This window comes from Elgaria multicarinata, chromosome 7 (assembly GCF_023053635.1).
Source record: "Elgaria multicarinata webbii isolate HBS135686 ecotype San Diego chromosome 7, rElgMul1.1.pri, whole genome shotgun sequence".
In the NCBI taxonomy this organism is placed as follows: Eukaryota; Metazoa; Chordata; class Lepidosauria; order Squamata; family Anguidae; genus Elgaria; species Elgaria multicarinata.
Window position 1 is genome coordinate 57,946,398 of NC_086177.1, and position 288,358 is coordinate 58,234,755.

The window sequence follows — 288,358 nt, forward strand, 5'->3', positions numbered from 1 at the left end:
CTGAATATTCGAAATGGCTGCTCACACATGCTGTGGTAATGATTGTGCAAATTGTCCTGTCACCCCAGCATAATCGATTTATTTTAAGGACAAATTATACATAAATCAAACATACATCAAGGTTTGTTTTTTTAAAACTGAAATTTTAGTGAATATTTGGAAATATATTAGAACTGTTTTCTAATAGACACAATACATTAAACAGGTTATCATACTCTGTTACTGCTGAAGTCCTGAGCACACTAAACTTAAATTACTATTTTAATATTTTTATTTATAGTAACAGCTTCACATGTTTATGATGCTTGCTGCGCCACAAACCCTTGCGACTTAGAGGCGGGATAGAAGTGTTTTAAATAAAATAAAATTCTGGAATTGGTGGGATTTACTTCCAAGCAAGCATGCATGTACAAGGATTGGCCAGTAGGTCTAATAGCAGCTATTATTTAGATGGAAGCTTCGTGTTCAGCAGCAATATATCTCAGAATACCTGATGCTGAATAACCAACAAAGGCGGTTACATTTGCTAGAAGCATTTGCTTATCCACTGTTGGAAACAAAATACTGCATGGGATGGACTATTCATCCATCCATCTCTCTCGATGCTTATTTTGGGTAGCATCCAATGTTAGTCCTACATAGAATAGACCCATTGAAATGAATGAGGCTGAAGTTAATCATGTCTTAAATGCCATTCATTTCAATGAGTTTACTCTACATTGGACTACCATTGGATACTACCCATTAAGACCACCCTCCGCCCTTTAAAAAACTTTTAGGGTTTTGAGAGAGAGAGAAGCAACAGGATTTTAATCCTGGTTGTGCTTTTTATATTGTATTTTATATTCGTGTTTTTAAATTGTGGGTTGAGTTGATGCTTTTCATGGTTTTAATTTTTGTGAAACGCCCAGAGAGCTTCGGCTATTGGGCGGTATAAAAATATAATAAATAAATAAATATTTTAAAAAAAAATTATTAAAGAAGCAACCTTCTCTTCCCTGCTCTTAGAGGAGCAAACAGGAACTCACAATAGGGTCCCGCCCAAGATTTCTCCACTTGGAAGCGCGAGCCACCGCTCCAAGCAGGTGCCCACCCAGAGCTCAGGGCCGCGGCTTCGGGGGTGGCAATGCGCAGGCTCACGCAGCTCCGCGCAGGCGCGCTAGTGGCAAGCCCTTGCTTGAAGGGCTGCGGCGTCGCTCCACACCGGCTGCGCTACTCGCGGAGGCTGCAGGAGCGAGAAGAGCGGTTGAACCGTGGAAGGCTGACGCCGCCTGAAAGGGCGGGAAGGAGCCAGCCAGCCAGCCGGGGCTTTGTCGTTGCCGCCGCCTTTTCCTGCTCGCTCTCGTCCTTCACCTGCGGAGGCTGAGCGCCGTGCAGCAGCAGGAGGACGGCGCCTGCTGGGTGGGTTTCCCACCTGCCCGCGGCTATGGCCGGCTCCGAGCAGGACGCCGGCGGCGGGGGCGGCGGCACCGGGGAATCGCCGCTGCCCATCGAGGACTCCGAGTTGGCGCTGGCCGGCATCAACATGCTGCTCAACAACGGCTTCCGGGAGTCCGACCAGCTCTTCAGGAAATACAGGTAATTGCCGGCTGCGGGGTGGAAGGGGCTGTTTTTGAGCCGGGGAGCTTTCGCTTGCACCGGAACCCTGTTTAAAGGCCCCCCGCGTCATTGTGAAGTCACGCGAGCATCACTGAGCCCAGTGCAGAGTGCCTTTCTCCCCGCGCTGTGCTTAAGCGCAATGAGTTCCTAAGATTTATTATTGTTGTTATTAGTAGCAGTAGTAGTATAAGAAGGCCCCTGCCGCAAGGGCTTTACAGTCTAAATTGGAGGTAGATGGGAAGGCATCTATGGAAGGGATTGGTTGTCGGGCTAATTTTAGCCTCTCTCCCTCTCTCTCTCTCTCTCCCCGGATGCCTCTGTTTTTGGAATTTCACCCTTCCTTATGGGCAGGACTTACCCATGAGAAGCCCTCCACCTGCTTCGTTTTCTGCTGTTATCCTGACATGAGCACTTGGCTTTGAGAATCTGTTGTTCTTTCATTGTTGCCATCCTCATTGCTCAACCTAGGTCTTAATTGGGGTTCACCCTGGAACCTGATTTTAATGGCAGTCCTCAGGCCTGGAATGTTTGAAGTAATAGCAGTGCCCCTTGAGCATATTCAGATTGGTTTACCCTTTACCCTCCCTACATCCAGCACTAACACATCTGGAATTGGGCTTCCAAATTAAATGAATGCCTGCTGCTTCCTTTATTGCTGTCCTCCACTTCTTAGAGAAAATCACACCCTTCCATTATGCCTTAATTAACTCTCATCACTGCCACCTTCCCATTCTGTATACGCTTGTTACTAATGCATCTTTGGATTTCCTCTTCTTTTTTGCTTCAGTATTCATCTATGGAAACTCTTCAGTCCATGTGATTGTATCATAGAATGGATATATACTCTGAGAGTGAGCCAATAAACTATTATGGCTTTCTATAACTGATAAGCATCTGATCTCTTCTTATGCTACTATCTTTCTGATTCCTTTTCTATGTCCTATCCTTTTCTTTGAATGTGCGCACCCAGATGTGTGCACCTCATCCATTGCTGCCCTCAAATATGTGGCAATGGGATGTGGCTAGTGGGGAAGCAATGAAGCGCTTTGCACATCCTTGAAGGTGTTCTGTAGTTTAACAGGATTCAGAATTTAGCCTTGGCTTTAAAAACAGTTCCTGGGCCTGACCAGTTAAGTAATGGTTGAAAGTGAGGGGTGGGAGAGGTTTCTTCTTCTTTTGTCCTGGAACTGCAGCATCCACCTATTACTGCTGCTGGGAAAACTTCATTCATTTATATGGGGCTTCTATAAAGAATCTTTTGGAGTGGATAGAGATTGCACAGTGGTAATTCTGTTATGGAATGTGCCCAGTGTGATACTTCATGGTAATTCAGACTTATTGTAGTAGTTCTAGTATCTGTGGAGGACAAATAACTCTCTGGCTGAATGTTACTTTGCTTTCACACCAGAGCCCCAGGAATCGGCTGGAATCAGAAGTAAAATAGTGGTTCCATTCAGTACTTCATGTAGTATTATATTAACCTGCAAAGCCTTTTAGCCTGATCAAGATCTTTCTGTAATGTTAATTCACAAGCGAAGAACCTGTCCAATATTAATTAAAAGCTTCCTGCTTGCAGGCTCCTCTCTTTTTCTGGATCCTGTTGAGCACAGCAGTGGGATTACTGATACCCGTATTTCTTCGATTGTAAGACGCCATCAATTGTAAGATGCACACTAATTTCAGTACCACCAACAGAAAAAAAAACCCTAAGACACACCCGCGATTCTATGACGCACCCCATTTTTAGAGATGTTTATATGGGGAAAAAAGTGCGTCTTAGAATCGAAGAAATAGGGTAGATAGCTTTACTTTATTGACCCACCTTTTCAGTATCTGTTCTGGGGGGCTTTAATTACCAATTTTCTCTTATAATTATTATTTATTTATTTTATTTTATGTAATAATACAAAGAGGGTGTTCTGAGAGGCAATTGGCAATTAAAGCATCTTCTACCTCCTGTATGAACAGGAGCTGACACATTGGGGCAATTAACAGGCCACTCAGTAATCCAGCAACTGTACTTGTCAGGAAATAAAAGAGGAGCAGAATCTGTAAACGTACTTTTAATTAGAGGAACAGAAGTTCTGAAAATCCTCAATAGCACTTTGCCTGTTCATATTGGGCAGTCTGGTGTTGTGATTGGGGTTTAAATAATTAAAAATAGTCCCTAATCACATTTGAGACACGTGGGAAGACAATACAGTTCACTCTACAAAACAGTGTTTTCCCCCCTACAACATTGTCTTGATCCTCCATGAACAAAATATGGAAACTCCAGAGAAAATGAATAAGGCTTTAGAAACAATCTAATTTGGAAAGATTTTTCTATTAGCAAGTACATATAACTATTTCAGTATATATGCTACATTACATCTCTTGCCTGCAAATGACATAGGGCTCATCTACACCAAGCAGGATATTCCACTATGAAAGCGGTATATAAAAGGCAGGAGCTGCACCAAGCAGCATATAGTAGTATGAGAGCGGTATATAGTGTGTCTCAATGGGCCCCATCAGAGGTCAGTGCACTTCAGTTCTGCTATAAAGCAGTAGTGTGGCTCTTGCCTTTTATATACCGCTTCCATAGTGGAATATCCTTCTTGGTGTAGATGAGCCCACTGTCACTTGTGGAGCAGTCATAGCTCAATGGTAGAGCATATGCTTTGTATGCACAAGATCCCAAGTACAATCCTTACCTCCAGGTAAGGCAAGGAAGGAATCTTGCCTGAAATCCTGGGGAGCTGCTGCCAGTCAGTGATGACAATACTATGTTAGATGGACTAATGGTCTGATTCAGTATAAGGCAGGTTCCTGTATTCCTAGTTGCTTCCGCCCTCATTGTAACCTTGGCCACTCTCTCTGTGCTATGCTTCCTTGCCCCTCATTGCTTGGCATATGACAAAATCGCCCATCACTTAACATTTCAAACATTTTAATAGAATCATTGAATAATAGTGTTAAATGAAATAGATTGGCAAAATACTCTAGGATACCACTTCACAAACACCAACATCATGAACCCACTTCATCCAAACATTTTGGCATAGGGCAGACTAACATTGTTCAAGTACAGGGCATATTTAGTATACTGTATATTCTGTAATTTATATTTATTCCTAAATAGTGTTGCTTTATTCCTCATATGCTCTTAAATTATAATCTTATGCTCTCTCCCGTCGTCCCCCTACACAGAAAATAGAAATCCTGCAATGCAGCTTTTCTCCTGATCCTTCCCAATTTTTTTAAAAAAAATCCGTTCCTGCTGGGAAACCATTAGTCCTTCTCACACTATAGCCACTGGCATCTGCTTCTTCACTTGGCCATAAATGAATGCAGTGTGCATTGCAGTTGACTTTCCTTACTTAGCCTCTCTGCATGAACTTCCCTGTGACAAGATGCCTACCCTTCCCCCACTCTCCGTTTCTTGTCTTGAACTTGCAATGACTTTTCTCTTCTCCCAGGCATTTAGCAATATCTAATGAGCCTGGGTCTGTTTTTTGGCTCATCATTTGTAAAGTTGTTATAGTGGTTTTAAATGTATGTGCATTTTGCATGTTTTTGTGGTTTTTAATTTTTGTATATTGTTTTTAAGTGTTTTTACCTTATGTGAACCGCCCAGAGAGCTTCAGCAATGCAATAAATAATAATAAATAATAATCTTTGGGTGGATAACCTTTTCTCACTGCACAGTCAGGCCACAATTGCGTATTTGTTTCCTTTCTTGTCTGCATTTCTTACCTTTGTCCCAGTTCATTTGTCTCCCCGCTACTAAATACCTGCTGGACTTCAGGCACAGCTACATCCTACTATTTAATGTCTAAAATGAGAATTGTTGGGAATTTCCAAGTTGCCACATATTCTGGAAACCATTGCCCTTAATCCCAGGTATGGGGAGGAGGGGCAAATGGTGGCTCAGTGGTGAGAGGATGGCCCCCTGCACTTGCTCTGAGGTATGTATTGAGGCTGTTCTCAGTAATGAAAATATATTTATTTGGCTCTGGCTGAATTTTCCCTCCGTTCACTAATGAGTATTCATCAGGATTCAGGAAATATTGACTTGCACCATTGATTGGGCACCCTTCAGGTACTTTATATAGCTAGCAGTATTACCATATCTTGCTCCTGAGAAATTCCAAGTGAACATTAACTGGTGAACATTAACCCTCTTTCTCATGTCTGCTCCTCCCCCCTTCTCTCCTTCGGGATCAGTTCAGGGAAATGACTTATTGATACCAGTCCCTTTCTAGCCTTTTTCTTAGTTCTACCTCATCCTCCAAATCTGTCTGGTAAAAGTCTGTACTCCCCTATCCTTTGTGTAGCCAATTTTCAATTGTTTCTCATCACTTGAGGTAGTATTTCTTATGACACTGATATTCCCTGTGCTATTGTTCCCTATCATTGTTGCACTAATGTTCCTTGCCTTCCCTGCAGCTTTAGAGCATTGTGATTTGGATTCCCAGGCATCCTCCCATCTGGCTCACAATTGTATTGGTAGACAGAATGACATCCTTCAGACCATTCTCTGGGTCAGAAGTGCCTTTCTTGCAATTCTCCGTATTTGGGGCATTGGAGCAGAAGTGCTCTTTCTACTGCACTGCTTCTAGATTGGGAGTGATGTCTTGGAATGGAGAAGGTATGGTCACGAGGTTCCTTTAAAAAAAATCTTTTATTTAGCATTGATTCAGCATTGACTTAGTTGATGCTGATTTCTTTCCAGTTCCATAATGTGGTGCCTGGCTCATAGTATTGCCTCTGTATCATCACCTATTCTTATTACCTACCCTATTTTGTACTGGGGAAGCTTTCAGTCATTCCTGCTCCTTGATAGTGTCTCCCTATTCCTGCTACTCTGTTTAGTGCTCCCATGTTGTATAAAGAAGCCTGCGATCAGTCGTTTGCCACCTGCATAAACTGCCATGTCATCGCTACTTCACACATCCCATTCCCCACCTCCCTGCTCTATTCACTCTCCAATCTTTCATCTAACCCTCTTATTGGTGTATTCATTTTCTACTCTTTCCTCCAGCCCCCTCCACCAGCAGGACTAAGATTGTATCAGTGTAGTTTCTTTTATTCTACTTGGATACTGCTGGAGAGAGGGGGGGGTGCTTAAACACAAATGCTGTGTATCTTGTTAATGACACTGTTTCCTTACATTCTGCAAGCATTTGCTGGAAGGGTGCTGTCGTCTTCTATTACGCTCCTTTTCTTTCAGTTGATAGAGCAGATAATCTGCTTAGTTGACTTTTCCCTTTACCCATTCCTCTCCCCGCCCTCAGGATGACTCTTTTTCAATAAAGGATTACATAGATACTTATTTGCTAATCAGAGCAAGTTTCTGTACATGTCCTAAAATGTGAAGAAATATATCCTTATATAATTGAAAGCTCATTTTGCTGAAGACAATGAGAATTCTTTTGGAGTAAGTGTTCTTAAAAACACAGTTAGTCCTTCCTGTTTCTGAGCTTTTCTTTGTAGCACATAGAAGAGCAAAACATTCAGTTAGTCCTCCTCCATTCTGACTTTGCTTTTGTATGTATGTTTCATTTCTATATGTATGTTTCATTTCTATCCCACCTCTCTTTGATTATGGAACGTCATATTCCTGGTTGCCTGGACTCTGAAATTTGTGGCTCACTTCAATTCATCAAGGGCCTAACCTCACTGCTTTTAAGTAGCAGTCAGACCTTTTTATTCTCACTGGAGTTAAATGGAATCTCATTTTATGGCTAATCTCATCACTGCTGCTGACTTAATCTCTAATTATGGTTTTAATTCTGAGTTACATTGTTTATAAATGTAATCATTTTATTGTTAGAAGCTGCCTCAACAATCAAGCAGAATAGAAATATCCTCTCCAACTCATCACACTTACCAAGTCAGTTTTCATCCCAAATCAGTTTTTATCCCATAATCAGGCTGGAAAGAATGTGTGTGTACAAGGAATGGGAGTGTTTACCTATAAAGCAGAAAGTATGTGTGTATTGTATATGTCCCAAAATGTTTACCCACTTCCACATCCAGTACTGCCTTAATGCTGTTCACCCAGACAGGTCTTTGTGTACACGGATCAGAAAAAATCTAAAAACATGAATTTGGGGTTTTTAAGTATTTTTAAAGAATTTAATAAAAAACCTAGGTTTATACCTACAATTCCTAGCATGCCTTGGGTGGGAGGCCAGACTTTTACTGGCCTTTGGTGGCCATTATGATACCTAAGCTCAGTCTCAAGCAGTCAACCTAATTTCACATAAAAGGAAACAACTCACATAAATGGGCTGCATCCATTTGTGGTGCCTCCTCCCACCTGCCATGTGTGGTTTTAAAATCATAATTAGATTCAACAGCATGTCTTTGAGAGGCCGAACTCTGGACATGCTGAAAGGCACCCCATCTTGATATCGGTTTTCTCAGAAACTGAGGGAAGCACACGTGCAGCCTTCACCCTTAAGAGCGAGGGAAGGAGAAAAGGGAAGCACTCCGTGCATGCCCAGAGACAGGCTTGACGAAGGGGACAAGTGCCTGGCCCAGTCCCGGCCCTTCAGTACAGGCTCCTGATAGAGCACTTTGTGGGTGAGAAGTGTGGGCTGAGGCAGTCCCAGCAGGACTTGGCTGGAGTTGTGTGTGTCCACTGACAGCTGCTTACCTCCCCTCCTTGGCAGTGCTATTCCTCGTTGCTCTGTCAGGGAGCAGCATTAGCCATGAGAGGAGGAAAGCGCCTCTTGGAGGACATGGGCACCTGAGGGACGCCAAAGGCGGGCTCGGAGGTGTAGTACTGGCATCACTATCTCTCAGTCCTAACTCGACCTCCACTAACTGACTTTCCCCAACTGCCACTAACTGTTCACCATTCCATTCTAGCCTTAGCTGTCACCATTCCTCCATTCACTCTTCTGTTTCAACAGCCTTGGGTGGGAGGGAAGATTTATCAGGCTGTGGCAGCCATCATCTGGAAGTGGTTCGTCATCCCGGGACTGAAGGGAGAGTGCCTGGGTTGGCTGCCTCAGTTACTAGGCCCCATCAGGAGCAGAAGGGAAGGAGGTTGCAGCTCTGGGCAAAAGGCATGCTCGGAGTTGTAGTTTTTGTTTTCTGTAGGGACAAGGAAAATCATGACGACAGCTTCAAGACAGCCCTGGCTGAGAGAGAGAGAGAGAGAGAGAGGAAACTAATTTAATTTGTCTTAAGGTTACCTTACAGGCCTAGGACAGGCCTACCTTGCAGGGTTGTCGTGAGGGTAAGGGGGGGGAAATGAATTTAATTTGTTTAAAAGTTAACTCACAGGCCTAGCACTGGCCTGCTACTTTAAGATGGTGGATCCGCTTCCCTACTATATGTTATTCAGATATCTGGGCAATGCCAGGTATATTTTGAAAAAAAAAATTTTTTTATACGTTTGCATCTTTTTTAGCTGGTAGAAAGGGTGTTCTGTGTCCTTATTGTTTTTGAAGTTTAGATGGCTGTTCTGGCCAAGGCATGATGGGAGGTGTAGGCTTTTCAGGTAAAACAAAAAATGTGGTTTATCACAAAGCTCTAATTTAAAATACAGTTCTTATTAACACAATTTCCCATTTATTCTAACAAAACAATTTACTAACTCAACCAAACTAAAAAAAACAACCAACCTAAAGATGAATAAGTTGCATGGAAATTTATTATATATCAAATAAATGTTATAAATATTATTCACGGACCCGAGCAACGCCGGGCATATCAGCTAGTCTTTAATAATACTTCCCACCAATTTACCAGGAACAGACATTAAGGTACCTGGCCTGTCATTTCCTAGGTCACAAGCAAAGGGACCCACCGATTCCATTGTGCAATCAGGACCCTACACGTATGCAAGGAGATTTAGCACTTCTGAAATGAGTGGAAAGGCTTGTTTGTGGAATGAGGTAGGTTGGAGGAGCTCCCTTACACAAGCTCTGTGGAACTGCCTCCTTCCAGAAATGAGCATTTTCACTCTTTTGGGTTGCTCTGGAAGTACTAAATTGCCATTGCGCAAATGGTGGGGGCTGCTTGCGCAGCAGAATTGGCAGGGCGTAATAGAATTGGAGGGGGAGTAAGCACCCTGTTGGATTCTGCCCAGGGCTTCATTAATCAATGCAGACATTCCAGTTCTCAGGTACAGAGGCTGATCTTAGAGACATATTACATTTTTTTTTTTTAAAAAAAAGATCAATACATATTGTTGATCTTTCCACATCTTGAAATTTGATTTCAAATTTTGAGTTCTGTAACAACTCTTAGTTACCATTTGGACCTCGTGCCTTGTTAATTTTTAATTCGTCAATAGTGCCTCAGTTCTTCAGATTTCCTTCTCAAAATGTCAGTTCAGGCATGGGTATCTGCCCTATATATTCTGCAGTTAAGATTGATGCAAAATTCTTTGTCTTCTTGTCCTCCTTTTAGCATGCATCTTTAGTAGATTTCCTTCTTGTGACGTATTTAAATATTGTTAAAGTTTTTAGCAATATGATCTTCAAATTCTTTCCCCACTGAACCCTTATTGTCTGCTTGCATTTCTTTTGCTGAAGCTCATGGTCCTTTTTGTTTTCCTTATTCGGGGAGAACTTACACTTTCTAGCAGAAGCCTTCTTGCCTGTAATAGCTTCCTGGACACTATTTGTTAATCACACTGGCATTTGACTTAGTGGTGCCGTTCTTTATCTGCAATGTACGTTCTAGCTCAGCTTCCATTTTTCTGGAATTGAATAAGCTACAGGCTTTGTGGAAAGAATTGACTCTCCTGGCTTCCCCTTCAACTTCCTTTTTACCATTCAGAGAAGCTTCTTCTTTTGACGTCAAATGTGACTGTGTTGGGCTTTTTTGGCCACTGTACACTTATAAATGTGCATATGTTGTGAGTAGCATCACATTTGAACTATTGCCTAGTCTATATTAAAGTTAATTTGGGATCTAGTAATTGGAAAGGGAAATAAAAAGTCTTGGAGAACAGATTTTAATTACTGCTACTCCTGATTCGTTGTAAAAGAAGCACTTATTGTTTGTGTGGTTATGCTGAAGATGGAATTCAAGTTCTTCTGAAAACAGCTCTCCTCTTTTTTTATTAGGTTTTTTTTTTAATCTGGAGGTTTCTGACTAATATTCTAGATATAAAGTGTGTATCAAAATGCTGAGTAGAAAGCCAAGGAGGAAGATGACTAATGAAGAATCTGTGTATAGAAGAATATGATAATTGAATAGGATGATAATTACAAGCATGCTAGAGGCTGGGAAAACACTTTATTACTTGAACAAATCTTCCTCATGTTGTATTGTAGTGTGCAGCAATCGTGAGAAAGGCAAATTCCCTGTTAGGAATACTTAGGACAGGTATCAAAAACAAAACTGCCAATATTGTAATGCCTTTATACAAATCTATGTCGTGAATATACTTGGAATACTCTTCATAAATCTGCTTGCTGTGCCTCAGAAAGGATATGTAGAGTTGGAAAAGGACAACCAAAATGATGTGATTCAGTCATAGGTGGTTATAGTTACTGCTACATTCTTTGAGCCACTGATGGGCTGAGGTGAGAGGCTTATAATCTTTCATGGGAGCGGTAAGAAAAGGGCAGTGATCTTTGGGAACTTCTATAGAGCAGGGAAGCAGCATCTGGAAGACAAACATTTTTTAAAAGTGAGGGGCCGTTAAGGGTGCAATCCTAGACATGTTTAGACTGAAAAAAAGTCTTAAAACTCTCAGCATTTCCCATCCACCTGGGAGTTATAGGACTTTTTTCTGTCTACACATGCATAGGGTTGTGCCCTACCATTTGTTTACAGTTACATGGTTTCTCCCTAGGCATAATGGAAGAAGCCATAGTTGAGTCCTCTACTTATATGAAACAGGAGCATTGGTATGATGAACCTAGGAGAGACTTCTTAGAATTAGATATAATGTTGCTACGTGTTAGGAGCAGTCCATTGAATTCATTAAAAATGTTCTAGTTAATTATCGTAGGCAAATTGTGCTTAACCTACATGCGTACTAACTGGTTATATGATTTAAATGTGACATTAGCTGTGCGTAATTCCACAAGAGTAGAAGCTTACATTATATGTAATTTACCTTAATGGTAACTTGTATTAGTATCTGTGCCACAATAACAATAATTTTTTTGGGGGGGGGGATATGTTTTATCAGCATGGAATCTTGTTTTTTATTCTTGTTGGTTTTGTTTTATGTTGTAGTGACATCTTTGGATAAGCAATAAAATCTGATGATTGTGCATTTTACCATCTTTGAGAAGTATGTATTAGTTGGTGTAGATATCGTCTTTGAGAAGTATGCATTAGTTGGTATAGATAATCTAAAATGGGAACTTTCCTTTTACATTTTAACCTGCTAGTTGTCCCATGGAATGTACTCCATGCTAAGAACTTCAGTGTAAATTCTTCCTTAGAAAAGAGATGTCATTACAACAGGAGACTTTGGGTTGGATCCAGGCTTTGTTATACTTAAAGTAGACCTATTGAAACCAATGGACTTGAGTTTGCCTAATGAAGGTATTGTCCTAATATGGATTTCAGAATTTTCTATGTTTCTTTGTTGAAAATTTCCTATATTAATAACCACATACTAGCAAGGAGACTGAGAGTAGCAAGCTAGCATCTTGTATATTAACATCCAACCAGTGGAGTTATGATGAAGAAACTTCAGATGTTTGGGCTGCAGTGAAATCTCTAACTTGGATCATGAAAACATAATCTTCAGCTTCGGCTATTGGGCAGTATAAAAACGTAATAAATAAAATAAATAAAATAAAATAATCTCTTTCCTGATGTCAAGAGTGGGTGGAGAATTTGGCTGGGTTCACACAACAGGCTAACACATCATGGGTTATTGTGTTGTCTGAATGCAGTGCATTTTCCACAGGGTGAGTTATTGTGTTGTCTGAATTTATTTATTTATTTATTTATGATTATATTTATATTTTGCCTTTTTTCCTCAAGGAACCCAAGGTGGCGTACATAATCCTTCTCATCACCATTTTATCGCCACAACAACTACCCTATGAGGTAGGCTGAGCTAAGAGTCTGTGACTGGCCCAGTGAGCTTCCATGGCTGAGTGGGGACTAGAACCCGGATCTCCCGACTCCCAGTCCAATACTCTAGCCACTATACCACATAATAACACATTTATTTTGGTATTAGCTTTCATGGACTGCAGTCCACTTCATCAGAAGGATGCAGTTTTTTAGATGATAAATATAACAATCTAATATTGGCTTTCCTGTTACAAAACGGCAAGAGTATTCACTTGTTTCCATTTCTGTGGCAAATTGGAAAAACTTCATTACGATGCTTTCATCATGTCACTAAATCTTTACATGAAAAAGGACAACAAATGATTAGATGCTATTGAATATTCTTAATAGTGGCTGCAATCCTGCCATCAAACAAGATGAAGGTATCAGGATGCTCGTGGCGAACCCCTGCAGAAATACAAAAATAAATAAGTAAATTTAGGGGAAATCACTATGGGGCAGCTCTCCTGAACAACTCAATGAGGACTAAACATGGAGGGGGGGAATGGGGATGGAATGGAGTATCCTGCAAAAGGGCATTACTGGATGGTTGGAATACCGAACAGGAACACTCCATAGTGCAATATCTTTTGCAGATGCAGCACATGTTGCTAATACTTTCATAATTCAATAGAAATTGTTTCTATAGGAAATCTTCCTACCTTCAAATATCTTTAAATTTTTGTTTAAAAAGCATATAGAGAGCAAGAGTAGCACCAGTATTTTAATATTTTAATGTTTCTTATATATGACTGTTTCCTTTTCTCCTCCCCACTTTTTTGCCTTCAGGAAAGGATTAGAGAATATGGAATTGCTCTTTTTTCTAGCCACTAAATCCCATTATGAGAATTTTTAGTTCAAAGGCATGAACCTTATCAAGAAAATGGTATTGAGTGAAAACCATCAAAAGGGCTAGAAAAGATAACAGTATTAATATGAGCTGCTTTCTCAGAACCCCTGCTGGTAGCAGTGGGGAAAAATCAACTAACAGAAAGCGTTTTTAAATGAGACCACTGGCATGCAATGTTAGGAAAACATGGGAAAGGTACAGAATACTAAGAAGTCGGGGTGGTGAAATTATACAAAAACAGACTTCATGGAGCAGGAACCAATTGAGGAACTGCTGTGTGTCTGAATGAAATGCAGATGGTCAAGGGGATCAACAATGGACATTAAGTATACTCAGTCATGATGGCTGATTTATGTGTCCTCACAGTGGCATGATGGCAACTTCCTTATTGCTGAAGTCTATATCATTCTGATAATTATACACATTCAGAAGTTAAAATGGAGAGGTCAAACTATATTCAGCCATTATAAACCTTTTACATTCAAAATCCTTCAGAAAACCAGATCATTTGTCCAAACAGTCTGAAATTTCACAAGGAGCATCCACATGTTTGAATGTCATGATTAGACAGTTTTGTTGAAAAATGGCTAAGGCACAGCAGTTCAAAATGTTCCCCTTTTCCATTTTTTTCCTCTCCAGCCTTCTTGTCCAAGTATAAAATAACTATTTAAAATGCATCCTTTAAAAGTGTTCAAAATTCAGAGGGATAGGGCAGGTCTTTCTAGCTTGTCTGGAAGATATGATTTAGGAACATTCTGTACCTGAATACGCCCAGTTTAGGAATATGAATTTACATAGAATTTAATATATGCATTTGAAGCAATGAAGATGACCTCTCAGGCTTCTTTTATTCTTCTTGATTATTGTATGTCCTAATTAAGCTCCTGAAAAAATGGTTCATACTTGTAGCTAATTAAAATTCAAGCGATCCCTTGTGGAATAGATGTTTCCTGGGAAACAGTTAATTTTTCTTAACTTTTTGGCAATTAAATATTTTGTTCAAGCCTGAGCAGAAAATATTATTTATTTATTTATTTATTTAAGGATTTTTATGCCGCCATTCAGCCAAAAAAGGCTCTCACGGCGGCTTACAAAAGTATTTCTTGACAGTCCCTACCCACAGGCTTACAATCTAAAAGACATGACACAAAAGGAAAGGGGATTGGGAGGGAGGAGGAGGAGGAGGGGGAAAAGGAAAGCAAACTCAGGCACTACAATCTTAGTTGGAAAGTTCAGCAGTTACAGTTGACAGCAGGAGGGAGGGGGCTCTCTCAGCTGGAGCTGGACCCAGGCATGGTGGAGAGGTGCCTGGCTGCTGCTTCCTCCCTCACTGGTGGCCTCTGCAGTGACAGTTGACAGCAGGAGGGAGGGGGCTCTCAGCTGGAGCTGGACCCAGGCACAGTGGAGAGGTGCCTGGCTGCTGCTTCCTCCCTCACTGGTGGCCTCACTGGTAGCATTTAATTTGCTATTTAATGTCTTCAACAGTTCTATTCTTTCTTTTTTGCGTATCTTGGTTATTCTGTCTTGTAATATTGGATGCATTATCTTCTAGCACATCTCAAGTGAGTTAAGATTACAGGGACCATCTAGTTTGAGCCATAGTTCTGCAATGGCTGTAAAAGGTTGCTATTAAGGGAAACTGTCTTAAGTGATGAGAGTGATATAGATTTATGAGGTCAGATGTTTCTCCTTTTTGCATTAAGCAGGTATAAAATTATGCCTTCACTTATTGATACTAGAGTGGTGCAGGGTAATCTTGGACTGTGGTTTCAAATTGTAGCTTTGCAGCTCAGTGTCCTAATCAATAAAATTAGGCCACCAGTGAGGGAGGAAGCAGCAGCCAGGCACCTCTCCACCGTGCCTGGGTCCAGCTCCAGCTGAGAGCCCCCTCCCTCCTGCTGTCAACTGCAACTGCTGAACTTTCCAACTAAGATTGTAGTGCCTGAGTTTGCTTTCCTTTCCCCCCTCCTCCTCCTCCCTCCCAATCCCCTTTCCTTTTGTGTCATGTCTTTTAGATTGTAAGCCTGTGGGCAGGGACTGTCAAGAAATACTTTTGTAAGCCGCCGTGAGAGCCTTTTTTGGCTGAATGGCGGCATAAAAATCCTTAAATAAATAATAAATAAATAAATAAAATAAGAAAAAATAATACTGCATAGGGTTACTAAGAGAAAACAAAACACATTAAAATACTATGAAAAGGGACTGCAACTTTATCTACTCTTATGTTTCATTGGGAATCAACATGTCCATAGCTGCTGTCTAATCTTATACATATAACTTGTGAACAACTGGCAGTTAAGAACATAGGAACATAAGAAGTGCCTTGCTGGATCAGACCAAGGGTCTATCTAGTCCAGCACTCTGTTCACACAGTGGCCAACCAGCCATCAGCCAGGGATGAACAATCAGGACATGGAGCAACAGCACCATCCCACCCATGTTCCCCAGCAACTGGTGCACACAGGCTTACTTCCTCGAATACTGGAGATAGCACACAACCATCAGGGCTAGTAGCCATTGATAGCCTTTGCCTCCAGGAATTTATCCAACCCCTTTTTAAAGCCATCCAAGTTGGTGGCCATCACTACATCCTGTGGTAGTGAGTTCCATAATTTAACTATGAGCTGTGTGAAGAAGTACTTCCTTCTATTTGTCCTGGATCTCCCACCAATCAGCTTCATGGGATGACCCTGGGTTCTAGTATTTTGAGAGAGAGAGAGAAATGTCTCCCTATCCACATTCTCAAAACCATGCATAATTTTGTACGCCTCTATCATGTCTCTCCTTAGCCTCCTTTTTTCCAAGCTAAACAATCCTAGTTGATGTAACCTTCCCTCATAGGGGAGATGCTCCAGCCCCTTAATCATTTTAGTTGCCCTTTTCTGCACTTTTTCCAGCTCCATAATATCCTTTTTTAGGTATGGTGACCAGAACTGTACACAGACATAGTATTCTAAGTGTGGTTGCACCATAGATTTGTATAAGGGCAGTATGATACTGGCCGTTTTATTCTCAATTCCTTTCCTTATAATGTTATGTAAGTGGGGGTTCACTCATACAATATTGGATGTAGCCCACTTTCTTGATTCTACTTGAGAATTGATGATGTTTGAATTTCATAAAAATCTGATGATTTCCATCACTTAGAAATCCTGGTGGGTACCATTAGAACAGCTTTGGGCTGGTTCTGGTTCTTTAGGTGTACAGAGGGAGTTTAGGGTTGAAGGCTCTTTGCCATGGAAATATTGTGGCATTTTACAGAGCTATGTATTGTCAGATGATTTTCTATGGTATATTTTTGGCAGTGCTTGCATCTCCTCCTTGTACCATTAAACCTCCTGCAATACTTAATTACAAGGCACTTCTAAAACAAATGAAACTCAACTTCCGTTTGCGCTGATGTTGTTACTCACTGTGTTCCTTGTCCTAAAGTCACCTCTAACAGTGTATGTTTTGCTTATTTGTGATCTTGCGTTACTGCATCCTACATTATGAAGGTTATAATCTCAATCAAGGCTGGCTACACCATTGGCAAGCACCCACTTGTGCTAGATGCAGATACTGGAGCATCATTAATGGGCAGCAGATGAGTTTTGCAGTTGTCTTCCCTACTGTGGGAGGGCAGTTGGAGAACCTTGATTTAGTCCCTCCCCAACAGTTAATCAACATTCGTAAAGGTAATTGTGCTGCCTTTCTCTTAGGAGATGCACATGTGACTTCAGTCAAGCACAGATCATGATGCATATGGGTTAATTTAATGCCACACATTTATGCACTTGCAGGAGAACCCTATTCAGTGAGGAAATCAAATTCCCAGCGCACATCGATCTTGCTAGAGCAATAGAGGGCTGGTTTTGTAATACTACTTGATCAACAGTTTTAAAGTGTTAACTGTTCCATTCAAAGATTTAGCTGGATACTCTGTGTGTGTGTTTTTGTAGTATGTCCAATAGATGGATACCTTCTCAAGTTCACTAAAATTAACTGTGTAAACAACAGTGGGTGCTTAACAGCCCAATGCTAACTACTAAGTGCATATAATAAATCTCTGGATGTGGGAACTGTGATACTCTATAAAGCTCACCATGGTGACTCTTCAACACCACAGAATGCCTTTAGTTTGTGGTAATTGAGACTCTGATCTCCCAGCTGTTCTGTGAATAGATGGTGAATGGCCTTTGTTTCTAGCTCGTGGGTCAACTTATGTAATTGAGAGGCACCTAAAACATGGGAAAGAAGATAAAGAAATATAAGTTTTTCAGATTTATTTCTGATGTTAATTTTATTTAATGTAATACTATTGTATACTTATGTAATTAAAGATTGGAGCTGTAGTTCACCAAAGCTAGATAGATTTGTGTAGGAGAATTCTAGAGTGACTCTTGTCACTTGCACTGTGGAAGCTTCATCAGTGTGACTGAGTGGGAATTTCAAAGAAGCTTGATTCTGGCTGCAAACCTGATTTTCATATATTTCTATGCAGGTGTGTGCTTGCAATATGGGTAAGGCTAAACTGGGTATGGGATATAGGGGAGCATGCAAATCCCACCCCCAAATGTTCTACATGCCCATCTGTTTTGGAGCAGGGTTTGTGAGCATGCAAGCTTTGTAAGTGCATTCAAATCCCTTTTCAGATCTCCAGGCATAAAGGTCTTTAAAGCAGTTGGACATGTCAGGATGTTTGGTAACAGGCATGCTCACCCACATTCCAACCCAAATTTGGCCTTACGTGTGTCACAGTTGAACACCTTCATAGGCTTACTGCTTTTGCTCCATTGGATTGCTGCCTAGAGCATTTCTCTATTTGCACTAAATTCATGTAGTAATTAATTTCAGTTAGTTCACACTAAACGCATGATGTGTGTTTTTATTTTTAAGCGAGTTGAATTTGATGTTGTGAATTTTGAAAATCCAATAAATATACTTTTGAAAATCAAGTATGCTGTTTAAAAGTGAAACATAATTTTGTGTTTAGAATAGTTATTTCATAGAACAGGTCTTCATTGTAATCCATGTTTTTGTTCTTGGCACAGTGTGCTGGAAAATTAAGGGGAAATGTAGCTGTCCCCCCTCACTTAAAAATGGGGTGTAATTCATTGGCATTATTCAAAAGATGCCTTATGTTATTTGATTTTCTTTTCTAAGTAGCAGTAAGGAATGTTTTAAACATATAGTAACTTTACCTTCCCCTTCCTCCCTCTTTTTACAGAAACCATAGTCCATTAATGAGTTTTGGAGCCAGTTTTGTCAGTTTTTTGGTAAGTGAGCACAAAATATTCCTATAGTTATATATCCCATTTGTATTTCATTTATTTAGGACAACATGGTATATGTGAATTTCCACTATTTATGAAAATGAGTGTGATTTAAACTTGTTTTTTCACAGTTGCCCTTAAATAATGTGCACTATGATTCATAGTTTAAGCCTGGTTTGGATGTCAATAATTGTTCCTGCTAACAATGTTCTTAGGATCTTTCCAGTCATGGTTTGTGAGCAAGACACTAGCCATAGTTGTGCAGATTTGGACATAATGACAAACTATGCCTGGAGAAAATGAAGTGAAGGGAGTGTTTGATGGCCTAAACCAGGCCTTTGTTTTTTCTCTTAATGAGTTAGTCACCCAGATGGGACTGTGGTGGTATTAGCCAACAGTCATCTTGAAGCACACAAGCACATATCCTTTTTCCTCCCACAGAATCCAAATGCCAAATCAAGGAAATGGATTAAAAGATCAGCATAGGAATCCTTATGCAACTCTGCACTAGTTTGAAGAGTAGAGTTAAGATATTGGCATTGTTCCCAGGAGTTTTGATTTTGCTGTACATTTTATGGTATTAAAACCTTTCTGCGTGGGGTATTTAAAGTTACTCTGCCTTCTCTCCCACCATAGTCCAACATTTCAGCACCCTGCATGAAGCCTGATGTTGGAAAAGAGTTTGTAAGGACCGAAGACAGGGTTGGTTCCCACCAGTACTATAAAATAGTACATAAGAACCATGCTGGATTAGATCAAGAGTTCATCTAGTCCAGCATTTTGTTCACATGGTGTCCAACCAGTTGCCCACAGGAAACCCACAAGGGGGACATGAGTGCAACAGCAGCCTTCTGCCCAGGTTCCCCAACAACTGGTGTCCATAGGCTTACTGCCTCTGATACTAGAGGTGGCATAGAGCCATTAGGGATAATAGCCATTGATAGCTTTATCCTCCATGAATTTGTCCAATCCCCTTTTAAAACCACCCAAAGTGGTGGCCATCACTACATCCTGTGGAAGTGAATTTCATAGTTGAACTATGCGCTGTGTGAAGAAGCATTTCCTTTTATCTTTCCCGAATCTCCCACTAATCAGTTTCTTGGGATGACCCTGAGTTCTAGTATGATTAAAAAGTATGCCAAGAGGAAGGCGTAATACAATGCCCTTTCCCCTCTTGTGTTTTGGGGAACAATTGGAAATACATTTTCCTCCAACCTCGCTTATGTGAGCTGGATTAATGAACCAGTGTAACATCCCAGCACAGCATCATTGTGCCCTGCAAAGCATCTGCTTAGTTACTGTTCTAAATATAGCTGCAGCACTTTGCATGCCTGTGTCATTCAAAACTTCCATTAGATAGAAAAAGGATTGGAAAACGTGCGACATGAAAGTGGAGGTGCACTCATCTTATCCGGAAGTAAAGGAGTCCTGCCCATGTTATAAGATGACTTTGAGGCATAGACGTTAAGTTGTTTTTTTAAAAAAATTGGAGAATCTGTACAGATACTGCTTTAGCTTGTAACATTAAATGAAAGAATTCATGGAACTTAATTTTCTTTTAAGCTAATACAGTGTGACAGCATTTTCAGTTCAACTGCATATGAAGCACCCAGTTATGTTAGAAGAAGCAGAGACAGGGAATTAGTGAATTTCTGCTTTTCATTGTCTTGATGCTTGTTTATGGTGTGAAGAGCCTGCAACCTTTGTATTTCAGATTCATTTTATCTTGTGTTTTTTTTATTTATCCTATTTTATATGGTCTCTGTGCTAGAACCCTGGAGGTATAGCATACACAGTCTCGGTTGGGAATTGTAATTCAAGATTTGTTGAAATTAAGTTAGTAAAATAATTCCATAAAAATTCTGTCAGGCCCTCAAAACTAAAATTTATTTATTTATTTGTTTGTTGCATTTCTATACCGCCTAATAGCCGAAGCTCTCTGGGCGGTTTACAAAATTAAGACAATTCAAAGTATAAAACAATAGTATAAAACCATAATATAAAATACAGTATAAAAGCACAACCAAGATAAAAACAGCAGCAATGAAAAAATGCAAATTTAAAATACAAATTTAAAACAGCAAAGTTAAAATTAATTTATAAACTGTTTAAAATACTGGGAGAATAAAAAGGTATTCACCTGGCATCTAAAAGAATATAATGTAGGTGCCAAGTGAACCTCCTTAGGGAGCTCATTCTACAGCCGGGGTAACACAGCAGAGAAGGCCCTCCTCCTGGTAGCCACCTGCCTCACTTCCTTTGGCAGGGGCTTGTGGAGAAGGACCCCTGAGGATGACCTTAGGGTCCAGGCAGGTACATATGGAAGGAGGCGTTCCTTCAGATAGCCTGGCCCCAAGCCATTTAGGGCTTTAAATGTTAATACCAGACCTGGACTGGCAGCCAATGAAGCTGGAAAAGGACTGGCGTGATATGGACTTGAAATGTTAATACAACTTTATGCTACGTTGGTAACCTGTAATCATTATTATATCTGTCATACCCAAAAAGAAAAGAACAGAGCTATAATTCGTTGCAGACTGAGTCCTATATTCTAGAATTTTAAAATGTGGTGCGTCGTAAAATGTCTTCCATTATATATGAAGTCATAGAGTGCAATCTTCTAAACACTGTGCCCCATTTTAACGGCTTAATTTTTAAAAATAATAATAGTGGTCAACTGATGCCAGCTGATATAGCATTTGACCTAACTACAAGTAGTATGGGGAAAGCTTCACTTCTTGATGATGTGCTGAAATGGTCAACTTGTTAAGCACTAAGGCTCTATTGCAATTATCATGCACTCTAGTCACATCTTGCATATTAGTTATGGATATGGTGGATGTCAGATGACAGTCAAGATGTTCTTGCTGTACATCAGGCTTCCCTAACCTGATGCCCTCCAGATATGTTGGACTATAGCTTCCATCACTGCCAGCTGGCATAACCAAGCTGCTTTATAGTAACTTCATATGGATTTAGACATCCTAAGCATTCAAAACCAGGACCTGGATTAATTTGACTTTCCCCCTTAGTACTTTCCTGTTGTGTTTTGAAACTGCTAAGCTAAAGTAATTATATACTATTGAACAGTATTTAGGCTGCAAACCTAAGCATTCAAGGTTTATGATTATGGGGCAATGTTAATTGTGATCTCGACAATTAGATAAGGTGTATAACGATTGGAAGAAAGTCTTCAGTTAGTTTTAAACTAATCCATTGGGAAGTGTTCGTCCTGCTGCCCTTCCACACTGCCTTGTTCAGTGCACAACAATAAACATAGTGTGTCCTAATTTTTTGAGTTCACTTCCTAGCTTCTCTGTCAGTGGCTTTTAAATGCAGTGCTCTTATGTGAGATGGTTATTTCTTAGATAGTGAGCTTATTTCAAGTGCTTATAAAACACTTTATATAACATCCTTAGTTTGTGAAACGGTAAGCAGGTTTAGAGCAGCGTGTCACTTTACAGTTCAGTATTCTTTCTTTTTATCTTTTAACAGAATGCCATGATGACTTTTGAAGAAGAAAAAATGCAGTTGGCATGTGATGACCTAAAAGCTACGGAAAAATTGTGTGAAAGTGAGGAAGCAGGAGTTATAGAAACAATAAAAAATAAAATTAAGAAGAATGTAAGTAACAACACATGCTACATTTTCTCTGGACAACCAGGAGAAAGGATGCTGTCCATTAATTACAAGAAGTTGTCTGTAGCTAGAGCTTGAGACAACTAGCTTTGGTATCTCCTGTCTGGAACAGTGAAAGCTTCTTTTGCAACTATCTTTTAAGTAATGCTAGCCATTTCATTGGTGTGTATTAGCTGCCCGTTGGTAGATAACTGGCTTTTTGGGGGGCGGGGAGTTTGTTTCCTGTTTGTAACTCCATGTCTGCCTCCTTCCAATTTGCTAGCCATCCAGAGTTGTTGACAGTGGTGGCTGATACCTCCAAAAGTTATCGCAAGCCCCTAGCCCTGCTAAGTGAATTCTAGCACAGTTTCCCTTGACTTATTCTACTTGCTTCACACCACCTCTGCCCACGGCAGCCCCTCTCTCATGATAGGTAAACAGGATTTCTCTGATCAAAGGTAGTATTGTTCTTCTGATGTCTAGGTGCTGAGGACAAGTGAAGAGAGCTTTCCCCACCCACCCAAAACAAATCTTTTCTGCTATTATCCCAGTTAACTGGCTCCTGCTGGCAGTACAATGCTGCATTAGATCAAGGCAACTTGCCTAAAACCACAAACTGAACAGAGAGGGTGGAGTCTGAGCCCCAAATATTGGAGCCCCAAAGTAATTTTCTCTTCAGTTTCCTCCTTTAACATTAAAATCCTATCCAGATTCCCCCAAATCAATATCACTTTACTCCCCCACGGAAATAAATCCTTTATGTTCTTTCATACTTCCTTGTCCAGTTCTTCTGTGCAGCCCAGTCCTCTTTTCCAGTGCCTCCACTTTAGAAGCAAGACCTGGGGAGCAAAGAAAGTGTGAAGGGCAGCTGTTAACCACTCAGCAATTGACTCCAATGACTAAATTGGCCTTTAGCTCCCACTTTTAATATTAGTTCTTCCCATTGAAGCCCTCTTCAGTGGTTCTAATCATGTGTAAGCTCTACCCATGAGGAGAGCTTTATTACCCTGGAAAATCAGGGCTCTGAGACCTGAGGAGAACCTACACAGACAGAAGTTCTTTATGGCACACAGTTGCCCTCCATGTGCAGAGAGTGACAAGACCAGCGATGGGGCAATAGAGCGAGTGTGCTTGCCCCGGCTCTCTGCACATAGAGCTTATGCATTATTAGAATGACTCAACATGATTTGACTTGCAGGTTTGTACAGACGTTAGCAGTATCATGACTCAGCAGCTATGTGTGGGACTCAGCTTGCCTTTAGCGCCTGGTTACTTTATCTAAACAGACTCTTAAAATTCAAAATGATAGATAAGCTCACTTTCTTCTGTACTTAACAAATAATTGTGATTAGTGTATTAACTTTCTCGGCCAATAAAAGCTGATAATGTGTTTCCACTTCAGTTACTCTCACCTGTTATATACATGTAGTCAGCATGTCTCCTCTGCTAAATCGGAATGATTAATTTTGGCTAGTAATCCTATTGAAGTATCCCATTGATACTGTTTATCTTTGCTAGTTCAGTGGAACAAGTGCAGAACACTGCATAGTCTATACATAATTTAAGCTTTGGCTCCCTTTGAGAATATGCTGCATTATTAATGTTGAGTGTATAAAGTCTGGGCAGTTCGTTTGGATTTGCTATTCCATATATTTTCTAATGGGAAAATGAGGAGTAGGTCTGTGTTTTCCAGTTCCCAATGAGCAGCTGCATCTCTATATAGCACATTGGCTTTAGTGGAGCGGGGTGGGTGGGGCCAACGGCCTGCCATATTAAGCAACCTGTACTGTTTGATTTTATTATGTTTTTGTAGAAGACAGTAATCTCCTGAAGAAAGAGGCAATATATTTTTTATTTTATTTTATTTTTATAAAGTATGTGTGTAGGCATCACTAGTCTAGTCCATTCCTTTAAATCAGTGGTTCTCAACCTTCCTAATGCCACGACCCTTTAATACAGTTCCTCATGTTGTGGTGACCCCCAGCCATAAAATTATTTTCGTTGCTACTTCATAACTGTAATTTTGCTACTGTTATGAATCGTAATGTAAATATCTGATATGCAGGATGTATTTTCATTGTTACAAATTGAACATAATTAAAGCATAGTGATTAATCACAAAAACAATATGTAATTATATATTGTGAAATATTTATTTCTAATTACATATGTGTTTTCCGATGGTCTTAGGCGACCCCTGTGAAAGGGTCATTCGACCCCCAAAGGGGTCACGACCCACAGGTTGAGAACCGCTGCTTTAAATCAAGTGGGAAACTTCAGGCCATCTGAGGGCCAATTTCCACCCGCAACCCACTGCTTACTGCACTCTCCCCCATTGCTGCAAAAAGGAGGGGAGAGTTGCTTCCATTACTTTTTCTTTCTCTCCCCCCCCCAGGTTAAAAAAAATAAAAATAGGTGGGAGCCATGTTGGTGGTTAGTAGCAGCCGCGTGCAGCCCTCAAGCAAAGTGTTGCCTACCCCTGTTTTAAATGCACTTGATATTATATGTGGCAGTTACATAATAGCATTTGCTTATTATACTAATCCAGGGATGGGAATGTGTGGCCCTTTAGTTGTTGCTGGACTACCATTCCCATCGGACCTCACCACTGGCTTATACTGGCTAGAGCTAAGTTGCAGTTCAACAACCTCTGGAGGGCAACATGTTCCCCACCCGTGTACTAACGCAAACTAAAATGTGAAGTGGACTGAGGTTTTATTTAAAGGGTTTTATTTAAAGGGTACGAACTATGTGGTATTTCATACTTCACAGTTCTTTCTATGGTGCCACAGAATGATAAAATGATGTCATGCTAAGCTTTGCTTCTTGTTTTCATCATACTGTTTAGGGGTTCACGTTAGAATTGTGAATCTCACTCCCCGTATGAAAGAGGATGCTTTCAGTAATGAACTTGCTTCCCTGCTAGAGCAGAAGACGATGTTGTCTGTCAGGTAGATCTTTACTATGGTGCCCTTGCATATGTACAACTAATGCCCACTTCTGTAATATGTGGGAAATGTAAATATTTGCTGTTCCTAACATACCAACAAAGTTTTAACCATACAATATGAAATTATCTTTAGAAATGGATATTGTTTCAAATGTTGTTCTAGGATTTCCACACACTGTGTGTGTGTGTGTGTGTGTGTGTGTGTGTGTGTTGGGGAACTTTTGTGGTCTTTGTAGAGCCCACATATGCATTCTCCACCCACGTAGAGGCCTGTTTAGCAAATGTCTAAAGCTACACTAGACTTTTAGTGGGTGTCCTGTCTCCATGCTCTATGCACACACTCAGGGCATGTGGCTTCTACCTTCCTGCTCAGTTCTCTTTTGAATGTCACATGGGAATATCTTGGTAAATTCACTGTATTCACTAGAAACTTGTTTTAAAATGTTTAATTCATTCTTTCCCTATGTTTAATTTTTCTTCTCATTTACAATTTCTTTGGTTGACTTGGACCCCCATTACAAGGGAGTACACATTGCCTGGGTTAGGACAATTAAAGATGCATATGATGTTTCCAGTTTTCTCTTATGGTTTTCAAACAGGTTGATGGCCGCAAGACTGCTCCATCCATGATTGATCGACTGCAGAGACAGATCATTGTAGCAGACTGTCAAGTTTATCTTGCTGTGCTCTCTTTTGTAAAACAAGAATTGTCAGGTCAGCTCTGGCTTCTAATATTTATAAACTCTTATTTGTTTTCATGGCATTTGGCTGAAAGTTCTGTTACTTTGAGTTTCCTAGGTTCTCTTACGTGGAAAGAAAGTACTAAATTTTGTTGATGAATTTGACTTGCAGGTGACTTTAAATATATAGTTTACCTTCTAGTATCTTCCTGCAAACACGACTTGGCAAAAGGAAAGCAACCTTCCCCTTTATGAATGCTTATGCCATAATAAATGTGTTCATTTTTAAGGTGCCACAACACTCTTTGAGATTTTACGTGATGATTTTTTGTAAGATAGTATTTTCGCTTAGAAAATAGGAAACTTATTTAAGGTTGTTCTGAAGTATACTCCATTATTCCTTATCTGTAGACGTGCAGTCCAAGGTGATGCATCAGATGCATGAAGTGTGTTTTCCCTCTCTCTTTCCATGTCTACTGCAGCATTGCTGAACAAAATTGTATAAACACTTGCCTTGTGGTGAACCACTTGAGAACCAAATATGCTATCCAGCAGAAAGTGCTCGGAAGTGCACGGTCTTGCAGTAACTTTAGCCTCATAATAAAGCTGAATCATGGTTATCTGTTGAAATGTATTATTGAAACAAACAGCTTAATTTTCCATAGCTTGGTGCCTCTAGAACAAAGTGTTTGCTTTATTTATCCTGTTACAGCCGATTGCAAGGTACTTGATAAGGAGTAGTTAGTGATTTAACTATTTTAATCATTTGTAGTTATAACAGGCTTGCACACTACATAGTCTTCCTTTTCTGATCTGATATGTTCTTACATACTGGTTTTGGGTCTCCTGGCACAGAATCCTCTAGAACAGTGGTCTTCAACTGGTGGGTCATGAGTTCAATTCAGATGGATCACGACAAAGCTGTTGCCAGCATGTTGCTCATGGAGAAAATTGTGAAAGTGAGCCCCATGTTCAGGTTGGGAGTCTTAGGTGGGTCTCAGGTCTGGACCAGTTGAGGATCACTGTTCTAGAAGGTGATTACAGTCTCCGCCGTAAAACCATATACTTACGAACTGCTTAATTCTTCTATCTTTTCTGGTTTAAAAATCGCATAAAGACTTTGAGCATGTACATGGCTTGGAAAGCTGTGTTGTAAATTTGTCTTGTCTTTGGCTCTAACAAACAATATATATTCAACAAAAGAGTCTTACGGCACCTTAAAAGACTAGCAAATTTATTCTGGCATCAGCTTTTCTGGACACAGTTCACTTCAACAAATGCATGGAGTGTTAATCTTAACTTGTCAGATCTATATCAAGATGCTAGAGAATGGCGGGGTGCACAAACATGTAAACAGTGTTGTCAGAGGAAACTGAAATGCAAAAAAGTACAGACAGTGATAATTACTTTAACAGTTGACATTCACAAAATGATGTTGAGTGATAACACCAACATCGTTGTTGTATTGGTGAGCTGATTAATATATGTAGTGATTTTTTTTTAAAAAAAACACCCTTTGTCCTTTCACACTGCAGGAAATAGAGTTGAATCTCTTAATGAATTGTACTTCAGCAATTTCATAGTGGTATCTGTGTTTGAACTTCCTTTGTTCAAGAATGGTCACCTTAAAATCATTAACTGGGACTGTTACTCTGTAGTTGCTCTGTTTGAAAAAGCCTTTCTTTTTGACTGACTCTTTTTCCCCCCTCAGCTTATATAAAAGGTGGGTGGATCCTTAGAAAAGCTTGGAAAATCTACAATAAGTGCTATACAGACATTAATACACTTCAGGAATTATATCAGAAGAAGATAAATCGGGAATCCTTGACTTCTGATGCTGCAAATGATAATCATATTGCTGCAGAAGGTGTAACGGAGGATTCGCTAAACAGACTCAAAGGTGCTGTCAGCTTTGGATATGGACTTTTTCATCTTTGCATATCCATGGTGCCCCCAAACCTGCTCAAAATCATCAACCTGCTGGGTTTTCCTGGAGACCGCCTACAGGGGCTTTCTTCACTGATGTATGCAAGTGAAAGTAAGGACATGAAGGCCCCTTTAGCTACGTGAGTAGCTATATTGCAATGCTTTGGTAATAACTTAGTACTGAAAGTAAGTGAACTGCAAGCCAACATAAGTTAGAATGTCTTGGATTCTTGTGGGGGTTTTGTTTGTTGGTTTTAAGGGGAACAGGGAGAGTGGCTGTAGCTCAGTGGTGGAGCACCTGCTTTGCATACAGAAGGTTTTTGGTTCAATCCCCAGTATCTCCAGGTAGGACTGGAAAAAAATCCTGCCTGAAATCCTAGAGACCTGCTGCCAGTGTCAACAGCACTAGGCTAGGTGGACCAAGGGGCTGACTCAGTGTAAGGCAGCTTCCCACATTCCCAAAATTAAGAGCCATGGCTTATGACACTGGAGACCGTAATAAGAGGACTTTAATTCATAGAGGAGGGTTATTGTACCCTCTAATAATTCTTAGTGAATACAAATTCTTACACTTGAGACAAGTCTTCATGAAACAATTTTAAGCTGTTGCTAATTTGAAACATTTTACTAGTCCTCAATAAGCTTGGTACAGAATTTCTCATTTAAGTTGAGGATTTTAAAAAAAATATTTGTATGCTTCTGTGTATACCAGTGGCGGAACACTTTGCTTGAAACACAAGTGTTTTGAGTCTGAGCCCTGTTCTGGTCTGCAGCTGACAAATGAACTCCTGCATTCAGAATTCTCTATTCATTTCAGTGGAGGAGGGGGTACTCATGCCGGCACAATTACTTTATGCAATTGTAGCTTCCCTTTTCCTTTAATGAATGTGGGTAACCCTGTGGCAAGGAACCTGCAAGACATTATTGGCTTGGGATGGAATACTCTGAATGCAGCCTACATCCTATTTCAGCTAATGCAGAGAATTCAGTTGAAATCAATGAACTGTACACCTTACCTTTTCTAGGAACACCCTTTTTGTTGTTGTTAGGAGACCGTCAGCATTTAGTAGTGAATGTTTAATTGGAACAATTCTTTTCTGCGTTAGTTTACAGCTGTAAAACTTAAATTAAAATGCGATCTTGTTTCTGTTTTGGGTGCTGGTTTGGTCGTCTGATATAACCTGTTAACTCACATTATAGTTAGTATCCCCAAGGGGCTTTTCTGGGAAATTAGATTAGCCCTTTTCATAGTATCAGAACTCCAACTTTAAAAATCAAAGCAGTGCTATGTTCTTCCATTCTACTTTAGTTGAATAAAGGCAGTCTTTCTTACTCCATGTTTTGTTTCAATGGGTTGTATTTATATTCAATGTTAGTCCTACTTAGACTAACATGGGATACAATCCTATATCTCAATCCTGAATTCTGGGAGCTCTATGTGCTAAGGGATGCATAGTGAGGTCTTCCCCTTCCTCTGAAATGAAGATGGCTCGCTATTCCAGGGCATTTGTCTCCATATGAAAAGTAAACGTTTAGTTTGGAAAGAAGGAGGTCCTGAGCTGTTCCCTTTTTGCACTATTCTGTTAATGAAGTCCCGTGTGTACAAGTGTGTGATATGTTTCCTTAGGCTGCAGTTACAGACCTCCCAGTGCACACCTGGAGGAATACGAATCTTTTTACTGTAGCTGATCATGCGGCTGTCTTTCAAACTGCTTTTAAATTGGGTGGGGGGAAATTATTCGCTTGTTCCATTGGGTAGTCAATAGCAACACAAGTGTCTAAAACACCTGTAGTATGTATACTTGTATTCTGCCTGTTTGCGGTGTTGTAGGATTGTGTTCTTAAAAGACAACTTGCTTTTAAAGGATTTACAGTTCCAAATATTTGCTGTTGTGATTAAGGTATGAATTAAAGTATTAACATAATACTGGCCTGACGTATATGAGAGAGAGAGAAAAGAGCTGGATCTCTAATCTTGTGTTAGCATTGCCTAATTACAGAACTAGTTAATGTCATTATCTTTTGGTGTGTGTCCTTTCAGATTAGCCTTGCTGTGGTATCATACTGTGGTTCGTCCTTTTTTTGCTTTGGATGGCAGTGATACGAAAGCCGGATTGCAAGAGGCTAAAGAGATTCTTCAGAAAAAAGAAGCTGCTTATCCAAACTCATCTCTCTTTATGTTCTTCAAGGGAAGAATACAGCGTTTAGAGGTAATGTAAGCTTTCTCTCTAGTGCAGAGCTTTCCAAACTTTTCATGTTGGTGACACACTTTTTAGACATGCATAATTTCGCGACACAGTAATTCAGTTTTACTAGCAAACCGGAGGTTAAACTAACCCCTTATAAGAGATACGGACGCATACATAAATTGTAATAACGAAATGTATGAGGACACAACATATCTCATGAAACCTTTCATTTATATTTTTAAAAATATATGATTTGCAAGATAATAACATACATTTCCAGGACTTTTCACATTGAACCAATTTTGTCAAGCTGCGATTGAGCGGCGGTTGAGACAGTGTTCTATCAAAAAACTGGACTCATGGAATTTCTCAAATGCGTCACTTCTGGAGCAGCCGCGTCACCGGAAGTGACGCGGAATCAGCTGTTTCGACCCGATTATACATACTGTGCATGTGCAGTACCTGTATGATCCACGACCGTGGTGTGCATACACGGATACGACGGAAGGGGAATATACTAGTGCACCATACTAATCGGCACCTTTGCTGTGTAAAAATGTATGCAAGTTGGTATTGCTTATTTCACATAGACTCAGAGGTTTCTCATACGTTCGTGTGACACACCTACACACTGCAGTTGACACACTAACGTGTTACAACACACAGTTTGGAAAGCTCTGCTCTAGTGATTCGGTAAGATTCATTGAATCTAAAGTATTTCAATAAAACATTGCCAATTCTGGAGGAAAAGATGTGTAAAAAAACCAAACAAGCAAACCATCCAATTGACTTGGGTGATCTTCAGGATCTGTCTTGTTAATCTTCATGAAGCCAAGAGGATAGAGTTTGGGAGTGGGGGATGAAACATGAGGCTCTTTTTTAAATAGCAAGTTTCTAGCTGTAATGTGCTCATGGGTGCATGGAATCTACAAAATGTATAGGCTGTTATGAATTTCAAAATAGTGTTTCCTGTGGCAAAAGGAGAAGTAATTCCCCTATCTGGCTACTGTTTTGTTGGTAGCATTAGTTCCTGTTGGTCTAGTGTCTTCCTGCCCCCTTGTGGGAGAACAACTGAGTTGCTCTGAAATTGTACGTAAGTAACAAGAATAAAATAACACTGGCATGACTCAACTTACTGCTGATAATGATATTGTATCATATGAGACAAAACAATTCTCTCTGTTAGTCTTTAATAATGAACTACTAGTTAGTGAAGTATTGGTTGCCATATGCTCATCTAGTGTACATGGACAAAATGTAACATGTGAAGCATTTTAAGAGCTTACTGGTTAGTTGGATGTGAAAGTAGAATGCAGATTGAGGTACCTAGCAATGGGGAAAGGGACTGGAGAAGAGGATTAGGAACACTTTTGTTTGTATGTATGTGAATACAGACCTGTTGATTCTTCAGGCATATCTATATGTATGTATGAATGAGTAAGTTACCTGTATAACTGACTTCTGTCCTTCATAGAATCATAGAATCAGAGTTGGAAAGGGCCTTCAAGGCCATTGAGTCCAACCCCCTGCTCAATGCAGGAATCCACCCTAAACCATCCATGACAGATGGTTGTCCAGCTGCCTCTTGAATGCCGCTAGTGTGGGAGAGCCCACAACCTCCCTAGGTAACTGATTCCATTGTCGTACTGCTCTAACAGTCAGGAAGTTTTTCCTGATGTCCAGCTGGAATCTGGCTTCCTTTAACTTGAGCCTGTTATTCCGTGTCCTGCACTCTGGGAGGATCGAGAAGGCCCTCCTCTGTGTGACAACCTTTTAAATATTTGAAGAGTGCTATCATGTCTCCCCTCAATCTTCTCTTCTCCAGGCTAAACATGCCCAGTTCTTTCAGTCTCTCTTCATAGGGCTTTGTTTCCAGACCCCTGATCATCCTGGTTGCCCTCCTCTGAACACACTTCATCCCAACTGTATATATTGCTTTGCTTTATTGGGATAGCTCTGAGAATATGATCAATAGCAAATATTGGATAAATAATTTAAAAGCTATACTCCTCAACATATGTATTGTTTCAGGAACTGACATAGGCTCAAAGTGTCACTGTCCCTCTAGCTTACATGGTTTAACTGCTCAGATCAGAGGACTTGAAAGCCTTTGGGCAGACAGATGACCTGCTTTGAGAGAAGAGGGATATCCTATAATTTGAATTCAAAGGTGCATGAGGGAGTTTTGCTAAAGTAAATAGTGTGTTTTTATGCCATGGGATTTCAAATGATGCCTTAGTGCAGACTAGTTGAGTGATATTGGAACCTTTTGCTGATGGGGACAACACTGGTTTCTTACACTTGCACTCTTTGTTATTCATAGGCTTTAGAATAACATAGGCTTCTATCACAGATCTGTACTTCCTTTAGAACCAAAATAGTACATTCTTTGTCATAGGAGATGAAGGAAAACCACTTGCACTAATAAATTAAAAGTTGTTAATGACACTGTTTTTTGGATGCTGTAGAAGTTTTGGACTCTGTAGAAGTATATACAACTAGTGGGGTTGTCCTGGAAATGTTTAGTTTTGGCCTATGAAATATATGTATACACTGCATGTACTCTTCGAGGCATGAGGACAAGGAAGTAGTAGAATGGAGGACTGAATTGTTCATATTCATTTGAATAAGCAGTGGTTTGGCTACCAGCTTCTAGATATTATAACAATTTCATCAGTCATTATAGTTATGTTTCCTTACTTCTGCGCTGTTCTAGAGAGCTTTGAATTGCAATGATAGAATTTGTATTTATTCAAATTTATTTGCATTTTGACGATAGACCCTTTCCCCCTCTCTTCGTAGTGTCAGATCAACAGTGCCTTGACCTCCTTTCACACTGCTTTGGAACTGGCAACTGATCAGAGAGAGATTCAGCATGTCTGCCTATATGAAATTGGTATATAATAATACTAATATCTTTTCTTCTTTCTACTATGTTTAACCACTACTGATATCTGAACAATATTGTATTAATAGCAGCCGTTGTATACTTTGCATTTTCTTTATGTGGAAGCCATGCAACAACTTCATGATCTTTACCTAGTTAAATTGCCCCTTTCATTGTTCACAATTCAGTAGTATACTATGCCTCCTAATAATATATGTTCATATCCTTCACTAACATGCATACCTCAAAAGTTAAAAGTTATAATGTTCAACTGTAGCTTTGACTTTATTTCCCAAGTAAATAAGTCCATCGCATTGTATTAGTAAACTAAAAATAGACCTCTTCTGCTCCAATTTTGAAAGGATGCTTTACTGACTTCTTATAGAATATAGACTATTTCTGATACAATTAAAATCAGAGTTGTTTGATTTAAAAGAAGGTACATTGATACATTCTTTATCAGCTGTTTGAAAGTGTAACCTTATCCAAGTTTTGTGGAGTTCTTCAGGCAGAAATCATGCAGGATTTACCTAGATCAGTGAAGGGCACCATACTGCCACTGAACCTGTCTACCTGCTGACACTGTCATCTGTTTCTGAAATGGTCTGTGGACACACAAGGTCCCTATGCTGTTGTACGCTAAATGATCAGGATTCATTCCAGCATGGAAAGATGTTTGTTCCTTTTTAAACTTTTATTTAGCTGTGCTTAAACCATGTATAATCCGTTTCCTTTATGTGTTTAAAAATGTTTTGCTTTTTTTTTTTTGCAGGCTGGTGTAGCATGATAGAAATGAATTTCAAGGATGCGTTTGAATCCTTTGAGCGTCTTAAAAATGAATCAAGATGGTCCCAATGCTATTATGCCTATTTAACAGCAGGGAAGTATTACTACATGAGTAGGATTGTTGTGTGTGTGAATGCATGCATGCATGCATTGTTGTATGGTTCCAGCATGTTGCAGCAAGAAAACTTACACACAGATTTCCAGATTACAACAAATGTAACAGTGGCAAATGCACATTGTATGTATATCTTTATTTATCATTAGAACCAACTTGTGGCCCCTCCAATGTTCTAACTGCATGATGTCTTGTATCTGAATTTTCATGTACATTTTTCATTTATAAGGTGCTTAAGGTTTTCCAGGTACTGAACCAAGATAAAAAAAAAAATCAATGCGGAACTGGCTTGCAGGATTACAATCTAATAAACATTATGCAAAAAAGATGGGGAGAGATGAGGAAAGCAAATTCAGGCACTGATTCTTCATAAAGTTATGACATAAATGGCCACTGAGGGGAAATAGGATCACTGAGAAAAACTGTGCAATCCTAAATGGAGTTGGATGGGGGGAGTACAGTGTAGTGGCCAGGGAAAGCAATTATCTTAAAGTAATTGGAGGAAACTTTTCTTAACTTTATTACAGTGTGTCAAGGAGCCACCGGTGATGTGAATGGTGCACAGAATGTTTTCAAGGAAGTTCAGAAACTCTTTAAAAGAAAAAACAATCAAATTGAGCAGTTTTCAGTTAAAAAGGTCAGTTAACGTAAGCTGGGTGGGCTCTGGCTGGTATCTAATTGTGCCTGTGCACTTGCAGGAGCAACTGCTCACACTGTGGGCAGTCTCACTTCTAAAAATAATCCCAAGCAAGCAGAAATGCTGGTTTCCAGAACAGGGCTGGTCAACAGAAATTGCTCCTGACTCCACTTGTTTCCAGGGTTATTTTGAGAAGTGTGAAAGCCCCGTTGCCCAAGCGGTCACTCCTGCAAGTGCAACGGAACCAGCAGAGGCAGAGCAGTCCTGTTGGATACTGCCCTTAGTATAATAATAATTGTTGTCATCTATATTGTCTCTATAAAGTCTTCAGCACTGCTTAGATACTAACACTTTTTTTTTTATCGTGACCTTATCAAAAAAGTGGACACTATAACCTAAGTGTTTATAGATGGGATCTTAAAGCCAGCTCACTCTGGCGACAGGTCGGGAAGGAAAAGGTTAGTTGAGTGAGGCAAAGGATTGAACAGCTAGAACACCATGGGTCTCCACATAAAAGTCTGGGTTTGGCCCACCAACTGTCCTTTGTTGACAACTAGTTAGGAAGGTTTTTCTTTCTCCATAAGCCAGGTTGTGACTCTTTCAGAGCCATCCTAAATGGAGTTGGAGGGGGGAGTACAAAGCAGTGGCCAGGGCAGGAGATGTGGGGAGGCAAACTTTTTGTGTGTGTGTGTGACCCGTGCAGTTCTTTTAGTTTCTAAATGGGGGTGGGGGGCAATTCATTCTGCCAGGCTGGTGTAGAAGGGGATGGCAAATCAGGGGTCTCTCTGGCAAATGAAGGGGCTCTGGATCTAAGGCCACCTGTCCTGCCTTTGCCCCATCCCAAGAGCACTACTGGAGGGAATGTTGCTGGTACATTTACACCCATGGACAGCACTGCAAGTGGGGCCTCCAAGGTGGACACGGCCCCCTCGTAGTGAAGCTCCTCTCCTCACTCATGGAGAGGACTTCCCCCCCACTGGCCAATTCCCCCCATCACACACACCCCGATGGCTGTCCAGAGTAGAATTGCTCATAGGCAACAACCTGATCCAGAAAATGAGTGCACATAGTGTAAATGCTCTTGCTTGACATCCCACTGTTTGCCTAAGCAATGTGGATTTTACTGCAGAAATGAGGTTTTTCATGAGCATCCAGGCTTCGTGACTCTTTGTGTTATAATATTCTTGCATAATTTATAAAGGGAAGTGGCTTTAACTTCAATTCTACAAGATATGCATGCCACATACATAAATATGAAAATTGCTGTAAGCTCTCCAGTGTGTGTATCCAAGGTTGAAAAATTTTGTGTGTGCAGTGACTGCACATGGCAAATGTGGATTTCACATGAATTCCTGCACAGAGCTTTCTATGTAGAAACTGTGTAATATGTGAAGCAGCCCTCAATTGCATCATTCCTTCTACTTGTGATCTTGGGTAGTTGAGTGCCTATTGGTGTGAAAGTGAAATAGAGCCACCCCAATAGAGCCACTCCTTGCATACCTAAGGAGTTCCCCTGAGTATGTATTGTTTGTACATACTCAGGGAAACTCCTTAGGTATGCAGTAGTATTTAATTTTTTTAAAAAAATTAAGAGATTTATTCGTAAGTCTTGTGAGCTTCCAGAATAGGATGTTGAGGGCATAGAAATAAGAGAAAACTAGAATAGCTCATCTCATTGTGTGTAGAGGCAACTCTTGAGTTCACATTGAAAGCCAGAGGCAGGATCTCCTATCTTTGCTGCTGCCTTTTATTTGGAGAAGGGGTGACGTGCGGCTGCTTAGTCATAACGATGCTACAACTCTTGATTTCTCCTTTTCTCTGATTTCCTGCCTGGTGGAGCTAAAAAAGAGTCTAAAGAAACTGGGAAGTTGTGAGTCTAGAAATTAGGTCTGTAGTTAAGTCCTAGAATTTTGAATTTGTTAAGGTATCCTTCAGTTGAGGATTAGTTTTTATTTTTCATGGAGGGGGGAATACATACTAGAGGTTAAACTGTCCTCCTCATGCCATATGCATTTTCTGCACCACCACTGAGCTTCGGCTGTTGGGCGGTATAAAAATGCAATAAATAATAATAAAAATATAGCTATCAGTTACTCAGTTTCAGGCCTAGCGGCCATCCCTAGTCCTGAGCCCTTTAGTACTATGCAAGAAGGTTGAAAGGGAGTGGGAACTTTGAAGGGTGTTGTCCCCTGTGAGCCCCAAAGAGCTCTGCAAGGTTCCTGTTCCAGGCTGGTTGGAACTCTGAACAGAAGCATGGTGTTGTGGATCCCCTCTTGTCTTTTAAAATAATGCTCATCATGATGATCTTTTAAAATTTCTACAGTTCCCCCAACTGTATATTTCTAAAGCTTTTTTTTACACAACTATGTTGAAAGCAATTGTCCTTGGTTTAGAATGAAAATAATATATGTATTGTTTACTGTTTCTAGGCAGATAGGTTTAGGAAGCACAAACCAACCAAACAACTCTGTATACTGGCATCCATTGAAGTATTGTATTTGTGGAAAGCTCTTCCAAACTGTTCCTTCACCAACCTACAGCACATGAGTCAAGGTACATGATTTGACTTCTTATTTTTACACCCAGGGTTGTTTCTTCCATAAAGACAGCACATTTTCCCATAGCTTTTCTTTCAGCAATGCTAGCAGTTTGAACATAGAAACTGGTTTATTCATCTATTGATTGGCATGCTATAAATCCTTGTGTTCAAAATAATAAGCACTAGAAACTTCATGATAACCATAGATCAGATTATGAAGTTTGAGTACTGTCCTACTACTACCTTCTAGAAAATATAGTTGGCAGTATCTTGAGTCAAAATATGTATTTGTATTCTAGCTAGTGGTTTTGGTGATATGCTTTGTTTGCATTTCTCCAAAATCCCAGTCATGGAGTTGTGTGAATACAAACTTTGCCTCTATAGGTATGAGCACCCTGCTGTAGAATTTGTAGAGGAAATAGATGGATAGATATTAAACTAAGATTATAGATAGCTAATCTTGTTCTTGGCTTTTAAATGAACATAGCAGATTTACATTGGGCTTTTCACTCTATTCGGGAGTTAGAAAAACAAAACCTGCTGCTATCAAGACCATAGTAAATGCCCCCACTCCTTGAATTGTTTTGAACCAGTTCAGGAACAAAAAAAAGTGGCCAACACATACCCACTTGTCACCTGAGAATTGGATGGAAGCATTTCGAGTCATCCTTAATACTGTATATTTCAAATACACAGTGCATAGTTAAACTATGGAATTCTCTACCACAAGTACTGATGGCCAGCAATTTGGATGGCTTTAAAAGGGGCTTCTTCAAGCAGAAGCTAGCAACCTGGAAGGATTTTCTATCAGTGGAAGTTTCCTGACTGTTTAACAGTTGCCCCACAATGGGCCTATTTTGATTTTCAAATCTCTGCTTAACAAGCCAAAATATGAATGAACTATATTCACCCATACACAGCTGTTTTCACTTTGCAAGAGTGGGGAAACAAGCCTGGAAGCTATAGTTAAATAGCTTCCCATTGCATACAAACTGGAAATTGGTTAATGGCTTCAAAACAAGCCAGGATATGAAAGCCAACTTTAATTCATGGCTTCATATTCTGGCTTGCTTGGAAGCCATTAACCATAGTGTCCTGATTCTGAAGCAATAAGAAGTATTTTTCCCCCTGTGAACAAAGTAAAACTACATCACTGCTAAGATCAACCTTGTTGTGCATCACTATTCTATGCCAAGGCTGATCCTGGTAGTGATATCATTTATCTTAAGACTGCTGTAGAAGCTTTAAGCCTTAGGAAAGGAAAGATTCAGACTCAAAATGGCAGCTGGCACATGCTGCTAGCTGTTTAAATAAGACCGAAAGCTACGTTTCTGTGAATAAAAAAAGCATACAGCTTCCTAAGGGCTTCTTGGGACATTAATAGCTATGCTTTAGCTATACTTTAACCTTGTGCAATTTGGCTTTAGGGTTGGAAAAGCTATCCAGAGGCAAAGATTATAACTCAAACTGATTTTTCAGAAGTTCATTTCTCTGTGTGGTTTCAGACACAAGTAAATTGTCGGATGACTGAAAGCTTGACCTGAACTCTTTCTGTGTGTACATACTTCTATGTCCAATGTGTTCCTCACCGATGCATAGGAATAAAGAATTTATGCTGCAGTAGATTATTCTTTATTGGTAACTTTACAAGTTTCTTTACAGTTCCTTTGTGTTTCCGGACCCACTCTCAATCCACATGCATTTTACACTTGTTTAAAATATCTGAAAAGTTCTAATATGGATAAGATAGTAATATTTCCAATTCCAGCTGCCATTTATCCAAGCCAGTTGATATCATGTAAATATTTTTATGGATGGGGCTAGAAGCTGTAGAGTATAAGATATGCACCCTGTGTTCAATGGGGGCTGCAGTTAACTTTTTGGGTGAGTGCTTAAAAACTATATATTTGAACCTATTCCTTGTTTTGTGTTCTGACAAAGCTTGCCAAGAAGTTGATGATTCTGCTGTTATTGGTTTGAAGAACTTACTGCTTGGTGCCATACATAAATGCTTAGGAAATGCTGAAGATGCTGTTCAGGTAAGTGTATTAAGAGCAGAGCAAAAACAGGTAAATTATCTTGGTATCTGTTTAAGAGCAAGTTTTGTGACTTGGCAAGGGAACATACTCTCAGTACTGGTAACATAGACAATGAATACACAGACTTATGTAAAATGAAATATTTAGAGGAGGGGTGAAGCCCCAGAGATTGTAGGCCAAAATGTCTGTAGACCAAAATGCTTATCTTATGATTTTAATAACATGGCATTTTAGTTGTTTAACAGTTTGTCATCTGCCCAGAGACATTGGTTATTAGGTGGATTAAAATTTAAAAAAAATAAAAATAAAAGTCTAATCACTTCTACTGTTACTTTCTACTGTTCGTTTTTCCCTACCCAGTGCCTGCTTACCCTACCCTGTACCTGTTTGCATTCTCTTCCCCTCCTTATTGTTTTACTATGATTTTATTAGATTGTAAGCCTATGCGGCAGGGTCTTGCTATTTACTGTTTTACTCTGTACAGCACCATGTACATTGATGGTGCTATATAAATAAATAAATAAATAATAATAATAATAATAATAATAATAATAATAATAATTCTCAGACAGCCCATGTTCTGGAATTTCTCTTCCATTCTTCTTCATCTCCTTGCCTCCTTCTGCTTGCTTGCATCTCAATCCCTTGAAATGCACAACAGCAGCAGTGGATACACTTGGCTGCCAGGCAATTTCCCAATAGTAGGAGCTCTTCTCTCTCCCCCACCCTTCCCCACTGATGGGAAAATGAGATTCCGGAGAAGTCTGCTGGAACAGAGACCTTCCTTGCTCTCTGTTCTTTTCAACCAGTACAAGGTGCTCAAAGACTACATCAGGAGAGGCGGATATCTAAACAGACTACACCAACCTGGATCCATTCCTATTTTAAATCCATTCCTATTTTAAAGGATCAGTATCCCTAACCCCTAGCAATTTCTTCCCAGTGTAGTTTTGATTTGGTGCATTAATCACTTTAGAAAACTAACCCATAAATTAAGAGATTTTACAGTTGGAGATTGTTGCAAACTCTGACGAGAAATGTCGTGGCCAGTGCAAAGTTTTCTTTTGTTCTTGGAAACTACTGTGCTGAATATGTTAATTTTCTTTTGCAGTTCTTTCAGCGTGCCCTTAAAGATGAATTGTGCCGCCAAAACAACTTGTATATTCAGCCATATGCTTGCTATGAACTTGGTTGTCTTTTATTAGAAGACCCACAGGTAACCGTGTAGAATATTTTGCTTGGAATTTGGGGCTAGGTGCTACTTACTGCTACACATAGAAGCATAATACAGTTACAAGTGAACTGGAATGTACATTCTCTTTCTGCCCTCTTTTTTTGTGTTACCAGGCTTATAGGGCACATTCCTGTATTCTAAAGCTTGTGTTAAACTCAGCTGCTTTGCAATCCAGTGCTTTCATAATGCAAGTAGCAATTGGCCCTGTATGAATTCCTGATTGTATGGGTTGTTGTTTTTAGGTTCTGCTTGCCTGTCTCTTTATCAAAGGAATCAAGTGATTAGATTATATATGTACCCATGTTTGCAATTTGTTGTAAATTGATTTAAGCATTGGGTCATGGGGCATAGGATTGTTGGCTTAAAATTATTGTCTCATCATAAACTAAAAACTCATCATATCTTAGGTATAGCATGGATCTTTTTCTAATTTTTTTTGTAGCTCATTAATGTGATTACAGATTTGTTCATCTTTTATTTGGATGTTACTAGTGTTGTTAAAAGGGACAGATTCCATGTACTTTGAGATACCTGAAATTTCCTGAGCAATGGTATCCAGTAAAACTAGCTACCTACATGCTAGTAGTAAACATTTTCCTAGCTGATCTTCATATTATCAGAACCAGAATTCTTATTAAACCATTATAATTAAAGCATTTTTCAATGCATAAAAATTTCTGAAATGATACTTTGCTTTCTCCTGCAGACCGTCCCAAGAGGCAAAACCTTACTGCTTCAGGCTAAGGTAAAATTCAAAATGAATTGAGCCGATTTTTGTGTCTGTAAAGAAGGGGCTACTTTCCCATCGCAAGATAGCCTGCAGGGGGTGGGGTGGGGGTTAAAGTTAGTCAGTATAAGAAGTGAAGAGAAGCCTATAATTACATCCTTACTAACCCACATTTTCTTTTGAGATTTTGTAACCATGTTGAAAAACAAAATACAAATCCCAGCATTCCTGGCTGGGGAGTACTGGGAGTTGTAGGAATTTTCCTGTCTAAATGTGGATAGGCTTGCGCCTTAAATGTCTTGTACCATCCTTCATAATTTCCCCTTTTTTATAACATGGGTCAGGTTCATAAAGTTGTGTTTTTTCCTTTTAGGAGGAATTCACAGGGTATGATTTCGAGAACAGATTGCATGTCCGCATACATGCAGCATTAGCCTCTCTGAGAGAAGTGGTCCCCCAGTGATGGACAGGAACCTTCAGCTCTTCCTTTCATACAGTTTGAGAACAAAGCTGTTGGGAAGACCAGCTTCTCTCCGGAAACACCACCTGTGCCAGAGACCCTTTCCACAACATATAGAGCTGGTGATCGGAAAAACGTTACAATCTCAACAACTAAGGATAGAATTAACTAGAAAGGTTATGTGACCTTGCGCTCAGTCCAGTGGTAACTTCTGCACAAGTCCCATTTAACTAAGCGGGAGCTAGAAGTCATACTTGCGTCCTCCTCCTGTGGTTCAGTGGGGTTTGTGCCGGAAAACTGCCCTGCCCATAGAGGTCTTTGTGTTCTAACGCTTTGGGGTTGTATTTTTTGTTGTGTTTATTTTTAGCTAAGCTGACCGTCTTAGCCTGTGATTGTACAAACGAGCCTACAATAAGCACACTTTGATTTCCCGTAATGATATTGGCTCAGTTTCTGCAAGTAGTTTTTCTGCAGATAGATTTATTTGTTCTTTTTTTTGGGGGGGGAACCACCTGTTCATTTGAAACGATGTTGTGTAATTAATTGTTTCAAACTGTACATATGCAGAAACAGATATAATTTTATCCAGAAGCCAACAAAAACAGAGCTGGAAAGAAGCAAGCCTGGCGGACTTGCAGCACAACAAACCTGTTGAAGTTTTTTTGATCATTCGGACATGTGTAAATAACAAAACCTGCCCCCAATATTTATGTTGAATTGTGAAAATATTTAGAGATTTTCTTCTATTTTTCAGCCAAATGTTTATTTTTTGAATCCTTAATTATTGTGCTAGGCATCTTATATCTGTTAAACGGCACCATGGTCTAAGAGCCTTGCCACTGCAAGGCCTTTACAAATTATCCCTCATGTTGCTAAAACATACATTAAATACAACAAAAGTTATGTGGCATTCCAAACCTGCGGTGTCACTTTATCTTTGTTTCAGTTTTAGATCTTTTAAAGTAACTTAACAGTGTTGAATTGCACTCACTTTTTCCGACTTTTAAAATGGTCACACGTTATCTTAGTGTTATTTTTTAAAGGTTTTTTTAAGGTTTTTTTAAAAGACAGTTTTTTGAATAGAAGTCTTTCCTAAATACCTGGCAGTTGTATAGCTCTGTGAAGCTGTTGTAGTTTACAGTTTACTTTTTCTTTCAACGTGGTAATGCCTTATTTTCACTCCTCTATCTATCTATCTATCTATCTATCTATCTATCTATCTGGCATGCTCTGCAAAATGCTGTTATCTTCTTTGCACTTCACCTGAGTTGACTGGCTCCAGTGTGCTCTTGGCACATGGAGAGTGTAAATTCAGTGACCCTGATTCAAAGCTCAGTAGGTTTCCAGAGAACTCATGGAGTTGAATGCAAACAGGGATTTCCCCACTCACTTCAGGTGATACTCTGTATGGCACAGTGCATATAGAACATTCCCCAAAACGAATAGGCCCACTCTTTGGGCTACCACCTGTACACTGGAACTACCAAGTGCACACTGGAGCTGCTTGATCAGGTTACCTGTCTTTTATTGCTCTCATGCGCTAAAAAACACTTCATGGTTGCTAAATCTGCAACATTCTAAAAAGAGGCTGAATGTTAGATAGCTTTAATTTTGTGGTCCTATAATGGGTTACTTTCAGTGGTGGTGTGCCGCCATCAGAAGGGAACCCCTGGCAGAATGGAGTTCCCCTTCCCTCTGTGGGCCCCCCAGATTTGCTTTGGAGGGTTGGGGGACCCTCTGGAGAAGATTTAGGGCACACACAGAGGGGAGGGGAGGACAGAGAGGTCCCATTGTGTGAGTGAACTTGCACTCACGTCCAGATTGGATCGAACCTTATATGCTGTGAATACATTTATTCAGGCTTGACTGTCACTGAGCCTTGATTTTCTTGCTTTGGGGGAATCCCATTTTTAAACTGGCAGCTTCCCAATTTTTGTTGCATTTTACAGACGTGGTGTTTGCTGTCATGTTGGCAGATGTACAAAAACCTGGCATGACAGTGTGTGTGTGAGAGTTAAAATGGCAGAATGTGCAGTAACGCTTCTGGACTTTGTGTTCAATGATCTGTTAGGATACTTGTAATACATTTTCTCTCTATGTGAGCCAAGAGTTGTAAAAGAAGAATGGGGCAGATAATCAATAATGGCAATGCTAGAGCAGGAGTCTGCATTTGCCTTGCAACAGAATTGTTTCTCCTCTAGTAGTCACACAGAAAACCAATGGGCATAGAACAGAGCAACAGTAGCACCTATATCCCTCTCTATATTCATGGGGACAGAAGGGCCTCTGAGTGCAGATTACAGGAGCAACCACCTTGCCTCTGAAAAACGTAAGCAAATCTTACATTCCAGGGGAATTCATCCTTGGACAAGTACAAGAGGTCAGCTATGCTATATACTAGTGTGGAAGTAATTTTGATCACTAATTGTGATTTATAAGTAGACATAATATACTTGAATTATTTTTCTGCTACAGTTCCTTCTATTGTACCCTGCCTGCAATCTTTCTTTTAGACACGAACCGCTAATGTAAAGCCAGGTTGGCATCATAGACTGCAATAGAAGTAAGCTATTTTAAGTACACGTGTGCCAGCTTCAATGACTTGTTGATTATGCACCAATAAGTGTGTGAGCAAGGCTATTAAAGTTACAAGACTCTTGTACTGTAATGCTGGGTCCGTAGTTGGGCCTCCTCAGAAGTAATCAGAGTATAGATAAAGCCGTAGTGACATGATCTTGGGGGCCTGTTCCTATCACAGGTCTGTTCTGAGATGCATTAATCTTGCGAGCAAAATAACCTCGCCTTGTGCACGGACAATGGCTCAGTGCCACTTTCACCCGTGTATTTCCTCCACTCTCCCCCCTCTCTCATGCACACCTCATAGAAGAAACCTCTATCTTGTAATTGTCAAAGATTTTTATATTAGATTATGCCAGTGATGAGAACAATCATAACTGTATTTTATGTAATCGGAATATGTTTTTATACTTTATACCTCGGAGGCATGGTCTAATAGCAATAACAGATTAAGCATTCTCATTGGTTAGCACATACATACACACCTATGTATGTGTCTTAAGAATTTAAAAGGACAGGTATATTTTTGTTGTTGTTGATACCTTTTTATTGCATTATGCCTTCAAGTGAAGAACTTGAATTTTTACATGTCACTTTAGATTGTTTACTGTGGTGTGCTATAAATATCATTAATTTACAGAACTTGTATTTTTTTTATATGTATTTCTGCTGAGTATAATTAAGAACAAGATTTGGGTTTTTCCTCTCTTTGTAATTCTCTTTTAGTTAAATAGCTTCCTAATGACAAATAAGTCACGTTTTTCAAGTTTACCTGGACGTTGATCAAAGTGAAGTGTGTAACTTATGGCCAAACTTGATGTTATGCAGTGGTCTCCCCTATTTTGTCCAGTGCAGCTGCAGGGGCTCTGAATTTGATCAAGGATAGGAACAGAGGTAAGGAGGTGTTTAATCTTCTCTTGATCATTATTCCCTCCTCATCTTGGTGTTCTGTTTTTTTCTCATTGGAAGCAATAGCTGAGCCTGGTTTCTCTCCCCTCGGTAGGAAAGCAGTGTGGGAATATATTTTGCTTTGGAGAAAAAGTATAGTACCCCGCCTTCTCTGATCAAATCTTGAGCGCCGCCCCCATACTTGCATTTAAGTAAAAACTACTGTAGAGAGACACTTCCTGAGTTAGGTCTCTCATGACTGAATGCTTCTTCACATTTTTTTTAAAAAAATCCTTCCACGTAGAAGACTAGCTTGTCAGGAAAACGTTTGTAACATAGAACCCTTTCCCTCTCACCTAGTTTTCTAAGTACATATCAAATGTTGGTTTATGGCCTCATTAAATACTAGGCCCAACTACCCAAGCATCTGTTCTTCCATCATGTTAGTTTCCCCAAGTTTTACAGATGAATTGTACGTACCATGTTCAACTCAGAACTGATTCACACTTGGCTATGAATATCAGTGTTCAAAATACATGTGGTGGTGTCGGATGAGAATGGTGCACATGCATTTAAATTGCTGGTTTTTCCAGATATCTCTGGACACATGGGTTGGGCCTTTCACTCTGCCCTCTTTGATGTATACTGTAAGGCAGGGAAGGGCAACTGCGGGAAGTCTGGGGGGCATTTATGCCCCCTGGTGTCTGTCACCACAACCCCGGCAGTTTGCTATCGAAATTTGGTGGCGCACCACTCCGTAGAGCTAGAAGGGTTAAATGGAGCTTGTTTGCAAGCTAAATTGCCCCGTTGAACAGTCCAATTTAATTTGCAAACAACCTAAATTTGACACTTAGCACTCTGTAGTGCTAAATTTTCTATTTTGGGGTGAATACACATACACACACTCACACAAACCACAAAATAGCCACTGCTGAATTTGGCAGTGTGGGGGTGGTGTGGGGGTGGGTGTGGGTGTGGCCCTGCTATAGGAACACTTAGCTATTTAAATGCATATGCACTGCTGTGTTTATTATGTATTGTGGTGCGGATGCAGAGTTCAACGTATGAATCAGTTTTCTGTTACAGCTTGAACAAGAGTATTTCATGTGTACTCAAGAGACTTCCATTCTGGGTTTTTTCTCCTGTGCAAACTTTCTGTACTTTGTTCTATTTAAAAGCTGTGTTCAGTTTTTCTCTGAGCAAACACTCTTTGTTCAGCCACTAACTTTCAATGTTTTGTTCCTTATTCTCTCCACAATTGTTCTTAAATAAAATCTGTAGTACCTTGTTTTGACTTAGCTTCTTCATTTAAGAATCCCATCCTGATGTGTCCCTTAATACTTGCACATGTGTGTTACTTGATCAAACAAGTAGAAAGGGGCTATCTTCGCATTCTACAAATACATCAACAGGAGTTAGCACCATAAATGAATAAGATTTACAGAGCAATCCTGCCGTTGCTGGGAGAGTGGCCTAGGGCCCATAGGATATGGTGGATTTCCCCTCCTGAGGCCTCCCCAGTGCCCTTCTCACCCACAAAGTGGGTCAGGTAGATGAACAGAGAGGCTCGTCCAGTTGAAAATGTAAAGAAAACGACATCTTCACTTCCATTCTCCTACCCTGCCTGGCAACGTGGTGTCTGTGGGCTCCAGTGTGCTTCCAGACACATTTCTTGGCATGCATCAAGGTGCCCTTCCCCTCTCAATTATGTTTTTCAATTAGCACATTTTCTTGCTAGCAGCTTCTTTTGTCAGTAAGAAATCGGTTTCTTTTGGTGTAGACAGAAAAAAGTCCTGCAACTCCCAGGATACCTCAGTCAGCCATGGTGGCTGTTGCAGGCTGGGAGTTGTAAAACTTTTCCCTATATGAACACACATAGGATTGTGCTCTATATGATTTAATAAAATTCATAGACTTATGCAAAATTCTAATTTGGGACTTAATCCATTTGGAGTAGAGAATGGGTTGTATCCAATATTAGAACTACTTAGGCTAAACACGAAATGAATGGGACTTCAGTTAGACTAACATTAGATACAACACAAGAATTGGTTTAGGCAAGTCTAAGCTGCAACAACATGAAAGATGTAAAATGTCTCAGTAGATCCCAGCAACCCTGACCACTGAAAGAAAATGTAAGTGTGCATCTGTTCTTCATTATGTAAGAGTTTGAAGTAAAGAATTCCATGTCTTTAGTTGTAAAACGAGTTAGAACTGAAGAACAGAAAACTTAGTTTTGCTTGAAGGCTAATACTTAGAAAAATGAAAGACTGCCTACTACCATTGAGAGTGATATTTGTAATTAATCTTTATTCTGGTGAAGCACAGACCCAGTACACATGGGATCCAGACTTAGTCATATTTGGAACAGGCCTATTGAAATCAATGAAACTTAGGTTCAGTTAAGGCCTACTGGTTTCAGTGGGTCTAATCTATGTCTGTCTGAATACAATGCTATGTGTTTACTGGCTCTGAGTAAAATGCTCGAAGCAGTTTGCACCTCTACTTTTAATGAGAAGAGAGATGTTCCTGTCAGTATTAAGTCATCTAGAGAAACCTATCTAAAGTGTACAGTACAGAGTTCCCAGAAATGTGTGTGTGCGAGTATGCATGTGTATGTATATATGTATGTGTGGATACTTTGTGTTCATAAAGCACTTCCAAAATACAGGAAGGAGGGCCCTAAACAAATTTTGACAATGATTTGGGAGAGTGGGGAGAAGTATGTATTACTGGTATTCATAGTTCCCTTCACCCATGACACATTTCTAACATGATTAAAATGTTCATGTATGAAATTTGTGTGTCAAGTGTGATAAAATATCATGGAATTTGGTATACACAGTGATGTCCTAGTTTTAAGAACGTATTATTATTATTATTATTATTATTATTATTATTATTATTTATTTATATAGCACCATCAATGTACATGGTGCTGTACAGATAACACAGTAAATAGCAAGACCCTGCCGCATAGGCTTACAATCTAATAAGTTGTAGTAAACCATAAAGAGGGAAGGAGAATGCAAACAGGCACAGGGAAGTGTAAACAGGCACCGGGTAGGGTGAAGCTAACAGTATAGAGTCAGAACAAACTCAATATTTGAAGGCTATAGGGAAAAGAAAAGTTTTTAGCTGAGTTTTAAAAGCAGTGATTGAGTTTGTAGTTCTCAAGTGTTCTGGAAGAGCGTTCCAGGCGTAAGGGGCAGCAGAAGAAAAAGGACGAAGCCGAGTAAGGGAAGTGGAGGTGCCGTAAGAAGTGCCGTGCTGGATCAGACCGAGGGTCCATTTAGTTCAGCACTCTGTTCACACGGTGACCAACCAGCTGTCTGCCAGGGGCCAACAAGCAGGACACCGCGCAACAGCACCCTCCCATCATATGCAAAAGGTAGAAGTATTTCCGGAATTCGGGAAATCCGTCAGCTATTGATCCTTCTTGTATACCTTAATGTAAAGGGCATGACGTAGCCGCTGTTAGGCTACTGCCTTCGGGGAGAAGCTGAAACAGGTGCTCATCTCTTCTCTGGAAGACAATGGGGCTCTGAAGGCCGTGAGGGGCTAGCTTCTGGCCACCTACACGCGTAAACACGCGCACCCGGACGAACAGGGTCTTTCAGCGGCGGCCACGCCAGCTTGCTTTGGCGCTGACCCTGCCGAGGTCTACGCCGGCCTTTGTGACCTCATAAATGCGTGCGCTCTAGCCCGCCCACCAGGAGCCTCTTGACATAAAAGGCCCGCTGGGCTCCGTCCCGACTCCAGAGGAGGCTCCGGCGAGGGGCGAGGAGGAAGCGTTAGCGCAGCCGACGAGCGACAGAATTACCAGAAAGGTCGGGGGCGTTTCCGCAGCGACGGCGATTGAGAGGGGCCAGAGAGCTCCCTTGTGGCTCGCGGGGGCGCAACGACGCAGAGGGGAGGGGAGCCTTTTCCTGGGCGCACGTGTGCATGGGCGCCGCGGGAGAGCCCCGTGCAGAGAGCGAGGGAGGTGTCGGAGCCTTGCCCACAATTGACCGGCAAAGGGCAGCGGCTTGGGAAGGCGCCGAGTGGGGCGCTGAGCTGGCGTTGTTCGACGGCTCCCGCAAGGGGACGAGGCGGGACGGGGCTCGCAGTTCAGTCGAAGCCCCACGCTTCTGATTAGAGATCCCTCCAGGGACCCAGAATGGAATAGCAACCCGTTGTCTGCTGACTTGCACGAGCGTATGAAGAATTTGGGGGAGGGGGGGAAAGCGTGGAGATGGTGGTGAAACCTTGGGGACATAAGAATATAAGAAGAGCCAGATCGGTGGCCACACCATCTGCCTACGGGAAACCCACAAACAGGACATGAGCGCAAGAGCACCCTCTCGCCCATGTTCCCCAGCAATTTAGGCATACTTTTTATATTGTATTTTGTATTTGTATTTTTAACTTGTTGGTTGTTTTATGATGATTTTAATTTTTGTGAACCGCCCAGAGAGCTTCGGCTATTGGGCGGTATAAAAATGTAATAAATAAATAAATAAATACTGCCTCCGATAGTAGAAGTAGTATCCAATGTTAATCCTGAGTAGAGTAGACCCATTGAATCAAATGGGTCTACTCTATGTAGGACTAGCATTGGATACTATCCCGTAATACCTCATAAGAGAGGTGGGGGAAACCTTGCTTTGTTTGAGGGATGGAATTCCCTGGTGTCACATGTTGCGAGCGCCTGTCGATGGCAGATGAGAGCCTGAGGCAAGCCGCCGTCGTTCTGGTACACTTTGTACCACCCTCGCCTGTCTTTCTCCCTGCTCAGCAGCCTGCCAGAGGAGGGACAGTTTGCTCTTGTCAGAGGTCTGAACTGTTTGCTTGCAGAGGGCTCATAGAATTAAGCTGAGGACCACATTTTCCTCTTACATCTTTTCTGTGTTTACATTAGTTATTTGTTACATTTACATCCCACCTTTCCTCCAAAGAGCCCAAGGCAGTATACATGGCCCTCCTGCTCTCCATTTTATCCTCACAACAACCCTGTTAGGCTGAGAGTCAGTGACTGGCCCAAAGTCACCAAGTGATTTTCGTGGCTGAGTGGGGAGTCAAACCCGGATCTCTCGAATCACAGTCTAACACTCTTAATCACTACATGGTGCTTTAAAAAACAAACAATTGGGACACGATTTCAAAGGATTGCTCATAAGGCAATGTTTCCTCAGGAGTTCGAAACATGTTTCAGAAATACTGTACCTGTGATTTTATGAATACAGTATATGCTCACCCTGAAGAGATATCCATTGTAGCTATTTTGTTCCCTCATAAAAGCTGGAAATGCTCAAAGATGTATGGAATTTGTGACAACGCTCTATGGTCCAGATCTCCACTCTTAGTGTATAGCAGCCTTGCTCAAACTGGTGCCCTTCAGAAATTGACATGGCCAGTGGTCAGGAATGTTGGGAGTTGTGGTGCAAAACATCTTGCAGGCACCAGGAGGGGAAGGTTGGTGTATGGCGGCACAGGAATGAACAGCTGTATCTTATCCACGTTTTCTCACTAGAACTTATTCTTTAAACGGCCTAGGATTGCAGCCTAAGCAGGGAAATGTTGGCTTTGAGATTGTTGGCTTCAATTTAATGTACAAACTCAGGGAAAAATCAAACACAAAAATCAAACACCCACTGGAATGAATGGGATTTAAGTTAGTCATGACTAACATAGGCACCATTCATTTCAATGGATCTACTTTATGTAGGATTTATGTTCATAGAATCATAGAATAGAGTTGGAAGGGGCCTATAAGGCCATCGAGTCCAACCCCCTGCTCAATGCAGGAATCCACTCTACCTGACAGATGGTTGACTGCTACCTCAAGAACTAGACCAGATATTTATGGAAGCCAGATATCTAATGGGTGGTTTCCAGATAAATTAAAGCTGTGTGTGGTTATCTTGCACTGTAGATACATATTTACAAACTTCTTATCAGGAAGCCAGTGGTGTAGTGGTAAATGTTGAGATACAGATGCCCATCACAACAGTCCCCATAAAGGCACATTGTGTGTGTGCGTGTGCGTGTGCATGTGTTTATTGTATATTATATTATAAAATATTTGTGTGTGTATGAGACCCCAGCTCTAGATTTGCAGGAGTTTCTTTTCATAGCACCAGAGAGAAACATTTTATCTCAAAGTCAGCTAATGGGTCTTAGGGCTCATCTACCCGAAGCAGGATATTGCACTAGGAAAGTGGTATATAAAAGGCAGGGGCCACACTACTGCTTTATAGTGGTATTGAAGTGCACTGACAACTGTTGGGGCCCAAGACACATACCATATACCACTTTCATACCACTTTGATAGTGTTATATCCTGCTTGGGGTAGATGTGTCATGGGTCCCAACAGTTGTAGTGCATTTCTGTACCACTATAAAGCAGTAGTGTAGAATCTGCAGTGTACTTCAATACTGCTATAAAGTAGTAGTGTGGCTCCTGCCTTTTATATACCACTTTCATACCACTTCCATAGTGGAATATCCTGCTTGGTGTAGATGAGCCCTTAGTTGCTCTTTCAAGACCAAGCTACACCACAAAAAGGATATAGTGCTGTTGGGGGGGAAATCTATCCTCCCCCACTTCACGCACACATATACTAGCTATTGTAAGGATTGCAGCTAAGCTCAGGAAACAGAGAAGTCCCCTCTGAGGGGGTCGGCAGATGATGTCATTATCCCTACTAATCAAACCCTGCGAGCCCCCAGGTCCACTACACCACTGCTGAAAGCTGATTTCTGGGTCCCCCAATTATTTCCATGTCCTGTGATGTTTGATCTGAGGTAAAATGAAGTTTTGTAAACCAAAACGCTGAAATGGCATTTCCTGCGACAGCCCCTCCTCTTTGGAATCAGCAGCTAAAATTGCCCTCTCACAATTGTTTCACCACCTGGTTCTCTCCAGATTTTTGGGACAACGACTTCCAGCATTCCTGACCTTTGGCCATTCTTGCTGGAGTTGATGGGATCCAAGTCCAAAACATCTGGAGGGTGCCAGGTTGGGGAAGGCTGACATGAAGGTTTACACATGTTAGACTTCCCCTACCTCAATCAATGAACAAATTCATGGAAAAGAAGGCTATATCAACTGCTACTAGTCCTGATGTATGCCTATGTGGTGCAGTGGCTGGGGTGTTGGACTGGATGTTGGGTGATCCGAGTTCTAGTCCCCACTCAGCCATGAAAACTCACTGGGTGACTTTGGGCCAGTCACAGACCCTCAGCCCAACTTACCTCACAGGGTTGTTGTGAGGATAAAATGGAGAGGAGGAGGATTATGTACGCCACCTTGGGTTCCTTGGAGGAAAAAAGGCGGAATATAAATGTAATAAATCAATATGTACCCCAGTTGCTAGGAAACATGGGCGGGAGGGTTCTGTTGCACTCATGTCCTACTTGTGAGTTTGCACAGGCAGCTGCTTGGCTGCTGTGTGAACAGAATGCTGCACTAGATGGACCCTTGGTCTGCTCCAGCAGAGCACTTCTTACGTTCTTAACCCTCAAGTGGCCATCCATCCAGAAGCCCTGAAAAAACAGTGTTGTAGTGCCTGTGAGCATGTGGGATCCATTTTGAATAGACTTAATGTCCCGGGTACAACAAGGGTAGACTGTAGAAATGTCAGGATCCTTCTTCACTTTGCTTCTTTTCCTTCTAGTGGTGAAATTGCAGTTTCATCTTCAGCCGACAACAATGCATACCGCAAAACCCAGGATGGTGGTTCCTTATGGCCTCAAGACTCTGCTTGAGGGCGTGAGCAGAGCAGTTCTCAAAGCCAGTCCCGCCAACATCACTGAGTTTGCTGCTGTATATTTCAGGGAGCTGATCGTTTTTCGAGAAGGTTTGCTTTAAAAAATAAAAATAAAGTTGAATATTAGTTCATAGAGCAATTCACTGACTGTTGGTACTGGTGTTATCACTTCCAATGTCTTGAATGTGTAAATTGTTAGCAATACCCCCTTCCCTTTAAACCTCTGTAAAATCTGAGATGCTGAATTAAATTAATTGGCTTTTTAAATTTTTCTTTCCAGAACACCCTAATTTGGACATTAAAGATCTGGTGAGAGAATTCCATGCCACTAGAGGTATGAAATGACCAATAAAGCAATTCTTTGTAGGTAGAGCTAAACATTCTGTGAATTCATGATTAATCTTCATTTGGACTCTTAAGAAACTTACAGTGCTGTTGCCAAGGCTGTGATTTGCAGTGGAATACTGGCATGGGCAAACAGTGGTACAGCTAAATAATTTTAGATCCTGGATTTCACAGTCTTATGGGTACCCCCTTCAGACAACCAATAAGTATTGCTTCATTTGGGAAGCATACAACTAACATTGAGGGTGCAATCCTGGCTGGGGTATGTTGGTCTGATTTTTTCTGTCTAAATAGGAATAGGATTGTGCCCTTGTGCTCTCTCACCCCCCTCAATACTTTACAATTGCCTCTACATTCATAATATGTTAGAGCAAGCAACTGTTTTAGAAGGTTAGAGAAGCACTGCATTGAGTAGCTTGTTAACTTCTTTTTTATTCTGATGTTTGTGGGTAGGTTTAGATTAAGTCTGGAAATCTTAAATAAATCTTGAATATAATGTAGTAAAGAAACATCTTAGTCCTCGAAAGAAAGCTAGGTCATAGTTTGCATGTTGGTCTTAGTGCATCTCCTGGGATACTTACATCTATGTCATTGCAAAATGACTCCTGTTCAGGCCAAAGCCCTGTTCCCTATTCCTAGGGCTGGGGTCCAGGGTAGGCATGGTTGGACACCTGCCGAGGGCCCATCCCCTAGCAGAGCCCCACCAACGAGCCCCCTGGACTTACCCCGTATTCTCACCATGGCAACCTGCTTGTTCACCTACCTCTTGCTCTGGGCCAGGCAGCGGTGGTAGTGAGAAGGGAAGCAGTAGAGGCCACTGCCAATTTGCTCACTGCCTTTGTGGCTGCCGAGCACCCAAGCAGTAACGATGAGGAGAAAGGATGAGGAGCAATAGAAGCTGGCGACCATGGCGGTGAGATGGTAGACTCACTGAAGGAGTTGACATACTGAGGGTGTCTTGCCCAAGGGCCCTCCAAAACTTAGACCCAGTACTGTCTATTCAACCTTCATTTCTACACTAGGACATAGTTGAGAGACAGAATGGGGAATGAGTCAAGAGAATGACTGTATGGTACCTACCTCCAGTATGCTACTTACTTCCACTATTAGAGGTGGTATGTCTATGTACAACAGTTGCTAGGGGATGTGGGCGGGAGGGTGCTGTTGTACTCATGTCCTGCTTGTGGGTTTCCTGTGGGCAGCTGGTTGGCCATTGTGTGCACAGCATGCTGGACTAGATGGACCTTTGGTCTGATGCAGCATGGCTCTTCTTATGTTCGTATGTCCTGGCTTTTGAGTGGGGGTGAGGATGTAAGGAACAGTGCAATAGGCCTGAAACTAATGGGACTTCAGTTTGTCATGGTTAACTTCATTCCCATTTAATTTAACGGGTGTTCTCTAACCCATAATAGATAAGGCAACGTCTTTCATTGAACCAACCTTACTTGAAGTCGGTCTGTGTACACTACGGAGCCTTTGTCTCCATTGACTCATGAACCAATGACTTAACAGTTTGTCGGTTTGGGTGAATATTCTTACAGGGTAGCCCCTGCCTTTTGGATAGAAATTATTTTTCTGGCTCTGCATCTTAGGCCTAATCTACACCAAGCAGGATACTGCACTATGAAAGTGGTATGCGGTCTGTGTCAATGGGCCCCCAACAGTTGTCAGTGCACTTCAGTACTGCTATAAAGCAGTAGTGTGGCTCCTGCCTCTTATATACCGGTTTCATACCACTTTCATAGTGAAAAATCCTGCTTGGTGTAGATTAGGCCTTTCATTCCCCTTGTCTGCCTTTGACATGCTGGACCTATAGATTCCCCTTAAATTGCTAATATTAAAAAAAATCTTCTTTCTGTCACAATGGGTTTAATTTCTCCCTTCTTCATTTTCTACTGCATCGCTTAATTTAGGGACAGTCTGCCTGAAGAACCTTGACCTGTTGATTTAGCACTCAACAGTGATATCCTATACACATCTACTCAGATGTAAGTCGCATAGAGTTCAGTGGGACTTACTCCTAGGTCAGTGGATCTAGGATTGCAGCCCATGTGTGAAAATGGAAGCATGGAAAACATGTGAGGAGGAAGAAACCCAGCATTGCACAGTCAATGGATTTGTCAATCTTGTTCTTGCTGAGATTGTCAGGTTTTCAGGCTTATGTTCATTCCATCCTGTTCTGCATATGCTTGTGAAGATGTTGTTGTTTTTTTAAAAAAATCTACACCAAAATTTGCACTTTTAGTGTGCATGTTTCTCCCAAGTATACACACTTCTTTGTGCATTTTTCACACATATGCATTTTTTCCAAATATTTTCCATTGATGTAATGCAGTTTCTCTAATATATGCGTTTTGTGCACACTTTCCACTAACATGCACATTTTTGGGGGGTGAGCATTCTCCCCTAACCCTGGATGGACTGTGTCACCAAGCTTGTAAAAGTGTGGATTTTGATACACAGCTCTCTCTTGGCTTGTTGTTTGTTTTAGGAGGAGAAAATGTGGTAAATTTGCGTAAAAATCTCAACAGGACAAATTTCTCACCCATCCCTAGTCTTGGAATCAGAAGGATAAAAATACATGAGATTCTCCAAAGCTCCAGGGTCAAAGTGCCTTTAGGGCAGATGCAGTAGAAACACACCAAGGGTGCTTCCTGTGACTCTTGTGTCTCTCTACATGACAGACCATTCTGTGCATTTCTTCATGCAGTCACACAGGCCCTCATCTCCAAATGTGTCCCTTATCTATGTAGTCTTATCTATGTGGCATGTGGCCTTAAGGGGAGTAAGTAAAACTGCCCCCCATGTGGTGGCTGTTTAGTGTGCAGCAGCCCTGAGATCAGGTCAGGTCTCCTGGACTAGTGACTGCCATCTGGTGGAATTATAGATCTGAAAGGGACCTTGGAGGCCATCTATTCCACTCCCTCTGCTCAATGCAGGATGTAACTACAGCATTCCTGACAGGTGGCCATCCTGCATTCAGATGCTCCCCACCCCCAGTTTAAGCAAACACCTCCCGTTAAGATGTGCCCATCTCCTCCAGAGGGAGTCTGTTCCACTGTTGAAGTTTCGGTAGGAAGTTTCTTCTAATGGTTAGCGAAAATATGCTTCCTGGCCATCTCTACCTTTTAGTTCCAGTCCCACCCTCTGAAGCAACAGAGAACCAGTCTGCTCCGTCTTCTGCATAAGAACCCTTCAGATATATGAAGATGGCTATCATGTCTCCCTTTAGTGTTCTTTTCTGCAGATTAAACATATATGGCTCTTTCAACTCTTCCTCATAGGATGTGATTTCAAGAGCCCTTGCCACCCTGGTAACCCTTTCCTGTACATGCTATGGCTTGTCTCCATCCTTCTTAAGTTCTGACACCCCTACTGGAAATAGCACTCCACATGTGTCCTGACCAGTGCAGAGTAGAGCAGAGTGGAACTATTATTTCTTGTGATCTGGACATTATGCTTCTGTCTATGCAACCTAAGGTTGCATTGACTTTCTTTTTTAGCAGCCACATTGCAATGATGACTCATGTTCAGCTTATGATCAAACAAAACAACTAGATTCTTTTCACATGCACTATTGCCACACCAGGTCTCCTCATCCCATGTTTGAGCCTTTGATTCTTTACACTTAAATAGATAAGTGGTATTTTTGGCCCAGCATTTCAATCTTGTTTTTGCCTTCTGTGGTGTTAATTACCCATTCCAGCTGTGTGTCATCTGCATATTTGATAGTCATCCCTTGTATTCCTTTGTCCAAGTCATTTATACAAATGTACGGGGTCTAGGACTGTACCATGCAGCACATCATTTGAGACCTTCCTCCAGGTTGACATAGAGCCACTAATGAGCCCTAGTTGGGTATGATTGTTCAACCAGCTGTGGCTCCACTTAACAGTAGTATTATCCAGCCCACATTTTATCACCTTGTCCACATGGGTGTCTTGTGGGAGACTTGTCAAATGAAATGCTTGCTGAAATCAAGATATACTACGTCTACTGCATACCCATGATCTGCCAACTGTCAAAAAGGGAGATGAGGTTGGTTTGGCAAAACTTATTTTTGATAAGCTCATGCTGGTTCCTAGTACTCAATGCATTTGTTTCTAGATGCTGACAAACTGATCACTTAATAATCTGTTCTAAAAATTTCCCCGATATTGATGTTGGACTAACCAATCTGTAGTCTCCCGTAATAGTACACAAAGTAATAATTTGTTTCTTGAAGTAGAAAGGATTCTGTAAGTTCCATTTGTAATGTGTAGGAATCTTGTTTTATAGAAGGTGGTGCTCAACAGGCGTTCCATGTAGGGATTGGGTCAGCACCTCTACAGAAGTATCACAAGAAGACAAATTGATTTGGTGTCAGGTGGGGATGGGGGGGAAGGGGTTATCGAGTGGGTAAAGTCATAGGAGATCAGTGGGAGTAACAGTAGCAGAGAAGAGTATGTCCAGATCAAGCCTAATCAGATGAATAATAGCCAGCCAGGGCTTCCTCCATGTGAGAATGCAAGATCTTAATGAAGAGGAGGAGTTTGGAGTAAAAGATCCAAGAATTAGATGTCAGATTAGGAGGGAGGCGCAATGCCAGTTTATGAGGCATTCAAAAGGTTGGCAACCTACCAGAAGCCCCTCTGGGAAGACCTACCCTGAGGGCAGGATTTAGAGAGCCACTTGAGTTTTGAAGAGATGGCCAGTGGCAGTTTTGTTACAACTTTCTGCCATAGTTCATTAACCAAAGATAGCTAATTGTAGTCTCATTAGTGTTGTATTATGCAAAGCTGACTGTAGAACTGAACTCTGCGTTGCTGATTGTGGATTCTGCTTGTAACCTGAGGCACTGTTAATCTGGCCGTTGCTTGCATAATAAAAATAATTGACTATCAATCTATCTTCATTGCGTGGCTACAAAAGAGACTAGAGGCTTGGCCCTTGACATTCCATAAGGAAGACTGAAAGCTGCCTTATACTGAGTCAGACCATTGTGAGGTGCAGTATTGCCTGGCAGCAACTCTCCATGGTTTTAGACAGGTGTCTTTCCCAGCCTTGGCTGGTAGCAATGGCGATTGAAGCTGGGATCTTCTGTAGGCAAAGCATATGTTCTACTGCTGAGTTATGACCTTCCCCCAAATGAAGGTTCTGATTGTATAGAAATGGATCAATGTTGTTTTGGGCAATGCTATTTTAGCTATTATTATGCTCTCAGCATTTCCTTGTCAGCATTTGAAAGGCTGGTTTCAGACATTGAGAGAAAGTGTGGTGTAGTGGTTAGAGTGCTGCAGCTTTAACTGTTGTGACTCTCCCATCGACTGATAAATAAGAGCATTCAGCTTCAAATTAGACTTGGAAACTGGTGATTTTGAACAATGTTACATTTTCTTTGCTTTAAGGCAGCCTTCCCAACCCAGTGCCCTCCAGGTCTTTTGGACTCCAGCAACCATGATCTGTCCCCATTAGCCATGCTGGCTGGGGCAGATGGGAATTGTAGTCTGAAACATCTGTCGGTGTGGTGGGGAGGAGACTGCTTGAAGGAGCCACCATTTTCACTTGCTTCCGCTTCCTTCTCCTGCAGTGGAGGGATGGGCTGAAGGAACAGCCACAGCGATGCCCCGTTCCAAACGGGCCGATGTCGGAGATGCATTTCGGTCAGGCTTAGACACGACTCCAATTTCTGACGAACCCAAACGGAAGGAGAAATCTACTGACACAGAAGAGGACCAGATAAACGAAGAGCCTCAGTGCGAACTGAGCACCAAGACGACCCAATACCCATCCACTGTTGACGAATTTGTAGAGAAGGCTGTCGACGAAAAGGCAGCTGGACTCGCCTACGTCCCAGCCGATCCGGCCCAGCTAGCAGCACAGATGCTAGGTAACGTTGACATGAATGCTTCTGAGCCTGAACTGAAGGATGTGGCAATCTCTGTGCAGACCCTTCCTACGCTATCCCACAGCGCAGAGAACATTGCAGCTAGCCCGGTTCATACCCCTCCCCCCGAACCTGTCCCGGCAGAAGCAGCTGCTCAAGAAGAAGCAGAACCTGAAACGGCTGCAGCAGAAGTAGAACCTGAGCCTGCCCCTGCGGAAGCAGAAGCAGAAGCTGAGCCTGCCCCTGCGGAAGCAGAAGCAGAAGCTGAGCCTGCCCCTGCGGAAGCAGAAGCAGAAGCTGAGCCTGCCCCTGCGGAAGCAGAACCCACCGCAGCCGCTTCTGCCCAGTCTCTCAGGGTGGGGTCAGCAGCTCAGAGTCAGACCTCCCTTCACGAGGAAGCAGTGACCTCGGGCAGCCAGGCTGAGCTTCCACCCGCTGACATAGTAGAGCAAGCTTCCTCCGAGGTCCCCTTGCAGGAAGAACCACCCCCGCCAGCACCACCACCTCCTCCTGATCATGACCTATTGCAGGCTGAGTCTTGCCCAAGTGAAATTGAGCTCACCTCAGACATACATATCACTCCCATATGCGATGACGACCCCGAGGCCGGCGGAGAGCCGCCGCCACCACCTTACGTAGAGCAGTTTCCACAGCAGATAGTCATCCCTTTCTTAGACACGGTAGCATGCCTCTTAGATCCGGTAAAAGCTTCACTAAATGCAGGCCAGTTTGCTAGTATTCTAGATCCATCTGCAGATGATGCAGAATGTGACCCTGACATGATGGATACTACAGAGCAACTGAGATCAGCTGACCCAGGTTTTATTATGTCAGGTAAGAAAGTCAAGATATTTTAAAAACTTGCCTATTCCGTGTTGTAGTAATGTTGTAGCTCCGTAAGTAACAAGCCGGCTCCATCTCTTCAAATGCACTTGCACTGGCGGGAGCCCAGCTAAAATCGCCTGGGCGAGAGGGGGCGACTTGTGGCCCTCTGTGAGTTTTGGCCTACAACTCCCGTCATTCCTCACCATTGGCTAAGCTGGCCAGGGCTGACGGGAGTTGTAGGCCAAAATACATGGAGGGCCTCCAGCTGCCCACTTCGTGATAGGGCTTCCTGCCAGGGGAGGGTTTTGAGGACTGGAGTCTCAGTTATTTAAATGCAACTACCCATGGCAGTGCAGTGTTGAGGTAAATGATTTGTCACTCTTGTTTTGGAGGAGTTACAGGAGGCGTGGCACTTGTCTTGCTCAAATGGGCATATGTGGAATTTTTGCCCAAAGGCTGCTTCCAGGTGTGCGGTTCATTGTGAGTAAGCCCCATCACTTACCTCACGTAAATGTTCCCTGCCCCAGTTTCCTGCCCACATCTCGAATTATTTCCTGTAAACAGAGTGGGTAGGGCAGGTCAACACTCGGCAAGGGAGTTACGGGGTGTGACGGCATATGACATTCTCTTTAAACTTTTCTTTAAACCATGATTAGCCATTCTCACAGTAGACTACACAACTCGAACCAAAATTACATACATGCTCATGGCGGCGAAAGGAGAGTGATGCGACGGACTGTGACTTTGTTGTTGTCGTTTTTTAAATCAAGCCTGACACTGCATTAACATCAGTTTTTTGCATTTAAAAGCAATGGTGGTGGTTGCCTGAGCTGTCCCATTAGGCCCAGTCTTCTCCAGATGGTCTGCAGGGCGTGGACTAATCACTTCCTACTAAGAGGCCCAGAGGCCCGGCTTTCCTTCACAACATGACCTCTGCCGCTACTTACCCTTTCTTGGTAAAGAATGCGTAGCCCGCCCCTGCTCTCAGCTGGAGAAGTTCTCCTAGAATCTTTTCTTTTCCATTGACTTGGTCTACGATTGCACAGTCACCCTAGAGACACATCCCGTTACAGAGATAGGTAGGTAAGTTAGAAACGCATGTTACAGAAGAGAGAAAGCCGAAGGGCTAAAGGAACACAGAACGTTGGCATGGCTGGAGAAGAGGAGCAAAGATGTAGTATTGTAGCTGATGGAGTATTTTCAAACTCCGGTCTTTGGGGCACCCAGAACTGTAAAAAAAATTTTTTTTAAGTCCTAAACTTTACAATCGACCTAAAGACAAAATAAAAATAAAGATGGCCAGCTTGAATTGTCAAGTGGTAAATTGGGATGCTTTGTATTTATTTCAGTGTTTCAAAAAGCTGGTCAGTAGGGTTGGAGTTGGGCAGCCATTTCCTCCCTTCCTACAGTTGTTGCAGTGGTGAGAAGTCAGTGGTGTCAAGTTGCTGGAGGGGATTCAGTGAGCTATGGGCTCTGTGGCGAACACATTTTGGGCAAGGCTGGAAGAAGCTAGCTTTCTGAAGTTGGCAGTGGGAGCTCATGTGTGCCGAATCCCTCCCAACAATTTACTTCAACTAGAAATTTGGCGGCTGCTCATCATTAACTACTGGGATGGGGGTGGAAAGAGTTGGATCCACCCTATCTAATTAACCAACTTAGAAAAGCACCTTTTCTCTCTGGACTTCAGCACTGCTGCTGTTCCTACATTTCAGCCATGCCAGGGTCCCATCTTTTGCCTCCACGGCCTCTCTCTCCTCTCTGTAACATGCTTTCTCTTGCGGCATAAAGTTGTGTGTAAGAATATGCAATATGACTGCAATTCGTACAGCCTAGTCGATGGTCTTTCATGCCAGCAAATTTTCTTTAAATTTTTATTTTATAGCCATGGCAACAAGCGAACCAGGACAGCCACCACCATATTCTAATGTGTGGACTCTCTATTGTCTAACTGATTTGAAACAACAAGGTCGTAAGTCACCACCTCCACCACCCCTTCCACCTGTTGGAACTGGTGCTCCTGTTTCCCAGGCAACCCTGTTCATATCTAGTGGTAAGGACCAAACGCAGTATCTACAGCCGCAGATGATACAACACGGTCAACCACCACAAGTGTCCTCTCCAACTTATGTGATGATGGAAGATGGGAAGAAGGGAAGTGCGCCACCTTTCATTTTAGTGGGCTCTTCTGTTCAGAATAAACAGGACTGGAAACCCATCCCTGGCCATGCTGTCCTCACACAGCCAGATGCCGCTGGTACTGTGAGGAGGTTCGCTACAATACCTGTACCAGTCGCCCGGGCAGCAGATCCGAAAATGGCCAACCCCAATTTTAACTCTGCACAGGATAGCGGCAGGCCTCCAACTCCAGTTTTTCTTTCAGTTGCCATACCACTGGAAGATGTGATGAATGGGAAGAAGGGCTCAGGGTCTGGGGATAAAGCACCCTTTGCAGGCAGCTATGGTATAGCAGGAGAGATCACATTTACTACTGCCTCAGTATGCAGGACAGAATAGCGAACAGGTAAGCAGATGAGTTCACATATGCTTATTATCTCAGTCGAGAGGCAAGCAGCTTTATACAGCTTTAAATAAGCAAGTCTGCAAATACATGGAGGGGCTGTTACCAGAACACGCTAATCCACACTCAGTGGTTGAGTATGGGGTGTTGTTGAACCGTGGGATGTTTGTTGAATCATGGGTTAGCATGTTATCTGAACCCAGGATATTTTTCACAGGGTTCCTTGTTAAGTATCCTGAACAACCAAACAACAAACTAGGGGTGCATTTGGACACCATGATAGTCAACGGTGGGGTAATAATCAACTCGACAGTTGTTTATCTAAGGGTATACTCCCTACATAACATGATAATAACCAACCATGGTGTGGATTAGGATCAGCGTTGAGTTGACTATTAGTCCACACTGTGTAGACTCACTTATAGGGTGACCATATGAAAAGGAGGACAGGGCTCCTGTATCTTTAAAATCCATAATTTTATATTATGGTTTTATACTGTTGTTTTATACTTTGAATGGTTTTAATTTTTGTGAACCGCCCAGAGAGCTCCGGCTATTGGGTGGTATAGAAATGTAATAAATAAATAAATAAATAAATAAATAAATAAATTTAACAGTTGCATAAAAAGGGGATTTCAGCAGATGTCATTTGAATTCATGAAGCACCTGTTGAAATTCCCTCTTCATCACAACAGTTAAAGCTGCAGGAGCCCTGCCCTCTTTTGTATCTGCTCACTCTAGTATAGCTCCTGCAGCTTTAACTGTTGTGACGAAGAGGGAATTTCACCAGTTGCTGCATAAATACAAATGACACCTGCTGAAATTCCCTTTTCTAGACAACTGTTAAAAGATACAGGAGCCCTGTCCTCCTTTCCATATGGTCACCCTACTCACTTATCCCCCATTCAGTCCTCCTGCTAGTATCCCATCAGCCATTGCTGCCAAAAATCTATTCTGCTGCTTGAACTAGAATGGCAGCCACTACTTTGACCGCTCTTGCCTTGCAACTCTGTGGCTGATGAAACAACCAATGGTGGCTGTAGAAATAGCCAACAGTGCCCTCCGCACAACACGATAACCATCGGTGGTTCAAATAGCCAACTCTGCACAATGTTGGTTATTTTAGCCAAATAACTAACTGTTGGTTAAAAAACTCCCGCCATACAAGATAACTCACGATGGGTTAAATAACCAACGACTATTTAAACCACCATTGGTTTAAATAGTCTATGGCTTGTCAAGGTGGCTTGTTCAAGAAAGCTTAAGCTACACTGCATGGATAACAAGCTACCCTGTGGAAAATATCCTGGGTTCAGACAACATGCTAAGTCATGGTTTGACAAACAACCTACAGTTCAGCAACTCACGCTCAATCACTGAGCATGGGTTAGTGTATTATGTGAACCGAGTCATTGGGTGGGATCCAGATTTAAGTGGGATCACTGTGCTGCTGGATGTGGACGTCTCTGCCCTCTGCTTCCCGTGGCACCTCCTTCAACCCCTGAAAATGCTAGGCAGAGTCAGGAAATGAGTGGTGGTTGTGGTGGGGACCCTCCAAAAATGGGCTGGGGGACTCACTACAAGCAAAGCAGAAGGTAGAGTCTGGATACAGCCCAGAGATTGTAGTAGGTGTGTTTTAAGTGGCCTAGTTAGAGGTGGTATTTTGTAGTAGGCTACGTTTTTGGCAGTTTTCAACAGCCATTCTGGGGATCATAAAGGTTTGTTCTAAGGGTAGAAGGCAAAGAACTAGGCACAGTGTAACCCTGAAATTATTTTAAGGATCTCCCTCTTGAATCATCCCCCTAGTGTATTTTAAAGTGGCCCTGCATTTTATTAAGGTGATTGGTGTGAAAGCTGTCACTGGGAAGATACCTCTGTAACTATTTTCTTAGTGATTTCATTTTGGGAGCTGTGAACAAGCCTATAGACGCTGGGCTGTTTTTGTTTTTTTAAGCTATGGAGCTGCTGCCGGTAGGGGGAGCCTAAAATAAAATTGGTGTAATACATATGGATAACAGCTGGCAGCCCTTAACTTGGAACTGAATTCCTACCGATTTCAATGGGACATTATCTTAGGTGATGCCTCCAATCCAATAGTGTGTGTTTGCCCTTCCTGAAGGTTGCAATCCTAGTTACCTGGAACTGAGCCCCATTGAACCCAATGAGATTTACTCCTGAATTAGGCATGTATAAGATTGCATCCCTAATCCCATTCATTGGATGTTTGGGAAAGAAGTGAAAGTTCAAAGATAGACTATAAAGCTCCCCTCTCTGGCTCAACCATCACAGGGATTTTAGCTTTTAAAGAAGAGCTAAATGCATGGAGTGTAATAGTGCATGCAACGCTGAGCTGCTCACTAATGCAATTAGACAGCCTTCTAAATAAGGCCATATAATATTACAAGCCTGTTTGAAATTTTACTAGCTTGCTGTGTGTAGGCAAGTAAGGATGGAAAGTTACACTGCTACCCTGGAAGCCCTCTCAATTTCTATGATGAGTGGGGGGAGGATCCTCCTCTGGCAGCCTAGTTGCTTTCTATGATGGGCACACTGTCCAGAGAGCACCATCTAGCTACCACCAGTCCGCTCTCTCACCTCCACAGAACTGCATGCACTCCACCCACATGCCGTTCCTGGTCACTGAAATACAAAGCTGCAGATAAGACACATGTGCCCGGAAGAGTTTCCCAGCCCATCATGCTCCAAGTGGAGTGCAGTGCAGGTGTAGCCTAGCATCTACAGCTTAATTGGCTTGGGGAGCGCGTCTCTTTTCAGAGGCACAGTGGTGAAGGAATTGTTATTCCTAAAACGTTAGAAGTATTTGTCAAGGACTGAAGAGATACTTCTGGTTTCATTTAGAGCATGACGTTGGCCAGCTTCTGAAAGCCAGTTTTATAGCTTTCAAGCCTCTTTACTGAATATTTTGCCATTGGCTTCCTTTCCTTTGATGTGCACTGCTGATTATCAGAGAGCAGTATGGGTTAGAACTATGATGAAAGGGCACAGAATCATTGACATAAAATTTCTAGGTTGTTGTGGTAGAACAGAGATTTTCCTGCTGCTATTTGCATGTGAAAGATAAGAGAATTTTTTATATATAAAACTGCAAATAGGGCATAGTAATTTATAGATTTTTCTACAGATTTGTTAAGAAATATAATTCATCTCCACTCTTAAGCAGGTTTTTCTAATGGGGGACCAAGTTTAACAATCCATTAAATCAACAGTAGGCAGGGATTGATGGGAGTTATATTCCGAAACACATGGAGGGCACCTGTTTGCCTATTCCTTCATTAACAGAATGGAGAAGTAACACCAATGGCAGAAAGAAGAAAAAAGAAGGATGTGTTTCTGGTCCTGGAGGAAGAAGTGTTTTATTTGATAGAAGAGGCTTTCTAGACTAGACCTTTATTGTGTACTGAAGACTGCACACTTACAGTTGCAGCTGATACAACTGTATTTGTTATTGTAGTGAGGGATAAGCTTTATTGTGTAAGATCCAATGCTAAATTTACTGAGTTGGTGTTTTTCTCTCCCAGATTGAGAAGCGGTGCTGTCCAACATTTCACCCCAGAATGGAAACCTGCATCTTTAATTTAAAAATTGATTAACTAGTACAAGCAATAAAGCAATGCAAGCAATCTTAATCTAAAGGCTTTTAAGTATGTGTGTGAGCAAAAAATTGACATACATGGACATTTGGGGTGCTTTTGTTGAAGTTTATGCATAGTCTCTTGTCTTTTTTAGAAGGTTGTACCTAATGGAAACTGATTTTTAAAATTTATGTAACTATACTTCCCCCCACTTTTCCCTAAAGAAAGAAGGTGAAAACAGCAAAAATTTAAAACAGAAGTTTGTCTATTATCTTCAAAATTATGTAACCTTTTTCAGCCATGAGAGTAAGTCCCAATGGGCCCTTAATAATGAGAAGGGACATCGAAAACAACACGATTATGCCTGGAGAACTGAAGCACAGCTAGTAGTGCAAGCCTTCCCCATACCTGGTGCCCTTCCAGCTTTGCTGAACTACAAATCCCATTAACCCCAGCCAGCATGGGGAAGGGCTGCAGTAGGGAAGCACTGTTTATACTCTATTGAGGACAAGAAGTCAAACACCACCAGCCACGTAACAGTTTAAAGCTTTTATTTAATAGCAATTAAATTATTTAGTTAACGCTATACTTCCAAACAGCAATTAAATTATACAAGAGCAGCAAGCCCTCTGGAGTTTATGTACTCAGTTTTATACAAATATATAATCCCATAAAGTTTAATGCACCCCAAACAAAGGGGTAAATCTGCTATGTACAGTAGTCTCAGAGCTGCCTTACTGGCCTTTGAAATGCACACCAACGTCCTTCGAGGGTTTGCTTCTGACAGCAAATGCCCATGTGCATCTGGAGTATCCCATCCCTTTGCTTAGGATTCTTACCCGCCCACTTACCCACCCTCATCTCAGATAGTGCTGCGCACCTCTTAGTGCATTGCAGATTTTTTCTTAAAAAAAAATACTTCATCTTAGTTCAAATTAAACTTTCAAAGATTTAAATGGCTCTTAATTCCTTAAAGATATGAGCATTGTAATAAAACATGAAAGAGCAAATTCAAAACACTGCACTAAATGTGGAATAGACACTGCTGAGTAATGTTACCAATTAATCCTACTCAATACCTAGGGACGAATGGGAGGGGCAGATTGGTGCAGAGATAGTAACGTTTAATATACTCATTTTCCATAATCCAGTATTTTATGAAGTAATGGAATATCACTTTCAGAAAAAGTTGAGTAATCCTTTCCTAAATGTGGCATGCCCTTATCTGGCTTCAAGCCATAGTAGTATTGCATTTCATGAGTGTGCTTTTGATATTTCTGTCTTATAAGAGGTCTCAAATTTCCATTATGCCAGCAGAGCTATCACTGACCAAAGAGGAAAATAGAAAACCTAAAGGTGTTCTGTTTTCCCTTTCACCTGGAACTGAACATTATATTGCCTCCTTCAGCAAATATAGGCAGCTCTCTTTCTCTCTCTCTGAAGTACAGCACCTGTAACTGATGTGAATGTATGCATAGTGCAATATAGGGAGTATGACAAAAACAACTTCCAACAACAATCTTGTGCTACCATAGTTGCTGTGGAAGCTGCATAATAGTACATTCAATTAAACTTGTCAGTTTTTTTCTAAGAATACAGGAACAAAGGAAAACACTGAAAACTGATTAAGACTTATTTGTGTTAGCCTCAGACTTTCCAATGCATTTTAATAAATATCAGGCAAGCTGAAGTAGTTTCTGTCCCAGTAGTTCCCAGAGTAAATCCAGTCATGTCCACCAATGTAGGGATTAGGACCTTGATGGAACCACCTGAAAGGAGAAAAAAAGAGAACACCCTTATGGAAAGTCTGTGTGTGTGTGTGTGTGTGTGTGTGTGTGTGTGTGTGTGTGTGTGTAATATATACATATACACACACACACCATTCAAGAGGTATCTGAGCTACCATGTTCTGGGTATATTAGAAATTCAGTACAACTATCTCCTTTATCACGTATCTACTCCTTTATCACGTATCTACTTGAACGACCATTTACTCACGAATCATTTTTATTTTCAATGAAAAATATGAGACACAACAATGTACTGCAGAACAATAAATAAAAGGTCTTATTTCAGAAATCCTGTAGTTGGGCTGGCTCCAAGTTTTTGTTTTTGGTGGGGGTGGAAAACCAGCAAGAAGGTTGCTGGCTCTCCTTTCCACTCACTTGCTCAACGAGCCAGGCAGTGAGGAAGAAACCAGTGTCAGGTCAGGAGTTGGCAGTGGGGGCCCAGAGTGGCATTGGTGGCTGCCCAAGAATGATGTCCCCAGATACTGCTCTTCCTCGCAATTTAGCATAAATTGATCTAACTTTCACCAAATTGACGCACCAAAAAGGACCTGCAAGAAAGGTGAGCTTCTGCTACAAGTATCCCACTGTAAAAACAAAGTCCAGTTTTAGTCACTGCTGTAAAAAAAGTGTCTTTTATGAAAAGGAGAAGGCGGCATGACAGTGAAAATAAGCAACTCTCAGAAAATACAGTAGAGGGCAGCAGGAGATAGCATTGTTGGTACAACACTAACCATCTTACAATTCTTCTAAAGACAATGTCCAAGTCCAGATAATCTTTCCTGGCTTTATAAACCATGATTTAGGAAGCTGAGAATGAGCATCATGGCTGACTGGCTTTGCTGCTCCATTGAAACCAGGGAGCTCTACTTACTAATTCCCCAGTTCCAATATAACCAGGAATGATGTGCCTTGAAAGAACAAAGAAGAAAGATCGGTCCTGACACTCATTGGGTGTGTTCAGACAATTGCGCAAGGGCAAGAAGCCATCGCGGCTTCTCCCACCACCACCTCTATTTGCATAATCCCCCATGAGGCAGAGGAGGTGGTGGTTCAAATGCAGTGTGTGGCACAGCGTACCCAGCTTTGTCCTCACCCTGCAACCTCTACATCGTAGGTACAAAGATACCCCCTGCGCTGAGTGGGTTTGGACAACATACCAACCCACAGGGGATTATGCAAATAGGCGTGGGGGGAAGAAACCATGATGGCTTCTTCCCTCTGCACGATTGTTCAAACCCAGTCATTATGAAACCAGGAGGGATTGGCCGAAACCAGTCCAATACGAATAAGGTGCTAGAAATAGAAGCTAAAGACATACTTAGTGGAAATAGTCCAAAACCAATTGTTGGATGTGTTTAGTGCTCTACTACAGCGCCTACAGACTGGTGAAACATTGTGTATACAACTACATAACCATGCTTTTAAGGAATGTTCGATTACGCTTCTGGATTTGGTGTACACAGAATTTGATCATGTAAGGCAAATTAATAAGAATCCAAGTGGCGAGGAGGAAATCACCATGTGAAGATTTGGATTCCTTCCATGAAGGTATAAACTCACCCTTAGGCTACCAAAAGCTAATTTTTAAAACAGTCTAAATTATGATACTGGAAAAGAAAACATGTCTTTGCTTTCCTTCTCAGGTAAATCTTAAGAAAACCTGTAAATTAACATGCAAGTGCAACAGGTTTCCAGAACTCCGAAGAATTCCGGCCTACACCAAAAACAGAACGGTAGTTTCAGCTGAGTTGGAAAGAGAATTTTGATAAGAGGACCAAATTCATATCTGGAGCGTCACTTGTTCTTATTTATAGGAACTGGTCACAACTTTAAGCCTTAAACACAAAAATCAAGCATGTCAGGAAAGCAAGCAAAAATAAATAAATAAGGTATCAGAAAAGTTCAAACCTGGGAGCTTGGGCCACTGGGTGACTTTTGGAAAAAGACAAAACATAATGCAACTTACAGTGACAAAGACATTTCAATTAGCAAATCATGAAGGAAACAGCAAAGGCTATTGCCCCTAAGTACCTAGCTCATGTCCTCTGTTGTGTGTTATATTTCAATGAAGGCAACATTCAGAAGCTGCTAGGCACCGACTGTTCAATAGCTTCTGAATACACAGTAACTCTTTAGCTCTGGAGCCAGATGAACCCTTCAGAAGCTCCTAAGGTGAATTCCTATGTTATGGTTCTGCTTGTCCAATGTGGAGATGTACCTGATTACTGAGAAAAACCATGTCTGGCAGCAACACAGTGAAGGCACTCAGTAAAAGTGTCTTGAGACGAGTATTTAAATCCCCACCTGATTTGAGGATAATCCTCATCCTATTTCATTGATGTTGCTAATCTGCATTGCTGGACCTTGAACTAGTGTGCATATATTATATGAATGTGTGTGTGTGCATACACATACACAATTACACTTTTAGTGCCAGCAAATATAATAATAATAATAATAATAATAATAATGTATTTTTTACCCGCCTCTCCGATTGAATCGAGGCTGGGAACAACAGCAAGCATAAAATACTGATAAAAACATAGTATATACTGTTAAAAAACATCCTAAAAGAATACTAAAAGCATCCTAAAATTCCACTGGATAGGCCTGCCGGAAGAGATCAGTCTTGATAGCTTTCTTGAAAATACTTTTAGAGGCATACAAGTGGAATTCAAAATAATGTATGATAGTTTGTTTACATGTCTAGAGGAGTTGCCTATATCTAGTTCATTGTAAATAAAAATAACAAAAATAACAACCATGTAATATATTAAGTTTAATGTAATAAATTTAATATATTACATATATTAAGTTTATTAATATATGTAATATATTAAGCTGCCTAAAACAAAGGGAAAAAGTCAATGAACCTTTACATTCATTTTTTCTGAACTGAATTCTTCAATCTCATCTGTGGCTCCAGCATCACCAGCTCTCTATTCACGATGAATAAGTTAGAACAGAGCGCTGGAATAGGCAGGACTTTTAAGAACGTCAAAAACAGACATCTCTAAATCTCTCTGCTAATTGAATGCAGAGTGGGGCACTGAAACAGGAAGTTTGTTTGCAGGAGGAATACTCTAGCAACAAGAACTCTCCCCCAGTTATATCTGGGAACTAATTCTGCCTTGGCTCGCGCCAGTGCTCTTGGCCCTTTGCCGGTGAGGACAAAAGAAGCCCAGAACACAGTCAAGCATTCATGTCTCCATGGAAATCAACAATGCATCATTGTCCCACCCACCCACCCCTTTTTGTAAAGGCTTGCTTGTGTCCCATTCTGAATTTTACCATGCACTGACCAGTGTAGTACGAAGTTCACATTTTTTAAAACGGCAACGATTTATTTCCCTATTCAAAACCCAGGAGCCCAATTGGTACCTTTCAACCAGAAAAGTAAGGAATGGGAGGCAGCTTGATAGGAAATTTTGAATGTGGCAGGCCTCTTCTCCCAGGCATAAGAACTAAAATGCAGTTCACATTGCAAACATTTAGAAGTCAAAATGAATTTCTGATGCAAAAGAGCACAAATTCAAAATGCACTTTTCAAACCCAGAAACTAACAGCTCGGAGCTTTTGAGACACTGACTTCAGCTGTTTTGGTATAGAAGCAATTCACCCTATCACATTCTTTGTACAACAGGGCTTAGGGTTATTAGGGTCCATTAACCTCCTGTTTGCAAGCAATTAAAAGCATCCTGCTGAAATGAACGACTGTAGGAACAGCAATGTTGCCTCCACCTCAATCAAAAGTTTTTCCATGAAGTTTATGAATCTGAATTGAATGCTAAATGTCTTCTGAGTTGAGTTAGTGATCCTCTTGGCTTGCCCACATTTTTTGGGTTTTGTGTGTATGTGTGTGTGTGTGTGTATGGAGGTGGTGGCAGTACAGTGCACAGGGAAGGAGTATTAACCTTTTCTTCCCCAGCTGCAATTCCCCTTGAAAATTGCCCCCTGGATGGGAATTAAACCAAGGAAAAAACCTTTCCATTGGCACCAATGGATATTTAAGGCTCTGGAGAATAGAGCTGGGGCCATGGGAAACAGATTTAAGGCCAGGCCTAACAACGCCCCAGACTATGTGCACAGTAATTCTGAGTTCCCACTGGTGACCTTTAAAGTGCTAGGTATTTCCACAGGCCCTAGAGTAAGAGTATATGAGTAAACCACCGGGAAAGTAATTCCACTCCTGAAAAACGGGGGCTTATGCTGAACCCAAGACCTTATGAAAGCTTAACAGGAACAAGCGTTTTTAACAAGGAAGTAATAACTGAGTTGAGCAGAACTACATGGTTCATCATTGTTGTATTATATTAAAGGCCCCACATGAAAATTATTCAATAGCCAGAGTACAGTATTGTATAAGAAGTAAACCTGGATTTGCTCTGTGGCCACTGACATATTAGACAACGGGCTCATTCACACATAACAGGAGCTAATCGTAGGTTATTTAACGCAAGATATGCTGCGGCACATGCCAGTTGCATTCTACAGCCTTTTTGAATATTCAACCTCCGATCGGGCCAATTTAAGTTAACCTAATTGTAGGTTAAATGTGCGTTGTTTAATGCACAATTAACTTATAGTGTCCAGGTTTGGATGTCATGTAGAAACTCTCAATCAGGGGCTGGCTATTCAAAATGGCTGTAGAATTAACTCAGGATTTGCTGTTTACATGTGAACACAGGAACATAAGAAGCTGCTTTATACTGAGTCAGACCATTTCTCCATCTAGCCCAGTACTGGCAGCAATGCCTCTCCAGGGTTTCAGGCAAAACCCTTTCATTGCCCTACTTGGAGAAGCCAGGGATTGAACCTGGGACCTTCTGCATACAAAGCATGTGCTCTATTACACTGAGCTATGGCCCCTGCCTGAGTCAACATCTTAAAACAAGAGGCTGACGTTTAGAGAGATGTAGAATGGCCAGCACCCATTTGTCAACCACTCTCATTCAAGAGCTCTACTGACCTCGTCTTCCAGTCTTCCTCTGATTTAGACCTGTTTTTACGAGCAGCTCTTTGCTTTTCTTCAAGCCTTTTCTTTTCTTCACTGGCTGCATCTATCAAGAGACAAAAAGGGGCTGTATCAAATTATAACATACTGAAGAGTACTTAAGTACCTGCAATAATGAGAAGCAAGTGACAGTGGCATTTTTAATGCCATTTTTGTTAGCACAACTAATATATCTCACTATCTTTTGAGCATTTTATGAATCAGACTGTAACTATATAGTAGATTGCTCAAAATAGCAGATTGCTGATATGATTATAAGAATCTAAAGCTCCCAAAGAACGGGGCTAGGCAAGTTATGAAGTGGACAACATGCAGGTCTGTGGGTCATATGCAACCTCCTGTTTTTAAAACAAAACAAAACAAAAACAACCTCAATTTCACCATTGTAGTCCTATGCAGTGGGTTTGCTAAATTTTACCAGCAATATTTCTGTTTTTAAAAACTGGTGTGGTGTGGTGTGCGGGAGACAGACAAGGGCAAAATTGCCCTACAGATCTCCCACAGTTGTCCATCCGTGCTCCAAAGTAAGTGCAGTGGACCCAAACCAGATTGAGAGCCTAGCGTGAGAACTAGAGGGGGGTTCTCCACTGTGCCACTTTTTGGCAGTGAAAAATTACAGGTGCGGGTCCTCTTATCCAAATCTAGACCACAGCAAGGCACAAAGGGTTAAAAGCCCACCTATCTCCCAAACTAGGTTCCCAATTTGGATCAAGGGCCCTGTGCTTACTTCAGCACAAGCAAGACACAAATAGATGTTAGCTGCATCTTCCTACCATGTAGCTTCTTGTTATTTACAATGTTTTTACATAGCCTTTGCTGCTACAACTTTACTGAAAGAAAAGTTTCCTTGCTGTCAATATATTGTGAACATACAATTGAATTAGGGGAAATCTGAACAATTCTGATGGCATCACTGTTACAAGAATCAAACAAGCCACTGATAAAGCTGATCATCATGAAAATGGACACGCGGAGGCTTGTTCTCATAGCAAACCGGAAACCTTCGTTCATGTAAATCAAACAATCTAAGGGGACACAGAATGAAAACGCACTGTGGAAAAGCTGGATGTAAACATTTTAAAACAGAAAGCATTCCAGGTATTTCCTAATTGGCACTAAGCTACTCCTTATATCACTAATGCAGGCATTCATCTATGAGGGGTTCTGTAAAACATGATTGTAAAAACAAATCTATATATGAAAAACAAGGCCTATAAAACACAGCATTTGGATATGGACATTTTAATAATTGTTGTAAGTATACACTTTTAAAAAAATACCTATTTCACCATTTTCCATAGCTCTTATATCTGGCCTTAACCTGCAGTCAGTTTTAGGAATAACGCTTTCCATTTCTTGATCCAATTCGTTCAAAGCCATAGCAAAGTTAGTGAAGTTGTACATCTAAAAAAACAAAGACGTGTTTTTTTAAAAAAGGTTCTTTATTTTATGAAGAGTATCCACTAATAAGCTTACACACTCTCAAGGGAAGTATCCAATAGAGTTCCTCAGGGATCAGTCCTGGGGCCTTTTTATTCAATGTTTCCATTAAAGTGACCTTGGGGAAGGAAGTAGGAGCCTTTTCGGGAAATACGCTGTTAACATTAAGTTATCTAAGAGACCTTTTAAACACAGAAAAAGATCAATGTTGTGCAAGATGAATGGGAACTAATAATAGAAAATGAAATAGAATGAACCAAATCATATGATGTGTTAAGTTATACAATGAAGGACCGATTTGTGTTATTTTCTAGTGGTTCATCAGTTGAAAACAAAAGATTACGACCAGGGCCGGTGCCAGACTATTTTGCGCCTAAGGCAAGGTGAGCTACTTGCAACCCTCCCCCCCAAAATTGCCAACTTCGATTCAGCTGTTCAAGAAGAGTTTCTGAACTATTATACTTTCCTTTTATTATGTTTTTTCTTAAAACAGCTAATTTGTATAAAACTGTGACCCTTAAAGGGCAGTACTGTGCCCCTCTGAGGTCTGCGCCCTAGGCGGCTGCCTAGTTGGCCGAATGGTAGCACCGGCCCCGATTATGAAAGATCCCAGAACGTGATCACCAAAAGATGGCTCCAGATTGCCAATGGGATGGCAAGCATTTAATAATATGGATAGGAATTAATTGGTGCCCTTGAACAAATCTCTAAGCCTTCAGTTCAACCTCTATACCAGCCTTCCCCAACCTGGTGCTCTCCGGATGTGTTTTGGACTGCAACTCCCATAATTCTCAGCCAGCATGGCCAATGGCTATGCTGTCTGGGAACTGCAGTCCTACACATGTGGAAGGCATCAGATTAAGGAAGGCTGCTCTTCGTTTGCTTTAAGGAAGTTAGGTTAAGGAAGGCTGCTCTGGTTTTTATGACTAGACAGGACATCTAAGAAAAGCCATTGAAAAGGGACAGCCAACCTTCTGGGCAACCATGCCACAAATCAGTGTGAGAGAGTGCAACTCCAATCTGCACTGCTGTACATGTAGAAAGAGTTAAAAGAGGAAGGTCAGTGTCTTTGTTAAAGAATGTTGCTATTCTCATAACCTCAAATTGCCATGAGGAAAGGTAGAAAGGATTTCTAGGCATTAGAGATATCAAATTCTGGATTAATGTTCCTGAAACAAAAACCAATGGTCACCATTTCATTGTATGGATCCAGTATTTTTCCCCTTTTAAATTTGAATACATTTTGCCAGGTAAGAGACAACAAGAACATTTAACAAACGTTACTGAACATAAAAGCTAGAAGACAATAATTAAAAATTGAAAAGGAATTATATGTCCATGAGAAAGGGGATAGCCTTGCTCATGCTTGCTATTTAAAGAGAAAAGGCTATCAAATCATAGTCTGTTTAACTAGAGCCTATAAAGATGCTATCAACAGAGCTACCATAGGCTGGGCTTCTGATATTGCGAAGGTGGATGGGAGACTCATTTTGTTCCTCTGCTGCACTGCTAATCGCAGTGAGGGTTACATAAATACTAATGGGAGACAACGGGGAACCATCAGCTGACATTGTGTCTTTTACCACTGTTACACATAGCAATTTCATTAGTAAAGGAGGTGCTAGCTAGGGGGGACTTGGGGGTTGCGGGGAAGGGAAAATCCAATTAAAGTGCTGATACCAAATAGTAAACCTAGCACTGGGTTTACTGAAATGGAGGCATAAACTGGATCAAAGATACCTGGATTAATTCCATAATCCGATTTGCATGTCTATCCATGGGGTTGTTTAAATCATGGGTAGTCCATTACCTGGGCACGGTAATGGACTGGATGAGGGCTAACAAACTGAGACTCAATCCAGACAAGACGGAGGTACTGTTAGCGGGTGGTTCATCTGCCCGGCGAGGTGATGTTTGCCCTGTCCTGGACGGAGTTGCACTCTCCCTAAAGGATCAGGTCCGTAGTTTGGGGGTGCTCTTCGATCCAGAACTGTCACTTGAGGCACAGGTGAACTCAGTGGCAAAGAGCACCTTTTATCAGCTTAGGCTGATATACCAACTGCGCCCTTATCTGGACAGAGATAGCCTAGCTACAGTTATCCATGCTCTGATAACCTCTCGTTTGGATTACTGCAATGCGTTATACGTGGGGCTGCCTTTGAAAACGGTCTGGAAACTTCAACTGGTACAAAACAGGGCAGCCCGTTTACTAACAGGGACTGTCTGGCGAGATCACATTACGCCAGTCCTTTTACAACTTCATTGGCTGCCAGTCCAGGTCCGGGCCCGATTCAAAGTGCTGGTATTGACATTTAAAGCCCTAAACGGTTTGGGGCCAGGTTATTTGAAGGAATGCCTCCTCCCATATGTACCTACCCGGACCTTAAGATCATCTACAGGGGCCCTTCTCCGTGAGCCCCTGACAAAGGAAGTGAGGCAGGTGGCTACTAGGAGGAGGGCTTTCTCCGCTGTGGCACCCCGGTTGTGGAATGATCTCCCCAGAGAGGTCCGCCTGGCGCCTACACTGTACTCCTTTCGTCGCCAGCTGAAGACCTTTTTATTCACTCAGTATTTTAACACTTAATTTTAACTTAAATTTAAATTATACTGTTTTAACTCTGTATTTTAACCTTATATCAATTTTGCTGCGTGGTTTTATCCTGGTTGTGCTTTTTATACTGTATTTTGTATTTGTGTTTTTAACCTGTTGGTTGTTTTATGATGGTTTTAATTTTTGTGAACCGCCCAGAGAGCTTCGGCTATTGGGCGGTATAAAAATGTAATAAATAAATAAATAAATAAATAGTCGTGAATGAGCAGTAACGAGTGTGCATACTAGCTCCTGCCCACCTGCTCCCACTGAGTGAAACCACCTAGCGATACTCTGTCCCTGGGTTGTTGATCGTGATATGGGTTGTTACAAGAGAGACAATCCAGAGTAGTAACCCTGGGTTGTTTAGCTCTGCTTAGCTGCAGTGGAAGTGATCGGGCAGCGAGAAGCAGCTCACTCCTGTTTCACTCACAATAGCCCTGGATTGTTGTGATGTGTGAACCGAATCATTCTCTCTCTCTGTCTCTGTCTCTGTCTCTCTCTCACACACACACACACACTAACAAAAGAAAAATAGAGCATGCGTAAAAGTCCTTGAGAGACAGCAGCAAACTGATAAAACACAGAGACTTTTTGTCAACATTCTTTCTCACCTGTGTCGAGTTTGAAGGTCTTGGAACTATCCTCCATAACAACACACTTCCAGGAATAACACACACACTTTCAGAATCTGGCAGGGGCATCTCATCCGGTTCATCAGAACTACCTAACTACAAGAAGAACGTGTGTAAAGCTCAGCACATAAAACCCGGAAGCTGCTAATCAATACTTCACAGTAGCTCTTAGGAGATCAAAAGAGGCAAAGGCATAAATGGAATATACATAACTAGACCTTTAAAAACAGATTATATTTTTACAGATGTATGACTAACATGAAGAATGTTTTGGGAGCCATGGAAGATAATTCCTGAATACCTAGCAACTGGCTCTCTCTGGGCCTGTTCAGACAACATGCTAAGCCATGGTTAAGCCGCTAACTCTTTTGCAGCAAATGGTTAGTGAGGTTATTTAAACCGTGGTTATGTAGCTACCTGGTTAGGAATGGTTCACATGACATGCTAACTCATGGTTCACGTGATAAGCTAAGCCATAATGTTTAGCTCAAAATGCTTAAACACCGTGGCTTAGCATGTTGTCTGAACAGGGTCTGTCTGTCTGTATCTCTCTCTCTGTGGCATGTTCAAATTCTCAGATATGTCACGAGCATACTGTTAGCTGGTTCATGAGGAAAACTTTCAGTCTCTTTAAATGGTGATTATTGTAATTTTCTACTTTTCTCCAATAGAAGTTAAGGCAGGTTCCCAGGTGGTCTCCCATTCAGGCCCTGGCAAGAAGTTAATTAACTTCAACAAGGTGATTGTATTATATGTCTTCAGACCATTGCCACAGCCCAACAGTATAACAGTTAAACTGAGTAAATGACGGAAGTAGGTATTGATTAGATCATATAGGTATAATGGATCCCATGCCTTAATTGCTGCATGACACTGCTTGTGAGCTTCCACAGACATCTTGCTGGCTAAACAGAATGCTGGACTAAGTATACTTTTGATCTGATCATGCAAGTCAGTTTTTATGTTTTAAAATTTCAGCTCCTAAAGCAATGGGGCGGGGAGAGAGAATGTGCTACAGATGCCTAGAGCAGGATGGGGTACTGTTTGTGGGTGGATGGGTGGCAATACTCCCCCCCCCACATGTCAGGGGGCAGGTCCACACACCTGACACCCTCTGCTTCCTGACTGGAGCTCTTCGACTTGGCACTTTGGTCAGGGAAGCAAGAAAGAAGTCTAGACTTCTTTGCCAGTTCCAGACCCAAGAACTGTCTACAAGCTCCATCATGAAATTGTATACAAAACAAATAGTTGTTAGAAGGAAGAGAACTGTTACCACCGTGAAACAAAGTTTTGATTTATTGTTTTCTTCATCTCCCCTTCCACCATGAACTTCTCATCCTTTTCCTGTTTCTTAATTAGCTAGGATGTCCTATGGTATTGATGTGTCTGATACTTTGGGCGTAGTGTGTGATTATTAGCTGGAATTCTGCTCCTGATCCAATCTACTTCTTTTTCCTTATGTTTACACTTTGTTTCCTCCCTCTCTCCACACTTGATGCCTGCTTGTTGGTCTTTCCATTTCCTCCTCTTCTGCTAGAAATTTAGGTGTTCTTTTGCTCTTCCCTCCCACCGCCACATGTCATGGGGAGGGTGTGTGTGTGTGTGTGTCTGTCTACCCTGTTCATTTTTAGTTTACTCTTGAATTTTATCTTTGTTGAATTATTATAATTCTGTAGTTGTTTGCACTTCTCAAACCATAGGCTTTTAATTGCTGTCTTTTTTCATTTTTCTCTTCACGTTACTTTGATCACGTCATCTGTCTGCTGCTCTCTCTTTATGGGTTAAGTTATTCCATACACAGCTCAAGATTTTAATGAGCACTCCCCTCTTATCTTTCTCCTTCACTACCTTTTTGTTCCTTGGGTTCTTCCTTGCTTTCTAAACTGCAGATTTCTATCTCATTTGCATGTCTTTTTTGTTCTTGTTAATGCTCTGCCTGGCGAGTATTGTACAGCACCTAATTCTCATAGGAAGTAACAAAATATGAGCTTTGCCTTAACCATGAAATAGGACACCCCAAATTTCCAAGGACTACATATGTGCATCTTTCATTCATGGCCTTTCATATCAAATGGTCACAAGTCTGGTAGGAACAGAAACGTTTTATATGGTAAAATGCATCAACAGTTTATAGTATAAGCTGGAGTTGGCTACAGTTTTGTCCCAGTTCTGGCTGTGAGCTATAAAGAATCACACTAGTTTCATATGCTGAACATCACTTTATACTTTTGTTTCTCAAACCAGCCCTTCCTCATGTCACAAGGAAAGCTGCTTTTGAAATTTGAGGAGCCTACTACTTAAATCAAATTTCGCTTGGAATGTGCAAGCCCTTTCTTGAGGATGCTTACAATAGTTCTTTCAATCCTGGCCTATATATTTATTCTTACACCAAGATCATCTCCATGTAAAGGAAAAGCAACTCTAAATTACAGCTAAAATACTGGAATTTAATAGGTTTAGTCTTCCTGCAATTTCTGTTACGCTTATTCTACGGCAGCCCTTAAAACCTGCTCCAGAGCAAACTGTTTTCTAAGTTGCAGTCTTAATCTTGAGAACCATAAGAGGAAAAAATGAATGCATAATGTACTCTTGGCAAGCTGCTTGGCTCAAGAGCATGCACAGACAGCCTACTCTAGTATTTGGCACAATATGGTATGTTCACTTTAAGAAACTCAGCCTACAACAGAGCAAGTCATGGTCTGAAGACATGACAGGACAATTTTGCAAGTGATTCTGCCATAAGGGCAGCAGCATTAGCCCAGTTGAGTTAGCAATACCATCTAATCATTCCCATTGATTCTTGTGTGTTCAATAAAATTTCCACTTTGAAGAGTGGGGATTGTGTGGACACGCATCATGGGGTCACTTCTGCAGAGATGTGCTATGACTAAAGTTCAAAGGTTCATGGGTGCATATATGTCCAGAGAGGAATTCAGTAATAGCTCAATAATATAAATCAACCTGTAGCAAAACATTAAGGCCTTAGCTAGACCTAATGATTATCCCAGGCAAATGGAGGGGTCATCCCTGCCTGCTCCCAGGATCCTTGTGTGTCATTTGGATGCACAGGGATGATCCCGGGACAATCCCGGGATATAGGCCTGGTCTAGCCATGGCCTTAGTTTCTATGTCGGCAAGAAAAATAATCCGGTGAAAGGTTGGTAGTTCAAATGTTTCTGAAAAGGACTTGGAAGTACTTCAACTTCATCAAGTGCTACTATCCTACTTATCTTTCCTTGTAAATTCTGACTAGCCAAAGAAAGCTGTCACATCTTAAGCACACTTGTGTCATACATCTTGCTCCACAACAATCTTCTGTATAAGCAGATACTGCAGGCTAGGTAAGAAGCCTATATGAATGCTATGTTTTTCTTTTCTTCCCTGAGCCTGTTCCCTGGGCTCTCCACAGGTGCTGTCACAAAGACAGCAGTATTTCTCCAGAGCCTTTTCATACCCCTGATAATAAGTACTGAAAGCTGACTGCAGATAGCAATCAAGTGAATCACTACTGAAGCATTTAGAATGAGGACAGTCTGAGGTCATAAACATTAAAAATAATTGGTAGGAGCTGAAAGTATAAACAGTCCAAATAAAAGATTTAGCCAAGAGTTAACCATGTGCTTAAATCTTTCCCACTGAAAGCAAGGGGACTTAATTCTTAACTTTGGTTGGATAATACCCTATGGTTTTAGGTGAATAAAAGTAAGTTTACTTGTAACTTAAATTTCAATGTGTTTTTAAAAGTTAGAGATTCTTTCTGCCATGGGTTTGATCAACCCAATAGCATGCATGATCTGCGACTGCCTGTAGGATATTGCAATCCCCCTATCTTACAGAAAATAATTCCAGTTAGTTGTAATGGCAAGCTCTCTGCCCCATTTGAAAATGCAATAGATTTAGGGAGCTTTTGCACATTGGAAGACATTTGGAGGTGCCTCTAATTACAGGGATACAAGTTGTATCCATGTCCAGAAAACAAAATATAGGCCCAGTTTGGATGATTGCTTGAGATTTCATATAAACTATGGTTCTGAAGCCAAGAAGGAGTGTCAAGACTGTGCCTTCCTCCCTTGCCCCATCCCTTCTTCTGCTGCATACCGTCTTTGATGTGACGATCCTGGCTTGTATTAACCAAGAGTTCCCTGTTACATATGAACAGTTAACTAGGAAAATAAGAGGACACCAGGGTTTATAAAGCCTCTAACAGTAGTCTGAACTGTCCCTAACTGGGAATTAAAATATATGAAGCCTTAGACAAAAAGCTTTTGGGATTTTTGGAAGTTTTGGTGATAGATAGAAAGAAGTTTCTGTTAGGACAAGATGCATACGCTTTTGGGGCTTTAAATTTTGAACAGACCTCCTTGTTGCTTTGTTGCTGTTTATTCGTTCAGTCGCTTCCGACTCTTCGTGACTTCATGGACCAGCCCACGCCAGAGCTTTCTGTCGGCCGTTGCCACCCCTAGCTCCCCCAAGGTCAAGTCTGTCACCTCCAGAATATCATCCCTACTCTACCCTTTAATATTAATAACTTGTTACTTTTTAATATTAATACCTGTTTATTGTTTTTCTTCTCCTCTGTGTTTTTCTTGTCATTTTTTTTGTAAGCTTCAAATGTAGTAAGATCGACACTGTACAAACACTCAGTCCATTTTCCATATAGTGCACAAAGTTTCTTTTTGCTGTCAAAAACCCCAGAAAACAACTAATTTAGAAAGCGTAGGAATATTTTGGCTTACTTATTATTTTTATTATTATTATTTATTTATATAGCACCATCAATGTACATGGTGCTGTACAGAGTAAAACAGTAAATAGCAAGACTCTGCCGCATAGGCTTACAATCTAATAAAATCCTGGTAAAACAATAAGGAGGGGAAGAGAATGCAAACAGGCACAGGGTCAGGCCTCCTAGCAAACAGTCAACTCTCAGAAGCTAACCAATGTTCTAAGTACTCTACATGAATTACACTAATAAACATTTCAGGCCTTTTGAAAATGTATTCCTCCCATGCATTTTAGAACTATAGGCAGAAAGGACTTATTTACCTTTTATCTTGAATGTACCCTTCAACTTTGTGTAATTCCTTTCCAAAAAGTCCACAGGGCTTGAAATTTAACATACATTTTTCACCAGTTCTGAGGAAAAAGTATTAAATTGCAGCTTAAGGCACTTATAGTTTACTCGCAAATATATTACACATGTCTTGGCTTTTGAAAATGAAGAAAAAGGGTCCCCTATCTAATATTCAATGCATACATTAGATTTCTGACCAATGTACCTGCCAGGACCACAGGTCATCTTCAGCGGTCCTTCTCTGGGAGCCCCTGCAAAAAGAAGTAAGGCAGATGGCTACCAGGAAAAGGGCCTTTTCTGCTATGGCACCCTAGTTGTGGGATAAGCTTCCTAGAGAGGTTCGCCTCGTGCCTATGTTGTGCTCTTTTCGGTGCCTGGTGAAGACCTTTTTTATTTTCCTAGGCATTTTAGCATTCCAGTTTCTCAGCTCTGCTGTTTTAAATCTGCTATTGTGTTTTAAATCTCTGCACTGCTGCTGGGTTTTACTCTGGATGTTTTATACTGTAGTTTTACGCTATTGTATTTTATGCTGTATTTTGTGGTTTAATTCTTTGTGAATCCCCTCAGGGAGCTTCGGCTATTGGGCGGTATAGAAATGTAATAAAAAAAGAAAAGTGAAGTGGTAATGTAATAGTCCTTGACGTGTCCAAGGAAGTAGCCGACTCACACCTGCACTTTCCAGACATGTTGTGTGTCCAAGCAAGTGACAAATCAGACCAGTTCATATTACCTGACAACTCAAATTGCTTTTGGCAGTTTTAATTGTGCCCTGGAATTGGAGAGCCCATTTTATAGATGCCATAAGTCAGCCTTCCTCAACCTGGGGCGCTCCAGATGTGTTGGACTACAACTCCCAGAATGCCGCAGCTGGCTGGGGCATTCTGGGAGATGCAGTCCAACACATCTGGAGCGCCCCAGGTTGAGGAAGGCTGCCATAAGTGGACCATGCTGCACTTTCAAGCCAAGTAGCAAGTTAGATTTCCAGCTTACTTGTGATTGGTTATTTCCATATTCCCATATTGCTCAATCCAAAGCTTGCCCACGATAATATTATGCACACAACATGTAGGATTTGTCCATGTATATGCTTCATTGTGTCTGAGGGGAAAAGAACAGAAGCAGTTAGATTCTTATCCTTTTTTGTAAGGATACTATTAAAACCTGTCTTTAGAAAAGGTATGCAGACCTAGACGTTAATCTATTCTCTGCCACTGGCAATACATCAATGAATGTAGAAGGTACTGGCCATATACACACAAGCAAAAGAAAATGTTGATTTTAGGTACTCCCTGACATAGCAACTCCTGTACACTCAACTCCAGCTGACATACGTGAGATGTTTCTATGTCAAGAGCAATACCCCATGATCCCAAAAACATCTTAAGTCCAGGATATGTCTAAATTAGGTCATTTTCTAACTGAGCATATTGCCTGCTCTATGTAACCTGTCAAATGCAGGCGATTCAGTTTAGACAGTCAAGGTATGAGAGATGGAGAATAATACCAAAACTCTATTGTAGTTATCCCAACATAACGCCACACAGACCCTGCTAATATTGATGTTCACATAATGAAAGCGACACTTTAATCTAACTACATCTGCAGTACTTATTGCTCTCAACCTGGACCCATTCAGAAGGCATCACATCCCCTAACAGAAACATAGAAAGCTGTTGGTTTGTTTTTTAAAACCAGGTCAGACTATGTGTTCATCTAGCCCAGAGTTGCCTATTCTGACTGGTGCTGGTTTTTCAGTGTCTCAGGCAGAGCTCTTTCACGTCAAGAACATAAGAAGAGCCATGCTGGATCAGACCAAGGGTCCATTTAGTCCAGCACTCTGTTCACACAGTGGCCAACTAGCTACCCATGGGAAACCCACCAGCAGGACATGGGTGCAACAGCACCCTCCCACCCATGTTCCCCAGCAACTGGCATATATAGGCTTACTGCCTCTGATTCTACTAGCATTTCATCTAAGGGGGCTGAAAATTGCTTGACCCACTTACTCAAGAAGTTCTAGAGTTATTATTCCTTTAGGTTCTGCTTCAACACTCTTTCCCCAGAACTTGAGTTTAGGATAAATGGAACCATGAAATACGAAGTCATTATTCAGCCCTTCAGCATAAAAAGCACTGACTGGGGGGTGATGGCTAACTTGCTCCGAGATGAGTCTGAATCCAAGATCGTCTCTAAAACAGAAAGAAAGTTATAACTGAGCAATATATGTCTACGGAAAGGGATTAAAAGGAGACATTGCCACATCGGTTTTGCAAATAGAGCTTTTTCCCTTGAATAAAATCTTAAAATATTGCACAAAGGTGTAATTCTGTGTAATGCAATTATGTTTTCCTAACACAACAGGGGGTGCTCAGGGCCAACTCTACCATTATGCAGACTGATGCATCTGTGTCAGGTGGCAGATCGGGGAATGCGCCACTTCCCATGTCCACTTCCCAGGAGGGCCCACCGCTGTCACTCCAGTGGGTGCTCTGGAGAGCCCCCTCCCCGCCACAGCATTTGCCGCACTGAGAAAGTGGCTCATGGGGCTCTCTGGAACAGCCCACTCCAATTTCTCATTGCATCATTCCCCCCCACCCCCCATCTTCTCTTACAGGAGCGGCAGGTCTTGTGAAAGTTCGGGCAGCACCACAAGAGTTGGGGCAAACTCTCATGAAAGTTCACCCGAGCCCTGCAGCTGCAAAGGGGGGTGAGGCAGCAGTCATGGTGGTTGGCCGGCAGCGGCAGCAGCACTTACTCTTGCCTGAGGCAGTGAGACACCTTGGACCGGGGATGGTGGCAACAGCCCCATTGGATTGTACAGAAGAGATGTTACTCTTCACATTACATTACGCTCACTGCCAAGTAAAGGATTTTGCATGCTATCAACCATGCACTGGCTAGTTTCACCTAGCTGATTGATGTCCAAGTAGGAATACTTGGGTCAGCTCAGTACGCCAGTCAGTTGAATGCATTGTGGGTTTATTACCTGACCAGTTCATACGTCTCTCCAAGTAATGGGTTGAATGGCTTTCCTGTACGTTCCCACTGAGAAGCAACAGCCGAGACAGCAAAGGCAGCTACACACTGTTGAAAAAGCAATTACATGCCTATCTATACCACTTTAAAGTAGAAAAATATTTAAATTGTGTGCTTTTTGAAGCATTAATTCTCATTAGGAGATAAATATTACAGTAGTGCAGTATCACAAATTAACTTTTAAAAGAGAGAGAGAAAACCTAGATTATCATCACTTTTTAAAAAAAGTTAAGCTGCACTGCATAAAGCTAACCTAGCAAGTCAGATATTCAAAAGCTGGCTTTCTTTAACACTTCTATAGAGCTCAAGCTAATTTTATTTCAGCATGCATAAGGCTCACACCAATGTCCTAGATGCTTTACAAATAAACAGCCCTCCTGATTTTCTGCCTGTACAAACAGGGCAGTATCCAATGTTTGCACCTCTGCTGATTATGCGTTGCCAGCAGTACTCACTGCCAGCGTAATGGGAAGGCAATGTTTATTTATTTATTGCATTTTTATACCGCCCAATAGCCGAAGCTCCCTGGGTGGTTCACAAAAATTAAAACCATACAAAGTATAAGACAAACGGTATAAAAATTCCTAGTTTCTGGAATGAGACAGGTCAGCAGGGCTCCCTTTTGTGCTGATCTGTTCTGTTCCAGAAACCAGCATTTGGGCTCATTTCCAGGATTGCTCTAGGAAGCACTAGCTTCCCATTGCACCAGTGGTGTGATTCACTGGCACACGGGTAGCACTGGATATTGCCCACAGTACACATAACATAAAAACCACATGCATTACTTCAGAGTAGGAATACCTGCATTCTTTCAACTGGGTCAGAAAGCGAGCTGGCTTTATGAATTAAGTATGTGTGCTCCATGTATTCTGTCAGTCGCTGTAGGAAACTCAGTGGCTCATTAAAAATTACCGGCATGGTGATCTTGGACAGCTCCTAGTAAAAATTTAAAAGCAGGATTGAAATGCACACAGATTTACATCCATTACAGACAAGGAGTGGGACAAGACAAATCGATCTTTGGCTGACCACAGAAGCATGGTTGTCAGTGCTGCTACATTTCTTTAAAAGTAATCAGAATGGAGATTTCTACCCACCCCACAAAAGTGGGATTGCTCTGCTTTTGTGCCAAGCAGAGAATAGTATTTATTTATTTATTTATTGCATTTCTATACCGCCCAATAGCCGGAGCTCTCTGGGCGGTTCACAAAAATTAAAACCATTCAAAGTATAAAACAACAGTATAAAACCATTATTGTATGCCTGTTATATTCCATGTGCATGTGAAAGCTTGCATACCACACTGCAAAGATTGGCTGGTCCTAATAAAAAGGTTTTACTGTCTTTTGGAACAAAGAACCAGTATGGCTACCTGTTCTTCATGTTCTTTGGGTTGTGTGTGTGTGTGTGTGTGTGTGTGTGTGAGAGAGAGAGAGAGAGAGAGAGAGAGAATGAATATAGACAGCGAAGTACCTAAAGAGTTTTACATACTTAATTGAAAATCTTTACAACAGTCATTGAATGCAAGCCATATCATCCCACTCTTAATTGGGGGTGGGGATGTGTGTGACAAGGAGAGAAAAAGCATCTTGTCCAAGTCTACCCTGAAATAGATGGCTAACAGGATATTTGAACTTCCAGTTCATAATTCATGTTTTTCACTTTTATAGTCCACTTTGACTTACAACTCTCATCACCCCTGATCATTTGCCATGCTGGCTGGGGCTGATGGGGTTGATGGGAGCCCAACATAAACTGGAGGGCCACAGGTTGCCCCGACTCCTGCTGTAAACTAATCCAAACTATTAATTACTGATATTCAATCGAAGTTAAAATATCTTTAGTATCGATAAGAACTTGGCAATAGATTGGGGTGGGTGTGAAATGTCTGAAAATGCTCTTTTGTGTTGCAGCATTTCAGTACAATAATTTATATATAAGATATCTGTCTCATTTTCTTGTGGTTTAGGGGCACTGCACATAATGTGGTAATATAATTTTATAAAAAGATTTTATTATAATCTTCAGTGAGTAGGAGGAAACTCACTGAAAGTGAAACATGCTTTCCATGACATGAGAGCCAATATCTCCAGCTGCTCATGGCAGTGACTCAAACTCTAGTTTGTACTGCAACTTATATGTTCCAATTTCACTTTTAAGAAACAGCTTCCTATGCATAGGAGGATATTAGATTTTGTGCCTAGGTTTCTAGAATGTTTGCCTTATGGCAGCCATTTTCTCCACTTCAAAACCTCTGAAAACAAAACAACAGTGGCCCCATTCAGACAACACGCTAAACCATGCTGCTTGGTTAAGCAGCATGGTTTAGCGTATTGTCTGAACGGGGCCACTGTTGTTTGGTTTTCGAAGGTTTTGGAGTAGAGAAAATGGCTGCCATAAGGCAAACATTCTTTGAAGGAATTAGAATGGACCTGGTAAAAAAATAAATCAGCAATCCCCTGCTTTTCCTTATAAGACCACACTTTCTTTGGAAGAAGCTATTAGAAATTGTCAACGACATTTGCTGATCTCTAGGTAAATTGTAGAAACTGAAAGGATTTGGTCTTGGAGCAATTTTGCCTGTAATGATAAGCCAGGGTTGTTTATGAGCTTCTGTCTGTCTATGAACCTTCTGTCCATAGTTTGTTTATACTTACCTGCAAACTTGGGAACTCTAGTTTATCTCTCCCTAGACAAGCTTGAGTCATAAGCCAACAACAAACCATGGCTTATAACTTTGGACTGTTTGGAAAAAGACAAGCTAGAGTTTCCAGTTTCCATGTAATTATAAACAAAACACATGGATTTTTTTAGCTATTTCTGCATGCAGCAGGAGCAAAAAGGCAGCGTGCATCAGCACATAACTCAGGAACGATAAGCCATGGTTCCCTGAGAATCCTGGCTTATTATTAGGGGAGACTGAGCCAAAGTTTTGTAGTGTACTACAGATAACACACACATACATGCTTCAGAAAACAAAACATAATTAGTCAATCATAATTCTTATATACCAGGGGAGACTAAATCATACAACATATTCATTATAAAGACTGTGTCAAGATATTTTATCATAAGCCAAGATTCACCTACCATTCCAATGCACTTTCTTAAGATGCTCCAAATACTGAAATCATTTCTAGAAAACATTGGAGAGGGCAAGCTTGTCCTAGATTGGAGTGAGGGCAAGAGAACAAACTTGTTAGCTCTGAATAATTTGCTTCCAGGTTAGGTACTTGCAGAGTCTACAGTATACATTATGCTAACAGAACCTACCTCTGAACAATGGCCTATCTACACTAATACTAATAGCTAATTTCTAGCAGCAATAATTACACACACACTACCACCACACACCACTTACACTAAATGGGGAACAAGTTGTCTAAATTGTTTACCATAAGCCACAATTAAGTACCTCACATGCAAACCCCCAAACGTACTAAGCACTAGCAAGTTAAAATTGCTGCTTCGGTTTATAGGTAACCAATTCAGACAACCTATGTGCCAGGAGCATTGGCGCACACTGGAGTAAGCAAGGAGACTAACATAATCAAGTGGTCATGGAGATTGGTCCTATGGAAAAGTATAAAATTTATTATAATTTGAGTGAGATTTTATCAATATCAAAATTGTTGTTTTATTAAAAGAGGCAAGTCACACATTCTCTCAGATCTATGTATGACTAAAAAGTCCAGTATTTTGTAATGAATAAACACAACTCAAATTATAAAGCACTATTTTAAAACAGGACTAATAGGACTACAAAAGTAAGTACAATTGTACATAGGTAGTAATTTCTGAAGAATGATGGAAGTGACATCCTGGTAATTTGGTGAACTGTATGAGTATATTGGGGGAATTTACCTGTGAGGTGTCTGGAATTGCTTGACTTCGTAGCTGCTTCCCCTAGTCCAGGGATGGGGACCTTCCAACCCACGGGCTTAAATGCAGCCTGTGGCGGTTCCTCATTTGGCCCACAGCGCTTCCCTTTTCAAGCTCCACCCGCTCCCCTCTCTGCAGGGAAAGGAATCCTCCCTATTATCTACAGGCAACCATATTGCCTTTCTCTGAGCATAAAGAGGCATGAAGTTCCACCCCACTGATATCCAGTTAACTAGATCTGTGTGTTGTCCCCCCCCCGCGGAGGGGGGGGGAATCCAGCCCCCAGGCCAATTCCAGTTTGACACCCTTACCCATGTCTCATACTATATAATGGAGTAATGAAGTTGACTAGATTGAATCACAAACAGCCCCTGGTCTCCTCAAATTTCCACCAAAGGAAAACTATGTGTACTTGAATGGTAAGACTATACTAAAGTTAGCTTTGGATGGCTCTCTTCCCCTCCTGCTCTTTTTTTTAAAAAAAGACTACATGTGTAGGTATGAACACTAATTTCTCATATATATATATTTTCAAAACCTCCAAACCCAGTTCTAAAATAGAAGAAAAATGTGACTTTGCATGGGCATCAACCAACAGGTTTCTGCAACAGTCGCACTAGGCTTTAGATGGGTATTGAGGCAGTAGTTGTCATGCATCTGCAAGATAATTGCAACCGTCTCCAATTATTGCTTAAAGCACAGAACCCTACAAAACCAGTTTGACAAGAGCCCATAATGGAACAGAGAAAGTGAACATGCATATCACAGTTAGTAACTGTTTTACAATTCCACAATTCCACCCTCTGAAAAGTTATTTTTGATTACAGCCTGGATTCCAGTACTTAGGCAGAACCTCCTGTGTTCAGTTGGGTTCTGGTTCTGCCAGGTCCAAGTCAACAATCAGGTTCATTTGGTTATCAAGATGTAACAATCCACTTGCGCAAAAAGACGAGTTTTTTTGATGGAAAATGGATGCAGAATATATACATGGAAAGGAAGTTAGCACCTCCTTCAGGCTAATCACACTTTCATAGCTGGGTGTCTGTCGGGGCCAACGATAGATGGAATACATCCCTATGAGCCCCAGCTTCCACTTATCATGGTGGTGGTGGTGGTGGGGGGGGGCGACAGACACCCAGCTATGACAGCTTGATTAGTTATTATTATTTATTATCTATTACATTTATAAACCGCCCCATAGCCAAAGCTCAAACAGTGAACGTTAAAAAGAAATATACAAAATTTTAAACCATAAAATACATACAAAAACAGACAATAGTTGGAAGGAGGTATGAACTTTCTTTGCATACATATATTCTGCATCTATTTTCCATCAATAAACTGTCACCTTTTTGCACAAGTGTATTGTTTTACCTTGATAACCAAAAGTGGACCTGACAGAACCACAACCAAACTCAACAACCTCCATCTTCAGTTTTTCAGCATTTATACTTTAAAAACATCTACCACCAAGTTAATACAAATGGTTAATTTTTAATCTCAGACCTGGGCATGCAGTCCCAAGGTTCAAATCTCATTAAACTCACGGATGAACTTGGGGGAAATCATTACCAGCTTATCTCACAATTATGAAATTAAGGTGGGCAATAATATATTGCAACTTGCCATAACCCCTTACAATACAGTAGGAACACAAAGTTGCTTTTATCCAATACTAATAGCGCAAAATACATTCATTATTTTTGAGTGAGGCCAACATAGCCACTGAATGCCCAGGAAAAACAAAACACATATAACATAAAAAACAGCGTAACAATTTTAATCAAAAAACATGAGAACCTAATTTTGAAGACATATGGTTGTATACTGACAGATGCCACCATTCCAAACATAATTTGCTGTTATATTTTTAGTTGGTTGACCTGGGGATTCACAGCCAAAATCCAGTATTTTCCCCAATGACAGTATAGTGGTATTTTACAGAACACAGCCTTTTTATTTTATAATGTATATGTTTCATGTAATTGGTTTTCCACAAACACTCAAATGAATGTCCTGTAACTGACATTTTATACTTAGGAACACCACTGAACAACATTATTCTTCACTATCCTGATGCTGTAACAATCCTAATAGTATAGTGTGCAGTCCTCAAGCTATATGGAGACAGTTCAAACTAGATTTAGACAGTTCAAACTAGATCCACCCCAAACAAAATCCTGCCAAAGTCCTATTTGCTCTCAGTCTCAGAAAATGGTCTGAGTTCCACAGCATTGTTTCCACAATTCCACTGTTGGTTATTTCTTCAGCCACAGAGTGGCAAGTTAAGAGTGGTCAAAGCAGTGGCTGTTGCTCAAATCCAGCCAGCAGGATAGATTTTCAGCAGCAATGGCTGATGGGATACTACTGGGGAGAGAGGGTGGGAAATGAGCTTGGACTAATAGTCAACTCAATGCTGATCCTAATCCACACCATGGTTATCATGTCGTGTAGGGGAGTGCACCCTTAGATACACAACTGTCAAGTTGATTATTACCCCATGGTTAACTATCGTGTTGTTTGAACACAGCCTATGAGTATGAATCCAGAGTAGATAATTCTGTAGGAGAATGATCTTTTTACCCAACCCATTTCAGAGGTTTTCCTTACTCCTTTAGGATCCAGCAGTAGCAGCACGCTTCCCTAATCCTGTTGTGAGCTCACAGTGCTTTTATGAATGAAGACATCCAAGAGGATCTTTACTAAGCAGTCCAATCGTACAGCTCTAAGCCCTGCCAACCGGCTTCCTGTGTTTTGTTTTCTCTCTTCTCTAATTAATGCATTGCTTGCTTATACCTCATTGCTGGATTACTGTCCAACCAGAACAGGAGATAATATCATCCTACACTGGCAATTTTCTCCTATATCCTGGATCAGCAGGGATTTGGATTACTCTGCACACTCAGCTCAGTTAATCTCCTGCCTCTGTGCACCATTGTGGATCATGCATGTTCAAATATTAGTGTTTCATTATGTGATATTTCATGTTCCCCATTTTACAGTACAGGAGAAGACAAAGACCCCATAAGGAGAAAACAGATGCAGCAGGAAGCATAAGAGAAGTTAGTTTTCTGCAATTTCTATTTCGGATTAGAGTGCATATGTTTGAAGAGGAAAGGAACTACTGCTTCCCAATAGTTAAGACAGAAGTGACCTATTAAGCATATTTTTAAAACTGCATCCTTGCATAGAAACAGGATAACATGCTTTTGCAGCCACATTTTTGGGGATTATCATTCAAATGAAAAGAAAATATTTTCCATGTTGCATACTACATTAACCACATCTAACAAGACAATATCTTGTTACATCTATACTACATAGTTAAAAACCAGTTTGACATTACAGCTGTCCCCAAAGAACTCTATGAAAATACTGAGAATTCTTGCTTCAGATCCTCAGTCCCTTCAAAACACCAACAGTTCAATAGTCCCTGGGTGAAAGCCACAAAGGTTAAAACAGGTTTTAAATGTGAAGTATAGACAAGCGGTAAATACCACTTTACTATGTACTGTGTTTAAGTTAACTTTAGGGGATTTCTCTCCCCTCCATTTAGAGTTTCTACTTTTATTTTACAGTTAACTAAGCTAAGAGTACTGTATCTGGGAAGGACGTAGTGGTCACTTCACAGGGCAGGCCTGCATCCAGTTAACATTTTGACTTTACTTGACGGGAGACAGGAAGACCCCTTTATTAGGTAGGACAAGTGCCCAATCCAGGATATCTGAAAGAGAATTCACAAGTGAGACAAATGTTCTCCATTTCAGAAACAACTTGCATGACTCTGGAGCTGAAATTAAGAAGATACCTTCCTACACTTATTTGCAATTGCAGATCGACAATAAGCATTTCTTATTTATCGGTATTTCAGGGCCAGTTTTAAATGTTAATTTTCCCCTCCAAATCAGTAGTGCAGGAAAAAGTTTTACAGTTTGCAACTGCTTTCTTCAGCTATGTATTATAACGGATGGAAAGATGCTGACAAAGGAAAGGTTTACTTATAAATTTTGCCTGATATTATTGTACTACTTCTGTGCTTATGCTGCTTTAATACCAAATACAATTTATGAAATTCACCAGAACAGCTAACTATGAGTCTACAAATTTCAGTCGTGTTTCAGTGAATGAAGAGGGAAAAGTTACATTAAAAAAGCACATTCTTTCACAAGGAAGCAAGCTGGTGATTGTATATAACCTTATCAGTGCTTTGAGTTGAAGAACTGGTACTACTTTTACCACTACAATTCAGAAGGGGAGACGCACAGCTACCTAAAGCATAAACTCCTTCCATTGAGTTACTATAATAAGAATCAGGTTTATTTTGCAGTAGTTCTTTCCTCTTTATTTTCTTGGCCCAAAAACCAAACATTATTTTAATCTTCAAAACAAGCCAGGAGAACAGAGGAGTTTTGGAAAGCCAAATATATTTTTAGACTAGATTGCGATGACAAAAGACTGTAAATTAAATTAGATCTGCAGCACATACTAGCACAATGGCCTACAGATTGAGCAATGAGTCCTTAATAAACAGTATTGCATCTGCAGGAACTCAAGAGGTGGCTTTAGGCTAGCCACTCTCTGGGGCCTTAGCTAGACAGGGCGAAATCCCAGGGCAATCCCTGGGATCGTCCCTGTGTGTCTACATGACGCACAGGGGATCTCGCCCTACACTTTAGGCCCGCTTTTTCTGTGGTCTGGGGCTGAGTCCGAGACTGCGGAAAGTGTGTGCGGGCGTCGTGGTTTGTCCCGGTTCCTCGCGAGGAGCCGGGACCCGTGCATGGGACGCAGAGCTCCTCAGGAGCACTGTGCCCATCGGGGGTCGGGTGGGAGGAGTGGGGAATTTTTTTTAAAAAAACAACCTTACCTTTTGCGCACGAGTGCTCATGTGCATCTTCTTCTTTAAGAAAAACAAAAACAAAATGGCGGGCGCAACTCCTCTCCCTCTGAGGTCGTTGCACGCCGGTGCATCCCTGGGTTTCCCTTTTCCCTTTCTCTCCAACAGTCAGTCAGCATTGCTTGGCCACTGAGCAAGCTCAGCCCTACTTAGGTTCTTTTCTCTCTTTCTGTAAACAATAGTTGGACATCTGCAAATCTGGGGGTTATTCCAGAACTGAAGTGATTTCAGTGTGCTTAAGCCAGAGTAACATGGTCTGAGTTGTCTTACTCATTCTATTAATTACACTTCAAAGAATTCTGACATTTCATCAAGGTTTCACTGTAAACTTTCAGCCAACAGGTGGCTACCAGGAGGAGGGCCTTCTCTGCTGCGGCACCCCGGCTGTGGAATGAGCTCCCTAAGGAGGTTCGCCTGGCACCTACACTATATTCTTTCAGACGCCATGTGAAGACCTTTTTATTCTCTCAGCATTTTAACAGTCTATAAATTTAATTTTAACATTGCTGTTTTAAATTTGTATTTTAAATTTGTATTTCTGCAGTGCTGCTGATTTTATCCTGGTTGTGCTTTTATATTGTATTTTATATCATGTTTTTATACTGTTTGTTTTATACTTTGAATGGTTTTAATTTTTGTGAACCGCCCAGGGAGCTTCGGCTATTGGGCGGTATAAAAATGCAACAAATAAATAAATAAACTTCTTATTTGGGTGTAAAACACAATGGCACAGTGACCAGTGGCACAAATAAGACACTGCGTAGGTCTGTGTAATGTGTTTTGTTATTCCCCCCTTCATTTCACAACTGAAAACAGTATAAGCCTAAATTGAACTGAACATGTCGGATAAAACTTTAACTCCATCCCAAGACCACTTTCCCCTCCTCCTGTGTTCTTATCATTAAAGTCACATACAGCATGCAAAACATTCCCAATGTTGGCCGGGTGTCTCTTTTGTACGTAGTGTAAACAGAACTGCAGTTCAAGTGTCATAAAAGATATTTATTTACAACTTTCACCAGAAAAGTAGATTTACTTTAATCGGTATAACTCTAAAGACAAAAGAACTATATATAGCATAACATGTACGTTGCCTCCTCCTCACATATACAAATTATAAATACAAACCCACCCACCCCAAGCAATGGTAAAACATTGTCTACATATATTTACATTACAACTGTAGTGTGATTGTGTGACAAACAGTATAAGAATCCCAAGACAACTAGAGACACTGAACAGCTTTCTCCCCTGAGGAAGTTTGCACTAAGGCAAAATTTAGGTTTGTTTTTCCCACAGAGGTTTGACAATTTGCATCAATATATTTGCAGACATCAATTCCCTAAGTGGTGCCGGCTGACAGGTCAGGTATTGCAGTAGAGTTTGCAAAAATATGCCAGACAGAAAATTAAGAATAAGCACACACTTAAGTTTTATTTCTCAAGGAACGCGCCCCACCCCCTTCTAGTGTTTTAAGAATGCTATTCAAAAGCCCATTAAAAACTAGTCACAAATTCATTCTTCTATTATAGAAGAAAAAGTACAGGACAGTAAGTGTAGGGGGCAAGATTAGAGATATGAAAATCTAGTGATCAAAAATGCCTAATGAGAGACATCTGTAGCGGAAAGTGAAGAAATGCCAGGGGAATGAGGAACAAATAAGAGCTTAGAGGCTCTCATCACCTCTTGTTTACAATTTTGGCAATACAGTTTTTCAACAAGCCATGTGGAAACCTGCCAAATTTACTGGTTGCTTCTTGTACTTAAAGTTATTCTGATATTATTCTTCACTATCCTTTTCTCAACATTTTGCAGGCAAACTGCTTTACTGGACTACAACCTTCTCCAATGTAAGCAAGGATGTGGGAGTCTAAGAATAAAAAATGTTTTCATGATAATTAAACAAGCAGAGCTGGGGGGGAGGAATCCTAATCACTTAGATTAGACTGTATCTAAAAAAAAATTTTTTCCCCCAGTTCTTACTGAAGCATTGACAGTTTCATTCCACACACCTGCTACGACCATATTTCGCTTTGAACAAAATGCATTAAATTGAGCCAAGCAGCAAACATTCAGATGAAATCAGGGAGCAACATATTTAAATGAAACATGGTGGAATAAATTCCCATTTCAGTCATTAAGAAAATGTCACTACATGCAGAGCAACAACTGCCAGCTACAAATTAGATTTAAGCCGTGTTTAAACTGGAAGCAAAAATAAATGTACAGATATTAAATTCTCCCTGCACTGAAACCTGAGAAATGAGGTATTTGTTACATGTAAATGAGGATCTATTGTTCTCCTTTACATGTAAAATGTTAAGAATGGATAAAGCAGATCTATGTGACATGCCTATGGAATATGACTTTTTACTTTTAATTCTTTTGTTTGAAATCTATACCGAAATATCTTGCTAACAGTAGCACAGAATGAATGAAAATGCAAAGGAGATCAAGTAAATGGAAACTTCAAAAAGCAGTAAGAGACACACATTAAAAAAACATGAGGAAACGAGAGACCAGTATGGATTTCAACAAGACAAATTTAAATGAGTTAGAAACATGCACGGTTAAGAATTCATGTATTTAGTTTGCACCCTGGTATAGTCACAATGCTGTAGTTCACTTAATATTCTCTCCCCCAATATTAACAAGAAGTTGCTCGTGTTAAAGGACTGCTGTTCCACCACTCTTCAAGGCAAAAGGCAGAAGTTTCCCTGATTAACTTTTATAGATCCCAGATGGATTTTGTCTAGGACAGCAATAAAGGTTACAGCCTCTCCAGACACTAGGCAAAATCCTACCTGTGTTTTTTGATGCCATTTGATAGAGTCTCTCCACTTTTACAGGCTTTTTCTTCAGACATATCGGACATTATAGTGTCACTAGAATCCACACTGTCTTCTAACGAATAAGCGGTCCCAGTTTCAAATTCACTCAATGATTTTTCGGATTCTGAATCTGTAAGACAGGTGAACGTCAATGAAGCAAACTTCAAGGCTAGACTTTCGCAGGCTAATGGACACCGCTCTCACACAGGGCACTGAAACCTAAGTAGCCTATCTATGTGGTACTGATGACAGCATTTGTCCAGTGAAAACTTAGCACTAAAGGAGGTTGAGTCTCTGGCAGAACATGAGTGAGCAAATTGTTCAGCACCATGAGTTCTCGGCTAATGGTGAATGTGAGCAGGGACAGACAGGTACTGAGCATCGGCAAAACATTTCACCCATTCCTAAACCTGGGGATGGGGCAAATGCAACATGCCCCAATCTGCCCAAGCATACTTAAGGAAACAAAAAGGATAAAATATAATGCAAGTCCTAGTTAGAATAGACCCACTGAAATGAATGGGACTTCAGTTAGTCATGTCCAACTTAAATGGGTCTATTTCAATGGGTCTACTCTAAATAGGATATATATATATATATATATATATATATATATATATATATTGTACTTTATCCAAACAGAACACATGATAATATCTATTTTCTCTTTCCCATCTTCCCTCTTAGGGTGGTATCCAATGTTAGTTTAATGCAAGTCCCATTCATTCAATGGTCTACTCTAAGTAGGACTATCATTTGATACAACCCAGAATCATTACATCTCATTGCCTTTAGCAATTGTTAGAGGTTATATGCTGATATCACCATGGCCTATTCTAAGGTAACTTTGAAACCTTAGCCACTTGCACGGTTTCAGTAGCAGCAACAGTATTTGAACACATGGTTTATTACACTGCATTTCTCCTTATCCCTTACATTAGTCCAATTAAATTTAACTTAATGCATTTCAGTAACACAACCTAGAAACTGTAAGTTATACTCGGCTTAGTTATAAACTAAATGTGGGTATTTAAGTATTTACCTCTCCTGACTGTATACCTACCACATTTTAGCTTTTGAATCATACTTCTCTAAAATCCATTTTCATTAACTTGTCCTTGTCCATACTTAATAAATGGGAAAGAGGCCAGGGATAAGCATGGGCAGTATATAAAGATTAGAGAGCCATTCCTTATGGAGTACAGAACTCATGGCGCTAGCTCTAATTGTGGTTCTTCACACTCATCTCTTGTTGTCTTTGCACATGGACATGTTCTTCTCTATTACAGTCAAAATTTATATTGCAAGCTCCTTTGGGTAGGGAGGTCAATATATCACCTGGACTTAAGAAACTCACATTTTGACATGGATTTAGTTTTCTGTGTCACACACTTACCTGAAACAGCATCATAGAATTGTTCCTCGCTAAGGATGCTCAGAGGTGGTGACCCCTTGACTAGTGACTGCTCTAATTCATGGTGTTCAGTGGCTAGTGTTTCTAGAGCTTCAGATAAGATCTTGTTTTTCTCTTGCTCATGCTCCAGTTTCAGATTCCTCACCTATAAGTAGAAACATGTATGAATAAAATCTCATCTCTCCCAAGAACGTGAGACTAAAAGCTATTTCAAGAATAGGCTCCGGTTTGCAACTGAACCATGTCAACAGGCTCTTAGAACTAGATTAAAAAAGCAAGGCTTATTCTGCACTAGTGGCTTTCTTTTGCCATTTAAAAGTATTACAAAATAGAAAAGCTTAAGGAAAGCCAAAATAGGCAACTATATTTAAAGCATTAGGAAAAGTAAAATAAGCATACTAAGTTACACTTAATGTCACATTTGTTTAATTCGCAGAACTGCTAATGTGAACTTGAGGTAACACCACATGACAAACTCCCCTGAAGCATCTTAATGATGAACATTAAAGATTTAGGCAAGATTTTACTTGCTAGTTACAAAAGAGTGTTTACAAGCAGAGCCATTTCGCATATTTTTCATCTTCATCAGGTGAGGCTGTGGATGTGCTAAACTGCGACAATGGAGTGGATGAGGGCTAATAAACTGAAGCTCAATCCAGACAAGACTGAGATGCTGTTAGTGGGTGGTTCCGCTGATCAGATGGAGGGTGTTCAACCTGTTCTGGACGGGGTTGCACTCCCCCTGAAGGAGCAGATTCATAGCTTGGGGGTTCTCCTAGATCCATCTCTGTCACTTGAGGTTCAGGGGGCCACGGTGGCATGGAGTGCCTTCTATCAGCTTCAGTTGGTGGCCCAGCTACATCCCTATTTGGACAGGGATAACCTGGCTTCAGTTGTCCATGCCCGGTAACCTCTAAGTTAGATTACTGCAATGCACTCTACATGGGGCTGCCTTTGAAGATGGTTCGGAAGCTGCAGCTTGTGCAAAATGCAGTGGCTAGAGTGATAACAGAGACCAGAAAGTTTGAACATATAAGACCCACTCTGGCCCGCTTGCATTGGCTGCCTGTATGTTTCCGAACCCAATTCAAGGTGCTGGTTTTAACCTTACATGGCTTGGGACCACAATACATGATGGAACGCCTTTTCCAACATGAACCTACCAGTACACTGTGCTAAACATCCGAAGTCCTCCTCTAGGTGCCTACTCCGAGGGAAGGTCGGAGGATGGCAACAAGAGGGAGGGCCTTTTCTGTGGTGGCACACTAATTGTGGAATAATCTCCCTGATGAGGCCCGCCTGGTGCCAACATTGTTACCTTTTTGGCACCAGCTCAAGACTTTCCTCTTCTCCCAGACATTTAGCAATATGAAATTAGCCTAGGTTTGGTTTTGTATGTTTTTGTGGTTTTAAATTGTATTTTTTTGTTATTTTAAATTTTTGTATATTGTTTAAGTGTTTTTATCCTATGTAAACCGCCCAGAGAGCTTCAGCTATGGGGCAGTATACAAATGTAATAAATAATAATAATATTAGCAACCTGAAAGGAAAACACACACACACATATCTCCAGTTTACAAAAACGTCCCTGCTTGGCCACTTGGAAACAATTTTTACTAGCTATAGGTGAGCAAGCCTGTGGGGAAAAACTTGACTGTGGAATAAATGGTTTGCCAGTTTTAGACTGGGTCACACTCCAATATAAACATCACTTTAACAATTTGGGCTGGTTTCCCTGGATGCCACTTTGTGTAGAGCTTCTCTAAAATGGAATTCGGCCCCTGGTTGGAAAGAGGTCCTGCACACCTGGCCTAGATGCAGGACTTTCTTTGTGGTAGTGCCTTCCTTGGAAGGGTGTTCCACAAGAGCAAGCCACTGAGCCTTTAAGAATCCGGTAGTTCTATTTCACTCTGTCCCCTATGTATTGTAAGAACTCAAGAACAGCTGCGGGGAAGAATGTCACGACTGTACCCATGATAAAGGTCAAAGTCAAGTTCTACTTATGTGTAGTACTATATTTCCATTTCATTTTGTGGGGGAAGCAAGGGCAGGAGAGCTTCGGGAAGATATCTTTGTATACTATACTTCAAAAGTAGTAGACCGTAAGTATATGTGCAGTATTGGAACCGAATATAAGAGGCTAAGCAAGAAGTCAGAACTTTAAAAGCAAGGCCGAAACTCTAATTTAATAGTGTGTTCCATCCTAATCTTCTTCTGTGACAGACAGGTTAGTCATAGCCATTAAATTAATTAAGGCTTACTTTATCATTTTCTGTTTAGCACTGTGGCTTTGTTTTTTAAGTGCAGCCAAAATTAGCATTATTATTAAATTCCTTGTAATTTATGCCAAAATAGTCTTATTCATCACCACCGATACCAGTACATCTCCCAAAACTTGGCTTTTACTACTAAGGCTGAAAATGTGCTATAATACAGCAAAATGTATTTGTATCTTTTTGTAAATAATAAAGATGTCCTTGCTCACCAAATTGTTAGGAATACCAGCATTAACCTATCAACTGGTCAATGTGGCACTAAAAAAAAGGAGCTTTAGATCCAAAAACATTGTAAGTTCTAACAAGGGCATCAGGATGCAGCAAAATGGCAGCTTGAGAGTTTAATAACCCTTGTTAATAGAAAATTTTATTTCTATTTTGCATAAGTGCATAAGGTATAATTTACATAAATTTATAAACAAAAATATATATCTGTCCAGCTAAGAACAGTGTCACTGTATTTTTAATATTGGAATCACAATCAGTTATGCACATCCCATTTGTCACCTCCTCCACAGCACCAGATAAATGATACAAACCAAGCTAAGAAACCGTAGTTCTGAGCATAGAAACATGCAAGTTAACTATTCCTCCATATGATTTGCATACGTTTATATCGCTTCCAAGATTTATTCTTTTCAAAAACATTTATTTAAAAAGCATATACCCTGCCTTTGTGTTTATAAAATATCCTCTGGGTAGATTACAGTAGACTTTTTTTTAAAAAAACCACACATTAATTTCAAAGTATACTTCACATATACACAACAGTGTTACATCTAAAAACAAAATTAAAAAACGACAACAATACAGTAGCACAGACTAAGAACAGAAAGGGAAAAAAACCCAGAGGGAGGAAAAACACCCATTATTGATTGAATGCTCAGAAAAACATAGGACAGTCGTAGAGGGAGTTCCAAAGCCAGAAAAAGTCCTCTGTCAGTTCAACATTCACCTAAGTTTTGAATATGGAATTTCCAGAAGTATCTGGAGAGTGGAAGGAGCAAAATAATAGGGACTGAAGGTAGAAAGGTACAGGAACAAAGTTTAGAAAGAGCAGCCACAGGAGAGGGTATACACTGCAAGAAAGAGCTCTCCTGTTGGATATTCATAGTTCTTGGGCAACACCAGTCATATACCTTTAGTTTTCCCTTCTGAAGTTATAAGGTGTATTAAACAAAATGAGCTTTTTAGGAAGTCAAAGTTCTAAGGCGACACAAGAATGGATCATACGGGCATGTTTTTAAGAAGATTCTCTAGCAAAGATAAAATGAAGAGCCAGATTTAACGTCCCTCTCCACGCTTGTGAACCAGGCAACACTAAACTGCATGGCCACTAACAGTTATTTTTATCATTTTGTGGGAAAATATTCAGCAGTGCCAATTCAACTAATGGTGAGAGTGAGTGTGGCACATTTACATGGGCACATTCATATTAAATGACAATAGCAAAGTATGTATACAAACCACATCAAAACCGTGAAATGGGCTACAAATGCAATAAAAAAAGAAGGCGTTAACAAATTGTACAAATGGGAGGGCACTGGAGATGCTCCTCATCTTAGGTGCCATCTGGTTTAGGGCCAACTCTGTACCCATAAGCCAGTATCCTACACACCCACATAGAATCATAGAGTTAGAAGGTGCCTATAAGGCCATCGAGTCCAACCCCCTGCTCAATGCAGGAATCCACTTTAAAGCATCCCTGACAGATGGTTGTCCAGCTGCCTCTTGAAGGCCTCTAGTGTGGGAGAGCCCACAACCTCCTTAGGTCATTGGCTTTAACAGTCAGGAAGTTTTTCCTGATGTCCAGCTGGAATCTGGCTTCCTGTAACTTGAGCCCATTATTCTATGTCCTGCACTCTGGGATGATCGAGAGATCTTGCCAAGAGTCATGAAGAGACATCTTCGCAGCACACAATGCTCATGCTTATTTACAGCTGAGATTAAAAAACCCCTAGGGAACACAATCATTTGGGACAACAAACATAACTCTTGATTTCCTTCTCTGATTTTTTTTTAAAATATATTCTACAGTACATATGAGGTAAGCTGGAAATATGTTTTTAAACTTGATTTTCTCCTATATATTGATATTTTCCTATATAAACTCTTAAAGCCTATTGTCAGACCTTCCAGTGTGCTATAAAAAAAAGTAGTAGTAAAACTTTGTGGAGTCATTGGGGCAATGTCATTTGAAAAACAGTTCTTGACATCGCCTATCAGTGTACTGTGGCATTTTTATTACCCTACATTTTACAGTATTTCATAAACAAAAAGAAAAAACACACACACAGAGAGACAGGCCTCAGCCACCAGGGAGCCTACAATCTAAAAAAAAGACAGTGGAATACAGAAGGAAAGTAGCAAGGGATGAATGAGAAGAAATATAGTTAAACATTCTTAAACTTCACCACAATTAGGAGTGACAATTAACGAGCTAAGCCTCATGGGAAGTAGTGGATTTTGAACAGAGAAGTGGTACATATACCAGAGAGAAGAAAGATGAGCACTTCACTGGGCTGTCTAGCCACTAATTAGCCAAGGTATTCAAATGGCAGGTGCATATTTGAGCACATGACAGACTTCAGTATTAGAACATTATATTCAACATGTACTTTCCAGTCGTAGAGCAAAAAGCACTTTAATTCCATTTTCATATGGGAAGCATAACCAGCTCACAAGGACATTCATTCCCATGTGTGAAAAACATAGTATGAAAAATGTGTATGGGGCTCCTTGACCACTGAGGCTTCACATCACTTATACATGTCTTAAGACTTGTGTGAATTCATCGGAAGTACCTATGCAGATTTGTGAATGGGGTTTATACAACTTCCTACAATGAAATAGGAAATTCCTCACAGGTGAAGGGGCTCTGAGACAGGCATTTGGTCTGATCTTGCAGAGCTCGTCCTATATCCTTGGAAGAGCTCTGCGGGATCAGACTAAACGCCTGTCTAATCCAGCATCCGGTTTCGTGCTGGCTGATCTGGCAGTCAGCCAGTGACTGCTAGTAAGTCCACAAGAAGGGCCTGAAGTTTTCCCCAGCTGTTTGCCACCCAGCAATTGATTTCCAGGGCATCACACCTCATAAACTACAGGTATCTAATAAAGTATCACAGCAAACAGCTCAAGAGTAGACCAGCTTCAGTACATGAGAAGCCAACACAAAACTTATGTTTAAAAGTGGTTGCCAGGAAACTATAGTGGAAACTACAGATCAGTGATGGGGAATGTATGGCCCTCCAAATGTTGGACTGCAGCTCCCATCAACCTTCACTATTGGCTATGCTGGCTAGGGCTGATGGGAACTACAGTCCAACGTCTGGAGACTTGCACTTTCCCAACCCCTGATATAGGTTAAGAAGGACTGCAATAAAGAGTAAACGCAACCATTATTTCAACCTTTTTTTAAATTCTCCTTTGTAAACAAAATATTTTTTTTAACAATCAGACAGAAATTAAGAAGATTTAGGATGCAATCCTATTCATGTTTAGACAGAAAGAAGTCTTACAACTTCCAGCATTCCCCAGCCATGCTGGTTGGGGAATGCTGTGAGTTGTAGGACTTTTCTCTGTCTAAACGTGGAGCTCCATCACACCAGTGATTTATTGCACTCTCGCCATGCCTGGTATGTGTTTTTGCAGCGTGGTACTCACATGACATTGTCCCTGTCCTGCGCTCATCTCACCTCTTCCCCTCCCTTTTCCATCTTATCTTGGAGCGGGGAAAGTCCTTTCTCCCCATCTGTGGGCAATAAAGCCACTCCGCCATCCCGTGTATTGCTGTCCTTGCGCTATATTGGACCATCCCATTTTTTGTTTGGGGCGTGTGTGTCAAAGGGCGGTCTCACTGACAAAAGAGGAGGGCAGGGCGGTTCTCCACTCAACCGTGAAGGGGGAGGGAGGGTGTCCATGGAGAAGGCGAACGAGGCCACCACTGCCTGTGCCTGGACTCGGTCCCATTCAACTCTATGGTTCTTACTCCTGAGTAGGCATGTCTAGGTTTCCTGACAAGAATAATGTTGGCTTCCCGTTGCCATACCAACATTGACCACAAACTTCTCCAAAAACCAATTGTAATACTTTCTCTTCACTTATATTGTTTAATATTATCTTAGGTAAGCATAGTGTGTTGTTTTACCATAACTGCATAGTTTCAGGCTGCCGTACTATTGTATTTACACAGAAATAAAACAATATTTTTAAAAAATATTAAAAATTATCTACAGGGTGAAGGGGAACGCAGGGGGTGGAAGATTTTGCCAGCACAGTAGAGATACAGGTGAAAAGATAGGAGATGAAATAGTGCAACGCACAGATGTGAAAGTGCCCTGCGCTAGTCTCGCTAAGGAAACAGTGGGGGGAAACTGCAGACTCAAAGCGGGGAAAAGAAGTTTGCACCCTAATTCTAGACATTTTACTTGTAAGAACCTTTGAAATCAGTAGGATTTGCTTTCTAAAGGGCATCAGTTTTTAGGTTACTATTTCACTTCTTCTCTGTGATTTGAGTGAAATTAAACTGACAGCTTCCAAACTTTAGCTTCAGTGTTCCTGTTTCATTCCTTCAAAATAAAAATTATCTGTTTTAAAATCTACATATAGTGCATTTTTATAATTAGTTCATATTCTTACATTTGTTTGATACTGCCAACACATAGCAGCATGTTTACCTATATCTATGAACCGTTACAGGTAAACAACTGAAAAATCAATGTCAATATTGAACCTCTTTAGAACATCTTCCAGTTATCTTTGCAGACAAATGCACAGTATCATTTTCTGCGATATTGTAAAACAGCCTTCCTCAACCTGGTGCTTTTGAGATACTTTGGACTCCAACCCCCATCAGCCCTAGCCAGCATGGCAATGGTAAGGGATGATGGGAGCTGTAGTCCAAAACACCTGGAATGCACTAAGTTGGGGAAGGCTGTTGGAAAGCAGTATTGTGTACAACAGCATTACAGGCTATACCCTTGCTAGTCCTCAGTTTCTTTACTTATTAAATACATGAGTTGCCTCAGGATGACATACATAATAAAAGCAAAACCAACAGCACCAACAATAAAACCATTAACAATATTTTTATAAAAGCAACAAAATATCAGCATTTAACAAAGATAAATAACTGAGCAGCTCAAGACAGGACAAAATGAAATGCATCAAAAACAAAGCAAGCAGCAGTTAAAAATACCTTTAACCAGCTGTAACCAAACGAAAACTCTTGGCTTGAACATCAGCCACTCCCCCCTGCTTTGTTTACCACCTTGCCAGACCAAGAGTTCTGCAGAAGTCAAAAGCTTGCGCAGTATTTTGTGACCTTAGAGTGAGCCTAATAAAGGTGACATGGATTTTGAAGGCTTTCTTTTTCCTTTTTAAAAGTAACCCACCCACCCCAACACACACACACACACACACACACACACACACACACACACTTTTTAAAATGTCACACATTCATTCTTTCGGATTGGCGGAGTATAAAAGCATACTGGGCCAAAGTTATTTTAAAGGCTCATTGTTCCAGTGCAAGGAAGAGGAATCCACTCCAATGTCAACAGGAATTCCAGAAGAAAGCTTCTTTAACTTTCAGGCAGAAATCAAAGCTATTTAAGAAGCTACTAAGAGTAAGCTTTAGCACGAGCTACCAGGCGAAGCGAGGGCTGGAACGGATTTTTTTAAAGCCAGCACAGCAGCCCTAAAGCCTTGCGCCACCACGTCCTTCCTTCCAAGGGTGCCAGCCCCAAAGTCCACCTCCTGTCCTTTCACCCTCCATCTCTTCCTCTCAGATTGCGTCTCCACCGATGAAAGCTACCACACAGCCCAGGAGAAGGGGCACAAGCACCGCGCGCCCGGACAGACCTCCCTCCCTGCCTCCTCGAGCTAGCGTGTGTTGTGATCCCCACACAGAAAAAAGATCCTAGGGAGTTGCCGGGAAGCGCTGCCCGGCCAGCGTCACTCCTCTGCTCCAAGCCCGTCAGGACATTACTGACCTCGCGCGCAGCTCCGCAAGGTCTCCGCTACCGTTTCAGTCACCTTCTCTTTTCCCCAAGTCCGCTCCAAATCGCTGCCGCTCTCTTGCTGCTGCTGCACTAACACCACTTCTCTGCAGGGCTTATCGCGAGAGCCAAAGCGGTCCCTCAGGCCCGCCGCAGCACACACAAGCCGTGCCCCGGACCGAGTTTTTGCGCTGAAGCCGCCAACGGAGGGCGGCGGCGATGGTGATGTAAGCGGGCGCCGAGCCCGGTTAGTTAGGAGCGATGCCTGCGCTTGCACTGCACTGCACGCGGGCGGGCGCGCTCTTGCGAGCGAAGCTCTTGACCCAGCAGCGCGGCTCGTTTCCCTTTCGGGCGCCCCCAGGCGGTCCCTACTCCCCCTTGGAGGCGGCAAAGCCTCACGCGGGAGCCGGAGAGGGGGTGGAGATGACGTTCGTCCTCAAACGGACCCGCTCCCCCCGCCCGCGCTGCAAGGGAGCGAGAAGCAGCAGCCGGATGCACCAAGAAATAGGATCCTCAAAGCGGCCACCCCCAGTTAACCCCGCTCTGGCTGGGTCCTAAAGAGTGCGCTGCATCAACCGTGCGAGCCACGTGGAGGCATCCTGCTTTCTGCGAAAAGGAAAAGACCTCTCTCCTCCTTTCCATGAAAAAGCACATGAAGATTTCTTCAAAATTGCAGCCTCAAGTGCACTTTTCAAACCCTAGAGACAGGAGTGAAACCCACTGAATACATCTACACCAAGCAGGAAGATATCCCACTATGAAAGTGGTATGAAAGCAGTATACAAAAGGCAGGAGCCGCACTACTACTTTATAGCAGTAGTGAAGTGCTCTGCAGGATCTATACTACTGCTTTATAATGGTACTGAAGTACACTGACAACTGTTGGGGCCCATGACACATCTACACCAAGCAGGATATTCCACTATGAAAGCGGTATATAGTATGTTTCAATGGGCCGCAACAGTTGTCAGTTCACTTCAATACCACTATAAAGCAGTAGTGTGGCTCCTGCCTTTTATATACCTCTTTCATACTGCTTTCTTTGTGGGATATCCTGCTTGGTGTAGATGAGCCCTCAGTAAACATGCAGACTTTGGAGCTGTGAGATCATTCCACGCCCCCTCGCCCACCTGCCTTACATACACACCACCGTTTAGCATAATCACAATACATGATTCAAAGGCAGCAGGATGTTATTAGCTACCAGTTCAGGTCAAGGCTTTTTAAAAAAAGTTTAGTTTTTGCAGAATTTCTGTGTCCTCAACTGTTCCAAGGAAGGCATAAATTCAGCAGTGAAGCTTCCTATCCTTACATCTCTAGGCCAGAAAATGCTAGGCCAGTTGAATGATATCCCAAACTATTAGGCACAGGTACCCCAACAGAAAGAAGGCAGTGATCCTAAAAATAAAGGAGTTTCTGACAGGAGAACATCAGCTCCAGTTCCAACATTCTTTCTGTGGTGTGGCTGCTGCCAAAACATACAGACATAAGAAGAGCCAGGCTGGATCAGACCAAGGGTCCATCTAGTCCAGCTTTCTGTTCACACAGTGGCCAAGCAGTTGCCCAGAGGAAACCCACACCTGGGACATGAGTGCAACAGCACCATCCTGTCCAAGTTCTGCAGCAACTGATGTATAAGAAGCTTACTGCCTCTGATACAGGAGGTAGCATTTAGCCATCAGGACTCGTCGCCCTTGATAGCCTTCGCCTCCAGGGATTTATCCAATCCCCTTTTAAAGCCATCCAAACTGGGGGCCATCATTACATCAGTATTGGGCAAAAGGCGGGATACAAATAAATTAATAATAATAATAATAATAATAATAATAATAATAACAATAATAATAATAACAACAATAGTGAATTCCATAGTTTAAGTATGCGCTGTGTGAAGAAGTATTTCCTTTTATCTGTCATGAATCTCCCACCAACCAGCTGCAAGTCTTAGTTAATGGTATAAAATCAATTAGCATAGAATCAAACTTCAAGGTCTTCATGTCTGTGGCTCAGGGGTCTGGAATATACCTCTGGGGGTCTTTCAGATATGAGCCTGGGGTCTTTTAGGGGGTCTTCTTGTAAATCTCCCCAAAACCCTCACTCAAGCCATTCCACCATTCCAGATCAACTCATCCATATTTAACCTGAAGTAGCTTTCTTCATGCAGCATAATTTAACCCGTTTAGCACCAGATTAACAACCCCCACATTCTAGTATTTTGAGAGAGGAAGAAAAATGTCTCCCTATCGACATAGTAATCCTGCAAAGAATCCAGAAGTAGAAGCCCCAGTAAAGTTGTGGGATAAAAAGCCTGGTACAGAGAAGCCCCTGGGCTACTTCCAAATCAGAATTCTTTGTTGCATTTCAGTTTTTGTTCCTCACTCTCCTGGTATAAATCCACACACAGATATCTTAGTACTAACTTTCCTTTAAATAATAATTGAGTAATAATTATGTGTCATTTGACTGGAGTGTTTACTCAAACATGTCACATATTTACAGTGATGCAGGTAGGGGTGGACTTTCGGGCTGAAGTCCAGGGCTCCCAAATGACCCTGGACTTCAGACAGCGCCAGGTGATCAGGACAGCAGAAGCAAACTTCCACGTTATTCCTGAAATCATGACGCTGCTACGATTTAAGTGAGTGTAAAAGGCAAACCAGAACATGCACAGATTTTTTTTGAAATCAGAGTTGCAAACTATTCCTACACATCAGGAATGTAGCTGTAGCTGTAGCTGTAAAGCATGGAATGGTGGTGGACTAGAGAAATGTTAGCTGTGAGCTTCATATCTAAAGTAATACATACGGCCATCTAAATGGGGGCCTCATAAGATCATTAAATGGTCTAAAATTACTGAGCCACACCACTGCATACTTGCAGATGGAGTTTAGCAGTGATTTGTTTCCCCCTCATACATGCACACACTGTTCCCAAACTCAAGTGTAATAGGGCAAGATATAAATTTACATTTTCACTACCCGTGACTAATTTTTCAAAGCCTACAATGAATTCACTGTGTGGATTACATTGTCATGTAACTGGTGCTGCAAGTCACGGCCCAAGCTTCCTCATTTGCAAATACAAGTTGAAGGGAAAACAAAGCTGAACAGAGATCTATCACCAGAGGAATTATCAATCCACTCATTATTACCTTAGAATAAAATTATATCCATAAAAATAACAATGTTCCAAGCATTTACAAGACTATAGTACAATATAGACTGACATCCAATAATAATGATGGCTTTCATAATGCCTTTATACAAATGAATGGTGCCATCAAGCTTGTAATGCTTCTGGTTATTGTACCTCAAAAAGAAAGAAAAAAGAAAAAAAAACAGCTGGAAAAGATGCAGGTCAGCACACCTAGAGTGTCATCACATCAGGAAACATCACGTTTCCTTACTGTTGCTTCTCTGCCCCTGCTTTTGTCCTTCATTACTTTCCCTTTCTTCCCAGAGGGGAAAAAGGAAGTAAACAAAGACCACGTGGCCCATTCAGGGGCTATTTTGATCGCGCCGCTTCTCCTGAACACAGCAAGATATCGCGGCACATTCTGTTTTAAAAAAATTCGGATTAAAAGGGGTCTATTTTGGAAAAAGAATGGAAATGGAAAAATGAGTGGAAGGAGTGGGAGGCACGCAGGAGGCAGTTGTCGTCATCTAAAGGACACATTCACATCCGTAAGTAGGCAATAGCGAGCATGTGATAAAACGCTCGTCTAATGAATCTCCTAGTTTGGAATGTCATTTGTGCTAGCGGAATGACAGCTGGATACTGCCCTCTGATGGCTTCAGAAGGGGAAGCGATCATGGAGGACGAGGATCAATGGCTACTAGTCATGATGGCAATATAGTACCTCCAAGATCAGAGGCAACATGCCTCTGAATACCAGTTGCTAGAGAACAGTAACAGGAGAGGACTATTGCCCTTCTATCCTGTTTCTGGGCTTCTCATATGCATCTAGTTCACTACTGTGGGAAACCAGACATTGGATTATGTAGGACTTTGGTCTGATCCAGCAGTGTACTTCTTACGTTTTTACACACCAAATTATACTGCAGTTTACCTTGAAAACAAATGGTTAGTAGAGCTTAAATTGATTTATAATAACTAGTACATTTTTAACCAAGTCCTTTTAAGCTGTCTGGAAGTAAGTTGCATCCTATTATATCTCTTTAATTTCTAACTTTGCCTGTTATTCAACTTCACCTGTCCAATACCGTTCCATTATCAATGTACCATTTAGTAAAAACGCATTTCTATTTGTCAGAATATTTTGGGTGTTTTCCCAAGCTATACATGTAAGTGAACTTACACTAAATATTTGAAATCCAATATTTGAAATGAGGTTACATTAAATATTTCTGGTCCAAATCAACAAAATATTTCGAGGGGAAAGAACCTACCCATATTGTGCTCTTTCATCATTCTATAAATAATTGCTATTGTTCCACTCCACAGTATGTACACCATATAGAAATACTTACCCCTTCTTGCTTAGTAAAGAGTTTCAGACAGTTACTTAGGGATTCGCAAGTTTCTCTTGACGTTTCAGAGACTTCTTCAGCTTTATTGAGAAATGAAGAAGGCACCCCTTTAAAAAAGCACAGGTGGTATTTGTGTTACTAATTTCTTCCACCTGTTGTTACTGCTTGTATTTGTAACATATACAAGCTTAAAAAGGTATAGTTAAACTACAGCCTTAGCTAGACCTAAGGTTTATCCTGGGGTCGTCCCAGGGTTGTCCCTGCCTGCTCCCGGGATCCCTTGTGTGTCATTTACATGAACAGGGATGATCCTGGGACAATCCTGGGATAAACCTTAGGTCTAGCTAAGGCCTATCTCAAAGAGGGAAAACCTAGAGGCTCAATCTATCAGTCTTATTTTTAAAAAGGGAGGGTCCTCCATGTTTGGCTTATAATTCCCATCAGCCCCAGCCAGCATAGGCAGTGAAGAGGGATGATGTGAGTTGTGGCCCTCCAGATATTTTGGCTGACGAGTTGCCCAACCCAGTTTTAAAAGGTCACACAGGATATGTTTGATTTATGTGGTTTGAGAAAATGGAATTTCTAATTAGAGAAGAACTAATCAGCTTTGGCTCAATGAAGGATATAAGATCCACAGGCATCAACTAGGAGAAGAAAAATATGTAATCACATAATATTTGAATAACCAAGACAGTGCTTATGACAGGCCACCTAACTGAAGCATAAGATTGCTACTGAACAAACCAAAAGAAAAAAGTCTGAATGATTTTATTTACCACATTAACAGTAATATGTTACTGTTTGTTTTTCACACTAACTGAATAGGGCATTATTACACAATCCTAAATTTGTGCCTTTGTATCAACTAATAAAATAAACAAGAATTCTACGATCTTCTAGCGAAGGCTATGGGCATTTTCACTAGGGATTTGCTGGTCAACATACAGTATGACCCCAAAGTCCATTTTTCACATATAAAGTTTTAGCCGGAATTCCCAGCTAAAATCAGGAAATAATTCGAACTAATATTCTGCCTCTCTCAATCTTAGCTAGATTGTGAGCCACCGAAATAGTGGTATTTAAGGTTTTTTGGGAAAAGAAGCTATTAAATTGTATCAGAATATACTAGTTACACTACTTGTAGCCATCGTCACTGAAGAGCAAACACTCTATTGAGAATGAGATCGACTAACTGCACCTATTATGATGAGCTAGTTGAGGCGTTTGGACAGACACAAGAGCAAATGTTCCATATTTACTGAGAAATTATTCAAGACTGTTTCCCCCCCCCCCAATTGGATTGAAAAGTATTTCAAACCAGCAAAAGAGTCCCTTATTGATTAAAAAAAGTTACCTTCAGTGGTGTCGTATGTCTTAATCATGGAGAGAAACCCAGAAATCTCCTTATCTAGCTTTTGCTGGCATGACTGTGCAATCTGGAAAAAACCAACGCTATTCAATGTGTTATGCAAAAGCATCACAGCTTAAGAATAAGTAATGAATCCTAGAGAGGTTTTTTTGTGTGTGTGTGTCCAGTTGAACATGGACAACTGTTTAAGATGACCTGTATCAAAATATAACTTTGGGCAAAACCAAGGCCTTAGCTAGACCTAAGGTTTATCCCAAGGTTGTCCCTGCCTGCTCCCAGGATATCCTGTGTGTCATTTACATGAACAGAGATGACCCCGGGACGATCCCGGGATCAACTTTAGGTCTAGCTAAGACCCAAGTGAGACATTGGAAATCTGACTGCATTTCCCAAACTAGGTTTTATATATATATATATATATATATATATATATATATATATATATAGTAGCTATGGGGGCAACCAAAAGTTTTCCCTAATGAGACAGATAGAGCTTTGGGGGTAAGGGAAATGGTAAGCATTCCACCCCTTATGCCAAGGTCATTATTCAAACTGCACTCCCACTTGGTCTGCTTGTTTATTTTTTATTTTTTAAACAGACAGGAGATCTGATGACAGATCAACAGTGCTTAAAAATGTTTAAAAATCAAAATCTTACTATGGTTTTATTTCTAAGAGGCCAGTATATAAAAACATTCAACAATAATGGTAGTGTATTAAACAACTTGGCCACATTGTATATCAGAACCAATTTCTTCACCTTCTTTGCTATTTAAGACATTTTGTTGGGTTGATCCTTAAAAAATAAAATAGGTGAAAGGACTTCTAAATTGACAAGCACAATAATACACTAAGTGTTTACATTTCCTGTGAAACACAAAACTTCCATAATACTTTGAATATATTATAGAACGATGCAAGAAAGTTATCATACTTATTTGAATCTTTCAAGTTATATATACTTCCTTTGGAGAGCTAGCTTCACTTAAGTTGCAATCCTACATACACTTATCCAAGAGTAAGCCTCATTGAACTCAATGAGATGTACTCTTCCTGAGTAAGCATGGCATACACTGATAATTAGCTAATAAATTAATCTTGAGGTTGCCTCAGTGATTAGTCATGCCGATGAGCCTTTTTAATGAAGTCTGTTATTTTATTATGAACCTTGAACTTAATTTATGCCCTTGGAAATGCCTTCATATTAGGAAAGTAAAGATTACACATGACATCCGTTTCTGAACTTAAGCTCTCTGCTAGTTTCCAGAAGTACAATTGTTTCATAGCGACACATCTGATACTCAAATTTCAGAGCATAAATTTTTAAGGCACTGATGAAGCAAGATAGACTAAGCAGAATTATTCACCAGTTGCCATGAAATGGGCAATACGCTGTGAGGTTTCTCCTGAAACGATACAGAAGTATAGCATGTACTGGGCCAGAACTGGGCCATATCTAGAGTTATGTACCAGATATGAGCCTCGAAAGATCTGTGCACAACAAAGAAAGGAAATGGGGGTGAGGAAGAGAAGAGGAGGACAACAAAAACAGTAAAGAAAATTGGCTTAAAATTAATTCAGGACACAAAGACAGAGATAAAGCAGTAAAACAAGTAAAATTTAAAGCAAATTTACAGTTACTAGCTTTACCCGGCGTATCTTATTGTAGCATATCTTAAAGTTTATTAATTAAATATCATCGCGGGGGCACAGGCTGCTTGGAGGCCGCCGATACAGCGCTGTCTGGCAGACCTGGGGGGCAGAGAGGTCGGGGGAAGGGGGAACAGGTGTCCCCCTCTCCCCGGGGTTCCTGTCAGCCTTGGGCAGCCCACCAGCTCGCATGAGATTAGGCCGGGGTCTAGGCTCGCAGCAGGCAAGCGGCCTCCGACCCGGCCACCAAGGGCCCCAGCTGTGCCTCGCTCATGCTCCGGACTGTGGTGCTGCCCCCTTCGTGGGGGGGGGGGAGTGAAGAGGCAGAAAGGGGGGTAGGATTACCTTGGAAAGCCCGGAGGAGTCGGGCGAAGGGCTTAGCAACCTGTATCAGCTGATGTAACACGTTGTTACTCTTGCTTAGCAAACTGTATCAGCTGAAGCCTTTACGGAAACATACCTAAGCGTTTTATATATAGGGATGTGTAAAGAGACAAAGAGGTCGAGAAGCCAAGGGGATATATTTAAATATGTCTAGCTAATAAAGCCAACTGTATCAGAGGAACAAATATGAAAGAGTTATAGTATTATTTTGTACCCCTTTCTCTGGTTGTCTGAACTTTGCTATGCACCCATTCCCTATTCCTGAATGACTGACCTTGTGGATAACCCATACTTGTGGATAACTTTTAACTAAATATTAAAAGTTGCTGTTTTATCAACAGCAACTTTTAATATTTAGTAAAGGCCAAGCATACATCTTCTAGTACCTGTTTACTCATTGCAACTTCAATTCATCATTAATTATGTGCCAATGTAGTTGTGCACATTCAAAAGGAATTAACTCAGTCTCGGTCTCAATTATTATTGTTACATTAATATCCAGTCTTTTTCCTCGTGCAAAGAGTCTAAGGCAGCTTATACGGTCTTCCTCCTCTCCATATTATCCTCATAAAACCCCCAAAACTCCCAGCAAGCTTCATGACCAACTGGGGACTGGAACCAAGATCTCCTGAGTACCAGTCCAACACTCTAACCACTACACCATGCCAGCTCTCAATGATCCAGTCCTCTATCCTAGACAGGGAACTGGATAATAACCGCATAATAGTGACCGCATAATAAAATGATGATGAACTAGATAATATGTAGCTGAGTAATTTATTCCACCAGTAGGGATGGTGCATCACAGCATATTCAACGACCTGAAGCTTAGTCCTGGCTCCATCCAATCCAACATGCATGGCCTATCATTCCACTGCCTCCTCTGGAGCCTTGCCCTGGATTTTGGCTTCCTCCACTGTAACCATGAGGGAAGACCAACCCATCATTTCTTTTCTTACAAGCTTTCTTGCCACTACTAGTTAAACCAAGGCACTGCTTCCTAGTTAAAGTAAAACCACATGGTAACCGCCAGTATTTAGAACCTAGCAAAAGTTTCTAACAAAGGTTTGGTATCCCTAAAAAGTTGAAACTTTTTAGGGATACAAAACCCCTAATTTTATTCTTATATCCCTATCAATATCTAACCTGCCATTAGAGATTTTTATTCAAATTTGTCATTTGCTTTTCCAAAGACAACGTAGATCAGTACAAAACTAATTTTTAGAGTCTAGAAAAATAATAGGGTTGAGTTGTACATGATCAAAATATTTCTAGGCTTATTCCTAGGATGATTCTTCTAACATTAGAACCATGCACTTTGTTAGACTTCCTTTTTTTTTAACCTTATATTCCAACGTGTTTCTGCACCTTTTTCTTATGCTAAAAGGGTTTCCTACAATCAGATATTTTCTCATAATCTTTATCCAGTCTTTAATGTCACCATTCCCAACCTAGCACACTGCAGAGATGTTGGGCTACAACTTCCATCATTCCCAGCCAGTATGAGTATGGCTAATGGGTATTCTGGCTGTGGAGGATGGCCGTTTCAATCTAACAACTCTGTAGTGTACCAGATTGGAAAAGGGCTGATTCGGGTCTTTGGAATTTCCAAAGGGGCAGCTGTGTTGGTCTGTTAAAGACCAACAAATTTATTATGGCACAAGCTTTCGTGGACTAGAGTCCATTTCATCAGATGCATGTTATGTTATCCTGAGCTGCTGGTATACATGTACAGGTTGGTGTGGGGCTGGGGACTAAATAGCAAGGTCAGACAGAGATGAGATGCAGTGACAGTTACATGGTTGACAGAGGTCATTCACAAAACAACTGCTGATGATAATACATCCTGGCTAATTAATTCACATAGTGCGATAAACAAACCAAGAAATCTTTATCCCAATTCAAACAAAGCCACGGGATCCATTCAAATAAAGCAGATGAGCTCCCTCTCCTGGCTAGAAGTAGTTAAAAAAAATCTCCACTTAACTATGATTTCTTAACACTTTTTTTACACAGTCGGGCCCTTTCTACTCCTAAGGATTATCCCAGGAAAATGGAGGGATTGTCCCTGCCTCCTTCCGGGATCCCCTGTGTATCATTTGCATGCACAGGGATGATCCCGGGACTATCCTGGGGAAAAATGCAGGTGTAGAAACAGCCTAAGGCTGCAATTCTATACCCACTTACCCGGTAGTAAACTCCATTGAAGCCAGTGGGACTTACATTGGAGTAGAAATGTATAGGACTACTCTTTTCAAAGTGTTACTGTGAAAGTCATTCTGTGTTTTATTCAATTTTCACATGGTATTCACAGGCTAGATGGCAGGAGTTGGCGACTTGTGGGCCTACAGATGTTTTAGAGTCGAGAGATCAAACCCATATTGTGTAAGACTAATCACAGTTCAGGTCTAATGGACTGCTAAGGGAAGTTGCTCCAGATGCCTCCCTTGATGTTCTGATGGAAATCACACCCGACAGATATTAAGGGCCATGCTGAGTGGTCCTTCAGATACGTCAAGCTCCTAATATGTAATATCCAGCACTCAAGAGCTGTGTCCAGAACATCATCAGTAGCCAATGTGCACTTCAATACACTGGTGTCATATAATTTCAGTAGTCTATCCCCATTTAGAGGCAAGGCACTGTATTATCACAAAGTGTCAGTTCGGATGTAATGTTTAGCCAAACTATGGTTTGTTTATAAATCCAAGCCTGACCCAGTTCATTAACCATTGCTTGGGAATAATCCAGGATACAAAACAACTGAGTTTGCACTAATTAGGTTTCCCCCCTCCCCTGTTCTGTCAGTTGTGTGCATTACGCTAGTATTTCTCCTGCAGAGATTTGAAAGAGTTCTACATACTGTGAGATACAGAAACATCTTACTTTTAGGGAGTCTTGTAACTCAGCAACTGATATTGTATCATCTTCTTCCTCATCATCGCTGAGTTGTTCTTGAGTACAGTAGTGTGTGCTGTATGCTGAATGCTCTTGTATTGCCTGTACCCAGTTCTAAAAAATAAGATGTGAGAGAAGAAACAGTCTTTGCTACTGGTTACCATTGAATAAGCTAGGCCCTACACAGAACACGAAGCATAATGGTTCTTATCCTGAGGGCTTACAGTCACCAATAGCGACTAAACGGGAGTGCAAAAATCATGGCAGTGGAGGAACCGGTGCGATCAGAGCAGGTTGTTCAGGAATGGTTTGCTCTTTAAAAGGTGTGGCTCTTGAGATAAAACGTCTCTTCTGTTTTAAGACCAACAGCATAGATGTGGCAAGCATAGATGATATTTCTTTAGTGGGAAAGTTGCAGGCAGTGTTACAAGGTTAAAGTTTATTTATGGCCTCACGTCCCTGTGAAGCACAAGGAATGGAAAAAAGCTACATCTATGCTATACCATTCATCATAGCTATTCTATTTGAGCTTTTTGTGTGTGTAGCATCACAAGAACTCAATACATTGCTGGCAAGAGATGATTCCTATCCAACCACACAGTGATTTCATTCCTGACTCCAATCTACAAATTACCATGTGTTGGTTGAACTAGAGATGCTTACCTCTCTTGACTGTTGAGTGGTCTTGGGAACTTTAAAGCTGAGAACTGTATTATCAAAGCACTTGACAGAGAAGACACAGCCATCTGAACTTTTTACCTTCAAAGGAAGGCAGAGGCAACAGGTTGTCAAGTTGAACAGTGTTTCAGACAAATTACATCTGTGAAAAGTGACTGATTGAGAAGACTTCACAGTTTAAATCCAACATTATATCAAAATCCTTAGATTGTCTGGATCTTCCATACCTACGCAGCAGTGGCTGCTCTCCAACTGGTAACAAAATTTTAAAGCTAAATGGGTTTTGCAATGACAACATGCAATTGGTATTTATCTCTCAATAAAACCATAGAAAAAGTAGTTTAATTTTTAAAATATTGATCAGAAAATGTAATTCCAAAGGATTTCCCCCACCCCCTGAACTACAAAGAAACCCTAGTTGCACTGTTGGTTGTATTACTGGTCAAGGTATGTATACTGTAATTCCATGAAAGCAATCGGGGGTGAGGGAGGATACAGAATGAGGCATTGGTTGCAAAATTTGACATCTTAAGAATTTAAAATTTAAATAAATAGCAAAGTTTCTAGCCAATTGTTACTGTAAATAGTGCATGGGCAATGCTGGGTGTTTCTTTGAAGTCAGGACACTGGGCAGGATACTTCAGTGTTCTCCATGACTCCTTTCCCCTCCCCATAACTTGTAAATCAGAATACAAAAAAAGGCATATATGCCAACATGCTTAGTTTTGCATAGTCTACAGGACACAGCACTTAACACACAAAATGCTGTCCACATTTTACTGTAGTGTTTGCGACCCCTTTGTTTATGCTTCTCCCTTTGCTCCAGCCTCAGCATTGTGACGGTGAGTGTCTTTAGATGAGTGTTTGAGCGCACGCTTGTGACTGGATCATTTTGATGACACAGCAATCCTCCTGTGCATCTCACACCTATTCTGTTGTTTTTCATGCTACAAAATAAGACCTGGAAAATCCATTTTTTCTTTGCTCTGATAATAATTGGCGCCATTTCCCAGGGGCTGTCTTGACATCATCTTTGCCCCGGGGTGGCTCCGAATCTGCGCTGCGTTGGTTAGATGACGCATCTGCAGATTTGAAGCCACCCCAGGGCAAAGAAGTGAAGACGTGCAGCTGAAAAGTTGGGAACTTCTTCCAACTTTTCCACCCGGCTCGTCTGTTGGACTGTCCTCGTTTGGAGCCACTCGAGTGGCGGGGGAGGCGGCTCTTGGGAGGAAGGTGACCTCCTATTGATCACCGAAAGCTGTAGGAGGGCGAGGAGGCATACCCAGCGAGCCTAATGACACCGGAAACTCCACACTGCCTCCCCTTGTTAGAACAACTTGTTGCCACCATGCACCAGCAATAGTGCAGGGTTTGAAGGTGGAGCAGTGACAACCAGGCACCATGAAGGCAATTCCCTGCTGGGTGCAGGAGAAGCGGTGCTATAAAACCGCCCACTGAATGGGCCACGTGGTCCCTACTTGCTTCCTCTTTCTTCCACGTGTAAAGAAAGAGGAAGCTGCTCATCCCTATTGTGGGAGAGAAGCAGGAGGCAAAGCAACGGTAGGGAAATATGATTCTCCCCCTTGAAAACACTCTGTATCCCAGAGTATCTCTGGTAATTAATTCTTAGTTCTTCCTAGATGTTTTTATTATGACTAAAAGCAAAGGATAACAAAAAGCTGAAAGATGCATTTGTACACTAATGTGTTTTTATAAGTTTATTATTGTGGATAAGGATGTTATAAAACTAGAGATGTGAAGGCCTGGAAAAAATGGAAATATTCAGGGGGAAAACCCCTTTTTTCCCCAGCACCATTTTTTGTTTCCCCCCCTGAAAAATTGAACAGATTTGAATTATGAAATATTTTCTTTTAGAATTTAAGACAAAGTATTTTGTTACCCAGCCTTTACTCCTCACAAATGATTTCTAAAACTATTTAATGAGAACACTTCTATTAAAAGACTAGAGATATAAAATGTCTGGAAATAATGAAGCCATGGAGAAAAATGTTTTTTTTAATCCTATCTGTAAGATTTCATGCATAGCTATTTCTTTCATTCCTTGTTACATAAAGTATATTTTACTGATAGACATTTATGCTCAGTTTCCCCGCATGTGAATACAGTCACCATTGTGCATTTGTGACAGCAAATGGACATTCCCGACAGTTTGGGTTTTGCTCTATAGAGTCTGTGTTTCTGATGATGTAACAGTCATTTAATGCAGTTCTAATCTATTCAGACAATAATTACAAATTTACTGAGTTTATGTTTAAAAGTTTTAAAATAAAATGGTAATTTTATGAGCAAACTAAGGCATACATAAAATAACTTTAGGAATAGAAATGCCACTTTATGTTTCTAAAGCAGACCTTCCCCAAGCTGGTGCCCTCCAGATGTTTTACACTACAGTGCCCAGCATTCCTGACCATTGGCCATACTGCCTGAGTCTGATGGGAGCTAAAGTCCAAAATATCTAGGTTCGGGAAGGCTGTCTTAATGCAACAAAGTGACATTAGGTCAGTAAAGAGCGCTAAAAAATTAGCATTGCTTATTTGTCAATTTCCCCCAAAATTTCCATTTTTGGGAAAACAACTACCACAACAACCCAAGTATTTTCTATGCCCCCAAAATTTCACATCTCTATAAAAAAACTAGAAACTGCAGTATCCATTTCCTGGTTATTAGGTATTTTAAAAATTAGGTCAACAGAAGAGACATTCTAAAGAAACAAAGGCCCTGGGAACATAAAGCCCCAATATGCACAGCATATTTGCCAACTTTTACCCAACCCCCCCAACATCAAACAGGATTATCATCTCTGTATTTGTACATACACAGGATAAATAATTATTCTTGACTCTTTATTTAAAATACTTATACCCTACCTTTCCTTATAAAATTCAAGGTGCTCACAAATAAATAAAATAATACAGGATAACCAAAAGTCAGAACAGAAGAATGTGTGAGGTGGGTTTCTCTTGGGTATTTCAACTTGAGCATTCCACACGAAACCCCAAACCCCAAACCCTAGCCCATTTTGTTCACATGCACAGCAGGTATTTCTGAGTGCCCAAGTTCACTTACTGTGCAAACAGCTTGCGTCAGGTGCTTGCATCCTTGGCGACGGTTACTATTCCCAATATCAGACCTTCAAAAGAAATAAATCAAGTAGTTAATCAACAAAAACATAATCAATACTCCAGCTTACAAAAGGCTTCAGGGAGATGCTCAATTTCAAACTTACTGTTTTTGGTACCAAGAAAGGACCCCATGTTCGAGTACTACCCAATATGGTTTCCACCCAAAAAATCTTGAACTCTTAAAAGAAAAGGGGAGAAGAGGAAAGAAAGAAAGAACACAGTCCATCAGTTCAATAAAAAAAAATTGCCAAGCCTGGTAAGTTACAATAAGCAGCAAGAATCATTTGTAAACAATATAATGCATTCTTAATTGATTTAATTTAAAACATGCACTTTTTAATAGGAGATTTTTCTAGAAAAAAAATTCTAGATTTTTCTACCCCCATTTGGATCTATAGCCATACATCTTGTGGTCATGCACAGGGAACTCAAACTGTAATGGGTTCGATTGTTTCATTAATATAAATCAAAGGTTCAGGAAGCTTTAGCTGCTGAAATATAAACAGTCTGTGCTGCATCAGCCAAGTCCAAAGCTTAACCCCGCTGTCAACCAAGGCAGTTTTGTTGTGCTCCACTTGCCTTTTAATGCAGCAGCAGCAGCAGCAACAACAACAATGATGAAACAGATGGGCTACATGGATAGAAGATAGGACCTTGTACAGAAGAAGGGGGATATGTTGTACTGGAGAAAGGGGACAAGACTAGCTTTTATGCCTGTTCCCAGGAGTCACTGCTTCAGCAAAGCAGTTTAGGATCAGCCTGTTGGTGTTATCAATTCTGGCTTTCTTCTGACGTTTAGTATAGTCAATGAACCATCTACTAGTTCTGTCTCTTTTCTGAGGCCTGGAGTAAAGGCATGATTAACAAAAGAGAAAAAAAGCTAGGCACCTTCCAGAGTAGTCCTTCATATCGCTTCAGAGGTTTGTTGATCACCTACAAAAGAATTGAGATATTAAACACAAGCCGATCCATGTTAATACCAATTTTAATACATAATCTGTTGTACCCACCTTTCCAGTGCCCCCTTCAAGTATTTGTTTCATTTCTGCACCTTGGGCTAACACAACGGGTGTCTGACCTGTTCAACAGAGTAGATAAATTTATTTCAGAGATCTGGACCAGAATCAAAATGGTGAGTACAGTAATAATAGATGTGTTTCACAGATAAGCTTGGCTCATTTAAGAAAAGCATAGGTTATAGGCTCTTGGTTATAGGCATTTTTCAACAGGCATTTTACCCAAGGTTTCCAGTTAGATTGATTCCAAAATATTCTATGAATATAACCACACCCACTTTTTAATGTCAGAAACATGAAGGCTCCCTCCCTCTTTTAAAAGACAAGGAACTGTACTACTTTCAGCAAGATCAAAATGTATTTGGTAGAACTGATTAAGCATATGGGCTTTGTAAGAAGTACAACAGGATTAGTGGGTATTTATTTTCATCAACATCTGGTAGTTATTTACTGGCAACTTAAATACAGATTAAAATTCTGTAATACGAAGCCAATTAATTTACAGACGCTACACTGCAAAGGGACAGTACTGTAGACCCAACTGGAGAATACATGTTTGCAGTTAGCACATTCCCCTTGCTTTTCAGAGGAAAGAGGACATTTTAACTCTTTATATAAAGCTGTGTTACATACCATTTTTGTTCTTTATTTTAGCATCTGCTCCACATTTTAGGAGCTTCAAAGCACAGTGCTTGTGGGCACGATATGCTGCACAATGTAATGGTGTATTGCCCATCTGATCAGTGCAGTTGATGTCAGGAGGATTTGACCTGTTTAACTAGAAAGAGTGATTGTAACATAATTTATTACGCTTACACAATTTGGAAGTTATCTTTCCTGAAACACAATGGGCAGCCAATCAGGATTAGAGACAAGAATCTCAATCGTAGCTCCTGATCATTCCACCAGCTGGGATCTGCCCCGCCCATGTAATATTTAGCATTACATTTATGTCTCTAAAAGATAATGGTATACCAGTGCTGTGAGTTTTCCAGTCTCTCCTTCTCGTGCAGCTCCTAGGAGGAGTTCTTCAAGTTTTCTTTCTTGAGTCCTTTCTACAGCTAAGTATAAATAATAAATTAAAATAACATCCTCCCAAAGGAAAGTTTATTTTACTTCTATATTCTGACAAAATGGCAATCAATTTTTGGGGTCACCTTCTCTACTCCAAGTAACAGGCAACAGATTTAATCTTCCCGATGCTTGAAGCTTCTTAACCTCTAAAACAATATAGGCCACGACCAGCTCAGTGGGAGAGCACTTGTATTGCATACATAAAACCCCAGATTCAGTCTCCAGCATTACAAAGTAAAGGATCCTAGTTAGCAGGGCCTAGAAAGTCTCATGCAGAGTTCACATTGCAATTTTGGTTACCTGAGCTGTCCCTACTTTATGCCTAGATGATGGCCAAGGAAACAGGCTTGTACGTGTTCACGTACATGAAAATTATTCCCACCAACACACCACGCCCCATATAGCATGCATCTGCCATAAGGTGCAGCTTGAAATACTTGATTTTAATGTTGGCCTGCGTCATTAGCATCTGTCAGTGCTTAGAGAAAAAAAATCAATAGCAAATCCCAACAAAATGTACTTAAGTTCGAAGTTAAGGACAACTGAAATTCCAAAACACAATTAAATGCAACATCAAGCAATTTCTACTAACAGTAACCTACAAAATAGTATTAACTGTATGCTGCAATATAAAGTAGTAAGAGAACAAATATCTACTCTCAAGTTCTCAGCCATTAGTTAGACATTGCATTGGAGATCTGAGATTATGTAATAATTACTCAAATTGTGTTAGGTTTTATATTGTGCAACAGGATAAGTTTCTACACAAATGGCAGAGGTTTAAAGCATGTACACCACCTTGGCTTCCTTGGAGGAAAAAAGGCGGGATACAAATGCAATAATACCATATGTACACTAACAATGCTAGATTTTATATTGTGCAAAAGGGTTAGGGTTAGGGTTTCTTGTAGCCCTATGGCATGAAAGCTTAATAAGACTCACATTTCTTGAATACCCATACAAAAGCCTATCTATTGGAACAGTTCATAATTGCATTACTGGTGCATAAACACAATCCTTCATGAGTTCCTGAACTATTAGGTATATAGAATTTAGATAAAGTCCACATTTTGTAGCAAAAACAATACAAATTGTATGACCTGAAATATTTCTTGCCAGAAAATATGGACTTTCTCCAAATTCAATATATCTAATGGTTCACAGGTTGTGATGTGTTAGGCTTTTGTATATATATTCAAGAAATGCTTGTGTGTACAGTCAAGAAATGTGAGTCTTTTTAGGAAATTTGACAAGACTTATATAGGGCACCTGCAAAAAATCTCTGAATTACCTCATATGGTACGTGCTTTAAACCTGTACTGCTTTGTTTAGAAAAGTGTCCTTTTGCACAATATAAAATCTAGCAATGTTAGTGTACGTATGGTGTTATTGCATTTGTATCCCGCCTTTTTCCCTTCAAGGAACCCAAGGTGGTGTACATAATCCTCCTCCACTCCATTTTATCTTCACAACAACAACCCTGTGAGGTGGGTTGGGCTGAGAGTCTGTGACTGGCCCAAAGTCACCCAGTGGGTTTCCACGGCTGAGTGGGGTCTAGAACTCAGACCTCCCGACTCCCAGTCCAACACTTTAGCCACTACACCAGACTGGCCCTAGTGGAGCTTTCTCCAGCTGCCCCCAAAGTGCTTCCACCCCAAATATCTTCTGTCTAGGTTATAAGGAAAATGGTTGAAATCCTAACAAGTAATATACTGGCAGATTTTATATTTTAGGAGAGCTTTCCCTTGACAAAAGACATTTTTGCGCACCTCATCTAGGCCCAGGCACTTCTCTTTCCTTCCCTTTTCCTGTTTCCTCTCCTGTCGTACTACCAGTCCCAGAAAGCAGTGCTGCCAGCCCCACTGATTACAGGTGGTACTGCACCTAAGACTCTGATGTGTGTGTAGCAAGAGCTTCTTCTCAACAGGGAACAAGTAGAGCAGTGGTTCTCAACCTTCCTAATGCCATGACCCTTTAATACAGTTCCTCATGTTGTGGTGACCCCCAACCATAAAATTATTTTCGTTCTTCTCTACACGATCCATTGTCATGGGATGGTTTGCTAATGAAAATAATACATAACAATAGCTTTAATAATACAAAAGATGATACATGACATAGTTCAGTCAATACAGTTTCCTAAGACCATTGGAAATATGTGTTTTCCGATGGTCTTAGGCGACCCCTGTGAAAGGGTCATTCGACCCCCAAAGGGGTCCCAACCCACAGGTTGAGAACTACTGAAGTAGAGAGAACCACGACAAAATCTGACTCCAGGGGCTGAAGACAGACCAAGGTAAATGGCCCTACTAGATCAGAACAGGAGTCCATGGAGTGTTTTGGAGCGTGGCCTTCCCGATGCTTCTAGGAACTACACATGAAACAAAATGATAACTATTACCTGCCGTTTATCTCCTAGAAATTGGTCATCAGACGAATATGGAGGTTCAGTTGGGCTATTATGGCTAGTAGCCACTAACAGACTTCTCCTCTGCCATTAATTTCTCCAGTCCTCCTTTAATATCATCTGATCTAGTGACCAATGCCACCAATGTTATGGCAGCAAATTCCATAGATCTGCTGCCACAGTGTGAAGACCTTCCATTTTATGAAGGCCTTTGGTTGTTAGTAGTTTTCATGAACTTTGGTTGACAGGCTTTTACTGTTTTTCTTACAATTTTTATCTTTCTGGTTTAGTTGCTCTGTTTCTTCTTGTAAGTAATGATGTTTTATTGTGTTTATTTATTCACTGCATTGAACTTTTTGGAAAGGTGAGACATAAAATAAAATAATAATATTGTCTGCCTCTCATTTTTCAAGACCTGTGGAAGCTTTTCTTAGCACAAGTGTCTATGGGAACGCTAGTACTCACAAACTGCTCTAGTTTAGGCTAATTGGAGCCTAGCTTTCTTTCCTGCATGTGGGAATCTAGCTTTTTTTTTCCTTAAAAAAAGGAGAGACTGGAACGTTCTGTCATGTGAGAACTTGCATTTATAACAGCTAATGCTTAAGCAATGAAATTACCACTGCCCTTAGTTTCCATAAATTGTTCATAAATGACAAAAACTAGGTAGGAAATGTACAATTTATCCTGGTTGTGCTTTTTATACTGTATTTTGTAATTGCGCTTTTAACATGTTGGTTGTTTTATTATGGTTTTAATTTTTGTGAACCGCCCAGAGAGCTTCAGCTATTGGGTGGCATAGAAATGTAATAAATAAATAAATAAATAAAATACATTGCAGAATAATGAAGGCATCATATTAAGATGCTATAGAAGCTGCTGAAGCTATCTGGTGGAGATGACTGAAGTATGCATATCCTTGCATACAAGAAGGTAATATGCAGTGGCCTGTATTCAGAGGACTGTATGCCAGTTGCCTGTATACAGAGCCATATCAAAGAAGGAAAATGCTGAACATACTTCTAATTCTCCTGGATGATTAAAAATGTTCTATCCCCACAAGTTAATGCAAGCATCAAAACTCATGGTGTGCTTTGGCTATTAGTCCTCTTCAGGCATGTATTGTGGACATGTGAAGAGGGCAGCAGTGCCATGCATGCAAGCCCCACACTTCCACTGCCCTCGTTCCCAGAGACATACACACATTCAGTGCAAAGGTCTGAAGGGAGATTTTAAGCACAATAATGCAGGCTCCTGATATTTTTCTTAGAGCAGACATGAGAAGAAGTTCAGAGGAGAATGGATTGGAGATGGGTAATTGTGGAGGTGATTGTGATGAAAATGATATAAATGAAGATTTGTAACATATTCAAGTGAATCTGCTGTGTGTTTACAAGACTCTATATCACAAGTAAAGTAGTTTCTATGTTCAAGATGGAAAACCAAGACTATTTTTAAAACCTTACATCATCTGACTGTTATAGTATAATGAGTTTGCTTGATTTTATTGAGTTGGATCCAGAAGTAGTGCTTAGCAGAGTTCCACACATTCTGGAGGAAGGGGATGCAGTTCCCTATGCTTCCTGCAAAGCTGCACTGGAAGGCTGGGAAAACCTCCAGAACAGCATGAAAGTTGATGAGACACACATTTCTACATAAAATGGTATATGTTTCAAGTGTGTACCATGTGAGATAATCCAGAGATTCTTTTGGAGGTGCATTATAGCCTAAGAAAAAACACTCTCAGCTGCTGCACCTGCTTCACTGTGGCAACAGAGCACCCACCAGAGCTTCAGATCCCCTTACTGATGAACATGTAAGGCAGCAACCTGATTTAAATGAGATGCTAGCTCCATGGAACACCATGTGGTTACGTTTTGCCTGCACGTCCAGTTTCATGGTTAAATCAGGCCTAGGTTCCTCATATATCATGAGATAGTAAAGAGTGAAGATTATTAGGTTAACCACAGAAGCAAGAATTGCTGTTTTGCTTTTACATGCTTTCTAACATAATTAATCTAAACTTAAGTCACTGCAAGAGGGTTTTTTTGGCCATTGAAAGTAAAAAATTAGATCTATGACATACAAAACAAGCAGAAACAGGGAAGCTACTGTAAGGTACATCTGCATGGCAAACTGCTGGTGTGCAGAGATTTACCATGTGGACTGGACCCTGCCAACGAGTTTTCTCCATATCATCAACAAATTTCTGGTAATACAGAAATCATGCTACCACGTGTTCAGTGCAGACCCTGCTTCAAGCAGCCTCTGTCATTGAGAAGAAGGGCTTGGTCAACTTGGCTTAATCTAGAATGAGAGATCACCATTTTTTATACTGAATGATGAGACTGAGCTAGAAACTATAAGCGTCTCAACATTAAGAAAAAACCCAGCATCCTTTTTGTGTTCACAATGGGCTCCTTCAGACCACGTGATTTTCAGTTGAGAAGGGAATGCTATTGCAGCCTATTCTTTTAAATGAAACAGCACCATCTAGGGGTGGAATAAATCCCATTTTAAATTAGATACTGGATTATCTCTACATTTTTAAAACAGGATTACCAGTTTCAACGGTTTCACAATTGCGGGTCAATTACATGATGTTGTCAACAGCCAGAAGGTGGCTCTTGACAATGTCATGTAATTGACTAACAAACTTCCATGAGTGGCCAGTCACAAGAGTGCTATAAATCGCTTGTTTAGAGAAGCCCTAGAGCTTTAAAGCACCTTTACTGCAATTCCAGTTCCAATTAACTAAAGTTCATATATGGTACAGAATGGATACCTTCCAACATCTCTCTTATTTCTTTATCATGTGTAACATCTTTTGCAGTTTGCCCATTCCCATTAACAATGGCAGTATCAGCATCATATTCCAAAAGCAGCATAACCGCCTCCTGAAAGACAAGTTTAGTATCCGTTATAAAGATCTCCCAGCTTTTACCTAGTTTGGTTTTGCTTCACATTTATCTTGGAAAATAAATGTCATATAGTCATTAAGAACAGATTTTGTCATCACTAGAACAGATTTTGGCAGGATAACAGCAAGAGAAAGTTTAAATCAGATATAAAGTAACTGTAATAAATGGGAAAGTCGTGGGGGGAAAGGGTGTAACTCTGCATTTAAATTAGGTATTCTAGACAGAACATGTTCATTTTACCTTGCGCCCAGTGAAGGCCGCACGATGCAATGGAGTATCCCCCATGTCATTTAGCACATTTACCTCAGCACCAGCCTAGAAAGAGAGAGGATTCAGTGGTGTTTGGCATCAAGGTCAAGACGTTAGAAAAATAGCACTTGTAGTGATCAGTCAGTAGGAGACATTCAGTCTTTTCTTCTTTGAAAAGCCTTTTACACAAATAGGCCTTTTGGTATTCTAAATAGTTAACTACCCAAATCAAAGATTTTTTAATTGAAGGTCTAGATTTCGGCTTTCCACACAATTACTTTCAATGGGTCTTTCTTCCACATGGAATTTGTTTTCGTGAGGGATAGGAAGAGGCAGTTTTAGGAGGATTTATAGTTTTAAAAAATGCAGTACAAATAGTCATAGTTAATCTGCTCCATGCTGCACTCACTTGGAATTATTTTTTCCAAAATGAAAAGTAGTTTGACCAATATCTTTTTCCCAGGTTCATTTGCTATTGCCTAGGTAGCCAAGTGCAAGCTAATTTGGTCTTGGTTTGAACTCTTAGCCTTCTGAGTTTGGGAAGGTAACAATTCCAGTGTGCCAGGCTACCTCATCACCACCTCTAATCCAGTTTGTTCAAATTGGCTCCCGCTCATTTTTTTCTCTCTCAAGAGGGTTACAATGAGGTCACAATAAGCCACACATGCAGCAGAATTAAATGGATTATGTGGTTTTAACAATTACATAGCTGTAGAGAATTCAAAATTAGAGTCAGGAGGCCTGGATTCTATTCCCGACTCCTGTCGATGCTCTACGGTTCTTGGGATAACAGTATCAACTCAGTGCTGTATTTTTCAGACTCTGCTTAGGTTTAGAGGACTAGGATTAATGCAGAAAGAACTTTAAAGGAATGAGTGCTCTTTGGATCAAGACTCAAGCTGCGTCACTTGTGGTCTATAAACTTTTAACTCAGTTTGAAGCATGGTCTCTTGTATTCTCCAAGAGTTGCAACCCCCTATCAAGATATACTGCTTCGTATATAGCCAAGGTAGCCATGTTGACCACAAGTAAAATTCCAAAATCCATGACTGTGATATCTTTATTTGGCTAACTAAACGATCACAAAAAATCTCCAACGTTTCGAGATCGCCAGATTCCGTTATCAGGCAAACCAAAAGCACTTGCATCCAAGGGCTCATCTACACCAAGCAAGATATTCCACTATGAAAGCGATATATAAAAGGCAGGAGCCACACTACTGCTTTATAGTGATATTGAAGTGCACTGACAACTGTTGGGGCCCACTGACACACACCATATACTGCTTTCATACTGCTTTCTTATTGTTATATCCTGCTTGGTGTAGATGTGTCATGTGCTCCAATAGTTGTCAGTGCACTTCAGTACCACTATAAAGCAGTAGTGTGGCTCCTGCCTTTTATATACCTCTTTCATATTGCTTTCATAGTGGAATATCCTGCTTGGTGTAGATGAACCCCAGGAGACTGCAAAAGATCTTGCATGATTCTACACTGCATCAGACAAGATGTTATAAAAAGCAGGTTGAAGGTGGAGGAACAGGGAAGAGAGAAAAACGACTTGAAGGTGAAGTCATATTGTCTGCATATTCAGAGTCCCAAGATGGAATGAGGAAGGAGGGGCCTGCTGATATTCAAATTAGGCTATGCAGGTAATGTGATTGTTACAGGAAGAACCTGCTACTGCCCCTGGGGCTGCTAGGACCAAAAAAGGTGGAAATGTTGCATCCGTCCTTTTTGAAAATATAAAATCCAGTCCCCACTCCACACCCTGATTTTTATAACTTCTTGCCCAATAAAAAGATCTGGAGATCTCTTGTGATCTTTTGGTTGACTTAAGAAAGGTATTACACTAACATGGATTTGGGAATTTTGCTTCATATATATAATCTGTGCACATACGTACGATACCTCTTCTGTATTACTGGGACTATATGACAGAGTTCCTTGCACTTCGAGTGAACAATGGGTGTGCTGAAGAGGTGGAACCAGTTCTTCCCCATCCTCTGCCATGGGTACAGAGATAGTGGCCTTAGCTAGAACTAAGGTTTATCCTGCGGTTGTCCATGCCTGCTCCCGGGATATCCTGTGTGTCATTTACATGAACAGGGATGACCCCGGGATAAACCTTAGGTCTAGCTAAGGCTAGTGTCTGCAAACAGCTTCCGTGCTTTCAGTGACCCTAACGTTAAAACATTTTGAACTTCTAGAGAAGTTCTTTAGTGTTTACTTGTAGATACTGGATGTTCATCTAGGAATTCTCTTGGGAAAAGAAATGCTGCTTTTTATTTCACAAAAATATCAATCTACTAGAAGATAACAAACTAAAAGTTATACCTTCAGCAAATCCTTGACAACGCTGGTATGCCCAAAATAGCATGCGAGGTGAAGAGGTGTCCAGCCCAAGTTAGATTTGCTTCTGCCTAAAAGTACAATAGGAAATGTGACAAATCCATACTGCAGCATCCCTTCCTGAAACCAAAAGAACTTGTGTCCAAGAGACTGCAAAAGACCTAGCATGATTCTACACTGCATCAACGTGAGATGTTCTCCATTATGTCTGATAGAAATTCAATTCCTGTTACCAAAAGTGACAGCCTTACCAACCTGGTGCCCATCATCCATCCTGGTTATGGATAATGGGGGTTGTAGTCAAACACATCTAGAGGGCACCAGGTTGGGGTAGGTTTGTATATTGGTTAGAATGTCAAACAAGGACCTGGGAAACCTTGATTTCCCACTCAGTTCATTGGCTATCACTGTCTTTCAGCTTAACCTAACTCACAGGGTTGTTGTATACTATCTTGATTTTGGAGAAAGGGTAAGACGAAAACGTAGTTCCTTTTTCCAATAGTTATGCTAGAGCAATACAATACAGACTTTGTGTGCTACACAAAGCAATATTTTTTTGTGAAATACATGGTGATATAGGAAAAAGTGCTTTTGTACACTAAATGTATTTGTGCTGAATTTTAGGATACATGCTTGTTTGGTTTTTTGCTTTCCTGAGTAAACCCCTTTCTTTAGCAATATATCTCCAAGATTTTGTCTTTGGTCATCAGGCGTTTTCACATACTTTTGTGCAAAGCATATAGCAACAAAGATCAAGGATTCAACGTTAACAACCAACAGTTAGGCAACAGCTGGGCAAGATCAAAGTGAATGAATTTTAAGTTAAGATACACCGTGGGCCAGTTTGGATACATAACAGCCCATAACGTGTTAATTAACTCTCGAGGGGCTGTGGTGTGTGCTGTCCACCATTATGAATATGCAACCACCAATCAGGGGTTGCCGTGGCTTCTTGTATCACGTGAACCTGGTCAGGGAGGGTTATTCAAGGGATAGCAACCCTCACATAACCCTAGACCAGACCATAGGTTATGCAACCCTATGTTTAATCTTTCATTATTTAATCTTTGAATAACCCTCCCTGGCAGGGTTTGCATGACATGACAAGCCATGGCAACCTCTGGTTAAGGGCTGTATATTCATAATGGTAGATGGCATACACCATGGCTCCTTGAGGGTTAATTAATTATATAGGCCCAGATTTACAGAATGCTCTCCTAAAGGATGCTTGTTTGGTGCAGACACTATCATCTTTTCAGCAGTGGACAAAGACAGACTTATTTTCCCAGATATTTGGACATTAGTGATGGCCTAATTGTTGTGGGCTACTGTGGTGGTGTTCATTCTAGGGTGGTGTGTGAGAGAGATTTTATGTTTTCTGGCTGAACATTTTTCACATTGTATTGTTTTTAGATTATGTTTTATGGTGTTTATTCTTATTTGGATTGTTGTGCTGATTATGTTTTATATTAATCTTGGGGGTTGGTTGGTTATATTAATTATGTATTTCTGTATTTGTGAAACACAGTTGCTTTGAGTGATTTTTGCATTGGGAAGTGACACATAATAATAATAATAATAATAATAATAATAATAATAATAATAATAATTTATTTATTTATTACACTTATATACTGCCCCCATAGCCAGAGCTCTCTGGGCAGTTTACTAATTATTATTAATAATAAATTTATTTCTCACCCGCCTCTCCATTTGGATCGAAGCGGGGAACAACAAGCATAAACATATAAAATTGATTAAAAACATAGTACACATTATTAAAACATCCTAAAAACATCCTAAAATTCCTCTGGGTAGGCCTGCCGGAAAAGATCAGTTTTAATAGCTTTCTTAAATGTTAAAAGACTTTTAAGTTGGGTGAGAAATAAATACTATTACTACTACGAATAATAATAAACAGATGTCAGAGGGAAGGTTCTAGCCTAATTCTTCACCTAATTCTATTTGCAAAAAATAAATTAAAAATAAAAATAAAAATATGAGAAGGAATAATCAATTATCTGTGCATCCACATACAGCTTAAAGAAGTACAGCCCAAATATACGTTCACCTCCTCAGCAAGAACTAGGCATTTGTGAGGATAGAAGAGATGAAACAGGCTTAAAGCAGTTGTGTTAGCGTAGCATTTGTCTGAAGGAGAAGATCATAACCCATCAATCTATTTCTTCAAATCATAGTTGATACTTTTGCAAGCAGTAGAGCAGAGCTGCCAGGTGACAGAAGATCTTTCAATCTTTTTCGCTAAAACATGTCTTTTCCCACAGGTAAGAAGATATACATTGTGCTGTTAAACTATAATCCAACATGAAATTTTACAGATTCACTACTTGCTATATACCAATGTAATTATATCAAAGAACTGCCAAAGATTATTACTGTTGGCTCAAGAGACCACCTATAATGAAGCCTTGGTATCAACACTTCTAAATGCGACAGGTATTGCTTGAAAGATAATCCATACTAACCTTTGCAGTTGATATTAAAGGTAACCTCTCCTTTGTCCATGGTTTTCAGTAGTTGCTGGACTTCTTCACTATTTCCATTTCTAGCATTATGGAGAAGCTGCTGTTCTGCTTCTGTGTTCATCTCTGCAAAGATACAGATATGATTTTATTTTATATATTTATTTGACTAATTTGAATCCCAACTTTTCACTAAATAAAGTGGTGCTCAAGACAAAAAGTAAGACAAAAAGACAGACAAAGATTAGAATACAGATATAGCATGGCAGATAATTAAGTTATCAGAGTTAGCTAAAATATTAAGACTAATAAAAAGTCTGCCAAAACAGAATTATCTTCACCTGGTACAATGGAAGCCACATGAACTATTATTACCATTCTAAACCAGCATTAACCAAGAGCAATTAGCCGATAATTGCATAGAATCATTTTTAATAGGATATACTAGCTAGATTTTTTTTTTTAAAAAAAAACCCACCTGTGTGCACATCCAAGTCCTTTCATGTGCACATCACAGGTTGCCCAATATCTCTTGCAGACAGCAGTTTTGTGCTTCTCCAGAAGCAATTCTAGTAATTGGCAAAACTTCCTCAAGTTTCATGAATAGCTTGTGGGGGAGTGGGGTTGAAAGAAGGGTTTTCAAATGCTCTGGCAGGTATGCAAATGATCAATGCACAAACCTTTAGATCTCATCAGCTGTCTAAATGCCCATTTCAAAAAATTTGGCTGATGGTTTCTCCCACATTTTGCCTAACTTTGTCCAGTCAAAAATAGCAGTATTTATTAATGAATTCACAAGCAGTCATGCAATCATATGGACTATCCCTGAACAATAGTGGCCACAAGACAATGAGCTTCTCTACATTAAGCAAAAAACCCCTCAGCCTTACCAGGGCTTTCTGTTTTCAATTTCTTTGTGATGGGCTTCTTTACATGGTGGACATGCAGTTTGTATTGAGGGAAGTCCTTCTGTTTCAATTTACAGCCACTAGATGGTACTGTCATTATAGCACTATACTGACATTTCACACAGCTGATAGATCGCAATGTCCCTTTTCACATTATCTCTGCTATTTTTGAAAGCAGGATAAAGGAGGGAAAGTGCAGGAGATATCCCAGAGGGTGATAGCATCAAGTAAAGGACCTGTTAACTTCCATGAGTGACCACTCACAAGCATGCAATAAAATTGGTTGTGTAGAAAATCCCATTAACAGTAGGCCTATACTCTCATTTAGGGTCATTTCATGAGTTTGGTCCAACTAAAAGTATCATCTGCATACATCAACGAATTTGAGAAAGACAGAAGGCAAGGAATTCTTTGTCCCATTTAAAGTTTTTAAAATCAGCATGACCAGGATTATTAAACAATGAAATTAAGCATGTTTGTCTGCTTGTTAGCTAAAGTTCTCAGCTGTGCAAGAGCACCAGTATGTGTTCAACACAGAAGGCCTAAGTATGTCATATTTATTTAGTTGCCTCAAGTGAACTGGCAACCTATTTACTTGGAAAAAAGTCCCATTGGTTCAATAGAATGCACAAGTACTCATGATAGGAGGCTTTATTATTTTCTTTAGATTATTTAGGGAGGCTTGGTACTGTAGGAGGGGTTAGAAGTGCTGCTGCTTTATAACGTTAGAAGAGTCATGCTGGATCAGGCCGAGGGTCCATCTAGCCAGCATTCTGTTCACATACTGGCCAACTAGCTGCTCACAAGAACCCAACAAACACCATCACTCATGTTCCTCAGCAACTGGTGTCCGTAGGCATACTGCCTCTGATACTGGAGGTAGCATATAATCATAGATACCCTTCTCCTCCAGGAATTTGTTTAATCCCCCACTACATCTACTGTCTGGAAATATTAAGTCAGTTGATTTTATTGCATATACCTATAGGTTCTTACAATTTTGCCATGACAAAAAAGAGGCAGTTATAGAAAGGAAAAGGTTGAACAAGTCACTTAATTCAGTTCATCATGTGCACAACCTATAGCAACAGTTTTTAGGATCTTTCCACTAATCTTTTCAGCAGCCACTGTGAATACGGCTACTTGATTAGTTACATAAAGATCTGTATCTACCAGTAGTTTACACATCTGCTCAGCCAAAGTTCTATCAGACATTCCTCAGCAAAAGTACAAGAAATCTTCACAAATATAATTCAACAACAACAACAACATATTTGTGGAGTCCCAGATATACAAAGATATTGAAATATGGGAACATTTATATTTTGATAAGTGTAATATAGTTCCAGACTATTCACAAGAAAACAGGAAGTTTTAAACAGGAAGTTTCTTAAGTGGTTCCTGATAAGAGATAACACACAATCACAAGATGCTCAACAAAACAGCTACATTAAACAGCATGCTTCCAAAGATAGGGTAACCATATGAAAAGGAGGACAGGGCTTCTGTATCTTTAATAGTTGTACAGAAAAGGAAAGTTCAGCAGGTGTCATTGGTATGCATGCAGCACCTGGCGAAATTCCCTCTTCATTGCAACACTTAAAGCTTCAGGAGCCCTGCCCTCTTTTGTATCTGGTCAATCTAGTATAACTAGAAGGGCTCCTGCAGCTTTAACTGTGATGAAGAGGGATTTCGTCAGGTGCTGCATGCATACAAATGACACCTGCTGAAAGTCCCTTTTCAATACAACTGTTAAAGTACAGAAGCCCTGTACTCCTTCCTATATGGTCACCCTATCCAAAGAGACAGAAAAACACTGCACTAACTTTTTTAAAGTTACAGAAAGAGGCAGACAGAACAAGCTCACACCACTCAAAAGCCAGGCTTTTTAAAAAAAGATCTAGCAGAGACTTCCTAAGAAATAAACTGATTCCAAAGTAGTTACTTAAGTTAGCAGCATATAAATGAGACACTGTTACAAAGGGAAGCAGTCAACAGACCAGTGCATCAAGGAAAGATGGTAGCATTTCTTTAAAAGCGTTAAAGGTGAAATATACCATTTAATTCCAGTTGCTGTGGGGCAGCGCTGCTCTCTTATATCCTGCAGTGAGCATGCTTGCCTGCCTGCTTGCATTCATTAGATTTGTATACTGTTCAACTCAATAATGCTCTCAGGTAGTTTACAAATAAGCGTCTGACTGGCTGCTGTGAGAAGCAATATGTTGGGCAAGATGGACCTTTCGTTTGACACACACTTTCCCCAAAACTATTCTACTTGTCAGGACTAGCCCAACCCAACCAGACAGATAAGGGTAACCATAAGCTTGCATACAGTTGAATGAGTGCTTCACATGACTTCAATTTCAGGATAGTAAAGGATTACTGTAGCAGCATTAGGAACATAGGAAACTGTCTTATACAGTCAGACCATTAATCCATCTAGCTCAACATTATCTGTACTGACTGACAGCAGCTCTCCAGGGTTTCAGAACAATGTTTTCCCCCTGGAGATGCCAGGAATTGAAGTTCTGCCTGCAAATCATGTGCTCTATCACTTTCTTCTCACTTAGGGCGACCATATGAAAAGGAGGACAGGGCTCCTGTATCTTTAACAGTTGCATAGAAAAGGAATTTCAGCAGGTGTCATTTGTATATATGGGGAACTTTATGAAATTCTGTCTTCATCACAACAGTTAAAGGTGCAGGAGCTATACTAGAGTGACCAGATTTAAAAGAGGGAAGGGCACCTGCAGCTTTAACTGTGGTGATGAAGAGGAAATTTCACCAGGTTCCCCATATATACAAATGATACCTGCTGAAATTTCCTTTTCAATACAACTGTTAAAGATACAGGAGCCCTGTCCTCCTTTTCATATGGTCGCCCTATATCTCACTCCTTTCTTCCCCTCACCCCACACTCGCTTCACTTGTTTAGCTGCAAGACCACTCATCAAGTCCAGCATTAGACTGATTTTTAAAATTCCAATATTCCTCCACTTCAGTCACTAGAAACTATGTTAAAAACAAAGGGCCAGGAGATAGTCCAAAAGTTGCTTCCTTGTGCAATATTGTATGAGCGAGAGCAGGGTTTGGGCAACCTTGTGGCTTCTGAGGGGCAATTGTTGCCACTCATTCAAGAATGGCCCATACAGCAAGGGTAGAAATACATCTGTAGCAGGCTAAGGAATACTGGGCCCAAATGGACTATACCTATAAATACTAGAGTAAGCAGGAAAGACATTCAAGTACGCAGTCAACATGCTAGAATTTCTTTAAAAGTTTTATGTGGATTGCTATGGACCTAGCTATCAATTGGTAAACACTTTGGGAGTTTCGTCAATGTTTGCCCTGTGACCTTAGAGCTTTCAGAGAGTTCCTACACATTGTTCTAAAATAGATCACATTGACTACTTTATCTTTAAAGCTTGAGAGTTCAGGGTTACTGCATAATCTAGAACATGCTGGCTCTACAACCACCATATGTCTAAGAAATGGCTCAAAACTTGTTATCTTTTTTCTTTAAATTGGATGGCATTAAGGGTGAAGGTTTGCAAAACTAAGGACTGAAAAACAAGGCAGTAATTGACCAATTTCTGTGTTCAGCAATAATCTTGTTTTTAAAAAGGGCACATTGCTACTGCATTTTCATCCTTTCTTTTGCAGCTAGAACTAAAGTTTGATTTTTAGCATTAGACATTTTGGCCAAGACCAGTGGTGTGTAGTGGTAAGTCTTGAAATGCAGGAGCTCATCATGACAATGTGTGAATACACACCCATACACACCAAAGAGCAGCAGTTTATAAGACCCGATTTATTAGGATCAACGTAACTGTAATAATCCTATGCATAGTTATCTTGGAGTAAGCACTGTTGAACCCAGTGGTGTTTACAAGTTGAACCTATCCAGTCAGAAATAAAACACACTGAACTTTGTCAAAAGATCTTCAGACAGCTGGAAATACAAACAATCCTACAAATAAGTGTCACCATTTAAACTGTTAGCATAAAATAGGAAACTGATCAATGAGAAGGAAAGAAGCATCCAGCCTCTGCTTGCTTGTTTGGCTCATTCTCTGACTTCTTATATGCTGATCTGGCACAAACTAGAAAACCTTGAAAGCCTCATTCACTTGCCAGGACAAGGAAGGGCTGCCAACTAACCTGACACTCCTGGTATACGGTGTTACCAGTCCTGCTCTGAAAAAAGTCCTGAGTTGTACTCCCCAAGCATTTCCTCTCAACTAAACCATTGGCTGAGACACTGGATTTTGCCAACATCCTGTGACCAGACGTAACCACAGTGGGGCTGCATGTGATCCAGTTCTAGAGTGCACATTGTGCATTTTTTGTTTTCGTAACCAAGGAAGCTGGCCTTGCTGCTGCAAATTTTATCCCATTTATATATCCATTAAGTGTTTACTTGCACTTTTAAAAGATATTGCATAGTTTTAGTAACATTGTCATCAGTTCAAATTTGTTGCTATTTTATGTTGCATAATTGTGTTTATAGTTTTTGTGAGTTGGTTTGAGTGAATGAAAATACAGAAAGTTGCGAAGTTATTTCTTCAATAATAATAACGATAATGATAATACTAACATGGAAAGAACCAATGCAACTGAATGTGAGTTGTGTAACTTCCATTCTATGCACTTTCTGTTCTTTGACATTCAATTAAATAATGCCTTTAATTTAAAATATGCCTTGGGGCATGTCTGCACACTCCCAGTTCAGCCCTGTAATGCATGACTAAGATCATGGGAAACGTCCTGAGGTAAATGAAGACATGGTTTCTCAGTGACCCATCCCCAAACTTTCTGGGCTGCCTGAGAGAAGGAACTCAACTGTTCATCTTGCACAACCCGAATACATCTCTATGCTCATTACTGTTGTCTGTGTGAACCAAAAGAAAATAGAACTGGCTGAAGCACCACTGCACGTCTGGAGTACCGGAATCAACAAAACAATGGGCATGTCTACACATGCTGATCATGAGACCCTCCCCCTGGATTCACATGGGGAGGAAGCAGGATGTTGCGGTCGCCTTTTTGTGGGGGAAGCAGTGGGGCCGGTCACATAAGAGTGAGGCCTCACTCCAATGAAAAGGAAGAAGAAGAAAAAAACTTTCCCCCTGAAATCAGCCCCCAAGCCCCCTCCCTGCCATCCCAGGGGTGGCAAAATTGCTGTCACCCCGTCCCCTGATGGGCACAGAGCCGTGTCGCACAGCTCCTTGCCCATTCCTGGTACTGTGCTTACTTGCGAGTAAGCAGGCACCTGGTGGGATGGGTGCCCACACCTCCCGCGGTCTCGGAATGGTCCCGGGACTGTGGGAAAAATTGGAATAACTGAATAACTGGAATAACTGCTTCTTCTGCCCTTTTTCTTAACAGAAAAAATATGTTAAGGAAGAATAGACAGAATTGCTGCATAATGCTTTTTGATTGTTAGTGCTAGGAATCTTACTAGAAGCATCCAATTTAATGAACAACTTAATACCCAAAAGCAAGGGTATGCAAATCTGGGAAATTCCTATCTTGGTTGGCATGGTCATTGTTCTATAATGTGGTAGCAAAGAGGAGATGAGACCTCTTCAAAACTGAGAACAACTAATAACCATATGAATTACACAAATGCAAATATAAAAGGTAGGAATTCAGATGGAATTTTCCCTATTATTTCAGGAGAGGAAACCTAAAAATTGTAGATCTCAGTTAAACCATAGTTTGTTTTTTGTTTGTTTTTAGGAAGCTGCCTTATACAGAGTCAGACTGTTGGTCCATCAAAACCGGTACTGTCAACACTGACTGCTCTCCAGGGTTTCAGGAGTTTTTCCATTCCTTACCTGGAGATGCCAGGGATTGAATCTGGGACCTCCTGCATACAGAGCATGTGCTCTACCACTGATCTATGGCCCCAGGTTATTGTGCATCAAGATATTGTAAACCTGAAATATAGTATTCAATCAATTTATTTGGTATATGAGCTACATCAAATTATGACAGTTCAGTCAATGTAGTTGTGTGAACTGAAACATGTTCTTAGACACACAATAACCTAAGATAAAGAATCAAACAGACATTTTTTTAGCTCCCCTTCTGTGCTAATCACCAGAGAAACACCAATGTTAATTAAGCTTAAACACTAATTAAGCTTAAACAGCAGGAAAAATTCAAAACCTTGAAATCTCTTTCCTTAGCTCTTTTTTATGCAACTAGGTCCATCACTACCACTTTAGGTAAGTTATTCTGCTTTACAGAAGGACATGTTCTAGCCACAATTTTCATTTAAATTGACTTTTGCATTCCTTGTATCTGCATTTCAGCATGCAACTGACACTGGTGGGCATAGACACTATATCTGACTACTACTCCCTCACTTTGTAGCCTAATCAAAAGTCCTATGTGGATATTCCAACATACATGTCACTGGACAATGGACATGCATTTTTTTTATTATAAGCACACATTTGGTTAATTCTCACATTCAGCTATTCCCAAATTCATCATAAATGTGTTTGCAGCAACTTTATCCTTACACTGCGTCCTTACAAATGTCTATAGTTTTTTTAATTGTAATTTTTTTTAGATAGAATACAAGTTGTAATAAAGCGTACATTAGGTGACTATATGCAAATGCATTTTTTAATTAGCTTGTATGCATATCCACAATGACAAATGCTTGCATAAGCTTTCGCTTGCACAGAGCTAAAGATGACTGATAGTATCTTGAATGGCAACACCCAGAGAGGCTTGCAGATTAACATTTTAATAGGGTTGTCGCCACCTTGTTTTACGCCAGTGACAAATTCAGCAACTGAAGCTTTTTCTAGGATGAGGCAAGGTCCACTAAATTCATTGTGTTTTCCCACGGTTCTAGGAGTTTTTCTGAAACTCTTGTTCCAGAAAAAGATTTGGCCACCCTTAAACTTTTTAACAACCGCTCTGCAGCCCTTTACAGTATCGTCCATGCAACAGGTCCAAACAAATTCTGCTGATTTAGCACGAAAGATTAAGATGTCAGTCACAAGAGATACCCCTGATTAGGATGGACATTTCTCCTTCACGAGAAAATGTAGACGTGTCCTCCTCAATCCGAGGCAAAGTCTGTCTGAATTCTCTGCGCGCCCTGTCAAGGACCAGAAGCGCACGCTGCTGCTGCGCTGTTACGCCGCGCGTCAAAAGCGAGCTTGTCACTTCGACTATACTCGAGTCGGCGTAGAAACGGGCGCTGCCAGCCAGCTCCTGGCCGCACTATGCACCGGCCGGGGCGCGGGGGGGGGGGGGGAGGCGTTGTTCAGCAGAACGCAGTACGGAAACCGTATTAACCAGTTCCAGGAAGACGCTCTGATCCGAAGCGTCGTTGCCAGCACAAATCCTCTCAAAGCGAAAAGCTCTAAGTTCCGCGCGCAGCCCACCCAACAAACGGGCGCGCGCGGCTCTTTTGGCTACGTTTTGCGCTGGCCAGCCACGCGTGCGCGCTCGTGTTTACACACACATAATCACACACACACACATACTCCATCCTCTTTCTCACCGCTTCAGGCGGCGGCGCCAGGCCGGCAGCGGTTCCGTTCGGCCAACCAAGGTCCCTTCTGCAAAAGCACTACTACCACTCACTTAGTGTACCCTCCCCTTCGCCCCGCCCCGCCCCTTCCCGGTCTTTTATAGTTCGCACCCCTCCCCACGCGCGCACGTGACCGCGCGCGGGCCTTCGCCCGGAGGATTCCTAGCCGCTCCTCCCCTCTGGCCTGCCAAGATAGGAGGCAAATCTCAAAGGGAGCCACCGGAGGAGACAAACGGTAAAGGCAAAGCTCCTCCCAGCGGCAGAGGCGTGCAAGGCCCTCAGCGTTGTTCCGGTGCCATGTCCCCCTTCAGCAGCCTTTCTCTACCTGGGTGCCCTTCAGATGTGATGGACTACAACACCCAGGCTGGGGAATGCTGGGAGTTGTAGTCCAACACATCTGGGGGGCACCAAGTTGGGGAAGGCTGCCCTTGAGAGGTAATCATTCCGGTTCGGGGAAATGCAGAAGACATCAAACTCATCCGCACGAGACAGGTTTGTTTCCACAAATAAGCCCTGGGCTGACCTTTTATTTTTTTTGGAAGAGTTAAAATATCGTGCAAACTTGTCTCGTGAAGTGCTGGAATTCGTTTAAATGCCACTGTTCAGCCCCAAACACTTGAGCAGCTCGACCGGAACGCAGGGTCGCTCCTGCAAATACCGTTGAGTTCAATGGGTCTTATTACCAAGTAAGCATGCACAGGAAGGCAGCCTACAGTATGCCCCAGTTTATCTCAGTAGAAGCCCATGCCTATGCAGAGTTAGGCAGCAAGCCTTAAACCCACTAAAATCGAATTGGGCTGCGAGGCTCATTCCTCCAGCGAAGTCTGAAGAAAGAATGTGAATTAAGCAGGTGAGGAGTGCCTTTGCAATTACAAAGTTAAGCAAAAATAACAAAGATTCTTGCTGCAGCTCGGATAATAGATATATTATGCCATGACCTTTCTTGGATTGAAGAATACGCTTCATCAAATGCAAAGCGTTTCAGAGAATTCAAACAAAACGTTTCAGCCATGTGTACTACTAAATTCAGAGTACCCGCAAAACCTTATGGGTGGAGGGGGGCGGGCGGCACAGCGACAGAGTACAGTTAGCTATCACAGCCTTTATCCTGGAAACATTTATTCAAAATTGCAGTCCTATACAAATTTACCTAGGAGTAAGCAGTATTGAACTCAATGGGATTTATTTTTGAATAGATATGCAAAGGATTGTTCTGTACATGGTCCCTTGATCTCTTCAAGATTTCAGAGGTGTGTGAGTGTGTGTGTGTGTTTGCTTTGCCTCTGAAACAAGGTTATTCCCAAATTGTCAGAAGCATTACTTTATGTTCATGGCATTTTTAGATTACTCATGGATAAAGCTATTTGTAGTGTTCTAGTTAATGGAGATCTATTTATTCGGTTTTGCAAAAAAAGTTACTAAGAAATAACAGTATTCAGGGCAAATTTACCACAAGTTTCTGGATAATGGCATTTATATATTTTTGGGTATAACTCATAATGATATATGCTAGCAGAATTACATCATGATTTCACCAAATAAATTTAATTCTACTGGAAAAAAACTCTTACCCCACTGACAAGTTTTTACAAGATCAGTTCTAGACTGTATAAATGAACTCTTACTGTGCAATCTTAATAAATATTGTAGATCATAATTTTGTTTCTACTAAGCCTCAAGATCTTCAAGATGTTTTTGGGAGAAAAATCATTGGGAAATGTTCATATATATACTATAGTATGATTTTAATATGAGAATATAGACAATATGAGGCATCTCATCTCATTAAAGCAGGCCTTTGAATATTACTTTATAGGAAAATATGTCATTTTTGTGGGGGGGATGGAGAAGTGATGGGGATAATTAACTGACTGATGAAATTACAACTGCTAGAAAAATAAATGGAACACTGGGTTAGTGGATTTAACTTATGACACTAAACTTGTAAATGTTTAATGTATCTTTCTACCTGTCATCTTTCTTAGTTTGGGAAGAAGACACTGCTGCATAGATTGAAATAAACCCCCAACTGTTTGCATAATTTTGCTCCTAATTCCTTACATGCAGTATCTTATGTGCAACAGTGCCAAATTTCACTGTTGCCTTGTGGCTTCAGTACCTGTGGATAATTTTGCAATAGTCTATAATATTGCTGAAATTGTCAAATGGAGCAGAGGTTTTGCCAGGAGATATGTACCACAATAATGTGCCAGGGTGTTGAAACACAATAATTTCCATTTCCAATTACATAAAGTACTGAAAAGTAGGTGCGGCAAAAAATGTTCAAGAGTAAGCTGGAAAATCTTTTGTAGGACATGTTTAACCTGTAGCAACTATTGAGAAACCAGGGTGATGCATAAGAAGGTGTAATAAGTGTAGGTGTATTTTATTGATAAAGTTTGCTTTTTGTTATTGAAATGTAGTCACTCTAACATTGTAAAACAGCCACAACATAAAAAGCACTAAATAGCATGTTAGGAACATTAACACAATTTATACAGAACATATATTTTATATAGTTCTGTTCTTGCCTGTGTAGAGTTCTGCTTACCAACTTCTGAACAAGGACATCAAACAAATGGAAAAGGTACAGAGAAGGACAGCAGAAAACATCAAGGACTTTGAATGCCCTTCCATATGAGAGAAGCATGCAGCCTGATTCCTATGCGTGTTTACTTGGAAGTAAGAGCCACTGAGTGCAATGAAGCTTATTCTCATACATAAGTATAAACAATTGCATCCTAAAAGAATCTGAACACCTTATTTTAGAAAAAGAGACAGTTAAGAATATTACAAATGCTTTCGGAAAGTGAAAAGAATTATAGTTGTATTACAGTTAGAACACAAAGCAAAATGGGTTTAAGAGAGCTTGTAAAGTGCAAAAGATGGGGCTACCATTAAATAAACATTAATAAAATTTGATAAAATAACTAATCAATACTAGAAAGGATAAAAAGTAATTGTAAAAATAATTATATAACAAACCACATAAAATTATACCAAAATGGAAACTAGACAGTCCACAAACATGGTGACCTAGTTTCTAATATTTATGTAATAGGTTATACTAACACACCTGTCCCAGACGTGTTTGGTATTACAGTTAGAAAACATCCAATGAAATAATCTTAGAGCAGGCTGTAAGACTGTGTTAAGAAGATGTATAGAAGATGTTAAGTCACCATAGCAACGTTTTTGATTAACTTTGACATGTAAGAGCAATTGGTGGCAAAAGCACAGGTCCAGGAGGAGAGAAAAGCCTAGTATGTTTAAATGAAAATATATGAATGTGGGGGAGTATCTAGGGACTGTGGATGATTGTTTTGGGGTTCCTGTGAATATTTTGGAGGCTAGAATCTTCCCACGGCTATGCCTTATCCAAAGCCTTGTTGATAAAAGGGAGTAGAGGGCTTCCCCCCGCACCCTACCAAACAGTTTCACTCCCATTGATTCCAATGGGAGAAAAATGAAATATACCAGCTCCGGAGCTGGCATAATTCTTTCCCTGTTCTGGGAGGCATGTCAGGGGTATGGGGGGAAGAACATAACAGTCATGCTGGATCAAACCAAGGGTCCATCTAGTCCATCACTCTGTTCACAAAGTGGCCAACTAGCTGTTGACCAGGGACCCACAAGCAGGACATGGAGCAACAGCACCCTCCTATGTAATTGCTTCCAATGATGTTTTGGGCTGCTGCTCATAGGCCTGGTTCAGACAACACGCTAAGCCATGCTGGTTAATGGTTAAGCAGCATGGTTTGGCATGTTGTCTGAACCAGGCCATGGTCTCTCAGAGATCACGTAGTGAGACAGACTGCATGAAGTCAAGCTGACTATACAAAATAGTGCCTCCGTCTAGAGGTTTAACATGCAAAGTTGAAGCAGACATGATGGTGACCATAGATAAAGTGCCTACCATCTAAACATTCCACATGCAGTCTGTCATGTTTAAATGCATCTGACAGCAGCCACGTCCTTTTACATATAACACTAGTGGACACATTGCTGGCCTGAAAACACTACATACAAATGAGGCAAAGTATGTAGTAAGTGCATTTAAATATGATGCAGTGCGCATGGAATGCTCACACAAGCATTTTCCCAATCACCATTGTCACATCTGATTTGCCTGTGAAGCCATGTGATAACTATGATTGCAATTTCCCTGTTGAGGTGCCAGTGAAACAAATTGCAAAGCTCAAGTGTGTAAGACTGCTGTGTTCAGGGGTTTATTTATTTATTTAGAATCTCCACGGAGGTTGTGAACTAGCTGGTGGTTCTGTGTTCTGATATCTTCTCCTGGGCCGGATCTACACTACTGCTTTAAAGCGCTTTATAACAGTTATGAAGCGCTTTAACTGCTTTAAAGCGCTATAAAACTGTTATAAAGTGCTTTAAAGCAGTAGTGTAGATCCGGCCCTGGTGGATATAAAATGCTGCTTGTCACATGGATTGCTCCAATTTTATGGAGAGTTTCCAAGTCACCATCAAGAAGATCACCCCCTCTCTCATGGCCTTCCACTATCAGGTGAAATCATTTCTGTTTCAGCAGGCATTTGAGCTTCTGGAGTTTTGTTTTTTCACGGATTCCTTTTTTTAAAAGCTCTTATCTGCTACCCCTATTTGCTTTCATTAAAGTGGGTAGAAATTGTTTATTTATACTTTGTAAATTTTAATTGTTACAAAGTACCCTAAAAACTGCATCACAGTGAAAGGCCAGCATATACATTTTTTTGCATAAATCCTAAGCTGCATAAATACCTTGACTTCTCATTTATTAAAAACAACCTAAACCCACAGTGTATCTTACAGTGTTGAAAACAAATAAATAAACCATTCTAAAATGCATTAAAATAGATTCTGTTGGTCCAATAGTTTAGAAAAATTCAAGTAATCAGAATAGCAGTCTTTTGTTTAGAATTAAGGTAGCAGTTTATTAACTGTGCAGTCATTATGTCTATTCAGAAATAAGACCCATTAAGTTCAATGGAGCTTACTCCCTGGTAAGCGTAAGATTGCAGTCTTAACTACAAATTCCTTTTACACTCTTACTCTTTATAGTGGAATTGATGAAACACTTTCTGCTGAGTCATAGAACAGCTCTATGGAGCTGCCTCAGTGGAGGCAGGTGTCTCCGATTTTGGTGCGGCTGTAAATTCATTCTGGGTTTCAGTCAAAACCAGCCAAAACTCTAACGAAGCTAAGGTGCTGAACTTTAGGGCTAAAATAAGTTCAGTATCTTGGATAGCTCCTTTAGAGTTCTGGCTTATTTTGACTGAAACCCAGAATTGGATTCACAAATCGGAGCCACCAGTGTATCTGTTATTTTCCCATCGGAAGCTGCTCCTCCCAAAGATATCGCCTTTCTGCACCAATCTCTCCCGTCCCTGGCTGCCCATCGGATAAAATGACACATTAGTTTGGTCTCCTTTTGCTCACGCCTCCCCGCACCTCTACTCTCAGCACCTCCAGCTCTGAACAACTCTGTATGTAAATAGTTTTTACACTACTTGTAATGTATTTGTAATGCCTTTTAATCACCCAGAAACTTTCGGCTATGGGGCTTCAAGCTCACCCATACGCATGCGTTAACTGCTTGCTGACTCGCAGTATCCATTCTCCGGGAGGGCGCCTGAGCTCCCGGGAGGGAGGAGCCCCCGCCTTTCCGCCACGTAATGGCGGCGACTGACCCGGAAACGGCCCAGAGACAAGTGAGTCCGTGGCTCCATGCGGCGGGGAAGGGAGAGGGGCTCCCAGGATTTGCTCCAGGTTGTAGAGCGATTGGAGCAGAGCGGGACTGATGAGGGAAATAAGGTGTTCAGCGGTTTGTGCTTTAAGGTGGTTTGCCTAGCTAGGTCGAAGACGGGGTTTGTTAGCACGTTAAAATCATAAGAGTAGCTGTGTTGGGTCAGACTCAGACCAAAGGTCCATGGGGCCAAGCAGCAACCAGATAGATACTTCTAACCTGGGGATGGAGGCCACAACCGCCCCCTGTTGTTTGCCCTCGCCTCTCTCTGCACCAGGTATTCAGAAGTCGACTGCCTTTGGATATGGGAGCTCTGTTCATCTTGCTAGTAGCTGCTGATAGGCTTTTCCTTTGTGATCTTGTCTAACCCCCTTCGAAAGCTGCCTGTGGCAGTTGCTGTGGCAAAAAAAATCCATAAATGAATGATTTGTCTGAGTGTGTGTAGATTCTGTTTTTGATGGAGATGATTGCACAATGTGCTCATGTGTTCCTAATGGATAAACATGTGTTATCTTTAAGTGGAGGAAAAATCCTACCAGCGTGTATTCATGTTCTTGTAATCTATGCCATTAGATGAACACAGACATGCCTGATACGTGGAAATTACAATCCTATGCACGTTTAGACAGAACCCCCACCCACCCACAATATCCAGCATGCTCCAGCCAGCATGGGTAGTTAGGAGTTTTTCTGTCTAAACATGCAAGTTGTTCAGTTGAAATAAGATATATTCTATTTGCTCCTGCTTTCTGGATTCCACTCATGCGCTTGGTGTCTGCTTTAGCCCTGAGGTCCATCAGCTGAGTGTTTTATTGTATGCTCATTACTGGGCTCTCATAGATTTTCACAGGTCCCTCTCATGACATCATCTGCTTCTCGTGCGCCTCCTGGCCCTTCTATCTTTCTTTGCATGACAAAGAAAACCCCAGTAAGGCCAACTTATTTTTAAAGACGGAAGTTGCTGCTATCTCCTGCTGTGTGCAAGAGAAGCAGTGGGATCAAAACGGGACACTGAATAGGCCACATACACATTGTTTACTTCCTCTTTCAAAAGTGGAAGTAATGAGGGACAAACACAAAGGTGGAGAAGTGATGGCAAGGAAACACGATTTTCCCCTGTGTGATGAAGCTCACTATACTCATTGCAATTCAGTCCTGATTGTTTGCTGTAAGGCATGTCTGTAATAGCTTGATCTTGGGAATCCACTTTGCTGTGGGGCAAGCAATCTGCTTTGCGTTGATTTAGCTAAAACATAGTAACTTCACCCCATTAGTTATTAAAGATCATTTTTAAGCCTGTTACTTATCAAAATTTATGTTTTATTATTGCTTTAACAAAGGGACAGTGGGGCTATTTCTTATTGCCCGAAGGACTCTGAAGTAAGGTCCATCATTTACATCACTGAATAGGTGGGAGGATTCAGCATTGGTTTAGTATCACCAAAACTGGTTGGTCCTGGCACCTATACAGGCGGGACAAGTTGTGCCTTTCTCTTGTTTCCGAGAACTTTACACACAAACTTGAGAGTGATTGTAAAAGAGCGGAGATTGTAGATGTGCATAAATCCTGCCAGGAACCTAAAGATGTAATGCTAAGCAAACTGAAGAGATCCTGGAGAAGAGTTACTGCTTTATATAAACCATTCTCAAATTAGACAAAATGTGTTTTAAAAGCACTGAATGCAGAAGGAGCACAGAATATTTAGATACTGGTATTGATAATGTCATAGAGTAGCAAGTTTTGTCATTTGAATGTTAATGTACAGAATAAAATAATGTAACATCCTTTTCTTTCAGATAGAAGAAATTGAAGCCCTGTCTGCGATATATGGAGATGAATGGTGTGCAGTTGATGAAGATGAAAAAATATTCTGCATTAGGATTAGGGATTGTTTGAAAAAGCCAAAGTGGACTCTCTGTCTGCAGGTGGGTTTGTAACATAATTTGTCTTAGAATTTACAACTGGATAGTCTCCATTGGGGATTTTCAAATGGAGTAGGCTATTTTGTGAGGCCAAATCAGGTCTTTAATAGCTTCCTAACCTTTTTCTTTCCCCCCTTTTTTTGGGTATTTTAAAATGTTGCTGTCTGAATTTCTGCTTCAGTAATTTTCTCTGGAAAGGTAGGTTATGTCCATGATTTAAAGAATCGTGACATCTATGGTCCTGGGGGGAAAGGGAGCGGTTTCAGACTCCCCCAACCCCAAATTAGGTCAAGAAATAAAAGTCAAATTCCACTTGGCTGATGCAAGCCCCCTGGAAGTATTGCTTGCTTTTCATATTGTGCCAGTTCTGGAGTGAAGACACTGTAGATCTTGTTAGCTGAACTTGTAAATGATTCATTGTAAAGAATTGTCTGCACTTCCTGGATGTGTGTTGTAATTTAAAATGTGTTTCAAACCACTTAAATTTATTGAAGATGAGGTTTATCTATTGCAACCTTCCCAACCTGCCACCCTCCATATATTTTGGACTTCAACTCCCATCAACCCTAGCTAGCAAGACCAATGGTGCGGAATACTAAAAATTGTAGTGCAGAACTGCTGGAGGGCAACAGGTTGGGGGAAGACTAATCTATACCTTGAAGATAAGTTCTAGCATGTTAAGTTCATAGTTACTTCTGATTTTCTTCTTCTCTCAATTAGAATATCGTACTTTGTATTCCTAAAATTTGACTGCATCCAGAGCTTGATGCACAATCACAAGCAAAGGCAGTACCATTTCGTAGCACAATTAAGAAGATGGGGCAATTCCCGCTCAGGCAAAGGTGCCTGCACTGGTTTCCACGTGCATGGCGGGGCTTGCTCCCTTTTGCTTTCTAACAGCAGCTCTGTATGACGCATTGCATTGCAAACAACATTTGAAGCATCCTTGAGTTGCAAAAGCGTTTTTGTCATATGACCTGCACAAATGCTGCTGAGGGGAAAATGTTCTAACAGCCTTCGTTTGTTGACCTGCATCCCAGAATGTGGCCTATCAATTGAATGTTTTAGAGTTAACATAACTTTTTCAAAAAAAAATCTTTGTAGTTGATTAACATCCTGATTCTATATGTGTTCATGCATAAGTAAGTCCCATTTTGTTCAGTGTAAAAGATTGTAGGCTAAGACTGTATGGTGTAGTAGCTAAGGTGTTGGACTGGGAGTCGGGAGATCCGGGTTCTAGTCACCACTCGGCCATGGAAACCCACTGAGTGACTTTGGGCCAGTCATAGACTCTCAGCCCAACCTACCTCACAGGGTTGTTGTTGTGAGGATAACATGGAGAGGAGGAGGATTATGTATGCCGCCTTGGGTTCCTTGGAGGGAAAAAAGGCAGGATATAAATGTAATAAATAGACAAACATTCTTGTTGTTTATTATCTTAACGATATTTTAAAACTATTCTGCACTGATATATTTTTTCACTAGTTTTGAAAGGAAAATTACTTGACTAATTTACTTTAAAAATCTTTCAGGTGATCCTCCCTCCTGAATATCCAACAGCAGCACCACCTATTTATCAACTTAAGTAAGTGATAGCTCTTTTCAGGAATTTTAAGTGTTTGGTGCATTTTTTTTCAAGTTGTCATTATCTCATGGTACTGTGCAACATGTTTGCACTTGTTAGCTGTAGTTTAAATAAAGGGGAGGTATCTCAATTCTGACTGCAGCTTTCTGCCCAATTGTCCACATCCATCCTGTGTCAAAAATGTAGTGCAGTCTCAAAGGGGTTGAAATTGATATTGCGTATCCTATGTTCAGTGCATATCTGAGCAGAGCCATTGTGAGAACAATGGGCAGTTGTAGGCTTGGAAAAATCCCAGCACATTTCTGTGGTTGAAATCAGTGTAGGCTGAATCAAAACATTGCTCCTTACATAGTGTTTGCTCATGGAGAAAAGTGCATTGCAACTCTTTAAAAGGTGGGTGTTCTATACCGCCCTCTGGCAGTATAGAACCGCCCAGAGAGCTCCGGCTATTGGGCAGTATAGAAATGTAATAAATAAATAAATAAATAATATAGCTCTGTTGTCTGTCTAGGTTTTTGTGTTCTGACATCCCACATGAACTGTCCTTCTGGCTCTGCTTCACCTGGATATTGTACTTTTCTCAAACAAGCTGCCTTGTGAATCCATGGCTTGTTGTTGGGTTGTTCAGGGTGGTTAACAAGGCACACTGCATGGTTAATGAGCAACCCAGAGGAAAGCACACACATTCAGACAACACAATAACCCACCCTGCAGAAAAAATGCTGCGTTCAGACAACACGAGAACCCATGGTTCAACAGCAGCCCACACTGGATGGGTTATTGTGTTGTGTGTTCGGGATTAGAATAGAAATCAAGGAAGTATCCTTGTGGCATTTCACCTCTCTTACCATCTGCTTATTTCCAATTCTTCTGCCTGAATTCTACAAAGAAGGAAATTACAAATATATGGCATGTGGGGCTAGTGCAAGACTGGTTGCTATGCTTCTGCTGAGTCTTCTAGTTCTTCCCTCTTGTGTTTACTGTTAATGGATACTGTTGCAGCATGGAGAGAGAAGTGTGGGGGGGGGAGGTAGGATTGGTCCATAATCTTATTTTGCCAGAACTTCTAAAATGCACAGTCATAACTTCCTACTTTTACAGTGCAATCCTATACATGTCTTCTCAGAAGTAAGCCCCAGGCTGTACAGTGTGACTTACTTTCAGGTAAGTGTGTACAGGATTGCAGCCTTAGTAACTTTAAGTAAAAATGGTTTAAAAAGTGCTATATATAATCCAGTACGTTCATTTTTATTCTAGTGCTCCGTGGCTTCTAGGAGAGGAGTATGAGGAACTGGCAAATAATCTGGAAGAAATCTATATGTAAGTGCTACATACCTCGAGACTAGTTTAATGTACAATCTGTCACATATATATTTTTAATATATATATATTTAAAAATCCAAAAGTGTTCTATGCCTAATTCCAGCAGGTGGCAGTAATGTGGTAAAAGTATAGTAAAGCAGGACTGTTTGCGGGAAATCCAGATCTGTGGATCGTATACAAAGGATGATTATGTTTTCCTAATAATTATAAATACTGTGATCAGGGGAGAGATAGGTTTCAAAGACTTACTTTAGGTATGCTCAATTCCCCCCCCCCAGCAGCAAGGCCTCAGGCCATATCTCAAACTGCTTTTGAAAGTGGTGGTGGCAACTTCATGTGACCCTGAGGGCCGCCATTTAAGAAACCAAAGTCTAGAGTCCCCTTGCATGTGGAATCAGTTGTATGGTTCTTTGAATCCTGCCCAATGTCTTAAAATGTTACTTGGAACACATCTTTAGCTTCTGATGAGGAAGAACTCAGAGACGTTTGTGAGAAAAAGAAAACATTAATCAGGGAGAATCTGTTGCTTTGTACAAAAGGAACGGTAGGCTTAACCCAGAGAGAGAATTCCATTGAAATTACTGGGGGTTATGGCCTTAACTCTGTACTTACCTAAACAACTTCCATTTCTCCAGATTGAGCCCATCATTTCAGTTTTAGAACCAAGATGTGGCTGCATTCAGACATTATGCTAAACTGTAGTTCATGAATGAGCCACAGCAAGTCTTGGACTTCTGAGATATCCCATCTCCTCCTCTGGTATGGCTGCAAGGAAAACTTCAGACATGTTCACTTCCAATTTTGCTTAACTCAAAATGGTTGTGTCATCTGTACCAAGAAACTGTGGTTTGTTTTAACTGTGTTTTGTTTAAAATCAACCAACTTGAGTTTCTAGAGTGAGCCCAAGGCTCACTGTGGCTCATTGGGAGTGCCTGAGTCTGGGGCTTGCTGTGGTTCATTCATGTCATGCTAAGCTTGACCTCCAAACTCAGCCAAATATCTCCTTTTGATATCTTCTCAAGAAATTATTGGCATTATCTTATATAATATGCCTGAAGGGTTGTATCTAGTGTTAGTCTAACTTGCCCTATTCATTTCAGTGGGTCTATTATAAATAGGACTAATATTTGATATAACCCAAATACTTTGGGGGGGGGGAATCTGTGTTTGTGAGAAGGGAAAAATAAGTCTTAGCTTATCATTTCCCCCCGGAACAGGAAAATATAGATGAGCATTTGTGAGGTTCAACCATCTGATCTACAATAGAGAAGGTGATGTTTTATGAAGCTAAGAATTAGGCTCTCCTCTTTATAATTAAAAAAACTGATTCACTTTGAAATTCAATCAGATTATGTAGAAACTCTTGTGAAAGTACTATTTCAATCTACCCAATTAATTTCCAGAAGGCCTACAGTGGACACACAGATAGGTTCAATTTTCATGGCATTCAAATGAAATCCTTTCCTTTTGACCTCCCTGAATTCTCTCAGTGATGTATCTGTTTTGAGAAGAGAAGTGGCAAAGATCATGCTTTTTTATCTTGTTATGCTCATGTATGTGCTTTTTCTAATCTTGTTATGCTCATGTATGTGCTTTTTAATGGCACAGCATGCCCCAGGGCATGTGCTTTTTGGCTAGTTGGCACTATGTGTACATGTAAATATACAAGATAAAATTGTCTGTGTTCAGGTCATTTTGTTAAGTGACATTCCAAAATACTTGGATCTTGTTGAGGATTAGCAAGGGATGTTTTCAAGAGGATCAGCATTGAAGATATAAATACTTCACTGGTTGGCCTGTAAGTTCAATACAGTAACACCAAAAGGCACTTATTATGGAGTAAGCCACAATGAAAACAGTTGGAGTTAATTCTGAGTAAACGTGCATAGCATTGTGCTGTTGTACTACTTCTGTTCACAACCTCAATACAGAGACCTAGAATGAAAGTAGCTTCTTATTGCATATTTAAAGCTTCAAAATGACATCATAACCTATATGGGAAGCAATAATTCCTGAAGCATTTGGAAACAAGCGGAGATGCTTGTTGTTGCAACAGGAGAAAGCAGCATTGCTCACAGATGGGGACCCCACTGGCCTGTACCGTTCTGGAAACAAGTGTCTCTGCTCAGTTCTGGGGTTGCTTTAGGAAGCACGTGTTCCTGTTGCACTAGCAGTTGATCCTGTAGGTGCAGTGGAACGAGTGGAGGTACAGTGGCAGTATTGGATATTGCCTGCTTCTGTTTATGCTAATTTTTAAAACAATTGTATGATTTTTTTTAGACAGAACCTTGGTGAAAGTATCCTTTATCTTTGGGTGGAGAAGATACGGGAAGTTTTGGTTGAAAAATCACAGATCTGTGATTCAGGTAATGTGCCAAACACTGAGTGATTAACTTTGATTGTTTGCTATAATTCAGTACTAAGTACTTTAAGCCAGTAATCAAATATCCTGGTGACAATGATAGATTTGACTGCTTTTGAGCAAATTTCTGCTCATAGGGATGCTGTAGGGCACCCCTAGGAACACCCAGGAATCATCCTCAACAATTTATTTTGAAAGAATTACATATTGCAGGGAATTTTCAAACTCTGTATTTCTCCTCCATTGGATAAACGTGGCATAACTTTTTATTTTATTAGACATAAAATTAGCTCTACTTGCTGGCTACCTGTTGTATGCCAGAACTAAGTAGAAAAATCACACTAGATTTGAGGAAGAGATAAACATGGGTACAGTGCGTGGAGGAAAAAGGTATGTTTCTAACTAGCCTGTTCTGTACAATACTAGCTATAGCCGTGTGACACAATTACTAGAAGTACAGGCAGGGCTTATGATAGAACATAGGAAGGGCTATAGTAGTCTCCATAGGAATGTCCCCTTCCACCAGAAGGCACTGCTCAATTAAGTCCTGTGATGGAATTTTAGGGTAGTGTGAATGAGGCTACAGACAATTTAAGATGGTTTGACCAGCTTGAGAAAATGGTCCATCCTTTCATTCTAAAGTTAGAATTTTCTCTCTCTGTAAAATTAATAAAATGAAGCTCAATCCAGATAAGACTGAGATGCTGTTAGTGGGTGGTTGTTCTGACCAGATAGAGGGTGTTCAACCTGTTCTGGATGGGGTTGCACTCCCTCTGAAGGAGCAGGTTCATATCTTGGAAGTTTTCCTGGAGTGCTGGGAGGGAAAATTCCCATATATGCATATGTAAAAATTACTTCTGCATTCCTTTAAAATAAGAAAAATATAATGTGTGAGAGACATTTTCTATATGGAAAGCACTTTGGTTCAGGAAAAATAATGCAACCCATCCATAGATTATTATGCCTGACAGTTCTGTTTTCTATATGAGCTTTTTAAAGAAATAAACGTTGTTTATATTTATCAAAGTAGTTCCAGTCTTGTGTAACTTCTTATTCAAGTTACACTTTGGAATTTATTTCAAAGTGGGAATTACATTTTTCTACTGATTTCTTCATAGTTGCTATCATTTCAAATAGTTTGCATTGTGAAGAAAGCCTATTAAGATAGGTATTGCTTTTATACCAGCAGGGCCAGATGTTAAAAAAATAACGGAGGAAACTGATGTGGAGTATGAAGAAGATTTTTCACTGGAGTATCAACATCTTCAGGAATGTACAGCTGTAACACTGAATTTTGATCTAAGCCAAGAAGGTAGAATAGCCCCTGCTGTTTTACCATGTTTCAATTCATACTTTTTCTTACTGAAATGTTGAAGCTGATATAATGAAGAAGAGCCAAATACATTGCAACAAATACGAAGTTGTTATCTTCCTCTAATTGAACCTCTGTTAGTTACCAGCACAATGCTATTGTGGATAATATAGAAGCAATATGATCCTTTGGTTAAGTAGTATATTTTACAAAATACAATTGGTGGAACAAATAGAGAAAGATCTGGACATGTATTTTCAAGGAACTCAAAATTTAAAAAATCAAGAGATAAATTAGATTATATGATTATAAGAACGCGAAGGTGTGTCCCTCGTTGAGTCAACAGATGAATTTTAAAAAAAACTGAAAAATTGTCCAGTTTGCCTTCAGTCCCAGAAAGTAGTTATGGGATTCCCACCCCTTTGAGGCCCCTTTATTTCTCCTATAAACCAAAGGATCCCAACCCTGGGGTGGTTCCTTGGAATGCTACGCTCTGACTCTGACTCGCCACCCTAGTCTGGCCTCACAGCAGCCCAGCTGTGTAGTAAGATATTGCAGTTATAAAAGTGTTTTGGTTTCATCAGGCACATAGTTCAGTACAGTTTCTTTAAATGGATTCGAAACGGTTTCAAAAATGCTTCAGTTTCAACCCTGCCTACTCTACCCTCTAGGCCACACTATCACTCCTCCCTCTATCTACTCTCCCAAAGCAACAACCCATATACCCTTCCTATCTCTGACAGACCCAAAATCTAGCTCTCACATAGCACTTCACACACAGACCCACTCATCTAACTCCTCCCATGCTCTTGCCAGCAGCCAATCCAGACCTTCAACACACCAGCCAGTCAGCACTCACCTCACATCCTGGTCACTCCCTCCCCCTCCCTCTAGCATTTAACACTTACCATCCTTGGTTCCAGTATAAACACAGTAAGTACATCTTTAAAATGTTCTTAAAAACGTTACAGATACTTACATCTAAAACAGGCATGAAACAGCAAAACGTCACAGATTCCTCTGAGGTTTCTGAGATGAACAGGACATTGCAAATAGTAGTTTGCTATTCTTCTTAGCCAACCAATGTAGGTTTTGCACTTTCTCTGCAAAATAGGATTAACACATGGAACCAACTTTTAGTAAGCTGTAGAAAAGGAAAACTTTAAAAGTTGATGGGGAGCAGAATGAGAAATCAGTATAAGGATTTAAACAGAAGGGTGACATCGGTAATTACAAGAGAGGGCAAGATTAATTTAGCAGGGGCATCAGCTAGAGATGTAATACAGTAGTCTATCCATGTACAATATCTGATTTCTTAAATTTGCAGGTGAAGAGTTACCTCAATTTTTCCACGGGAACCCAATTACAGACCGAAGAAGCACTTTCCAGGCACACTTAGCACCCATTGTGAGCCCCAAACAGGTTGGTAAACTTTGCTTTCAGCCAGCCATTTCATTATTTTGTCCCCTCTTGGTTATAGACATGGGATCAATATATTTTCATATGGATGAGTTTAGCTCCTCTGGGTGAAAAATACTTTCACTCTCAAGATATTGGCATCCTGTCACCTATTCCAGAGTATTTTATTGGTTTTTAATGCAGTTACCTGGATTGTCAAGTGAATGAGCTGGGGAATTTTGAGTTACAACAAGAGGTAAGAGGTAACTTCATGGATCTATGGGGCTACATTTCTAGCTTGAAATTGGCTGGTGGGCTACAATGAAAAGGGATGTGTATCCCTAGTTCTGGGATAAATTATTTAAGAAGTGCTGTAGTCATTTTCCAGCCCAAGGATGGGCAGAAGCCAGATCTAGACCTATTGGTAAATCTCTAGTTGATTTGCAGAAGATCAAGGATTTCAGACTCCCAATTGTTTTAACAAAATGTCTTCCTGCCCTGAATTATACTGCTGGAATGAAGAAAACTTGAGATAACCAGGAGTGGATTTGAATTTGGAGGAAGGACTGTGAACTCCATTTAGTTCTACTACTCCAAACAGGACTTAGAATTCTGTAATTCTAAGTGTATGTCTTTTGCACCAGGCTTTGATTGGCGAATCTCAGGGTTCTAGCAGTTCCCACAATGCTAGCCCCTAATTTCGCCCACTAAAGCTTTTATCTGGAAAAGCAAAGTTGCCTTGCAGTATGAGTTGGAGACACACTAGCCTGGTTTCAAAAGTGGCCAGCTTACCTGCCTCTCCCTTTGGATCGAGGTGGGGAACAACATTAGAACAGGAATCAATACATCTTAAAAATTCTTGATTTTACATTGATCTGGATAGGCCTGCCAGAAAAGGCTAGTCTTTAAAGCTGCCTTAAAATCACACAGAGTTAATTTTATGAATCTCCTCCAGCAGGCCATTCCACAATCTGGGGGCGACAGAAGAAAAGGTCCTCTGGGAAACTGATGTCAGCCTAGTTTTAGCTGACTGAAGTAAGTTCACCCCAGAGGACCTGAATGTGCGGGGCGGACTGTATGGGAGAAGGCGATCCCGCAGGTAACCTGGACCCAAACCATTCAGGGCTTTAAAGGTAATGACCGACACTTTGTACTTTGCCCGGAAACTAATTGGCAGCCAGTGGAGTGATTTTAATGTTGGAGTGATATGCTCACCCCTAGATGTACTGGTGACCAACCTAGCTGCCATATTTTGAGCTAGTTGAAGTTTCCGAACTAGGTACAATGGTAGCCCTATGTAGAGTGCATTGCAAAAGTCAAGCCTTGAGGTTACCAGCGCATGCATGACCGCCTTTAGGTCTTCTGACTCTAAGAAGGGGCACAGCTGGCGTATCAGCCGAAGCTGATAGTAGGCACTCCTGGGTGTCACATCTATCTGGGCTGTCATTTGGAGCGACAGATCCAGGAGCACCCCCAAACTGCGAACACAGTCTTTCAGGGGGAGCGTAGCCCCATCCAGAACTGGTTGACACACCTCCAAACCTAGGTCAGAGCCCTTGACAGCAAGCACCTCTGTTTTGTCTGGATTCAGCTTCAGTTTGTTTTTCCTCATCCAGCCCATTACCGCCTCCAAGCATTCATTCAGAGGAGACACACTATCCTTAGCTGACGCTGTTATTGAAGGCATAGAGAAATATATTTGGGTGTCATCAGCATACTGATAGTACCCCGCCCCATGCCTCCGGATGATCTCTCCCAGCGGTTTCATGTAGATGTTAAACAGCATTGGGAATAGGATGGCACCTTGTGGTACGCCGTACAACAGCTTCTTTTTTGAGGAGCAACTATCCCCAAGCATCACCATCTGGAATCTACCTGAGAGGTAGGACCGGAACCACTGCACCCAATTCCCAAATCCCTCAGGTGTTCCAGAAGGATACCATGGTCGATGGTATCGAAAGCTGCTGAAAGGTCCAAAAGTACCAGCAGGGACACACTCCCCCTGTCAATACTCATGTGGAGATCATCCACTAAGGTGACCATAGCTGTTTCAACTCCGTATCCTGCCCTAAAGCCAGTTTGAAATGGGTCTAGAAAATCTGTATCATCCAAGACTGCTTGGAGTTGGAAGGCAACTGCCCTCTCAATCACCTTGCCCAAAAATGGAAGATTTGATACTGGTCTGTAATTATTAAGGTCCAGGGGATCCAGGGAGGGCTTTTTTAGAAGCGGCCGTACCACTGCTTCTTTTAAACATGGTGGAAAACTCCCCTCCCTGAGAGATGCATTAACAATATGTTGTAGTTGTAGTCTAACTGCATCTCCTCCTTGGGCGACCAGCCAAGAAGGACAGGGATCGAGAGGACAAGTTGTCTTCCTTACTCGTCCAAGCAGCTTGTCCACATCATCAGTACTCACCAACTGAAACTGATCCAGTGTAATCCTACTCACGGAGTTGCTGGACACTTCAGCTTCAGCTTCTGTTATAATGATGGCATCTAAATTGGCTCTTATCCGGGAGATTTTATCTGTGAAATGATAATTAAAAGCATCACAGTGAACTACCGAAGGCTCTAAAATTGGGTTCAGGGGAGGAGGTGCCTGAGTTAGACCCCTCACCACCCTAAACAGTTCTGCTGGACGTGAATTCGCAGACGCAATGCGGTCAGAGAAGAAAGCTTTCTTCGCTGCACATATTGCCACCCCATAGGAACGAAGATGTTCTCTATGACGTGCCTTGTCGTATATGAGACGAGTTTTCCGCCATCGGCGCTCCAGTTGTCGACCTTCCCGCTTCAACTTCCTGAGATCTTCTGGTCGGAGAGGACGTTTGGGGGAAATCGTGTCGATAGCTCTAGTTAGGTCTTGATTCCATCTTTTGACCAGGGCTTCAACAGGATTGTCGACAATACCAGCCATAGCACCCTCTAAGCTTTCTGGAATCCAAGAGGATCCATCAGCCTTTGAGGGCGGACCATCTTAATAGGTCCGCCACCCCTGCAGGGGCGGATGGGAGCCATGATATTAACCCTGATCAGAAAATGTCCTGTCCATGACAATGCAGAGGTATTTATGACCTCTGCCCACAGATCTGTCTGTTCGGAACTGAAAACAGCATTGAGGGTGCGACCTGCTGTATGTGTGGGTCCAGAGACCAGTTGGGATAGGCCCACGTTTGTCATGGATGCCATGAACTCCCGAGCTGCACCTGACAAACCATTCACAAAAGATGTTGAAGTCGCCCAGGACCAAAAGCCTGGGCAACACCAACCCCGACACCAGTTCTGTGAGCTCGGCCAGGGAGTCTGATAGGCAGTGGGGTGGCCGGTACACTAACAGAATCCCCAGTCTATCCCTGGTCTTTAGACTCAGGTACACACACTCGATGTGATTCAATTCCCGGACAGGAAGTCTGATGCCTCTGGAAGTTCACAGGTAAAGTATTTGGGAGACTTCCATTCCCTGTTGTTTGGCACAGGCATCTAATAAGTAGAGTTATGTTAGTTCTGAACATTTCACTTTGGCTCTCATGGCTCATAACATTCCCCTCCCCCCAGGATAAGTGATCTCATGGGGGTGAAATCCTTGAATTGAAAATATAGGCATACTTTTTCACACAGTCTTACTCCCTATTCTGGCTTTCCCCAGCCACAACAGCAGGTTTACCTCTTGTAGTGAATTACTAGAGGGAAATGCACATGTGGAGTACTTGAAGTGGGTTCCTCGGCCTTGCCAGCTCTGCTGTGGCAACAGGGCCAACATAGTGACTCCCACCCCTGCTTCTTTAGCTATCTCCCTCCTGCTACCATGCCATCTTTCAAATCCCTTTGGGTCAGTTGCTTCACCTAGACCATAAATAATGGTTTAGTTTGTGAAACGGAAATCTTGCAAGTACATTTTGATCCCAACAAGAGGAAATTAATAAAGAACTATCTTAATCTGGAACTCCTTGCACATCACACATCATGGGCAAGTCATAGTTTGTCTATCAGGAATGTGTTGGAGGACTAGTGTTGCCCCTCCTTCTCTCTGGCCCATACTGACCCATGTTGAGATGACATGCTAAGCCATGGTGGTTAAGCATTTTGAGCTAAACATTATGGCTTAGCGTGTCATGTGAACCATTCTTAACTATGGTGGCTACGTAACCACAGTTTAAACATGCTCACTAACCATTTGCTGTAAAAGAGTTAGCGGCCTAACCATGGCTTAGTGTATTGTCTGAACAGGCCCACTGTTTCCCTCTCTGGTTTATGGTAACCATGGCTTGTCATGTTGTCTGAATGGACAAACCATGGTTATTACTAACCAGAGTTTATTATTGGGCTACTGCTTCCATCAACTATCACATTGACCATGTTGGCTGGGCCTGATGGGAGTTGGAGTCCCAACAGCATGTGGAGGGCCACAGGTTACCCACCTTTGCTATAAACACTTACTTTGGAGTAAGTCCTATTGAATGTGTGGTTTAGGAAAACAGTGTTATGTGCAACAGCATGGTGTGTGGTTAGTGCAAACCGCAGAGAACCACAGTTTCACTAGTCCTTGAAATGTCATCTGAACAGGTCCATTGGGACTTACTTCTTGAGTAGGCAAGCATAGGATTGTGCTTTTTGTGTATACATACCAAGTTATAAACATTGTTAGTTATTTGCACTGCTTTCCTTTGGTGCTTTTTCCCTTTAGAAAGGTGTGTGTATATGTGTATGCATATAATATAATATTGTGTGTGTGTGTTTTGTGTGTTTATAAGACTGATTTGGGAAAATGTTTTCAAAGCAAAATTCTCTTTGGAGATGCTATGAGCTGTTTCATGAGGAATGTTGTAGCAGTGGTTCTCTCTCCAGCATAGTAAGTGAATTTGCTATGAAATAATGGGAATACAGCAAAGATAAATATTGAAGATGTATTTTGATAACTCTAGAGAGATGATTTTTTTTCTTCTGAATTAAAAGCTATTTGCTTGCCAGGCATGTTTTCTCAAGCTCTCACAGCTTTAATAATGTTTTGCTTAAAGTGGTATTAATTATGCATTGTTTATTAAAACAGTTTCATTATCGCAGCATTTATCTAGTACAGGGAAACACGAACCATCTGATAAGAATAGAATAATAGTTACTATGTTTAAGGAGATGCAGGAAAAAGGACAACTAATAAATTACCATCTAATTCTGTATTGAGCTCTTCGTGCCTACAGTGCAGACAATAGATTAAATGTGTAAAGGAGGTTTTGGAGAAGATTTACTTATTTCCAGAGGTTAACTCATTCAATTCTGTAACTTATTGGGAAGAAAGCAACCAAAGTTGAAAACATTTAAGTTCTATTGATTTCAGTGTTGAAGAGGACAGACATTACATGACATAGGAACTAGTGTCAAGCCCGGAAAGTTGGATCAAGATTTAGAAATGATATACTGAAACCAATGAGGTTTAAGTTATTTATTTATTATAAATAACCGCCAGCAGCAGATTTTGTTGTGAGCTGCAGAAGGAGGCAGGAAAGATCAATTCTGTGAACTTTGTTCTGCTCATGGAAGGAAACCAAGACTTATTTTTAATACCCCATTTTTCAGCCAAGTTCAGCTCTCAATATAGCTAACAACTAAATTCTATATAAAGTTAAATTATAATTGGGACGGATGAAGAGTCTCTTCTGATCCCTGGCAACTGGTGATTCAGGCCAAGTTCTAGCTTCTTTCCTCCAAGGAACTGCAGATGAGCATGGAGGTTAGGTGATGGAAAAGATGCCAATCCCCAGAAGCAGCCCTTTTGTAACCTGGGCAGTGTGCTGCTCCTTTACTTCCTTTCCCAGTCCAATCTATGGTCCTTGAAGCCCAGGATGGGGTAAATCCTATCCACAGGAATTCCTCATCGAGCTCACCAGTTTCTTCCCTACACCCAGCTCACTCTGCCAGCAGGTGATAAGCTCTTATCGCTGATCAGCACTGATTGAGATAAGAGCTTTTTCACTGCTGGGGAAAGCGGGTGAGGCAATGGGAGGAAGCTGCTGAGTGATTCAGTCCTCCTTACTTCTGAAGCTTTAGAGGTTTATCCTGCTGCTTATGCAGAGACTTGGTGTTTGGGATGCTGTTTGAATGTGCCGCTGAATGATTTAGTCTTGCTTATTTCTAAGAAGACATGCATGTACAACTTTTTTCAGAGTAGGCTTAAAATTGGCAATAATTATATTTTAGGCCTGCCCACAGATGGAATGTGGCCCCCAAGATTGGAATTCGGCACTTGGGCTTAAAAGGGTTCTTCACCCTTGTTGGAACCCCAACCTTAATGGAGCTGTTGCTGTTTGGGAAAGGGTTGGGGGCAAGAACAGGTCTTTGTTGCACATTTTGCCCCTGGTATTTTGTGATTGTTCTGTTCCTTGAGTGTTCTGAGAGCTGTCTTTGAGCAGATCAATCTGTCTCACATGGGAATGGGTGTTGCTTTTCATCTGTATCTTGTCTTCTTCACTGCTAGGCTGTTGTCAAATCTTGTGTCATTTACTTCCAAGTAAACATGTTTATGATAGTTGTCTGACTAATTTCTTGTATTTTATTTATAATATGGGAGCATGTAGGCAGAAGTATGCATACTATGTTCTAGTCTGAACTAATGTTTCGTTTAATTACATTCAAATATTTAGGACTAACCATGGGTAATCAGGCTTCTGCAAGACCTTCAAGTGAAGCATATAAATCTTTATAACTAGCTGAAAAAAATTCTTTTTCTTCCAAGGTGAAAAATGTTCTTGCTGAATTGTACAAGAATAAGAAAATAGCCAATGCGACTCACAACATATATGCATACAGGTGAGTACTGGTTTTCAGTGGTAATTATTGCAAAGAAGTTAACAAGATAAAAATTGGCTGAACCAATTGATCTTCTTCCATCACCAGGATCCAAACTCTTCAGACATAGTAGAATTGCATGTGGTTTTTCATAGATTTTAGAGCATTTGAGTAAAAGCAAAACTCTTGAGGTATGTTGTTTGGGCTAGCAGCAAATGAGTAAAAATAAATGAGAGCTTTGCATTATTATCTGGCACATTTCTTTATTTTCAGGATATACTGTGAAGACAAGCAGACTTTCTTACAAGATTGTGAAGATGATGGTGAGACAGCTGCAGGTGGTCGTCTTCTTCATCTCATGCAGGTAAGGTAAATCAATGGGTAATGGGAAAGAACATTTTTCATGGCTCGAATCTATTGCTCTAAAATAAGACCTATTCTACAAACACCTGTCAGTAGATGCATATAGAGATACAGCCCATTGGCAGGAGTATTTTGACAAATGGGAATCAGATGATGAAAATACGTATAGAAATGTGGTGAAACAATTTTACTATTAAACTATTTAGTGGAAAGCTAAGTTTCGGGGTGTAGATTATGAGAGCAGAATGACACTTTAGCACCCACAGGGGCACTGAAAGTGAAATGGCAATTCATCACTAACTTTTCCTCTCTTCGCCCTAACATTTCTATTATTGTACAGTGACTTTTCATGCCCATGTTCCACGTCATTGGCTGCTGGGGCTAAAGAGTTTCAGAATGTGGTGATATCGCATCACATAGTGGCCCTGTTCAGAAGACACATTAAACCATGGCTTTAACCACAGTGAATAAGGCAAAAAGCCTTATTCACTGTGGTTAAAGCTGTGGCTTAAGGTGTCTTCTGAACGGGGCCAGTGAGTTGTATTAATTAGACCAACCTTCCCCAGTCCAGATGTTGTGGATTACAACTCTCATCAGCATGGCCATTGACTAGGGATGATAGGATTTGTAGGCCAAATATCTAGAGGGACCAGGTTGGGGTGGGCATCATTAGACTGGGACAAACTGAAGGGGAAGAGGAGAGAACTAGATTCAGGTGTGTCTTAGCAAAAATAAAAATTTAAGTGACAAATATCTGAACAATTATTTCAGACATAATGATAAACTATGGTTTAGCATTACATAAATGAGTTTTGGGCTCATCAGTTTCCCCCTTCCCTCTCCTCCAGCACAGCTGTGAGGATGAGTTCAGAAACATCTGCTTCTGTTTTTAACTAACCTCAGTTTAGTGTTAAGTGTAAGTGTAGATGAACTGTGGTTAGTCTTAAGTATAGCTGACTGAAGCAAGCCAACTTCAAATTGATTTATGTAGTTGGCTAGTTTCAACCAGTGGAGTTGGATAGCGCAATTTCCGGGGGAGTATTTTTCTCCCCTGGAAATATATACTTGAGAGTACTTGGTTTGAGTTAGTGCTTGTTTTGAGTGAGTCCAGACAGTCTTCAATATGTTAATACATGTGTCTGTTTTTATGTAGATCCTAAATGTTCGCAATGTTTTGGTTGTGGTGTCCCGTTGGTATGGTGGTATCCTGCTAGGACCAGATCGTTTTAAACATATCAACAATTGTGCCAGAAATATACTTGTGGAGCAGAACTACACTAATCCATCTGTAAGTTTATCCTAATGTAATGATAGCAATGGTTCCTTCCACATAGTATGTTTGCTTTTAAGTACTCATAGGGTAGAGCTGAAATGCACACATAATATCATTAACTCTAAGCACTCTCAAGAATGACATGCACGTACGTAAATTTTTTAAACCATTTTCTTTTTTAGAAGGTGAAAGACATATGGATAAAACATATAGACTTTTCTTTAAACTCCACGCAAAATATTGGCCTCTCTTTAAACTTCTCCAAGTTTAGAAGTTGTTTGGCGTAAGAGATTTTTATAGAGAAAATGGTGTTTGGAAGAATACAATTTCACTTCTTGAAGAAGCTCCCCCCACCCCCGCAAATCCCCAAACCTTGTTGAACTTGTGAGAAAGTTAAAGAGCAACATAGAGGCTCTGTGGGTCTGCTTCTGAAGAGGACTAAAAGCAAAAATGCATGCAGGGCTTTGGTTGGCTGTTGGGAGTTCTTTAACCTTTGTGCCTTGCTTCCTTGGTGCCAGTGGTGTGCTTGGTGCATGATCTTTGCCTGGTGGTGCAAGGCAGTGTTCCAACAGGAAGAATAGGAGCTGGATTATTTATTTATTGAAAACATTTGTATCCTGCCCTATTTCACTAGGATCTCAGCGGCATACAGATAAAATCATACGATATAAAACAAACATACGCAGCTGAAAACAAATTAAATCATGAATCAAGTTAAAACCAGTTTATAATTTAAAAGCAGTAAAACAATTAAAACAGGTAAAACAATGTGCAAACTTGGTGAATTTAACCATTAAAGGCTTTGTTAAAAAGCCATGTTTTCACTCAGCGCCAGAATAAAACCAGCGTTGGTGCCAGTCGGGCCTCCAAGGGGAGGGCATTCCACAGTCGGGGTGCCACAACAGAAAAGCTCTCTCCCATATCCCACCATAGTTTATGTGTTGCACTGGTGGGATGTGGAGAAGGGCTCTTCCAACAGATCTCAAGTCTCAGGCGTGCATATATAAGGAGAGGCGCTCCCTCAAGTATCAAGGTCCCAAGCTGTTTAGGCCTTTAAACGTCATTACCAACACCTTGAATTCCAACCAGAAGCTTATAGGCAGCCAGTGCAATTCCTTTAATGAGGAGTGAAGAGGAGTAATAAGGTCAGCATGGGACACAGCTGCACTAAGGCCTTGGTATGAAGCAAATAAGTTGTGATGATGATGTTGATGATACATTTATTAATTTATTTCTTACCTGCCTCTCTTTCTGGATCGAGGCAGTGAACAACATCAAATACATTAAAGTAAAAGGAGAGGAGGCAGGGGGGGTATACAGGTGAAGTGTTTGAAATGTAAAGACTAGAGAAAGAGGCAAGAGTCTTGATTTTTAGGAGTCTAACTTCCAGTATAAGGTCCAAGTAATTTTTGAAACTGGATATAAAATCTGATTTCATATTTATATGCAATGAACTGATTTTTGCAACAGTTGCTAAGTTGCTTGGTATGCATTCAATATCTAAAACATTGGAGGGCCCCGAAGTACAGCTGGCTCTATGGAAATGTTAATGTTTTCTTGATCTTGGTTACAAACAGGGTGGATAAAAATCAATGATTTTTTTAAAATAAAAAAATAGGATTTTTAAAATTTAAATTGGATTTTTTTTATTTAAATCAGATTTTTTAAAATAAAATGCTTTTTGAGGAAAAATCTATCTAAATATAGTTTTCTGTTTAAGATACATTGTAGTCCAAAGGTTATTCATCATGAAATAAGGATTCATTTTTAATTATGTAGCATGAGGCTGTTTAATTTTTTTGGTAAATTCATTCCATTAATCCATTCACAATGTCATGCTCTTCCAGAGATTTCTGTAAGATTATTTTTCTCCTTCCAAAGTACAGCAGAAAAGTTGGCCAAATATGAATGATTAAGCTATTAAACTGGAGATAGTTCACCTTACAATAATTTCATAATTATCTATCTATGATGTGTTTCTAATAGTATAACCAAATGAGTATTTTTTGATATAATTGTAAAACTAATCTGAAAAGTTGCTATTCTAAAAATGAAACCTTCATCTGGTTGTAAATACTAAGATCATACCAGCAAGAATGAGTCTTTGGTAACTCTGAGTTGTGTAAAATATAGCGAGGAAGAGGGCACTTGTGGGGGGGGGGGGAGTCACATGATTAAATCGAGTCTTTCTGATTACAAAATATGGGGTAAATGACATATATTGACCCCAACATTATGCATTTTTGAAGGGATATTTATGGGGAATAACACCGATGTGTCAGTGAAATTACAGCGTAATTGCTTTACTGAACATTATTAATATAATGTCTAGTTTTCTGTGGAGCAAAATAACAAAGTGACCCAGTTGTATTGTCTATCATTGAAACCTAGAAGAAAATGGTGTTCATATATAGAGCTTAACTGTAGTAAATTGAATCGGAATCTTTCTATAATGTCATTAGTAATTACAAATCTTTTACATAATTTTACAGCGAAGTTTCTCCGTTGAAAAATAACCTCAATAAATATACAAGTGTAAACCTTTTCAGATTACTTTGAGAAGCAGGGATATAGTAAACGTGAACAGAGTATTAATTGTAGGTCATTAACTTTGAAAATATGCTAGCAGTGTTCAGAAAAATTAGGATGGTGTATGCAGAAAAAGAAATAATTATGAATTCATGTTCATTTGATTTTTCCTTCTTCTCCTCTCTAGGAAAATGTATGTAAGCAGCTAGGGAAGAACAAAAGAATAAGGAAAGACAAGAAGAAAATGGAACATTAATTTATTTTACAAAATGACACAGCCATGTTTTATCTTCTGCCAGTTAACACAATCGCTCAGTTGCTGAAAGGAATTTCTGAATATTTTATCTCAAAGACACTTTGCAATAACCGGAAGAACTGCTTCATAGCATCAGACCCATAAAACCTTTTCAGTCTGTTCAGTGCCTCAGCTGCTCAGGAATTGAGGTCTTAAACAAATGGATTTCCCTATGTATTCAGTTATTTAATTTGTTAAAAATCATTAAATGAGAAATGGCATAGTTTCACTATATTCTCTTTGTCCTTATCCTCTAGGGGAGAATTTCTGATAACATAAAAATCCATTGCACCGAACAGGAATTTTGAACGCCCTTGAAAATATACCTTCATGCCTACTATATGTACTGGTCTGTACTGTAATTTCAGTTTGGTACTGCAATTTCTGGCCCTGGTTTTCTTATTGGCAAGGTTCTATGCTATTGGCTGGCTCTTATCAGTGATACTGACCTTAAGCGTTTTGCTATTGAAAAGGATGGGGTGTAAAAGTGGTTAATGCTGGCTGAATTATATGTTTTAATTTGGTTCAGATCTCTTGTTTACCCAAAATGGACACATACGGTGGCATCTTTGTCCTCCCCTGAAGCTCTTTCAGAGCTATTACTTCACTGCAGCAACCCCAAAACGTTAGCAACTACAGGCAAAACCAGTCACTTGTATCAGGTAGAGAAGTGTCATGTGCCTGAGGATAAGGTGGGGATAGAAACGTTCGAAATGTAATTTCCATAGTTATGCAAGATCCTTGCTTTGTTACGGATCAACTTTTCAAACCACAAAGTCCCCATCCCCATATATTTCAAATTGAAATAGAACTGTGAGCTTCCTAAATGATAAAAGACTTTCTTATTGTGATTTTTACAAAGTGATACTGCTGTTGGTTGTTCACATACACAAAGACACATGAGAAAGTAACTGGATGGTACCTGACATAGCAGCTTCATGTGACCATTTACTTGTGAATAGCAAAATCTCTTGTTCTGAAGTTATTACTCTTTATCTGTTTTTAAAATTTATGATCCAATCTCCAGATGTTCACGATCGTATCTCAGCATGTCTTTCAGATATCTCAGCCTGGCTGCTTCATCGTCGTTTGAAACTTAACATGGCAAAGACTGAATTGCTTGTTTTTCCTCCTAAACCTTCTCCTCACCTCTCATTCTCTCTTACTGTCAACGATGTCACGCTTACTCCGGTCAAGGAAGCTCGTAGTCTTGGCTTTATATTTGACTCCTCGCTCTCCTTTACTCCTCACATCGAGGCTGTAGCTAAATCCTGTCGTTTCTTCCTATATAATATTGCCAGGATTCGACCATTTTTGTCTGTCTCTTCTGCCAAGACTCTCGTTCACGCACTGGTTATCTCTCGGCTGGACTACTGCAACCTTCTTCTCTCTGGCCTTCCTTCGTCTCACATCAGTCCGCTGGTCTCTGTCCACCACTCTGCCGCTAAGATCATCTTCCTGGCCCGCCGCTCTGACCAAGTCACTCCACTTCTGAAATCTCTTCATTGGCTTCCAATTCACTCCAGAATCCAATATAAACTTCTCCTGCTGACCTTCAAGGCTCTTCACGGTCTAGCTCCTCCCTATCTCTCCTCTCTCATCTCACACTATCGCCCCGCCCGGGCTCTCCGCTCCTCTGATGCCATGCTTCTCGCCTGCCCAAGGACCTCCACTTCCCTTACTCGGCTTCGTCCTTTTTCTTCTGCTGCCCCTTACGCCTGGAACGCTCTTCCAGAACACTTGAGAACTACAAACTCAATCACTGCTTTTAAAACTCAGCTAAAAACTTTTCTTTTCCCTATAGCCTTCAAATATTGAGTTTGTTCTGACTCTATACTATTAGCTTTACCCTACCCGGTGCCTGTTTACACTTCCCTGTGCCTGTTTGCATTCTCCTTCCCTCTTTATTGTTAACTACAACTTATTAGATTGTAAGCCTATGCGGCAGGGTCTTGCTATGTACTGTGTTATCTGTACAGCACCATGTACATTGATGGTGCTATATAAATAAATAATAATAATAATAATATAAAGTGTCATATTGCATTAGATTAGTTTTTTTATTTATTTATGGCACTTTTGACAAAATCAAAGAAAAGCAATCTTGATATCCATCAACAACAAGAATATAAAACTACCTCTGACAGTAACTCCCTTTTTAAAATGCATTAAAAGGTCTTTGTTTTTTTTTACTCCTGACATTGAATGGAGTAAAACTGTTTTAACAATTTAAGAAAAACAGTTCTTGCAAAGAACTATTTGTAGAATCAATACTGAAAAGAATAGAAGTAATATAGCACCCTACAAAATGTATTACAAAGCAATTCATTTCTGGAATTCTAATACTTGTGTAAATTGAAAGTATTGTAATGGTTGCTAATTTACAGTGCAATCCAAAGTGGGATCAGAGGGAGCAAAGCATTTAATCTACGGCCTCATTCCAAACACTGTGAGCTTGTGCCCTGGCCGGCAAAAGAGTAGGAATGCTGTATTTTTCCCTGGTGTGCAATGTTTGTTTTTGTTTTAATTTCCCTCCTTTTTGTTACATTGGCAAGCTTTTCAAAAAGAAAGGAAAAACAACAACCCTCAGCTACTTTGTCTTTTAGAATTTTCAGGGTGTGTGTGTTTCAATTTGCCCGCCTCCTGAAAGTTGTCAGATATACCCCACAGCCACTTTAGTAGGAGGCAAATAATCCCGTGTGTGTGTGTGTTTGTGTGTGTGTGTGTGTGTGTGTGTGTGATATTTCTAATCAAAATATTACACCTTTAATCAAAAGATTTCTGGGGATTTAAGGAGCAGAGCACAGTCATCAATCAGTAACCATGATTAAAAGAAAAGGGAATTGTAGAGCGATGTTTTTAAAGGTTACAGAAATTGTCCCCAAAGGAGCAGACACATTTCCTTGCCAGAATATATAAATGCAAAGACTGGTTTTCAAAGGACCAAGTTTGTACTAATAGAGAAGAACTATTACCAGTGTAATCCTGAACATGTCTACCTAGAAGTAAGCACCATTGAGTTCAGCTGGACTTTTTTCCAGGTAAGTCTGTATAGGATTGTATAGCCTAAGTATCCTAGCAGGGTTATTAGAGCACACTTAGCCCAACCATTTGACTTTAGTGGAAACTCAGCACTAAACAGGCTTACACCATGCTGTTTGGGGTTCCTACCTGTTGGGGTTCCTATCTGTTTTTAGGCTGCAAACTGTTTGGTAAAGGAATCAGTTTTGTAGGCAGTATTTCTATTTTTGTATGCCAAGTAACTGAGAACAGAGTTAGATGATACTGCATTTTTGTTGTTAAAAGCAGTTGTCTAGTTCTGGTGGCTATAAAGAATTTGACAGCATGCAGACACAGTAAATAATGAGCTCTGCCAACTCTTGGATTTAAATTACATGTTCTGCAGGAGATAGCTCTGTGTGTGTGTGTGTGTGTGTGTGTGTGTGAGAGAGAGAGAGAGAGAGAGAGAGAGAGAGAAATGGGGTTTGGAAAACTGGCTGACAAGTAGGAGGTGGAGGGTTAGGATCTGTTGTGAGTGGGGGCAGGTCATGAATGAGGAGGGTAATACTACAAAACTAAGTACATCACAAAGTGATTTTAGTTTGTGCCAAAAACCAGTGAACCCTAAAACATTTTGAGCCGTGTTCGCTCTTCATCAGGAGGACAATAAACTCCTTGTACAGTCATCATGAGGAGATACGTAACAATACGTAACAACTATATTGTCCAGTGATTTGTGTCTATGGAAAAATCTGTTTTTCCCCTCATGGCATTATCATATTTACCCTGCTAGTAACAAATTTTAATTTACACAAATTAATCTGCTACCTTTGCCTCTCCTATCCCCCCTCCATGAGTTGTTAATAAAATATACATTTTCTCTTTATTAAAATATACATTGTAAGCACTTAAAAGCAGAGGCCTCTCTCTCTCTCTCTCTCTGTGTGTGTGTGTGTGTTTTCATGTTTCTTTACATTTATTTAAAACATTTGTGTATTGACCATCCAACAGATTCCAAGGTAAACAACCAATATATCATAAAACACTAAAATACACAGTAAAACTATGAGAGTAGCAACTAAATGAGGCAGCAATTAAAACATAGAGCAAGCTAAGGAATTTCACAAATTAAAACGCCTGGGAAAATGGCTTCACCTGGCATTGAAAAGAATGTCATCTACACGCCTTGTTAGGGAGGACATTCTGTAACTGGGGTGCCGCCACTGAAAAAGCCCTCTCCTTCATTGCAAAGCGCACTTCCAATAAGGGGAGTACTTGGTGAAGAGCTTTCCAGGAGTTGAATGTAGGATTAGCAGAGTTGCTGCCTGCTGTAGGACCTGACTCTTTGCGTCCAGTATGCTCCACTTGCAAATTTATAAATAAAACAAATAATGTAGGGATCTCAAAAATCTTCAGTGTGCTCATGCATCCAAAGGAACTAGATGCCTCTGGAACCTCTCACCACACCATAAGCAAGGATATAAAGGTTTTCAAAAAGTTTGTTGACGAGTCACAAGGTCACAGGAAGCTCAAGTACAGTGAAGGCGTATCTCACTATCAGAACTTGCCCTTGGTCATGTGTACTGTTTTCTTTGGATTAGTCCACAGCTCTTATTCATGGGAGTTAGCATAACTCATTTCTATACTTGTCAATATATATGTTTAACAAATATTTGCACTCTCCCTCCCTTCTTCCCCCTCTCTCTCCCTCCCTCCCCCCTCCCTCTCTGTGTATGTGTATGTGTGTGTATGTGTTTACACATTTGGGATGAAATTAAATGTATTATATATCACTCTACATCTGCAAGCTTCTGAATATCTTCAAAGTTTTGGATTTGTTTCTTTCCAGTAGATGTCAGTAGAATGATGCGATCTTTAAAACTTGTTCTGATGTAGACTTCAGCTTGAAAGTGAATTTGTTTTTCAGAGTCTGCACAGAATACGTAAATTATGAATAATCCATCTACTGCTAGAAAGTGTGTATTGTCTTTAAGTAAATTCCACATTACTCACTTTTTAGCACAGAAACCATTTTGATCCCCCTCTCCCCATGCAGTGCACAACTTCCCACAGGCAGTGGTATATCAAGTGTTTTCTCTTCTTTATATTTCTGGGTTTGGAATTGGGATTATGCCTGTCTGTCTCACTTGTGACAATAGGCATTCAAAGGTGCTCTGATTAAATCCTCTGCTTTATGGCAGGTTTCTCCACCCAGCACCCAACGAATAGTCCACATAATTCAGATTAGAATCTGCCCCAAGTAGAGAGCACAAGCAAAATGTATCACACCAAACATTCCACTAAAGAACAAATTCTTCAATGAAGTGCATTTACCCCTGACCTGGTTTTAAGTAATCTCAGTTTGTGGAGAAAATGGCCCATTTTGTGGGTTTGACCAGATTGGTGTAGTATATTGAACCAGAACTGTTCTGAATCTTCCACCAAAATTCAGGTAAATTTAGTGGGTGTGGGAGGGGAATGCGAAGAAGAAGAAGAAGAAGAAGAAGAAGAAGAAGAAGAAGAAGAAGAAGAAGAAGAAGAAGAAGAAGAAGAAGAAGAAGAAGAAGAAGAAGAAGAAGAAGAAGAAGAAGAAGAAGAAGAAGAAGAAGAAGAAGAAGAAGAAGAAGAAGAAGAAGAAGAAGAAGAAGAAGAAGAAGAAGAAGAAGAAGAAGAAGAAGAAGAAGAAGAAGAAGAAGAAGAAGAAGAAGAAGAAGAAGAAGAAGAAGAAGAAGAAGAAGAAGAAGAAGAAGAAGAAGAAGAAGAAGAAGAAGAAGAAGAAGAAGAAGAAGGAGGAGGCGATGATGGCGATGATGGCAGGAGAAAGTGAAGTTTGGGGAGGAAGAGAGTTACTGGTAAAAATAGGGGCTGTAATTTTTTCTTCCTAATGATGTCCCCTGAAATGACGCTATATCATGATGTAGTGTTGTTCCAATTGAGAGATGGGTGAGGGGGTGGGGGGTGGAGAGGAACTTGGTGGCCCAACTGGCTTCAATCGCTCCATGGCACTTGAAGTGCTGAGGAAATGTGTTTAAAGAAGAAAGGTTACAACAATAAGATGATGATGCCCCCCCATTTCTATCCATCAGTCCCCCACCAGCAAAAACATTGTCGCTTTCTCATTTAGCCCCTCAAAGTTACTAAAAATGTCCAACTTCTGTGGTCTATTATTTATTTTATTATTTTATTTATTTATTGCACTTATATACCGCTCCCATAGCCGGGGCTCTCTGGGCGGTTTACAGAAATTCTAAAATTAAGATAAAAACGACTATACAAAATTTAAAATTCTAAAACACAGAACATACACACATAAAACATTAAAAACCGTTAAACTGCAAGTCTACAAGTGGGCCTGCAAAAGTGGGAGGTTAATCTTCGTTCAACCCTAAAGGTACATTGGGGATACCATCAGGTTTCTTACCCAAGACACCCAAAGCACTTGAACAGTAGTGGGGACCCTTTTTCTCTGGATGTCCCTAGGGCATAATCTGTTCAGGGCTGCATGGTGCTGGATAGGGCCAGTGCCAAAGGCAGGCAGGGCTGCCATTCTCCACCATTTTGTTTTAGGTCCAAGGCCAGCTCTACCATTAGGTATAGTGAGGCAGGCTGCAGGCCTCAAGCTGCAGATGATGGGGGATGGCTGTTGGAGGAAAGAACTGAATGCCCTGTGCCCTCTAAGCTAGCTTGCTGCCTTCAGGTTTAGTGAAGGCTGCTATCTCATTGTTGGTGTTGAAGTAAGGTTCAACTTCCAGTCCAGTCAGCTTCTGTGTGTGGAACGGGGGAGGCGCTCCACCATCTTGTCCTTTGCCTGAAGCAGTAAAATGTCTTGAGCTGGCCCTACTCAGACCCAATTAGCTCTAAGAGCTACTCTAAATGAGCTGTTCATAGCAGGTTCATGACTGGCCACTCATGAAAGTTTCCTGGTCAATTTCCTGATGCAGCAATCCTCCAGCCTCTGTCTCATGATTTCTGGGCAATAATTGGTAATGGGAAAAATATGGTGACAAACAAATCCTCTTTCCATTTCAGCATGTAAAGAGGAAATACGTCATAAGAAGAAGCATAAGAACAAGGTGGACCAGCACCATCTTGTGGCTGTACAAATGAAACTTATAGAACTCCTGGTTAAAGGGGGAAGGGGGGAGGGAAGTGTGTGTAAAGGAAGAACATTGTGATGGTGGGATGAAAATGGAAGCCAGAAAGCTGCAGTACAGTTGCAGGATTTTCTCCTGGTGTAGAAATGCTGTAAACCACTTTTCCCCAACCTGATTCCCTCCAGACCTACAACTCTCTTCAACCCCAGCCAGCATGGCCAATGGTCATCCAAAAAGAGGATAAAAGTGGACCAATGTGCATAACATCTGCATATGCAAATATGTATATGTATAGGTTTAGATTTAAAAAATAGTAACTTTAATTTAACTAGAAATACAGTACATCTCGCCATAGTGGAGAAACCTAACAAGGTGACAAGGTGAACTGTGTTCAGTCTATTGTCTCTAAGTGCTAACTGTTGATGAGCAATGCCAAGGCTCCTGCCGCTCTTCCGCCCTATGGTTCGTCGATAGTATTCCAGATTTGGAGTGGACACCTCTTCAAAAGAGGAATGTTGTCAGCCAGCTCTCCAGGATAGAGGAAAGTAGGAAAGTAGGACACTGGGCCACCCTGAGCCTTTCTATGCACAGTTTGCAATGGCTGATATGTCTCAGGATTTGCTCTATGGGCCTGCCTGTACAGTGGTAGGTTACTGCCATGATAAGTAAAACCTACACCTTTGCTGCTTCAGGGTGGCGATGGCTAATCCCGACACTGCAGCAAAAGCGTGGGTTTTTTGGTGGCCGGACAAGCCCTTGGCCCAGGCAGACATCAACCAATTGGGTCGCTATTCGCCCGGCCATGACAACGGAGTGAGGATAGAGGGCAGAGGCATTATGCTTGCCTCGCTCCAGAGAAAAAAGTCAGGGCAAGTCCCGCCCTTTCTCTTTTTCACAGCTTCTCAGGAAAGCTCCGTGATGGCTGCGAGGCGGCTGCTGAGTCATATAATTGACACAGCGCCACCACCACACACACACATACACATGGCTTTCCTTGCATATAGGTCAGCTGGAAGGCAACACACTTCAGATATTAGTTTAGATCACAGCAATTTTGTTCTATGACACCAGGATCTATTTGCCAATAATTCTTTGCACTGAGCAATGGTTTAATGTGTGTATCTATGGGGTGGAAGGGTGTGTGTGGACTACCCAACACACCTATTTCATTTTGAAATCAGTGTGCTCCCAGCAATAGCTGTTGTTTTTGTTTCAGAGGAACAAAATTAAAACAATGGAAAAGAAAACCGATTGAGTGAAAGAGCCAGAGGAAAAAAAAATCTTGAAAGGTATATATTTGGCCAGAATATTAATCTTTAAAATATATGAATGTGCCCCATGAGACTGAAGGAAAGGTTCTGCCATCTCTTATTATCTGGTTTAGTAGGCTGAATACATGAATAATTCAGCTAGGAAAGTTTTCCCCCCTTCCTGGTGATGCATCACCAAGACAGACTAAACTATTAACATACCATCAAGAAACACTGGAAAGGGGAATCCAGTCTCCATTGGTTGAGTGGCTGTGGCAGTAATAGGGAATAAATCGGATTTCTCTCACTTAACCGTTAACACCTGAGTAACTGTCAAATATCTTCTGCTGGTATCTGCAGCACAAATGGTTATACAGATGCTTGATTTGAGGGGGGGGCATATATTAGCATGTCATTTCCATAGGGGGACTGGTTCCATGTGATGATGGCTCACCAGCTGGAATGTGCTTGGCCCTTGGGAAGTTTCAGATTCAACGGCAAATCGGTCAATTTTCCAGGTGAACAGGAGCCACACAGAACACAGCTAGTTAAAGGGAGGGGACTCAGATACCAAATATACAAAACCACATGATTTAAATTCAGAATAATGACAGCCAGTCTAACTCACCCACTCGTAACCATGCATTCCCAAGGTGAGAAAAAAAAGCTGTGGTTAAAGGTACAGGAGCAGGTGCAGGAGAAAAAAGAACAACAACAACAATACTGGCAGCTCGGGTTTTTTTTTGGCCACTTGTGCCTTTTCTCTCAACTATATATGAACTTGGAAGGGGTGACCTCTCTACCTGATGCAGGGTTTCTACTTCCATTATCAAACAAAGCAACAGCTATTTTTAGAACTTGAAGGCTAAGAAGTATGAGTTTCCGTAGTCCCTCTTGAAAACAGTATCCCAGCTTTCCCCAACCTGATGTTCTCCAAATGTGTTCAATTACAACTCCCACCATCCCCATTAGCTAGGGATGATGGGAATAGTAATCTGGAAAGCACCAGCTTGCAGAAGACTGTATCTAGGCCATCTTTCTCCAGTTGTTTTTTTTGATGGCAATGCCCAGTATTCCTGACCACTGGCCATACTGGGACAGATTGATGGGAGTCCAAAACATCTGGAGGGCACCAGGTTAGAGAAGGGTGCACAACCTTCAGTGGTTGCATGTGGTCCCCCTATCTGCCACCGTCCCAACCATTATTCTAACAACACCAATGGGTAATAGAGCAGGAGAAGCTGTAGGTCTGAGAGTGTCCTGGGCACAGCACTATCTGATGGGCCTCCTCTTCCCATCAGTGGTCTGTGGTGGACTTATTTGCAAGTGGTGGAAAGTCAGCAGCAGTGTTCTGAGTAGAAATGAGTGGCTTGGTCTAACCACTAATGTCCTACAACCCCCCTTGGAACAATGCTCTATGAGGAGTATTGTGGGAAATCTAAAGGGCAGTTAGACCCAGCCTGGGTTGAGGAAAAATTCAAACGGCTTCAATGGTGGGCCCTGAAAGATCTCCTTTCCTTTGAAGGATGAATTTTCTACATCCCACCAAGCAGGGTCATAATTCTAAAAAAACAAGAAAAAAACAAGATCCTTTATAGCAAAACTTCTTTGCTCTTTGCATAAAATGTAAAGAGCAAGTAGAACTCAAAGGGAAGTTGCTCCCATTGTTCGTAAAACATAAAAATAGTCTGCATACAGTCATAGTTTTTTATGTGCTGAACTTTAAATAGTAACACCAGTTTTGTACTCTGAGAATGGATATTTATTTACTGCTTTCTGTAAGTCAGTTTTAAATGACTTACAGAAAGTCTGTAAATGACTTTACAGACTTAAATGACTTTCTGTCAGTCTGTTTTAAATGATTTCAGATGAGGTTGTCAGAGGTGGAAGCTCATCGAATGATAACAACCTAAGTTTTACATAAGAAGGTGGAGTATCCTGCGTAGCGCATGCACCAGCCGGATCCACCACTGACCTCATGGGAAGCAAGCACTTCTTAAAGCAAATGGAAATAAGCTGAAATGGTCGTTCCTGGAAAGGAACCCATCAGCTTACTCTGACAGCCTCCCCTGATTTCCCCTGATTTCCCCTCATTCCTGGGGTTGATTTAGGAAGTGCCAGCTTCCGTTGCACCACCAATGGGCCCCACTGATGCAACATGCTCAGTGGAGGTGCAGCAGCAGTATTGGATCCTGCCCAGGGTAATATTTTCAACACCTCATTTGGGACCACATTTTCTGCCACAATAGCCGTCTCATTTTCAATATTTCTCTTTCTTCAAAACGTGTGACAATTTGAAGAATTTCAAATACATTTTATGCTTTGAACCTGAAATGTGCCAGAATATAAAGCACTAGAGAAATATCCTTCGCTGGGCAATACTTCCAATATGGAAGCTCTGTATCTGAGTGCATCATTCTGGCCACTAGATGTCAATGTTGTTCTACAGTAGATCGCACAGCTGCAAATAGGGGGACATATGGGTCTATTTCAGCATCCAATTGCAAATATAGAGATATCATCCTTTACAGGACACTTGTGAATTAAGCAGGAATGACAAATTAAGTTATACAAACAGGACACATGTACGAATCTGGGCGTATCATGCTTTCTAAGTGGAAGACACTACTACAGGATATTAATCTCAATTCTTTAAGATTTAAGGGCATGAATTTAATTTTTCTGCAACCTTTCATTTTGCTGTTTAAAAAGACTACTGATGACAAAAAGTGTTGAACAGGCCTTTACTGTGTATAGCAATGGTGAGGTATATATGGAGTCCAAATGTTATTGGACTACAACTTCCATCATATCTGGCTTTTGGCCATGCGGGTTGGGGCAAATGTGAGCTGAAGTCCAACAACAACTGGAGAGTCATAGTTTCCCCACCCCTGATATGGAGCAACGTGCCATCACTATCTCCCTATGACAGTGGTTCCCAATTAGCTAAGTACTGTGGACCCCTTGTTTTTCAAATGCCAAGCCATGGACCCCTACTTTGGAAAAAAATGTTATCTCTATGGCAGTTACCTGTGTAAAGCATTTTTTTTGGAGAAAATAAGGGGTAGCCCCTAATAAGCAAAGGATTTTAGGTATACTGAAAAACAGACCATAAAATTTGTGATATTTGTGATATTATCACGCAAAAATGACAATGATTTAGTTAGGAATATAGAGACAAATTTAATTTTACTAACGTCTAGTTTACAAATGAACAAATTATGATTTGTCTAGCAGCTACTAAACGTAAATGTGATGGGAAAAATCATGCCTCATTTTGTCCCGAACAATCCCTTCCACATCCGATTCAATATTTCCTACTTTTAATTTCAAATCTGGATCAACATTGAGCCAATTTCTATGCTTGTTCTTCATATAACAAAATTCAAAAATGTTTGTTCACAAAGATATGTGGAACAAAAGAGAACTAGATGTTTCAAAGCTTTTTCACCTAACTTCTTATAATCAGGAAAAAACCTTCGCTCAGAATTGGTCCAGTCTATATTCTTTGAAAAATGATTTCAATGAACCATCACAAGTCACGTCAACAAGTGCATCTTGCTCTTTCGCAGATAGAGTTGTTAGTTGTACATCACCACATTCAAAAGGATTCATTACCCATGAATTTCAGGATTAGGTGCAGGGAAGTAATCTCTGAAGCTAGTCACTACATCACGCAGGTGCTCAGTGATGTTATTATTTATTTATTTATTTATTTATTTATTACATTTTTATACCGCCCAATAGCCGAAGCTCTCTGGGCGGTTCACAAAAATTAAAACCATCATAAAACAACCAACAAGTTAAAAATACAAATACAAAATACAATATAAAAGCACAACCAGGTTATATTTTACTTCTGGTAGGAATTTGTTGTCAGTGGACTCCAGAAATGAATGGTGAATATGTGAATGGTGCCACGGACCCCCTGGGTGGGTTACACGGACCCCCTGGGGTCCGCAGACCCCCAATTGGGAACCACTGCCCTATGACATCTGAATTGGGAGGCTGTGCAAGGCCTGGATCAGTGCCTGGATTCAGTGATGGGCTGGATGAGGACCAGTATATAGAAATCAGAGTACAGTGGCACCTTAACGACTCACAGATTTACATCATAAACCTTCATGGACTAAAATCCACTTCATCAGAAGTGCTAATTTGGCAGGTATAGTTATATACTCATGACAGTATAGGCAAAAATTTGTAAGCAATGAGGTCAAAAGGAAATGAAATTCAAAAGTTATGGACTGACTGTGTCAGTGGGATAAAAGCCCATTATTTCAGTTCAGGCCATAGGTAATAGAACTGAACTTCTTCAAAATCTACAATTCAGTAATTTCACACTTTGAAGTTCCTTTGTTCAAGAATAGCCACTTTAAGATCAGTAACAGAATATCGTGGGAGTCTAAAATGTTTTCCCATGGGTTCTGACGTCAGATTTGTGTCTCTTTATCCTTTTGTGTAGAGACCAGCCTGCTTTTCCTATGTGGAATGTAAAAGACCATTAGTAGCAGGTGATATCATATATCACATTGGAAGATGAGCAAATGAATGGCTGATGTTGTTAAGTCCTGTAATAGTGTAGACAGTGTAGATATGGGGTCAGAGTTGGCTTCTGAGTTTGTTGCAGAGTTTGGTATCTATGTTTGTGTATTTGTTATGTGGCCTGTTATTGCTGGTGAATTTTAGCTTTGGCAGCTATCTGTAAGCAAGGTCAGGCCTACCATCCAAGGCCTTTCATTTTCCAGGATGGGCTGTTGATTGTTGATGATGGGCTGTTGATTGGTTTTAGCTTGGAGCTATAGATGAAAAGTGATGTCCTGCCATTTTCTCTTCTGGGTCTGTCCTGTAGTAGATTATTTCAGGGGACACAGAAATAACCCAGCAATGGTGCTGCCAGAGTTTTGAGGGGGCCCTGGGCACGATGTCTTCGTGGGGGGGGGAGTGCGGCACACTGCTGAGTACATCACCTCCCTGGTCTTCTTGCGTTCTCAATTTTTCTTACTCTTTGCTCCTGGCAGTCTTTGGGGATGTCTATATGGCTTCTTTACCCTGACCTAAACACTCAGATTCACGTTTCAGGACACATGAAACAGCTGTCCATTCACCGCAGCGCCAGGTTTTTAAACGGGAAATGCACAGATTCATATTTGCAATTTACCGCAGGTTTTGGATCAATGTTTGAGTTTGCACGGCATTATAGTTATGTGTCGTTGGGGATGTTAAATAAAATGTTGAAATGTGGGTATAGCTTTGAGGGCAGGACAAAGTGATTGGCCGATTTCCCGCCTTCCCACCTATCGCGTCCTCCTCTGGCTGCCTCATTCCTTCCCACCATTTTCAATTGTAATTATATGAATCTGTGGAGCTCCGCAGATAGAGCTTATAAAATTAAAACAAAGAGGGAGGAACGGGCAGCCAGAGGGAGGAGACATGTTCAGTCCTCCTCTCTTATCCTTCTCTGCTGCCTCGTTCCTTCCCCCCAGTTTTTCTCTTATATGAATCTGCGGAGCTCCGCAGATAAAATGTTAGGGTACTGTAGCTTTGTATGTGCGTATGTCCATATTAATAACTGCACTACAAAAAAAGGTTCACGCCCACCAGAGCAACTTTGCTCCACAAGGGCTCTCATATGACTGCATATTCTGAGCAGTAAATTCTGGAGATATATCCCTGTTGCTGCTGCAGTGTGATACTCTTTGCCTAGATTCAAATCTATGAAAATTCTGGTTTATATTCAATGAGGAGCAATCCCATTGTCATATAGATGGGGGCCCAGTCTCTCCAATCTTTCTTTTCCCTGGTACTCTCTCTTGTTCACTCTCTTCACTCTTTCTCTCTCTCTCAACACTCTCTCTTTCTCTGCTCTTACACCCCTAAGTTCTTGTTCTCATTCTCTCTCTCTCTCTCAGCTGTTCTACAGGAGGTGTTAATTCACTATTAATCTGCTGTATCTATTTTGGTTTCATCGCAGAATTCAGATTTGAGCCCCACACAAGGAGTATTTCCTTTCAAGCTTTTCTCCTTCATAACCTGTAGGTAGCACTGTGGTATAGCACAAATACACAAGAGGAAATAATGCTTTCTTTCACTTTCACAGTTAAATGCCACATTTTCCCTGCTCTTAAAAAAAAAAAAAAAGAACTTGCAGAAAATCTTAGTTAGGCACAGAAGTGAAACTGGAGGGTGACAACATCATCTAAAGGACCTGTAAACAACTATGAGTAGGGAATGACAAGCACACCATCAATGCCTCATATAGAAAAGCCCTCTCTTTTTCTCCCCAGCCACATGCTTTGCTCTCCCAACAGCACCTTTTCTTTCTTTCTTTCAACTTCCAGAACTGTTTGGGTGCGTGCGTTGCAGAGCAAAGCTGCAGCCATGTTCAGCATTTTGATTTCCCCAGAGTGCCAATTTGGGGGTCCTGCAGTGGCAAGGCCACTGAAGAAAGCAAATGGTTCTCTAGATGCATCTGAGAATGTTGGGAAGTCTGCTTGCAGCCCAGCTCAGGGGCATTCACCTTAAAAGAAAACCAAAGACCTGTCCAGAAAAGCTCCATCCCTCCAGAAACCATAAACTCTTTGCTATTTGTTTAGTGATCTGTTAGTTAATAGAATTGTTTTGTGCTTGACATTCTTTCTAGGCACATGTACAAATGCAAGATCAAATTCTTGGGCTTTCCACATACATTTTGTTGCATTCTACCCTCTCTCAATTATGCATTTTCTTTCCCCTATGCACCATGAGGAACCCTACTAAGCTCAATTGGAATTCACAGTATGTGTTGTTATTACACTGTCATCTTTGCTGGATCAAGTTGCTAATTGTTTGGGCAGATGCTTTTTCTTTATTACATACAGTAGCAAAATGTTATTGCTGCTACAGGAATATGCCTTCCCTAAATTCAGACCATTTGGATATCCCCATTACCTATACTTACAAGCACATGTATTTTCCTGATAGTGTAATTATTTTAGGAACTGGGTTTTAAAGTCACTATTACAGAAGGACCTTACGAGGCAACGTTCAGCCCTCGGTGCGTTAAAATGGCTGACAAGAGAGACTAACATAACCTTAACTGTAGTGGCATGAACAACATACCACTGTAATAATTCATTTAGAATGATGACACCTGAGACCTAATTTAAAAGTCCTAGATGAATACTGTTCTCACATTCAACCCTCAAGGCTGCTGCAAACATACCTGCGAAATTCTAAGAACTATCGTGAGCCTAATTGAATTGGACTTAAATGGACCGTTGAGGTGGCCGTGCAGAGCTCCGGGGAATTTATATTGTCTATACTGTATCAGAATCACAGCTTGAACTGAATAACTGGTTACATTCAATCATGTTACTGTAACTCATGCTTGAGGTAAAGGGGAAACCTTTAGCTATCAGCAAGGCTGTATGGAAAACAATTTCAAATCACTTTAAACCCAGTTGGCAACTACTTTGCCAATTACAGAGCCCATTGGGAGAGGTGTGTGTGCTAGGGCTCAGGACTAAATGATTTATGTCAAGCGCCCCAGTCTCTGAGGCATATGTAGGAACCTGCCGAGGAGGTGCTTGTGTGGCTAATTATTTCTCCTAAGAATACTTTAGCAAAGGTAATTTGTGCTTGCAGATGAGTCACACACTGAACAAAAAGACAAGAGGGAAAAACAGAGGCTACAGCGAAATGGTGTACCAGGAGATAAAAGGAAATGAAGAGGTGCCTTTGAAATTCTTCAATCTAGAATGCAAAAATGAGGAGCCAATGTTTAGATTTGCACTGGAAAGGGGGATTCAAGAGTAATGTGAAATGCATTTTAATGATAAGACATGAATTTAGAGTTTAGTTGGTAAGGCCACTTTCCCAAATGACATTTATATTGCCGTCATTAAGGAAAGAAAAGTATTATAAATCCAGGACACCTAATGGAATATTGGCTAGATTACATTTCTGGATTCAAAGAGGAATTTCATTTTGTAGGAGTTTGCTACCTTGTATTTTTCTAATACAAGGTAGCAAACCTTGTTGTAGTTTGTAGTTGTAGTAGCAGTAGTAGTATATTTGACACCGGAGAGAAATTTTAAAAGCTGTTCCCCTTAGTTCTTTTGTTTCATTTTAGCACCAAATCCAAATGTGTAAATACAACTTCTGTTAGCAATCATGTTGCTAGAGCAGTCATTTCTTGAGATTCACTTAATAAGTTAATACTTCAAATAAGTGCTAAAATTGCTTGAGATGTATAATCTCAATACATCCCCGACCTCGCCTGTGGCAGAAGTTAACACTACTAAATATAGACTGGAGGTTACTTAGAAGAATACAGGGGCTGTTCTATAACTCTAGCCTATATGTGAGAACCTCCATAGATGGTGATTTATCAGAGCCCATCGCCGCTAACAAAGGAGTACGGCAGGGGTGTCTGTTAGCTCCACTGCTATTTAATTTATATGTAAATGATATTGTTTCCTCCTTGTCCAGCCTTGATTTCAACCCACCCCACCTGAAGGATAGGAACATCTCTGTGTTATTGTACACAGATGATGCTGTCCTCCTTTCATACACTCAAGTGGGGAAGCGGAGGATGCTAAGAGCTCTAAGCGCATACTGTACGAGTGAAGCTCTCCAGATTAATTATGATAAAACCAAAATCTTAGTTTTTTTTGGGGGGGAAAGGAAGATATACCATTGGCAGATTGACAACCGCCAGCTCGACCAGGTGAATAAATACAAATACTTAGGAATAACAGTCCGAAGTTTGGGATCTTGGTCTGAGCACTTAAAAGTAACAGCTTTATCAGCCAATGTAACTGCAAATGCTATCTTCCGTTTTGCAGCTGGGCCTGGGGGGAAGATGACAGCTCCCCTAATAGAAATGTTTAAAGCTAAATTACTCCCGCAGATCCTGTATGGGCCCATGCAGATATTACACCATTAGCGATTGAGCAACATAAATTTCGAACCAGAGTGCTTGGGGTCCCCAGATCAACATCCAAAGATATTGTCCGGCTGGAAACAGCGTGTCACTCAATTCAAATGTTAGCTCTAAAAGCAGCAATCTCCTTCTGGCTAAAGATACTGTTCCAGTTGGTTTCTCCACTGGTTATGGCCACACACGAGGATATGGGGAAAGATTCATGGGCAGAAAAGATGAGCTATTTTGTATCCAAATTGGGCTGCTCACAAGTTTATCTCCTTACAAGAGGGTTTGATGGGGCTAAAGAGGAGATCTCAAGAAGACTGTATGATTGTGAAATACAATCATCATTGGCTGTCATCAAAGCGAGCCATTCAAATACGATATACAAAAGTATAATTACTGCCCTGGGAAAAGCCCCTTTATACTTAACTTCTGTTACCTCACATGAGTTGAGATGGTTAATTACCCGGTGCAGGTTAAATTCACTCCAGTTAATGGAGGTGAAAGCGTGTTACAGGACCCATCCACGCGCTAAAGCTGACTGCCCAGCCGGATGCCCCAAAACTGAGGACATGACACACTTTCTAATTGAGTGTCCAGTGTATGTTGAGCTGAGGAAGCAATACCTTGTGCCCCTGATTCCCGGGTTCAACCACATGTCACCTAAAAATGTAACTCAGATATTATTGTTAGGCTCTGATCATTATATATCATTCAGGACTGCAAAATTTGTACAGCGGGCGCTGGAGATACGGAAGCTTTTGTTTGCCATATAGGATCAAATTTTATTAATCTGAGATTACATGCGGGCCAGTACTGGTACTGTAATTGAGCCTACTATCAGTTTTATATTATTAGCTTGTATTATTCTTCTGATTGTGGTGAGATGGTGTATGGACATGCTATTATGTTATTATGTTAATATGTTATTTTGCTACTATTTTATTTGTTTGCGAATGGCCTAGTTGGCTAACAAGCAATAAAGATATATATAATGATTACAATAATCCTGCAAGGTAGACCTATACAATTTAACTCCATGAGGGTGAAGGCAGTGAAGTTGTGAGATAATATTTTGCCTAAGGTCATTCAGTGTGTCCATGACAAAGCTAAGATTAGTTAACCAGATACTCTTAAGCCATCATTTCAGAAACATAGGGTGAAATCCAGTTGTGTAAATCCACTGGAATCCAGCAGTGGAGCAGATTCCCCCTCCCCATTCAGCCCCCACCCTGCAACCTCCTCAGCTCTGTGCTTGAGGGTTGGAGGACCCCCTGGAGCAGACTTTTGGAGTGTTTGGAGGGCTGCAGTGGGGAGAATAGGACAGGAAAGATCCATTGTATGAGTGGAAGTGCACTCATGTGACATTAGTTAGTCACTACACCAGAGAATAGCCGTGTGTAGAAATGCTCGTAGAGATGCATAAAAAAAACCTTGAAAAGATGTATCATATCATATAAAGCTGTGGATAAAGGTCTTGGGAGGATCTTGGAATTAAAGCTGCTTGTTCTCTAAAAAGTATTCTCAATAATAATGTTTTGAAATACTGTGTTCTGCCTTTCAGATTTGAAGCTCCTAGAAAGTATCCGGCCCGGCCCTACCATTAAGCAGAAAGAGGCAATAACCTCAGGTGGCAGATGCTGGGAAGAGAGAGTTGTCGGTAATGTGGTCTTCTTGAGGCCTTTCAGGTGCAGTGCAGGATGTTGGCCAATCCTCAGTATTGAAGTAATAGGGCCCGCTCTGGTAGCAAAATATTTTGGGCCAGCTTGAGCTGTCATTGGCAGTCCACACAATAGTCTCGAAGAGCCTGCACCCAAATCCTGAATAACAGCACAGCAGGGGGGGGATCTACACTATTGCTTTTAAAGCGCTTTAAAGCACTTTGAAAACATTTTGAAACCTGTATATGCAGTGTGTTCTGGGCCCCAACAGTTGTGAAAACTGTTATAAAGCGCTTTAAAGCAGTAGTGTAGATCCCCCCCCCCAAATGATACAAAAACAAAGACATTGCATGGGGAATGAGAGGCAGAAGGGCAGCCTCCATATTTAAGTTACAATAAGGGACCTAATCATCAAGGACACATAAGAGGTTTGTTTACTGTCAGTTTGCATATTATTGAATCAACTCTTGATAACACTGTGCTGGGTTGATCAACGGAGTGAGGTGGGGAGGCTTGGGGAATCTTTATGAAATCCTTGTACCGCAATCCATGGCTCACTTGAATTTTTCAAATTATGTCCCTCTGCATCCTTCTAAAACCACGAGCTAAGTGGGTCATCATGAAAGTTAAGGGGCCTGAGCCTTCTGCCCTCCCCACACCCCGCAATAATTTGAGCAATGGAATTGATTCGGGGGAAATTGTTAATGGGTGGAAGTTTCTTGAAAAAGAGCACAGCAGCCATTTTGTTAGAATCTACAGCGCTGAACTTAATGTTTCTTTCTATGGCATTTGCCTTGCCTGCAAACATAATACAAGTTGGGAGCTTTTACTGTTGCATGGGCTAGAAGCTCAGCAAGTATAATTACGTAACATTTCCCAAATCAATATGAGGACATTAATTGTCAAACCGAGGATTTGTCCTGCACAAGAGCCAAAACACATTTGATATCAGCTTAGAATTGTTGTGCTTTTTTTTTTTTTAACTGAAGTTTTAGCACAGCTGCTGCCAGCAAAATCATATCTGACCCTGAAGAATACAATTGCAATTCTCCCACTTGGAGAATATTGAAAGTCAGATAAGCAGTAGGGGTTGAAAAGCACTTCAGGCAGTCCCATTAAAAAGCACAGGCACACCAAATGCACATAGTTAACCTTAGGAAAAGAGCAGAGAATCAGGTGGTGCACAAACAGCAATTGTCGCCGCACAGGTTGTAGCAATAAATAAATAAATAAGAATGCCGGGGAAACTGTAAAGTGAATTACTTTGTAATAATATAGACCACAGAAAGAGTTCAAGCGGCATTCATATTTTCTTTCTTTCTTCATGCTACAGTAAACATCAACTGTAGATAAAATAAGGTTGCATATAATACACAGGCTGGCAGCGAAGGCACTTCTGCTTTTTGGAAATTCTGTAGATTAGGATCCAGTATTTCACTGTTTCAGCACCTTCAATTGGATTTAAGAGAGAGGGAGTAGCAGGGCTGGTGTCAAGGGTAGGTAGGCATGGTTGGGCCCTTGGCAAGGGCCCACCCTCCAAGAGGGTCCACTTATAGCAATCACCTGGGATTGCTGCTCCTCTTGACCTTTGCAACCTTCTTGCTCCCCTGTCTTTTGCTCTGGACTAGACAACAGTGGTGGTAAGAAGGAGGAGCAGTAGATGCCACTGCCAACTCACTCACTTGTATTCTACCTATCAAGCATGGCTTTATCTACACCAAGCAGGATATTGCACTATGAAAGCGGTATGAAAGTGGTATATAAAGGGCAGGAGCCACACCAAGCAGGATATAGTGGTATGAACGCAATATCTGGTATATATCTATGGGCCCCAACAGTTGTCAGTGCACTTCAATACCGCTATAAAGCAGTAGTGTGGCTCCTGCCTTTTATATACTCCTTTCATACCACTTTCATAGTGCAATATCCTGCTTGGTGTAGATGAGGCCCATGTATGTGGTAGCAATGATGAGAAAGAGGTTGAGGAGCAATAGCAGCTGATGACAATGGCAGTAAGAAGATAGACTCACTGAGTGAGCCCCCCCCATTGAGGGGTGTCTTGCTATAGCGGTGGGTGGGTGGGTGAGCTGGGGCAGTTGTCCAGGGTGCTGAGTTGGGGGGGTGCCAAGCTGAGATGAACGGGGGCACCAAGCTGAGCTCATGGCTGTATTTTTTTCTCATGCACTGACTGCAATGAATTAGGGTGGCAAAAAACAAGTGTCTAACTCCCCCCCACCCCAAGGTCCTTCAAGTTGTTTGGGGGCATTAACTACAAACATTATCTTCCTTGAGTTGGTCAGGGAGGCCCTGGCCTTGCCCAAGGGCTCTCCAAAACCTGGAGCAGGAACAGCTGAGGAGCACTCCATCTCTTTAGCAAGTGAGGGACTGGCTGTACACATGGTGCTGACAAGCTGCCATTTACTTGGTTCTCTTAACGTGATGTGCTGTCATTCCATTAGGAAAAATGCATCGTGCTTTGTTGGGCAGGGATGGGAATGTTTCAGGGATGGGACAGAATATCAGTTTTGTATGCCATCAAGCCCATCACTTTTTTAACAGATTTTTTTTTATATAAAGAAGGTGATTTGTGTCTGTGGTTTGCTGATCTTTTAATAACTTTCCTTTCCATGTTTCCCCTTCATCATCCCTCAGACCTTCCCCTTTGCATGACTGAGCTGTGGTGATCACAAAGGCCAAGCGGATTGAAAACATATGTGGGCTACACAGTGAAGGTTACCTTTGACCTTGAGCTATTCTCCATGGGAGCCTTTAATTTTCTGTAAGCTAAAGAATTTTTTTTTTTGCATTGGAATGTACCTTGCCTGGGGCAAAAGGCACAGACATATATCAGATGTGTTTTCATTTCAATGAGTTTGTAGAATAGAATGTTCATTGGTTCTGCTATACATCTGGAATTTTTTAAACTCAACGTTGGAAGTTTATCCCTAATAATAGTCCCTAACCATGACTTCTGTGCAGAGGCACAAAAGGTGGCACAAAAGCTTCATTCACCATATGTTTGGATGAACTGGCACTGGTTAGAATAGTGCAGAGGTTCCCAAACTTTTTCAGGTAACCACCCCCTTGGTTCCACAGACACATGCCCAGTGCCCCCCCTACCCTACACTATAAAAATCATTATTCAGAATAGCGGTTTTCAACAACCCACCAAGGAAGATAATAACAATAGAATTCAAAACAGTAACAATTAATTGAATACTTTATTCAAAATCCAGTTGGTGTGCCCTGCCACGCTGGCTGCAAACAGAGGCGTTCGCTCTCTTTTCCCTCCCTCCCTCGGCAAGCCTGGGGCGGGTGCTACCCATTTAGAGGGGATTCTAGGAGTTGAAGGACTTTTTTCTGTCTAAACATGCATAAAATTGTGCCTTTAACTTAACATGTCACACTAGCATGAATACAGGAATCAAATAGGATTTCCTTCTTCAGTGGAACACACTTACTTAGGAGTAAGCACCATTTTGTTATAGGAAAGGATAATGTATTTTAATTAAATTTTTAAAATAATTATCTGCCACCTGGTACAGAGTTTTCCTATGGAAAACCTGGCTGGGACTGAAGTAGAGGGGCACTAATTTTACTGTACTTAATTGTCTTTAAATGTGGTTAAATATCCCACAATTACCTTGCTATTCTATTTCTACAATTCATTTTCTCCTGTCTTTTCTTCACCCTCTCTTCATTTTCAGGCTGAATCCTATGCACATTTACCTCAGAGTAAGTGCTATTGATCTCAGTGGGGCTTACTTCTGAGTAGACATACTTAGGATTGTGCTGCAGTTCTGTTTTTATGGTGACACAAGATACACACATACCATGTTTACCAAAAGAACACTTGAAAAAGGGGGTTGGACACCCTGAAATAAGCAAGGGCAGATAGGAATTGTTTCAGCAAGCATTCTGGAAAAAGGTGCTGCTGAATCTTCTTTAGCCAGGAAGGACCTGGGGCATTGCAATTCTCTCTCCCTCCCCCTTTTCTTTTCTCTCCCAATCCTGTTGTAGTCCAGATTTTTTGAGGGGTGGGAGCACACACAGAGACACACAGCATCTCTCTCTCTCTCTCTCTCTCTCTCTCTCCAACCCTGCCAAGGTGATTACGACAGGAGGGCAGCAGCTCAGAGGGGAGATGGCCCCAACCTGCAACTCCTGACAGGGGAAGGAGCCTGGTGATACCTTGCAGCAGCACAAGCAGTCCTGCTCCCCACCCAGCCTGCCGGCTGACTGCTGTTCTTGGCAGCTGCTCTGCCGCCCACCATCCTCCATGTGCTCCTTCCTCTCCGCCACAGGGCTGCTGCTCCCGCCTTGTGCAGCAACTATAGCGAGAGGTCTGCCGGGGCAGCTTGTAGGAGGGAGCAGCTCTGGCCAAGGGAGGGAGCGAGTGAGTGGCGGTGGCTCCAGCAGGAAAGAAACCCCGAGCCCTCCTAGGCAGGAGAAGAGTCGGCAGAGCAGCTGAATTCGCTGCTCTTTCCTGCTCTGCTGCCTCCTGTGGGTGCTTCACCCACCTCCTACTTCTGGTGGGGCCGCTATGGGCTTGAGATAGGAGGAGAGAGCAGCTGCATGAGTGAGAAAGTCCTTCCTGAGCAGGAGCGGTGTGGGGAGAGCAGCTGAATTTGCCGCTCTTTCCTGCTCGGTCCCTGGGTTTTAGGACCTTCTGGAGAGACCACCTCGAGCGCCCCCCTGCCGTCCCTTTGCCTCTTAACACCCCCCTATGCAATCCCACCGCCTCCAAGGGGGCAATACCACCCACTTTGGGAACCACTGGAATAGAGGATCATGCAGGAGAGGTTGAGAGGGCGTTTACTTCTCATGCCAGCGTTGTCACCGTATCCTGTACCTTATAGAAAGCAACAACACTGGCAGCACATTCCTTCAATTTAAATTGCATATGCAGGGATAACTTTGTCCCACTGATTTTCATGATCCAGCAGGTTTCCAATGCATCCGTTGGAATGTATTCTCTTTTAGGGTGCTTCCAGATGGACAGCTCCTAGCACTGCCATTCAAAAGAGATTGTGCTGATGGTCAGCCTTTTCCTTCTTACCAAAGGAGATCGTTACCTTGTCGTGGTGCTGGAGCTTGAGCACCTCAAGGATGCCATGAGCTAACCTGTGAAGGGACACCCAAGACGGGAAGGTCATGGCAGAGAGGTCAGACTAAATACGATCCCTGGGGAAGGTAATGGCAACCCACCCCAGTATTCTTGCCGTGAAAACTAAATGGATCAGTACAACCAGAGATATGTCGATATACCATCGGAAGATGGGACCCCCAGGTCGGAAGATGGTCAAAATGCTACTGGGGAGGAACAGAGGATAAGTTAAACTAGCCCCAGATGTGATGACGCAGCTAGCTCAAAGCCGAAAGGACGGCTAGCGGCCGACGATGCTGGTGGTGAACGACGAATCCGGTGTTCTAAAGATCAACACACCATAGGAACCTGGAATGTAAGATCTACGAGCCAGGGCAAATTGGATGTGGTTATTGGTGAGATGTCAAGATTAAATATAGATATATTGGGTGTCAGTGAACTGAAATGGACTGGAATGGGCCACTTCACATCAGATCACCACCAGATCTACTACTGTGGACAAGAGGATCACAGAAGAAATGGAGTAGCCTTCATAATTAATAATAAAGTGGCTAAAGCAGTGCTTGGATACAATCCAAAAAATGATAGAATGATCTCAATTCAAATTCAGGGTAAGCCATTTAACATCACAGTGATCCAAATATATGACCCAACCACAGATGCTGAAGAAGCAGAAGTAGATCAGTTCTATGAGGATCTGCAGCACCTACTGGATAATACACCAAAAAGAGATGTTATTTTCGTTACAGGAGACTGGAACGCTAAGGTGGGTAGTCAAATGACATCTGGAATTACAGGTAAGCATGGTCTAGGAGAACAAAATGAAGCGGGACATAGGCTGATAGAATTCTGCCAGGACAACTCACTGTGCATAACAAACACTCTCTTCCAACAACCTAAAAGACGGTTTTATACATGGACTTCACCAGATGGCAGACACCGAAATCAGATGGACTACATCCTTTGCAGCCAAAGGTGGCGGACATCTATACAGACGGTAAAAACAAGACCTGGAGCTGACTGTAGATCAGATCACGAACTTCTTATTGCACAATTTAGAATCAAACTAAAGAGAATAGGGAAGACCCACAGATCAGTTAGATATGAGCTCACTAATATTCCTAATGAATATGCAGTGGAAGTGAAGAATAGATTTAAGGGACTAGATTTAGTAGATAGGGTCTCGGAAGAACTATGGACAGAAGTTCGCAACATTGTCCAAGAGGTGGCAACAAAAAACGTCCCAAAGAAAAAGAAAACCAAGAAGGCAAGATGGCTGTCTGCTGAGACACTGGAAGTAGCCCAAGAAAGAAGGAAAGCAAAAGGCAACAGTGATAGGGGGAGATATGCCCAATTAAATGCAAAATTCCAGAGGTTAGCCAGAAGAGATAAGGAATTATTTTTAAACAAGCAATGCGCGGAAGTGGAAGAAGACAATAGAATAGGAAGGACAAGAGACCTCTTCCAGAAAATCAGAAACATCGGAGGTAAATTCCAGGCAAAAAGGGGTATGATCAAAAACAAAGATGGCAAGGACCTAACAGAAACAGAAGAGATCAAGAAAAGGTGGCAAGAATATACGGAAGAACTGTATAGGAAGGATAATGATATTGGGGATAGCTCAGACGTTGTGGTCAGTGAGTTAGAGCCAGACATCCTGAAGAGTGAGGTTGAATGGGCCTTAAGAAGCATTGCTAATAACAAGGCAGCAGGAGACGACGGTATCCCAGCTGAACTGTTTAAAATATTGCAAGATGATGCTGTCAAGGTGATGCATGCCATATGCCAGCAAATTTGGAAAACACAAGAATGGCCATCAGACTGGAAAAAATCAACTTGTATCCCCATACCAAAAACGGGAAACACTAAAGAATGTTCAAACTATCGGACAGTGGCACATGCCAGCAAGGTAATGCTCAAGATCCTGCAAGGTAGACTCCAGCAATTCATGGAGCGAGAATTGCTAGATGTACAAGCTGGGTTTAGAAAAGGCAGAGGAACTAGAGACCAAATTGCCAATATTCGCTGGATAATGGAGAAAGCCAGGGAGTTCCAGAAAAACATCTATTTCTGTTTTATTGACTATTCTAAAGCCTTTGACTGTGTGGATCATAACAAACTGTGGCAAGTTCTTGGTGGTATGGGGATACCAAGTCATCTTGTCTGCCTCCTGAGGAATCTGTATAACGAACAAGTAGCAATGGTAAGAACAGACCATGGATCAACGTACTGGTTTCAGATTGGGAAAGGAGTACGGCAGGGTTGTATACTCTCACCTTACCTATTCAACTTGTATGCAGAACACATCATGCGACGTGCTGGGCTGGACGAATCCAAGGCTGGAGTTAAAATCGCAGGAAGAAACATTAATAATCTCAGATATGCAGATGACACCACATTGATGGCTGAAAGCGAGGAGGAGCTGAGGAGCCTTATGACAAAGGTGAAAGAAGAAAGTTCAAAACTGGGTTGCAGTTAAACCTCAAAAAAACCAAGATTATGGCAACCAGCTTGATTGATAACTGGCAAATAGAGGGAGAAAACGTGGCGGCAGTGACAGACTTTGTATTTCTGGGCGCAAAGATTACTGCAGACGCTGACTGCAGCCAGGAAATCAGAAGACGTTTACTTCTTGGGAGGAGAGCAATGACAAATCTTGATAAAATAGTTAAGAGCAGAGACACCACACTGACAACAAAGGTCCGCTTAGTTAAAGCAATGGTATTCCCCGTAGTAACCTATGGCTGCGAGAGCTGGACCATAAGGAAAGCTGAGCGAAGGAAGATAGATGCTTTTGAACTGTGGTGTTGGAGGAAAATTCTGAGAGTGCCTTGGACTGCAAGGAGATCAAACCAGTCCATACTCCAGGAAATAAAGCCAGACTGCTCACTTGAGGGAATGGTATTAAAGGCAAAACTGAAGTACTTTGGCCACATAATGAGAAGACGGGATACCCTGGAGAAGAGGCTGATGCTAGGGAAAGTGGAAGGCAAAAGGAAGAGGGGCCGACCAAGGGCAAGATGGATGGATGATATTCTGGAGGTGACAGACTTGACCTTGGGGGAGCTGGGGGTGGCGACAGCCGACAGAAAGCTCTGGCATGGGCTGGTCCATGAAGTCACGAAGAGTCGGAAGCGACTGAACGAATAAACAACAAAAAGTTTCTTTTTGTGGGAAGAAAAGAGAGAGGAGAAGTGGTGGGGGAATATGGGAAGGGAGCCTTTCTCAGTGCTGGGGCAGAAAAGGAAAATCCCCCCAAGCTGATTTTCATAGTTCAGCTGAGTATGAGGCTGAGAAGTATCCTCTCCCCCAATGGTCCAATAGCCCTTTTTATACATGAGCAGGTGGAACTGAAGAAATGGAAGCACAGGAGTGTCCAGCCCTTTTCTGGCCCACCATTTCCATATTTGAGGGCAGCTGCCTCAAGCAACACCCCCCCCCATTGCAACATCACCATGGATTTCCAAATACTGGTAAACATTTGGTGAGGAAAAGCTTCTTGTTTGGGGGTGTGTGTGAACATTAGAGCAGGAAAATGGTGAGCAGGGTAAGGATTAAATGCCCTTTGTCAGTTCTCCAGTCCTCATTGCTGTCTAGATGTGTTTCTTCCTATGAAAAAGGGCTGACAGGTTGTATCCAATATTAGTCTAATTGAAGTCTCAATAATTTTAATGCGTCTACGCTAAGTAGGACTAACATTGGATACAACTCAATATCCCACATATCTGCGTGTAAGGCCTAGCTTGGTCTTTATTGTTAAAATATGATAATTCAGATAATGTCAGCTCTCATTTTTAGATAGAATTCTGATGTCAACAGAACATGACAAGCCAACATGGCAATGCCAGAGTGGCTGTCACAATCTGACAATCTGAGAATTAAAAAGACAGTTATACACCCAGGCATCTCCATTCATCTTTCATGGCCTGAGGAAATACTTGTCTGGAAAAGGTGCAATCTACTGAGACGCCTCACTGAAATCAATAGGAGCTGCACAACAGTGATTCATTTCAATGGGCCCGTATATGGGACAACTTTCCAGTGGATCATGTCCAGAGAACACTGCTCTGTCTGAATGCTTCCAGGATATTAATCCAGAGGTCAGGGGCAGAGGGACTGTGCAGAGATTCCACTGAAGGAGAAAGAGAAAAACCATGCCCTCTGACATCTGGACACCTTGCTCACACTCGCTGATCTCCAGGCTTTTAGCAGATAGTGCCCAGGAAAGCACATTTATGGAGACAGGTGTATCATTGCCAAGTTGAAGCATTTCCCACTGTATGCTCATGTTAGCAGTATACTCAAGTCTGATTCAACACACCAAAATCCTTGGGCAAAGCCAAACAATGATGACTTGGCCCATAAATAATGGTTATATATGGGAATTGCCAATGATGAGGAATAGTTTCATGTCTGGAATAAGGGCATGCAATATAAAGACATTATGCCATAGTTAACCTTGATAGCAACTGCATATCACTGCTGCTTTTTCACACAGTGCTGAAAATACTGTGTTTGGTGATAAAAGAAAATGCTTAAACACCCTATTTTTAAACTTTCCGGCAAATTTTCTCCTTGTTTCTATGCAGTTATAACCAAATTATGCAAAATGAGATTCTGATCTTCAGCTCTCAGGCACGTGAGCTCTCTCTCTCTCTCTCTCTCTTCCTCTCTTATTTGATGCTAGGCAAGTATGACTGGGCCCAGAGTAGTGACTCGGAAGAAGCTGAATTAAATTGGTAGCCTGGGGTGTTCCAATTATTCAGGTGACTTTAGGGAACCTGGTACCAGATTTCTATATTAAAAGGTGAGGATCTCACCTGTGTAAATAATGAAGGGAGCGATTAAATTTCGTTCCAGCAGAGACCTTGCCACTCAGAGATCTTGTTAATGGCAGTTGAACTGGTAAATAATTTATCAAAGTCCATAGTGAATAAATATATACTTCCACCCACACAACTTCATCCAAGTCCCATGGACCCAGGCAATGAGTTTCTTCTTTTTTGTGTGTGAACAGCCTGAGATTATTAAATTATTCAGGAGCTTCTCTCCAGGTTGCAGTAGGATGTGTAACTTTAAACTGCCTTGGAAAGCTTCCTGCTCCAGATATTTTTTTTTAAAGGTGTGTTGGTCACTAACAGAGTCCCTTCTCCTAAAAAATCTACTGCGATCTATGAAACATTGCTTCTCTATTAATTCATAATGCAGTGTTTAAATACAAATGGATTGATGTTCTCACTTATGGTTTTCTATTGCAGAAGGATTTCTAGAATTCATTTTAAAGTGAGGAGAATTTTACAGATATTCCTACACTCAGTGCCAGCCCCAGGTTTTGGAGGGCCTTTGGCCAAGACACCCTCAATGTGCCCCCACCCCCAGTGAGTCTATCTCCTCACTGCTGTTGTCACCAGAAGCTTCTTCTCCTCCTCCTCTTTCTCATTAAAACTTGTTTTCTCGACAGGCAGAGGGCCAGTGAGCACGTACTGTTCCTTCTCACTACCACCATTGTCTGGTCCAGAGCAAGAGACAGGGGAGCAGGTTGCAATAAGAAAGGGGAGGAACAAGCCCAAGGGCTCTTGTAAGTGTGACCTTGGCCGATGCCTGACCATGTCGACCTTTGACACTGGCCTGGCTTAGGCCTTAGGTAGACCTACCTTGTAATCCAGGATGGAGGAAGGAAGATCTCACGTTGCGATTGATGCGAGATTCCTCCTGTGTTTACACGTGAGGCATGACAACCTCAGGAAGAGAGGCGTTGCACCCGATATTTTTATTTTTAAAGGAGAAGCAGCGCACAAACGCTTGTGCGCTTAAAGTCGTTTTTTTAAAAAATTTAACTTAATTTCCCCGTTCCCCTCACCCTACCCCCGATGGGCGCATCTCCCGGCTCTGCGGCAACAGGCCACACACTCCGCAGTCTCTGGCTCAGCCTGAGACCGTGGAAAAAGCGGGCCCAAAGGGGAGGGTTCTATCCAGGGGGAATGTGGATGCACAGGGATGATCCCGGGGTTCGCCCCATGATAAAGCCCAGTCTAGCTAAGGCCATAGACTCATTACAAATCCAGGTTTATGTATGCCAGTTTAGATCACTTAATGTTGAATAGATTCAACTGACGTGTTACAAGTACAGAAGCTGTAGGGTTCTGGGGGAGGGGGAGTTACGGCAAAAGAACTGCATAAACTCAACAAATGGAAGGAAAATATGAAGTGGAATCAGCAGCTTCTAGCCCCAGACGTGGTCTTTTGGGAACTAATACAACATGTGCATTCTCGTTGATGAACTATCCCTGATGGAAGTCTTGTAATAAGAAAAGCCAGCAGGAGGACACAGTTGCCCTCTGAGTAGGCAGAGAGGAACTTAGCTTTATCAAATAGCAATGGACTGCAAGCATATTCATAGTAGTGACAAGAAGCCAGTTACAGCTGGGCGGTCAGTTGCCTGCTTTGTGGTTTCATAGGCTTCTACTTGTTTATTTCTATCTTAATGTTTGTATGCTGATGTATGTGGTGATGGGAATTAATTAGTATTGCTGCCTCTTGTTAAAAAAGAAAGAAAAAAAAGCTATAGGTAGAACAGAATGCGCATTTACCAGTCCCACATGCAAACAGAGCTAAAAAAGAGACCCCTTTTTTAGTGAAGAAAAGGTAAAATGGTTTACTCACAAATATACTTGCACATACAATGCCAGCACAGTGTACAGTTTCAGGCAAAGTGTGTTCAGTCTATTTCTTTGTGTTCTGCAACATCAGCAGGAGAGCGAGCAAGCACATGTGCTCTCAGCATTGGTGGAGCTCAGAGAGAGAGAGAGAGAGAGAGAAGGGGAGAGAGGGGGAGGAGCAAATCACAGGAAATCACACTGTAGGTTATAGCGATCCTAAAGTTAGCTATGCCCCAAATTCCCATAAATTAACTAAGTGCAACACTGTCCCCTTCCTGTAATATGCAGACAAGGTTGTAATATTCCCAACAATATACAGATGGCTTGGCTTTGGATGTTCACTCGGAGAAGTAACTGAGGAAGCATGAATGACTCATGCTTCCAGTGTTGTACTTCCTTGTCTTGGGAGATACGTATATCCCCTGTGCTAAGATGCACATTCCACATGCAGGGGCAGGGGACGGGATATTCTCTGTCTCTACATTGGTTGAAAGTCCAAAGCCATCAAGGATGAATTTTGTTTGTTTGTATATATCGCTAAAGGAACTACCCAAGGTGTTGAACCTTATCCCCAAAATAGGTGGGGACACCTTGGATAGTTCTTTAGAGTTCTGACTGGTTCTGGCTAAAATTTGGAATGGATTCACAGCCCCACTGAAATCTGAGCCACCAGCCTCCACTGTCTAAAACTGAACTATGGTCCCTACTCTGTTCTGGTATTAAATAGTAGACATATTCCTGTGTCATGGGGACAGCCATGAAGAATTCTAATTGTAATGTCACAGGGAGGCTTCACGTTATCTGGGGACCTTTCAGATGGCACAATGTATAAACATTCCACATGAATTTGGACATTGCACTTTTTTATTCTTCCAATGTGTTAAGTTTGTGGTAATACAAAGAATGAGGTAAACCATGAGATAGGCTGAAATTGGTGTGAGCTTTGGCCCCCTAAATTCTCAGTCACAAACTGCATTCTGGGGCATGCTAAGGGCCTTTCCCATGCTGTCACAGTGAAGTGTGTCTTGAAAAATTAAGCCACCATGTTGGATGCGTCCATCAGCCTAAGCCCTTCAGAATGGTAAAGCCCCATTCAACATTGATTTCTATTCCTGTCTTTGCCAAAATAAGGGTGTGACATCATCTGGATGGAAGAAATTCCTTGATGCACTTTAAAGCTGACAGTCCTAAAGGCATCATCATTGACATGGCCTTATTACAAAGGCCATCATCAGAGGGCATGGCCCAATTATGAGTTGTTACTGTCTGGGCTGTGAATTTGTTTCCATTGTTCTTCAAATAAATGTTTTGTCTGTGATAACCCTTGTTCCTGGATAATTCTCAGTGAAGCTCACATTTAAAGGTGTTGAACACCTACCCTGACACCTACATAAATACGTACACTGACTTATTTGTGACAGGTGCCTAGAGGATGTGGAGAATGTATAGTCTAGGAGAGTTATGCTCTATGAGAGTGGTAGGCAGATGCTTTGGACTATGAGGTTCATCAGATGAGTGTTTTATCACATGCTCGCTACTGCCCACTTACAGATGTGCACATGTCCTTTAGACAATGTCATCTACCTCCGGGGTGCCTCCAGCTCCTTCTGCTCATTTTTCTATCACAAAATAGACCCCTTTTAATCTGACTTTAAAAACAAACAAACACGGAATGTGCCACAGTCTCCTGCTGGAAAAGCGGCACAATCAAAATGCCCCCTGAATGGGCTACATGGTCTTTGTTTACTTCCTCTTTCCCCTCAGGGCAGAAGAAGAAGTAATGAGGGACAAATGTGCGGGTGGGGAAGCGATGGTAAGGAAACACAATTTCCCCCTTGTGATGACACTTTGTATCTCTCCCCCATCGCCGACTATTGGCCATGCTGGCAAGGGGCTTCTGGGAGTTGAAGTCCATAATATCTGGAGATTTACTTTCTGCCTGCCCCTTTTCTATGACAACCAAAAATTATTTCAAGGAATTTTATTTAAAAAATATTATGTCTAAAGCACTGATGAAAATGCCTTATTCTCATTTGTCCTTAAAATGAAACTGTAAAGTTGGACATCATTTTGCAGAGTGACAAGCAGAGTATTCAGTGATGAGGTAGGCAAATTTGAACTGAGACACCCTAAGCTCAATATTCTATCCACAGAACCACACTGGTGTGTTAGTTATTAGTATTCTAAAAGACATGATTACCAATGGTCTACATGAAATCAAGATGTAAACGAAGATTCTCAAAAGCTATTAACTGAACTATTATCACAGCCAAACCTTGACAGCATTTGAATACAGCGTCATCTCCTGTGATAAGGTTTTGGTGCTTGGAAATTAGAAACAGAGGCTGATTATACCACACTCACTTATTCTTATTTAGATGGTGTTTAGGTTATGTCACCCAAATGCAGATGAATACCAATTTAACAGGAGTGCAGAATTTGTCTGCAAGATCAAATCTGATAATCTATTATAGAAATTTGCAACCCAATCCTATTTTTACAGGTCATTCCTCTAGTACCTCAGTTTATTCAAGAGGTGCAATGTTAAATATCCCTCCCAAGAAAGGGCAGTGATTAAAGCAGGCTTCTTAAAACTATGGGGTTCATCAGACAAATGTTTTATCACACGCTTGCTGTGGCTACTCATGGTTTTTCTGTGTCCTTTAGAGAATGTCCATCTCCCACTCATCTCCTGCCCCTTCTTGCCTTTTTTCCCCACCACAAAATAGACCCCTTTTAATCTGCTTTTTTTTTTTTAGGAAATAAAATATGCTGCTATTTCCTGTTGTGTGCAGGAAAAGTGGCTCAATAAAAAAGGCCCCTGAATGGGCCACGTGGTCTTTGTTTGCTTCCTCTTTCTTCTCTGGGAAGAAAGAGGAAGCATTGTGGGACAGGGGAACTGCAATTTTCCCCCATATGATGATGCTCTATAAGTCACAGTACACCATTCCATGAAATGCGATCTTTACACATAAGAACTAGGACAAATTTGTTTTATGTTTGGAGATCTCTCTCTCTCTCTCTCTCTCTCTCTCTCTCCCTCCCTCTAACTCCCTCTCTTGCAAATACCTTGAAACCCCCTCCCAAGATGCTTTATTTGAAAGCAGACCAAAAGATTTAAAAGGCGTCCACACTTTCTTAAGTGTGTGTATGTGTGCACAGGTGGGGTGGGCGGCAGGAACAGAGATTAATGGTGCAATCCTGTGTATTTTTAATAAGTCAGGTCTGTTCCCCATTGAGTTCAATGGGATTTATTCCCACATAAACATGCTGAAGAATTAGAAATGATTAGAGAAACAATGTTGTGGAGGGGCCAGTTCATAAAACCACTTCTCCTTGAATTGCCAGGTCAAGTTCTTGATTTTTGATGTTGTTTCTCCCCAGCCCTCATTTCAGCTTGTTCTGAATGGGACAACACTTCCCTTGGAATAGAAGGTTTGCAGCTGGTGGATTCTCCGGGACTTGGTCTTGCTTCTGGATGGCTAGAGGGCAGCTTTTGCCCAGGTAAGGTGAATGCATCAACTACTACACCCATTTTGGAAGAAGTGAGATGTAGTCAGTGGAGTCCGGTGTTAATGGGGCAGTGAATCCTCTCCGTGTTTCAGTCAGAACCAGTCAGTTATCCAAGTTGTGGAAGCACCTTGGATAGCTCCTTTAGAATTCTGATTGAAACCCGGAAAAGATTCACTACCCACTGCCATCGTAGCTACTGGCCTCCACTGGACATAGGCATAGTGTTGCATGCTTAAAATTATACTATGATAATGTGCCACTGACAATTCTTTGGAAGATTCTTCATTGGTCCAGAGTGCACCAGATTTAATGTAAAAGTATCAGTTGTGGAGTCCACAAGGAAAAAGTAGAGATATGTTTGGTTTACAGGTGACACCTTCAGTCAGATCTTTGTGTGTTTATTCTGCTTTTTCCCATTTAATGGATTTTCTGCTTTAAGAAAAGACAGGAGATACACAGAGTGAGGAAGCAAAGGCAGATTACAGGAGCATTATGACATCATGTGGATCCTACCAGTAAAATTCTATGAATGAGGCAAGATGATTGCACCATAAAGCCATCATCTGGAAGCACCTTAGGTCAGCCTCCCCCAATCTAGCACCCTCCAGATGTGTTGGACTACAACTCCCATAATCTCCAGCCAATAATTCCAAGACAGGCACTTCATTGGCTGCAATGGGAGTATTTTAATGTATGCCACCTGCCATGCATACTTAACATGATGCTAGGAAGACCTTTGATCCAGCATATAATTATTACTTACTTCCAATCTTCCCCTTCTACACTTTTTCTTTTTCTGGAAAGTGTATGTAGTATTGGGTTCTTTCAGTGCAAGAGGTTCTAGGTGCAATCCTACCCCACCCAGTAAGTGTCATTTGAAGACAGGATCACTCTGTCCACTACAGGACATTTCTGTGTGATCTTTACATAAAAGCTCCATTCTTGGGTGACCCTACATTCCAATGGTCACCGCCAATAAAATTTTGCTAATGGATTACTGAAGTAGAGGAATGGAGACGGGCATTAATAAGGTTGGATTTTGTAATTAATTTTTCAAGTTAATTAAAATGTCCAAAAGCACAATAAAACTGCAGGAAAAAAAAATCTGGCAAGGGAATGGCAGCCTGTCTGATTAATGCAAGTCAACTGTCTTCTGAGGGTAATAGTAATAATGATGAGATTATGGATATGGAAGAAGCAGCTAAAGAGATGTGAGATGCATGTGGAATACAAACTGTGTCCTAGTTACTATTTTATGGTGCACAATGGATCTTATTAAGGAGGAATAGCAGTAAGAATTACCACTGAATTGCTCCATAAAAGTATTGTGTAATTAACAGCGCTGCACTAGCAGCTGGAACACTACCTCCCATTGATATTCCATATCCTCGATTTACTTTCAGTCTTTAACTAAAATATGTGGGTTTCCAGTGCAGTTGGAGACAGCTTGAAAAATATGTTGCATTTCCTAGTTAACGATAACACTCGAGAAAAGAGAGATACGTACTGCAGAACTCCTATGGAATGTGATGCTCTGGTGTACAAGTCAAAAGGGCTGAGCCCCACAATGAATTCACCAGAATCAGTGGGGAATTTCCTGCTTGTTTCACGGTGAATAGGATCTAGGACAAGGCATTCAACAACTTGTGAACCGACCAGAGAGCTTTGGCTATTGGGCGGTATAAAAATGTAATAAATAAAATAAATAAATAAAACTTGCAGGGCAGATGACGACTGGGTCTCTCTAGCCTCGTATTTTCATCTCAGGATTCATCCTGTGTGTGCGTGGGGGGCAACCGTGTGGCAGGAATTTTGCTTAACCGCATGGCAAATCTGGCTGGCTGGAGATTTGACAGAAGTTAGGTGGTGGCTCATTGCTCAAGAGATTTATAGAATGATCACCCAAGTTCAGTCATCAGTTCATATAATCAGTGCAATGTTAACGCACACCAACTTATGAAGAAGGGCTTACACAAAGACAATAGATAAAGTTAATTGATTATAGAGCCAGTGTGGTGTAGTGGCTAAGGTGTTGGACTGGGAGTCGGGAGATCCAGGTTTTAGTCCCCACTCAGCCATGGAAACCCACTTGGTGACTTTGGGCCAATCACATACTCTCAGCCAATCTACCTCACAGGGTTGTTGTTGTGAGGATAACATGGTGAGGAGGAGGATTATGTATGCCACCTTTGGTTCCTTGGAGGAAAAAGGCAGGATATAAATGTAATAAATACATAAATAAATAATATCTAGAAGGGAGGATCATAGTTCTTTAGGAAGGGAAGGCTCTTAGGAATGGCTGTGTTCCTTAGCACCCATGAATATGCAACACTCACACAATGAATTGCAATTAATTAATATGCAAGTGTGAACAGCTCAAGAAATGAAGTGGATCCACCTCTGGTGGATTCTCTTACAGTTTTCTAAACAATGAAAACTGGTACAGAAATTCTCAATACTCTGACCATTAGACTTCTACCTCGCTACACTCTAGAGTCTAGACAGTTGTGGATATGTATGCATGTCTAGAGTGTAAACATAGACACTCATGCACAAAGTACCATTACCTACCTATCCACCTTCCAAAAGAGACTGCACACAACTCATTTGAAATAATAATAATAATAATAATAATAATAATAATAATAATAATAATAAGTGTCACCCTACAGCCGAAAGGTCTCAGGGCAACATGCACAGCCTTTTCTGCTGTGGCACCCTGGCTGTGAAATGAGCTCCCTAAAGAAGTTCGCTTGGCACCTATGTTATATTCTTTTAGACGCCAGGTGAAGACCTTTTTATTCTCCCAGTATTTTAACATTCTATAAATTAATTTGAACTTGCTGTTTTAAATTTGTATTTTAAATTTGTATTTTTGCATTGCTGCTGTTTTTATCTTGGTTGTGCTTTTATATTGTATTTTATATTATGGTTTTATGCTGTTGTTTTATACTTGAATAGTCTTAATTTTGTAAACTGCCCAGAGAGCTTCGGCTATTGGGCGGTATAGAAGTGCAATAAATAAATAAAATAATAAATAAAATAAAATAATAAAAACCAAAAACAATAAAACTAATGATGGAAGACATTAAAATATATATTTTAAGTTTTAAAACCAGCAAAATAATTGTAAAATAATATTAAAAGTAGGTATAAATATCCAAGCAGCAAAACATGGAAAATAGCCACCTTGAGCTCCTAACCCTAACCCTAAATAAAACTAATATAGCATTTAAAACAGACGTTTTTAAAATACAGCTTTAAATATATCATTAAAAGTAAAACAAGCAACCGTTCAAAATTCTTTTAAAATGCCAGAGATAAATACATAAATATATACCCAACATTCCCACCTCCTTTAAATGTGTTGTTATGCACATGAGTAGGTGTGCTGTGGGCAAGGTTGCTGAAAACTTAAAATTGGGTTTGGCTATGAAGAATGATGGGTTGGATCTGGAGTAGTGCTTAGTGGAACTCCTCTAGCTCTGGAGGAAGCAGGAGGGGAGGCGATCTTCTTCCTTCCACTGGAGGCTGGTGGCTCCGATGTCAGTAAGGTTGTGAATCCACTCTGGAATTCTGTCAGAACTAGTCAGAACTCTAGAGCAGCTATCCAAGGTGCTGAACCCCAACCCAGAATGGGTGCAGCACCTTGGATAGCTCCTCAAGAGTTCTGACTGAAACCCAAAGCGGATTTGTAGCCACACTGACATCAGAGCCACCAGCCTCTGCTGCTTCCTTTCCACTTCTTCATCTTCTGACTCTTGAAAAGCTGCTCTGGAGGATGAGGGGGACTTTCCAGAGCAGCATGCAAGGTTACCCTGGGGGCTGCAGGGGCCAGGGAGTATACATTTAAGATTGCCTTCTTGCTGCCTTCCTCCAGCAAGGGCCCTCCATTGGAAACCAGTTCCTTCCATGGTGTCCTTCCACTAACAGAATGACAACTCTAGATCCAACCCAGGGAAGCAAAGAATGTCAAAGGCAGATTAGACAAGAGACTGCTGAGGTTTAATCTATCCCCAGAGGTTTGAATCAGGATAATGGATTTTTATCACACTACATGTGTTAATTGGCTTGCCTAGTGCCAGGATGTTTGTTATCAGCAACAGATGCACTGTAAATGGCCAATATTAATAATGTGATTGTCACCATCAGTGCTTTCCTGCACTGAATTTCCTTCTGATCTCATTGTTTAACAGTTCTCCCCACCCCTCTGCCGGATATAACCCCCACCCCCCTGAAACTCTCAATGCATCTGTTAAAGTGGACTATAGGCCATGAAAACTTATAAGTGGGTGTGAGTGTAAGATCTTGTGTGTCCCCTGTCCCACCCCCTTTTCTACAATGGCTAAACTATAAAAGGAGAGCTGTATTCAGGACTGGTTGCAGGGGCAAAAATGTTAGAATAATGGACACCTGCACTTGCTACTCATGGTAAAATATAATAAATATTTATCTATTTATGCCAAAGGATAAATGGGAGCACTTTCTGTTTTCAGAAAGGTATGTGCTGATGTGGCTGTTATTTGAGAGATGCTTGGAGAATTTAGATACTTGGAAGTTCCAGCTGACTAAAGTTGCTTTACTTTGTTTTTTAAAGTTGCCTGGTAAAATATTTTTAAGAATGAGAGGATTCTAGCATGAACAAGGTTTTTTTCTCTCTCTCTTTCAATCTGCTCTTTCACAGGCAAAATTCCAGCTGTATTCTATGTAGGGTAGTCACTTATGGATCCCCACAAGAGAGGAAATGCATCACTAAAAGAGAAGATAAAAGAGAACACCAATTTTCATCACATTTACAAATGGAAATGCACACATATAGATGCATGTATATGTATGGACTGGACACTCCTTCAAATAGAGGACAGTCCTTTGCCAGGTCTCCAAACTAGAGGACTGTCCTCTTTAAAGTAGGACACCTGGCCAACCTAAGATACATTATCACCATTTTCTTCTTCTTTTTGTCTTTTGAAGCTTTAAATTGTGAGATTCAATGTTCCTCTATAGATTTCGATCTACTTGCCTTAAAAAAAAAAAAGCTTTACTTGATGCTGACCGATGTGTATGTGGGGGGGGGGGAGGGTTGGTGGGAGGGGGTTTGAATGTTGGGGTGAGTTTAACACTTTTGCAAAATCATGATAAACTGGCACAAAGCTAACTGGCTGTTTTCAAAACTGGTTTTTTGTACTTTAATGTAAAACTTACTTTGGCTAGAATATAGACTCGATTTAAAATCAGTTATCTACCATTTTTATTACAATGTAACAAAGTCCAGAAGGCATGTATTTCAAATTAAAAAGTGTTCTTACAGATACTTTATGTGAATGTATCTGTAAAAAACACACTAAAAATGAGACCCTGCATTTAAAAAGCCCTAGCAAAATGAGTCAAGCAGCAGATTGCTTTTATTTGATGCAATTAGATATAATTAGAACATGCTTAGATGGACTTCGAGAAAACTAGATTCAATAAAATCCCTCTTTATTAGAAGAACCTGGTAAAATGCCGTGTTTTCTAATGAGATTCTAGAATGCAGATAGGAAGGGTGTGTGTGCAACCTTATGCTTAGGGGTGTGCACAGATCCCCCGCTCCGCCCCGCGGGCCGATCCAAAAATTTTGGATCGGCCCGCTCCACTCCGCGCCGCCCATACTCCGCTCCTCTTCGCCGCGGAGCTCCGGCTCTGAATCGGAGCTCTGTAGTGGAGGGGAGTGGCGCCAGGTAAGGCCAGGAGAGGAGGGCGGGGGGGGTGTTACTGGGCCCTGCCGCTGTCGCCGCCCGTGTGGCGACGGTGGCAGAGCCCGGTAAGGGACCAAAGGGGAGGGGGGCCTTACCTGCCTCCGTCCGCGGTCCGTTGGCTTCTTCCATTGAGCCCGCGGTTCAACCAGGAAGTCTGGGCCATGCGGCCCAGACTTCCTGGTTGAACCGCGGGCTTAATGGAAGAAGCCGACGGACCGCGGACAGAGGAAGGTAAAGGAGATGAGGGGGATTTACCGGGCCCTGCCGCTGTCGCCGCATGGGCGACAGCGACAGCGGCAGGGCCCGGTAAACCCCACTTACCTTTCCGGCGGAGCTCCAGATCAAGGCGAAGGATCCGCCTTCACCTCGATCCTCTTTGCCACGCTCCGCCGGCCCCCCAATCCTCTTTGCCTCTACCTTAAGGGCAGGTGAAGCCCCCTGCTCTGCTTCTAATTCGCTGGTCTGATTAGAAGCTGAGCACATCCCTACTTATGCTTGCCCCTAAAATGAATCACCCTTCAAGCGGTCCATTTGAAAGCTTTAAAACTCTGGCAGTTTTTTCTCCAAGCATTTGAAAAAGCACACACAGGGCCTATATCAGCCTTTCCCAACCTGGTTTCCTCGAGATGTGATGGTACTACAACCTGGGAATTCTGGGAGTTGCAGTCCCAATTCATCCTGAGGGAACCAGTTTGGGGAAGGCTGATATAGACCCTGTGTGTGCTCTTTCAAATACCCAATCCCAGCTCATGGTCTGAAGGCACATGATGTAGCCACTTTGCTGTTGCTAAGCAGGTCTGTGTCTGGTCAATGGTTGGAAGGGAGATCCCTGTAGCCTCTTTGTACCCCACAACTGGGATAGACTGGCCATTATCCACTGCAGTCTGCTATCCTGTCCCCATCTCTAAAGGGGAAAACTAATCTCACTGTGGAGTCCAAGATAGAGTAGCAGATAATGGGAGCAGCTTCCAGAAAGATAAGAGATGGCCACCAGGCTCCTAAATAAATACAGCCGTGGTACTGGCTACTGTATTTTTCTTTCTGCAGAGCAAAGAGCAGCTTTGGGGTTGGAATTTAGAACTGGAGAACGGCATAAGAAATAATTTCATTTCACCGGCCCCTGGGCTCCTTACTTGACCACATTAGCAGCCCTATCGCAGCTGCATTTAATTCAAGAAACCAGTCTAGACAGCAATGTCAGATGCCCTGGTCCAGTTGATAGTTGGTCCTAACATTATTATTTTCAGTGCCAGATACTCTTCAGCTCTGATCAAAGTACTGTTTAAAAAAGAAAAAAAGCAAGATGTTATTGGCCATGACTAAATAGCACAAGAGAGTATACGGAGACATACATTGCTTTTCTGCACTGCCATGCAGATGGAAATGCACATCGGCACCAGCAATGTATGGTGCAGATAGTGATGCACATCCAGATGTGTTTGTGTATCTGCCACCATTCTTCAGACTTGGAACACCTCCTCTATGTCCAGATCCCCCTTGCTGGAACAAGGTTAGGGATGTACGAAGATTTCATTTCTGTTTGCAAATCATGCAAACATGTTCCATTTGTAATCCTGAATGCAGATGTGGGGAGGAGTGCTTTTTTTAAAAAATAAGTGTTCAGAAATTCCTGAATTTGTGAACATGATCAAAAAAAATTTTTTTTTTAAAAAAAGTGCATTTCTTTAAAAAGTACATATTTTCACACTTTAGTCAATGGGGGGGGGAAAGTGCACATTTTTGAAAAATACTCACAGAAATGTGCACTTTTCCTGTTCAAACGAGTGAGCAAAAACAAAAATGGGAGTGGGCTGAAACCAGCTGTAAAATGTTTTAGGTGAGCTTGAAAAATTCTGGTTCTCCCATCCCTAAGATTCAAAGTGACCTAAGTTCAGACTTGAGGCTGTTCCCAATTCCTCTGCACTCATACCCTAGTTTAACAAAACAAAACCCAAGTGGGTAGACAACACTGCAATGGCACAGCCTGACAGCACTGGGCCAAAAGAAAGACGGGTGACATGCTGACATCCACTAGTATTAAGAACTAAGGGGCAGAAATTCATGTTGAAGAAGTTAAGTGGGACAGTCTTTGGAAAACATAACTCTCCCTCTCAATAGAGGGACATCTGGTGACATTAGTTGAAGTTCCACAAAATCTCCCCATGGTCTTCATAAAATACAGCAAATTTTAGAGAGAGAGAGAGAGGGGAAAAAACCTGTAATACATTAGAGTTTGCTTCTTGCCTTGATGCATCGTATGTGGGTGTGCGTGGGTACGAGGCATTGTTTAAACAGTAAACACCTTTTAACATGATGGCTTCTTTCTAGATGGGAAAAGATAGATGGTGATCAATTTATTTTATTTACAAAGAAATGGCTCCATCCCGCTTTCTTTATTTCATTATTTATTGAGTAAGATAATAGCTTATGGTACATACACGGAGCCAGCTGTTTGCAGGATGCCAAGAGCAGGTGGTTGGGGAGGCCTCTGATGAATTGCAAAAGACACTTACCAGCTGCTATCTCTGTGTGAAATGAGCAAACCTGCAAAATCTTTATTTCCAATTGGATTGTACTTTTAAGTAAGCAAGGGAGACAGCCAGTCTAACTACAAACCATGACCAGCAACCCACAAAAACTGTGCAAACATCAAGCGATTAATGTCCCAGTATTTCAGAACACCACAAGAGCAACCAGCCCAAAGTTGTAAGTGAAAGAAAAGGAACTCTCTCTCTCTCTCTCTCTCTCACACACACACACACACACTAGCCACTGCCCCATCAGAGTCCAAGGGTGTGTGCTGGGTGCAGGAAGGAGGAAGAGCTGGGATGGGATATGGGCAGCAGGGAGTTGTCTGATGGGTTCTTAATGGCCTCCGGTGGAATCCTAACAATTCCCATTCATTCACTTCATCAACCATTCCGACTCGTAAACAGCAAAGCGGGGCTTTGAACGTCCTCTTTTGCATTTATGTAGGGCACTCTTGTGTGCTGCCTCACCAGGGCACAATCCTTTGGTGATCACCACATCCTCAAATGGTCACTGATGAGATGCAAGGATAATGGGTTACAAAGACAGACATTAATAAGGTAAGATAAGAGAGGGGAGGTTTATTAATTTTTCAAGTAAAGTTAGGATGCCCAAGGGCACAGTAAAGCTGCACAGAATCTAGTGAGGGATGAGGGAGGCCTAGCTGATTAATGCAAGTCAGCTGTCCTCAGAGGGTGATAGCAATAATGATGAGATTATGGAAGAACCTGCTGAAGACAAATGAGATGCATGTGGAATAAAAACTAAGTGTCCTAGTTACTCTTTTGGAGTGCATGATGGATTTTATTAAGGAGGAACAGCAGTATAAAACCGTTGCTGCAGACTGAGGATCCAAAAGCAGAAAGCTAACTTTGCTTTGCAAGCGTGCCTTCATCTCAAATCTAGTGGGGGGTGTTTATGGGTTACTATCTTGAGCATGGACACCCCCTCTACCCTCTTAAATACTTTTATCAGGGCACCATTATTTGAGGGTAAATACACAAGATTTGGAATTATTCTCATCTGAGAAAAAAGGGTTCTGCATCATCCCTCTTCACCCTCCCTTCCATACTTATGTTTGATTGCATCATTTCGATTTGCTCAGTCATTCATGTGACTTTGCCAAGGTTGCAGAGCTTCTTACAGCCTGAGAAATAATGTTTCAATGGGGTGGAACCCCCTCTGCACCTTATGCCTGATGTTCTTCTCTTATTGTTGTCCCCCCCCCCCCACTTCGGTCACTTCCTCCTCCAGTTCTTGTTCTTTGTCCTTTCTAGGACAAATATACTAGAAGGATATTTATAATGTCCAGAAAGGTACACTGCAATGCAGTGGAGTCTGGTGGCTTCAGCTGTGGTGGGGTTGTGAATCCATTCTGGGTTTTAGGCAGAACCAGCCAGAACTTTAAAGGAGCTATCCAAGGTGCTGCACCTGAGCCCCAAAATACATTAAGCACCTTGGACAGCTCCTTTAGAGTTATGCCTGGTTTTGACAGAAACACAGAGTGGATTCACAGCCCCACTGCCATCAGAACTACCAGCCTCCACCACTGCAATGTGCTTGATGTGGAGCTGAGCTTAAGGTTGGTCTAGAAGCTGCAGTTGGTGAAGAACGCCTCAGCCAGCTTAGTAGCACCTATGCTGAGGGAACTGCACTGGCTGCCTATATGCTGCTGGTAGAGTGGCCATTTATGCATCACCCAAAAGTTGATGGAATACTTCAAGGCCCCGGCTGCTCTCCCGCCTTAGGATTCTTTGACTTTAAACCAGACATGGATTGGATACCTGTCCAAACAGAGGACGTCTTCAAACAGAGGACTGTCCTCTGCTTGTTTTCCAAAAATAAAGGACTGCCCTTTGTCAAGTAGGACACCTGGCCACCTTAGCTGATGGAACAGGTTTAAGATTTTGGTACTTGTTTACAAAGCCCTAAACAAGTCAGGACCAGGATACTTAAGAGATGCCTCAATTCACTTGGTGGCTGCATTCATCAGGAGATACCCTCCAGGGGGTACTCAAGATTTCGGAGGTTCAGTCATTCATGGCCCCAAATAGTGTCATAGTGTCCGCTCTCTGGAACTCCCTACCACTACAAATTAGTCGGGCACCAACCCTTCTGGGTTTTCAGAACCTAAAAAAACGAAGGTAACCTTGTCCTCTGTATGAAGACATGTTTTCCCACATTGCTTAACTTCTCTAATATAAGCGATTCATAAATATATAAGCATAAATAAAATAAATAAAAAATTTATTTATTTATTTATTTATTTATTACATTTCTATACCGCCCAATAGCCGGAGCTCTATAAATAAATAAATAAAATACAATAAATAAATAAACAAAAAGATGCATTAGGATCTAACTAGGGGACACAGGAGATGTCCTCTAGTTAGAACCTGGTTATGTCCAGTATAAGGAACATGGGACCTTATAGCCTTCAGCATTTTCCTGCTCACTACTAATTCATTGCCCAATGAGTACAGATGGAGAAGTGCTTGAGTAATACATATTTCTTTAATTCTCACAAAAAACAAAGGTAGCCATGTGGCATTAGGCAAGTAATGCTATCCAAATTAGCTTCAATTGACTTTTATTACTGGACCGGCATCTAGAATTCCCTGCTTTGTTGATATAAAGACCTAATTTCTCTCTGAGATCACCAGCGAAAGGAGCCTGTGTACTTCAATCAGGATGGAAAGCATGCTTGATTTTATATCCCTCAAAATGAAGACTGCAACACACACCCTCCTTCTTTCCAGCATAACTAGGGTCAGCAAAGCCCTCCTGCAACCATCACAAGGGCAAAGGTAACAGGCAAAATCTGCACATAAACTCAAATCCCACACATGCACACTAGTAAAAATAAGGGAGCAAAGATAGCAGAATGGTGGGTGGTGGTGGGCAGGGTTGAATTCCCCAGGGATTAGGGTTGCCATATGTCCTGGAAAACTGGGAATGTCACAGTTTCCAAGCATTTCCAAGCCCAGTCAGTCAAGAATCCCAGATTCCTGTTCCAGCTGGCTGGAGAAATTCCAACCTCCGAAATGGTGCCTTGAGGCTGCTCAGTGGAGTGTAAGGCCTTAGCTAGACCTAAGGTTTATCCCAGGATCATCCCGGGGTCATCCCTGTTCATGTAAATAACACACAGGATATCCCGGGAGCAGGCAGGGACGACCCCGGGATAAACCTTAGGTCTAGCTAAGGCCTTGGTCTCCATATTGAAGTCTTCTCTAGCTTTTGAGAACTAGTGGAGAAATGTAATTTAGTGTCATTTTTTCTGTTTGCTTAAACTGTTCTTTGCTTATTATTTATTTGCAGGTGCTTAAGTACTTTAGGCTGCAATCCTATGCATACTTACCTGGGAATAAGCCCTATTTAACTTAATAGGATTTGTTTCTGAGTAGACACACATAGGATTGCAGTGTTAGTTAACTAAAGCTTAGATGGCATTTTTTCTTTCCCTAGACCTTTACATATTGCTCAGGTTTTTTTTTAAAAAAATCCTAGCCCCCACCCAAATTGTCCCGTTTTTGTGGATTCAGAATATGGCAACCCTACCAGGGATGGGGTTGCTCATGAGAATGCTGCATTAAAGCACCTCACAATATCTGACACACATGCTTCCTGTGTTACTTGCATATGTGGAGTTCACAGCTTTGAAGAAAAAACACATCACAGCCAAAACAGGCATCTATTCTCAATACATTACCCTCAACATGCTGCTGAAGTCAATGGCTGACTGTATTGGTACAGAAGAGAATAGAGCTATGCCCCCATTTAATAATACTTAACATTTCTGTGGCACTTTTAAGTGTTCGAGTGGTTCACATGAGTTATCTGGTTGTAATCCCTACAAGAATCCTTCATATTGCAGACGGGGTAGGGAGGTCTGAGACTCAAAGACACTGGCTTGCTTAAGGCCACCTAATAAATTCTTGGCAGAGATGAGATTCAAACCAAGTATTTCCTAATCCACAACTCAGTCTTGTAACCATTACGCTACAACCAGTGGTGCGGCTAGGCCTGGACCTTGGGACCAAAGCTGGGACCCCAAAGTCCAGGGGGGTAAATCCACTCCGGGTTTCTGTCAGAAGCGGTCAGAACTCTAAAGGAGCTGGCTCCTTTAGTGTTCTGACGGAAATCCAGCGCAGATTCACTGCCCCACTGACATTGGAGTCACCAGCCTCCACTGTCAGGGGAGCACAAATGGCAATCTAAGAGCAGCAGCTGATGGGAGATCAGGGCAGGAGAAGCAAACTTCATTTTATGCCTAAAGTCATGATGGTGCTACGTTTTACGTGAGCCTAAAAAGGAAAACTACACACACACTGCGTATATTTTTTTTAAAAAAAATCAAGCTTGGCAAACCGGGTTGTTGTTCTAACACATCAGGAATGTAGAAGCAGATGTAAAGCATAGACTGACAGTGGGGCCAGATCTACACCAAGCAGGATATAGCACTATGAAAGCAGTATATAAGAGGCAGGAGCCACACTACTGCTTTATCGAAGTGCACTGACAACTATTGGGGCCCATTGACACATGCCATATACCGCTTTCATACTGCTATATCCTGCTTGGTGTAGATCTGGCCATGGTGAGGAGAAGTTGTGTGCTTCACAACTGAAGTAATACACATTGCCTTCTAAAACCTCCCCACCTCCCTGCAAAATAAGACTGTTAGGGTTTAGGGTGTAAAATTGCCTAGCTGTGCCACTGGCTACACCAGCTTTGTTTTGGTCTGCGTTACGTTTCAGCTCCCATTTCCACATGGTCACTTTCAGGTTCCTGACCCCACGTTTCCACATTCTTCTAAACCTTTCAAGGGATAACATTTCTTTCACGATGGATAAAGGCCAAAACGGCATTGAGGTACTTCATTGGGAAAGCAAAAATAATTATGGTGCATTCTGGGAGGCTCCACTTGTGCCTTTGTATTCCTGAAATTTACATTATGCATAATAATTCTGATCCCCTCTTCAGGCCACTTCAGCAACACTGCAGCCCCCATTTTACAAGCACATCCTGTCTCTATGGTAACATGAGATAAAAATCACAGCTGGGATCTCATTGTTATTGCTCTGAAAGATGTTAGAAAGCTGACTTATGCAGTAGCCTTAGCAGAACAACATGTCCTTTGTGGTAGGTAGAGTTCATCTTTTTTAAAGATGAACTTCCCAAAATAGGTCTAGGGACAAACAAATACAGCATAGATACTGGACACTGGCTAGTCTGTGCTGAATTGTTCCCTAAAAATATCATGTGTAATTAGCAGTGCTATTTGAGCTGTAACATTACTGAGCTTTATATTGATTTTTCATATCCTGTATTTGCTTTCAGTTTATTAACTGTCTCACTTACAGGAAATCAAAGAATTATAATGGAGCCTGGTCATGCCCCTTTGCCAAGTCAGCATTTCTACAAGAAATTCTGTTTTTATTGTAGTTATGTCATAAAACCTCATGCCAAGATTGAACTTGGCATGAAAATGTCTTAGAGAGTTTTATTTCACCAGATTTAAACAAATCAATGAGACTGTTAAATACAGCTTTGGAACGCATGCACACGCACACTGCACACGCACACTACACACACACATGTATTGCTGGTATGTAATTCCTTAATGTCTTTTGTAATAATTTCAAGCACTTTTAAAAATCTTTGTTGGTTCATTCGAATGGCTGAAGTTTTAGATTTTGGAATACAGACAATTTTCAGTAAAGAAGCTCTCTCCCACTACCCATGCAACCATAAAAGATGGGATGGAACTGATTTGGCTCAAGGTTGCTACATGCATTCATTCTCTCTCTCTCTCTCTCTCTCTCTCTCTCTCTCTCACACACACACACACACACACACACACACACCCCCACACACCCACACACCACACACCCACACACCCTGTAAAAACATTTATTTTAGGTACTCCTATTATGTATATCTTTGATCAGTATTTACTTCATGATGTATACATTACTTCATGATATATTTCTCCGGTGATTTGATACATTAAACTGGCTGACATTTTTCAAAATGCAACTGATCCTCAAAAAGCTTTTTCCAATCCATATTTTAAATATGTAATTGCCTGATAGACTAACATCTCTGCATTATTAAAATGATCTAAATACATATTTATGCAACAGACAATAATGACTTCATTTTAAGAATTCCCCTTCTCTTTATTTACAAGACAGACAGTGTCCTATCATGTCAGCCTTTATAAACTTCATTTCTTAGCCATGTGAATCCGTAACACAGTGCTTCAGGGATTTTGTACTGTGTGGCACTGACTCAAATATTATTGTCATTTATTCCTGGATAGGACGGTTTAAAGCCTTTTAGATAAATATGTGGAAAAATGATCTAGAAACAAAATAAAATGTGAAAGGAGAAGAAAACCAAGCCAAGCCAAAATAACAGCCCTGAAAGGTTGTCTGTGTACCAAGCCTCAGATTCCCAGTAGCAGATGTTTGGGGTATTGAAATTCCCATCAGAACAGCTGCAGAAATGTAGAATCACATCTGGGTTTGTGACACGGCTGCATCATTACCCACTGACAGCAAAACAACCAGATGCCTCTGATTCATTTTAGAGACTGAGCTTAAAGTTTGGGCTGGTCTTGCTTCACAACCACTACTTGCCATTTCCTAAAACAGTTCATGAAGTGATCGCAGGGCCAGTCAGTGTGAGCTGCGGCTCTCTCTTGCTTTAGTAGTCCAAGGAAACGGCAAGAGCTACTGGCCATCAGCTCCCTGCTACGTTATTGCCGTTTGGCAGTAAGCAGGTGCCTGCAACAATGCAAAACAAAGAGCCACAGTGGATGCCCTGAGCACTGAGTTCTCAAGCCCAGAAGTGAAGAGCAGCTTGAAACAAGCGGGAGCAGGTAGCACTGACAAGCCATTTCTGCTGCCTCGAGAGTGCCCTTATCCCCCAAGGTGAGAACGGTGGGTGGTTTTCTGCCATCATTTTCTCTAGTGAGCACAAACACATCAACAGTAGTCCTACATATGTTGCTTCTCAGTCTATTCTGCCTGTATGTTTGATTGGAAAATTCTTGGTTTGATTTTAACATGGACTGGGAGATACGTTGAATCACACACAGGCAGAACATGGTAGTATCTTCAACTCAAGCTGAACTACCATTATTGTGACCTAATCTACACCAAGCAGGATATAGCACTATGAAAGTGGTATATAAAAGGCAGGAGCCGCACCAAGCAGGATATAGCGGTATGAAAACGGCATATGGTATGTGTCAAGAGGCCCCAGCAATTGTCAGTGCACTTCAGTACTGCTATAAAGCAGTAGTGTGGCTCCTGCCTCTTATATACCACTTTCATAGTGCTATATCCTGCTTGGTGTAGATTATGGTCATGTCTAGACGATGGGATATCCCCAGGATCACCAGGATGGCTTTAATCCCAGTTTTTCCTGTGGTCTTGGGATCGTCCCGAGACTGCAGGAGGTGTGGGTCGCCATCCTGGTTTCGTTCCAGCTCCTCGTGAGTAAATATGAGGAGCTGGGCATGGGGCACAGAGCTCCTCAGGAGCTCCATACCCATCGGGGGTGGGGGGAACGGGAGGGTATTTTTTAAAAAATTACCTTTATTGCTGGAGCGCTCCTGCGCTCATTTTCAATAAAAAAAACAAAAATAAAATGGTGGGCACAACGTCCTCTTCCTCCTGGGACATTGTGTGGCGCATGTAGACTGAGGGGGAGGATCTTGCGATCAGCATATTGTGAGATCCTCCCCCCACCCCTTGTGTAGACATGCTCTCAGTCTCCTGAGTGAAGATGGGCTTTCGCTTTGTCTGACTCCCTCAGGTAGACCTCTGATTAGTTTACCTGGCACATTCAAAATGGTTACTTCTGTAGCCAGTTGCTTTCCATAAGTGTTAACATCCCTGTAATGTGGAAGGAGGAATAATCTGAAGCCCTATTCAGGCATTCTAACTATGAATAAAGTGAAAGTGCAAAGAGGGGGAGTGGTGCCGATCATGCTAGCTCTGCCCTCCTCATTCACTCTTTTCATCACCCTCCACATATAGACAGCGGCATTCTCAAAAGAAGGCCCTCTTCCATCCATGGAGGCTCCCCCTGAGATTTGGAACCCTGGAAAATCAGGGTTCAAAACAACAGGAATAGGCTCAATAGATACAAGAGACTCTCCCCTTCAGAAAGTCGCTGTCATGTCTAGCCCTGCTCCCCTTAGGTTGGCAGAAGGAGTTTCAGGCAATCAATCAGAATCAGACTCTGAAGCAGAGGAAACGGCACCAGAAACATGCCAGGCTATATCAGTGGGGGAGGCAGCTGTCACAGGAATGAACCTTCTCCAGGGCTTACCTCCTCAAGGGTAAACAGCACACAGTCAGTGAGAAATCAGTATTCTTCCGAGGGAGAGGGCATGGAGAGGCTAGGAAATCCTAGAGTACACCACAGACTAAAATGGGTGGAGCTAAAGGAAAGTGAGAGAAAGTCGGCCTGGCTAGTATCTGGTCAGAAGCTGCCTCAGAACCACTCTCCCTGAAGTTAAAGTGTTCTGGGAAAAGGCTTCTTCTTGAAAAGACAATTGTCTCACTTAGTTTGCATAGTTTTGCCTAGAGGAAAGTCCATAGAGATTAGATGCTCTTCAGGTTGGAAGAGATGTTTATTGCTTGAATAAAGCTTTGTAGATTATTTAGCAGAACTCTTTATTGTCTCCCACTAAGTCAGGGAGTTCTTGGGAAACATGACAGTCGCCCTCCATGTGCAGAGGGTAATAGAGGCATTTGAGGAGGAGGTGGGGCTATTGCACATGTCACCACACCCTTTCCCTTTGCATTTGCTTTATCCATATTTAGAACACCAGAATATGGCTTGTATATGGATAAAATTGAGGGGCATTCGGCTGGTGCTCTCCAGATATTTTGGATCAACTCCAGTTGGCCCCAACCAACATGCCCAATGGTCAAGAAAGCTGGGATGTTTAGTTCAAAATATCTGGAGGGCACCAGCTTAGGGAAAGCTGGTCTAGAGGATACTTACTAGGAGAATTAAATCTCTACTTGTGTGAGAGGATCTATGAAGATCTGAATGATTAGCCACCACAACATTTTTTTTGAAACCTAAATGTGGAATACATTAGGGTAACATCTATCGAAAACAGAATAAGATAGTTTAAACTAGAGGACATGAGAAAAATCAATAGCATTGCATAAACATGAGGCCTATAAAACTCAGTGAGACATACTCTGGAGAGTTCCTGCATTTTAACTATCTCTGTAGCCTCCCAGAAATGAAACTTGATAACAATTAATAATGTAATTAGTAATTAATTTATAAAATGCACCCTGCAAAGGCATAGGGGATTATTTACTAAAGCTAAATAATTAGGGATGTGCTCCGCTTCTAATCGGACCGGCGAATTAGAAGTGGAGCGGGGTGCTTCGCCTCCCCTTAAGGTGGAGGCGAAGAGGATTGGGGGCCCGGCGGAGCATGGTGAAGAGGATCGAGGTGAAGGTGGATCCTTCACCTCGATCCGGAGCTCTGCCAGAAAGGTAAGTGGGGTTTACCGGGCCCTGCCGCTGTCGCCCATACAGCGACAGCGGCAGGGCTCAGTAAACCCCCCCTCCTCTCCCTTAGCTGCCTCCGTCCGCGATCCATCGGCTTCTTCAATTGAGCCCGCGGTTCAACCAGGAAGTCTAGGCCGCACTTGCGGCCCAGACTATCTGGTTGAACCGCGGGCTCAATTGAAGAAGCCGACGGACCGCGAACGGAGGCAGGTAAGGTCCCCCTCCCCCTTGGTCCCTTACCGGGCTCTGCCGCCATTGCTGCACAGGTGGCGATGACAGCAGGGCCCGGTAACCCCCCCTGCCCTCCTTTCCCTTACCTGCCTCCGTCCGCGGTCTGTCGGCTTCTTCAATTGAGCCCATGGTTCAACCAGGATGTCTAGGCCGCTGCAGCCTAGACTTCCTGGTTGAACCGTGGGCTCAATTGAAGAAGCCGACGGACCGCGGATGGAGGCAGGTAAGGCCCCCCTCCCCCTTGGTCCCTTAGTGGGCTCTGCCGCTGTCGCCGCACGGGTGGCGACAGCGACAGGGCCTGGTAACCCCCCCGCCCTCCTCTCCTGGCCTTACCTGGTGCCACTCCCCTCCACTGCGGAGCTCCGATTCAGAGCCGGAGCTCCGCGGCGAAGAGGAGCGGAGTATGGGCGGAGCGGTGCGGGGGTCTGTGCACACCCCTATAAATAATGCTCTCATTAGAAGGAACAGAAAAGAAATAGCATGGGAAGATGGGAAAAATATGGCTGAAGTGGTAATCTGGAAGAGAAGGAGGTAGGATCTATATGTTCTAAGAAAATATAGTATGAAATATTAAATGTGTTCCACATAAGTCTAAAACATGGCTTTAGTCTAAAGCTGATGTCCTAAAGATATCTATGTGGAAAGTATGTTCAACTGATCTCAGAGGGACTTGCTTCCTTACATGGAAGTGTAAAACTGCACCAAAAGAAGTTTGAATATAACTAGGCTAGCGTTGAGCCAAGACTGGTCTGAGATTGGCAGCTATGCTTTCATTTTCAGGCAGCTGCCCCAGAAACATGGGGAGCAGTTATGTGGGTCCAGTAGATCCCTGTTTACCATTTGCATGCAATCCAAGCATTCTGAAGTGACAAAAATGTTGTCCCATAAGAAACAATTCCAAAATCTACAGTAGTCTAATGCCTTTGGCCATACTTAGATGGTCCACATGACGCACAGGGGATCCCAGGAGCAGGGTGGGATGATCCCTCCCTTGCCCCGGGATATCACCCTACCCTTTTTCCACAGTTTTTCCACGGTCTCAGGATGATCTCGAGACCACGGAAAGTGTGGCCCACTGTCGCAGTTTGTTCCAGCTCCTCGCGAATAACCGGGGTGGGGTGGGGTGGGGTGGGGTGAGTGGGGAAATTATTATTTTTTAAAAACCACTAACCTTCTGTGCATGAGCACTCGTGCATTTTGTCCCCTTAAAAAAATGGCGGCCGTGATGTCGCACATAGCGTGTAAACCAGGGCAATGTTCTTGTGATCATAAAATCGCGAGATCGTTGCCCTTTTACACCCTCATCTAGCCATGGCCTCTATTAGGATTAACCACAATATCACAATATAACTTGCTCACACTATTCTGTGATAGTTTTAAAGGGCTTTGGGATGATCTAATGCTCTTCTATGAAAATCATGCTGACATTTTCAGATGTGTTTTTTTATCCAGTCAATCAATTCCAAATGGTCAGTGTTTGTCATTTCATTTAGGTCTTGTGAAGATGCAAGGTGGCCATCCGTTGAATTCAATGGGCCTGGAGGGGGACGGGATGGTGGTTTAAGCTCCTTTCCACATATTAAAAGAAGTATTGCCAAGTGGTGTTTGAGGAACACCTGATTTGCCTTGCTTTTTCTAATTGCTGAACAACCCAGGGACTAAAACAAAATGGGTAATGTGGGACGTGAAGCTCTAACAAAACTACTAATCACAGAAACATCACCTTCCCCAAAATGTAGCTGAGGGAGCTTTCCAGCATAAAATGGATGCTCATGAAGAGGGAAAGAAAAGATACGAGTTGAAAAGCTGAAACGGGTTGCTGCCAAGGCACATGGAAGCCTTGAATTGTGAGCTTTTCTACACAAAGCTCTTAATCCCTCTTAATTCACTGTATCTAGCTTCAGTTTCATCACAGAATAGAGATCCTGGCAGTACATGAAGAGTGTTTCCCTTTCTGTTTTTTCACTATGTAACCTCTAGGTGGCAATGTGGTATAGTGGAATAATGCAATTACTCAAGTGGAAAAAGCATTTTCTTTTTCTTTTGCAAATAAAACAACCTTTACCCTGCTCCAAAAGAATTTGATTTATTCCCTGCAGATACTAAAAATAATCATGTGTGTGTTTAAGGACACAATCTTATGCATCTTTAGACAGAAAAAAGTCCTATAATTCCCAGCATGCCCCAGCCAGTCATGGGGTAAGAAAATGTACAAAACTTACGATTGCCAGGTTTACGTGATGAATCTAATACTGGATTGTACCAGTTCAGGCTGTAGATAAGGGAATTAATATTTGAATGCTCTCATTTTTAAAACAAACACCAAGCTCATTGCACTCTCTCCTGATCTCGGCATGTCTTTCAGATATCTCAGCCTGGCTGCTTCATCGTCGTTTGAAACTTAATATGGCAAAAACTGAACTGCTTGTTTTTCCTCCTAAACCTTCTCCTCACCTCTCATTCTCTCTTACTGTCAACGATGTCACGCTCTCTCCGGTCAAGGAAGCTCATAGTTGTTAAGTATATGAAAGAAATACTTGCTTAGTCATTAAAATTGTGTGTGTATGGCTATCTCAGGGTTAAACAGAGAAAGTCTATCTGTGGGCAATTACCTTGAGATAGAGGCTGTTCTGGGAACCTTGCCAAGATTCTAAGTTAGCCTCATCACAGCTGTATGTAATGTAGATAAGAATTGTGTAAGATGTGTATATAGTTTCTCACTTTGTAAAATGGCTCTGATCACTGCTTACTGATCACTGCTTACTGATCACTGCTTACTGATCACTGCTCTCTGTGTATGCCTCAGTGTGCTGATCTGAACTGATCTGAATTGAACTGCACAGAAGCCTGAAGGAAATAAACCAGCTCTGCTGTGTAAGACCTGTGTGATGTGTGTTTGTTTCTGAGCACAAACAGAGTTCCAGAGAGAGAAAAGTTCTGGCACAATAACCCAACAAAGGTTATGGGCCCAGTCCAGTCCAGGAAGCCTACGCCAGCTTAACCCAGGCAGAAGAACCAGAACTTGATGGGAATGGTGCAGTATCAGAACCAGAACCAGGAGTCTGCTAAAACAGAAAACTGTTGATGAAGGAAGACATCAAGCTAAAGCCAGTGCTGCAAAGTGAGGAAGAATCTCAGTCGGCTGACTCTGAGGAGGACTCTGAGCAGGAGGACGGTGAGATACAAATTCCTAAAGCAGAGGAAATGGCAGGAGCTAATATGTCTGGTTTGCATCAATTGTTAGAAAAGCTGAATGACTCTAACTATGCATTATGGTCTTACAAAATGCAAATGTATCTGATTCAGGCTGAACTGTGGTATGTAGTCACAGAGGATCCACCAGATAGAGCAGATCCACAGAATGCTAAATGGTTTAAGGACGATGCAAAAGCAATGGCAGTTATTGCATTAGCTGTGGAAGACTCTCAAATTTCCTTCATTCAGTTTTTGAATACATCAAAAGAGTGCTGGAATGCGCTACAAGCTGTATATCAAAGAGAAACAGCGGGCAGTAAAATAATTCTAACCCGGAAGCTGTATGGAATGAAGCTGAAACCAGGGGAGTCTATGTCAAACCATTTGCAAAGCATGAGAGAAATCTTCAATCAACTCAGGGCACGAGGGATGGAGTTTACAACTATACACCAAGTCTATGTGATTTTGTCAAGTCTTGATTCATCGTACGACGCGGTTGTCACCATGATGGAAAGTCAAGAGGAGAAAAATTTAACCCTCGAGTATGTAGCTGGAAAACTACTGGAAACCTATGAAAGAAGACAAGCTTCAAAACAACAGAGCCTTAAACATCCTGTGGCTGAATTTCAACAAAGCCATAAATCTTCTGACGTGGTGGCTGCATTAAAGGCAAGGAAATGCTTTAATTGTGGTTCCACAGAACACTTAAGGCGGGATTGCAACAAGAAGAAAAAAAAGCTGTTGACAGCAAAGTGGAGAGAAGAAAACAACATGAATGAAGCTGAATCAACAAAGAAGTGTCTTCTAGCAAGAATCAAAGAGACAATGAATCCTTGGTTTTTGGACTCTGGGGCTTCAATAAGTATGGCAAAAGACAAACTTTCATTTGTAACCTTGGAAACTTCTACTTCAGAGCAAAAGTGTGTTACCCTTGCAAATGGAACAAAAATCCAGATTTGTGGTGTGGGTAATGTATATTTTGATTGTCTGGGAGTTGAACTACAAAGTGTTTTATATGTACCAGAATTGGAAACAAACCTTCTAAGTGTGTTTCAGTTAACAGAAATGGGGTATGAGGTTTGTTTTACTGAAGAAAATTGTACTATAAAACAGGGAAACAAGGTGTGTGTGCAGGGAATAATGAAAGAATCTTTGTATGTGATTAATACTTGTACAGAAAATGAAGTTGTAGCCAGCAAAGTCACAACAAAAACAATAGCCAATTGCAAACCACACCAAGAGTGTATCCATTTAACTCATAAAAGGTTTGGTCACGCTAACTATAAAACAATTTCTAAGATTCCAGAATTGTGTGAAGGGGTGAAAATCAAACCATGTTCTAACTATGTAGAATGTAATGTATGCTGTGAAACCAAGTGTCATAAGTCAAACATTCCAAAACATAGTGAGAGAACAACAAAAAGAATTTTTGAATTAATTCATGCAGATCTTGCAGGTCCTTTTGAGACAAGTCAAGGAGGAAACAGATTTTTCTTGTCTATTGTTGATGATTACAGTAGATTTGGATTTGTGTATGTGTTAAAACAGAAGAGTGAAACTTTTGGAAAGTTTAAAGCGTTTGTTAAGTGGAGTAAAAATAGATTTAAAGAACCTATAGCTAATCTAAGAACGGACCGGGGAGGTGAATTTCTTAGCAACCAATTTAAAAAATTCCTCAGTGATGAGGGTATACAACATGACCTTACTGCTCCATATTCACCATTTCAAAATGGAGTTGCAGAAAGGAAAAACAGAACCTTGCAGAACATGTTAAGAGCTCTATTCAAAGAGTCAGGATTGTCTAATCTGTTCTGGGCAGAAGCTTTGTCCACCTCAAATTATTTGTTAAACAGGCTTTACCACTCTGTACATGAAAAAACTCCATATGAAATGTTTTACAAAAGAAAACCTAGAGTGTCACATATAAGGGTTTTTGGAAGTAAATGTTTTGCTCATATTCAGAAAGAAAACAGACCAGGAAAGCTAGCTCAAAGAGGTTTGGAATGTAAACTGTTGGGATATGATACACAAACAAAAGGCTATCGTTTGTGGTCTCCATATCACAAAAGTGTAATTGTAAGCAGAGATGTAGTTTTTCATGAACAAATGCAGGAAACAAAACAGTATGTAAGTTTGCCTGTAGAACAGAAAGCTGTAGAAACAGAAGAAATTCCTGAACAATCTCAGCAAGAGAGGGAGGGGGAAGAAACTGTAAAGGAGGAAACTGTGCCTGTAACTATGCCAAAGCGACCAGAAAGGGAACGCAAAGCTCCAATTCGTTATTCAGATGAATACCAAAGCAAACAGGTTTCTCATAGAGCTTTACTAATAGCCTATGAACCTACTTCATTTGAGGAAATTCAGGAAATGGAACCTACAGAAGCTCAGGGCTGGCATGAAGCAATGTCAGAGGAAATCAGAGCAATGGAAAAAAATGAAACGTGGGAGCTAGTACCTTTACCTGAAGGTCGTAAAGCCATTAACTGTAAATGGGTATTCAAAGTAAAACAAAATGAGGAAGGACAGGTGGAACGTTCAATGGTAAAACACAAAAGAGATGCTTTTAAAGCTGGGTCTCAGATTGTAACACAATTTAAACAACATGCGCAAGAGGAGGACTGTTAAGTATATGAAAGAAATACTTGCTTAGTCATTAAAATTGTGTGTGTATGGCTATCTCAGGGTTAAACAGAGAAAGTCTATCTGTGGGCAATTACCTTGAGATAGAGGCTGTTCTGGGAACCTTGCCAAGATTCTAAGTTAGCCTCATCACAGCTGTATGTAATGTAGATAAGAATTGTGTAAGATGTGTATATAGTTTCTCACTTTGTAAAATGGCTCTGATCACTGCTTACTGATCACTGCTTACTGATCACTGCTTACTGATCACTGCTCTCTGTGTATGCCTCAGTGTGCTGATCTGAACTGATCTGAATTGAACTGCACAGAAGCCTGAAGGAAATAAACCAGCTCTGCTGTGTAAGACCTGTGTGATGTGTGTTTGTTTCTGAGCACAAACAGAGTTCCAGAGAGAGAAAAGTTCTGGCACAATAACCCAACAATAGTCTTGGCTTTATATTTGATTCCTCGCTCTCCTTTATTCCTCATATCGAGGCAGTAGCTAAATCCTGTCGTTTCTTCCTGTATAATATTGCCAGCATTCGACCATTTTTGTCTGTCTCTTCTGCCAAGACCCTCGTTCACGCACTGGTTATCTCTCGGTTGGACTACTGCAACCTTCTTCTCTCTGGCCTTCCTTCGTCTCACATCAGTCCGCTGGTCTCTGTCCACCACTCTGCCGCTAAGATCATCTTCTTGGCCCGCCGCTCTGACCATGTCACTCCACTTCTGAAATCTCTTCATTGGCTCCCAATTCACTCCAGAATCCAATATAAACTTCTCCTGTTGACCTTTTCACGGTCTAGCTCCTGCCTATCTCTCCTCTCTCATCTCACACTATTGCCCCGCTCGTGCTCTCCGCTCCTCTGATGCCATGCTTCTCGCCTGCCCAAGGACCTCCACTTCCCTTACTCGGCTTCGTCCTTTTTCTTCTGCTGCCCCTTACGCCTGGAACACTCTTCTAGAACACTTGAGAACTACCAACTCAATCACAGCTTTTAAAACTCAGCTAAAAACTTTTCTTTTCCCTATAGCTTTAAATATTGAGTTTGTTCTGACTCTATACTGTTAGCTTCACCCTACCCGGTACCTGTTTATACTTCCCTGTGCCTGTTTGCATTCTCTTTCCCTCCTTATTGTTTACTGCAACTTTATTAGATTGTAAGCCTATGCGGCAGGGTCTTGCTATTTACTGTGTATAATCTGTACAGCACCATGTACATTGATGGTGCTATATAAATAAAATAATAATAATAATAATAATAATAATAATAATAATAATAATAATAATAATGTCTAGGAGAATATTAGAACCTTTTCCCTGATGTGTTAGGTTTTTATTTAATTTGGGAACAGACAAACATTTGAAACCCCTCCTACAGACTGGAGTGGGACAGTCCAACAGTAGCTACATCCTGCTGATCTGGTCGAGCACTTTTTCCTGTGGGGTTTCAGTTAATTTATACTTGAGAGTAAAATATCCATTCAAACACCTGCCAGTATAATACTATACAGACTGTTGTGTATCCCCTCTTGGTGCACTGCATATTATTGTTCGGATATCTGGAGCTCCGAGGGATTTTTCTTACTGGTTACAATGTCTTTTTTCATCACAGAATGACGCAAGAAGAAGGGACGCTGGGAATAAGAATGCGGGAGGACAAATGATTGTAATTTAGCTGAAAGTAAGAATAGAAGAAGAAACAGGTTGAGACAGAGGGTTTTTTCTCCCTTCTTCCTTGGAACAGATATAAAGAGAATAGAAGCAGAGAACAGCTGTGAAGCCAACACAGAATGTCACTTTCAGCATCACGATACTTAGAGGAGACATGTCTTAGAATGTGGTTATCAAATATGTATATATATATATATATATATATATATATATATATATATAATTTTGGTTAAGGCCATTGCTTTAAAAAGGAATCTGCACATGAATTATCTTGCCCAGGATAAGGATAATGTTTCTGAAAAACACTATTAGACTAATACAATCCATAAATAGGACCAAGGGGCTGTCTAAATGTGGTCTTTGCCCCCGGGGTGGCTCTGAACCTGCACTGCGTTGATTATATGATGCAGCCACCGATTTGGAGCCACCGCAGGGCAAAGAGCCAAAGATTCGCAGCAGAAAAGTCATGGAATTACCCTGACGATTCCTGCCCAAGCAAGGTCGGTGCAGCTCTTCTGCTGTCTGTCCTCGCTCTGGCACTGTGCCGGGGGTGTTCCTGGCTGGAAGACGACTTCCCATTGGTTGCTGGAAGCTGTGGGAGGGAGAGGGGGTGGGCCCGGCAAGCTTAATGGCCACTGGAAAGGCCACGCTGCCTCCTTTCATCTGTATAACTTGCTGCCACCTCACACCAGCAATATTGCAGGGTCTGGTGGCGGCACCTTCAGAAAACCATTGGTTTACTTATTACATAGAATTTCCAGAGGGCTAGCCATGTTAGTTAGTTGCAGCAAAAAGAAAGAGTCTTGTGGCATATTAAAGACTAACAAATTAATTATGACCTAAACTTCTCAGATGTCTCCTTCTGAGAAGTATTCTTCATACCTGAAAGATAAGAAGAGCTTGTAAAGCCATTTCTACACCAGCCCGGTGTAGAGGGAGGATCTCGCAATATCCTGATCGCAAGATCCTCCCGTTAGTCTAGATGCGGGCATGACATCCCAGGAGGAAGGACGGTGTCACGGCTGCCATTTTTTAAAAAGGAGCTGAGCGCATGTGCGCTCCAACAAAACATGAGGTGTTTTTTTTTAAAAAAAAGCACCGACCCCACTCCCCACCACCTCCAATGCCTCCCTGCCCAGTTCCTTCCCTCTACTGTTCCCCGCTACTTACAGGGAGGAGGGAAGAAGCCGGGATGGGCATCCACACCTCCCGGGACGATCCCTAGACCATGGGAAGAATCGGATTTTTCCAGGGAGTACTTATCCCTGGGAAAACGTGTTTTCATCCTTCCTTCCTCCCAGAAGTCATTTGGATGCACAGGGACTCGGCCGTGACCAGCCCGCATTTTGGGGCTGGTGTAGAAATGGCCTAAGTCTCTTCTTCACTTTTCTAATAGGGCTGTGCTCCGCTCCGATTTGGATCGCGAATCTGGAGTGGAGCAACCCGATCCGCCTCCGCCAAAGGTGGATCCGAATCGGGTCGGGAGAGCTGGGGATTGAGGCGAAACGGTTCACCTCCATCCGGAGCTCCAAACACAGGTAAGTGGGGGTAGGGGGGCTCACCTGGTGCCGCTGCCGCAGTCCATGCGGTGATGGCAGCAGAGCCAGGTGAGGGGGCAGGGGTGAGGGGGGCTTACCTGCCTCCGTCGCAGTCTGGCGCCAGCTTCAATTGAGACCCAGGCCTCAAAGTGGAAGCAGGCCGCAGCCTGCTTCTTATTTGAGGCTTGGGCCTCAATTGAAGCTGGCGCCAGACTGCGACGGAGGCAGGTAAGGGGGGTGGGGGGCTTACTTGGCAGTCTTTGCAGCGATGGCGGCAGAGCCAGGTAAGGGGGCAGGGGGGCTTATTCACCCATTTTGTCCCCCTTCCCCACTTACCTGCTTCTGCCATCTGCCACGGAGGCAAGTAAGTAGGGAAGGGGGCAAAATCTCGATCCGCCCCTCCGGATCTCACTCCACAGAGGGTCGGATCAACCCAAAGAGGTTCAGGCCCAATCCGAAAGTTCCAGATCGGGCCACAAAGCGGATTGAGGGGTCCGTGCACAGCCCTACTTTTTAACTATATACAATGGAAGCCCACAATCTGTGTCTAAGGGTGTAATCCTATACATACTGGCTTTGGAATGCTGGGAGTTGTCAGACTTTTTTCTGTCTAAATGTGCATAGGACCTGGTTTTAATTATGTGTTTTATTGTATGCTGCCTTCTGCAGGGTGGGCTTCTGCCCTGAAAGGCAACCAAGAACTATTTTACGTAAATAAATAAATAATCAGAAGGAGATGCAGCAGGAGCTTCATCCTAAAGACTAATCAGACTGGAGGATAGGAGCTGGAAGCCCTGCTTCAATCCTGTCTGAGTAGGAATTCAGCAGGAACTTGGGAACTGCAGATGCAAATTAAATCAGCAGCAGCAGGAATGTGCCCCACTGCTGGGAAGTGGGTTGAACACCTGTCTTTGTTTTGCATTCCCCCAAATCATCCACGTTTTCTCCTTTGTAGTCTGTGAATGAAGTGGTGAAGTTGGGGGGCATTTTGGCTCAGCTTCAGGCACACTCAGCCAGCTTACACACGCCCGGCCTGATCAGGTTCAGTGGCCTGAGTGTAGGCCGACAGAACCTTCCCCCGTCCTGGTGACCTCCAGATGTGCTAGAGTAGAGTTCTCATTGTCCACAGCCAGCATGGCCAATGATCATGCTGGGTGGGGTTGATGGGAACTGCTGTCCAGTTCATCGGGGGGGGGGGGAGGCTGCGACTACAGGCTTAAGGGAAGCATCCAATGGGGCACTGTGTTCTCATACTGAGGCTCAAGTTTCAGTAAAGCTTTCGTTGCCATAATTTTCGTTGCCATAACGGCTTTCAGCCTTTACAGTTGCAATAACCATAAATAGAGAACAGATTACAACATAGTTCCTTAACCAGGACCAATTTAAGTGTTTCCCAACAAAGGCCCCAAACAGACTTAGGTCCAGGATACAGAATAAGTCCAAATGAGTTTATAGTTCCATCAAAGATGCAAGATAAGGAAGCTTTCCAGGTCAGAAAGATGTTGTTTCCAGCAGACTCTACTGTTGGTTGGCTCTTGTTAAATACAGGGGAGTGGTCACTAAAGATCACTATAGGACATTTGATCCTGGCAGGGAAACCTAGCTGGAACCATGTACTGCACTGCACTGGATGCCTCTGTCCTGCCCTCTTTAACTGATGATGCATCTTAGGACATCCTCAAGAGGCCTCCTACTCTGCAGAGTCCATGTCCTGCTGCTGCTGCTCTGTTCCCATGGAAGTCATCCGTGCTCGAAAAGCAGGGGCCTCTGTCAAGGTCAGGTCTCCCAGCTGTGGAGGATAGGCTGTATGAACTCCCTGAGTATCACCCTCCCCTGGCTCATAACCAGGTGGGAGGACTGGTAGCACTGACTTTTTAGGTGTCTGGCTTCCCATGGCTGGGCCTTGCTCCGTAACGTCTCCCTCTGATTCAGAATCGGTCTGACAGGAGCCTCTCTGATTCTTTTGTGCCCCTACCAGTTCTGTTCTGAAAACAAGATCCACGCTTGTGCAACAGAGACTTTGGCCTTAGCTAGATGGGGTGAAATCCTGGAACGATCCCCGGGATAGTCCCTGTGCACTCTTATACTTTAAGATTTTTTTAAAAAAATGGCAGCCACGATGTCCTCGCCTTCTGACGTCGTCGTGCGCTGTGTGTAAACAGAGGGGGAGATCTCACGATAAAAATATTACAAGATCTTCACACCTCCATCCTGCTAGACTGCTAGCTCTAGCTGAGGCTTTAGAGCTTCCCAGAGCAAACAGAAATGAGCAGAAACACTCATTTCTGGAATGGGGCAGGTCAGCAGAAATTATTTATTTATTTATTGCATTTTTATACCACCCAATAGCTGAAGTTCTCTGGGCGGTTTAAAAAAATAAGAGGGAGCTCCACCAATCTGCACGGCAGAGGGCTTTCTTTGCTGTGGCACCCCGGCTGTGGAATGAGCTCCCCAGAGGTCAGCCTGGCGCCTACACTGTACCCTTTTCGTCGTCAGCTGAAGACCCTTTTATTCTCTCAGTATTTTAACACTTAATTTTAACTTAAATTTAAATTTTACTGTTCTAACTCTGTATTTTAATCTTATATAAATTTTGCTGTGTGGTTTTATCCTGGTTGTGCTTTTTATACTGTATTTTGTATTTGTGTTTTTAACCTGTTGGTTATTTTATTATGGTTTAAATTTTTGTGAACCACCCAGAGAGCTTCGGCTATTGGGCGGTATGAAAATGTAATAAATAAATAAATAAATAAATAAATAAATAAACCTGTTCCGATCCAGAAATGACCATTTCTGCTCATTTTGGGGCTTCCTTCCACAAGCAGTAGATCCCGCTTGTGCAACGGCATCTGTGCGAGGAGCTGCTGTGCTGCGGCCCGATTGGATATTATCCATAGGGTTTGCTACTTCCACTGAATCCTGAGCTACTGTTTTCTTCATCAGGTATTCTCAAAGTACCACTTCTTTGTGCTGTTATCATTTGCCTGTGAATCTTTTTATTAACTAACTAACCAGTTAATAAAAGACAAAGTGCAACACAAGCGATTGGTACTTGATACCTTAATTAAAATGCTCACTGTCTCCAGCGCATGCAGAAATATTAATTTCTTTCCAATTCACATTTGTTTTCTCTCTCTCTCTCTCTCTCTCTCTCTCTCTCTCTCTCTGTACATAAAATATGAATGCAATTGTTTGTCCACCTTTGCTTTCCATGCTATTGATGTTAGTTACATAGAGGGATTTCATACATTACAGAATTCCATCATGGAAGGCACTTCCATGTGCATACTCATGCTGTGCTCACACAGTTAGTCACATCTCCTGTCCGCACACATGTAGGGCATGTGGCACATGGTGGAAAGCTGTGAGAGTTCTGGTGACTGGAATGTGCTTGAGACCATGACTTAGGCCAATCTAGAGGTGTGAACAAATTTATAGTTGTTCTGGATCCATGCAAATTGACCAAGCCCAGGTTTAAATTGAAGAACTCCATAATAAATATTGGACTTATTTTTCATTTAAACGGCAATCTATGAGATGAGCCAAGGAAGAAAAGTACCTTAGTTAGAACTCTGAAGGGCTTTTGTGTTACATTAGCAAGCTTTGCTCCCCTTAGGATAATAATATAAAAATGGCATATGCAGCACAGAATGAGTGTTTTTAATAACTTTCCTAAATGTTCAATTAACAACCATGTATCACACAAATTGGATGCTGAAACTACTGAAGTATTTTCAGCTGCTCTGTAAAATTCAGGACATAACTGTTGTGCTAGATCGACACTCAGAACCTGCACCGCTATAGAACTTAGGGAGACTTTTCTTTCCTATTTGAGAGGCAAACTAAATAGAAGAAGAAGGAGAGCTACTCAATCCTAGCTCTAACTCTATCTAGTAGTAATTGGTCTTATTTTAAGATATAACTTCAAAGTAAATTTCCATAGGGTTAGAAAGGATATGAAGGCCATCTGCTCCCTTGTCTTGCCATTAACACTAGAGATATGCATTGAATTCAGAGCTTTTCTACATGAGGCATTTATTGTGCCCTCGTCATTCCTTCCTCACAATTGTTTATGGGTTCTTTAGATGACATCATGACCCTCTAGTTTCACTTCTGCTTTTTAAGTAGGGGTATGTACTGCCTTGGTCCAGAACCCTGAATCTGAGTTGGAGCAGGCCAATTTGCCCTGCCTCGATCCAAATCCAATTTGGGATTGGATTGGGCTACCTCAGTCTGAAGCAGCCGAAGTGCTTCAGGCTGATTCGGCCAAATGGCCAGCTGCTGCTCCCCACCCACCTGCAGGACTTACCTGTAACCTCCACTTGTGTCTGCAAGCCACCTGTCCTCCAGGAAAGCCACTCTGACCTGCTGTAGATCTATTGTTGCAAACAATGGCCAGGTGAGTCCTAGAGGCAGGAGGCAGCAGCTTGCTTGCTTGGGTGGTGAGTGGGAGGGGAGTCCTATGGGCTCTTGGCCAACCTCACACCAGAAGGTGTGAGGTTGGCCCCGATGAACTACATCCTAGAGGCAAATGCTATTTTGGGCTGCATTAATAGAAGTATAGCTTCCAAATCGCACAAGGTACTGGTTCCTCTGTATTCGGCCCTGGTTAGGCCTCATCTAGAGTATTGAGTCCAGTTCTGGGCTCCACAATTCAAGAAGGATGCAGACAAGCTGGAGCGTGTTCAGAGGAGGGCAACCAGGATGATCAGGGGTCTGGAAACAAAGCCCTATGAAGAGAGACTGAAAGAACTGGGCATGTTTAGCCTAGAGAAGAGAAGATTGAGGGGAGACATGATAGCACTCTTCAAATACTTAAAAGGCTGTCACACACAGGAGGGCCAGGATCTCTTCTCGATCCTCCCAGAGTGCAGGACACGGAATAACGGGCTCAAGTTACAGGAAGCCAGATTCCGGCTGGACATCAGGAAAAACTTCCTGACTGTTACAGCAGTACAACAATGGAACCAGTTACCTAGGGAGGTTGTGGGCTCTCCCACACAAGAGGCATTCAAGAGGCAGCTGGACAACTATCTGTCAGGTATGCCTTAAGGTGGATTCCTGCATTGAGCAGAAGGTTGGACTCGATGGCCTTATAGGTCCCTTCCAACTCTACTATTCCATGATTCTATGAAACCACAACAGCCAACTTCCTTCAGTCAGGGTGCTTCCAAGGTGCCCCAAGTCAAATCAGGGCCAATTTGGAAGCTCCTAATTGGCCTCCAAAGTGAATTGGGGCGGGGCGGGGTTGTACACAGCCCTATTTTAAGAGCACTTTCCCAGGTTTTTTTTAGAGTGAGGAAAATGGAGTATTTTTTATGAAAATGAAGGGAAATTATTTCACAATTTGTGTAATTGCATTATTCCGCTACAACACAGCACCACCTAGAGGCTATGTAGCAGAAAACCAGGAAAGCAAAAGCTCTTTGTATAGAGCTTGGATCTCAGTTCTGCAATGAAACTGGAAATAGATTAACAACCTCATGTAGGAAAGCTCTTGGGCAAGACAAAGTTCAAGCAGAATTGGGCCACTTTGGTCCAGTTCAGTTGGGTCTCAAAGTAAAGCAGACTTCCATCCAAAGCCAATAGAATGGAAGCCAGAATAAGGTTTCATTAGGGACTTACTCCCTTCCCTGCCATTTTTCCATTCTAAATTGCACCCTCCTAAACTTATATTTGATTGTATTTTTCTTTTTATAATCCATTTTGATTGATTTAGCAGAAAGTGGGAAAATCATCATCATCATCATCATCATCATCATCATCATCATCATCATCATCATCATCAAAAGATAGCAACAGGGTTCAATGACATGTATTTGCATGCAAGCCCAGTCCTTGGGCAGCTACCTGGGGCCAACAGCCAACGGTCATGCCTGCTAGGACCTCCATTTGGGTCTCCGGTGGCTGTGATTGTAGCAGGCCATCATTGCACAACACTTCAGTTTCCATAAAATTCAGTGCCCTGAAGTCCCACCAGTCCATGGCATTGTGAATTTTTTTAAAAAAGAACTGTTGTTACAAGAACATGGTTGTTGTTTTATCCACAATGCTGTTGAATGATGGAAGTGCATTTTGGGAAAATCTGTGGCCTAATCTACACTTGCCATTTATTTTGGGGTGGTCATGAGGTCGTCCCTGCGGGTGCAAATGATGCACAGCTGATCCCGGGCTGAACCAGGGAAAAGCGCTCAACTCTCCTGGGATAGCTGGGACTGCTTTTTCCTGGTTTTCCCCACCGTCTCAGGACCAACCCAAGCTCTGTGGATGCTGTGGCTCTCCCTCCTGGGGTCCTTCCTCTTCCCCACGAGTAACAGGGCTCAGGAAATGGGCACGGGGCTGTGTGTGGGAAGTTTGTGGGCATCTGGGATGAGCATTTTTGCCATCTTTGGGATGGTGCTCAGTGTCTTCCAGTGCTGAGTTTGGTGTGTGTGTGTAGGGGATCGTGCCCCACAATTGCACAAATGTCTCCTTTTTAAAAAAATAAAATAAAAATGGTGCCCTGGAATGTCCCTCTTTACTTCCGGGACAACTTGCTGGCGTGTGGCCCCTGAGGGACAATCCCAGAAGTGGAAAGCTCCGTGATCATCCCTCCCCACTCCCCAAAGGGCTGCAGGTATAGATGAACCCTAAGATGGTGGCTGCAACCACAGGTGTCAAGGGCCCATTAGACAGCTCCCAGCTGTGGCCCCTTCTCAACCCTTCTTGGTATTTAATATGTAATTAGCCCCTCAGTCTTCTGAAGAGTTTAAATGTTCTTTGGATTTCCTTCTCTGAACTAGTGCATGGGACACATCATTTCATATGGCTAAGTTAGGCCATTGGAGGTGTAAGAACTGCAGCAGACATTCTATTATTGTTATAGTTGGACTGTTATACACACTATGGAAGACTATAAGGTAAAACTCTGGGTTAATGATGACAGAGAAGATCACACTTCCATGGTCCTGCCCACAGATAATTTTTGTCTCCTTCCAGTTGCCAATTAAAATATACTTGAATCTAGTAAATGCTCTTGCATATTCAAAAACACCACCATTAACAAAAGGAACTGCACCACACATGGCCATTTATTATACCCACTGAATATGCCTCTACACTGATCTGCAAAATGTTTATATAGATTTGATAATGAAATGGAATTGAAGAAGCTAATTTATTCCTTGCACATAGAGAAAGAGGAAACAATGTGAGTTATGTCCAAGTCACTTGCAGAGCATTAAACAGAAGAGAAGAAGGTTTATATTACAGATTACTGAAATTAATAAAAGTGCCCCAGTGCAGTTGACAAAATGGAAATGATAAGGAGAGGGTACCATCTAGTGGATAAAGAGTAAAATAATTTCTATGGCATTTACCCTGTCTAGTTTCTTTAGCAAGCAAGTCACTATGACACTCTGTTCCTACATGGAATGACACTTCCATGTTGGAAATAACATGCAACCCCAAATAGATTGTTAAACATATCAGCTGAAATCAGCTGAAACCAAAACTTTCCTATGTCTTTCCCCTGCTGTGTGCAATTAAGGTGCTGCAAATATTCTGGGGTTCTTATAGCCCAAAAGACATATTTTGTTTGCAAATCAATGATTATGTCATGATTGATAAGCATGGACAAGAAAATAGCAGAAATCTGGTGAATGTGAAATCGGGTGCAGTGATAAATGTGGGTAGATATGATCAGGTAGGAGAGTACTTGTGTAATGTTTAATGATAGTATAGAAGAACCATAATAAATTATAAGTTTTTAAAACTTGAATTTTATTTCCCTTAAAATTATACTGTATTGAAACATGCAACTGTATATTACAAGCACTCTGTCATTTTAGTTTTTATCCAAATGATAGCTCTTAACCAAGTTATTCATTCAATTATTCATTCTTCAACATCAGTTTAATTTTAATCTAAATGAAGACAGTCAATTACTGGAGAAAGAGCTAATTTTTCCAAAGAAGAATGCTAGTTATTTCAGGAACAGTTAAGATACACAGTTGTTGCAATCAATTCTGCTTATCTAGAGAGCAATTTAGATGGAATTCAGACAGTCTTCTAGAAGTAGAAAAGTACCTCTGACAGTATTCCTTTTTTAGACAGTATTCCTTTTAGAAAAAGAGAGCACAAGATTCACTCTGGGCAAATTTATGCGGTTGATGACTGTGTCACATCATGATGGGCTGCATATGTGAATCGGCCAATGCGGCTCAAACATCACAGAGAGAGTTGATGTATCCTCTGACATCACCTCAACCACAATATTAGGCAATGTTCAGCTGCAGTGTTCAGCTCACACATATTGACAGCTCCCAGTCACGAAGAGTAAATAAAAAGTAAAGACCTTTTTATTCTCCCAGTATTTTAACAGTCTATAAATAAATTTTAACTTGGTCTTTTTTTAATTTGTAATTTTGCATTGCTGCTGTTTTGATCTGGTTGAGCTTTTATATTGTATTTTGTACTATGGTTTTATACTGTTGTTTCATACTTTGAATGTTTTTAATTTTTGTGAACCGCCCAGAGAGCTCCGGCTATTGGGCGGTATAGAAATGTAAGAAATAAATAAATAAACTGACAGTGCAATGCTAAGTGTGTTTACTCAGTAGTATGTCCTGCTGAGTTCAATAGGACTTAGTCTCTAGTAAGTGTAGGGTGGCCACTTACTAGAGGAAATGCATCACCAAAAAGAGAGGACAAAAGAGGGCACCAATTTGCATTAAATTTTCAGATGATGATTTATATCTATAGATGCAAATTTGGAAAGGATTGCTATAATTTAAAAAGAAGTACAATATAACTCATCATAGTGAGAGAGATGGCTACCAGTCTGCTAATTCCTGATGGACAACTTCCAGTCCTCTGCTTTTCCTTCTTAAGGTTCTTTGTTTTTAATCTGGATTTGGATTGTACAGTCCTTCAAAGTAGGATGCTTTCAGATACAGGACTGTCCCCTGTAAAGAAGAACACGCGGCCACCCTGAATAAGTGTGCTTAGGATCACAAATGATGTATACATCAGTATGAATCAGCTCTGCTTCTTTCTTCCCCCTTTCTTTCTTTTTAATGATGGTAGTATATTAGCTCTGTGTATTAAAGGGATATGTCAATCCCTAAGACCTTGGAAGAGCCTCGTGTGGCGCAGAGTGGTAAGGCAGCAGTTTCTGCAGCCGGTCTGAGTTCCCACGGCCTGAGTTCGATCCCAGTGGAAGCTGGTTTCAGGCAGCCGGCTCGGGTCAACTCAGCCTTCCATCTTTCCGAGGTCGGTAAAATGAGTACCCAGTTAGCTGGGGGAAAGGTAATAACGGCCGGGGAAGGCAACGGCAAACCACCCCACTATATAAGGCCTGCCAAGAAAACGTCAGCGAAAGCTGGCATCCCTCCAAGAGTCAGTAATGACTCAGTGCTTGCACGAGAGGTTCCTTTCCTTTCCCAAGACCTTGGAAAGAATTGGACAGCACTCTGAAAGAATTGGACAGTTATTTGATGCTGGGAAATAGTTACCAAGTTGAATCTCAGAAATAGGCAGATCATCAACAAAGTTGGGTAACAGAAACATCAACAAAGTACTGTGTAATAGGAAGGATGGTCATTTAATGTTCTTGAAATGTACAGCTGAGACACCAACAACATCTTGTGCAACCGCTAACTCACCCAAAAGAAGGTGAAGATGGGAAACACAGTATTTCTCCTTCTGTAGTATTTTTATCTGAAAACTTCAAATGTTTCAGAGCCATTAATGGAGTAAACTTCACAGTGAGGAGTACTACATGGAGGATCACAAGTTCTTGGGTGCAGTGAAGATTGGGGAATGAATTTTCCTGATGCAACAGGACTAGACAGAATGAAGAGAATTAAGGAAGGCACATTTCAGTAGTTTATAAGAGACCAACCCTTGCATTTAGTTGTGTGTATAGATGAACATTGACATTATGAGATGCATATAGAAGCATCTTCTATAAAAGGAGAAGAAGCGGAAGGCGGCGGCGGCGGAGGGAAACAAAGAGTCTGTGGCAGGCTCAGTTTGCACAGTATAGCTGCCAGCTACCATAGGAAGCAACATACAGCAGTCTCCATGTGGCAGCGCATCATGTGAACACACATCCTGACATAGATTTTCTCAAAGAGTCTTGCCAGTGATGATGATGAATACATACACAACAGCTAGTGAAAGGGAGGGCATATCATCCATTAGAAGAGACTTCAGCATAAATTTCAGTGGATGATTCCATTATTCTCTTGCAGAGTTCCTCTATTTCAACAGACCTTGTGCAGGAAACATTCCCAGATTGTGTCCAGAGATTGCCAAGTAAAACATCAGGAATTGCCCTTTAATAAACAAACATATCACTTGCTCTATGTTTGTAGAGTAATAGTGACATCCTGTGGCCAGTTTTGATTAGTCCAAGGTATGGACATTCTGTGAATGCGAAAAATAAATAAATAAATGCTGTTGTCAACACTAGGGAGTAAATGTGAAAACATAATGGGCAAAAGGAGACAAAAGATAAAAAATAATTAAAGAATCAATTTATTTCAGTTCATTTTGAAAATTCAAAAAACTAATTTAGCCGCTGCAACAAAAATAACAATCTGAAAGAAAAAGCAGAAACCAACTTGGCCTTCCTCCTCCGAATGGTCCATTTGCTGGTTTCACATAAAACACTGTGACACACAGGTGGGGGAAGTGTGAAAATGGCTTCAAAGCTTCTGTGAAAAATGATTTATCCTGAATTGTAAAAGCAGACTTTTGTAGCAAATAACAAATGTAGTCACTGCTGCTGCAAAGCAGAACCAACCATACAGTTATTGACTGGCAATCCAAATCACCGCACTTTGTCACTATCATAGAACCAGTTTGCCCTCAAAATGTATCTGTAAAACAAATACTCAAGAAAATTTAAACCAGGGAGATAAGCTCCATGCTTCAAGGGAAGGCAAAAGGAGCTGCAAAAAATCCAGTAAGTGTCAAGACAAGAAATGCTTTCATGTGTGCACGCACGTATGTGTATGAAATCTCCAGCAAACACTATAAGCCTCATAAGAAAGACAGAAGATACAGTCTTTAGTGTGTTTTCGGCCTAAAGCAGCATTTTGAACATAATCAAAATTGGGCAAAAATTCAAGATGAAAATGAAACACTTTGTATTTCAAACACGATCAAATCTCACTCTGGAAATTTGAAATTAAGGTATGCCTTTAAATTAAATAAGGAAATGATAAGTAAACAACAATTTGCCAAACTGGAATATGTCCAGAGGAGGGCAACCAAGATGGTGAGGGGCCTGAAGACCTAGTCCTATGAGGAGTTGAGTATGTTTAGCCTGGAGAAGGAACAATTAAGATGGAATGTAATGACCACCTTCAAATATTTGAAGTGCTGTCACAAGGATGATGGAACAATCTCTTCCCATTGGTCATTCTGGCTTGGCCAGATGGGAGTTGTAGAACAACTGGAGAACACCATGTTGGGGAAGGCTGGACTAAACGTCAGGATGGTACCAGCTGTTCAACAGTGGAGCAGGCTGCCTCAGCGGGTGGTGGACTACCCTTCATTAGAGGATTTTTGTCAGGTATCGGGTTCAGCAAGGCTGGGAGGCCTTGCAGGTTGTAGGTAGATTTAATTAGAATTAGTTTGGAATGTCTGTGCAAGCTTATCTCTGTCAGGATTCTCAGGGAGAGAGTTCACCCCCTCCCACACTCTCAGCCTTGAGACTGTAAAGTTTCCCTGGGAACTTGAGAATGTTAGAAAGATTGGGGTGGGGGGGGGGCTTGTTGAAGGAGTTAATCAAATTGTAGCATCATCTTGGTGGATTGAGCAGTGTTGCCCTATTTGGACACGGAGCAAAGCTGGAGCAAAGGCAAGGAGCCTTTGCTAGGATCATCTTTCAAGGCACAAAATCCCTCCCTGTTTAGATCCATCATCATTTGGGATGTTGAAAGAACTCTGCACATAGACTCTCTTCTATTTAGACTTTGTATTTCTAAGGACTGTGCCATGAAAAGTACTGTGAGGCTTTTCATAGAATTGAACTCTCGTTTGTTGCAGATTGTGTGTGTTTGTTCATCAACTGCTCAGTGTAAGGTTAGTCTGTGATTGATTTTTATTGTTGGACTTTTTCTCTGCAAGCTCAGGTGGCAGGGAGTTCCCAGGGCTAAAGTACATGCACTTGTGCCTGAGATTTTTTTACCTTCGCTGTGATCTTGTTTAGGCCTTTGGCCCTGTTCCCTGAGTTACCAACATGTGGCTGCGTTTGGATGAGCTCCCTTGGGATGGTTTGTTAAGCCTTTCAAGAATTCCCCATTGTGATTGCCTGAAGGATTGTATCAGGAATCTTTCTCCTCCCTTGGTCAGGTATGGTTTTTGGAACCGTTGAGATGGCAACTGGGAAACCAAGTTGTTATTGTAGTGAGTAGAATTTTGACTGTACGTTATCTTGGAGCCTAAAGCTTTCTGACCATCAATCAGCTTTAAGTATTTCTGAAGTATATAACCATTAAGCTTTTCACCATGAGATTTCCCTCAATAAAAGAAGTCTCACTGATTGGGTGTCCTGTATCAGTTTGCCAGCATGTGCGAATGCCAGAGTGAATGGGAATCCGTGACAATTTTAAGCAGAGTCTGGATGGCTAAATAACAGGAGTTCTGAAACAGTGGATTTCCTGCATTGGCAGGGAGTTGGACTAGGTCCCTTTTATCTCTACTTTTCTATATATGAAGCTGCCTTACCACTGGTCCATCGAGCCCAGTATTGTCTATTTCAACTAGTAGTGGTCCTCAGAAAAAGGACATTCCCTGTTTTTCGATACCTTTTAATGGAAGGTGGCTTTGATTGAACCTTATGTTTCCTGCATGGAGATAATGAGGTCTACCACTTGGATATGGTTCCTCCTAGATTTACATCTTTAAATAAAATCCATCACTAAGGGCTTTTTTTTTACACAAGGCATTTATCATGCACTCATCATTCCCTACTCAAAGTTGTTTTGGGGTTCTTTAGACAACATCATGACCTTCTGGTTTCACCTCTTTGTCTAACTAGCACTTTCCATAAGCAGGGGAAATTCAGCACTTAATTGTGAAATGAAAGAAACTGCTGTTTCCACTTGGGTATTTGTGCTTTCTGCTATATCACAGTGCCACCTAGAGGTTATGTAGCATAAAAGCAGGAAAGAAAAAGCTTCTCATGTAGTGCTCAGATGTCAATTCTGTGATGAAACTGAACGTAGATACAGTGGATTAACAACTTCCTGTAGAAAAGCCCAACTGTAACTGGCAGTGTTGGGGTGGAGGTGGGGGATCAAATTAGGAGAATCTAAATTAGAATGCTAAATACAAGGGCATAATCCAGCCAAAATTAGGCACGAAATGTAATTGATTTTAATAGGAGACAAACTAGCTTAGATCCAGGCAGAGGGTACTTCGACATGAAGGGCTCCTAGCACTAGCCATCAAAAGGCACTGTGCAGCTGTTCCATCTTTTCTTCCATAATGGTTTCTTTCTAGTAAGAAAAAAGACAGAAGCAGTGGAAAAACACGGGAGGATTATAAATGGAAAATAATGTCATTTGTATACCCCCGCTTTGTAAAAGCCTGCGTATGAAGCAGTGTGATAGCATAATAAAATCTGTGACTGGAAGCATCCTTGGTTATGCTTAGTGCAGACCCATTGACATCAATAGAACTTAAATCAGTTCTGACTAATTAGTCTCATTTATTTTGATAGATTTACTCTAAGCATGACTCTGTCTGGATCCAATCTATTAGAACCTGTTGTTAATGATGTTGTTATTAGAATCATAGAATCATAGAATAGCAGAGTTGGAAGGGGTCTACAAGGCCATCTAGTCCAACCCCCTGCTCAATGCAGGAATCCACCCTAAAGCATCCCCGACAGATGCTTGTCCAGCTGCCTCTTGAAGGCCTCTAGTGTGGGAGAGCCCACACTAGAGCTAGAAATATTACCATATTTCTAGTTTAAAAATGGGCTTACAAAAATCACTTTATAACCAATAAGTTGCTCAATACAATAACAGCAGATAAAATCACAAAAAAGCTAATCATAACAGAAGAGAGGGCAGTGGAGAGAGAAAAGTAACCTATAGATGAAAAATCTCCTGAAATAAAGCTGTAACCAGCAACAATACATCACCACAGAGGAGGCCTTATCTTGGGCTAGGGAATTCCACAGAGTGGGTGCTGCAACTGTGAAAGCCCACTTAAGCATATCTTTATTTCTCCATTGACATTTGGCTGGATCATGTCTCAGATTTGAAGAGTTGAGTTGAAAATCCATCCCCTCATTTATTGCAGCTTCTAATATGTGGAGAGTATCCTGTAGTTGGACTTGTATATGCAACTAAATCAGTCTTTGGGATTTGGAAAACCCTGCCTGTCCAATAAGTATATCTGGCCTGTAGGAATTACCTTATTTGGTTTATATATCATTTTGAGGGTCAGAAAAATACCATCAGAGGTTCCAGGATGTAATGACAAATAATTCATGCATAACAACTTGACACTTTTTTTTGCGGAGCTTTTGAAATATGGCAAGTTTAGGGAGGTTTAGTATGATACCATTGAAGCACAAGGGAAGATATAACAGTCAGATATAAGACTTGCTGAAAAGAGGTCTATCATACAGAATAGGATAACTTGATCAGCATAAGAGGAAGATTTGATTGATTTGAATAGATAGCCAGCACATCTTGAGGACGTGTGTGAAAATAATTGAGCCAACAAGTTGTTGCTGTAGCCAGCAAATTGTTGGGCTGAGAAAATTGTTGAGGAGTGTGTGTGTTTGTGTGTGTGTGTGTGTGTGTGTGTGTGTGTGTAGAAAGTGTTTGCTATTTATTTCTGTAAGAGAAGAACCACTGGCATTATTTACACCAAATTCATCTTAAATTGAGAAATTTGAAATAATGAGCTGAATCTAGTGGGAAATTTTCCTGTGCAAACCATGTTCAGATGAAAGGCATCAGCACAGAACCATGGCCTGTACTCTTGGGTCATACTATACTCATTTATTTCTATCGGGCTTGATAAGAGATCTTAGGGCGAAAACATATATTACTTTAAATCTGTGTCTAGTTGTTACATTTTTACTCTAGAGTAGGTGCAGGGCCCCTGATCTGGATTGGGACCCTAGCATGGAAGTAGAGCGTTTTTCAAGTTCCAGATTTGGCCCTTACTGGCATATGCTTTCCTATTTTAATAAACATTTTATACTGTTTGAATTGATTTTCTCTGTACGCCACCCTGAGATCCCAATGATATAAGGTGGGATACAAATGTTTTAATAAATATCTAATAAGTAAGTAATAAATAAATAACTTTAATTATAGATTCTAGCCACTAATTGTATGTCCAAACATATTCACAGCACTACCAGAAGATGCTGAGGCAGGAAGAAAATACTGTCAAGAAACAGTATTTATTATGGTATTCATTGTATTTATTTTATTATATTGGTATTCCACTAATGAACTCAACACAGCATACATGGTCTTTCCATCTCCTGTTATCTGCACGACAACCCTGTGATGTAGGTTAGGCTGAGAGAGAAAGGTTGGCTGAAGGATACCCAGTGAGCTTCAAGCTGAGCAGGGACTTGAAGCCAAATCTTCTGGACCCTAGTCTGAATGGGAAAGATTCTGTTTCCTTTTGGTGTGTGGCAAACACCACATTGGCTCTAGTTTTAAAATGTGTTTAGCCTCTGGAGGATACCACCTAGATTGACACTGGAGGTCTAAAAAGAATGTCACAAGAAGACTCATTCCTTCAGCTTGCAGCACTTGTTTTTTCAGGCAAAGTGACTAGAAGAACCATCAAACTGCATTGTGGTCAGGTCTGTTCAGGGTTACTCCAGCTGATTACTGTAGAAATCAGGAAGGCTAACTTCAGTTTCTCTACATGAGGCTTTTATTGTGCACTCATGATTGGTCACTCGTGGTAGTTTGTGGGTCCTTGACACAATGTTGTCATCTTCCATGGCCTCTCCCATGCTTTTTTCTTCACTTTTTAAAAAAGTGCTCCAACGGCTCTGTGTACTTTTACAATTCCGCTATACCTCAGCTATACCACAGCAGCACCATCTATAATGAAAATATAGAACATGTAGAGGAAGGAAATCCCCAAAGAAAGCATGTGTAAAGGAGCGGAACTTAATCCTGCAAAGGATCTGGAAGCAGAAGCCCTTGTAAAGGCACAGGATAAAAGCCTGGTGTAGAGAAGCCCCTTTTCTAATAGTTAGGCAGATTCTAGGGGTTGGATCCAGGATCTGCTTTCAGTGAGAGGAAGGGCTCTCCTCATAAAAAGTCCCTTTGCCCAATTCTTGGTGATTGCCCTCTCCGCCCCGGCCACACCACAGATCACCACATTCAGCAGGGTTTCCTGATTCTCTGTGCAGCATTTTCAGGGGGCTGTGGGTGGGTGGGGGCTGCCATGGTAAGGATGGAGCAGTGAAGACCAGTTCTGCCAGCACAGTTGATCCAGCACAAGTCTGGATGCAACCCTAGCTGAATGGGAAAGATTCTGTTTTTTGGGTGTGTGTGGCAAAAAAGCATCAATCTGTTTCCTTCTCCCACAGTTCTGCCCATTTCCTTGCTGCGAGCTTTCATCACCTACATCTTGTAGCAACTACCCGAGTCCTTCTAGTCTCCCATACCCTGAGAACCAGTCGGAGCAAGAAAACAGCTTGTTAAACATCAGCTGAGACAGAAGGTTTGTCTCATTGGAATGCTACTTATTCTATGCTTGAACGGCTCTTGGAACAGCAGGAACCTGAGCATGCCTATGTATACAAAAGACAGGTCTAGTAGATTTTAAATTGGTATTCATTGAGTGGAATCCATTTTGGCCAGCATTCTCATTTCTCCCCTGGGAAGCCATTGTTTATGGTAACTGGGAATTTGATATCGCCATATTTCTAATACCTACCCCTCTCGCTTAATGCACAGTTTGAAATAAATAGGGACAGCTTTGCGCTAAAATGAATAAGAATGTTTCTGAAAAAAAAGTATGCTCCTTGTCTTTTAGTAGAAAAGATTGCCACTGTTTTAGAGGGTAAAGTGAAACCCTGGGATGCATACTTCATTTACTGGAAGGCCATTCCCTATAAACAAATTCACAGTGCTCTGGTCTACTTGTTCAACGTTTTGCTCCTCTTCTAGAGCAGCCTATTGATTGATATACCTCAGGGAAGAAATTCCTCCAACTCACTCCAAACAAGCTCCTAAAGAAAATATCAGCTTGAAAAAAAGGAGAAGGGGGGAAAAGAGCAGTGGCAGCAAGAATTGCTAATCTTTCATTTCACCGAACATCTGGCTAGTGCAAGGCTGTTTTAACCCCCTGAGTGAAAGGAGAATTTAGCACCAAAGGGTAACCATGCAAAGGCTGTGCTGTTAATCTGACGACAACAGAGAAATCTGTGTTACACATTCATTGGGCCATATGGATATCAGTTTGCACCTGCAGAGAGCACTGAAGGGAATTTTATCTACTGGAGACAATGCTACCATAGGGGCTAACAATGAAATTTAATTTAGAGCCGTGCCTCTTTAGTATGTGATAGGGACTCTTGTTAAATACAATGAAGCATAGTATTTTTTTAAAAAAAATGAAAAAAATGTGTGTGTGTTGGTTTTTTATATAGCTATATTGGCATAACAATGTTCTCACGATGTCTCAAAAGTCAGACGATGTCCATAAAATACTATATTATGGAAAAATATTCTTAAAATTCAAGGATGATAAATTTTCACACCCATGTCACAAATTTAAAATGAGAGTGGCATTATTAGTAGATCCCATAAAGATTCTGCTTGTACCACTCCTTTGAAGGGTTCCTCAAATGCATCTCACACATCTGTAAATTCACGTCATCCTTTATATGAGATCAGGATTTATTTATTCAGGTTTATTTATTTATTCGCCATGCTGGGAGATGTAGGAGCTTCTTCTGCCTAAACATGCATAGGATTGCACCCTTAATGTTTTAAAACACTGCAGTATTGTCCTTCCTTTATTTGACTATTTTATTTATTATTACATTTATATCCTGTTTTCTTTTCCTTTGGCAAGAAACACAAGGTGGCTTACATGGTCCTCCTCCTCTCCATTTTTATCCTTAAAACAACCCTGTGAGGTAGGCTAGGCTGAGAATCAGTCAATGAATGTGAGAAGAGGCAAGATGTTTATGAGTGTATAGATGGTTATAGCATTAACACATTAACAAATATAACTGGAGAGAAAGGGCCTGTTTGTTTCTTTTTTAAAATTCCTGGGGCTCTACTGTCCCTCTGAATGCAAAGGAGATGGGAATTTGACTAGACCAGATTGCATGTAGCTTCTAGTCTAGTCAATTGTCTTACTAAGAGAAGGATTTCTCTTTTTACCTTTGAAAGAGCTTCATGAGTGAATATATATCCATCTGTTCACCTACTTAATTATTAAAATAAATCCTTTTCTCTAACATGCTAGCTTTCTACAACCAAGGCCTCATCTACACCAAGCAGGATATTCCACTATGAAAATGGTATGAAAGCAGAATATAAAAGGTAGGAGCCACACTACTGCTTTATAGTAGTATTTAAGTGCACTGACAACTGTTGGGGCCCATTGACACATACCATATACTGCTTTCATACCACTATATCCTGCTTGGTGTGGCTCCTGCCTTTTATATACCACTTTCATAGTGAAATATCCTGCTTGGTGTAGATGAGGCCCAAGATATTTTTTGTTGCTGTGGAGAATGAAACCAAGCAATAGAAGTAAAATGTGGGGAATTCGGAAATTAAAACCCAGGAAAGAGTTTATTCTAAGCAATATAGGGAAAGATAGATTTTTTAAAAAAAAATTTTTTAATTAAATAAAAATTCAGGAAAAAAATTGGGACAGTCCATCACCATTCAGAATCAAAGCATGGCTTCTGTATGTCCTGGACATACAGACCCAGAAATCAAGAAATCAAGGATTAGAAATAGAAGGGAAATAACCCTTTAGAGAATTTCAATAACCAGTCATTTCTTCTAAGCCAAAAAGGCTCACAAGGGTATGGGAGAAAGACTTCACCTCCTAAGCAAAGCAACCTAAGATAAATCAGAGCTTGATCTATCTCTGTCTATCTATCTGCTGCCCATACTTTCCCCTGTGATGAAGGTGATTATGATTAAGAGTGGTTCCTTCATATAATCCTCCCCAACCTGGTGCCCATCAGATGTTTTGGACAACAACTCCCATCAGCCATAGCCAGCATAGGGCACCAGGTAGGGGAAGTTTGCCTTAGTCAAAAACAGGATGGAAGGAGGAATTCATTGCATTTTTAACCATACTAAGTTGGCTTTGGAAGGGCATTTTCTAAATGTAGGTCTTTTCTGATAACACTGTAACGAGGATCAAAAACAGCTGAAGAAAAAGCCATAAAGCGGCGAGGGGGGGGGGGAGTTATCTGCACAAGTAGAACTGGCTCCCAATGTGATTTGAGGGAACTCTTTGACAAGGGAAATTTAATACACCTATCTTGACAAAACTGGGACAACTGTTCTGCTTGGGTGAACTGAAGAAAAAAGTTGTTTCGAAGAGATTGATCAAGATATCTTTTCTGATACCCTGAGGGAGAAGGGAGAACTGACAAACTGGTAACTTATACTGACTGCCAGCAAGGTATTTTTCTTAGACTTTAAAATGGTGGTTACATCATAATGCAACTGGATATTGGTAACAAGAGAATTAAAAATATTAATAATGATAGAGGCATGTCCCCTTGTTTCACAATAACCAATTAGGGCCCTTTGTTTATAGAATTCTTTAATATTTTGTGCCAATAGGAAACACAAAATATAGTGATTGTTCTTGAAGGAAGCTGAACATGTAAACTATGGTGTCTTGTCTTTTTTTTCCTATTTTCATATATATATATATATATATATATATATATATATATATATATGAATGCTCTGTGGACTTAATCAAACTCTAGGTTTGTCCATAACAAGTTCAATAGTTGCTATTTTCTGTTAGATCCTTGCTTCATTAAATCTAAAAGTTTCCGCTTTTGTTCACAGTTAGTGTACCTAAATCTATAAAGGCTGCCATAGCTGTCTCCTAAGAGACATACAACTGAGGTTCTGACCACTTGTGGTCATTAAAGATCCCATGGCATATTTTGAGCAAAATATCTGCTACATTCCACATTCCAGATTCCATTTCTTACTTCCTAATACAACAACCTTTCATAGACACTAGATACAAATATCATTCACTTACTTATGTACCTTATTATTCTATTTGAGAGTCCACTTTGAGAACCTTTTATTGACAAAACTGGTGATAACTTAAAAAGTAATGATTATAGCTATAATCTTATAAAATAGTACACTCCTGCCTGAGTTTTCGTGTTTTCCTTTCCTTTCCCCCTTTCCTTTCCTTTTCTTTCCTGTCTTTTCAGATTGTAATGTAGGCTTAAGGGCAGGGACTATTTTGTTAAGCTGCTTTGAAGCCTTTCAGGGCTTTTCTACTCAAGGCATTTATCATGCACTTGGCATTCCCTACTTGTGGCTGTTTACAGGTTCTTTAGATGAAATAGTGATCCTCTGGTTTCATTTATGTGTTTAATCAGCACTTTTGGCAAGTTTTTTTTTTTTTTTTAGAACAGGGAACATGTGGCATTCAACTGCAAAAGTGAAAGAAAGCACATTTTCCTCATGTGTCTTTGTGCTATTCCATTATACCAGAATGCCACCTAGAGGTTATGTAGCAGAAAAGAAAGAAAGGAAATGCACTTCATGTAGTGCTCAGATCTCAATCCTGAGATGAAACCTAAAGTAGATACAATGGATAATCTGCCAATTAACAGCCTTGTATCGAAAGGCTCTCTGACTGAGGAGAAGGGTATACATGCTTTGAATGAATGAATGAATGGAATACTATCTATAAACATTGCCGTTCTATTTTGCCAGTGGAAAGATATGGCCTTAGCTAGACCTAAGGTTTATCGCTGGATCGTCCCGGGGTCATCCCTGTTCATGTAAATGACACACAAGGGATCCCGGGAGCAGGCAGGGATGACCCTGGGATGATCTCGGGATAAAACTTAGGTCTAGCTAAGGCCATAGTTTTCACATTTCTAGTCCTTTAGTCATATCCATTGATGTACTCATTTGCCTGGTCACAGCCTGGATTGCATGTGCAAGAAAAGCTGAATGCAGCTACTAGTTTTGGCTATTTGTTTTATTTATTTATTACCTTTTTATACTGTAAACGAATAGCCAAAGCTCTTGGGAGATTTAGTTTTAGATATCACTACTATGATACTAGTTAGTTCACTATGAGCTGTTAGGGTACTTGGTATGATTGCACAAATATGAATGATCAAGTTAAGTGCAGAATGTTAACATTTGCAGAAAAGTAGTGTGTTTGCTAAAACAACCAACAACAACAACCAAGCAACCAAAGACCAAAACAGAGCACTTGAAAAAAAATTTAAATAAAGTAGATATGGTTTGCAGTCTGTGAACCTGTGAACTTTGTGGCAGGATGTTTGGATTCACTTTGAAATAATAACCCTCTTCCCTGCCATCGGCTGGATGTTTTGAAATGTCCACGTACAATTTTCTTTCTTTTTTGACATGGGTTTTTTATTTTTAAAGAAAGTTAAAAAGGCTGTCATATCATGAAAAAATAGGCCTGTTTAGACAGTATGCTAACCTTTTTGCAGCAAATGGTTAGTGAGTATGTTTAAACTGTGGTTATGTAACCACCATGGTTAGGAATGGTTCACACAACATGCTAAGTCATGCTAAGTCATGGTTCACGTGATATGCTAAGATATTATTATTATTATTATTATTATTATTATTATTTATTTATTTATATAGCACCATCAATGTACATGGTGCTGTACAGAGTAAAACAGTAAATAGCAAGGCCCTGCCGCATAGGCTTACAGTCTAATAAAATCATAGCTTATCCATCATGGTTTAGCATGTCATCTGAACAGGGTCAGTCACACATAGCAATGCAATGAAGCTACTAATTAAGGGAAAAGGAAACTCAGTGGCTACAGTCCATCGGTTATCATGGGTATACTTGTGGGACAATTAGAGTAAAACAACCTCCAGAGAGGTCCACTAATTGTTGGCTATAGTTCGGATGTATTAGGTGAAACCTTTCAGCTTTAACGTACCACCTATTTATTTATTCATTTCATTTCTATACCGCCCAATAGCTGAAGCTCTCTGAGCAGTTTACAAAAACCAAAACCAAAAAGTACATTTTAAAGTAAAAAACTTCAACCACAATGTAAAAACAGAATATAAAAGTACTATATAAAAGTACAACCAGAATAAAACCAAGCAGCAATACAGAGATTCAAAATACAGATTTAAACAGGAAAGTTAAAAGACTAAGATGGTAAAATGTTAAAGTACTTACAAAAAAAAAAAAAAGTTTTTCAGCTGTGTAATGTAAGTGCCAGGCAAACCTCTCTAGGGAGCTCGTTCCACAGCTGGGGTGACACCTACTGAGAACGTTGTGTTTTTACACACACACACACACACACACACACACACACACCAGCTATAGGGTGGGAACCAGGTTTGAATTTTGGTGTGGGAGAAAGGGGGCTTCAAAAATTGCCCCCTCCACCTTAGTCCTAATTTGAATTTCCCCATGCTTACTATTTGGCCCAGGAAATCTTCCATTGGTGCTTTGCCCTGAGGGAGGTTTGGATCAATCTCTGATGAAGCAAAGGGTTAAATCACCTCACACTATGCAACGGTTGATGAGAAATAAGGGTCTCTCAACTAGCGCTTTGCATCACCTCCATGAATGGATAGCATATAGCCAACATATCTTCTTAAAGAATGCTGAATGGATATGTTGGGCTGATATTTTGTCTGTAAGCCAAATCAAGACAAGCAAGCAAGCAAACAAACAAACAGAAAACTAGCCTTAGACAGGTAAGGATATACCTCACAACTCTTCTATCAACTGCTTGTACCTCCTTAGGGAGGCCCATGTCAGAGTAGAACCGTAGCTCTGGACTCTTTATTCATGTTGTTCACAGTAATCGTTATTAAACTGTGCTGTGCAGATAAGTACTAGAAAAATTGCCAGGTTATTTTCTTCACATAAAATTAGCCAATTTGCCTCTGTGTGTGGGTGGCATTGTAAAGAACCGCTAAGCAATCTCATTCAAGTGATTAACCTCTTAGTTAATAAAAGCAACAATTTCACGTGTATAAATAATATAATAAAGGGAACATTCATATCAGAGTAATATAGCTTGCACCATACTCGGCTCTTCTCCTTAATTGGTAAATAATTCATCAAACTCTGAAATGAATTGCACTCCCACCCACATTTCTTCATCCAATTATCATGAAATAGGGAAGCATACTTTGCTGCCCTTTGCAAAGGAGGAGATTAGCAAATTATTCCAATAGCTTTTCTCTGCTGCTCTTGTCTTGGACTGGCCTGGCACTTGCAAGCAGAGGATTTGCCTGAAAATCCCTAATTTTTATTTTGAAGTCATTTTTGACATCTTTCCCTTTTTATTCTATACCATGTCAAGATGGATAGCCATTGAATATAATTTTGTGCACACTGTTTCCATGCTATTAATAATATTATGTAATAAGGTTGTACCAAATGACAAGGATAATTTCTTAGCCTTTCAACCATTTTGACATCAGCTGTTTTGTTTTAGCTGTATTTTAGGGAGAAGCAAAATTACTTTGGACGGAAGGAAATTGGAGCAGCTGCCATTTTGTTTCCCCCTGAAAGCCCTGTTTTGAGGTGCTTTTTGAATTTGGGGAAATTCTAAATGGCTGCTGCCATAAAAATGGCAGCCTCCTTCGCCAGACATTGGAAACTGCCATTATAGAAGAAAGCAGTTGAATATGTACAGAAAAATGCACTCTTATAGAATGTTCATCCAGCAGCTCATTTTATTTGAGGGATGCAGTTTTAAACATCTCTCCAAAGAAAGGACAGTAATTAAAGCAGGCTTCTTAAAAATATAAAGTCACACTGTAGCGTTCCATGCTGCCCTATTTTAAAATTTGAACCACTAGGGGAAACATTTCTTTATGTCTGGATTTCACTGTCTCTTTCTTTTTCTTTCTTTCTTTTATAAGGAAGTATTGCAAAAAAAAAAAAAAGCCACCACAGCATTCCCCAACCTGGGGGGATCCTTCATGGTACTGGGTTGGCGCTATGCCCCTCAAAAAACCCATGCTTTCTGGGTGACATCCAGGGGCCGGAGCCACCCTTGCCCTCTTCCTGGTGGAAGGTGACCAATTGCAGGTTGCCTTCCACCAGGCACTCCCCAGCCATGCTTTTGCTGCAATTCCGGAGTGAGGTGAGGGGTTGTCTTGACGCCATCTTCCGCGTCCTCACCTAGCTCCAGGAAAAAATGTCAGGGTAAGTCCCTGGGTTTTTTTCTCCGCAGTTTTGGTGGAAAGCTCCGGGGGTGGGTGCGCAATTGTAGCGGTGTCGTATAATTGATGCTGTGACACCGCACACCCACCCCAGAGCTTTGCGAGCATTTAGACAGCCCCCTAGTCCCTTCTAGATTATGTTGGCCTACAACTCCATTGGGGGATTCTGGGATTTGTAGGCAAGACAACCTGGAAGATACCAGGTTGGGGAAGGCTGCTTTATTAGAAAGCAGAGCCAAAGGCAGTGGAGGCTGGTGGCTCCGATGACAATGGGGCTGTGAATCTTCTCTGGGTTTTAGTCAGAACTCTGTTGGAGCTATCCAAGGTTCTGAGGCCATTTTGGGTATAGGCTAAGCACCTTGGATAGCTCCTTTAGAGTTCTGACTGGTTCTGACTGAAAACCAGAGCGGTTTCACAGCCCCACTGACAGCGGAGCCACCAGCCTCCACTGCCCAAAGGTTTAAAAGGTGATTCATGTCATTTGGGGGTGGGGAAGGGAGCAAAACAAAGATTAACAGTACCGTCCTATGCATTTCTAATCAGAAGTCCCATTGAGTTCGATGGGATGTGTCCTCAACTAAACATTGCTGAAGAATCAACAAAATGATTTGGAGAAACAAAGCTGAGAGAAGGGCCTTTACAAGAAACTGTTTCTCCTCTAATTACCAGTTCAATTTCACAAAGTTTTGGTCAAATGAATGTTTCTGTACAATCTATAACCAGAATTCCTGTCTTGATTGTAGGAATCATGACAGATTCCAGCAAGCTGAATAATCCTTCTTCTGTTCATTCCATGTAAACGGTTGTCCTCCTGTTCTCTCCTATTCTAGGTAGAGTGGCCACTCATCAATCGCCAAAAAGGGGGAATGCATTCCCCGAAAAGAGGACAGTGATTTGCATGAAATGTGCATATGTGCTAATTTATACGTATAGATGACACTTTAGAAATAATTATTATAATTCAAATAGAAATAGAATACATCTCACCATACTGTAGAAGACTGTGAGCAGGTGAGCTGTGTGCCTCCCTGTTCAACATGCTGTCCAGGTGCTAACTGGTGATGGCATCCAGGGGCCGGAGCCACCCCTGCCCTCTTCCTGGTGGAAGGTAACCAATTGCAGGGCAGTCCTTCAAATAAAGGATAGGCATGGCGCGAGTGTCCAACTGGGACTGTGGGGGCAGCGGAACCCATCCCCCCACATCCAGTCCTTGCAGACCCAGTCTGATGTGCTCGGCCCAAGGGTGGACTCAAGTGCTCATAAGCCCCCGCAGGTGCTCAGTTGCTGGTCTGCCCTGGCTTCTGGCATTGCGCCCTTACCCCTCACTGTGTTAATGGTGGCCAACATTAACGCAGCCGGGGGGCGGGGATGCACACTTTCTGGAGGCTCTGGAAATCACCTTTACCCTTGTGTTTAGGGGTTTTAAGGCCCCCATTGATGCAGGGAGGGGAACACACAATTTCTGGAGGCTTTGGAAATTGTGCACTCCCCACCCCGCTGCACTAATGCTGCAAGCCAGCACAGGGGGCTGCTGAGCACTCACAAGCACTCAGCAGAGGCTCATGCAGCCTGGTTTGGGGGGCGGCTGCATGAGTGGTGGGAGCGAGCACTTGCAGGGAAAGCGCTTGGTGATTTTGACCACCAAATACAGGATGGTTCTCTGGCAGTGGTTCAAACAAAGGACTGACCTCTGTAAAAGAGGATACATGACATGGCCAACCTAAGTCCTAGTCCCCTCCAGATGTATTGTGCTGCAAGTCCCACAATTCTCAGCCAGCATGGCCATTCTGGTTGAGGATTATATGAGCTGTAGTCCAACCATCTGGAGAGCACCAGATTGGGGAAGGCTGTTCTAGGCATACTCTATGTAAAAGGCAGTAGTTGGGACTGTGATGGTTCATCTGTTAGTGTCCATTGATTCTTCCCCAGGCCACGCACGCACATGAAAAGTGACATGCAGATCTATGATCCTGGCTAATACTGGCTTGATTTGTTGAAGTGATCAAAGTCCAACATCACAAAGTGTTTTCAAGAGAATGTGACTGAAAGGAAATCTCTTATGTCAGAATGTTTTAACAATATTGGTTAATCACACTTTGTCAAAGAAGGCCTTTGTGCTCCAGAGGAAATGAGGTCATGTTGTCTTTTCCTTAGGGAACTATTTCCATCCACTAGACTTTGTCATGTGTGGTATAATGCTGCTGTAAAACAAAGAGTTATTGCTGCTTTTCTCTTCTCATAGAAACACACAATAATCCCAATCCAAAGATTTACATGTGAGCACACACAGAGACCTGTGTATGTCCCCAACCCAAACAAGAGGATGTTTGCTTTGACAGTTCCAATTATGTGATGGGAGGACAGAAAGAAAGGAAAGCCTGGGTTGGCTTCCTCACAAATATGTGATCAACACTGTCAATGTTAAAAATCATATGTTTGGCACAGTATGCACAGAGTACACAGAAGCCTGCGACTGCACACAGATTTCCTTTTCTGGTTCAGGGTAAATTTGAATCAGGAAGATTCATTTAATACATTACAGCTGAACTGATAGATATATTCTCCAGTCTGTATGCATCATCATCATCATCATCATCTCTTTTTTTTTGCTTGTGGCAGTTTTTGTAGATGGACATGACAGGCTTTACAAGATCATGCATTATTATTATTATTATTATTATTATTATTATTATTATTATTATTAGATGATAATGATGATGATGATGGATGCAAGGGTGGATGGATGAATGATCCAGTGGTGGCCCCATATTTGTGTAAATCCCTCCCAAAGGATATATGTCTTGCTCCTGTTTTACCAACTTTGAAATGGGCCTTCTAAAACCTTTTGCTTCCATTTGTTTTTTTACATACGATGCTGAGCTGGTTATTTCAGTGCAATCTAGTCAAAAGTTAGTATCATTAAATTCAGTGGGGCTTACTTCCAGGTAAAGACTTAGGTTTCAACCCTATACTCATTTACCTGGGAGTAAACCCCACTGAACTCAATTGAACTTATTTCTGAATAGATATGTATAGGGATGCACTGCAAATTGTTTGAACTGTTGCTGTCTCTGTTTTAAGTTGTTTCATCTGATTTGTTATGCCAGTCTGTAGAATGCTTTAGACTGCTGCTTTAGTTTTGTAATTGTATATATACAGTATATGATTTTAATTGTATGTTTTTAATCATGTATGTGACCCGGCTTGGGAGAACTTGCCCAGAAAGGTGACATCGAAATATTGGGAGCAAACAAAACAACAGGTTAGTGAGTCTGTGCTGCCTAGGAATTTAAAGGATCCTCATGGTATGTATGCGTAAGTCTCCATTTTAAAACCAAATGACAATGAAATACCTGCATCATACTGCTGTCATTCAGAAATGAATGAATGAATGAATGAATGAATGAATACTAGTACTTTATTCAATCTAATTGTAGAACGAGATACAAGGTTTTTATAAGAACTAATAGGTTAAAATACGCAATTAATTTCTCCACTAATGCAAAGGCTAATAGCATCTTACTCTCACCCCCCAAATGAAATTTGAGATCAACAGATCTTGGGACATAATAAAAGGATCAAATGTTATGAGACTTGTGATAAAATGGTGAGAGTTGGCAGTGTTGCTTGCAAGCCTTTCCCAGAGGTTTTTGTTCAACTATTTTATAGCTTTCTCTCTGGGTCAAACTCATCGCATTAAAATACTGTAAATATTTACAGTGCGCTATATGAATTTCATGAAGAAATGTGCCTTAGATGGGATACTTTGATGCAGCTATCATGCAACATAAGCCAAAATTTCACTAAAGTGTAATATGGTTTTTAAAAGTATCAGTGGTCTTTTAACCCAAGTGCAAACGTGTAAAATTAAGGTCAGCAACAATAGTATGCAGACGGAGCCAGTGTAGAATGACTATACACATTCTATTTGGGGCCTTAGTAAACCAAATCTCAAATCTGAACTTTACACTGGGCACAGCAATCCTACACTCGGATTACATGTTGGGGCAGGGGGGCAGATATGCCTGCTCCCATGCCAGCAGAGTTGCTTCTGTTTCCTGTGGGTGCTCAGCCTGGGAGTGAAGTGGAACTTTGCACAAGCAGAAAAACTGCAGATATGTCTCCATCTTCTCTAGAAACTCTGCTGGTGCTCACGAGTAAGAAAAATGGGCTGCAATCCCACCCGTGTGCCACCCACATACTAGAGTGGCCACTTTGGCATCACCCCCCAAAAAAGAAAATGCATCACCAGAACAGAGGATGCCAGTTTGCATATCATTTGCATAAGCAGATTTAGATGTATATGTGCACATGTATAAATGATAGCTATAAATTAAATAAAAATACAATACATCTCACCATAATGGGAAAGACTGACTAGGCAAACTGTCTGCTATCCAGCTGCTGCTAACTGTTGATAGGCAACTTCAAGGCTCCTGTTGCTCTCCCTCCTTAACATTCTTTGACTTTAAACCAGAATGGGAGTTCAAACAGAGGACACCTTTAAACAGAGGATTGTCCTTTGCCAGCGCTCCAAAATAAAAGACTGTCCTCTGTAAACTAGGATACCTGGCCACCCTACCAGACATAGAAGGAGCCAATGCATGCAGGCCAAGCCAGAGCCTTGTTTGCCACAATGCCATTCCATCAATATGCAAGAACCACAGCGCACCAGGCCATGGCTACAGGCACAGCCAAGGGAACTCTGTGAGGGGCTATCTGCTAAAAGAGAAGGTTTCTGGTTCAAATCCACTCAGGGAATTCCACCCCTCCTTTTGTTTTGTTCATTGAAAAGAGGGTGGTCACTGGTCAGTACAGTTGAAAAGGCACCCAAATGAATGCACACAAACTCCCAGGGGCACTGGTTTAAAGAAACCAAAACAAAAGCATTTTAACTGGTACTGGCTGGAAAAGCCCAGTCCATGCCTTCGCCAGCGGTTCATTCAGCTCTGCTTCAGAGCATTCCACCAAAGTGTTTTCCATGTGGGCTGCACATCTTGCCTTTTGCCAGTGGAAAGGGGCTTTCACAGAATCCTAAATCCCCTCACGAGGGATATATGGATTTTGTTACATCGGTTCAGTCTCTATTTTGCGGAATGCCATGAGTCTTCTGTTTCGTTGTCCTCTCATTGATGGAATTGGATTCTTTTGGACAAGAATTTCATTGGTTTGCAAATGTGCACATGCCCAAGAGCACATTTGCACAAATCCCCCCTCCCAAATAAATAAGCACTCCAAGTCTGTGGAATTTGCAAGACTTGGAAAAAGCTGGTCCGCTGCAGAATAGGTAGGTCAGATTCATAGAAATCCCAATTCATTTGAACAGCAGATTTCTCTGACAACCCTACCCACAACCAGCAGATCTTGAATATATAACTATGTTGTAGGTTTCTTGTCCTTATTGATGATAAGAATCCTTTCAATAAAAATACAGTGCTTTCAAGTCGGCTTTCAAGATATGTTCGCCAATGCATGGCTTTGTCAGTCATTGTGTATTTAATTCTTTTTCTTCTATAGAGTATAAGCAGAACCAGACTAGTGTGTTAAGGACAAGTTACTGAAGTGCTTAGCCAGTTGAACAAGTTTAATTATCCCCTTACCCTTATAACTGGAAACAGCATCATTAAAAATCAAAGCAAATTAAAGCGATTCTGTTAAAAATGAAAAATTTGACATAGCAACAGCTTATTTACTATGTATTTTAATGACAGAAAAGACAGATAATAAGCATGATATGATTTAATGATCACATTTAGCCCACCCTAGCCCTCTCCATAAAACTACTTGGGTCCAAAGCTTGATAAATCAAAGTCTGCTGTATTACCCACCAGACAAGCCAAATCTTTGGTCAAAAATGTAAAAAAGGTGTTAATTAGCCATCAGAGGAAGCCCATACAGTCTCATAAATGTAATAGGAGAAACCTATTAAACCAATAAACAAATTAATTGAAAATGTTACATCAGAGCTACAGAGTTCATACAAAGTGCACCCAGTTTCATATTAACTCCAGTGTCAAATAGCAAATTCCTTAACAAGCAAGCAAGCACTACACTTCTTGTTTCTGTTTAACCCATAGAGAAGTAAAGGAAGTCCCTGTAGAAGAATTCTTCCCCATACACCCATGTACAATTTGCCCTGCCTGGTTTAAAGTTTTAATAAACTTGAAAAAACAAAAGAGCAAACTGAAATAAAAACATTAAGATTTTGACTCACTCAGGACAGTTAACTCTCTCTAATTAAAATCAGTAGGTTGGGTTAAAGAGTTTAATAAACATGTGCTTCAATCTTGTGCTTAAACGTGTTAACATTTTCATAGATTACAGTTAGAACACAGAAATCCTATAGAAAGAAGTTACATTCGTATTCGATCTAGCCAACGATTAAAGAAAGTGTAATTTTGACCAATCACATTTACATGTTACAGAAAAAGAATAAATATAGGTATCTTTTTGAGATACTGAAGGCAGTGAAGGCAGTATGGGAATTTATAATCTAACAAACAACAATTTCCCATCATTGTTATGGATCAGCTCCTCACTTTGAGTGCATTTTTAGATCTAAAGGAGCTTGGGATTGCTTTTAGAGCCAGACTTACAGATGGCCACACAAATGTTGTCCATGGCTCAAAGCTCCCTTAACCAGTTTTGGCTGGTATATCTGCTGTGGCATTTCCTGGAAAAATGAGTTCAGGCCACAGTTCCATGCCCAGATAACATCCAGGCTTGGTTACTGCAATGTCCTTTATGTGGGGCTGCCTTTGGAGACTGTTCATAAAGTTCAATTAGTTCAGAATAGCAGCAGCAGCCAACATATCTTGCCATTATTTAAATAACTTCAGTAGCTGCTAGTCTATTTCCGGGCACAGTTCAAAGTGCTGGCTTTCTCCCATGGATCTTGTTAGGCATGGACATCTGGGGCCCCAGCCCCAAATCTATTTTCTAGAGCCCCAGATCTATTCTCCAGATCCCTGATTGTCCATTGGCACCAATGGAAGTTTTCTTTGGCTTGGCTTAATTGGCATGTGGTGGGGCGGTGGGGGGGATTTTCAAAGGACATTGCAGCTGAGGAAGGAGGGGTCTCTCTCTCTCTCTCTTTCTCTCTCTCTGCATAGAAATTTACACTTAGAAAAAAAAACTTTTTCCATTGGTTTGACGTTATCTGGGCCAGGCTGCCAATTACAAAAATCTTTAATCATTTGACATTATTTGGATGAGAAATTAATTGGCTGGCTTTGCCTCGAGATTTAAATAAATCCTCACGATAATTTTTGAATTCGCATGTATAGGTATAAATTATGCACATTACAATATTATGCAGAAATATTGTGCAATATTTATGTCTTATGTGCCTGGCCCCCAAATCTTTTAAGTGCTTAGTAACATGTCTGCATTGTCTTATAAAAAGCTTATATATACTGAGGTTCGTGTACCTGAAGGAACATCTGTTCTCACATGAACCTGCCTGATTATTAAGCGCTTCAGATGAATATCTGCTCACCCACTTTCTGATATGAAGTAGGTGCTGAATACAGACAGGGCCTTTTTGGTTGTGGTCCTTGTCTGTGGCTAACCCTCATCCTGTCTGTTCATACGATGTGCCCTTTGTTGCCATTCAAATGTCAACTGAAGATGCTGTTTTTCCAGCATGAATTGGCATTAGTTATTGATTTGGCTTCTATTCTAAAAAGAATGGACTTGCAGCTGCTATTTTAATTTTAAATTTTCGAGATTGTATGTTTCATTATTATTGGTATTGTTTTTTAATTTGTATTGAGACCTCCCTTGAAAATGGTGGTTGAGAGGCAGGATACAAAGTATTTTAAATTAATTAATAGAAAGGGACATCTTTAAAAACAAAATCTCATTTCCTACTGCAGTATCAGAACAGAATCAAAATAGTTTAAAAAGATAAACAAATGTGTGCTTTTTTCTTAAGCACTGATTAAATTTTCCTTTGCTGGTTAAAATTGTATCCCTCCAACAAGTTACACAACTACCGATTCATTGATTAATCTTTTTGATGAAAGCTTGCAGCCCTCTTTCAACTGAGTCTAAAATAGGAACGTAGAACTAGAGGCTCCCCAGAAGACTTTGCTTAGAGAAAACATTCATGATGAAGATGGTGCGATGTTTCATTTCAGAAACACCCCACCCACCCAATACTAAATCTTAAAGCCAAACTACATGTTATGAAAGAGACACATACTTTGTATTGTATTAAAGTAGTGCAGGAGGTGCTCCAATCCATATTGGGACCATGGCATGGCAGGAGAGGGATTTAACACTTTCCTTCCACTGTTCTCCCAGTGATAATTGCTTTCTCCCTCGTAGCTGCTCATGCTGGCAAAACCAAAAGGCATAAGGGCTCACATGACCAATTTCCTGCTCACTGAGCTAGAAAAACTAGGCCACGTATTCTAATATTTGCTTTATTGATATTGGTCTAGATAGATCAATGGTCTGATTAGGTATAAGGCATCATGTTCCTATGATCACATTCCTAAGTTTAAGAAAAAGCAAGGTACTTCGTAATGACTTCGGATCCAACTCATGATCCAGAGATCATACTCTTTATCTCAATGGGAGATTCAAACAGGCACTTAACTTTCCCATTGAAATCAAGAAAGTTTAGAAGGGCTTAACTTTGGCTGGATTTTGCCCATCGTATTTTGAAGTTGTTTGTAACTTCTAATGCACTTGCTAAGCGTAGGTGGGACTTTTAAAAAATTCAGCCCTAGGAGAGGGGCACTGAACACAAAAGCCGTTGTCTGGATGAATCAACCATCAATAGTTTCTGCTAGAACAAGGGAATTGGGGAGAGTAATACACAGACCAAACATAAGAGTCTGAGCTATTCTTTTCCGAGCTATTATTCCCACCTATATTCACCTCCCATAGGCACTTTTGAAAATATCCTCCTTGGATAACATAGATAAAAGAGGTGCTGCCCTCTGCCTTTTTGAACTTTTCTAGCACCACTGATACACAGGGAAAAGAGGGAAGCACTAACTGCTCTGTGATCTAATTAGGAGCACAAGTTAGCTTCATGGCAAGTTGTATTTACTGCAAACCATTGAACTGCCCCAATATACACCGGAGGCCTCACCAGCCCTCACATCAAATTCAGAATAGAGGAGGGAGATCACAGACAGTTTTGCTTCCTGACTCATAGGCTGCGTCTCATGAGCTGCATCAGTCAGGAGTGCAACTGAGAATGCGACAGATCATTGGCAGCAGACCTGGGCAAATTCATGGGTTTAATTGCCATTCGGTCTTCTGGAAACCAAGCTAATATTGCCCTACATTAGGGGGAATGAAGGGGAAAGGTGCCCCTGTTTTTCTGTTGCAGATGCTTGAGTAGACCAAACTGAACAGAAACTGGACCCCTGATGTAACATGGCTTGTTCGGATGTTCAAGGAATGTTTTTGGCGTGGGGTGAAGCTGAGGTCAATGATGGCCAGGAGGCAGCCTCGGCAAATGGAGTGCTTAATTGTAATTTTCACCCTCAAAAGCATGGTGAATGGGAAAGCGTGGTTGAGGCAGCCTTGAAAGGAGATACTCCATAGATGAGTTCGTCTTGATTCAACCACTGAATAAACATGTGTAATTACAGAGCTGTATATGACGATGAGAAAGGACAAGGAAGGAGATCTCTTAAATCTGTCATCCCTGTGCTGTAATACTGCTAGGTAGACTATTAAGCGACGGGTTTGTTTGTTTGTTTCTGGTTCACATGTTAATATAGAGGTCCATCAGATGAGTGTTTTATTGCACACTTGTTATTGGGCACTCACAGATTTTTGCGGGTCTCTCTCACAATGTCATCTGCCCTCTGCACACCTCCTGCCCTTTCTAACCTTCTTTGTGCAACAACAACAAAAAACCACCCCAGAAAGTCTGACTTATTTTTAAAGATGGGTGGAAGTTGCCGCTATCTCCTGCTATGTGCAAAAGCAGCAGGATCAAAATGGCCCACTGAATGGGCCATGTGTACGTTGTTTACTTTCTCTTTCAAAAGAGTAAGTAATGAGTGCAAACGTGTGGGGGGAGAAGCGACGGTAAGCAAACACAATTTCCCCCTGTATGGTGACGCTCATAAACTTATTTAATTCACACTTCCCAAAGCAATACGCCAGGAGTGGGCTAATGTAAATGTCCAGATGCTTTGGACTTCAACCCTCAGAAGCCCTTGCCAGCATGGCCAATGGTCAGGAATGCTGGAAGTTGAAGCTCAAAACATCTACTTTCTGCCCACCTCTGCAATATGCAGACTGAAACACAGTTTGACTTTGATATTCTCACTTTTCTAAATTTTGCGATGTAATTCTCCTGTCAATCAATGCATACAAAAATGCATGTTAGGGGAAAACGTGCACAAAAATGAGTATATTAGTGAAAAAAACTTTAGAAAACATTTTATTTGGGCAATTGCTTACAAAAATGCATATATTCAGAGATGTGCACACAAAAGTGCATACGGGTGTTTGTGTTGAGTTATTTAAAACAAAAACAAACTGATATGGAAATGGGACAAAACAACCTTAAAATTGGAAAAACAAGAAACTGAGGGCTTAGCCGGGCCGAACCCCGGGATTGTCCCTGTGCGTCCACATGACACACAGGGGATCCCACGATCAGGGAGGGATCACACCTCTCTTGCCCCGGGATACAGACCTCCCCTTTGGCCCCGGGCTGAGCCTGAGACTGTGGAACGTGTGGCCAGATTCCTCGCAAGGAGCTGAGAGCTGCGCCCATTGGGGGTAGGGTGGGGGGGAGCGGGGAAAATAATTTAAAGTTTTAGAAGGACTTACCTTTAGCACATGAGTGTTTGTGCGCTGCTGGTCCTTTAAAAAAATAATTAAAAATGGTGGACGCGACGCCTCTCCTGCTGAGGTCGTTGCGTTTCATGTGTAGACAGAGGAGGGATCTCTCGTTAAACACAGCGTGAGATCTTTCCTCCTCCGTCGTGGGACAGGAGGTAGGTCTAGCTAAGGCCTGAGAAAAATTGGAATTTCCAGATTTATCCAACTATACCTTGGACCATATGCAGAGTGCCTTGCCTGTACCAATAAATAACAGCAACCAGCCTTATTAGTGTCCTCTTTGTAGTTTCTGGTTGAGATTTTAGAGGCAGAAAACATAACCACAGATCTGTTAGATTGTGCAGTGTATTGGAAAATCTCTGGATTTTTTCATTAAAGTAGATGAATTACCTTATTACTGTTTACTATGATTTTTCATGTCAGACACTACTGATAATGTAGTCTTATTAAAATTTCTCAAATCCTAGTTCTCTCTCTGTTTCTGACAATCTACTCACTTGTAGCATGCGGCAAATAAATACTTTCCATTACTTTCTCTTCAAATATAGGGAAACGAGGGGAAAGTAATAACCAAAAGTCACACATGATTTTCTAACATAAAGTGATATGCAGAAAATGTGTCTGATCCTAGGAGAAAAAGAAAAGATGGCACAGCAAGTATCACACTGTACATCCTCTTACAAAAGAACTGCAAATACACAGTGGTAAGCCATGGATGCAGGAGATTCCCACCTTTGGGAATAAAGTTGGAAATCCCTTTTCTCCATCTCTTGTTACAGATATCTTCTCTTCTAAAATGCATTGCAATGGCAACATTGCAATAGGTACCTTTCCTAATGCAAATAGAGTATCACTCAAATATTGTAGTATATAATGTCATTTAAACAGATAGTTCTCAGACTACGTATTTGTATACATTTAAATATGGAAATTTATATTTTGAATTCAGATATTGATCAGTGATCACTGGAAGCACAATTTGCTTTCTGATACATAAATAGTTAGTATAATATAATTGGCAGCCACGAGGGCCGGGAACCTGCATCATCATCATCATCATCATCATCATCATCATAGGAAGAGGTTGTTGAGATTCTTAGGAAGCCCAAGTTTGCCATGGATTTTATTACTTATATTGTGTGACTCAGGTGTAGTGACTCTGGTAGCAGCATCAGCATCAATATAGCAACCTTCTAATGTTTATTATCCATGCTATGTTTTAATGCAATTATTAGTAGAGGAGTATTATAATTATAATCTAAAATTGCTAGAAAGGCTTGATATATCAGCAAAAAAGAAAAATGGAATCAGATATCAAAATCAGACATCAGCTTTGCCCCTTATCTGCTGTCAGCAGGACTACCATTCGGGAGCAGGTAAGAGTTATCTGTTGCCAGTACATCTTTATATGCACTGTTCACATTCCATTGCATCATGTCAGATTTGATAGGATATAATGCAATGCGACTAATTTAATCAGATGTGAAGTGCACTAGAACAACATGTCAAGTCAGAAAATTTGAGGAGAAAAGAAAACCTTTTGTGTAACCACGGTTGCATTCTTTTTCTCAGCTGGAAGATGTCTTTTCCAGAGTTTGCGCATTTCTATGCTGACCTTCCATTCCAGGGCATGTGGCAAGGGGCTCTTCACTCCCAGAGGTAGTGACACAGCATCAGAGGTCATGGGAGGCAGATCATCAGGCATCCATCCGGTCCATCTTTTGAGTCACCACCCTGCACATGCTCCATCCTCCTGAGATTTATGCCCAACTCTCAGACTGACAGTTTTGCAAAGAAAAGACTTTGCCATTCAGCTAGTAGGTACTGAAGCAAAGAAATGAATGGGACTTTAGTGCTTGGAACAGTGCTTTAAACCATTCAAATTACTGTTGGGTGTCTTCTCGGTTCAGGTTTGATGGTCTAGGGCATTGGGTGCAGAACCACTGGCCCCCAGACCGATGCTCTCAATCCATCCTGCTAGACTTTCACTAGCCCTTGCTCCTTCTCCCCTGGCAATGTCCCTCACTGACACTGCTCCATCCACTTTGTCCAGTCCAGAGTGGAAGCCGATCAGGGATCACAGTGCTCTCTGTTTTAACAGCCTGATTGGCTATATGAAGCTGGCAAACAAACTTTGACTGGTTTGCTTTACATGAAAAATACACCCACGCACAGCAGAAACACCATAAAGTGTGCACAAGTGGTGTGCATGGCCAAGCACTCACGGATTATTGGTGGATATGTACTAGATGTCTCTTTACTCCATTCACTAGTATGAAGAAAGGGAAAAGGTCTGAAATGAGGAGAAACATTGGGGGTGGGGAGCATTTGTGGCCACCATGCATGTTCTGTGGCCACATTGGCAGCCATAATTAAAGGAAGAGTCCTTTCACTAAAGGGTTTAAGTGACATCATCACATTTCCTTAAGAAAGGAAAAGGTAAAATCAACTAACTCAACGTGTGCACAGAAATGCCCTTGTTTCGATGCAGACTGGATGCTTTAAAGTTCGAAATCAATTCCAAGATAAATAACGAATTCTTAGAGAGCGATCCAGGCTCACTACAAAGGTGAACATTATGAATGCAAGAGTTTCATCTAACGAGCCAACTAGTTATGAAATCTAATAGTGTCGCTAATTATAAGTTTGCCCTATAAATCATGTAGAGTCTTCACAGGTGTATATTCATGCTGTGGAAGATATGAGCCTCCTTCCTTTCCATTAGAGTTGGGCAGTCATTTTTATTTATTCATCACAAAACTGCAATGTTTTAGCTCTGAAGATATACTCAGAGCTTTTTCTCTGGTTAGATCAATTGCTTTCAGTTATGGCATCCTTAGTATTGAATTCTGATACAGAAATTGTGATTTTAATCCTGGGCTATATAGACCTGATAGGGGTCGAGCAAATTATGGCAGGTTTCAAGCATTAGGTGTCTGTGTCTGGTGACTCTGCAGTGAATCCTGTGGGGTCAGAGGCAAGTAACATGGGTCAAGGTTGGCAAATTCAAAAAGGAGCAATCAAAGTAGAAGTAGCAATTAGTGGGGGGGAAATCTCCCATTGGTGCCAAAGGGAGCTTTTTTTCTAATGCTAATTGACTCGTGTGTGTGTGTGTGTGTGTGTGTGTGTGTGTGTGTGTTTTACAGAGACTACCATGGGGAAGGGAAGTCTTAAATCTCTCCTCTCAGCATGCTGCTGTGTTGATGACCATCTACGCCCCACCCCTGCCATGTCTAGATAATAATAATAATAATAATAATAATAATAATAATAATAATAATAATATACATAATTGCTAATTATGTTGTTAGAGTCCCATGTCATTATGCTCAATGATGTCAAATTTCAAAGCAGGAGCAGACATTTAACCTTACAAGACCCTCTCACAACAAGACCAGGTTGCTCAGATTGAAGGCCTAAGCGCTTGCCTTTATGGGGCCTGGTGGAGCTGGATTGGTCCTCGGGGTCAGCTGATTGAGTGCTTAGTCATGTGGTGGGACTTGTATGGCAACCTAGGTGGCACCTTTGAGAAACAGAGCTCAGCTTGCAATTCTTGTGGCAGAAATCTGATCTTAATGGCACTGTTCAAGACACCACCCTGGTGCTCTACAATACTACAGTCTGTAAACCTCCACATACAGATCTCCTACAATGGGAAATAAACAAGTGAACTGGGTTCCTGTGGCCTGTAGGTATCTGGTAAGATGCTCTCAGCTTTTATGCCCCATTCCTCACCCTGACATTGACCCCCTGCCTTCTAGGAACTGTATGTGAACTTTGCATATAAATCGACTCAGTTTGCATGCAATTAACAACCCATAGTTAACAAGCCATGAACTGTTTGGGAGTGCATGTGAGTGAACAAGCTTGATGGCTCTTAACTGCTTGCCTGCTTCTGCTTTGCTAAACAACCTAGGAACATCCCATCCCTGGGTTGTTGTTTGTGACTTGTGAACCCAGAACTCTGGGTTGTTGAGGGCAAACCATGACTTAAAACTCTGGGTTGTTGCTCCCTAAACAACTCACAGTTTGGGGTTCACACAGGTATAAATAACAGAATAATTTTAAGGGTCTGAAAAAAGGTGCGTGTGTGTGCTCACGGCTGCGCATGTGCATGAGTCCCAGTACTGGGAAAAAGGCGGGATCTAAATAAATATAATAATAGTAATAATAACGATAGTGTGTGTGTGTGTGTGTGTGTGTGTGTGTGTGAGAGAGAGAGAGAGAGAGAGAGAGAGATTATTTTGGCTTTGTTTGAAAGTTCTTGGAGTCCTTAATAAGAACATAAGAAGTGCCATGCTGGATCAGATCAAGCAGGGCCTGCGCTGCCATAGAAGCCACTTAGGCGGCCGCCTAGAGTGCCAAGGTAAGGGGGCGCCGAATGGCGCGCCCGGAAGTTGCCCTCCCACTCCCAGAGCCGCTCTGGCCGAGTGAGGGCAGCTTACGGGTGCGCCGTTCCGAAGCCTTCCACCCCCACCAAGCGTCCCTGGCTTGGCTTCAGCTGGGCGCCCGTCTAGGAGCTGAAGCCAAGCCGGGACAGTGGGGGGCGGGGGGGGGGCGGACGGCTCCACGTTCTGACTTCCGGTGTGCGCCGGACGTCAGAACGTGGAGCTGTCTGATCGCCCTCCCCCAGCTTCCTGGCTTGGCTTCAGCTGGGTGCTCCCAGCCAAAGCCAAGCTGGGATGCTGGGGGGAGGGGGGAACGGACGGCTCCACGTTCTGACTTCGGGGAATGCCAGAAGTCAGAACGTGGAGCCGCCCGCCAACCCACCCACCCCACCGCAGCATCCTGCCAAGCCAGGAGGACTTCCGGCAAGGGATAGGTAACGTGGCCTCATCCCCGCCTGTCTCCGCCTATCTGGGGTGGTGTGGGGTACGGTGGGATGGGGTGTGTGAAAGCAGCTCACCTTGCCTAGGTCGCAAAAAAGCCTGGCACCGGCCCTGAGACCAAGGGTCCATCTAGTCCAGCACTCTGTTTACACAGTGGCCAACCAGCCATTGGCCAGGGATGAACAAGCAGGTCATGGTGCAACAGCCCCCTCCCACCCATGTTCCCCAGCAACTGGTGCACACAGGCTTATTTCCTTGAATACTGGAGATAGCACAAAACATGAAACTTCATTCTTCTTAAAAATGGGATGAACCTGTGTCAAAATGTTCTCTTCAATACTCAAAATAGCAACCTATCCCCTCCCTTCCTATTAACTATCCAGTCAGATTATTCTATTGTTCTTGTAAGATTTCTCCAGCATTCCAGCTGTGACATGACAGAAGACTTGACAACTACAAAATCCTCAAAATCCTAACAGCGGTATTCTTGTTCCTGGAATCATTTTACGTGGCTCAACCAAATGCCCATTTTGAGCAGGGGTGGGTGGGATGTGTTCTCGTGTATCTATTTCAGTTGCAAAATTACAGATGTAATGCATGAGCCTCCAAGCTTTGCAAGGGCTGAGAGAGGCTGAACCTAATTATGTGACTTTGATAGCAAGCAGGTTATTGCTTATGTAGTACAGCACTTAGGAACATGTGCATACTTGTAAGTCTTGGCCTATGTGGAGCCATCCAGCCTGCGGGTCATTAATGTACAGTACAAACAGGACAGACGCCTTTGGAACTCCAACTGGAAGGAGCTGAAAGGGGGAGTCAGAGTTTCCAATAGCCACTTTCAGTTGGCAGACTCCTGATTGGAACCATGTGACAGTTTCAAGCAGTATACCCAAAGCAGCCAATTTATTACATATGGCAATATGATTAATGGTATCAAATGGTTTTTTAAACTAAAAAAACAGTCCAAGAATATCACAGCAGCCAAATGCATGGGAGTCCAAGGCTACAGAAAGCTGTTCCATGAATTTAAAAGCCAAGCAGATGAGGTTAAATGAAACAGGGATGGGAGCCAAGGCAATGATGATAAAGAAAGGTTTTTGTTTTTTTAATTTAAAGTAAGTAGAATATTTCAAATATGGTTAAGAGCTTCACCCTACTTTCATTTCGGATTTACAGCTTTAATAGATGTAATTTGGATGTTGTTGTTGTTGTTGTTTTTAAGGGGAAAACACGGGGCTGCCTTGATGGTGCCGGGTTGCTCCCTCTTTTAGAGAAACCCCACACTTTTGCTGCTGTGGGGTGGTGTCAGGTAATCCCGATGCAGGAGGCAGTGTGTGCTTCCCAGAGGCCATTTTGCTTGTCAGGTCCATCCCTCCCTTTCCCCCGGCTTCTGGCAACCAAGGGAGGTCACCTTCTGCCCAAGCACTCCCCTGGTGCAGTGCTGGAGCAAGGACAGATGTTAGAAGAGTCGTGTGACCTCACACCGGAAGGAAAAGTCGGGTTGTGTTCCTGACTTTTCTGCTGTGCATCTTTGTCTCTTTGCCCTGTGGTAGCAGCAAATCAGCGGCTGCATCATATAACTGACACAGTGCTGATTCGCAGCCACCACAGGGCAAAGAGACAGTCCCCTGTTCTGTGTTGCAGAGACCAGTGGGAATGCTTCCAGTACCAAATTGTTACATAGACACCTATTCTGTGAGCAGTGAGAGGTTTCAGAGATGCAGCTCTTACCTGTGTTTGGTTTCCCTTGGAAGAAGGTCACAGGAGGCTTATGATATTTATAATATTTGCTTTTATTTACGAATGCATAGGTTGACTACAGGTGGAGGTACAGCTTTAGCACTCTGAAAGATGCCCCCCAAATCCACTGTTTCTACATAAGAGCACAGAGATACCCTACTCCCCAAGCTGCTGCTAACTTTTTCTAGAGTCCTAAAACTCTCTCTGACTTTGCCCTTACTTTGCCTTGCTTATATCACCCCCAGATGGGTGGGGAGAGTGGAGAAAAATCACCCCTCCCGCTTCTAGAATAGTCTCTGCTTATTTCCCACTTGTTGTGAGCCATTTTCTTAACAAAGGAGATACTTGCTGGAGTCATGGATGTAATTTCCAGAACTTCTGTTGGTTCAACCAGTTTAGCAGACCCCAATCTTATAATCATTAAATCATCTAGTTGGAAGGTCCCCCAAGAGGTCATTTAGTTGAACCCCCAATCTTATAGCAATATAGACATGATCATGCCCATGTATTCCATCTTGATAATCCATAAGAAGAACCATGCTGGATCAGACCAAGGGTCCATCTAGTCCAGGATTCTGTTCACACAGTGGCCAATCAGCCGTTGACGGGAGACCCATAAGCAAGACATGAGTGCAACAGCATCCTCCGACCCCATTATCTACTTGTGTAGCACAATCCTATGCATGTTTACTTGGAAGTAAATCCTGTTGATTTCTGTAGAACTTGCTCCCTAGAAAGAGTGCATAGCATTGGCTGAAACTATAATTACTTAATGCAGATAAGAAATACAGCCTTCCATAATATAAATTTGAAGAATGAAAATGCCACAAAGTAACCATCTTTGTAAGTACATTATGGTGATTAATGCGCATTAAAGAACAACTAATCTATTTGTTTGTTTGTTTACTACATTTTTATGCTGCCTCTAAGCTTCCTGGGTGGTTATATAATCTATATCATTCGGCTTGAGTATATGAAACAAGAAGCAGACATAAATTACAAGTTTAAGGGGTACTAAAAATATTGTTTAGTTCACAGATGCTATCTATGAAGTAACATGAATATGTCATCTTTACATACTGCTTCATATAAATATCATGCAAAATATTCATATTTTATTCTAGAACTAAAGAGCGGAAATCTCATATATATATATATATATATATATATATATATATATATATATATATTATATATATAGTATATATGACAGTTGAAGTTCTAGCAACATTTACTTAACCACTTTGGATGTTTTGCAAGTTTTAGCTGTACTGTGTGCAGTGCAAAAGGTACCATGGTTTTTTAATGCTTGTGTGAACACAGATATCCAAGAAAATGTGAATACCAAACTGTTGCATATTTACACGGTTGCTCAACCTACTACAAGTAAGATTGGACTGTTTAAAGAGGTCAATGTTAAATATACAGTTCTATATTGAAGAATTTGCCTGGATTTAATATCAGAATTCTAACCATTACATTTTAAAGTCTGAGTTAAGTGTTAATGTGCACATACAATACAGATTTATATATATGTATCACTGAAGGAACTAAGGAAAAATAGGACCATCTAATTTAGTAATGTGGTTCATTTCCAGATGTTTTGAAGTGTATCCTTTAGCCAGGAGCAGTAATGGTGTACTACTACCAGTTATTCTCATTCCTTGAGAAACTGCTAAGGTTTCTCAAGGAATGAGAATAATGAGAACAAAACGAACATGGAGACCTAGGGGCAACCCTCTTGGGTGATTTGAAGCTCCATCCGATGAGCATTTTATTGCACACTCGTTACTGGGCACTCATGGAGTTTGCTCAGGTCCCTCACGTGATGTTGTCTGCGTCATGCGCCCCTTCTGGTCTTCCTTGCGTGACAACCCCCCCCTCTTTAAGTCCGATTTAACAACATACGCTGAGTATGTTTGTTTTTAATAGCTGTTTTTGTAAGGATACTGTTGTTTTTATGCTTTTTATGTTTTTAAACTCTGTATATTTGTTTTTAATGTTTACTGTTTTTAACTTTTGTAAACCGCCCAGAGAGCTTCGGCTATGGGGCAGTATATAAATGCAAATAATAATAATAATAATAATAATAATAATAATAATAATAATAATAATAATTCACCTGGCTGTGACCTTGGTCAAGGGGTGGTGTCCTCCCTTCCCCCCCCCCATTTCCCCCTGCCATTTTGTGGTGGTGCACAGTCCGTACAGCACATACCTTCCGCTGAAGTAGTTAGTTACCCTCTCCTGTGTTTCCACTTCCAACAACTGCCCTGTGCTTTGCCGTTATGCCACTTACTGCATTTTATTCTTCTTTCTCTTTTTCCTTCTCTACCTGTCCAAAGTAGGGGTGTGCACGGACCCCCCGCTCCGCTTCACTTGCAGATCCGCCATTTTCTGGATCGGGCCGCTCCGCCCCGCCCCCGCTCCGCCCACTTCCGCTCTGCTCCGCTCGGAGCTCCGGATCCGGATCTGGAGCTCCGTTTCCCCCCCCCATAGGCTTGCATTGAAAGCTAAAAAATTATACAACTTTTTTTCTGTTCAAGTTAGAAACCTCACGTTTGGCACCATGACACCTCATGGGGGTATACACACGCACGCCAAGTTTCAAAGCAATCCCATCATCCCCTGATTTTTGGGGAATTTTTGAAAATCGGGCACCCCATTCACACCCCTTTCCATAGCTCCGTCAATTTGCACGTTAGAAACCTCAAACTCGCCACCATGAAAGCTTATCCAGGGATACATACGCACGCCGAGACTCAAGGCAGTCCCATCATCCCCTGATTTTTGGGGAATTTATGAAAATCCAACACCCCTTTCCATAGCTCCGTCAATTTTGCACGTTAAAAAAAAACCTCAAACTCACCACCATGAAAGCTTATCCAGGGATACATACACACGCCGAGACTCAAGGCAGTCCCATCATCCCCTGTTTTTTGGCGGGGCTTAAACCTGCAAAATTTGGAACTTCCAAAACTCCAAGTGAGCGCAGGAAGGACTTCTCCCCTGAGTCAAGGCCACACACACACAACATCCCTGCGAGGTGGGCAGGGGAGGAGGGAGGGAAGGCAGGCAGGCATGCAGCTGGCATTTCTGGGGGCATAAGGAAGTGAGCCAAGGATAAGCCAGTAATGCATATAAAATGGAATAAATCAATAAATAAACAAAGGAGGGGTGGAATTAAAAGCAGCAGTGTTGCTCAATAAACAGCAAGAAGATTTTTTAAAAAAAGGCTATATCTGTCTTTTACCAGCAATAGGGGGACGTGCCCAGGGGAGGGGGAAGCAGCTGCCAGTTCAACTCAAGACAGCCACCAACAGCTCTGAGATTAAGAAGTAAACGCTCACTTCAACTCATAACAGGCATCGCTCCACCACTAAAAAGTGAACATTCACTTCAACTCATGATAGGCATTGCTCCACCGTTTTACTCTCTTTGGAAGGCTCTAATGGCCTTCCAGTGCAGGAGAGAGTGGGGGCACGTCCACAATGAGATGCCCTAGGGGAGCTCATCCCCTTGCACCACATCTTTTCAGTTGTTCCCCAAAGTTAGGGTGGGGAGCAGTGCTGTGTTTCTATCTCTTATTCTTGGCTTAGTATATGATTTCAGGTTGTGTTTGTGCATTTGGTGGGGCTACTGTGTTAAAAAACACGGGGAAAAGCCCGTTCAGATGAAGAAAGAGAAGTTTCCCAGAATCCCAAGTTACCTGTTTTGCCTATGCCCTCCTCTAACTTTGGGATCATCATGACCGGGAGCTGACTCTGCCCCTTAGCCCTTTGAAAAAGGTATTTTTCCCGCCGATTTTTTAAAAACTTCTAGCGCGCGACCCGTACGACGCAGAAAGTTGAGAGTAGTCTCAAAATGACCCCCATCCACGACTCTCTGTGCACAAGAATTTTCAGAACGATAGCTTAAACCCCCCCAGTTATCCCCGATTCTTTCCCTCAATGCAATCCTATGGGCGAAAAGCCGAAAACGCCGTTTGAGCCGCGCGGTTGACCCGATTTTCAAAAAAATATAGCACGCGACCCACACAACGCAGAGAGGTGAGAGTGGTCTCAAAATGACCCCCATCCACGACTCTCTGAGCACAAGAATTTCCAGAACGATAGCTTCAAAAACAACCTAGTTATGCGCGATTATTTGCCGCAATGCAATCCTATGGCGAAATGTTTTCAAGATGGTGACCGGAGCGCTCCGCCTGAACTAGGAGCTCCGAAAAATGGTCGCTTCTCTTCGCCTTGCTTCTAGGGGTCCGCGGTCCGCTCCTACTCCGCCTCTGGGTAAGGCGGAGCAGGCCAATCCGCTACTGCTTCTACGCTCCTAATCGGAGCAGATCACACCCCTAGTCCAAAGTAGACGATCTCCGTTTAGCAGCCAATTTCTCAAAAATTGGTAAATTTTTGGTAAATAATTCGGTATAGTGCTAAATCAACATTGTGCTTAATCGAAATAGAAGTAAATCGCAGTACCACAAAGTTGCTATAGTGAACCAGTTAAATCGCAGTAGTGCACTACCAAATTAGCGGTACTGATTTAAAGTGCTGTTTTTGACCTTTAAAGCCTTAACTGATTTGGGACCAAATTCCTTGAAAGACCATCTTCACACATATCAGTCTGCCTGTACTTTAGATGAACAACAGAGGCCCATTTCACTAGACCACTGTTGAGGGCAGTTAGTTGGGAAAGTACACAAGGGAGGGCCTTTTCCGCACTGTCTCGACACCCCTGTAATTGGTTGTCATCACGGGTACATTAGGTCCCATCATTGCAGGGTTTTAGGAAGGCCCTGAAAACCTACTTGTTTATTTTAGCCTTCCTCTGACTGGGGATTGTCTTGACAGAGGGTTTGCCCTGGGGTGGATTTGGAGTGGCGGTAGGTCATCTATATGATGCAGCTGCTGTTGTGAAGCCATCCATGGGCAAACCCCAGAAACTCCGCATTAAAAAATTTACCCCGACTTTTTTGGTTGCATTGCCGATGGGGCCCCCTGATTGGTTGCCATCGGCTGGGCTGGGCTGGACTGGACAGGGAAGGGGGTGGACTGGGAGCTCCAACTCGGGATCCACACTGTAATTTTTTTTTAAAAAAAAAAGTACGGGGTGGGTGGGAGGAGAGGAACAGGGCAGCCAGGAGGCCACTGCCGCTGCTGGGCCAAGCACTGGGGAGTGGGGAGGGATGGGGCAGCCAGCTCTCCTCCCTCTGACCTCCCTCTGGTTGCCCCATTCCTCCCCCCCCCATATTTTAAAATTTGTAGATGTGAAGGTTCACATCTACAGATTTAAAAAAGGGGGGAGTGGAACAGGGCAGTCAGAGGGAGGAGAGCTGGCTGCCCTGTTCCTCCCCCCTTCTTCGTGTCTGGTCCAGTGCCGGCGGCGGCTGCAGCAACTCTGCATTGACACTCCTACTCAAGCAGATGCTGGGAAGGCGCACCAATTCAGGAGCCTGGGGCCTCGTGGTACAGACCCAACGCCGTCAAGACGGGGGCTGTGTTTACTGGACTGTTCTGCTATGTGGCTGGAATTATGCATAGAAATGTTTAATTGTTGGTCTCTGAAGGCTTGAAAAATTGAAATGTTGTACACTACCTTGGGCTTCTGCCCTGAAAGGCAGCTTAGAAATATTTTAAATAAATAAAAGCCCAAAACATCTTGACGGTTGGGGAAGACAGAGATAGACCATTGATCTGGCCTAGCAGGACTCTTAATTCTTTTTTAATTTAATTCATTAATTGATTAAACATATCTGCACCAAGTAGCCATGCCCAGTGTGCTGGGCATCTCTGGTATAATGCCCAGGGCCGGCGCTACCATTCGGCAAACTAGGCAGCCGCCTAGGGTGCAGAGCTCAGAGGGGCGCAGTACTTGCTTTTAAGGGTCACGGTTTTATACAGATTAGCTGTTTTAAGAAAAAGCATAATAGAAGGAAAATATAATAGTTCAGAAACTCTTCTTGAATAGCTGAATTGAAGTTGGCAATTTTGGGGGTGGGGTGGGTTTGCAAGTACCTCGCCTTGCGTAGGGTGCAAAATAGTCTGTCACCGGCCCTGATAATACCTCAGCTCTATTCATCTGAATCCATCTAGCTGGTTTTCAAATGTATCAGGTGATAGGAAGGATACAAAGAAGGATACCGGGGGGAGGGGTTGTTTATACAGTGAGGAAGGAAGAGAAGAATAGTGCAAAAGAATGGTTCCTAGCACAGCAGGTTTTACAGTGAGTTCTCTTGAGACTGGGAAAAGGAAGCAGCAGGGTAAAAAAATCCATCCTCATAATCTCCATTTTTATTCATGCCCCCTAGCTTTGCCACAGTAGAGTTCCTTTTCCATGTTACAGATATGACCAGTATGTAAAAATATTCATAGAAAACTCTTGGGGGCTGCAAAATTACAAAGGGAAAGTTGGCACATGAACTTTGAAAGTGTTTTCTTATCCCCTTGATGTGATCCCTCCCCCATTCACCCCATGATGAGATCCGTATGGAACTGAGACATAATGAAAGGTCCATCACATCCCCAGCCAACACACATATAGCGATCTCCAAAGTCAGGTTTGTTGAACGTTTGTTGGCCAGGGAGCTGAACATGTGTTGGATCCATCACATGACTCATTAGTTCCACATAAAATCTACTAGAGGTGATAGGGAAACAATATAAATGGATTGTCAAAGAAAAACGGTTGAGTCCATCCATTAACAAACTTCTTAAGTACATCTTGATGTTGTATCTTAAACGTGGTCTGAATCAAATGTCTAGCATAATCCAGTGGCTAAAATTTAGAGGTGTGAAACACGCAGGCTCAAACCTCCAGCTCAATGGGTGTCATTGGCTAAATTGTTTTTCAGGCTATCTTTACATTATGTTATTGGAATTGTTATGATGCTAGAACACTGCTCTGAGTTTGAAGCTAATATTACACCTGAAACAATGATGCTGCCGAAAATGGTGTCCCCATGTTAAATTTTGCACCTCTCTTTCTAAAATTTGGGATTAATTATCCCCTATTGTGATATTATCACATTACAAGGTTTTTCCTTTGCCATGCACATCAAATTACATAAAGTACACCTATCATCATTAGCATAATCAACTGGGGAAACCAAAAACATGATGATGTTATTACACAGGGTAAAAGATTCTAAATGTTATAGGAAAAAGAGAAATAAATTGACGTAGGCATACCATTTTCAGCAGCATCGCCTAGCAGGTATAACATGATAGTTTCCTGAACTCCTAGTTTAGTAGTAGCACATACTTTGGAATACAGTGGCAGAAGGTAGACCCCTGAATACTGAATAGGGTGGGAGCTCCATAGTCTGTAGTGGTTCCTGTCAGCCACTTAGCCTTAAGGAAGATCAGAACTGCTAAAGAGCCTTTCCCCTGTACCTTAGCAGGGATGGATATGTGAGACGGTGAAGCAGCACAGTACATCCTCTAAATCACAGCTATGTTGACTAGTGTCCTAAAATTACAAAGACAATGAAGCCTTCACAGACATAAGATTGACCCTGATATAATCCATTTTAGCATTGCTTTCCATCCCTTTTCTTTCCCTTATGGAGCGATAGAAATGGGGGCAGAGAGGATTATATTGTACAAGCCATGTGTCACGGTGAGATGCCACATCTGTACAGTCACATAGAAACCTTTGTAGAAATGATGACCACAAAGTGCTTTGCAGCAACAGATTGTGTCGAGTTCAGAGTGACCCTCCTAGAGGCCGAAAGAGAGAAACAAAAGCACAATACAAAGAGCAGAACAAAGTGATAGCTAACTTAGAGCTCTGATCTGTATGGTCTCTTCTCATGCTGTAACAACAAAGAGTGCAACTCTTGAGGTGAATATAGTCCTACTGTTGTATTCCTACATTCCTAGCAATAATTTCAATTGAACCTTAGAGCATGTGGAGTCCCTTTACTTTACAGGTCATAAAAGCAACATGTGGAGTACAGACTCTCTCTCTCTCTCTCTCTCTTAAAAAAAACCCCAAAACCAAAACCCACGGACCTTTAAAGAACTCCCCGTGTATCAGCTTTTCCAAGAAAAAGACTGATAAATCCCCTGTGTAAAATTATCACCTTTTAAAGAAAAAGAACTTTTGTTACATGTTCATTAGTAATCTAACTTAGAGGAATAAAACTTTTCTTCAATAAAGATAACACTGTGGTCACTAAAACGAATACATGTGTTATCTCAGCTTCCCTGCCTTCCCTTCAGTAGCTGGGCATCAAGGTTTCTAGGACTCCATTGATTTATGGTCACACTTACCCCTGACAGTGTAGTCTCATCTCCAATTGGCTAGCAAAAGCAGGTGGAGTGAGGAGAGAATTGTAACCGCAAACCTATTAAATGGGTAATAGTCTCATTTTAATCCTCCATAACAAGGAAATAATAGATATGCAAGCTGCAAAATTTTGCTCCATTTCCAGTGTAACTTATGAAGGTACAGTGGAGAGAGAGAGAGAGAGAGAGCAAATGAGGGTGGAGGAACTGAAGTGGATGGCTCTGGATCTAAATATTTTGAGACTACCCATTAACTGCATCGTTATTTACATCTTGGTATTGTGTCTCACATGAATTAAATGAATCAAGTAGCCAGGGTAGTGCAATGACTAGACCCTTTGCCTGTGACATTATTAGGCTTGGATATGATTTAAAGTGCAGCTATTTTACTGAGGTGTGAGTGACAGTATCTCTTTGCACCTTCACATGTAAATAATTAACAAGTAAGCGTCCTCGTTTCTTTTGACAATGTAGATTTGGTAGTGCTACTTGCTTGACATCTCAATATTCCCTCTAATAATACATCAGGCTTCTCTTTGAGGCTTTATTTCCGACTTCACAAATGAGACCCTAGAGATATAAGGAACTGCCTTATTATACTAAATAAGACCATTCATTCACTTGTTTCAATGCTATCTATTTTGACTGGCAGTGGCTCTCCAAGGTATCAAGTGGAGGCCTTTCCAAGGCCTGCTACTTTCTTTTGGAGATGACAGGCATGGAATATAGGACCATCTCCATGCAAAGGGGCTGTAGATCAGAGGTAGAGCATGTTCTTTGCGTGCAGAAGGTCCTGGGTCCGATTCCTGGCACATCCAGGTAAGGTTCAGAAAAAATCCTGTCTGAAACCCTAGAGAGCCATTCCCAGTCAGTCTCAACTTTCCATAGCCCATACCATTAATCTTAATAGGGTCAGCAATACTGGACTAGGTGGGCTAAGGGCCTGACTCAAGGCAGCTTCCTATGTTCCTAAAGCAGGGGAGGGCATAAAATAGATCTCTAGAAGTTTGGGACTGTAACTCCCAGCATTTCCAACCATTGGCCATATTGGCAGGGGGTTCTGGGAGTTGAAGTCTCAAACACCTGAAGAATCTACCTTTTGCCTGCCCTTGTCTTAAGACATGAACTGGGACCACCATCATGCCCATTGTAGACAACCAGCCTTGAGGGACTAATGTATATGAGTGCTTCTCATGTGGCTACTAAGGGTGCTTCTAGACAGACAGCACTAGTGCTACCAATCAAAATGCATTCCTGCAACTATTCCATCTTTTCATCCTTAGCACATTTTCTGGGGTAAGAAAAACAGCAGCAGCAGCGGTGAATAAGCCCGGGTGGGGTGGGGCTTAGATGGTTGCAATCTAACTTCTATTGCATAAGCCGTAGAAGAGCAGTATAGAAATCTCTCTCTCTCTCTCTCTCTCTCTCTTAATAAATAAATAAATAAACAAACAAACATTTCCATTCTTCTTCAAGCATTTCTCTTAGCTCAACAGAGAAGCAGCTGAAAAACAGATAAGCAACCGGCAGATAATTTGACTCACATGTTCTTATGAACTCTATTACACACACTAAGAAGGAAGGTGACCCCGATGTTACATTTCTGAGGTAAATTTTCTTACACAACACCCATTTCCCCATAAGCTTTGATTTAGTTCCTTGATCACTAAACAAATGTTGACAAGAAGGCAAGTTGTGTAGGTTTGTGCATGAAAACAACAACAACCCTCTGTCACAACTGTGAGCAAATACCCCTGTCCCACATTGCAAAAACCCCCCCCCCCATCCTCTTGGTTTAAGTGTAAGGGTATACTTAAAGGCATACAAGTATATTAATGCTGTCTGGATAATTAAATATCCATTACGTACACACACATTTTCATATAAATGAGTTCAAAGTTAAAAGAGAAATGTAACTACTGCAAAAACACATACAAGATTAAAATGTTCTTGCGTTAGCTCTCTGTGTGGTACTTCTTCAATATAAAAAATTCTAGCTGTTCTCTAATAATTTTTTTGACTTTGGGTGAGGTTTTATTTCTTTTTTGAAAGTAATATAATCACTGGCACTAACACAAAATTCCCTATGTGTTTTGAATGTTCTTCTTTGGATAAAAGTGAAGTTGAATATTGGCTAGACCATTTCAAAGAGGTGTGCTCTGCTCCTTGTTAAATGGTGGTTCTTGCTAGTGCTCCATATGAAAAAAAGCATTACATTATTTCAAAGTATGGCCAATATTCCATGTTTGTGACAGGGGTTGGTTAGGAAATCCTCACAAAATATTGGTCATTCTGCACCAAGTTGTATTCAATGGAGCAGAGGTGTTGATGCATAAAACTGAAGAACCATTCCCTTCCTGATATTGGATTAACAAAGTTGGAAATTAACATGTGGAAACTGTCCATTGGACTTAGTTTCAAGTTAGTCATTATTTGGCCTATGTTGCTAGGGGTCTTGCTTGCACTTATTAAGCACACCCAATCTCACAAGGCACATGACTTTCATGTACAGTTATGAGTTATCTCATAAAGTGAATTGGTTCTGCAGATTCTACCAGTTTAATTCTAAATATCTTGGGGCAAGGCTATCTTAAGGGCCACCTCTTTCCACATGAGCCTGCCTGACTACGAAGATTCCCCTCAGTCACCCTTTTGAGGGTCCTCCTCCTGGCTCCAGGGAGTCTCACTTGGTACCATCTGATGTCTTTCTCATACCAGGTAAAGACCTCTATATTTGCTTAGGCCTTTTAGGTGTGGCACCCTTTATTATTTGTTTGTCTATCACATTTTGAAACCATCCAATACCCTAAGTACTTGGGGCAGTGTACAAACTAAAAACCAATGGTGAGTTGTGGCACCTAAGGGCACCAAGTTGCTAATTCAAGCACTCACCGTGGCTTCCCATGTCATCCGAACCTGGTGAGGCTGGCTTGCTGGGGTAGTTAAGAAACCACTCCAGAACCATACAACAGGCCATGGGTTGTAGGATTGTTAACCACCAGATCTCTGCCTGCTATTTCCTCTCCCTCAGGAGTTTTTGGATACAGAGGTCTGGTTCGCACAAAACAAGGGTGGTTAAGAAACCAGTCACATGGTAGCCCAATTTGCATAATTACTCTAACCGGGTGTGGCTTCTTGTGTTGTCTGAACCTGATGATGGTGGCTTGTTGGGGTGGTTAACAAACCACTCAGAACCCATGGATGACATTAGAAGACTTTATTAGATTGTAAGCCTATGCGGCAGGGTCTTGCTATTTACTGTAATCTGTACAGCACCATGTACATTGATGGTGCTATATCAATAAATAATAATAATAATAATAATAATAATAATAATAATAATAATAACTATGGGCATCACAACCGACCATGATTTAAATAAGCCATAGTGGGCTATGTTGATCGTGAAAACCAGACCAATGTTTTCAATATCCCATGTTGCTCTTTTAGGAACATAGAAAGCTGGCTGTCATCATTGCTTTTCCAGAGTTTGGGAAATGGGTCTTGATCCAGGGTGTTCTAAGCCCATCTCTGATATTGAGAAAAGCTTTCTTTCTTTTGCAGTTGTGCATTAGAAAAGTAATTATACTTTTGTATCTTATTTTTTCACCTTTATTTGGAACTGGAAAGCGCAAGACCTCTCTCTCTGCAATATAGAATTGTCTTTCTTCTTCTGGTTTTGGTGGGTTTGGGTTCACATTCCTAACAGCACTTTTGTCTTGTGCTGTTTGATCTTTCCTAAATCCCCAAGCACATTCCCCCAGGTTATCATGAAGTTACTGAGCTCCCCACTACGACTGATAGGTAGGACTTGCTTGTCAGCCTTTACTCAATCGTAGATCAGACTTTACTCAATCGTACAATATTTCCCTCTTGTGCACTTGCACAGTGCCAGAGTGGCATAATGGTGCAAAAACAGAGCAAGAGGGAAAGAAAACAGGGTCGGTACAAGGAGAAAATTGACTCTGTCCCAGGGTAATAGCCATGATCTCCAAATTGCCCAATTTCCATTCACACACATTTTTGTTGTATGGCAAGTTGACTCTGGGGAAAGAGTCTTTCAGCATATTAACATAACACTATCAATGATCTCCAGATGTTTTCAATGCAGACAATACAGACCACATGCCTCCAATTGGCAATGGTGCCCCATAAAGATTTGTTACAATATCATTGCAACATTGTTCCTCAAAGGCCTTGAGCCGTTGTTTCATTTTGTAGCAGTTGTGATGGGGAAAGGGTTGATGCTCCATTGGTTCATTTGATTGGGGCACACCAAAGCCTGGCCAAGGAGGTTATGGGGGGATGCCTGTTGTGACTCCCAGCAACCACCCGCACCTCATTAGTGAGGCCTGCCTTTGACAACTGTGGATCTCCGATAATTGAACAATAAAAGGAATCTGCTTTCTGCCTCTTGGAGTAGATGTTTGGACTAATAAATCTGTAGCAGTATGTCTGTAAACTCAACATGCATTTTTCCAGATGGGCAGATTTCCTAATATTGATCAGCTTACAGTGACAGTGTAAGTAGCAGAGGCTTAACCACAGTGAATACATTTCCAATCCATGACTCCTCATAAAAGACATATCGTTTTTGGACTCGATCATAAAAAAAAGTTTCTTCTGGTTTTAACTACTTCTATAGCTCGATCTTTCTCCTCTTCTGTTTCCTCTGACACCAGCAATAACAAATAATCACGTAGGAAGGATTATGGGGTGGGGGTGGGGGAGAAACCCCAGCACTTTCCTACAAATGGTTTTTGCATTTGCCTTGCAGGAGGAAAAGTGGGTGAGAGGGAGGATGGAGCTGTATTTCATCAACTATTTTCATGAACTGTTAGACTGGGCAAGAACCAGCTAATTGTATGCGTCGCAGAGCAGACACTAGGGCTGTAGCAGAACAAAAGGAAGAGCTAAAATATATGAAGCTTTATTTTGGCAGAAGACAACTGCTGCTGTTCTTGCTGGGTTGTTTTTTTCCTAAAAGGAAAATAGCTAGAATAACACTAGATAGCACTGTGAATTGCAACTGCTCAGGCAACTCCCACTGGCTATAAAACCCTTCTGTCCAAACACATAATACTTGTATGCATACACTGTAAACATGAGGTCAGATCACTTAGAGTGGATAGAGCTGGATACATTTTTTAAAATGTGCACACACACACACACACACTCACACACACACACACACACACACACTTTCAGAATATTTTATTTCCCTATTTTGGCTTTATCCATTCCATCAGCATCTGTTTATTTTCCTTTCCTTTTTCACTGCTTTTACTCTCCCTATTTTTTTCAATTCATACAATACCTAACAATAATATCCTCATATTTTTGCTGGGCAGCAAGGAGGACTACGATCTAATACTTTTCAGGAAAGAAGGATCTCATAATATTAGTGACTGAGGCATGGGGGGGGGGAAACTTTGATATTGCAAATGTCTATATAAAGTTGCAAACTGGCATCCTTGCTTCCACATCAAAAGGAAATCTTAACAGGACAGTTTAGATGAATCATGCACCTGATTTTAGTAGCAAAAGAAACCACAGAGGGTCTGGTTTCACTCGCCATGATAGTTTTCTTATGTACTAATACTAAAAATAGATCTGTGAATGAACTTCTACTAGACATTTTTTTGGATGCAACATTTTTCTGCCTAAAAGCAGCAGAAAGTGGTTGGAGCTCTTTAATCGTTTTTAGAGATGGGTGACAAGTCCCTGAGTCAAAGCACATGTTTCCACTGTTTTGCACACGTGAGTCTGCCATTTTGTGCATGTGCATTTTTATAGTCCCTCTTGAGAGTTGTATGTGGGAAGTTTGAACCCTGGATTTGCTGCCATTTTGTGCATGTTTGTAGTGGCCCTTGGGAACTATAGTATAGAATAAGGCAAAACATCATGACATTATGTCATGCCATTCCCTCTGACTGGAGACTTCCAGGTGCTGTGTTATTTGACAAAATGGAGCTGAATGCTGCTGAGACTGAAGCAGTGGGGACCGCAGGAGTGGAGGCTGATAGGCAGACAACATCACCATGTGTTTTTGGAACGCGGTGAGTGGCAGCATCAGTAGCAGGGAGACTGATTTGGCAGCAACACCAGCAGAGGCAGATTCTGCCAAAAGACAGACAGGAGCTGCAGGCCAGGAGATCCCCCTGTCATTGCAGCGTGAGTCCTCAACTCATGCTGCAGTGCAGGTGTGGCTGCGGTGAAAAGGGAAAATGCCATACTGTTCATATACAAATCTATGGTGCTGCCACACTTAGAATATTGTGTAGAGTTCTGGTTGCCACACCTAAAGAAAGGATGTGGTAGAGTTGGAAAAACTGCAGACAACTAAAATTTGGGTAACTAAAATGATCAAAGGCCTGGAGCAACTCCCCTGTGAGGGAAGGTTACATCAGCTAAGACTGTTTAGCTTAGAAAAAAGGCGAGTAAGGGGAGACCAAATTATGCATGGTATAGGAGAATGCAGATAGGGAGACATTTTTCTCCTTCTCTCATAATACTAGAACCCAGGATGACCCCTTGAGGCTGATGGGTGGGAGATTTAGGACACATAAAAAGATGTACTTCTTCAGACAGTGCATAGTTAACTGATGGAATTCAATTCCATAAGATGTAGTGATAGCCACCAATTTGGATAGCTTTAAAAGGGGATTGCACAAATTCATGGAGGATAAAGTTACCGATGACTGTATGCTATCTCCAGACTGAGAGGCAGTATGCCTATGTACACTATGTACACTCATGTCAGCCTTTTGGGTTTCCCATGGGCAGCTAGTTGGCCACTGGGTGAACAGAATGCTGGACTGGATGGACCCTGGTCTGATCCAGCATGGCTCTTCTTATGTTCTTCACCTCTGCCCTCAGAAGAGTCTGATCCTGGCAATTGTCCCCCTACCCCAAAAGTAATCTTTTTCTGCCTTCCCACAAAGAAATTCTGGATGGCATAAATAGTCATAGCTGTCCCTTCAGTGCCTGAAAGGTAATCACAACTCACAGGGCGACGAGTTCAGTACCCCATATAGGTTAACTGCACTCTATGGAGGGGCAATTCCTTAATATAAAGCTTGCCAGGCTCATTTGACCCACATGTGTTTTTCCTCCATCTAAAAATATTACCAGAGGATTTGGGGGTCCAGTCATGTAGAAGTGACTCCCATGCTCCTGTGGTAATATATAACTAGGTCAGAATGACTCCCTTACTTCAGAAGTGGGCAATAGGGTGAATCTCCAAAAAAGACAAAACGGATTACTAAAAAAAGAGGACAAGAGGAAACTGATATGCATAACATTTTCATATGCTAATTTATATGTATAGGAACACATTTAGATATTATTATTATTATTATTATTATTATTATTATTATTATTATTATTTAAATAGAAAAATAGTATGTATCACCACAGAGTGGAAGATTGTGGCCAGGTGTCCCGTGTCTTGCTCTGCTGCCCATGTGCTGTTGATGGGCAACGTCTCTTCCTTCAGAAGGCTTTTCATCTTTCTGCCTGACTTGGCCTGGGGCCTATCTAAATGTCATCTTTGCCCCACTGCGTTGGTTATATGACACAGCTGCTAATTTGCAGCCAGCATGGGGTAAATAGACAAAGATACATTTTGAAAAAGTCAGGGACTGATCCTGACTTTTCCTGCTGTAGCAAGGTTACCATGGCTCTTCCGCCACCTGACCTCACTCCGGTGTTGAGCCGGGGCTGTTCCAGGGCAGAAG

At 41.4% G+C, this 288,358-nt stretch overlaps 4 protein-coding genes across 8 annotated transcripts; 3 read left to right on the top strand and 1 right to left on the bottom strand.

Moving 5' to 3' along the window:
- The first annotated feature begins 1,301 nt into the window (after positions 1-1,301).
- On the top strand, positions 1,302-46,278 carry TTC39C (tetratricopeptide repeat domain 39C). Its single transcript, XM_063130643.1, has 14 exons — positions 1,302-1,578; positions 18,693-18,741; positions 22,234-22,362; positions 25,906-26,020; positions 27,698-28,052; positions 29,954-30,122; positions 32,904-32,997; positions 33,761-33,865; positions 34,414-34,526; positions 36,956-37,079; positions 39,007-39,104; positions 40,216-40,320; positions 41,045-41,083; positions 41,439-46,278. Exons 1-14 carry the CDS (start codon positions 1,427-1,429, stop codon positions 41,526-41,528), a joined length of 1,737 nt encoding a protein of 578 aa, XP_062986713.1. The 5' UTR covers positions 1,302-1,426; the 3' UTR covers positions 41,529-46,278.
- A 2,489-nt stretch (positions 46,279-48,767) lies between these two features.
- CABYR (calcium binding tyrosine phosphorylation regulated) lies at positions 48,768-66,026 on the top strand. Its single transcript, XM_063130648.1, has 6 exons — positions 48,768-48,820; positions 52,649-52,831; positions 53,022-53,075; positions 58,656-58,955; positions 61,660-62,298; positions 65,835-66,026. Exons 2-5 carry the CDS (start codon positions 52,684-52,686, stop codon positions 62,289-62,291), a joined length of 1,134 nt encoding a protein of 377 aa, XP_062986718.1. The 5' UTR covers positions 48,768-48,820; positions 52,649-52,683; the 3' UTR covers positions 62,292-62,298; positions 65,835-66,026.
- Positions 66,027-66,422: 396 nt separating this feature from the next.
- OSBPL1A (oxysterol binding protein like 1A) lies at positions 66,423-142,392 on the bottom strand. 4 transcript variants are annotated; one of them, XM_063130645.1, is made up of 28 exons: positions 142,316-142,392; positions 133,880-134,002; positions 131,379-131,464; positions 129,034-129,108; positions 128,658-128,769; positions 123,370-123,455; positions 123,028-123,172; positions 122,389-122,456; positions 122,267-122,311; positions 121,483-121,556; positions 121,323-121,386; positions 118,221-118,316; positions 117,546-117,671; positions 112,611-112,692; positions 111,257-111,363; positions 98,471-98,633; positions 97,048-97,204; positions 88,558-88,633; positions 86,269-86,403; positions 85,418-85,515; positions 84,438-84,620; positions 83,422-83,529; positions 82,404-82,493; positions 81,910-82,036; positions 77,337-77,453; positions 73,973-74,096; positions 72,648-72,738; positions 66,423-67,657 (listed from the first exon to the last, which is right to left on the bottom strand). In XM_063130645.1, the coding sequence occupies exons 2-28, from the start codon at positions 133,998-134,000 to the stop codon at positions 67,555-67,557; spliced, it is 2,859 nt and encodes a 952-aa protein (XP_062986715.1). In that variant the 5' UTR covers positions 134,001-134,002; positions 142,316-142,392; the 3' UTR covers positions 66,423-67,554. The 4 variants fall into 4 exon arrangements, with proteins under 4 accessions (XP_062986715.1, XP_062986714.1, XP_062986716.1 ...); XM_063130644.1 differs by lacking the exon at positions 142,316-142,392 and adding an exon at positions 140,625-140,825; XM_063130646.1 differs by lacking the exons at positions 128,658-128,769; positions 129,034-129,108; positions 131,379-131,464; positions 133,880-134,002; positions 142,316-142,392 and adding an exon at positions 125,238-125,288.
- A 2,492-nt stretch (positions 142,393-144,884) lies between these two features.
- IMPACT (impact RWD domain protein) lies at positions 144,885-169,465 on the top strand. 2 transcript variants are annotated; one of them, XM_063129827.1, is made up of 12 exons: positions 144,885-145,027; positions 147,891-148,056; positions 149,889-150,017; positions 151,547-151,599; positions 152,857-152,919; positions 155,203-155,288; positions 156,471-156,596; positions 157,924-158,018; positions 164,724-164,797; positions 165,050-165,140; positions 166,293-166,427; positions 169,129-169,465. In XM_063129827.1, the coding sequence occupies exons 2-12, from the start codon at positions 148,021-148,023 to the stop codon at positions 169,195-169,197; spliced, it is 957 nt and encodes a 318-aa protein (XP_062985897.1). In that variant the 5' UTR covers positions 144,885-145,027; positions 147,891-148,020; the 3' UTR covers positions 169,198-169,465. The 2 variants fall into 2 exon arrangements, with proteins under 2 accessions (XP_062985897.1, XP_062985898.1); XM_063129828.1 differs by having other exon boundaries at positions 144,895-145,027; positions 156,474-156,596.
- Positions 169,466-288,358: the final 118,893 nt, after the last annotated feature.

Bases quoted from the DNA above. Each gene is read 5' to 3' on its own strand.
- TTC39C (XM_063130643.1), top strand. From the start codon at position 1,427: ATGGCCGGCTCCGAGCAGGACGCCGGCGGCGGGGGCGGCGGCACCGGG. The intron at 37,080-39,006 runs GTACATGATTTG...GTTCTGACAAAG, and splicing joins CCTACAGCACATGAGTCAAG to CTTGCCAAGAAGTTGATGAT. The intron at 41,084-41,438 runs GTAAAATTCAAA...TTTTCCTTTTAG, and splicing joins CCTTACTGCTTCAGGCTAAG to GAGGAATTCACAGGGTATGA.
- CABYR (XM_063130648.1), top strand. From the start codon at position 52,684: ATGCATACCGCAAAACCCAGGATGGTGGTTCCTTATGGCCTCAAGACT. The intron at 52,832-53,021 runs GTTTGCTTTAAA...TTTTCTTTCCAG, and splicing joins GCTGATCGTTTTTCGAGAAG to AACACCCTAATTTGGACATT. The intron at 58,956-61,659 runs GTAACGTTGACA...TTTATTTTATAG, and splicing joins GCTAGCAGCACAGATGCTAG to CCATGGCAACAAGCGAACCA.
- OSBPL1A (XM_063130645.1), bottom strand. From the start codon at position 134,000: ATGAACACAGAAGCAGAACAGCAGCTTCTCCATAATGCTAGAAATGGA. The intron at 123,456-128,657 runs GTATCCATTCTG...ATTTATACTTAG, and splicing joins AATAAGAGAGATGTTGGAAG to CTGTAGAAAGGACTCAAGAA. The intron at 82,494-83,421 runs GTAAGCTGGAAA...CTTTTTCCTCAG, and splicing joins ATGGAAATAACCAATCACAA to AACTGGTGAAAAATGTATGT.
- IMPACT (XM_063129827.1), top strand. From the start codon at position 148,021: ATGGCGGCGACTGACCCGGAAACGGCCCAGAGACAA. The intron at 150,018-151,546 runs GTGGGTTTGTAA...AAAATCTTTCAG, and splicing joins AGTGGACTCTCTGTCTGCAG to GTGATCCTCCCTCCTGAATA. The intron at 158,019-164,723 runs GTTGGTAAACTT...TTTTCTTCCAAG, and splicing joins CCATTGTGAGCCCCAAACAG to GTGAAAAATGTTCTTGCTGA.